A 288358-nucleotide genomic window follows, 5' to 3' on the forward strand; every position below is an offset into this window, starting at 1 on the left:
ATCCACTTTATCTTTTGACATGGGATCGTTTGAATCTGCAAGGTATGCCAAGCAATCATCCAAAGAGTTGGGAAGTTCAGCCGAGTGTGACTTATTTTTCACATTGTAGTTTGCGATGATCTGCCTAAGGAAACCATCATCCTTGAAAGTAGCCAGATGTACGCTTTCTTTCTCCAGTCCTACACAGACAGATTGAAAATCAATAGGGTAAGCATCGATGTGATCACTTTGTTTATTGAGACTACTCAATCGAGGCATTGAATTGTTAAATGTGTACAGCTCAGATGATGGCCTCAATCGAGTGGTTTCAAATTCTAGGGTTGTAATGAGCAACTCGTCCTTCTCCTGAATCACATCATCATTCGATTCAGAGGTGTGGTCCAAACATGTTTCACAAGAGTTAGAAAGGTCAGTTGTAAGGAGCTCATCCTCCACCTTTAAATCAGACATGTCAGGTGAGGGGAGTGACTCATTATGACCGACCACTTTGTGTACATCTTGATCATTGACCTGGGCCAAACTTGAGATAGATTCCAGGAGAACTGTGGCTGCACATTCAGGATCGCCGTCCCAATATTCATCATATTCTAGTTCAGTGCAATGCACATTTGGGGTGGGATCGCCTTCCTCACATTCTATTCCTAAATTCGGTTGAGGTTCAAAACTAACCTTTACCTCATCATTGAAATCCTATGTGTCATGTAAGGAAGGTGTGTCATCATCACTATATTTAAAAGACACCCATGTATCTTCACCATTCCTTTGAACAGTCATCGAGATCTTCTTATCAGGAGATTGAACCGCATGCTCATTAATGGAATCCAACTCCTCATTCCAAATTCCAGATTCCTTCAAAAGTGAGTGAGGATCACTTTCCTTGCATTGTTTTTTTGGATTGGGTTGTGGTTGGGATGAGAAAGCTTCCTCTATCTTTTCGAGGCGCGAAGTGAGTGTTTCCATTGCTTTTCTAATTTTCGCAAGACAGGCCATGTTATGTTGAAGTGAATCCTCTTGGGTCGTTTCTGGTTGGATTTCAAAGGTATGGGATCCAAGAGAATGATTATAACATGTTGATGGTTCATTTACCCAATTTTGATGTTCCCACCGGTTATAGTCATACTGATCATAGGTGGGAGAATCTGCTGGTTGGTAATACTTATTATCACTTATGATATAATCACGCATTGTTTTCTTTTTATCAGATGGGTGATAATAATTCTCACAACCATAATTATGATAACCCCAACACTCACGTACTGTTTTGTTAATCCGTAGGGTGTATTTGTTCTCCTGCATATAATCACGTAAGGACTTCTTAGCCGGTGGATCTTTATATTCTGATCGGTCACTGATAGTTTCAGAAAAGTTTTGAGGCATAGGTTGATTTATATCTTCATTATCCCAAAATAGGTTATTCTTCTCAGCATACTGACGTTCCCACTCGTGCATATACATGATGAAACCCTTAATCTGAATTTAATCCTAATAAAAACAGAAGAAAAGATCCTACAGCAATGTTTAAAGTAAGAGGAGGAGAAGAAGGTACCAAATGAGAAGTTCCTATGTTAAGATCCTGTAAAAGAAAACAAAAGAGATTAGTTTCTAAAATAGAAAGTCTAAAGTTAGAAAGTTCCTACAATTGAAATAGAAAGTTAGTTTCTAAAAAGGAAAGTTCCCTAAACCTAAAAGGTAAGTTAGTTTCAAAAAAGAAAACTTAGAATTAAAAAGTTTCTAAAATAGAAAATCTAAACCTAAAAATAAACTAATTCTTAAAAAGGAAAGTTTCTAAAAATAAACTAATTCCTAAAAATAGAAAAATACTAGAAAATAGAAAATTTCTAAAATTAAAAGAAAGCCTAGAATAAGAAAATTTCTAAAATTCAAACAATAATTCTAAAAATAGAAAAAGTAGAGGAATTAGAAAGAGATTACCAATTTAGAAGTTATTTTAGGATCCTACAAAACAGGAAAACAGGTTAGTTTCTAAAAATAAAATAAAAACCTTTAACCTAAAGTTAGTAAAATTATAATCTTAACCTAATTCTAAAACTAATTAATTTCAAAAAAAACGTAACCGTCAATCCCCGGCAACGGCGCCAAAAACTTGTTCACTCCCCAAGTATAGGGTTGTGATGTAGTAATAAACTCGGTAAGACCGAGGTCGAATCCACAGGGACTGAAACTTGTACGTGATCTGAAACCAAATAGAACTAGAACTAAACTAAGATATGATCTAAACCAAATAAAATTTAGGGAATAATTGTGGAATAATTATCTAAAACTTAAGTAATTCAGAGGAAGGAAACTAGGGATTCAGAGGATCCACTTATAGGGGTCAGGGAGATCTTATGCTTGCATCAAGAATTATGGAAATTAAACTGAACTTACTTTGATCTCGTTTTCATGAGATCAGACGGGTGTAAATTAGAGTGGATTCCATCACAAAACCATGCCCATGAGACAAAGCAAACAACAAAATCAAACCAATTCACAACCAATCTGAGTGATGTATGAATGTCAGGAAGAGTACCATCATCCTACCATGCCCAGGAGACGATGGTGAACAACAGGGCTTCCTGACGTCATAACATCAAAAGGGGAAAGAAATACTCAAAGCCATCACAGATCTATTGTAATTCAGTCACAACAAACCATTAAAAACTGAAAGCATTCCATGAAATCAAACTATTATCGAATTCAATTTAATAAAAAAATACCAGCTAAAAGTCCCCCATCACGCTACAAGCTTCACCTCTTAGTCCTAGCTAAGAGGTTTAGCCACACATAAACATGGTGAAGCTATATATAAAAAAATAATAACAAAGCAGCAAAAGAAATATAACAGAAAAAAAAACAGAAAACCTCTTATTTGCTTCACCTTCTCCCTTCCAATCTGAGATCCCCCTTCTCTCTCTCCTTCTTCTCCTTTTATAGAGCAAGGAGGGGTGGTGGAGAATCAGCAGAATCGACCCGCTGGAGTGCGGAATCATTCGCAGCAGATTCCTCGCGGAACGCTGCTCTACGCCAGGAAACACATAACTTGATTGCGTTTGAAATCCGTTTGAGAGGAGTCTTCCCCCCTTTGAGAACTGCCAACGTGGTGAGTGTAAGCACCCATTGTATGATCGAATGGACGGTTTGGATCGATGATCCGTTCACGAACAGTGGCCCGCAACTGCCCGCAACTTCCGATTTTCCCGGACGCGCGTAAGGCTTACGCGGATGCGCTGACGTGTTCGGTGGAACCCGTGGTGATGTTTTTGATGAAATCCACCCCGTCCATCAGATTCCTCTCGATTTTTCGGTCAGAATGGGCTGGTTTTTGTTGAGTTTTGGCGTGGTCCACAGATTATTCTCCCTACCGTCCGTCCTGCGTTTAGACTGTTAAAATCTGATCCATGTTTTTTCAGGAAAAACTCCACCTAGGTGAGGGTCACGCCCTCCCTCTGGACTCAATGGACGGTCCAGATTGATGATTTGGATGAAAACTGGGCCCCACTGCACAGAACCGGTGGACGGCGTGAGTACGCTGTGTCCGTGTTTGAATTGGAGAAGAGGGCGTTGGTCAGCGTGCACTGACCGACTTTGAGGAATTCAGTGCACGGCTGGTGCACTTGTGTACCGTGCACACGTGATGCACATGCGGTCCTATGGAGATGCTCGTGAGAAATTCGCTCCGTCCATCCGTATTGTCAGCTCATTTAACGCGTTGAGACCAATTTTCAAGCACATCTAGATAGCAGGCGGGCCCAAAATCAATGGTTTTATGGGCTGATATGTCCGTTAGGCCACTTCCACAGGGATCAAATAGATGAAATTTGATGTGTACGGTTACTTTATGGTCCTCAGGCCACGTATGAAGTTTCGAACTCATCAGATGGTGGGAACCCTATGATCTTGCATTTTGGATGTCTTTTAGGTCTGTTTAAGATGAGTGGCTGGAATTTCTCTGATCTCTGACGTGTAATCCTCGATCGTGGTCCCATGGGGCCCCGTCCAATGCCTTGATGACGCCTGAGCTTTAAATCCATGCTTTTAGCATCCTTTCCAGTCTGTGCTCGTAAATATACTCTGCATCACAAATACGATTAAATCGGGCCATTAAACAGTACCATGCTTGTAAATCCATGCAATAACTGGGTCTGATATGCAATATTTGACCCACAACATATATATATATATATATATATATATATATATATATATATATATATATATATATATATATATATATAGGGAAATGCTCACCTGTGCACCAGTTCGCACAAAACTGGTGCGAACTTTTTTGAGAACCCATCATACGTGATGTGGATCCAAAATCTGAACCATTCATGTGAAGCAGCACCTCGTGAAACCCTCCGAGTCCAAGTTTTACTTTGATCTAAAACTCTGATGGGCCATGAAAAATGAAAACAGTTTCCTCCCTTGATTTTCATTTCTCTTCGCTATAGCCCACCAGAATTTTAGATCAGGGTGAAAATTTGTCACATGGGGTTTCATGGGATTCCGCATCACATGGACCGTTCAGATTAGACACCCATGGCACGTGTGCAAAGGTGCGCACATGCGTAGGTGCGCAGGTAAGCATGATGCTCACCTCGGTATCAGTTCTCATAAGAATTGGTGAGAACTTTTTGAGAACTCATCTCACGTGATGTGAGCTCAAAATATGAACGGTCCATGTGATTCAGCGCTCCATGAAGCCCCCAAGGCCCAACTTTTACCTGATCCAAAACTTTGGTAGGCCAACGGAAACAGTTTCCTTCCTTGATTTGCTTCACTCTTTATGTCACAGCCCACCAGAGTTTTTGATCAGAGTGAAAGCCAGGCCTTAAAGGTTTAATGGGATGCTATATCACATGGACCATTCAGGTTTTAGGGCGATGAGTTTTCAAAAAGTTTTCACAGGATCTCATGACAACAGGTGTGCTAGTGAGCATTGCTATATATATATATATATATATATATATATAGAGAGAGAGAGAGAGAGAGAGAGAGAGAGAGAGGCGTGTCTGCTCCTGCAGATAGATAAAATAAGATAAAAACATGATAGAGAGAGAGAGGCGTATCTGCTCCTGCAGATAGATAAAATAAGATAAAAACATGATATCTAACATCGACAGTGCATTGATGACAATAGAAATCCATGTCGGTGCATGGTGGGCCAACTTAGTTTCCGAAATGGTTTCATTTCATTCTCTCCATTGGTTGTACATCTCATCTGGACATATAGAGTATTCCTATTTCACCTTACTGAAAAGGACTCGTGCGTGACAAATGAACAGGGAACTACTTTTTCTCTCACAAACGTGCCACATGCTTGGGATTTCCGGTCCATGCGAAAGGTCAGCCCAATGGTGAAGATCATCTAAGATGAAAATAAGACTGATCTATTCATGAATTAAGCCATACCTTTACGTTGGTTCATATCATCGTCGTTCATTGATTCCTTCTGATCATCTGGACCACCTGTTGCTTGGGTTCCCTAATTTGCATGCCATGTTATGTTCATGTAGGGGACAACTTTTTGAACGGTTTAGATTTCCCACAGAACTGATACAATAGCCAGAAACAATTCTTGGTAAGTTTAGGGTAAGCTATGGTTACCTTATAATTTCACATATTTTACACTTACAGGATTTTTGCAAATTCCCGATTCGATAATACAGGATTACCGTATGTACATATAACTATTTTTACTGCAAAATTCCTCAAAATTTTGCAATTTTCCAAGCAATGTCTGGACAGTTGTAAATTCCCGTGAGATACTTTTTTAAGAGAGGAATTACTAAAAGGCTCTCATTTGTTATTTATTTTTATCTTTTTTAGCAGTAAAGTCAAGAATTATAGTGTTTATGTGGTATGTGTATAACATCCAAACCGTCCAACATATGCAACTCATCACAATAATCACAAACACAAAAAATAAAAATTTTAATTTAATTATCACGTCAGCCACACTTGAATTTGGGCGTTTCTGAGTAGTGTAAATGATCTTTTATGGTTTAGCCTTATGATTGAACCTGCAATATTGTTTGCTTCTATGATAATCTTGATGTGGTGCAACTATTGGACAGTTTGGATGTTAAACACATACAACATAGAGCTCATAATTCTCAATTCTCCACCTTCTAAGGGAGAATTAAACAAAGGCATGTATGTAATTTCTCCCCTAAAAAAGCTTTGCTCGGCTCAATTCGGTCAGCGGCTCAGGATAGTTTGAGCCGAATTTGAGCCCGTGACATTTTCTCAAATACATAGTGCTGATGTAGAGCAGGTCGCAGACGCTTTCATATCCAAAATGGATTAGCGAAGGCCCGATCAGAGGCAGAAGTCATCAAGATCGTCAGAAACTTAAAACAGGCATATCTCGCAAACTGGAGTAAGTTATTCAACATACAATATATGATTTTTGGGGTAGGATGAGCTACTTTAGCCAATCAACCCGATTATGCTGGCTTACCCATGCCAAATTTGCAAGATTCCATCAGATCGACGGTTAAATTTCATGTTTATTTCCGTTTTTACTATTTGTAGTAAGTTTTAGTTTAATTATAACTCTTCATCCGTTGAGCTTTAGGAGTGGTGTCCAACATGAAAAGTGTTTAAAATAATTAGGAGAATAACGTGGTTAAGCCACACAGGAAACTTGTTATAAAAAGTTAATTTACTATTTATAGTAAGTTACGAATTTCTAGGAGTTTTAGTTATAGTTTGCTTCTGATTTCTCTCACATTGCTTAGTATCCTTATTTAAAGGATTACTCGTTTATTTCATCAATCAATCAAATTTTGAATTTATTAGAATTTATTTCTATTTTCTTGCTTTCTTTTCTCGCGGATTCAAGAAGTTTCTGTGAGGAGTCTAGAGAAGCTCCGTGGAATCGGAGTAGTTATCCTTGAGGAAGATAGTGATCGACCTCATCACATTCATCCCTGCATCAAGTACATCTTCAATTTCTCCCATAAACAGTAGCAATAGTTTATAGGTATTTTATCAAACACTCGGAGGGTAACATCAAAATCAAGATTTGAGGGCAGTTTTATAATGTAAAGTTTTTTGTGGTGATTTGTTTTATTTCCATTCCTTCGTCGCCACCAACTGATCCCGCAGAGAATGTATGCACCTAAAACAACACTTAGTTGAGTCATTTCATCAAACACTTGGCGAGCAACATCAATATCAAAATAACCGAGTCACTAAGCCAATTCGATTGAGTCGATTCAAGTTGAGGTTCGATCTGAGTCGAGTCGAGCTCGAGCTAGCTCAAACTCAGCTCAAAAATTTTTTGAGCTCCAAAAACCAACTCGATTTGGTCCGAAACCAATTTTAAGCCGAGTCAAGCTTTTATGAGTCGAGTCGAGCCATGAAAGCTGACCGAGCTAACTTGACTCATGTACAACTCTATTGAACGCCCACTATTAAAAACTTCCTAGAACCCATTGTAATATTTATGTGCCATCCAACCTATTGATTAGGTCACACAAGCTTAGATGACCCAAGAAGTTCTAATGGTAGAGTATGTGCTTTTTATATATCTTGTTTTTTTGTGGGAAATCTTGATTGTTTTAAACAAAGCCATCTTCCTAATTTATTGGGTTCCAGGCAGTTTGTAGAAGATCCAGTCCATTAGTCTGTTGGGTTTCACCCTAGATCATGCCATGAAAACCTCTTGGCCGGATGCTTCTTAGCTCTTTTAGTAGAATGTGGACCGTTGCATCATTTCTTTCAGTAAGTGACCATTAATGTGAATGAACAGGATGTTTTGATCCCAAAAGTAGCTACTAGTAGAAACTGAAAGCTTGAAATCTTTTTAGAATTAATCTCTATTGTATGTGTCCAAGGAGAAGGCCTTCATGCAACTAGTTAAGGCGAAAATTTACTAACTTAAATACACCACTTTTACCAACGAAACTTTTCGTCGGTAAAAATATTTTTCCCGACGGTTTTGGTTCGTTGGTAAAAGTCAGGGCGAAAATTTTCTAGCTTAAATAGACCACTTTTACTAGTGAAAGTTTTCGTCAGTAAAAATATTATTCTCAATGGTTTTGGTTGGTCGGTAAAAGTCAGGGTGAAAATTATTTAACCTAACTTAACCACTTTAACTGACTAATATTTTCGTTGGTAAAAATATTATTCCCGACGATGTTGGTTCGTCGGTAAAAGTCAGGGTGAAAATTTCGTAACTTGAACACTTTTACCAGTAAAAATATTTTTTCAACGGTTTTGGTTCGTCGATAAAAGTGAGGGCGAAAATTTTCTAACTTAAATATACAATACTTATATCGACGAAAGTTTTCGTTGGTAAAAATATTATTCTCGACGGTTTTGGTTCGTCGCTAAAAGTCGGGGAGAATTTATGCACCACTTGTACCGACGAAAACTTTCGTCAGTAAAAATATTTTTCCCAACGGTTTTGGTTCGTTAGTAAAAGTCAAGGCGAAAATTTTCTAACTTAAATAGACAACACTTTTACTGACAAAAAATTTCATCGGTAAAAGTTGCTCTGCTTAAAACTCTTAGCGGGAAAATTTTTTAAATAGCGGGAAAATTACTTTTACCGACAAAAATTTTCGTCGGTAAAAAAATTATTCCCGACAAAAAAATATTTCGTTGGCAAAAGTGTTATTTTACCGACGAAATTGTTTTCGTCGGTAAAACGTCACTAAAAACGCTATTTGTTGTAGTGGCAACAGATCTTATATGTTCCATCAGCTGAGAAAATAACAAACACACATGAGAGAGGTGCAAAGCATGGTGAGGGATTGGGACCTTGGAAGGCATTATATATATATATATATATATATATATATATATATATATATATATATATATATATAAAGAGAAATGAGTCCCTTCGGCCAATTTTATACATGATTCCAACCGCAGCTATTTGTCCGTTGGAGCTCTCATGAACCATGTGCACCTCTAGATCATAGCTACAACAACCACCATTCATCATGAATAAAATGAAAGAAGATAAATATCAAGTGTACTTATCCCTAACGACGTAGGTGCATAAGACATGAAGGTAGTACCATATCTCTTGCCATTGATGGTGTGCTCTGAAGGAGAGTGCCAGTGGCACTGTTGTAGTACATATTTAATTCCATTGACATAAATTGATCCCGGCCCATTAACCCATTCTAACTGCATCCACCAATAACAAGAATCGAGAATTACAAGAGAAATAACATCTTTTAACGTATCAAAATGTCACGTGTTCCCTATTTAATGAACTTCTAAAAACAAAATTATTCCCTGATATTGAAGATTTTAGAGAACTGTTTTGTTCTTCATGGCAAACAAAGAGTTAATGTTCCATAAGGCATACATAACTCATCCCTGCATGTTCATATGGTCCCATTGAGGCCACACTAATAGATGGTCTAATAATAAGAACTCTCCATTTTGAGGGAGCTAGTGAGATGGGCCAGAATTAGCAAATTGTTGAAATTAAGGATGATTTGTTCATTGTCAAGTATAGTTTTTTTTTTTTTTCAGAAAGCTTGCGGCAAGGACTTCTCATATACCACAAAAAACCAATTACATTCGGGGAACCCCTAGGAATAAAAGACCATTGTCAAGTATAGTTGAACGTCCACATTAAGATCCATAAATCAATAGTTATGATCATTATTTAGTATTAGTATGAGACCGTGGCCTATGGAAATAACACTGACAAGATGGATGGTTGGGACCATCTGACCTTCTTCACACGTCGCGATACAATGTTGGTTAGGGTGACTCCAGGAAAATGTAATGGGAGAACCAAAACAAATATTAGACAGTTATATTCTAATATTACCATTATATATATCATGTCCCCTGTTCTTGAGCGTCGCATTGGATGGCTTGTAATGCCTTCTTAATCTTCCTAAATGGGACACTACTTGCACTCTTTCATGCAATAAATCGATTGGAGACTGCATATATCTCCATTCTTACACATTGCCCACTCCTCATGTATATCTCCCCAATGTTCAGGCCCCTTGCCACTCCCTTTCACATAATCAAACTCCCTCTCATCCTCTGCACCATAAAATGAAAGAAAAAGAAGAAGAAGAAGAAGAAGAAGGTTAAGACCATATATTTGAGAAACATGAAAGAGAGAAACATAAAAATAATAGATTTTATGTTGTTCTGAAAATCCATTACCAACTTCTTGTGATGTTGTTGGGGCTGAATGAAAGATAAGGAAGAAAAGGAAAGCACAAAAGAAGATGATATGGGTGCTTGTGTTCTTCATATTTCTCTATAAAAACTCAGCAAAAATTAAAATAAAAAGAAAGAAAAGAGCAAGTAGGCTTCTTGTTTTCTTTCTATTTCTCTTGTTTGAAAATTTTGGAGGGGAATGATAGCTTATATAGAACCCAGATACTGAAATTTCTCAAGAATATCAAGTCCTATGTGTGAATAAGATGAATGATTAATACAAGTCAACCATGTTTTATATTCAAACGGTCACCCATCAGACAAATGGCTAGGATTCACCTATGAGGTAGGCAAAAATTGTATTCTAGTTGAGATCACCTGCCATTCCTTTATTTTTTTTTGGTGTGGCCCAGTAAATGAATTTTTGGATCCGATTTTCACGTCATTTAATATTCTCATGATGAGGATAGTGTATTCAACTGCTCGGATGTCCCAAAGATAGGACATGATGTTGGCTCGAAGGTCCCGTTACATGCGGCAGCACTGAGGAGATTGGTTTAAGAATGTTTTCAAGAAGCCAGAGAATTTGACTACTGTAGTTGCAACTTTTTATCCATTTTCTTTTCCCAAAAGTCCAGAACTTACCTTCCCAACTTAGACGTTGGACGTACGGGCGAGCATTTGAATACACAAATACCCCTGCCTTGCTTTTAGAAGCGCCAGATTGGTGCTATGTGGGCCCCACCACGAGGTATGTGTTTCATTCATGCCGTCCATCTATTTTTACAGATCATTTTACCATAAAATCCAAAAATGAGGTATAAAAAAATCTCAAATGACCACATTACACGAAACAGTGTTGAATGAGGGTTGACCATTAAAGCATTTTGGGGGCTATAAAAGCTTTGGATCAAGCTGATCTTTGTTTTTTCTCTTCATCTGGGACTGTATGACCTAATGAACAGATTGGATGTCAAATAAACAGTATAGTGGGCCTTAGGAGGATTTTAATGGTAGATATCCAATCACTACTGTTTTCATGTGGTGTGGTCCACCTGAGATTTATATCCCTCTCAATTTTGGGATAAGCCATGACATGATCTGTAAAAATGGATGAACGGAATGGATGAAACACATACATCATGGTGGGGTCCACAGAGTACGGACCACCAGCCACGGAGCTGGTTGCAGGGGGAGTAGCCAATCCGTTTCCGACAAGGATTAGATACGGTTGAGTGGTGAGTCGGCAACTGAAGTGACGTCACCAAGTTCTGTGGGCCTCACTAAGATGTATGTGTTATATCCATACCGTCCATCCATTTTTAGATATCATTTTAGGGTATGAACCAAAGAATGAGGTAAATAAAAATTTGTAGTGGACCCCACCAAAGAAAACAGTGGGGAGAGTGATTCCCACCGTTGAAACTAATCCTAAGGCCCATCATAATATTTATTTGAAATCGAACCTGTTCAAAGTTTTTTTTTTTTTTTTGAAAAAAAAAAATATGAAAGATGCGAAAACATAAATATCAGCTTGATCTAAAGCTTTGTAGCCTTTAGAAGTTTTTAACGGTGAGCGTCACTGTCCCACTGTTTTCTGTGCTGGGTCCACCGAAGATTTGGATTCATCTCATTCTTCAGATATTGCACTAAAATGATCTCGCCAAATGGATGAAAGGTGTGGATACGAAACATACATCATGGTGAGGCCCACGAGTGTCAGCGCTCCGGTCAATCCGCTTCCTAAAGGGAGGCAGGAGTACTTTGGTCCAAATGGTCGTCCGTACGTACGTGAGAAGGTAGGTCTGACTCTTCCGAGAAAGAAACAAGGTAAAAAGTTGAGTCTACAGAGGCTAGTTTCTCTCAAAGCCACCGCATTAAATGCGTAGGAGGTGACGTATGGGACTGGAATCCTCCGCTACACGTGTGAATCACGTAATGCGTAGAACACCCACGTAATGCGTAGAACAGCCATATCTGTGGGGCCTATCATGCTGTAAATGTAAAATCTACTCCGTCTATTACGTTCTATGCTTGATGTTAGCCCAGAGGAAAAAATTCTACATCGAAAATTTAGAGAAGCCTCATCGCATGGAATAATAGGGATTGGATGCTGATCATAGCCTTGTGTGTGGGGCCGGCTAAAAAACAAATCTATGGTTGGCCAATAAGATCTATTAATTTGGATTCTAATTTTTTTTCCATTTCAAATAATGTTTCACACCTGATGGACGGAGTGGATTTAACATATGGAACTTTTTAAGCCCTAGAAAGCTTGAGTGTTTTACGCGCACATGGTGGAGACAATTCCCATGCGGCCGTGCTGACGAAAGCTCGTGGAATTGAACGTTGTCTATAACGGCCGGAGGGGGAGCGGATTGCGTCCCAGAGCGGGCAGGAGCTTTGAGTGGCCAAATTGATGAATGGATATTATCCACACCGTGCATTTTTTTTATTTTTTTTTTAATATCATTTTAGGGTGTATTACAAAATATGAGGCAGATACAATGCTCAATTAGACCCTTGTATATGGCTAATGTTTGGTATTATAACCTAAAATGATATGAAAATAATAGACGGGCGGTGTAGATAAGACACATAAATCACGGTGGCCACTCAAAGCTCCTGCCCGTTCCCAGCTGGAGACGGGTGGGGGTAGGACGCAATCCGCGTCCGTGCCCATTCCAACGAGACCAACTCCAGTTTTGTTCGTTGCATCTAAACATAGGCATCTACGGTTTCTAAATCTAGACCATCCATCTAGTTGGTCCTTGTTCCAAGAACTCAATACCAACGTGCTATGCTCGTTTTCAATTTTCGAATTTTAAACGGACAGGAGCCATTTAGTACCAATGGTTGAGCTATTAAATGCGAAGTAATATAAAGCTGAAGATAAGATTATTTATTTCCTTTACTATGACCATCAACATAAACGTTAACAGGATTGATGGTCTGGATTCTTCTATGATACAACCAACAACACAACTGACCTGCGACAGATAAAAATATGTCCGTCCTTCAATGAACCAGAACTCTCCTCCCTTCGAAGAAACCTGCCAACGTTCACGAAAAATTGGTGTTTGATGTCTTTTAGTTGGTGACACTTGTCACCCTCTGCCTAATGAACTTCAGTCAAGTCCATCTTCCCGCTCTCCTCGCAGTTTCCTGTGATTGACTGTGGCCCACCATCACACAACGTGTCACGATCTGACTGCTCATCCTCGTTCAAAATCTAAAATCAAAATCTAGAATGATCATATTTTTCTGTTGCCTGATCTTGACTGTGGGCCACCTCATGACATCGTAATAACATTAAATTTGCGTGTGGTCAGGGTCTCAGACAGCCAATTCACGTCTGGCAAGGAAGCCGTTGAGATCTGAGTGCTTGAAAAGAAAAACAATCTTGTACATCTCCCTGTACGGTACAGGCCATATATATATTTATAAGACCGTCTGATTCTTGCAACTGCTCTCTGATGAATGGCCTGAAAACTACAATCGAAGTGGATAGTCTGCATAGGAGGGAAATGCTGGGGTGCTCTCACAGCAATATAAGTTATATAATTCTCCTGGTTTCATTAGGACACTGGCAATTCAATTGATTGGTCGAAGACTGTCCACTATGCCCAACACAGATTTCATGGGAGACCATTCACATATTGGATCAATCTACAATCATAGTGATATAGAGCGGGTCGCAGACAATTTCATGGCCAAGATGGATCACAAAAGGCCCGGTCGATGACAGAAGTGATCCGGACCGTCAGACCTTAAATCAAGCGTATCTCGCAATCTGGAATAAGTTACCGGACGTAAAATATATGATTTTGAGGTAGAAAGAGCTACTTTAGCCACCCAACCCTGGTCTGCCAGGTTGCGCAAGCTGGATTTGCAAAATACCGCCAAATCGACGATGTTTTCCCTATTTTAATTCCATTTTTACTATAAATAGTAAGTTTTAGTTTGATTATAATTCTTCATCCGTTAAGCTTTAGGAGTTGCACCCAATGCAAGAATTGCTTAGAATAATTAGGTGAAGCCAAATAGGACACTTTTTATTTTTGGCCAAAAACCTTGCACACTAATAGACATCACAACCATCTATAAATAGTAAGTTTACTATTTATAAAGTTGTGAATTCTAGGAGTTTTAGTTATAGTTTTCTTCTGATTTCTCTCCCATTGCTTAGTATCCCTATTTAAAGGGTTGTGAACTCGTTTATTAATTTCATTGATCAAGCAATTTCGAAGAGAATTTATCTTCTATTTTCTTGTTCCTTTCCTCGTGGATTCGAGGAGTCTCTGTGAGGAGTCCAGAGAAGCTCCGTGGATTCAACTAATTACCAGCCTCTAATATGAATGGTTAAGATCATTTACATAAAAATAGGTCCAATCAACAATTTAATCAATATATTTGTTGCAGATCATCGCAGATTGCTAATGATTCCAAAGAACTACTTTTTTTTTTTAGAGAATCCTAACCATGGAAAATTAAGGATGGATAAGATCATCTGATTAAAGTTGTATAGTATCCCACAAAATGTGTTGTGGACTTAATACACGGTTTAGATCAATCAAGTGGACTGTCCAAGTAATCACATCCAAAGGGGAGCAGTATACCTTATAGTGCTTTGATTGTACTAGTGTTGGATCTAGTGCCTGGAAAACTAATGTATGCTATAGTCAATTAATCGTGCATGTGCATGTGATTAAGGCGATCACAACCATAGATCATGATGAGCAAAGACATCATCAGTAACGAGGGATATTGGGAGAAGAGCCTACAGACATAGTTGTGGATCTCGACGACCGAAGAGATAGAATAGAGGTTGATCCTTCCCTTCGCGGAGGAGGGAAACAAGTGTTCACACCCCAAGTGCAGGGTTGTGATGTAGTAATAAACTCGGTAAGACCGAGGTCGAATCCATAGGGACTGATACCTATACGTTATCTGAAACCAAGTAGAACTAGAAATCGACTAAGATGTGATCTAAACCTAGTAAAATTTAAGAAATAATTGTAGAACAATTATCTAAAACTTTAAGGAATTCAGAGGAAGGAAACTAGGGATTCAGAGGATCCACTTGTAGAGATCAGGGAGAAATTATGCCTGCTTCAAAAATCATGGAAATCAAACTGAACCTACTTGATCTAGTCTTCACAAGATGAAAGGTATATGAATTAGAATGGATTTCATCATGTAACCATGCCCAGAAGACAAAGCAAACAACAGGATTAAACTAATTACCAACCAATCAATAATGTATGAAGATTAGGAAGGGTATCGCCATCCGACCATGCCCATGAGACGATGGTGAACAACAGGGCTTCCTGACGTCATAAACATTAAAAGGGAAAAGAAATATTCAAAGCCATTGCAGACCCGTTGTAATTTCAGTCACAACAGACCATTAAAGACTAAGAAAAATATTCCTTTAATAATCAACTAAAATCAACATCAGTTCAGTCTAAACAAAAGGCACAAGCAAAAAGGTCCCCCATCACGCTGCAAGCTTCACCTCTTAGCCCTAGCTAAGAGGTTCAGCCCAACATGAATGGGCTGGATCCAAAACAAATACAATAGAAAGAAAAGAATGGAAAAAAGAAAAAAAAAAACAAAAATTACTTTCCTAGCTCCCTGTCGAACATCCCACGTTGAAGCCTTCCAAAACGAGCCCTCTCTCTCTATCTAACGTCCCCTATTCAAGCATGACCTCTTCTCTACGTTTGGAACTCTTTTTATAGCTTTTGGAGTGGTAGAAATCGGATTTGGGAAGCTATCGCACGCGCAGCGAAAGCCTTTTCACAGCCAAGTTCGGGGCTTCATAACTCTCGCGTTCCTTACATTATTTCTGTAAAATCAACGTCTCTTGGAAGTGTTTTGGCTGGCCTACACGATGGACGGTTCAGATCTACCATATGATCAAAGATGGTGGGCCACAACTGCCTGGAAAGTCCGATTTCGCGGACGTGCGTAGCCTTTCGCATGTCCGGCGCTGACGTGATGGGTGGGCCCCACAGAGGTATTTTCTGGAAAATCCACCCCGTCCATTGGATTCAGGATGAAATTTCGGTCAAGAATGGGTGGTTTTGAACATCCATTGACGCGCCCGAGAAGAAATCACCCCAAAATCATTTTGAACGTCGCAGAACCGCTTGTTTGTGGCCTTTGTATCGCGCACATGTGCATGCATGGGTGTAAAATCTCAAGCAAAGTTTTGTAGTAGTCGAGGCCTCTACACGATGGACGGTTTGGATTTCCTCATCAGTGCGATTTTGGGGCCCACTAGCGTCCGTAAAAACGGACATCGTCCGTCCGTCTCACCGCGTGAAACGGCAACTGCCGTATTTGGGAAGGAGATGCGGGTCAGCGCTGCTGACCCGCCTTACACGGTACGGTGCGCAGCTGCACGTGTAACCTCATTGTACACGCGCTGTATATACGGGGCCCATTGTGATAGTCTATCAAAATCCAAACCATCCATTTGTTTCCTCATCTTATTTAAACCGCCGAGACCAAAGTTGAGACAGTTCCAGATATCAGGTGGGCCCAGAATCAATGGTTTATGGGCTGATCTGTCAGTTGGGGCACTTCCATAGTGATCTGAGGGCTGAAATTTGATATGTACGGTTAATTTATGGCCCTCAGGCCATGTATAAAGTTTTGAGCCAATCAGATGGCGGGAACTATGTGATCTTGCATTTTTCACTAATTTCGGGCCTCTTTAACGTGGATGGCTTGATTTCCTCGGATCCCTGGTGTGTAATTCCATCGATCTTGGTCCCCTGGAGTCCGTCCCTTGCCTTGGTGCATTCTGAACATTAAATCCGTGCTTTTAGCATCCTTTTTCAGTCCATGCTCGTAAATACACCTTGCATTACAAACACGATTAAACTGGTGCATTAAATAGTATCATGTCCATAAATTCAGGTAATAATTGGGTCTGATATGCAATATTTGACCCTCAACAAGTGCCAAAAAATGTTGAGGTCAAAATCTAGATCACCCTCCACTCAATGCGGCGAACCTTCGACGAATTTTTATAACTCAAGTGATTTATGAAAAAAACAATTCAGATACTAGAATTCTAAGATTCATGAATGCTGGCATTACTTTCTCTTCTAAACTTAAGCACACGGTAACTTCATAATTAAGTTCAAAATATTAGTCCATCAATTAGAACAATTCTAAACATTGAATTCCATGGATGCATAGTCTAATCTCGAATTATCAACATTAAATTTCACTTCTCTATTTAAGGATATCCTTGGTAACCAATAAGAGAATTCACGATAACCAGAACTTGCCTCACACATTATCTTTTTATTCTTTTAATTTTTGACTTTTACATTAGAAGTAACGCCAAGAAGAGGGATCAAATCCTTGCCTATAGGGAGCAAACCTAAAGTAAAGACTGTACACCCAACTCTTTTTCAAATATCATCCATGGGGAATCGAATCCTCACCTATAGGGAGCGAACCTATGGTGAAGACTGTTCGCCCAATCCATTCAATTTTCCAAGTTGGTTCCTTTCATGTTTAGTGATTACCAAGTTAATCTTTCAATATCGAACTGAAACCTTAATATGCATGCGAGATGTGTCCTGCGAATTCATGTCTCAATCAATGTTTACAAATTCTAGTAATGGATTAACAATTCAAACTTAGCTGTGAAATTTAATAGATAACTGAATCCAAGAGTCATAAAGTACCAACATTACGCATCTTGAAATTCTAAGTGCCTTAGATGGCAGTCAAAATCACTTCGAATTCATCAGAAAGCCTGAAATATTAAAAATTTTCACAACTTTTGCTCAAGACCAAAAAACACTGATTAGGAAACCTAATCTCCCACCCCCAACCAAAAATCTACATTGTCCTCAATGTAAAAGAAATAAACATGCAATGCACATGGGACAAAATAAGTAAATGAGAAGTGATGGGAAGATAATACCTGAAAGAATCAAGAGGCTTTCCATAGCTATTTACGTAAAAGGGGGTCAGTACAAGAGAGAAACCAACAAAAGTAAAGACAAAATCCTACCTATACTACTTTCGCAGGTGCTCTCGATTGCATTTAGCATATGCAACAAGCCTTTAAACCCCTAGGTTGCCCCTAGTGGACGAGTTGTAGTCTCGTGAGGGTTTGCAGTAATGTTACCCACAAACATTGAACTAACTAACTAGGAAAATGAAATGGAATGAAAAGTTAGATTGGCTCCCATGAGCACTAAGTTTACTGTCTATCCTAAAACAGCATAATGGAAACTACCCTAGTCCTAAGAAAGCAAGAAAAACTATTGAGTCAAGCTGCAAGGTTCCTCTTTCGGCCAATATCTTGATAAGTTTCTCAGTAAGTTCCTCAACAGGATCATCCAAAAACCCTTTTTGCAATAGGCTTGGACGCCTTGAAGCATGACCTTCCAGAGAAACTTATGTACCTCATAAGAAATTTTCTGTTGAAATGCTTGAGGTATCCATAGCATATACGATTCACCTGTGACAGAAGAAGTTTCATCGTTAGTATCCCATAGTGAATCAGAAACTACAGGTAGATAAAGTTTAGAAAACTTCACAAGAAGTAATGTAGTCTCAACACATTCCGAAGTGTCAGATTTCGGTTCAATTTTCAGCTCCTCCTCCCTTAATGGTAAACATTCAGGATCTGTGGAAGAAGGGGCTTCAAAGTAAGGGTTTTCTCGGTCAGTGATGACTACCGAGATGTTGTCTTGCAAGGCATTCACTATGTCTCTTATCATGGGATCATTTGAATCTGCAAAGTGTGCCTAACAATCATCAAAAGAGTTGGGACATTCAGTTGAGGGTGACTCATTTTTCACATTAAAGCTTGTGATGATCTGCCCAAGGAATCCATTATCTTTAAAGGTAAACGGAGGTGTGCTCTCTCGCTCCAGCCCTACACAGATAGATTGAAAATCAATAGGGGAAGCATCGATGTGATCACTTTGTTCACTGAAACTACTCAATCGAGGTGTTGAATTGTCAAATGTGTACAGCTCAGATGGTGGCCTCAACTTAGTGGTTTCAATTTCCAAGGTTGTAGCGAGCAACTCGTCCTTCTCCCGAATCACATCATCATTTAATTCAGAGGAGTGGTCTAAACATGTTTCACAAGAGTTAGGAGGGTCGATTGTAAGGGGCTCATCCTCTACCTTAAAATCAGACATGTCAGGTGAGGGGAGTGGCTCATTATCACCGACCACTTCATGTACATCTTGATCATTGACCTGGACCAAACTTGAGATTGATTCTAGGGGACTTTGGGCTGTATATTCATGATCATCATCCCAATAAGCATCATCGTCTAATTCCGTGCAGTACACACTTGGGATGGGGTCGCTCTCCTCACATTCTACACCTAAGTTCGGTTGAGGTTTAAAAAAACTAACCTCTACGTCATCATTGAGATCCTGTGTGTCATGTGAGGAAAGTGTGTCATCATCACTGTATTTGAAAGATACCCACGCATCTTGACCATTCCTTTGAACAGTCATCGAGATCAACTCATCGGGAAATTGAACCATATGCTCATTGATAGAATCCAACTCCTCATTTGTAATTCCAGAGTTCTTCCAAAGCGAGTTAGGATCACTTTTCTCACATTGTATTTCTGGAATGAATTGTGGTTGAGATAACCGAGCCTCCTCTACCTTATCAAGGCGCGAATTAAGCGCTTCCAACGATTTTCTCATTTCCGTGAGATAAGTGCAGGGTTGTGATGTAGTAATAAACTCGGTAAGACCGAGGTCGAATCCACAGGGACTGATAACTGTACGTTATCTGAAACTAAGTAGAACTAGAAATCGACTAAGATGTGATCTAAACCTAGTAAAATTTAAGAAATAATTGTAGAACAATTATCTAAAACTTTAAGGAATTCAGATGAAGGAAACTAGGGATTCAGAGGATCCACTTGTAGAGATCAGGGAGAAATTATACCTGCTTCAGAAATCATGGAAATCAAACTGAACCTACTTGATCTAGTCTTCACAAGATGAAAGGTATATGAATTAGAATGGATTCCATCATCTAACCATGCCCAGGAGATAAAGCAAACAACAGGATTAAACTAATTACCAACCAATCAATAATGTATGAAGATTAGGAAGGGTATCACCATCCGACCATGCCCATGAGATGATGGTGAACAACAGGGCTTCCTGACGTCATAAACATTAAAAGGGAAAAGAAATATTCAAAGCCATTGCAGACCCATTGTAATTTCAGTCACAACAGACCATTAAAGACTAAGAAAAATATTCCTTTAATAATCAACTAAAATCAACATCAGTTTAGTCTAAACAAAAGGCACAAGCAAAGGTTCTCCCATAAACTGCAGCTTCACCTCTTAGCCCTAGCTAAGAGGTTCAGCCCAACATGAATGGGCTGGATCCAAAACAAATATAATAAAAAGAAAAGAATGGAAAAAAGAAAAAAAAATAAAAATTACTTTCCTAGCTCCCTGTCGAACACCCCACGTTGAAGCCTTCCAAAACGAGCCCTCTTGTTGCCTCTCTCTCTCTATCTGATGTCCCCTATTCAAGCATGACCTCTTCTCCACGTTTGGAACTCTTTTTATAGCTTTTGGAGTGGTGGAAATCGGATTTGGGAAGCTATCGCACGCGCAGCGAAAGCCTTTTCGCAGCCAAGTTCGGGGCTTCATAACTCTCGCGTTCCTTGTATTATTTCTGTAAAATCAGCATCTCTTGGAAGTGTTTTGGCTGGCCTACACGATGAACGGTTCAGATCTACCATATGATCAAAGATGGTGGGCCACAACTGCCTGGAAAGTCCGATTTCGCGGACGTGCGTAGCCTTTCGCATGTCCGGCGCTGACGTGATCGGTGGGCCCCACAGAGGTATTTTCTGGAAAATCCACCCCATCCATTGGATTCAGGATGAAATTTCGGTCAAGAATGGGTGGTTTTGAACATCCATTGACGCGGCCCAGAGAAGAAATCACCCCAAAAATCATTTTGAACGTCGCAGGACCGCCTGTTTGTGGCCTTTGTATCGTGCACATGTGCATGCATGGGTGTAAAATCTCAGCAAGGTTTTGTAGTAGTCGAGGCCTTCTACACGATGGACGGTTTGGATTTCCTACTGGGACAATGTGTGGGGCCCACTAGCGTCCATAAAAACGGACACCGTCCGTCCGTCTCACCGCTTGAAACGGCAACTGCCGTATTTGGGAAGGAGATGCGGGTCAGCGCTGCTAACCCGCCTTACACGGTACGGTGCGCAGCTGCACGTGTAACCTCATTGTACACGCGCTGTATATACGGGGCCCATTGTGATAGTCTATCAAAATCCAAACCATCCATTTGTTTCTTCATCTTATTTAAACCGCCGAGACCAAAGTTGAGACAGTTCCAGATATCAGGTGGGCCCAGAATCAATGGTTTATGGGCTGATCTGTCAGTTGGGGCACTTTCATAGTGATCTGAGGGCTGAAATTTGATATGTACGGTTAATTTATGGCCCTCAGGCCATGTATAAAGTTTTGAGCCAATCAGATGGCGGGAACTATGTGATCTTGCATTTTTCACCAATTTCGGGCCTCTTTAACGTGGATGGCTTGATTTCCTCGGATCCCTGGTGTATAATTCCATCGATCTTGGTCCCCTGGAGTCCGTCCCTTGCCTTGGTGCATTCTGAACATTAAATCCGTACTTTTAGCATCCTTTTTCAGTCCATGCTCGTAAATACACCTTGCATCACAAACACGATTAAAAATAGGTCGTTAAATAGTATCATGTCTTTTTAATTTATTGACCAAAGAGAATTTATCTTCTATTTTCTTGTTTTTTTCGTATTCAGGATCCAGGGTCCGTGGATTGAGTATTATCCCCGAGGAAACGGCTCGACCCATGTCCTCCCTGCCAAAAGAAACTAATTACCACCTCTAATAGAATGGTTAAATCATTTACAAAAAATACCAAAACATTTAATCAATTTTTTTCAGGCTCGGGCTTGCTTATGATTCCAAAGAACTACTTTTTTTTTTTTGGAATCCTAACCATGGAAAAAATGTGTTATGGACTTAATACACGGTCTAGATCAATCAAGTGGACTGTCCAAGTAATCACATCCAAAGGGGAGCAATATACCTTATAGTGCTTTGATTGTACTAGTGTTGGATCTAGTGCCTGGAAAACTAATGTATGCTATAGTCAATTAATCGTGCATGTGCATGTGATTAAGGCGATCACGGCCGTAGATCATGATGAGCAAAGACATCATTAGTAACGAGGGATATTGGGAGAAGAGCCTACAGACATAGTTGTGGATCTCGGCGACCGAAGAGATAGAATAGAGGTTGATCCTTCCCTTCGCGGAGGAGGGAAACAAGCTCGAAATCACCGCCACGATTTCACAACCAGTCTGTTCGTGGGTAATATCCATTTTCGCTACCTTTTTTTTCAAAAGGAGGGTCATGCCCCTGAATATTTGATAATATGAACAAACGATGTACAAGCTAGACTTTCAAGTGGGCTCCACACAAAACATCGGGCCTCACCTATCATATCGGCTAATTAGAAAAATAGAACATGTGAAGAAAAAAAAAACTCATGCAGTCTAAAATCTGGAAGAACAGAGGAAGCTTAGAGCAAGCCATAGAAAGCAGCAACGTTGGATATGCAAGCTACCCCATAAACGAGTGAATGCAGGGAGATTCTCATGCAGTTAGAAGACTGGAAGACCAAATGGTGCTTGGAGCAAACCAAGGAATGCAGCAACGCTGGATATGTAAGCTGCCCCAGAATCTGACTTATCCAATTCCCCTTTTTGATTTTCTGGATCGACGAAGAGACCCAAATCCTGCACTATCCATGGTCAAGAGGCCCCAATTTTCTCGTGGAAAATCTGAGTTATGTACTGGAATAAATCTTATTGGGGCATCCGTAACTAGCCCTCTTGGCTAAAGCGTTAGCCACTGAGTTACCCTCCCGCAAAGCGTGGGCAAAAGAAAGGCGAAGGAGCTATCGCTTCTCAAGAATAGGACCCACATACTGCCAGATGTTCCAAGGGCAATTATCAGAACCAGAAGACACCACCTCTGCTATGATGCGCGAATCAGTGTCTATTATAATGTTGTATAAACCCATTTCACTACAGATTAAAATACCATCCAACATGGCCCTTACTTCAGCTATAGTGTTGGAGGTTTGCTCGTATATATATGTTGTGAAATGCAAAAATAATGTGGCCTTGGTGGCCCTTACAAAATCCTCCACCACCGCCTAAGCTCGAATTTCCTCTCCAGGAACCATCCACATTTCGCTTCAATTTGCCCAAGGTCAGTCTCAACCATTTGATAATCTTCACAGGTTCCTTTGTTGTAGAGTAGATGCACGATAGGCCTAAGGTCTTTAGCCCTATCAATTCTAGCAACGAGTTTCTATTCAGTATCAGCATACCACTCCCTACTTCCTATAGCCATGAATGAATCTTTGCAGTAACACGAGTTGTGTTGAAGGGCATGCCTTCATATTGAGCTGCATTACAACCCAACCATATCTCCCAAAGAACAAAGATCGGGGCTAAACCCCTAAGATTAAGCCATCTAGAGGCCTGTCTGCCCAGGCTGATCTGCCCGTCAATTGATAGATTAAGCCATTTTCGCTACCTCCAAGACAAGATTTAATTGGGCCAAGTTTGGCCAATTCGTCAAAATAGAAAACATTTACATCCCTACCTTCCCCATCTCAGGGAGACCAAGGGGTTTTGCATTTATCAGATTCTTTTCTGTAAACTGTGCGTGTATGACCATGAATAGGATGAATGACTGCAAGCTGGGAAGCAGGATAATGGCTATGAATGAGGCTCACGAGAGAGTGATGGCCAAAAATTTAGATGTCAATGCCATGAAAGCTAATTGACAACTTCCGACTTTCAAAAAGATGGATAAACCATCTTCAGGTCTTGATGTGTGTTTTCATGATGTCTCCAGCCTTCACCCCACTCCGACGATTCTAAAGCAAGACTTGAGACTAGGGTTTAAGATTATGTAGTTGTAGTGTGTTTTGGTCGGGTTGTAGCTCCAACCATGCCACAATAGCATTCTCTTTAGGTGCCTAAATGATTACTGATATGAGGAGGAAAGACCAGCATACGCCTTGATAGGGGAGATGACGGATCTAGAACTCGATGCATCTCATCTTCTTGAGGCTATTTGATCGTCCCCTTTCAATGCCTCAAAGGTAGACATTGTTAGGGTTTCAGATAAGGCTTTCATGCTCTCATTGCACTCTCAGAAGGAGGTCGTAGCCTTTCAAAGGGATATATTCTCTTGCATATCCAGGTTAGTTGGCTAAAGTAGCTCGTCCTAACCTAAAATCATATATGGTACGTCGAGTAACTCATTCTGGTTTGCGAGATATGCCTGTTTTAAGGTTCTGACGGTCTCGATGACTTCCGCCTCCGATCGAACCTTCTTTGGTCCACCTTGGACATGAAAGTGTCTGTGACCCGCTCTACATCAGTCCCCTTCACTTCAAAAGAACTCATCATCGAGTTCTCGTGCTGATACTCGGTCAGGTGCGCCGTAAGGATACCCGGATCAAAAGTTCTGATTAATTTACGGTCCACCTTCTTTTAATCCAACCATGCTAGGAATGTATCTATGCCACGTCCTACATTAACCATCGACATAAACACTAACAAGATTGATGGTCTATATTCTTCTATGATACAACCAACAATACAACAGACCTGTGACAGATCATAAATTGTCAGTCTTTCAATGAACTAGAACTCTCCTCCGTTGGAAGAAACCTGCCCATGTTCACGAAAAATTAGTGCTTGATATTTGAGTGGGTGGCATTTGTCACCATCTGCTCAATGAACTACATTAAAGTCAATCTTCTGGCTCTCCTTGCAGTTTCCTATGTTGACATTGGCACATCTTCCCGCTCTCCTTGTAGTTTTCTATGATTGACACTTTCATGTGGATGGACCAGAGAAGGCTTGATCGGAGGCAGAAGTGATTTGGACTGTGATCAGAACATTAAAATGGGTGTATCTCGCAAACCGTAATGAGTTATTCGACGTACCATATATGATTTTGGATAGGAGAAACTATTTTAGCCACCCAACCCTGCTATGCCAGGTTGCCCACGCCAAATTTGCAAGATTCCATCAGATCAACGGTCAAAAATCTAATTTATTTCCATTTTTACTATTTATAATAAGTTTTAGTTCGATCATAACTTTTGATTCATTGAGCTTTAGGAGTTGTGTCCAACATGAAAAGTGCTTAGAAAATTTAAGAGAATAACATGGTTAAGTCAAATAGGATGCCTACTATTTTTGGCCGAAAACCAAGAGGTCTAGTGGAAATTATGATTGTCTATAAATAGTAAGTTTACTATTTATAATAAGTCATGATTTTAGAGAATTTAGTTGTAGTTTGATTTCAAAACTTCTTCCTAGTGTTCATATCACTATTTAAGGGATTGTAAACTCATTTTTTTTTTTATTATTAATAAGTTTATTTTGAATTTTATTAGAATTTATTTCTATTTTCTATCTCTCCCCATGAATTTGAAGGATCTCTCTAAGTGGTATAAATAAGCTTCATGTATTCAGAGTAACTATCCCTTGAGGAAGACAGTGCTCGACCTCATCATGTCTATCCTTGAGTCAAATCCGCTTGAGCAGCAGCACATCCTTGGTATGAACCCTTCCACAAACCCAATAGTAGGTGTCCCTATCCCAATTAACTATGTTGGTGTCACCTAGTTGAATTTCGGATTGGCTCTTCTTTTTTTTTTTAGTCAATGGTTGGACAAAAGGGATATTTAGTTTAAAAAAAACTTTTGCACTTGATAATTTCCCAAGACACATGGTAAATTTTCCTTTCCTTTTCTTACACAATAAAATCCAGCCTGGCACATGGTTGTGAAAGAAAAGACAATTATTAGAAAACAATAACCAATGGGCTGGCCTCAGTTTTAGACCAGGAGAAATTCAACAAAGGGCCCACCAAAGGACACCCAAGATCTCACACACATGTGGAGTGCATGTCCATACAAATGGCCTTCCTTGGAAGTGTAGCATACCACGAGGATGCTAGTATTTTTTCCAAGAGTAATTAGATTTCTTAAGCAAAGAAAATATATTTTTTTTAAATCTCAATTATTTTAAGAGATTGTTTAAATCATAAAAGTCAAATTTTTTATTTTTATTACTTGATCAAAACGAAGATTTTATATATATATAAAATATTTAATAATAATTATATTATATTTAATAAATATATTTGATTTTAAATTTGTATACACATTTACATGCACTTGAACAAGTGTGCACTATTTTCTTGCAATGCTTTAATAAATTTTGCCAACTTTCAAAAGGGAAAAAAAAATCAAACCAAATATGGAAAATGTTTGCAACCAAAATTGGGGCCCAAAAAAAAAAACACTTTCCCAAAATTTCCCATTGCTTAATTTTGGCCAACCCCATAATGGGCAAAAAAGGGGTATTTGAAACCAACCCGGTGGGCCCAAATTTTAATTTTATGGTGACCCCTCCCTTTTTATTTTTTTAAAAAAAGTAAAAATTTTGAAAAGAATTTTAACCTGGAGATGGAATCTCCAAAGGGGGGAACCCAAATATTTTGGGGCCCAAAACCTTCCAAGGGAAAATGATGAATTGTTCCTTTACATCACAATTAGTTTTAGTTTATATAAATTTAACTTTTTGAAACAAGAATTTTAAAAATAAAAATAAAAAGTACAGTTAAACCTACTCAAACTCACAAAAGATAACTAAAATGAATGTTAATATAAGAATTAGGGTTGTCAACAGGCTAAGTTACCGACTTCTGTGATTCCTTCTATTGAACCGAATCCATATTTTCCCATGATATGTCATGTGCCCTTGCCTGCTACTTTGGTACTTACGTTTCACGCGCATCCACCTCATAACTATGTGCATCGGACCTTGTATTGCCCAAAATCCAAAATAACGTGAACGCACCTAACTTCCAAAGCCCCAAAAAGGGAAAAGAATTTGAAAAAACCTTACAAAGAAATAAAAAGGGGAAAATTAAAAAATTTTAACCCCTCCAAACCATGGGGAATCCCTCAAAAGGGGTTTCAACCCAACAAATTTAGCCCAAAGATTTTTTCCGAGGGGTTTCGGAAAATAATACCGATTGGCCCCCGGAGAAAAAACCCCTGGAAGCCACCCCATATTTTCCCAAAAAGGGAAAAAAAACTTTTCCCGAAAACCAAAAAATCACGGAACCCCACTCCCTTCCCCAATTGGGCCCCCTTTCCCACCCCAAAGGGGGTGCCGGGGGGAATTTTAAAGCCCCCAAAGCAACCTTTTTTGGGCTCCTAGACGAGCCGGGGAATGGCTTTCCCTTCCCAAAAGGGGGAAAACCCTTTTAACCCCCCTTTAAAATCCAAAAAAGAAACCCATTTAAAGGGTTTCCCTTAAAGATTCCCAAACCCCGAAAATTTAACCGATAATTTGATGGAAGCCCCCAAACAAGAGCCCAACTCAACCCAGCTCCCAAAGGGTTGGATTTACCCCTGGCAAGGGGGCCTGAGGACCTTTCTGAAAGCCGCACCAACAGCACCAGGAGTGATCCTCTGTTGTAAAGAGACACCTACAGGACTCGCACGCAGCTGAGGCCGGCTGGCAGAGGGGCCGCAGATGGTCGTCATCCACTAGTGGACTCCTGCCAATAGGGACGCGATGGAGGTGGATTTCCCTTTGAATCGTGCTGCATTTATGGATTTCGAGATCTCCAACAGAAGAAATTTCGAGACCAGATTGCGAGCCAAGGAGGGCTTGCTGTCGGCATAATGCGCACCCCACCACTGCAAAATCCTGGCATCCACCGATGTAGCTGGCAGCACACTAATCCCAAACATGACGCCCAACCGATTCCAAGCCTAGCCCGCTAGCTCGCTGTCCAGCAGCAAGTGATTGATGGATTCCACCAACGTTCTTCCCGCTAAGCTGCTACTACAACAAATGCACTTTGACGTGAGCTAGATCCCACGAACCTGAACCGTGTCGTCAACCGGAATGGCCCTATGTAGCACCTTCCAGAGGAACAACGATATCCGTGGGGGCATTTTCGCATGCCACACCCATTTTGCCCAGCCTTTCCACGTGCGAGGTTCTTTGCTAACCGACCAGGCTGAGCTGACTGAGAAGCATCCCGATGGAGTAAGCAGCCAAAAGGGAACATTTGGGCCATCTAATAAACAAAAGCCCTGCCGAAAAATGTAGTCAATTACATCTTGGGGAAGGAAAATGAACATCGCAGATGGGGGAAGAGGGCCATTTATGCCCAGGAATTGATTCACCTGCTAGGACCGAAATGAGGGAGGAATTTGAACCGTCACTAGACTTTAGAGGGGGCCCAGGCCTGTCCAGTTGGTGTTCCAGAGGTTGCAGCTGCCAGACCCAAGCTTCCACTAAACCGTGGCCTCTAGAAGGGGAAACAAAGCGCAAACTTTCTTCCATAATGGGGAAGGGGCAGGGGAGAAATTGCTGGCATATTTGGAGCTCATGAAAGAGCCCCACAGACTCGCTCCTACTCTGAATTGAAAGGCCCACGCCATCTTGATGCGGAAGGCTTTCATTGCCTCTGCAAGCTTACGAATACCTAGGCCACCTTCATGCTTAGAGAGGGCCACTGACTTCCAGCTTCTCCAATGCAACTTCTTCTTACCATCAGCCCAACCCCAGAAGAAATCTACAAAACATTTTTCCAACGATGCCAGAACTTGGGCCAGGAGGTGAGTGACAGCTAAAGTGTGGACCGGGATACTACCAAGAACGTGTCTAACCAACACCGCCTTATCTACTACAATAGGCATCTCGCTTGCCACCTACAAATGCGCCCCCTAATCTTATCTATCAGGGGTTGAAAACTACTCGCTTTCACTCTGCCTGCCACCTTAAGGTGTAACATCTCGAAAAAATTCGTACAAGGACCCAAGTACCACCTCAGGCAGAAATCACATAGGACCAAAACTCTTAGAAATTAAGTTAATATTAGTAAGTACTAAACTAGAGTACTTGTGAAATTAGCACTAATCACTTTAAATATGATCTGCAAGACCCAAATCGTGTAGTATCATTGACGCTACATTACCCTGAAATCTAGAATTCATCCCTAAACCCGGTTGCTCTTGGGAGCACACTGAAACTCCGTATCGGACCTAGACTACACGTTGAAAATTTGATGACCGCAAAACTATACAGTTATGACCGCATTACTGGACTTGACAACTCCCTCAGAAATCAAGTCTTAATTGTGTCTAGAAATGCACAACTTGAGCTTGGAGCAAAGTGTGTGAGAAACGTGAATATCTTTAGAAATGAAATCTGAATTTAAGTAATCTAAGTCGTGGCACTTGCGGGGCCAAATATAAGGATTCAGACCGTCAGAATTTGACCCAAATACACCCTCAGATCAGGAAAAATATCCCATACATGGCCATGTGCTTGTGGCCCTGATCGAGTGACCGTGACCGTTGAACTGAAACTGGTCCGCCACGGTCGATCTGCAAACCCGATCGGAGCGAAAACTCAGCCTGACCTAGATCCAATTTCAGGGAGCTTAAGTCCGACCGCACGTAGAAAAGAGGCCACCAGAAGTGCTCCGATGGGCTGAAACAGACGCCCTTTGGATATAACCTAAGTATATCTTGGCCCTGGAGCCATCCCATCACTTCTGGGCCTATATAAGGGCCTTAAACTCTCTCTCATATTTCATACGAATTCTAAAACCCTAAGAAAGAGAGTAGAGGAAAAGGAAAGGAAAGAGAGAGAAAGTGAGAGAGTGAGTTAGAGATTCCTCCTGGGATTTAATCTCATTACTCATCGGGCTTAACTACCGCTTCTACATCGTTATTCTGGTAATTCTGACTCCGTACTTAGATAAGAAAACCTAACCCTAACCTGTTATAGGGTTTCAAACATTGTAAGTAATGGAATAGCTAACATATTTCATGCTGTAGGTTACCAATCCGCTGTTGACAAAGGCTAAGTATCTAAAACGAATCCGTTACGCGTTTATCGGCGTAAGGTGCGGACTATAAATGTTTAGGTTATGGTTTTCAAGGCTTTCAATGTCAGTTAATGATTTATGACTGACTTGAATTGCTATCACATACTTAGATACGATGTTTCCCGCACTTTACATATATATATATATATATATATATATATGACCTATGTTGAATATAGTGTATTCCTTGTATTTGTTGATATGACTAAATGAATATGAAATTATGACTAGTACTTATTATGATGGATGTTTGGTAATACATGATCGTTGTATGTGTTGCAACTCCTATGTGAAAGGATTTGCTATAATATACGTTTTAAGTAAATTAATCTATGTATGTGATATGTAGTGTAAGTGTTTGATAAAATGCCTGTATGAGGAAATACTTGTTTAAATGTTTGAAATGAGAGTGTTGAGTTAGGATTATCAATCCCCTTCTCTATAACAATAGTTTCCTTTATGTAACCTATCTACCTACTATGTGATTTATGGAAGTAATGTCTAGGTAAGATAACATGTGTAATATGTGTTTCATGAAATGCTTAAGTGCTTGAAATAGTTGAACCGCAGTGTAATGCTGCTATGCATATCATATGTGATATATAAATTACAACTGAGTATGATTGGGACTATGACTTAGTTTAGGCAATCGGTATCAGATCTCGATTAGGTGGCTGAGGTTGTTTTCACCACACAAGACGCGTTCGATAAATCCGAGTCGTACTTTAGTTGTCGGCAGTGGTTAGGCCACATGGAGTGCTTACGCACTTCATGTCGATCAGCTTGAGGTGCGCTCATACTAGTCGAGCTCGTCAAGTAACCCGGTTGACCCGATGTGTGTTCACCATGTATGGATGTTATTGTTTCAATCTAAGGTACCAAACTCACCAATGAAAACCCCTTTAACCTTGGTACCTCGATCCGCTAAGACTCATGAGCCAGGCATGATGGTATGGGATACCGTGGTCGAGCTGTCAGCCTATGCTGGGGTGACGAGCCTTCCCGTAGTGTCCAATGAGCAACACAGCCTCGTGAGCCGAATACGGTTGTATGGGACACTATATTCGAGCTGTCAGCCTACACTGATAAGGTGACGAGCCCTTTATAGTGACCTCGAGCATACACTAAGACTGCGTAGAGGAGACGAGCCCTTACGTAGCCATAAGACTACATATTAGGCCTGCACTGATAAGGTGACGAGCCCTTTGCAGTGACCTAAAAATGCAACATCATATGAGAATTGCTAGGACTGACGACCCTAGAATGGATCATTGTATGGGAATTGATATAAGGGAGGTATCTTAGCTTCTCAATCCTGCTGTATGAAAAGGACTAATAAGAACTTGGTAATCACGCTCATGCACCGCATTACGTGTGCGTTTGGCATAGCAGGTCAAGCACTGAGGAAGTGTTTCATGCGCGATCGTGAGATGAAGTCACTGAGGGAGCGCAGGCGAGGGCATGCATCATTATTTCATATCATTCTTGCATTAATCAGAGTATTTAGGGATGTTTGATTGTATTGCTTTATCATTACTGCTTGACTGAATTGATAACATGTTAACCTTTGCTTTAGAGTTTCACTGAGTTGATCACTTACTCCCACGGTACGGGACGATGTTTTAAACACCAACCAGACTCTGTCTTAGTTGCAGATGGAGACCCGACTGATGAGGCAGAGGCGGACTTCGCAGATGATGAGGATCCTTTCTCATATATGCAGTATTTAGACGGGTTTACATAGACCGTTCTGATCGACGGGGCTTCAGGGTTATACTTGTAGTGAAATATTACATTTTTGACATTTTGTATTTTGAAACAATGCATGTAATTATTGACCTGGCAATGCATACATACTTTGGGGACCTATACTGATTAATAAAGTTATACATATTTGAGTCAGTCTTCCGCTTGCGTATTACAACTGTCCCTGGATTATGTTTTGCTGATTTGGCTTAATCTTATTCATGTTTTATGCACTAATACAGACAACATTTAATCATCATTAAATATTTTGCATAAGTGATGCATTGGAACTTGGGAGTTGGACTTCTACTCGACTCTCGATTTTCAGGGCGTTACATAAGGACGCCCAAATACACAGGAGAGGTCGACGACTTGGGAATGCCCAGGAAGCTCTCAATAGACTAAGCTCTGGACATAGGAAGCTTGTTAGAAGTGAAAAAAGAGCTTTTACGGAGGTTGATAGATTGGCCCGAGGCCGTTCGATAATCATTTAGAAAAGCTTTCAACACCCAAAGGGACGCCTTGCCTCCATTTGAAAAAAGCAGAGTATCGTCCGCATATAAGAGGTGAGAAACATGCTAACACCCGTGGGCCAGCTTGAAGGGCTAGCAGCGGCCCTGCTTCAACAAACTCTTGAGCCCCCTACTCAGGACTTTCGTAGTAATTATGAACATGCTTGGTATGTCGAATAACTTATTCCGGTTTGCGAGATATGCTTGTTTTAGGATTCTGACGGCCCTGAACACTTCCACCTTCGATCGGACCTTCTCATGTCCAAGATGGACATGAAAGCATCCGCGACCCGTTCTACATCCAATTCAATGCTTTTTTCATTGTTTCACCTACTTTTATGATGGTTCACGCTACTTTAAAAATGATATGACACTTTAATTAACCGTACAAACAATATACATGTGGAATAATCCAGACTGGTGATGTCACTGATGGAATCAGCATTGACACCTGGTTAAATCATCAATGGAGGATAGAAGTAACAAAAGGGGTGTACACCAAGTCGAATCGAGTTGAGCTGGCCTCAGCTCGACTTGGTTCGGCCACTAGCTAACCCCAGCTCGAACTCGGCCTGGCTCGGTCCTCGAGCCTGACTAGCCAGCTCGACTCGATTTGGCCAGTAGCTCGAGCCAGTTCAAGCCAAAATCGAGCCTCTGCGGCATTTTCACAAACACATGCAGTACACTTTCAATTTTTCACTGTATGTAAAACATCAGCGGCTATTTACAAGTATTTCATCAAACACCTTATAGGAAACATCAAAATCAAGGGAAAATGGTATTTGTTTCATATACATACCTTCCTTGCTATTAGTTGATGCTTCATTCAGACATTTCATCAAACACTTGGTGAGCAACATCAATATCAAAACCGAGTCACTGAACTAGTTCAATCCGAATTCGATTCGAGTTGGCGTTCGATCTAATTCAAGTTGAGCTTGGGCAAGCTCGAACTCAATTCGAAATTTTTTTGAGCTCAAAAAATCAACTTGACTCTACTCGAACTCAACTTCGAACCGAGTCGAATCAAGCTTTTTCAAGCCAAGTCGAGAGAGCTAACCGAACTAACTCAATTTGTGTACACCCCTAAGTAACAAATCCCGTTAAAAGATTATATCAACCAACTCATTTTGGTCATAACCTTACATTTTTTATCAATTAATTATTCAGTGGTTAGGAAATGATTAATAAACACTCCACAGAATTTAAAAAGAAAAAAAAATGAAGAAGAAAAAAGTCATGTTACCAGTAAAAATTTCAATGAATGTAATAAATGTTTGTATGTGTATCTAGAAGTCAACATCGATGGATACATAATAGCTCAAATTCAAAATTATGTTTGTCCAGGTCATGAACGAAGGTCATCAGGCCTCGGTCGGTAAAGGTGTATCGCACGTTTGTTGATTGCTTGTGTGGGTCTTGCATTCCTCTCAAAATCCTGACAAAAAACAAGTGAAATCAGACAATTCATGCATGCAATGGGGACATTCAGGGCATTGTGCTACATGCAACATGGGGTATCTAACATTATCAGTAGTAGTAACTCACATCATTAACAGCCTTCCTTAGTAATCTCACTTGTTCTCTAGAAACAGTCCTAATCTGTGGTCATGAGCATGAATGAAATTAAAAACATGTCAAAAGCAGAAAAGGAAAAATAAAAAATAAAAATACTGACTGATATGGGTTTTGACAGACTGTGGGGGCTGCCTCACAGGTCTCATTAACACCATGACAAAATAGGTGTCATCAATCTGGGCCATTCATTAGGTAGTACTTGCTGTGGCAATGCCACGTATTAAAAAATTGAGGGAAGTACATTCAGCAATGAGTCACACATGCACATTGAATTTGGACTATTGGACATGTTTCTAGCCACCTTTTTTTTTTTTTTTCATTTTCTTTGTCAGGGCATATGTTCACAATGTTCGTTACCTGATGAATGGCCTGGATCTCTCATAAGCGTGTCATGGTAGCCATGATGTGGGCTCCTTTTCTATCCTACTTCTAAAAAACCTGGCACAGGGTCTAAAGAGCAGACCTTCTTGATAATGGTCCAGAGGACTCCTTGAGTGCAGGGTGGAACGGTGAGAGAGCCAATGTATCTGTGATACATTCTACTTCCTATCTTCAGATGCCTCGGGTCAATCACACCCACTTGTCTCTCTCCTTCATGGGCATCAGCAATTGCTTCTATATGTTTCGTCAGCTGAAATAATAACTCAAAAAGCATGAGAGAGAGGCTTTTATAAACCTTTGGAGATCATATATATTTCAAACTTTCAAAAAAAGGGAACTCAATTCTTTGGTCAGCCGGAATAGTTGACTTAGAGACTCAAGGGCACCTATGTTTCCACATCATTTACATAGGTATTTGTACTTATTTGGACACGTAAACGTTTTCACACCGATCCATTCACATATGTAATCACTTTACAAAATTTTTGAGCTGTACCCAATAAAAAGGCAAGGATCTGCCTAATCATATGAGCTCAAAATAAGCACCATACACCAACAATAAGGGGAAAAAAAAAAAAAACCAAGCGACCCTAAGAAGGCCATATATCAATTCTTCAACCTCAATACAATACTCATTGTCGATTATATATTTTACCAAACTACTAATAATATGATTACGATCATATGATCAAAGTGATTTGAAAGGGAAGGGCAATCAAAGGTGGTCCCACATAATGGACAATTCATATCAGTACTCATCCAGTCTAGGACATCCATTTCCCAAAAATCTAATTTCACAGGTAGAATCATCTGACCAATGTGATTTGAGGGATGGGCAATCAAATATGAGCCTATATGATAAACCATCCGTATCAATGCTTAGACCTCTCTAAAATCAATATAAACTATCCATTACTTGAACAACTAGCCGAATAGGTTTTTAATTTTTTATTTTTGTTATCCAGTGGTTAGGATCAGTTGATCAAAGTGATTTTAAAAGGATGGGCAATCAAAAGTGAACCCTACATGATTGATGTTCCATATCAGTACTGTTTGTTGGGCTGAACAGAAGAAAGGACTATTTGCATGCATCCTTTATAGTCATATACCTCTGAGAGAAAGGTGTCCGGCCGACCAATTTTATACATAATTCCAATGACAGCGATCTTTCCATCGGAGCTCCCGTGAACCATGTGCATCTCTAAGTCATACCTGTTATCATCACACGAAACCCTTTAGTTGTCTTTGCTTGCACAGTAAGTTTGACTGACAGAGACACAATAAAAAGGCTACATTCTTTCATTAAAGAGCTTTTCTGCTGTGCATCAATATACTATTGTCAGGACATGGAGGGCCTAGCTAGGTCTGCTAGATCTGGGTCATGTAGCTACCATCGAAACCATTAATATGATGGGCTTTATTGCAGATGCCGGACCAAAAAAATATTAAAAGTATTTCAACCTTTTGATTATTTTTAACTGATCATATGAATCTTTCTCTGGCTGTTTTCTTACGAGCCATTCATTGAAAGCTTAGGCTAAGAATTTTGAGACAGCTGCCATCAGCTGTGCATCCATCATCAGCGTCTTAAGGCAAACATCTTTATTGAAAGGGACTACACTAGGGTGACAGCTCAGTGCCACCAATGTCTATTAGATATGTTGTGACTCTTTTTTTTTTTTGTTATTATTATTATTATTATTATGTTGTGACATATCATCCACAGTAAATATGCCATACATGAAGGGAAATCTGAACCATTCTAACTGTGGGTCACTTTCCTGATGGCCGATAATACAGTAATTCCATTCATGCATTTAGAACACTGATTATCTTACTTTAACCATCCATTTGATAGGTAATTAATGGATAGATGTGATGGTCCAACCATTTTTATTTGGAGGCTATGCTCCTCTTCATTAACATGTCTAACTGCCATTTGTACTGGAGATGGAGAGCCCGGATCCACGACAAAGATTTATAGGTTGATCTTGACCTACAATTTGATGTGGGGTTCCCATCATGATTTTTTCAAGACATCCAATCCATTCATCAGGTTTGTGTCATCATTTTCTGAACAGCAACCAAAAATAGGCCGTTCCAAAACTCTGTTGAGCACAGCATGTAGAATTATGCCCAAAACTAAAGCTACATCTACAATTCATAAGCCCACATGAGACCCAAATGTGTCGTGAGTCCCGAGCGAGCCAAATGGACTTCTTGATCGGGATGAATTTCTTAAGAACTACTGGTGAGAGAGAGAGAGAGAGAGAGAGAGAGAGAGAGAGAGTCTCACCTCCTACCCTGGATTGTATGCTCAGAAGGTGAGTGCCAGTGAAATTGATGGAGCCAATATTGAGTTCCATTGATGTGAATGGATCCTGCACTGTCCACCCACTTCAACTGCATTCATAAATCACATACATTAGGAATTGTGGTATCCCAAATGGCATATTCCTCTCATGTTTTTGTTAAGATACGAGATATTAACATACAATCGCATTCACTATCTTTAGCTAATCTCATGAAAAGGATTCTTATTTATTTGTGTTTTGAGTAAAAGTCCTCTCACATTTCGCAAATGGGTTTCATCATAAATCTCCTCTAAATGATTTATATAACCCACCTTTCAAAAAATAAAAGAAAAAACACCTAAAAAAATAATTTAACACCAGCCATCTTTATCGAACTACATGTGAGCCCACCTAATGGGTGAATCAGGGCTGATTTTATCCTTAGGGGATCCTAATGGTGGGACCAACCATTTAAATGGGTTGGATGTCGTGCAAACATGATAGGATGAAAAATGTTTGTTGGGTGAATGGTAAATTAGAAATCCAACCAAAAGGATATGAAAAAGGAAAAAAAGAAGAAGAAGAAGAAGAAGAAGAAAAAGAACATTTTCTCTTACCATTATATCATGGCCCCTATTCTTTAGAATTGCATTTGTGGGTTTATAACTCCTTTTCAATTTTCCTAAATCAGGCACCACTTGCACCCTTTCATCCAACAAATCTATGGGAGATTGCATATCGCCATTCTTACACAATTCCCACTCTGTATTTAACTCTCCCCAATGTTCAGGTCCATGTCCACTCCCTTCAAGGTAATTAAACTCCCTCTCATCCTCTGTGACATATCTCAAAAGGATTAGAACTCAAACAAACACATAGAACAATAAGAAAATTCGAAGAAAAATAAGAAGAACAGGTATAAGAAGAAGAATCCTAGCTAGAGAAATTTTTTGGTTTAGTGTATGTTTGGTTGCACCCAATATCATGATTTTTTCACCAAATTAGACTGATTGATCATAAAATATCATGATGTGTGGTGCAACCAAACACACTCTTAGACTATCACTTACCAACTTCTTGTGATGTTGCTGTGCGTGAATGAAAGAGAAGCATGGAAAGGAAAGCGGACAACAAGATGGAATTCCTTGGACCATTCATTGTTTTTTCCCTTCCAATGACCTGAAAAAAAATGGAAGAGAAGGCAGTTTGGAATTCCTAGTAAATGATAGGAAACCTTCATTGCTTTATATATTGTAAAAATCATTTGAAACGATAAGTGATGAGTGAGAGAGATTGGGGCGGTGAATTTCAGGACACGTGTGAAATCTCAGCCATGTATCAAGTGAGGTGGCTAATGTGAACATGTCCATGCAAAAAGGGTGGGTTGTTAATTCATGAGGTGGGCCACATGTCTACATTGAATAAAGGCCGTGTGATTTCATCACACATGTGTTGTTGTCTGGCAGGGTGTTTTTATGGCTAACCTAACTCAATGAATGGCTAGGATCTTGCACGGTGTCCCATGTTGGCACAGGTGCCGCAATTCTCTTCTTAAATCCATTATGGTGCGTTTCTCCTTAGTTTTTATTGATAATTGATCGTCAACGTGATTTCAAGTTGGAAAATTTTCGAAGGGAGTTTGGTGGGACGCGGATTGGTTAGTACCCGCGCTCGGTACACGCATGGCTCTCAAGGGCCCACTATTATATATGGGTTTTATCTACACCGTCCATCCATTTTTCCAAATTATTTTAGGATATAAGAACAAAAAATAAGACAATTCAAGTTCAAGTGGACCACACTACATGAAGCAGCGGTGGTAATGAAATCCACCGTTGAAACCTTCCAAGAGCCTACTTGATGTTTATTTGCTATCCAACCTATTCATGAGGTCACGTAGAACTGGATGATGGGAAAAACAAACACTCTTTGAAATGATAACTTCTTGGCCCCAATGAAGTTTTCAACCGTAGGAATTCAATCCAATTCTGTCGGCCACTTAGGCCTCGGATCTATCTCAGCTTTTTGGGATTATATCTTAAAATGATATGAAAAAATGGATGGACAGTGTGGATAAAGCCTATACATTACGCTACCCTCTCAGAGCCCCTGCCTCTGTGCGAAGCTGGCGACAGCCGGGAAGTAACCCATCCGGGTCCATTTTCGCGGTAGATCCATTTACGACGGACAAAGGAAGTAGACATTTTCAACGGGAAGCGGATTGGCTGCTGTACCACACGCCACCGACCTGCGTGGTGTGTTGACGTCATCAATTTCTATGGGTCCCATTATGAGATATGTACTGTATCCAAACCGTCAATCTATTTGGTGACCTTTTCGTAAGGCTATAGCCCAAAAAAGAAGACATATCTAAAGATCAAGTGGACCATAGTGTAAAAAGCAGTGTGAGATTGAACATGTACCATTGAAACCTTTTTAAGGTCACGGAAGTTTTGGATCAATATTCATCCAGGTCTTTGTGACCTTGTGAACAGATTGTATGGAAAATAAACGTTATTTTGGACCCTACGAATGTTTTAACGGTGAGAATCAGTATCCTACTGCTTTTCATGGTGTGGTGCACTTGATCTTTCAATACGACTCGTTCTTTTTCTCATTAGTTAAAATAATATTTCCAAATAGATGAACGGTGTGGATATAATAAATACATCATCGTGGGGCCCATGTAACTTTGATCTCATTTGAACCGTTCGTATAAAGACTTCAAGGCCGTCTTCGCACGACACGTATTTACATCAGCCAGGTCGGTGGTGTGTGGTACACCAGCCAATCCGCTTCCTTTTCAACGGACCGTGTTGTTAGATCTAAGAAAAATGTAAAATGTGGCACACGTCACGTGCTACGTCATTCGTTTCATGTGTACACGCTTTTGTAAAAGCAGGCGACAGGGTTCGTATTGACCGTTGATCCATTGGAACCATTATAATATCTCAATTGGAAGGGTGTCATCAAGGCCAGCCCCACCCAAAGACTTTTGTGTTGAACGGATGAATGGTAGGTGACTTGGTTGAAAAACCATTATTTTTTAAGAAATGCGTGGGACTCTTTGTATAATGATATGTCGTGGCGAAGCTTACAAAGGAAATAGAATATTTCTACTAGGTCACCCTTCGTGTCACGGAGATGAGAGGCTATCTCGTCGCCTTCTTGAAGGCTCTAGAGGACGCTTTAAAAAAATAATAATAATAAATAAAATTATTTATTTACTTAGTCTGCTCTGGTAACACAACACCTTTCTTTTTTTTCTTTTTTTTTTTTTGGGTTACTGTCATTACACACTCAGCTGATAAGAACCCCCGCGATAACACAACACTTGAAACTTGGGAGGAATAACCGGTGCACTGAGGTCATCTATCAAGTGGGACCATAGTGGGGTGTAGGGAAAGGAAAAGATAATTTTCTTCTTATAAATAACTATTGAATTTATAAGAAGTGTAGAAATCATTTTAAAAATTTAAAAAAAAAAAAACAAACAAACAAAAGTAAGTGTTGTACCCTAATTTTTATATCATTGAAAAATTCAATTAAAAAAGACATATAGAATAATAAGGAAAAGATATAACATACTAAATATCCTTAATAATGCTTAGAGAGCTTTTTACGAAATTAGAGTTAATAGAATGATAAGACAATAAGTAGGTAAAATGAATTCAAATGCAAACCAAGTGACGGAGAGCCATCTAAGAGGTCAACTGAGAGCGCAACTAATACAAAACCTTGGATGATAAAGTGAAGTAAGAGGTCGATAGCTGTAAAGAAGCAAAAAGAGCAGTTGGTTGGCATCTAGAAGTAGACCGAGTGGCTAAGAGGTATCCAAAAGTAAATTGAGCGACCAAGGGAAGCCAGGAAATGGAATACGGTTGAAAAACTTGGTCGAGTGGTCAAAACGAAAAGATGTGGATAGCGGTTGAGTGGAGCACAAACAAGCGACTGAGAAAAGAGATACGGCTGATATTGTGTGGTCAATGACCGATTAGCAACCAAAAGCAAAGCTTGGTCGGGAGAAGAGGAACGATTGGAAAAAGGAAACGTAACAGAGGGGAGGAACAGTAAAGAATTCAAAAAACATAATAAAAAAGAAGGATCCAGAGAGAGGCTTTTCAACTGATGTAATCGTTGCAATAATGGAAGAAAGATCCAGAAGAATAAGCTATAATAGAACTCTATAAATAACAAAGGAATTTAACAAAACAAGCATCTCAAATCTCAAAACAAAAATCAACAATCAAATTTATCTTATCAATTTCCTTTATCTCAGCTTATCCTAAGGGTAGCGATAATCCAATAAAAGTAATTCTTACCTATAATCTTTGTTGTAATCTAGGTCTAGGCTCATATTTTAAATTTGTTCTTTATCTAATATCAAGCAAATTCTTTCAAGAGACGCATTCTTGCGGTCGCTTCAAGTGACCGATTGTAAGTTTTTCTTTTTGTTTGATTTGCTGGTATTCTTAAAGTCTTTTTTTTTTTTTTTTTTTTTTTTGTGGAAGGCATAAAATAACTCATCTTCAGAAGAAGAACTACACCCTTCAATTATTGTCTGATAGTTATCAAATTTTGTAAGTGGAGGAGCAAGCGACCGATCTTTTCAGAACCTGGTTATATATGTTTATATTGGACGTATTTGCTTATTTTAGCACTTGGGGTCAAAGTTGATCAGTTTGGATCGAGTTGCTATATTGATTCTAGCATTCCCACAATTTATAAACAAACCGAGCGACCAACAGATAGTATTGACTATAATGAATCTAATAACCTTATATTAAAAGAGGCTCTGGATTCCTAATTTAATTCGTAAGAGAATTTTTTTTCTAAAATAGTAAAAATTACTAATAATTAAAATATACTTAAGCCTAATCAAACTCATAAAAATCTCTTAGATGATCAAAACAAGGAAACTGGATAATAACTGAATTCGTAAAACCTTAATAAAATTAAATAATAAATTTTAACATAAAATCCTAATTTGATTCGAAAACGATTGAATTTTAAAAAGTTGTTTGGACATTAGTGAATCTTGGGTGATTGGTCAGGACGTAAAGCTCGTTCATAACTTTCCGATGATATACTATATGTATGCAGATAATCAGTTGCAAAGTAATGACCATCGAAAGCTACAACGCGTGTTCTATCCATTTGCCCGATCAAAACCCCTCTACCTAAAGTTGTGCAATCTTAACCCTTCATGTGCTCAATCACGCATTAAACCAACCATCCAATCAAGAATAGTCTACTGAAATTGAATTTTGATGATCCAAATCACTTGTTGAGTGGGTTGTTAAACTTTGTGACCTGTGATTAAGTTTCAAATAGCTAGCATGAGAGCATACGAAACGATGCCAGAGATGTTATACAACGTGCATTTGAATCTTTTCATTTCTTTCATTCCAGATCATGGTCGTTGATCTTCCGCGCATACCAAGGAACCTACCTTAAGAATTCAATGTGAAAAATGTGAGATCACAACCGAGAAAACAGTCTCACTACATCGAGTTTTCTCTCCAAAAGTCTCGAAAAACTCTGGATCTTCAAGCAGCCTAGAGGGTTAATTATGGGGCCCTACTATCACACTCTCTATATATTGAAGATTGACCAGAAGAATTAGGTTCAAGGCATTCCTCTTTCTCACCATGTGAGACGAACGTAAGCAAAGTTCATTATTTAGTTAGGGTCTACTTTGGAATCTCCAACTCTTGCAATATGAATATTTTCTTACTCCAATCTATAAACCATTACTACCTAGGCTTCCTTCTCCAACCTACGACCATTGTTGTCTCACCCGTCACCGGTTCGCTGAATGGTCATTTCAAGAATGCTTATCCTAGTTCTCTTCATCTTGATTGTTTGAATGACGATTTCTTTCCTTTATGGGCCATGTCTTTTGGTCTGTCCTATTTTACGAGTGAAGGATTTAACCCTTCTAAATCCAAAAAAAAAGTGAGAGGTTGAGACCATATATGTGTCAGTTATCTAGTGGATTAAGATATCCCATATAGTGGTTCCTTTGATGCTATAGAAAATTAACTCTCTCTTCCTGCCCTTCCTTCATGGCCATCAGCCACTCTAGAATTTTGCTCCTAATGGGCTGCCTATTACTTGGGTTGTTAGTATTTCAATCACATTGCTAAGCTTCACCAACTTCTACCTCTAACAGCTCCTCAACCTTTAATTCTTAAGTCTTCACAAGTCCCTCACTTTCGGTGGCTCTTATGGTGTAGTTCGACCGACCCTTAACAACCAATGTCGTTACACCATGTTAGGAAATCGCGGAAGCACACAGAGTTGAATCAAGAAAAGTAGACAATAGCACAACCAAGTCTAAATACAAACAATCCAAATTTTACATGAAAAAATCATTTCAGGAAAAAATCATTGCACAAAGCGACGAGTATGCACTATGAAAGAAGAAATTACAAGAAATAAAGAGTTACCGATTCGAACAGGCCTTAAATCTACCTCATAAGCCCAAGTTATGCCCTTGAAACCCTTAGGAAAGAATTAGAAAGCCGTAAAACTCCATAATATCTCACAAATCCCAATTACACTATATATATATATATATATATATATATATATATATATATATATATATATATATATATATTATCACAACCGGAATAGAAAACAAATCCTGCACTCACGCAACTCTATGTGCGTGCTCGATGAGACTTCGATGGCATAGACAAACCCATCGAAGACCTCGATGGCATCGAACTTACTTCGATAGCATCAAGTAGCAACATCAAAACATTCTAGCAATCAATATGGATTTTTCAAATTTTTTCAATGGCATTGACATCTGCCCGATGGAGTTGAGTGGTCTGTCAATGGCATCAACAGACCCTGTTTCTTACAAATTTATAACATTAACAACACACCAACCGTACATATTCTAGTGTACAGAACTAACAATGCACACTAAATGCTTTTAGTCATAAAGCTTTAGGAAATGCTTAATAAATACTCCCAAAAGAAAAAATTAAGGCAATTTACCCGTAAGAATTTATGTGAATGTAATGAATGTTTGTATGTGTATATATATCTAAATATCAACATCAATGGGTACATAATAGCTCAAATCCAAAACTATGCTTGTCCAAGCCATGAATGAAGGTCATTTGGTCCAAGCCTTGGTCGGTAAAGGTGTATCCCACGTTTGTTGATTGCTTGTGTGCATCTCGCATTCCTCTCACAATCCTCTAAACTGTAATGACCTGAAAATTTTCGTGCAAAGACCCGAGTACTACCTCAAATTCCTTAGAAGTAATTGAAACTTGGGAGTTGAGTTATGCTCGACCCCCGAATTGCAGGGCGTTACATAAACACACACACACACACGCACACGCACACACACACACACAGAGAGATAATAATCAGACCAAGTCATGCAAGGGGTATCTAACATCATCAGTAGTAGTAAGTCAAAACAGTCCTAATCTGCAGTCATGAGCATGGATGAAATTAAAAACATGTCAAATGCAGAAAAGGAAAAAAAAATACCAACTGATAAGGGTTTTGACAGACTGTGGGGGGCTACCTCACATGTCTCGTTAACACCATCAAATGAGATAGGTGTAATTAATATGTGCCATTCAATAGGTACTATTTGCTATGACAATGCCACATATAAGAAAAATAAGGGAAATACATTCAACAAATGAGTCACACATGCACATTAAACTTGAACTATTGGGCATGTTTCTAGCAACTTTTTTTTTTCAGGGCATATGTTCACAATATTTGCTACCTAATGAATAGCATGTATCTCTCATAAGCGTGTCATGGTAGCTACGATGTGGGCTCCCATTCTATCCTACTTCTAAAGAACCTAACACAGTCTAAAGACACAGACCTTCCTGACAATGGTCCAGACGACTCCTTGAGTGCAGGGTGGAACGGTGAGAGAGCCAATGTATCTGTGATACATTCTACTTCCTATATTCAGATGCCTCGGGTCGATCACACTATATGTTTCCTTCATGGGTATCACCAATTCCTTCTATATGTTTCATTAGCTGAAATAATAACTCAAAAAGCATATAAGAGCGGGAGAGAGTCACTTTCCTAAACCTTTGGGGATCATATTTCAAATTTTTAGAAAACGGAACTTGAATCTCTAGCCAATTGCATTTGTTTTTTTTTTTTTTTTTAAAGAAATATTTTATTAATAAAAGATATGGACAAACAATATAATTTCAGGTCGGTGCCATAAAAAAAGAATAGCACAACACCTATCATATGCCCAAAACCCTCTACAAGACGAAAAGGCATCTAAAGAAATGATTAGCCCAATCTGATCGCTCACACTCCCACATTATCAAGAGTGATGAGGTGTTAGAAAAGTAAGTGTTTCTTGTACACAACAGAGGATAGAAGAAAACGATAACGAAACGATCAGATCTATCGGGTTCAAGGCTTGACTTAAATAGTCAACTTCTCAAGACAAATTTGCTGCCCTTTTTCTAAAAATTTTAGCAAGTGCAAACTAAGGAAATCTGCAAATTGTCTTCAGGATACAATGAACTCTCAATCTGATTTTTAACATGAAAATTTGCACATTTAAATGTTGAACAGATCTTTAGTTTTGACACCGATATGCCTTAAGATGTTCAGAAAAAATTCAGCAAAAGATCAGATCGAGAGTAATTGCACAGAAGATGATATAATCTTAAGGATAAGAGTATTTCCGTCTAGATTATAGTATCTAGGATTTATATCAATTGAAAAGTTATATTTTTCTTCCTGAAGAGGTGCTAAAGAGCCTCTTCAAGAAATTCATACCCATTCACAGCAAATAATTTTCTTTCCATGAAAGGACATGACTCTTTGTCCTATGGCAATTATTTCTATACCCATTCAGACAAGAGTAGTTATCCAACAGGAAAAAATTGTATCCACATAAGCGACACGTAGCATAGGTGCCACATAGACGATCATGTCATAATTACTCTTAATCATAAAAAAGATAATAAAATATCAGGGTAGACCTAGGTTCAATACCAGTTGAACCATGGCCCAAAAAAGTTTGAACTGTGTGCCAAAAAGACTAAGGCTCTTATTGCTCCTTGTGATGATGCACACATGCGAAGTGCTAAGTGCGCCTAATAAAGTGTCAAAAAGCGCCCAAGCAGCCTTACAGCCCACGCCACGCGCGCGCGTGCGCAGACGATGAGATTTGAACCCTGGTTATATAAGCAAAAATCCTTTCTCTTACCGAGTAGCTATACACATTATTTATGGAAAGTTTAAATAATTAATATATTTATTTACTTTCTAAAAATAATTTTTATTTTTGAAATTTATTTTTATTCTAAAAACACAACAATCCCCAACAATTTCAAAAATAAAATCAGATTCTGGAACGAATGGCATATCAGTATAAATAGGTGCATAAGTAAAGGTATCTTTTGGATTTGAACCTTTACTTTAGTGTATACGTATCAAAGTTATACCAGGTACTTAGTGACCCATTAGTCTTGAACTAAGGACCTTATATGACTCATCAGACACATAACACACATTTATTCATATATAACTGGAAATCTAAAAGTTCGCACATTTCTAGCCTTATGCATATCCTTATTTTATGAGTATTCTAGAGACGGTCACAATCTCTTTAAAAGCAGCCTCACTTCTCTACTCATATAGGTAGATCTATCAAAGATGATTCTGCTTCATCTCAGCAAGTTTGCTTATAGATCTATTAAGAGTTAGTAATCAGCCTCTTATGAAATGCAGAAACCAAACACTAGACTTTTAGGAATGAGACTCAAATTTTCTTTTTCTAGTGTATGTTTCAGTCACATACTTGACTTGTTTGTCCCTTTGAACTTATCCTATATTTCAAAACATAGGTAGGGTTGCCATCAAGAGTGAAAGTTACATCTTTATAAATCTTAGTCTCATTCCTTTAGTGGTTCTTCTTATCTGATCTCTTAATAAACCTTTTGTCAAGGGATCCGCTAAGTTTAAGATGGATTTAACATATTCCACTGTGATTACTCCATCTTTGACCAATCCTTTAACAAAGTTATACCTTAGACCTACATTTCTAGACTTACCATTATAAGTCTTACTCATAGCACAACAAAGAGTAGCCTGACTATCACAAAAGATAGATATGGCAAGAGTAGGTTTTGGCCAATACAGGATTTCCAACAGTAGGTATCTTAGCCATTCACCTTCTTTACAAGTAGCACCTATGAGACTCGTATCCTAGCCCGTACCGTTCCATAGGCTCCCACGGTCCTCCCGATCGAATTACGGCAACCTGCGACGCGTAGATAGCATTTGCGCGCAACCTTGAGTGTTATCCTGTAATTCTGAGTTGGCTTGATGTAAGACCTATGTCATTACGACCGTATCGTTGTTGTAGTTCCAACGCCGCATCTCGTATGACAATCCAAGGTGTACATCAAAAGATGTAGGCCGTGCTTTAGTTGGACCTTGATCGCATTTATGGGACCCACCTATGGCATGGCACGCCACCCTATGCGTGCATGACATCATCATCTTCATAATTCTCTATCCACCTATGGCTAGTCTAGACCCCTAGCCACCTATAGCTAGTTTAGACCCCTAGCCCCTCCCTTACATTCATTATGACATGCATTTATTACATCTTTTTCTCTCTTTTATTTCTCTCCCTCCCTCTTTCTTTCTTATTTTCCTAGCAAGAGAGAGCTCCAATGTCCATTATAGCTCTCCATTTTCAACCCATTTGCAAGCTCTCCACCCCTAAATTCAACCCTCCAAAATCAATCTCAACCAGTGAATCTTGTTCCCTTGGAGCTCTAAATCACATTGGTGGAAGAAGAAGTCCAATATCTAAGGTGGGTGCTTCTCTCCCTCTCTTTTTCATTTTTGTATGATGTGTGGCCCACTTGGATGGACCCCACCTTAATATATGTCTTATCCAAACCATCCAAGTCATGTGAACCCTACCTTATGGATGATGAGAAAACACTAGCAGACCCATTAGGTGGGCCATGTTCATGTGAGACCCACCTTGATAAAGCGTGGGCCACATACATGTGGGACCCACCATGATATTGTGTTTATCCATGTAGTCCAGCATCCCTGGACACTGGATGTGAAGCTGGCTAATATGGAGTTCATGTACTGACATGGGTGTGTACTTCTAAGCTATCAAAAATAAATAAAAAAATAATATTTAAATAAAACGTGAGTTGGTTTTCTTGATTTTTGGGTGGGCTGCTCATACAGGCCCCACCTTGATGTATGGATTTAATCCACACCATCCACCCTTTTTCCCACCTCACTTTAGCCGTTGAGCCGAAATGTGAAGCCGATCTAAACCTCTGGCGGGCCATAATGCAGCAAACAGTGATTTTAGGTGATTTAAACGGTTAAGGCCCGCTGTGATGTTTCCATACGCCAAAAATATTGCATATTGGACTCGTTAGTTCTATTACGAGCCGAGGAGACCAGTGGTCGGTGTGGATTTGTCTAATGCAGGCCCCACATATAAGAATCCGTAGATTAATAAAAAAATTAAAAAAAAAAAAAACAGCAAACACATACTCATGGACGTCCTGCTTCTGTCAGCATCCTCTAGACGCTACAGTAAGCAGCGTCCTCAATGCTGGTTTCAAGGTGGAACGGTGGGCCCCACCACGAAGTATGTCGCACATCAACACTGTGCGTTTGTTGGTCCCTTAGGGCAGGGGGACCCACACCAAAAATCAGCCTCATCTGCATCTTAGGTGGCCCACATCACAGGGAATAGTGTGGATGAACGTCTGCCATTGAAACCCTTTTGGGTTGTAACAGAAGCCTTGGATTGATATGAAATTTATTTTTCCTCTGCATCTGGATCCGTGTGGCCCTACCAACCGATTGGACAGTAAATAAACGTTATGGTGGGCCCCATGTGGGACTGCACCTTGATGTTTATGGCTAACCCTCACCGTCCAGATAGCTGGATGATGGGCTCAACCATGAGGTATCTGTTTCATCCACGCCTACCCCCTGTACATGAGCTGCGTCCGTGTAGCGTGGGACCCACTTGATATATTTGTTTTATCTACACCATCCACACTACTGGACGGTAGGACCCACCATGATGCATGTGTTGCATCCAAACCATCCAACCATTTTGAAAGCTTATTTTAGGCTTGAGACTAAAAATGAGACAGATCTAGATTTAGGATTAGGTGGACCACACTATAGAAATCAGTAGATTTGACCATCCACCATAAAATCCCTTGCAGGTCATTGTGACCTTATGATCAGATTGGATGGGAAATAAATCTTATCGTGGGCCTTGGGAAATTTAATGGTAGAAATCATTGTCACCACTTATAATTTGGGTGTGGCCCATTTGTTATACCTAAGGCCCATTTGTGTGGCCGTTTGTTGAGGCCCACCTTGATATTTATAAGGCCCATTTGAGGAGGCCCACCTTGATACTTATAGGGGCTCATTTGATAAGACCGATTTAATGTATTTGGGGCCACTTGATAAGACCGGATATGATGTATTTTGAGCCCACGTAATATATATATTTTGTATCCAGGCCGCCCGTCTAGGGCTGGGCGCTGGTCAGATATAATGATAGTATTATATTATTATTATTATATATGTATTATGATACATATATACATGTTTATGTTATGGGACCTACATGGGGACCACAGTGTGTATTTGTTTCATCCACACCATCCAGATGATCTGGATGGTGCTGGACATGCTTGGACAATGCCGAATAGTGTTCGGCCGGTGCTGTGGACCCCCACCTCGATGTATGTTTCGTATCCACACCGTCTAGAGTGTTTGGATGGTGCTGGGCAGTGTTTGGAAAGTGTTGATTCACATGGGCAAAATTTGGACAATGGAGATTACCATTAGTGAGCCATGTACCCCCATAGAGTGATTGTGTACAATGATACACATGTTGCACCTGCAACTATTGAAATGATTTTAGATGTAATCCTAGCTCTCATCGTGATTTACAAAGCCTCCACCTTCCTGGGAGACCCATATCATAGTGGGACCCACTGTGATATATGTTGTATATTCACACCGTCCATCCATGTGGCCCCCACGTGATGTACGTATTTAAGGCCCAGATGACAAGGTCCATTACGATGTATATATGGCCCATGTTCGAGGCCCGATATGATATATACCCAGTCCAGGTGTTGGGGCCCATTAGGATGTATCTGAGGCTCGTGTATTGCGGCTCACATGATATATGTGAGGCCCATGGGTTGCGGGCCATTACGATGTATATTAAGGCCTATGGTTATGGCCATTATGATATGTTTGAGGCCCATTAGGATGTGTTTATGGCCCATTTGGTAAGGCCCACAGAGATATATTTTCGGCCCATGGGTCAAGACCCATTGTGACGTATTTTCAGCCCGTATGTCGTGTCCCATTATAACATGTTTCCAGCCCAATTATCGAGGCCCGACTTGATGTGTATAAGGCCCATTAATGTGGCTCATTGATGCGGCCCACTTGTTGGATTGACGCCCATTGATGCGGCCCAATGATGTGACCCACCGTGATGTGCATATTAGGTTAATGGTGTGGCCCAATGTATCGACCCACCGTGATGTGTAGGCCCACGTGTTGCATGCGTAAGGCCCACCTGTGATGACTATTTAAGGCTACTTGTGGATATTTGGGCCCACCTTATGTTTGACTCTATATGGACCACTACTTGGGAGCAGTGTTGGTTAAATGTCCACATTGATGGGCAATGATGGTTGAATGTCCACCTTGTGACGTTTCCTTGGGCCTTATTAGGCCCATTCATACCATTCTCTATATATATTAACCCAAATAAGTGGGCCCCATTCTCCATAGACGGATGGCCCCATGCCATCAGATTTGATATAACCACTGCTGTGGGCCGATCTTGATATTATGGTGGATCAGCCGTCCATCCATAGATCCCACCTTGTTTATAAGCCGATTGTTATGGCCGATTGCCGATTAGCGATCGTGGCCGATTACCATGACCGATTATCAATTCCGATTGTCCCAGCCGATTGCTGATTCCGATCATGGAGGTCGATTATTGATTGATTCCGATTATCAAGGCCGATTACGTTTGCCGAGGCCGATGGTCGACAGCCATATGATGTATATGCGGCCTATGTTTGAGGCCCATTATAATGTATATGGAACCTGTGTTGGAGGCCCAATATGATATACATGCGACCTGTGTTTGAGGCTCAATATGAGGTATATCCAGCCTGTATTTAAAGCCCAATGTGATGTATATTGAGGCTTAGGTGATGAGGCCCATTGTGATGCATTTGGGGGCCAGGCGAAGGAGCCCATTATGATGTATGTTAAGCCCATGTGAAAGGCCCATCGTGGTATGTATTACGCTATAAAGTGGGACCCATGGTGTTGTATATTTGGCCCTTGTGTGAGGCCATGGGTCCACCAATCCTTGGGGGACAATGTTGGTTAAATGTCCACATTGTTGTGATTGATTGTCGATGCCGGATATTGATGTTGATTATGAGTATGTGACTGTATAGCATCATGATTATGCACATATGCATCATTTGCATGTTTGTTATGAGATGTGGTTGACCATTGCATATACCATTGGGCAGGTTGTTATGAGACTCCCTGATAGGCGGAGGTTATCTCACATGAGCGCATGATATGCGAAGGATTTATGCATGACTGTATTGTATGACTCGTGCATCTTGCATTGTTTGCCCTACCGACATCAGGGCCGTAGCCTCTACAAGCATATCGTGGATGGCCAAATGGGACACCGAAAATGTTAGTTCTAGCATACGGGCACCATAAATGTCCCTGGGTAAAAATTTCTAAATCTTTTTGGTACCAGAGGACGCCCCAACGTCGAGACCGAGTGGATACATGAGCGCCCGAGTGCCGAATACCGGTAGGCCGCGTCTCCCACTGTGTCGTGATCGGTTGGGAGGGGGTGTGGCCTTACCCGCCCGAGAGTAGGGGGCAATATTAGGCTGAGTTTGACCAGCTCATGAATGAGTCTACTATCGACGTGCCGGATAGATATTGGCAAACTATTGGCCAGGTGGATAGTGAGGTTTCTTACGCTCACTTAGACTGTGCGGCTGGGAGAGCGGCAGTGCCATTTGGAGTGTACTAAACCCCGGTAATGATCCTAGAGATGAACTGTACTGATATGTGGATTTGGTGAGTAGGAATTGTATACTCATTCATGCATTCATTCATTCACTATCCACTAAGGTTGGTGGTGCATAACTATTTGTTACGTGTGCCTTCGCAATAGCCAAGATTTCGGTTGGAGCGCGTGACTAACCTGAGATCAGGAGTTTACCACATTGAGTCTGACTATCTAAATTTAGGTATAGGACTGGTTTGGATAGAAGTCTCTTGTGATGGACCCCATAGCCTGTGATACTATGTACTATCATCCCGACTTCACACTCCAGTATGGTTATTCATTCGCACTGCATATTGCATGACATTCGCGGCATACGATATTTTAGGTTACTGCGTTTCTGCATTTATATGATCTAGATATGGCTGACGTTATTCGTGAACTCATCAGGAATTGTATATTGCATCGCATCCTCGGCATCTGATATTTAACTTTTTATGACTCCTTATTTACATAGCTATTCTATATTGCTTACTCTGATATCTTATGATTTATGATCTTATCAGTATTTCTACTTACTCTGATAATTCATGATCTTGTCAGTCTTTCTGCTTATTCTGATAATGTATGATTTATAAATTACCAGTACTTCCGGTATTGTATGATGACGGCATTGTATTGAATACTTGACACTTACCTTGTGCACACACCTACACCACCCTCTAAGCTTTCTATACGCTTATGCACGATAGATGCTTGCAGATGATGATAGGTTGTAGCAGTGTTGAGCTTGGAGCGTACAACGGTCTTCTGGAGCATGACTTTCGATTTATGTATTTCCCTTTCAATATTGTATTCAAATATTTATATTAATGGATATGTGATGATGATGTTGTCTCTGTAATTTGGGTATACTTGTGATTATACTTATTACGAGTTAAATGTACGTTGACAAAAAAAAATCCTCCTTGTAGGATCCCAGGATCGGAATCTGGCGTATGAACGTTAGGAGCCGAGAATGGAGTACTACGAAGGCTTTTGGCACCAGATTTGGTGATCGGAATTCCTGTGAATCCAATTTTTGAGTTTGGGGCATGATAGCTGAAAAGGCCAAGCTATATGTCCTAGAGGGGGGGGGGTGAATAGGACAATGCCAAATAAAACTTATAACAGCGAAAATAAAAAGAAAATGATAGCCAAAGTAAATCACAAAGCAGTAAATTAAAATAACCTCAAAATTCAGATCTTGAGAGGTTGATACAAACGTTGTTCTAAGGACAACCTTACACCAAAAACCAGAGTTTATGGTAGGACAACCTTATTTCTAGAAAGGTCTTTGTATCAAATCTCAAATCGAAGAGGAATACAGAATTAAATACAAACTGAATTGAAATAACTTGTAATCAAAAATGTATTGTTCTAGGGACAGCCATACACCATAAAAATGGCAGGGCAACCTTGCTGGAACAACTTTCAAATGAAATTGAAAATCAAGCTGATAAAGGAATAGCAGAAAATAAATTCTAAACTATTACAACATTCTCACAATGCTTGAATTAAATGATTACAACATTCATTATCATACATACATCCCACAAAAATTAATTAAAAGAATAAATGAATAAATCAATCAACCACTACTTAAGGGATTATAGTGGTTCGCCTGTGTGTTCACCAACTGTTAAACAACAGCCACACAAAATGCTACTCCACTCCTAATATCCTCACACAGGGGATATTAGCGTTCACTAAAAATAGGTTTTTCCAGGTTCACCCAAAACCTTTATAATTGTGTCTTTGTATGCGGGCTTACACAATTAAAAAACCCCACTTCTGAGTTTTCCTGACTCTCCTCAGAAAACCAATACAACAAGATTTTTCTGGCAAATCTTGAAAGAAACCAAAACAAAAAGGAATTTACAATAAAATGTAAAATACCTGATTATCTCCTTCGTTGTAGCAGCCCGATAGAACCAAATCAGAGTAGATGATTGAATGTGCAAGTTCAATGTCTAGTACTCAATTACAATAGTTCTAATTCTAATAGATTTTAAATTAAACCTAATAGGGCTTGCCTTAATTGATTTTGATTCCAAAGAAAGGGAATAATAATTCCTCTTATCAAATCAGATTGGAATAGCAGAAACAAAATCAATTAAAATAAAGCTAAGGAAAGAGAATATTAAATAAGCACACTTAGCTTAGATGGAGCACAGAATTATCTCTCAGAAGTTCGACGAAGATTGGCTTGAATAGATTAATTAATTCGATAATTTCTTCTGAGATTCGTGCACTATTTATAGGTGAGCAGATCGTGTCTTCGACTAGTCTAGAGTGCTCTTCGACTAGTCGAAGCAACAACAGATATTTGAAAAATCCGGCGGGATATGCTCTGACCGTTCTACGACTGGTCAAAGGTCTCCTACGACTGGTCGTAGGTCACCTACGACTGGTCATAGGTCTCCTTCAACTGGTCGTAGGTCCTGCAAAAGTTCGCTGGAATTCGAGTCGAAGATTTTCGACTGGTCGTAGATGCAGTCGACACTGTTCCTACGACTAGTCGAACAGACTCCTGGACTAGTCGAAGCTTAACAGATTTTATCCGGAATTTGTAACAAACTCACGACTGATCGAGGAATTTCTTAGACTGGTCGAAGCAAGTCTAGGACTAGTCGAAGAAGGCCTAGGACTAGTCGAAGAACAAACAAAACTCATGTAAAATAAACATTCGGTTTATGTATCCAAAATGACCTACTTCTAAGGTCAACCTATGGTCAGTCAAACCTCAACTATGAAGTAAAGGACATTGAAATATTAGGAACAAGTGAGCCTTGAGGTCTTGATGTAGATGAACTCTTGATGAAGCTCAACCTTGAAAGAGTCTTGAGTTCAGCTTGAGTCTTGCCTTATACTTTCTTTTCAGCTTGAGTCTTGAGTTCAGCTTGAGTCTTGTCTTGTGAGCAGTTCTTGCATTCAAGATTGATCTTTGTACTTGTGAGCTTTGCTTGTTATTGAATGTTGATCCTTGAGAGAGCTTCACTTATGCAAGTTATATATAACATAACAGTGATTTTGGCACCACAAATTTGACAACAAACAGGGATAGAAACTATAGCACTTACAATAGCACCAAGTACAATAAACTCACTTTCTATTGTAGAGTGAGATATGCACGTTTGTTTCTTAGATGCCCATGATATTGCTCCTCCTCTAAGAGTTAATATCCAGCCACTTGTAAATTTAGATTCTATGTTATCTGCATTCTAGCTTGCATTGTTGTACCTTTCAAGTATATCAGGATATGATTTATAATATAGTTCATAGTCTATGGTTCCTCTTAGATACTTTAAAACTCTCGAAATTGCATTCCAGTGTACTTGTCCTAGATTACTGGTATACCTGCTTAACATTCCTACTGTGAATGCTATATCGGGTCTATTGTAATTCATTACATACATTAAACTCCCAATAGCACTCGCATATTCTTGTTGTGCTTTACATCTACCAGTATTTTTAACCAATTTAATACTTGGATCAAATGGGGTTGAAACCGGTTTACTATCATAATATTTAAACTTTTTTAACACTTTCTCTAGGTAAGGAGATTGTGTTAAGGCTATTCCATTATTAAGATTATAAATCTTAATACCTAATATTACATCAGCTTTGCCCATATCCTTCATGTCGAAGTTGGTACTTAGAAACTTTTTAGTTTCTTTCACACAGTCCTCATTTGGTTCAAATATTAGCATATCATGTACGTATAGATATATAATGATTTGACCTTTAATATATATGCACTTATCTACTAGTTTATACTAAAACCATTACATTGTACTACTTGATCAAACTTCTCATGTCATTGTTTAGGAGCTTGCTTTAGCCTATAGAGAGATTTGACGAGTTTACACACTTTTTTCTCTTGCCCGGGTTGAATAAACTCTTCAAGTTGTTCGATATAAACTTCCTCATCTAGATCACCATTTAAGAATGTTGTTTTGACATCCATTTGATAGATGACTAGGTGGTGAATTGTTGAAAGAGCAATTAAAGTCTTAATAGTAGATATTCGAGCAACAGGAGCATATGTATCAAAAAAATCGATACATTCCTTTTGTCTAAATCCATTAGCTACCAATCGAGCTTTAAACTTATTTATGGTTCCATAAGGATTGAACTTTCTTTTAAAAATTCACTTACATCCTTTAGGCTTTAAACCTGGTGGAAGATCGAACAAACACCATGTGTTGTTGGAGACTATGGAATTCATTTCATCGTCGATGGCTTCCCTCCAAAACTGTACATCAGGAGATGAGAGAGCTTCACTAAGTGTTAATGGATCACTTTCAATACTTAGTGGTAGAGTAATCCTCTTTCTTATTTCATTTTTATCCCCTTCTATAAGAAACATATAGAAATTTGGGCCAAAAGATATTTCTTTTCTTACCCTTTTCGATCTCCTTGGTTCATTTCCTTCTGGATGAGTGTTAGATTTATCATAAAAGTTGTTATTGTTAAGCTCTTCGTTCATTGGTTTTATTATATTTTGATCAACATGCCTTTTTATATGATTATTCATATAGTCTTTGTATACTGTATTTTCAAAAAATATAGCATCCCCAGACTCTATAATCATGTTTTTGTCAGCAAAAGAAGTTTGTTCTAGAACCAAGAATCTATATACAGGACTATGAATCCCATAACCCATAAAAGCACACCTGATTCCTCTAGAACTTAACTTTACTCTCTTAGAATCAATAATCCTGACTTCTGCTATACTTCCCCATACTTTGAAGTAATGAAAATATGGTTTCTTCTTTTTCCATAATTCATATGGGGAGATATCCAATTTTTTGTGTGGGATAGCATTTAGAATACGGTTTGCTTTTAACAATGCTTCCCCCCACAAATTCAGTGGTAATCCAGAATTTAATATCATACAGTTGATCATCTTAACTAATGTCTTATTTTTACGTTCTGCTAGGCCATTTTGCCGAGGTGTGTAAAGTGCTGTAAATTCATGGATTATAACATTTGATTCACAGAAGTCGTTGAATTCATTAGAAGAGTACTCACCCCCTTTATCACTTCTGAGGGCTTTAATTTTTACATTCAACTGATTTTCCACTTCGGCCTTATAAAGCTTAAACTTTTCAAAGGCTTCATCTTTAGATTTTATCAAGTATACATACGAAAATCTAGTGAAGTCATTGACAAATGTGATAAAATATATTTTTCCTCCATGAGTTAAAGTATTATTTAAATCACAGATATCGGAATGAATTAACTCCAAGGGTTGTGATTTTCTCATGTCAATCTCAAATGGTTTTCTGATTATTTTAGAATAGGCACATACATCACATTTCACTTCTTGTTGAATTTCATGACTTCGTATAAGGCCTAGGATTATCATTTTTTTATTAAATGATAATTAACATTTTTTTAATTAAAAGGTGGACTCTTGCCACTCATATATCCATTGATACCAAATAAAGGATGATGTACATAAAAGTATTTCGAGAGGGGCCCCACTAAACCTTGGCCCTCTCCTATCATGACTCCCTCCATACGAGATAGGACAGAAGGGAGGAAAACCCACATGGGCTTCTAAATCAAAAAGAACCACTAGCTAACTATCCACAAGAAAAAAACACTTCCTCCCTCTGTACTTCTGGGTAGCCCAACCAGAGCCCTAACTAACAGGTTAATCTGATCTAATATTAGCCAAGCCGATTTTGTCCAGAAATATCCTACCTCTCACTTCCCTTGGCAGATCTTTCGCCTGGGAAATGAGGGAGAAGGACTGATGAAGACTACCTTGGCAGGCCATACCGTCGGCTGGGCCGTTTCCTTCACAAGGGATGAGATTGAAGGAAACAGAGGCCATGTGAGTCATTTTCCAGATCCTCAAAACTCACGGTTTCCAGCGCCACAGGATCTCCGACTTTCTCTGAAGAAGATTGATGATGATTTGGGAATCCGATTCCACTTCAATGCTTAGAATCCCCTTCTCCTGACACAGAGTCAGACCATCGTGAATTGCCCGGAGTTCTGCAGCATTATTTGAACCCACCCCATACCCCGTCAAAAAGGCAAAAATAAGATTTCCACTGTCATTTCTACAAACCCCCCCTCTACCCGACAATCCTCGGTTCCCTCTCGCAGAACCATCGACGTTCAGCTTGACGCAGCCCAAGGCCGGCTTCTTCCAGACAATGATTTGATACTGGGGGGAGTCGCGCTTGGTGGGGCCCTAGCCGATCCTGGACTGAAGGCAAGGAGGGACTCTGGACGGCTAGTTCGGGAAGTGACTGTTGATGCGAGCCATGATTTTGTCTGTTTGCATGGGGATGCCATCAAACCTTGCAGCGTTTCTGGCTTTCCATACCTCCCACACAATCAGCATAGGGAGGATGGGGCGCAAAAGAGGGGAGTCTGTACCAGGGGCTACTGCATTCTTCCATTGGAATAATCTCTATTCAAAAGCTGGTGACGGATGCAGGGAATGTTGAACATTGCACTGTAGTGCTACCATATTACGGAGGCCTGCTTCCCCTCGAGAAAGAGATGAGGGATGGATTCGCAGTTGGGATTGAGCAGGGGACCATCCTCATAGCAATTGCATTTGGACACCAACATAATACCCCTGTTTTGCACTTTGACATCCACTGGGACAGCGTTTTGAATCAATTTCCACGCAAAAATGGATATTCTAGGCTGCAACTCTGTCTTCCAAATACATTCGGACCACCTCTTTAATGGCATTCTATGACGGCTGAAATTCCATGCTGAGCTAAAAGAGAATTTACCTAACGGTTCCAGAGGCCAGAAACAAATGGGATTTTCTTCTAATGTAGCAAAACCTCTTGTAAAGATAACCTCCGAGACAGCTGCAGGGAGCATATTCAGCACTTCCGAGGGGGTGTAAGGTCCCACAGGGCCAAGGAAGTCATTAACCTTCAAGGATCTCAAGTTTTCTAGGATAAAGCAAACAACATGCTGGTGCAAGGGGCCCATTCCAATCCAGTTGCTATCCCATAAATTGATATCTCCATCCCCCACCTCCTATTAGGTAGCTTCAGACAACCTAGGTAGAAGCAGCCTGATTTTTTTCCACAACGGCGAAGCGTTTGCAAAGGGGGTGAGGCCATCTTCTCCAGCAAGAACCACCTAATGTTTAGCTCTCATGAGCGACACCCAAGGGCCATTTGATTCTCCAAATTTCACCGCCCAGGCCAACTTCATATGCAAGGCAACTTTCACTTCTTTCAGGCTACGAATACCCAGCCCCCCTTCCATGATTGGGGTTGTGATCCTGCTCCAAGAGATCCAATGAAGTCTGGCCTTTTCTGCAGACATACCCTAGAAGAATCGCGTAAACATCTGATCCAATTTTGAAATGATGAGGCCAGGGACATGCACCGCAGCCAAAATGTGGATGGGCATGCTTCTAAGAACGTGTCTGATGAGAGTCATCCTACCCGCTTGAGAAATAAATCTGGCATTCCACCCACTGATTCGGCGTTCAACTCTTTCAATAATGGATTGGAAATCGGACTTCTTCACTCTCCCTCTGATAAGGGGCACCCCGAGATACTGAATGGGTGGGCGCGCCTTTGGGAAGCCTAAGAGATGCTCAGCAGCTATGATTCGCCCAACAGCCATATTTTTTCCACATAAGAAACAACTCTTCTGCAAATTGATCTTTTGGCCTAACACTCGTTGGAATTCTGAAAGGAACTTCTTGATTGAGAGGAGGGATTTTTGGCTGTCGTTCACAAATAATAACGTGTCATCAGCGAAAAGAAGGTGAGAGATCATAGGGGATCCCCAACTGAGTTTGTAGGGTTGACAAGCCCCACTAGAAACAAGGTATTTGAAATTTCTGGAGAAAGCTTCAGCCGCCAAAATAAATAAAGCTGGAGATATTGGGTCTCCTTGGCGGATCCCACGTGAAGATCTAAAGAAACCTATCGCTTCTCTCTTTATGAGGACTGAGGACCAAGTGTTGCCCCAACAGGTCTCCATGATCTTAATCCGTTTGGGGTTAAAGCCAAATTTTCTCAAAACTTATTTTAGGAAGTCCCAGCTGACTCGATCATACACTTTTTCAAGATCTAGTTTTAGGATTATGTTCTATAAGGCCCGTGTCTTAGACCGTATCATTCCGTAAGCTTCCGCGGTCCTCCCGGTCGAATTCCGGCGACCCGCGATTTATTACTAGCATTTGCAAGCGATCCTGAGTCGTGTCCCGTATATCAGAATCGGCGCGACCCGAGACTTGTACCAGTGCGACCGCGCCGTCGCTGCGGTTCTGATGTCGCGTCTTATACGCCGATGCAGTACCCTGGCCAGGAGATGTGGGCCCGCATTCAGTTCGAAAAAACGCCGCTCGTTGCAAATCCCAAGAGAACCCATCCCATCAATCCCTCAATCAAAGTACACATCACACTCCATCACTCACCTATCCCCAAGTACAACCACCCTCCCTTAAAGTCAACTTTCTCTTACACAAGTACACATCACTTACCTTTTCACCCATCACACCCATCCCTCTCTCTCTCATCTCTCTCTCTCTCTCATTTTTTTCCTCCCAAGCAACCCACGTCCATGGATCTCCATGAGAGGAGCTTTGTGTGGCCCACTTCTATCTCCCATCTCCACCATCCAAGTTTGATCCCAACCGTTGAAATTGTTCACTTGGAGATCTAGCATGCATTGGCGGAAGAAGGAAGGAGAGATCTAAGGTGGGTGATTTCATTATTTAATTTATGATTTGAGGGTCCATATATGTGGGACCCATCTTGATGTGCGCATTATTCAAAGAGGGACCCATAATGGCGGGGCCCCCTCTTCATCTAATCTCTCTCTCTCTTTCTTTCTTTATAATAATGATGTGGGGCCCACCTGATGTGTACAGGACATCCAGACCACCACGTGGACCCCACTATGATGAATGCATTTTATTCATGCCGTACACATGCATAAACCCCACCTATCCAAGCTGGCTGATTCCCAGACTGGTCTGGACAAGGGAGAAAACAAATATCAGATTGATCCAACATGTGTGGGCCACCCACGTGGGACCACTGTGGTACACGTGATTTATCCATGACCCACCTTAATGTATGTGCTCTACATCCTAGCCGTCCATCTGCATCAGTGCAGGCCATGGGATTTGTGGACTGCACTAGTAACAGTAGCACCATCTAGACTGCTGACCGTCTGGATGGCAGAACAACACAGATATCAGCTTGATTCTATCGTTGGTGGGCCACATTGACGTAGACCCCACCTCAGTACATGTATGTATTATCCACACCGTCCAGTGGTCTGGACGGTGGGGACCACTTATGATGTATGGGTTTTATCTACACCGTCCACTATCTGGACCCACCTCAACACACGCGTAGTCCAGCAGCTGGAAGCTGCTGTTGTAAGTGACGTCAGCAAGTTTGGTGGGGCCCTGATCTATGTATTCTAACCACGCCGTCCGTCCTGGGGCATGGGACCCACCCCCTGCACGTGTGGAATCTCCACGTCCAGCTAGCACGTGAGACCCCCTGATGTATTTGTCCTATCCACCACCGTCCATTGCATGGACGTGGACCCCACCTGAAGTATGGGTTTTATTCATGCCGTTCATCTCTGAACGTGGGTCCACCTGATGCATGTGTTTATCACCACCGTCCATTTGGACGTGCGTGGACCCACCCATGTTGTACATAGTCTGGGTGGTCAGACGGTCCAGAGCGTGGGACCCACAAGGGGTATGTGTTTTATACATACCATCCAACGTCCAGGTCTGGACGCTGGACTTCTTTCCAAAAAAAAAAAGGTAAATATAATATTATATTAGATGTGTGTGTGTATATATATATATATATATGTATGTATGTGTGTGGTGGGCCCCCTGTGGGACCCACCTGCTGGATGGATTGGCCGACGTCCGCACACTAGCTATATGGCTTTGTACCGACGTCAGCAGTTCTGTGGTCCTGTATGATCTCAGCCGTTCCTCTGTTTGGACAGCGGTGAATGAAGTCACCATGATTTATGTATTTTATTCCAGCCACCAATTCATTTGGCTTTGTGTGGGGCTACCCCACACGTGCTGCACGTGTGGGATGGGACCCACCTTACTGTACCTATTCTATATGCACACCGTCCGTCTGTTTGGAGACGTAGACCCGACCTTAATGTGTGTGTTTTATATCCGCACCGTCCAACTGGATTGGCACGGTGGGATGCCTGCCATGATGTATGTATTTCTTATATACTGTCCATCCATTTTTAATGGCGTGGGGCCCACCCCACACGTGCTGTACGTGTGGGATCGGACCCACCTTGATATATGTATTATGTATCCCTGCTGTCCGTCCAGGACAGGTGGGACCCACCTCAATGCATATATGTGTGGGCCGATCATGATGTATGTGTTTTATACACATCGTCCATCCATTTGTGCGGTCGCAGTGATGCATGTATTGTATATCTATGCCGTCCCATTGATGCGGCCCAGGTGATGCATTTGAGGCCCATATGCAGGGCCCAGCTGTTGCGTATTTGAAGCCCGAGGGTCGTGGCCCATTGTGATGTATTTTCGGCCCAGATGGTATGGCCCGGCGTGATGCATGAGAGGCCCATGGTCGTGACCCAGTGTGATATATTCGAGGCCCATGTCCTACGACCTATTGAGATGTATTTTCGGCCCATTTGACATATTGGGGCCCATTTGGTGCGGCCCATCCATAAGGCCCATCATGATGTATTTGCGGCCCATGTGTGGGGTCCACCTGTTTATATTGTCGGGCCCAAACACATGGCCCATTTGATGCATACGAGGCCCAAGCAGTGCGGCCCACTTATTGTATACGAGGTCCACGTATGAGGCCCATGGTGATGCATCTACGACCCATTTAATGAGGCCCATTGCGATAGGTTGGAGGCCCATTGTGATATATCCGAGGCCCATGGGCGTGGACCATCGTGATGTATTCAACGATAATGGGCGTGACCCATTGTGTTATACTTGAGGTCCTTGTATGAAGCCCAATGTGATGCATGTGTGGCCACTACGTTGTGTATGAATTTCTTCTATGGGCCACTCCTTGGGAGCAATATTAGTTAAATGGCCACGTTGTTGGGCAATGATGGTTTAATGTCCACATTGTGACCTTCCCTTAGGCCGATTCCGGTTCCGATTAGTGATCGAGGCCGATTCTCGTGACCGATTTGCCGATTCTGATTATCGATCGATCTGATTGACGTGACCGATTTGCCGACTCTGATTATCGATCGATTCTGATTGACGTGACCGATTTGCCGACTCTGATTATCGATCGATCCACCGATTTGCCGACTCTGATTATCGATCAATCCGATTCTTATGACCGATTTGCCGACTCTGATTATCGATCAATCCGATTCTTAAGACCGATTTGCCGACTCTGATTATCGATCGATCCGATTTGCCAACTCTGATTATCGATCGATCCGATTCTTATGACCTATTTGCCGACTCTGATTATTGATCGATCCGATTCTCGTGACCGATTTGTCGATTCTGATTATCGATCGATCCAATTGTCATGACCGATTTGCAGATTCTGATTATCGATCGATCCCGATTGTCGTGGCCGATTACCGATTCTGATTAACGTGACCGATTTGCCGACTTTGATTATCGATCAATCCAGATTGTCGTGGCCGATTGCCAATTCTGATTAACGTGACCAATTTGCCGATTCTGATTATCGATCGATCCGATTCTCGTGACCGATTTGTCGATTCTGATTATCGATCAATTCCGATTGTTATGGCCGATTGCCGATTCCGATCTTCGAGGCCGATTATTGATCAATTTCAATTATTATGGTCGATTATCGAGGTCAATCATCGAGGCTGATTCTGATCGCCGATTCCTACTATTGAGGCTCATTCTGATGAGCATTCGGCCTCGGCCTGATGCATTTGAGGCCTATGTAATGTATGTGAGGCCCATGTGAAAGGCCCATTATGATGTATTAAGCTTTTGAGTGAGGCCTATGATGTTGTATACTAGGCCCTTGTGTGAGGCCATGGGTCTACTATATGGTAGGCTCTAAGCAGGCCATTCCTTGGGGGCAACGTTGGTTAAATGTCCACATTGTCAAGGTCGATTGTTGATACCGATTATGAGTATGTGACAGCATAGCATCACGATACATGCCCATACGCATCATCTGCATGTTTGTTATGAGATGTGGTTGACCATTGTATATGTCATTGGGCATGTTGTTATGCCACTCCATGATAGGCGAAAATTGTCTCACATGAGTACACGGTATGCGTAAGATTGATGCATGACTGGATTGTATGACTCATGCATCTTGCATTGTGTGTTGTGATTACTGTATGCCCTAGCGACATCAGGGTCGTAGCCTTCACAGGTACTTCGTGGATGGCCAGATGGGACACCGGAAATCTGTTCTACATGGGGTGATATAGATATCCTTGGGTGAAAGTCCCTAAACCCTCTTAGTTCCAGAGGTTGCTCCAACGTCTAGACCGAGTGGATGCATGAGCGCATGAGGGCCGCATACCGTTAGGCCGCGTCTCCCACTGTGTCGTGGTCGGTTGGAAGGGGGTACGGCCTTACCTGCCCGAGAGGAGGGGGCAATGCTAGGCTGAGTCTGACCATCTCGAGGAATGGGTCCGCTATCGACGAGCTGGGCTCGATATTGGCAGGCGGATAGTGAGGTCTCTTCCACTCACCTTGTTGCGCGCGATGGGGCGGCAATCGGGTTTGGAGTGTAATAGACCCCAGTGATTTCTCAGAGAGGAACCATACTGATATGTGGACTTATTGAGTAGGAGTTGCATACTCATACATTCATTTCATTCACTATCCACTCGGGCTAGTGGTGCGCAACTAATTGGTGTGTTCCTTCGCATGGCCAGGATTTCGGTTGGGCGCGCGACTAACCTAAGATCAGGAGTCTACTACATTGAGTCTGGCTATCCAAATTTAGGTATGGGACTGGTTTGGATAGAAGTCTCTTGTGATGGACCCCGTAGCCTGCGATACTACGTACTATCATCCTAACTTCACACTCCAACTTGGTCATTTTATTCGTATCGCATTGCATCTTTAACACATAGCAGTTGGTTTACTGCGCTTCTATATTGCATATCATAATTAAGGTTAACGATATTCGTGGACTTGGTATCTGATATTTGGCTTACTATGTCTCCTCATTGCATAGGTGATTTACATTACTTCCTCAATATATGATATTGGTTTATTATATTCTTGCATTGCATAGCTTGGATAAGGCTGATGGTATTTATGGGCCTATCAGTATGTTTTCGCATTACTCTGATAACGTATGATTTATGATCTTGCCAGTATTTATGATGTTGTATGATTATGGGCTTCTTAGTATTTCTGCTTACTCTGATTACTCTGATATTTCTTACTTGACACTTACCTTATACACACACTTACACCACCCACTAAGCTTTTTATAAGCTTATGCACGATAGATGCATGCAGGTGACGTTAGGTTGCAGTAGCAGCATTGAGCTTAGAGCGTGCAGCGGTCTTCTGGAGCTTTGATTTATTTTATACGTATTTCCTTTTCAGTATTGTACTCAAACGATTATATTAGTGGATATGTGATGATGATATTGCCTTGGTGATTTGGGTAATCTTGTGGTTATGCTCATTACGAGATAAATGTACATAAAAAAAATCCTCCTTGTAGGATCCCAGGATCGGAATCTGACGTATATACGCTGGGAGCCGAGAATGGGGTACTACGGAGGCTGTCAGCACCGGATTTGGTGATCAGGAATTTTGTGAGCTCAGTCTCCAAGTTTGGGGCGTGACATGTTCCCTCCTCGAACCTTTCTGTTGAGATCCCTCATCGCCTCATGAGCCAACGCGATATTTTCTGAGATCGACCTGCCTTTCACAAAAGCACCTTGTTCAAAAGAGACTAACTTTGGAAGTAAAGAGCTTAGCCTGTTTGCGAGAATCTTGGAGAAGATCTTGTAGATTACATTGCATAGGCTGATCAGATGGAAGTCTTTGAAAGACACGGCTGACTGGGACTTTAGAATCAAACAAATGAGGGAAGAAGAGAAAACCCTCGGGAGGGCGCCCCCTTTAAAAAAACTGATGGCAGCAACATGAACCTCTCTCCCCACTATCTGCCAGCATTCTGTAAAGAAACCAGCTGAGAAACCATCTAGCCCCGGTGCACCTTCTTTGGGAATGGCCCAAGCTGCGGCCCGCACCTCATCCAGAGTTGGGATGGAGGTAAGGGCGTTGTTATCGTCCCGGGACAACAAGTTGGGAATGCCCAGGAGTAGCTCATCAGTGGGACTACAAGGTTCAGCCCGAAACAATCCCTCGAAGTACCCAACCGCTGCTCTTTTAATGTCTTCCTCGTTTGAGAGTACATTTCCTTCTTCATCTTTAATCTGCGAGATGTAGGCGTGCCGAGTTTTCTCAGTGGCTGAGTTGTGGAAAAATTTTGTGTTTCGGTCACGTGCTTCAAGCCAGGATATTCTGGCTTTCTGTTTCCAGAAAGACTCTTCCATAAGCTCTAGATTGGCTAGACGTTTCCTAACTGATGCGCTTTCCTGCAACCAGTTTCCTTCCGGCTTTTCCTGGATCTTCTGTTCTATCTCCGCCAGATCAGATTCAACCTTCCAAAGGTTCTGAAAGACATTACTGAAGACTTCCCTGTTCCACAGCTTCAGCAATTGCTTCATTTTTTTCAGCTTGAGAAAGACGTTTTGCATAGGGAGATCAGAACATTTTCCATCCATGCCTTGGTGATGGTTATTTGGAAGGAGTCATGAAGAGCCCACATATTGAGAAAACGAAATGGCTTTAGTTTTGAGGAAGGCGGATTTGGGCAGGACAACAGAAGTGGCGCATGGTCCGAGTTGACTCTTAGCAGGTTTTCCACCTTAAATGTCTGAAAATTAGCCGCCCATACAGGATTGATGAGAACTCTGTCCAATCTAGCCCAGACCCTAGCTTGACCTTGCCTATTGTTGCTCCAAGTGAATTGGTTTTCCACGAAACTCGCATCCAAGAGGCACGAGTTTTGCACTGCATCTGAAAATCCCCCCCTGCTGGAAAGATCATGGTCTCTACCACCTCTTCTTTCATCTACCAATAAGATGGCGTTGAAGTCCCTGCACTACCAAAAAATCGAGCAAAGGCTACGGATTATGGGAGGCTTTAGCTACGGATATAAACCGTAGCTATATTACTACAGATTTAATCCGTAGTTAAATAACCGTACCACCAGGACAAAGGCACATCCGTTAAAAGTTCTATGGGGCCCACCAAAATTTTTGTATTTAATCTAAGCCGTCCATCTATTTTGACATTCATTTTAATGCATTAGTCCCAAAAAGTAGATAAATTGAAAGCTCAAGTGGACCACACCATGGGAAACAATGGAGATTAGGTGCCTTTCGTTGATTTCTGGTGTGGTACATGTGAGCCTTCTATTTGCCAAATTTTTGGGATAAAGCCCTAAAAAATTATTTTAATTTAATGAATGGCATAGATAAATGACATATATTATGGTGGGCCACACGTAGCCCTAACACATCACTGTCCGTCTCAAGTGGGCGTCCGCGCGCATAAAAAGAAACCTAATTTCATTCTTGCGCCCACCTTTCATTCCAACGCCCACAATCATAGCCCTCTCGCTCCTTTCTCTCCATCTTCTCCCCACTTCTCTCTCTCTCTCTCTCTCTCTCTCTCATTCTCTCTCCATCTCGACTCCCCATCTCTCTCCATCTCAACTCCCCATCTCTCTCAATCTCTCATGTAAAATGGACCTCCACAGTTTAAATGAATATTTTTCTGGTGTTGTTGGATGCATGTTATGGACACATGGCCACAAGTTTTTTAGTAACAAGTCCTTGGTCTATTTTTTTCGTTGTTACTATTATTCATATACTATTTCTAGCCTTGTGGATCTAATGTATGGACCTGTCAGTTGATCGAGTTCTAAGTCTGACAGATTAATTCTGCATTTGGCATTGAGACACAAGTTCTGAGCCTAAGTTACATATCATTATGGTTTGTTTTAGCATCAAACAGTGTGAGAACCCTAATTTTTCTTGTAGGCTGATTCTTTGAAAAAGGAAGAGGTTCAATTTCTTCGTGTGGCGAAGGGGCATGAGGATGAATCTCTTGACGAATTTATTAAAGCACGCGATGCATGCCAAGAAGATCTGATGTACTTCCCGGCTCGTAATGCTTATGGTCTTGCCAACATTGCCAACAATAGTGACAAACTTGTAGCCTTGAATTTGAGAATGTGAAGAAGAGAATGGATGATGAGGCCAAGAAGGCCCTGTGGCTTGAGCAGAAGATAAAAGTTCTTACTCAAGGATATCAGGTATAGTGAGAAGTGCTTGTCAAATGTCATGGTATGAAATCCAGGTTGCTGGTGACTTCACATCATCATTGTATAAAACATATTTGTACAATACTATTTTGCAGCTGGCATCACACTAGTCCTATGCACTTTCCTCATGGTAAATGAGGAAAGCATTGTAATGATTGTGGCTGTTGATCTGGAGAGGAGAGCAACAAACAGCTGCATTCCCCTGGCGATACTCAAACTGGATGGTCAGAATTTTCTAACATGATCTTGACCTTTAGCTTGACTCCACCATATCAACAGTTCCTATTACCGATTGGCCGCTTGTACCATGAAAGGTCACTAAATCACTGGTTAGCTACAAGGCACATGCAAAGGTTACTCTCGAAATTTGATTTTTGCAGTGTGATTACAGTTTGTGATGCATGCCTCTTTAGGATTTGTTGACCCACTTGGCCAATTGGGGATTCCATTATAGCTTTGTGAAGCTTTTATTTTTTGCTGAATGCAGCATTCTAGATTTGCGAGTTAGATTGCACGAGGATTTGCAGGTGAGAATCATGAACATGGGCTATAGATAGCCCTTTCATGTGGCTATTCTTAAGAATGATCTGGCTGGGGGAAAACCATGAAAACATTTAGCGTGCAAGTCTGTAGCCCCATCTGATTACAAAATAAATAACAACAGGATATGGGGCCATGAAAGAAACTAGAACGCCAACTGCAAAATAGTATGGCCAAGAGTCCCAGCGTCACATACAATCTAGGTTGCTGGCATATAGCTCAAAGAGGACTGCTTAAAGTCTAACTTCGTAAACAAAACATGCAAATTATAACCTGTGATTTTAGCATTGCAGGTTACTGGTAATGAGAATGGCATCACTGCATTTCAGATGGACATAAAGGTCAAGACAAATCAAATTAACAAAACTCAGTTTCTTGAGGAGATACTCTGTTTCTTGTGCATTGGAAAGACAGGTTTTTGAATGTTAAGTTTTTTGTCATCATGTTGATTCAAGTTTTTATTTTTATTTTTATTTTTATTTTGTTGTTGAAGCATGTATGTTAGTCCAAGATCAGGAAGGAGTACGTAGATTCCATGATCTTGCATAGCTCCTGTAAGATGTATTGACATCAGTCTTGTGAATTATTGTATTGGATTTGCAGACAAGTGGTTTCTTTGTGTACTCGGCTGGTGGTTGAGACACTAGAAATGTGTTCAATAGGTGTAAATTTGTGTTTGGAAATAGATACATAGGACCCACCCAAGCTGTAACTCTGACTTGCTTATAACCATTTTTCACCTTGGGAATTGAAATAGTACAATTTTCTAACTTTGCAGTTCCACCAAATGATGCTTGATCTGACTAGGGTCTATTTGGTTGACTTTTTATAAGTGAAGCTGATAGATGACATTCTTATTGAACAATGGTCTGATACACTATTGAATACATGTTTAAAAAAAAATAAAAATACTTGCTGTTAGTTGCTTGCTGAGCTGCATTTGTTACACAAATATACTTGCAAAGATGGTTCTTAATTCTGGACCTATTAGCTTTGTGTGGAACTAAGATATGTATCCCTGCACCTGTGACACATTGGCAGGAAAGATGGGGCTGAATGGTAAGTATGTGTATAAATAGAGATTACTTTGCTGGTGGCAGAACAGGATATTCATGTTGCCAACCCCGATTAAGTGGGATAAGGCATAGATGATGATAACCATGATGAGAGATTTTGCTGGGCAGCTTGATTTCACAATTAACCCTTTTGTTATCAGTGTCTTCATGCAACTCCATCCACTATACCACTCCCAAGGTGAACTTCCAAGTTACCCAGCTTTTCCTTTACCATTCTCCAGCTTATTTATGGCTCATGTTGCTGGAAACAGATTCACATCCATATTCATACCTTAGTTAAAGGGCATGATGGAGCAAAATTCTAGCAGGTTCGCTTGTAGGATTGTCCATTAATTTTAGCTTTAGATGATTTGAGCTGGAGGCACACTCTTGCTTTTTTATCTCTTAGCTAGGCTTGCACAGGTACATGGAAAGTTATGAGATTGTGTTGACTGTGTTATTCCGTCTTTAGATACATAATGATATATGTTTAACTCTTTTTTCTTCTTCTTCTTGGGCTTCTGTTCTAACGCTTGATGCAATGTGCTTATAATTCTGCAAAGTCAAAGAATAAGTTTCACCTTTGGGGAAGCCATTGGAGACATGGAGATTCTTTACTATTTGCTCTAGTTGGAATTGGTCAGGTCAAGTATAGTTACCTCATTTGGCAATTCTGCTTCTATCATTGTGCTTCTTTGTTGGAATGTAACTCTTTAGAGATGGTAAGCTTGTTTTTCTCTTTCTCATTTTTTTTTCTATTTTTTCTTTCTATAACTTTTTGGTCCATGCAAACTTCATTTTTTGGTGATCTTGTATGGTCTAGTTTGACCAAACCAATGAACTTGTTGATCCATTGATTGGTGCTACTTGAGGAGAGTGACGTCCACCGTTGAAGCCTTCCTAAGGTCTACTGTGATTTTTATTTGAGATCCAACCTATTCATAAGTTAACACGGATATTAAAGAAGGGAAAACAAAAATATCGGCTTGATCGAAAACTTTTGTGGCCCATAGAAGTTTTTAATGGTGGAGTGACTTGCTCCTCTGTATTCTGTGGTGGGGTCCACTCGAGTTTTGGATCATACCGCGATAAATAGTGGGGATAATGATCTCCACTGTTGAAACCTTGCTAGGCCCCACAGTGGTTTAAGTTCGGCTTGAAATAATCTGAATTGCTATTTGGGGTTGGATCTTCATTGTGGATGGAAAGGGGTTATTCCAATGATGGTCATTTCAATTTCATTGAATTGAATGATTTCAATTCAATTGAGCATCCAAATGCAGCCTGGTGTGTGCGATTTATGTTATTTCAGTCTTTCTTAAACATGGTCTTTCCATACTCAACTGGCTTACCAATCTTGGAAAAAAAAAAAAAAAAACTCAACTAGCTTACCCCATTTGCAACAATCGAGCAAACTGAGCAAACTGGAATGAATTCCACGCTCTTGTATTTGTCAGAATTTGCTTGTTGGTTTGGAGATGTTAAGTCCTAACTAATAAGAAATTATGACTGTTTCCAATTCATGCACATAAGCACATTTGGTGGGATGTTGTTAGGCTTGGAAGATTCAAACAAGAAACATGTAACTGTGGACTAGATGAGTTGGATTCATGAATTGAACAAATTGAAGTTGCAAAAAAAATAAATAAAAATAAAAAAAATAAAAATAAAAAGAAGTAATAATGCCCTGAATTGAATGGACTTATTTTGCAAAGTGATATCAGCAAATTTAATTCTATAGGCATCCCATGAATAATTGCTGACTAATCCCATTTCAAATCAATCATGAAACTGAAAACTATTAGCAATATTTCTATCAATCTGATGTGTACGTGCTTTTGTTATTTGTGTTGTTAGAAATTTTGATTGTTAAGTTTTGAGCAGTGGAGTGTGTTTCAATCTAAATAGAACTGATAACCAACAAATGGTCCTAGCGAATCTAAATAGAACTGATCACCAGCGAGTCATAGTGGACCATGGACATTATAAAGGTGTTAGATTCGCATCAGTCGAGATCTATTTGGCCCATCAGCTAATTGCAGATCCGTCTTTTCAAGTGAGATGAACGAGTTTCAAAACAAAACAGTCTGCGGTTTTGAGAAGCGATTCCCAAGATGTATGTGTGTGTCAGGGGTCATCTGCACCTTGGAAGCATACAATGGAAGGTAAGGAAAACTCTCGAGTTCCCTTCTTTGAATCATAAAAAGGTATTTGTGCTGAATCCCATGCATTGGCAATATTAGGCATGCTCATGAGCAAGACATGCATAATTCCATAAAAATTGATGGAGCAGACCTGGATGTACGTCGGAGATATTCCGATGTTGAGGGGGGGGGTCCTTGGAAGGTAGGAACCGCTGTTATGACCATGATGAAGCTGTCTATTTCCTATGGACAGCATTGGAGTGGCCTGGCCATTTGGACAGGCCGTGTTTATATCTGTATTTGCTCGAAATTGATGGAGTAGACCCAGATGTGCGTCGGAGCTATCTGGATGAGCGGGGGTCCCTGGAAGGTGGGAACCGCTATTATGACCATGATGAAGCTATGCATTTTCTATGGACAGCATTGGAGGGGCCTGGCCAATTGGAGCAGGCCGTGTTTATATTTGTATTTGCAAGGACCACACCCTTAACCTAAACCATACCCTAAACCTATTTTCAATTCCCTAAAGCTATAACCTATAACCTATAACTTATAACCTAAACCTAAACCTAACCTAAACCTATAACCTAAACTTAAACCTAAACCTAAACCTAACCTAAACCTATAACCTTAACCTAAACCACACCCTAAACCTAATCTAAACCTATAACCTTAACCTAAAACCTGAACTTAAACCTAAAACCTAAATGTATTCTCAAATCCTTAAACCTAAACCACAACCTAATCCTAATCTCAACTCCTTAACCTCAACCTAAACCTAAACTTGAAAACCCAATCTCGAACCCGAACACAATTTCCTAAACCTAAACCTTAACCTATTCTAAATTCCCTAAAGCTATAACCTATAACCTATAACCTATAACCTAAACTTAAACCTATAACCTAAACCTATAACCTTAACCTAAACCTAAAACCTAAATCTCAATGTATTCTCAAATCCCTAAACCTAAACATACACCTAATCCTAATCTCAACTCCCTAACCTAAACCTAAAACTAAACTTGAAAACCCAAACCTAAACCCGATCCCGAACCCGATTTCCTAAACCTAAACCTTAACCAATTCTCAATTCCCAAAAACTATAACCTATAACATATAACTTATAACCTAAACCTCAACCTTAACCTAAACCTAAACCTGAACCTTAACCTAAACCTATAACCTTAACCTAAAACCTAAAACCTAAACCTAAACCTAAAACCTAAATGTATTCTCAAATCCCTAAACCTAAACCTACACATAATCCTAATCTCAACTCTCTAACCTAAACCTAAACCTAAACTTAAAAACCTAAACATAAACCCAAACCCGAACTCAATTTCCTAAACCTAAACCTTAACCTATTCTCAATTCCCTAAACCTATAGCTTATAACCTAAACCAAAACCTTAACCTAAACCTAAACCTAAACCTAAACCTATACCTATAACCTTAACCTAAACCAAAACCTATGACCTAAAACCTTAACCTATAACCTAAACCTTAACCTAAACCTCTAACCTTAACCTAAAACCTAAAACCTAAACCTAAACCTAAAACCTAAATGTATTCTCAAATCCCTAAACCTAAACCTACACCTAATCCTAATCTCAACTCCCTAACCTAAACCTAAACCTAAACTTGAAAACCCAAACATAAACCCGATCCCGAACCCAAACCCGATTTCCTAAACCTAAACCTTAACCTATTCTCAATTCCCTAAACCTAAACCTTAACCTAAACCTTAACCTATACCTATAACCTTAACCTAAACCAAAACCTATGACCTAAAACCTTAACCTATAACCTAAACCTAAACCTTAACTTAAACCTATAACCTAAAACCTAAACCTAAACCTAAAACCTAAATGTATTCTCAAATTCTTAAATCTAAACCTACACCTAATCCTAATCTTAACTCTCTAACCTAAACCTATACCTAAACTTAAAAACCCAAACATAAACCCGATCCCAAACTCGAACCCGAACCCGATTTCCTAAACCTAAACCTTAACCTATTCTCAATTCCCTAAACCTATATCTTAGAACCTAAACCTAAACCTAAACCTTAACATAAACCTAAATCTAAACCTATAACCTTAACCTAAACCAAAACCTATGACCTAAAACCTTAACCTATAACTTAAACCTAAACCTATAACCTTGAAATATAACCTAAAACCTAAACCTAAACCTAACACCTAAATGTATTCTCAGATCCCTAAACCTAAACCTACACCTAATCCTAATCTCAACTCCCTAACCTAAACCCATACCTAAACTTGAAAACCCAAACATAAACCCGATCCCGAACCTGAACCCGATTTCCTAAACCTAAACCTTAACCTATTCTCAATTCCCTAAACCTATATCTTATAACCTAAACCTAAACCTAAACCTAAACCTAAACCTTAACCTAAACCTAAACCTAAACCTATAACCTTAACCTAAACCAAAACCTATGACCTAAAACCTTAAGCATGAACCTAAACCTCAACCTTAACCTAAACCTAAACCTAAACCTTAACCTAAACCTATAACCTTAACCTATAACCTAAAACCTTAACCTAAACCTAAAACCTAAATGTATTCTTAAATCCCTAAACCTAAACTTACATCTAATCGTAATCTCAACTCTCTAACCTAAACTTGAAAACCCAAACATAAACCTGATCCCGAACCTGAACCCGATTTCATAAACCTAAACCTTAACCTATTCTCAATTCCCTAAACTTATAGCTTATAACCTAAACCTAAACCTAAACCTAAACCTTAACCTAAACCAAAACCTATGACATAAAACCTTAACCTATAACCTAAACCTAAACCTAAACCTAAACCTTAACCTAAACCTAAAACCTAAACCTAAACCTAAAACTTAAATGTATTCTCAAATTCCTAAACTTAAACCTACACCTAATCCTAATCTCAACTCCCTAACCTAAACCTAAACCTAAACTTAAAAATACAAACATAAACCCGATCCCGAACCCAATTTCCTAAACCTAAACCTTAACCTATTCTCAATTCCCTAAAAATATAGCTTATAACCTAAACCTAAACCTTAACCTAAACCTAAACCTAAACCTTAACCTAAACCTATAACCTTAACCTAAACCAAAACCTATGACCTAAAACCTTAACCTATAACATAAACCTCAACCTTAACCTAAACCTCGACCTTAACCTTAACTTAAACCTATAACCTTAACCTATAACCTAAAACCTAAACCTAAACCTAAAACCTAAATGTATTCTCAAATCCCTAAACCTAAACTTACACCTAATCCTAATCTCAACTCCCTAACCTAAACCTATACCTAAACTTGAAAACCCAAACATAAACCCGATCCCAAACCCTTACCCGATTTTCTAAACCTAAATCTTAACCTATTCTCAATTTCCTAAACCTATATCTTATAACCTAAACCTAAACCTAAACCTTAACCTAAACCTAAACCTAAACCTATAACCTTAACCTAAACCTATAACCTTAACTTAAACCAAAAGCTATAACCTATAACCTAAACCTAAACCTAAACCTAAACCTTAACCTAAAACTTAAAACCTAAACCTAAACCTAAAACCTAAATGTATTCTCAAATCCCTAAACCTAAACCTACACCTAATCCTAATCTCAACTCTCTAACCTAAACCCAAACCTAAACTTGAAAACCCAAACCTAAACCCGATCCCGAACCCGAACCCGATTTCCTAAACCTAAACCTTAACCTATTCTCAATTCCCTAAACCTATAGCTTATAATCTAAACTTAAACCTTAACCTAAACCTAAACCTTAACTTATACCTATAACCTTAACCTAAACCAAAACCTATGACCTAAAACCTTAACCTATAACCTAAACCTAAACCTAAACCTATAACCTTAACCTAAAACCTAAAACCTAAACCTAAACCTAAAACCTAAATGTATTCTCAAATCCCTAAACCTAAACCTACACCTAATCCTAATCTCAACTCCCTAACCTAAACCTATACCTAAACTTGAAAACCCAAACATAAACCCGATCCCGAACCCAAACCCGATTTCCTAAACCTAATCCTTAACCTATAGCCTAAACCTTAACCTATAACCTATAACCTAAACTCAATTCCCTAAACCTAAACCTATGACCTAAACCTAAACATAAAACTTAAACCTAAACCTAAAACATAAAACCTAAACCTAAACCTAAACCTAAAACGTAAATGTATTCTCAAATCCTTAAACCTACAACTAGAGTCGCAAACGCCAATAGGAAGAATCTTTCGGCGATTTCACAACCCACCTGGTGAGTACCCAAGTTTGTATTTGGGTCATGTTATTTACAACATCTGAATTTCTTCTAGCCATACTTGCAACTTGAATTATTTCATGGGTTTTGGGATCTGAAATTTAGCAAATGTCTAACCATTTTTAAAAGAACACTACCACAAAAAATTTCTATATCAGCAGTGTCTTAATGCATGGTTTTGCCCCATTTTCATCTACATATCATTCATAGGGCAACTAATAGAAAATTCGAACGATTCTATACTGGCAAAGTAAGCATACATTAAGTTTCTTCCTGTCCTATGTAGGGCTTTGACAAACTGAAAGAGACAGTTGAGAAGTGGGAGGACATAACAAAGGCACCGGCACGATTTAATCTAAAGCTTTTTGCTGACAAAGACACGTATGAAGCTATGGATGAACTTGCAAAGTTGCAGAACAAGACTGCTTACCAGCTGGCCATGAAAGTCATCCATAACTGAAATGAAAGTGTTTCTCTTGCCTTGCTTCAATCTGAGGTAGTTCATATGAGGCCAGAGTTCACCATTGCTGAATGGTTCTTGGTTCACCATTGCTGAATGATCTTATAACTGTTCACCATTAGTAATTGCTTCAATATGAGGTAGCTCATATGTGATTGTAATTGAATGAATGAATGATTATGTAGGTGATAATTGAATGAATGAATGATTGTAATTGAATGAATGAATGATTATGCAGGTGGTAATTGAATGAATGAATGATTATGATGGTGATAATTAAATGAATGAATGATTATGAAGGTGGTAATTGAATGAATGATTATAAAAAAAAAAAATTAATGTAGGCTATAGCTACGGATATTAACCGTAGCTGATATAAACTTCGGGATATTGTTACAGATCCAACACTACTTTTAGCTACCAATAATATCCGTAGCTGTAGTTTTTTTGGCTACAGAAAAATTTGCTACGGATTAAATCCGTAGCCATAGGTTTTAGACTTATTGTTTCGGGACTTACGACGACGGTCGTGTCACAGACGTGTTACGAATTTAATCCGTAGCTATAGGTCTATGGCTACGGATTTAATCCGTAGCCTTTGCCCATTTTTCTGGTAGTGCCGCCAACAGCCCAAGGGCCCTGAATGTTGCTGCCAAGGGCTTCAATGTCTCTCCAGAGAGTACATCTGAGAATCTTATTGCATCACGCGTATACAATAGAGAGAACAATCGGAACATTAGGATGCTATAAACACAAACTGAAGGATACCATCTGGTTAGAGGAATGCAACAAGGAAACATTAAGGAAATGACGATAGAATACCCAGATTTTCCCTTCAGATTCCGCATTTGAAAGGGACGTATGAAAACCCAACTTGAGCCCTACAGCAACTCTCCTATCTTCACTTAACATGGGCTCAAGAATCGCCACTATGCTAAGATTATAATGGATGATTATAATATGGGCTCAAGAGTCGCCACTATGCCAGGATTATAATGGATAATTATAACATCAGCTCAAGAATCGCCACTATGTAATGGATAATTAACATGATCTAGTCTAGCATGTCATAAATATACAAAATTCACTATATAAACGGAAACATCATTATTATTATTAATATTCAGTTTAATCATACCATTACATGAATATACTTTGCCTGCAAACATACCATTCTTGGTGATAACCAACTTATCAGAGTCAATCACTATTTTGAATCCTCTCTTATTAAGAAGATCGCCTGATACTAGATTTTTAGATATGTTAGGTACATGCAATATATTTGTTAGTGTCAGTCTTTTGCCTGATGCAAACTGAAGCTCTACCGTTCCTTTTCCAACAACGTTCGCACGAATATTATTACCCATCTTCACTTCTTGTCCAGTTGTTATACCTTCATATGTCTTGAAGATGTTTCGGTCCTTCGATATATGAATGGTTGCACCAGTATCTAGCCACCATCCACCATTGGATATTACTGTGTTAGCTTCAGTAACCATTGCTACAAGTTGGTCTTCTACCATGTTAGCCTGAGCTTTCAGTTGTTTCTTCCTATGTCGACATTCTTTTATGTAGTGTTCAGGCTTATTGCAGAAGTGACACTTGCCTTTTTTCTTTCCCTTTTTCTTAAACTTTGTATCTTTCTTTGGGGGAATAGATTTGGAGTTTTAAGATTTTGGTTTGTCATCTTCTACTATATTTGCTTTGGAATGATTTTCTGAAGCACTTTCTTTCTTATCTCGGTTTCTGGACTCTTCTTCTATACGAAGATGTCGTTGAACCCTTCAAAAGTGTACTTCCTTTCATCATGTTTTAGTTCCTTTTTATAATCAAACCATGATGAGGGTAATTTTCTAATTACTACACTGACCAAGAATTCTTCAGGAAGATCTATCCCACCAATCTTCAATTCATCAACCAAGTTTTGTAGTTCGGTTACTTGGGAGAGAATTGGCTAATCATTTTTAAACTTGAAGTGGACACAATTGTCGATCAGAAATTTCTAAGTACTGATCTCTTCAGTTTTATATTTTTAATCCAATTTTGTCCATAGAGCTTTAACAGAGGATATTTTACGGTACGAATTATAGATATAATTAGAGAGGGCGTTTAGGATATGACTTTTGCATAGAAAATCATCCTCCTTCTTTTTCTTCCGTTCTTCCTTCACTTGATTTAAGTCGTCTTCTTTTGGCTCGGGTAGAGAAGACAGATCATCATCTAGAATGTAGGATAACTTGAGAATAGTGAGAAAGAAAAACATCTTCTGCAGCCATCTTGAGAAGAATTGACAGTCGAAACGATCCAGTCGTATAAAGTCTTGGTTCATAATTTGAATGGAATGAATTGCCTCCATTGTGAAAAGATATCAACTATCTGTCTTGAATGTTAGAAAAGTAAGTGTTTCTTGTACACAACGGAGGATAGAAGAAAACGATAACGAAACAATCAGATCTATCAGGTTCAAGGCTTGACTTAAATAGTTAATTTCTCAAGACAAATTTGCTGCCATTTTTCTGAAATTTTCAGCAAGTGCAAACTAAGGAAATCTGCAAATTATCTTCAGGATACAATGAACTCTCAATCCGATTTTTAACACGAAAATTTGCACATTTAAGTGTTGAACAAATCTCTAGTTTTGACACTGATATGCCTTAAAACGTTCAGAAAAAATTCAGTAAGAGATCAGATCGAGAGTAATTGCACAGAAGATGATATAATCTTAAGGATAAGAGTATTTTCGTCTGGATTATAGTATATAGGATTTATATCAATTGAAAGGTTATGGATTTCTTCCTGAAGAGGTACTAAAGAGCCTCTTCAAGAAATCCATACCCATTCACAGTAAATAATTGCCTTTCCATGAAAGGACATGACTCTTTGTCCTATGGCAGTTATTTCTGTACCCATTCAGACAGGAGCAGTTATCCAACAGAAAAAAATTGTATCCGCATAAGCGACACGTGGCATAGGTGCCACATGTACAATCACGTCATAATTACTCTCAATTATAAAAAAGGTAATAAAACATCAGGTTAGACCCCGGTTCAATACCAGTTGAACCATGGCCCAAAAAAGTTTGAACCGTATGCCAAAAAGACTAAGGCTCTTATTGCTCCTTGCGACGATACACACGTGCTAAGTGCTAAGTGCACCTAATAAAGTGCCAAGAAGCGCCCAAGCAGCCCTACAGCCCACGCCGCGCTCGCAGACGGTGTAAAGATATTTAAACCCTGGTTGCATAAGCAAAAACTTCTTCTCTTACTGACTGGCTATACACACTATTTATGAAAATTTTAAATAATTAATATATTTATTTACTTTCTAAAAATAACTTTTATTTTTGAAATTTATTTTTATTCTAAAAACATAACATAAGGCATATAATATGAAAGGGTAAATCCACTTTAGATCGGTAATTCACATTTGGCCATTCAGTGCTTCCTAACTTCCCTAGAGCATCTGCAACCGTGTTGACCTAACGCAGAACATGTAAAATCGCAAAGGGGCGGGAGAACTAAATGATAGCTAAATGATACCATAAGTTCCAAGAGAATTATGACGAGGGATTTTCTATAGCTTCCACTAGAGACTCATGGGCACATGTGTTTCCACATGTGCACCTATGTACCCATGTAAATGATGTGGAAACACATGTGCACCCATTTACGCAACAAAAAGGCAAGGCCCCACCTATCATCCGAGCTCAAAAGAAGGACCGTACACCAAAAACAAGAAAACCAAACAAAACCTGAATGACCTTATGGATTACCTGTTTTACCAAACCAAACCAAACAAGAGGCCATACATCAATGCTTAGAACTCAATACTACACTCATTATGGATTACCTGTTTTACCAAACTTCTAACAGGTTATCCTATCAAAGTGATTTGAAAGGGATGCGCAATCAAAGTTGGGCCTGGTTGATAAACAATTCATATCAACACTTATTCAATATGAACCATCAATTTTCCAAACATCTAATTTGACGGTTAGAATTATCTTTCCAAAGTGATTTGAGAGTATGGGCAATCAAAGATGGGACCCACATGATAAACCATCTACACTAATGCTTAGACCTCTGTAAACTCAACATGAACCGTCTATTTTCTAAACCACTAGCCCATCAATTTTATTTTATTTTATTATTAAAAAAAAAAAAATTGTTGGGTTATCTAGTAGTTAGGAACATCACCACCTATATGTGTGTATATACATATAGGTATATATATACATGCAGAGAGAGAGACCTCACCTCCTACCATGGATTGTGTGCTCCGAAGGTGAGTGCCAGTGCAACTGTGTACATTAAATAAAGGCCATGTGTTTTCATCACATGTGTTGATGCATGCCTATATTGGCGGATTAGTTTAATTAAAGTGCGAGGGTGTCTTTATGGCCAGCCTCACATAATGAGTGGCTAGGATCTTGCACGGTCTCCCATGTTCGCACAAATGCCGCTATTCTCCTCTTAAATCCATTGTGAGGCGTTTCTCCTTAGTGTTTTCTTTTTTCAATTTATCGTGCAGCATGATTTCGAGTTGGAAATTTTTCCCAGGGAAACTGGGGGGACGCGGATTGGCTAGTAGCCCCACTCTCAGTACACGCTAGGCTATGAAGGGCCCATCAGGATGCATGAGTTTTTATTCCCAACATCTATATATTTTGCCAAATCATTTTAGAATATAAAACAAAAAATAAATAAATAAGAAGACAGATTCAAGACCCAAGTGGACCACGTCACAGGATGCAACAGTGGTTATAACTCCTGTAGGCCGACTGTGATGTACCTGTTTGTCCGTATCATTCATTCCTTTTCTCTTATCATTTCAAATTATGCGTAAAAAATGAAACAGTTCTAAACACTCAAGTACATCACATGACTCTTACATTTAATGTTTTTATTTGGTGCACGTACCTTCCAATGATAGTAAGGAATGGATGAATGATGTGAATAAACAAATACACCATGGTATACCCACCCAGAGAAATACCGTGAGAGAGCGGCGGTATGACACGGCACATCCCGTTCATAAGGTTGCAAGATCACCTAGCATTGGATGAAGGAAATACAAATGGTACCATTTGATTCAAAACTTTGTGATTTGTGAAGTTTTCGACGTGGCTACTTGGGCCTTGGACGTGTCACATGATCTGGGCTTACATCTTGAAATGATATGAAAAAGATAGATAAAAGGTGTGGATAAAACCTATACATCGTACTACCCTCTCAGAGCCGCTGCAGTCCGTGCCGTGGACAGCCAAGGTGGTACCCGATCCGTATCTATTTTGGCAGTAGATGTATTTATGATCGTCTTAGACATTTTCAACATACCGTCGCATCACATCTAAGAAAAATGTAAAATGCGGTGCATGCTATTTCGAGGTTGTTAAGGAAACGGATTGGCTACTCCCCTGACACCAGCCCGGTGGCTGATGGTCGGTGCTACATGGGGCCTGCCATCATGTATGTGTTTCATACATTTTGTTTATCCATTTTTTAAAATCATTTTATAGCTTCTTACTAAAAATGAGAGGAATATAAATGCCAGGTGGACTACACCACAGTAAAACAATAGTGATTGGATATTCATCATTAAAATCCTCTTCAGACCCACTGTATTGTTTATTTGATATCCAATTTGTTAATTAGGTCATACAGCCCCAAATAAAAGAAAATAAACAAAGATCAGCTTGATTCAAAACTTTTATGGTCTTCGAAAAGTTTTTAATGATATTCATTCAACACTGTTTCATATGATATGGTCCACTTGAGATTGGGATATACCTTTTTTTTTTTTTACCATATTATAAAATGATATGTGAAAATAAACCTACATCATGGATGAAACACATAAACCATGGTGAGGCCACAGAGCACCGTCCACCAGCCATTGGCCGGTGGAAGGGAGTAGCCGATCCGTTCCCCTGTGGACAGCCAGGGTAATACCCGATCCGTGTCTATTTTGGCCGTAAATGCATTTATGGCCGTCAACCCATCACATCTAAGAAAAATGTAAAATGTGGCACACGTCACGTGCTACTTCGGAGTTGTTAAACGGTCAGAAAAACATGGAACCTCCATTTACTGAGACTGATCGTTCGCTTCATGTGTACACGCTTTTATAAAAGTGGATGACCCTGCCGTATTCACTGTAACCTACCTAGGTGGCCTTAGACATTATAATTTCCCAATTGGAAGGGTGTTGTTGGGGTCAGCCTCACTCAGAGACTTTTGTGTTGAAAAAATATTATTTTTTAAAAATTGTGGCAGTACCCTTTGAATAATGATACAGGGTGACGAAGCTTACTAAGGAAAGAGTACATTTTCTCCTGGGTCACCGCTCGTATCTCGTCATTTTCTTGAAGGTTCTAGAGGACTCTGTTTTTTTTCTCTTTTTTTTTTTCGGGTTTGTCCTGCAACACAACCGCTTGAAACTTGGAAGGAACAACTGGTGGATTGAGGTCGTCTATCAAGTGCGACCATTTTTAACGAAGTGGGGCAGAGTGAAAGACAAGAAATCATTTTGTTCTAAAAAATAATCATTGAATTTATAAAAAGAATAAAATTTTTTAAATAATAAACAAAAGTGAATATATATATATATATATATATATATATATATATATATATATATATATTATATGTGTGTGTGTGTGTGTGTGTGTGTTGACCATTCTTAATCTAATTTATAATAGGTAAATTTTTCTATAGTAAAAATTGCTTAAATAGTAAAAATATACTTAAACCTAATCAAACTCGTAAGAAAAGGGACTCCAGATCATAATTGGATTCTTAAAACTTTGAAATTAAAAAATTAATAATAAATTTTAATATAAAATTCTAATTTGATTTGATTTCTAAAATGATTGAATTTTAAAAAGTTGTGCGGACGTTAGCAAAATTAAACCTTAGGCAATTGGTCCAGACACGGAGCTTCTTGATTACTTTTCAATTTTATCCATTTACCCAATAGAGCTCCACCTTAAAGTTGCAATCTTATCCCTCTATTAATGAATCATCATGCATTTACCCCTCCTACATCAGTACATATCCTCTAGTTAAAGATAACTAATCTTCAAAATAATCATTGGTTGCATATGATCCATCAGCAAATGACACTTAATAATGAGAAAGATACTACCATGCTTTTAGAAAAATTAATAACATAAGCATGATTATTGATTTTCACGAATATCTGTCGGTGGGATCAAGAACATAGTTGGACCAATCTCACAGCTGGAATCATCAACTACCCAGCTTGGATTCATGCTGGAAAACATGTTATTTTAGGAATGTATTTATAATATTTTGAATGACTTAACCTTCCACAAATATTTTATTATATCGTTGCACAGGTGTTGAACGCTCGTACCAATTCCTTGTCGGCAGGAAAAGAAATTAACCTTTTCACAGTTGCTTCAAATGACCACTCTCCCGCGATTTTTAGCAAACCTTGTCCTCAACTTGCACTTTCACACGCATTTGATGTACGGATTCTCATTATTTAGACATCCATCATTGTTTGTTAGTCCAAAGCCATTCTTAAGAGCTTAGGTGCAGAATCACATTACTTGAGGATCATGGATGCAGATTGGCTGGTGACCCTTACACCTAATAGCTGGTGGAAAAGCCCTGTGGGGCCCACCATAATGCATGTGCTTTATCTGCAATGTCCATCCACTCCGCTAGCCCATTTTAGGTATGAATCTGAAAACAAGGCAGATTCAAAGCTTAGGTGGACCACATCACAGAAACAGTGGATATTGAAGGCTTACCATTGAAAACTTCCTGGGTCCAATCACAATGTTTGTTTATCATCTAACCTGTTCATAAAGTCACATGAATGATGGGAAAACATGAATATCATATTGATCCAAAACTTTTTGTAGCCTTCAAGAGGTTTCAAATATGAGGCATACAATCATTGTTTCTAATGATGTGGTCGGAAACGGATTGGATACCCCTTACACTAGCCAATAGGTGGTGATTGGTGCTCCGTGGGCCCCATCATGATGTATGTGTTTCATCTATCTTGTCCATCTATTTTTACATATCATTTTACAGTATGAAACCAAAATGAGATATATCTCAATCTTAAGTGGACCACATTACAGGAAATAGTGTTGAATGAGCGTCGACCATTAAAAAATATTTTGGGGCCATAAAATTTTGGATCAACCTGATTTTTGTTTTTTTCCTTCATCTGGGTTGTATAACCTAATCAACATAGTGGATGTTAAATAAACAGTACAGTGGGCCTTAGGAGGATTTTAATGATGGATATCCAACCATTATTTTTTTCATGTGGTGTGGTCCACTTGAGATTTATATACCTCTCATTTTTAGGATCAAGCCATAAAATGATCGGTAAAAATGGATGAACGGAATGGATGAAACATATACATCATGGTGGGGCCCAAAGTGAATTGACCACGGCAACGCGGCTCATGTTAGGGGGAGTAGCCAATCCGTTTGCATGGATAAAACGGAAGCGGATTGCCTGGTGTACCTCACACCAGCTATATATATGTTGTATTGATGTCAGTAAGTTCTATGGATCTGATCATGAGATATGTGTTATATCCAAACTGTTCATCCATTTGACGAGCTCGTCTTAAGGCTTGAGAAGAAAAATAAGACAGATCTAACAATCAAGTGGATCACAATGCAAAAAGTAGTGGGGGATTGAACGTCTACCATTAAAACCTTTTTTAGGGTCATGGAAGTTTTGGATCAATATGAAATTTGCTTTTCCTCTTAGTTTAGGTCTTTGTGAACTTATGAACAGATGGGATGGAAAATAAACATTATGGTGAGCCCTACAAATTTTGTAAAGGTGAAAATCATTATCTCTGCTGTTATTTGTGGTGTGGTCCAGATAATCTCTAGATATGATTCATTTTTTTATAATACTCTAAAATGATCTCTAAAAATCGATAAACGGTGTAGATATAATAAATACATCACTGCAGCTATTTAGCTGGTGTGAGGTACACTAGCCAATCGGGCTTCCAGATAAAACATATGCATCGTGGTGGGTCCCACAGAGCTTTTCCACCAACTACCCAACTGGTGCAGGGGTCACTAGCCAATCCAAGTCCAAGGATCATACGATGCTGCAGATGTACAAGGCCGTTCTTGTTTTCACGTCGTCATAGAAATGAATATTTAATGTTATTATTATGTTATTAGGTGGTCCACAATCAAAATTAGAAAAACATAAAAATAAAATAATTCCAGACTTTGAACAGAAATGACTGACCATCACACGTTCTATAGTGCTGGCCACAGTCAATCACAGGAAAGTGTAATGAAGGCAGGAAGATTTGAATGCAGTTCATTATGGTGACCGTTGTCATGGGACCCTATTTGGTCTGTTGCCAGTTCATTTTGTTCCTGGTTGTATGATTGAAGAATCAAGGCCATCAATTTTGTTGGCCTTTAAGTGGATTGTAGCGCTATCCATCTGATATGTACTTCTTTCACATATAGGGCATGTTTGGATAGGAAGTTTTAAGAGTACAAAGTGTAGATTAAAAGTATAGTCATTATAATTTTTCAATATTTGTTTTAACTCATAATTTAACAAATACTTTAATAGTCAAATACAAATGTAATAAAAGAAAGACTAATTATTACAAGCTTATAATACATAGCGTAGAAATCTCATTTCCATTAGTGGAAAGTTATAGCATATTTTTTTGTTGATTAGACATCACAGTGATATAAGAGCCTATTTGTTTTAGAGCTTACATCACAATAATGTACTATAATATTATATAAATGGATGATGATTACCACTGCGACAATAGTAATTAAAAAAAAAGGGTATGCTATACTACTCTCATAGCTTTAATTTTTGAATATGCATGTAAAGTATACACCATGAATAGATACATTTGGATAATTTACATAATATGTGTTGTATCCACACTACCTACCCATTTTGCAATATCTTTTTAGAGCATGACTCCAAAAATAAGAAAGACGTGGACCACACCAAAGACACCAGTGGACAATGACACCCACCATTGAAACCTTCTTATAGCCTACTAAGATGTTTATTTTCCATCCAACTGGTTAATGAGGTCATATAGACTTAGATGAAGGGAAAACACAAATATCAGCTTCATCCCATGCTTCCGTCGACTGCAGGAAGTTTCAATAAAAGGCATTCAATTCCCACTGCTTTCTATGGTGTGATCAATTTCTGATTTGGATGTGCCTCACTTTTTGACTCTTTTCATAAACTGATCTCACAAGATGGATGGACAGTGCGGATATAACACATATGATGGTGGGCCCACAAAACTAAGCAATGTCAACGTACGTCCACCCATTTAAGTAATGGGTAATTCCAGCGGATTATTATGATTTGCTAGCTTGTTTGTCCAATCAATGATAAGAACCAACAATGTGAGTTTTACACCACGGTTGTTTTTTAAGGAGCCAAACAAGTAATAAAAGTATTATAACTGTACTTTTATCACGTGTGTATTCAGCCACAAGAAATCTCGGCTAAATTACCGTTTAAGTAAGTGATAAATATTGTAATTTATAATTATTGCACTTCTATAATTCATCACCATGCAATACAGCCATCCAAACACCCATATCCATAGCTCAAGTGGTAGACTGACTAAAAGATACCTCGTTTCAACACTATGGTCTTGGTATCAATTCCCTAGTGGGGGTGGCTAACACTGAAGTGTGAACTGACAGTGGGTGTACAAGCTAACCAAAAAATAAATAAAAATACAGCCATCCAAACATGCCATCTCAACCACTGGAAATATGTTGCGGCTGTCCTTCTGGAATTGAAGATATGAAAGATGAGGATACCATGTTGGAAGGGAGTTTCTTCACCATCTACAGTAGGTCCACTTGATTGATGGTCCAGATGCACAAACCCAGGCAACGACTGAACTAAGATGGAGACTGTTATTCTAGACCGTATTTAGATTTTCCAATTCAATTCAACGACGTATTAAATACTGTTCAACGTATTAAATACTGTTGTTTTCAAAATATTCGTCAACAAACGTTCGTCACCACTCAGGACAGGTTATTCGAGTCTCCATAAACGATTAGATACTTCGGCAAGTACCGTGAGATGGCCATACTGCACCTTCTGTCCAGCCATAATGTCACGTATTTTAGAGATCCTAGCCGTTGATTACGTAGTTCTCATTGCCAAAATCAAATGGCTTGAAAATCAGTCTGACACGAGAATTGGGTGGGCCACACCAAAGAAATCAATGGATGGCCTGTGATCTTAACCAGTATACAGGTCTGGCCCACCTAACGAGTGTATCCTCCTGATATTTATGATGTCCAATATTTTCCTAGCTCTGATGCCCTACACGTGGGAAATTGTGGTGTATATTTTAAGGCAAGAGTTGATAATTCCTCCCCAAACTTATTTACAATGATGACAATTATAGTGGAGCCTACTTAATCGCTCAAATTAAATAATCCAATGGTCATATCTAAACCAATGATCAAGTGTGGCCCACCTTATAAGAGTCTTATACATACTACCATCAAAACAATCGCACGTGGCATCGTTCATCAAAGCCCTTTAATAGATGGGCCCTACTAATTTGTAGATGACCTCTACCGTGAGTCAAGCCAGTGCTAATCCAGCCGTTGGATGGGCAACACTGTATGAAAATAATCGATGGATGAAAAGAAAATGGGCAGATGGTTGGGTCATATCTGGGTGGTGGGCCAGACCATTTGGAATGATAGGCCTCACCATTTTCCTAGTTAGAGACATTTGTCTAAACCATTTGTCTTATTCATACGAATGACTTGAAAACCAGCAACCATAACTAATATTTTGGAGAAATTGCAACATCTGTTCTCTATATAAGCTATCATTGCTCTCCAACATTTCCGGCCAACAAATAGAAATAGAGAAAGAAGGAAAGAAGAAGAAGCCAACTTGATCTTTCCTTTTTTTATTTTGCCTTTCACTGATTCTTGAAAGAAAAACATGGAAAACCCAAGCACACATTTCATCATATTTTGTGTTTTTCTTTTTCTACTTATCTTTCATTTAGCCCAACAACATCACAAGAAGTTGGTAATGGATTTTTAGAACAGCATAAAATTTATTGCCTTTCTGCTTCGCTCTCTAATGTTTTACTAATCTATGGTTTTAATTATTTTTTTATTTTATGGTGCAGAGGATGAGAGGGAGTTTGATTATGTGAAAGGGAGTGGTAAGGGGCCTGAAAATTGGGGAGATATACATGAGGAATGGGCAATGTGTAAGAATGGAGATATGCAGTCTCCAATCGATTTGTTGCATGAAAGAGTGCAGGTAGTGTCCCATTTAAGGAGATTAAAAAGGCATTACAAGTCATCCAATGCGACCCTCAAGAATAGAGGACATGATATAATGGTAATATTAGAATACAATCCTCTAGCATTTGTTTTTAAAGTTCCTATTGCGTTTGTTCACAATCAATCACAATGGCATGTACCGCTACATGGGAGGTAGATGGTCGCAACCATCCATCTTGTCAGTGTTATTTGCATTAATGGTCAGTCTCATAATCACACTAGATTATGATCCTACCTATTGATTTATGGAATTAATGTCGAAGTGTGGTCCGTCAACTATACTTACCAATGAACAAATCATCCTTTCAACATTTTGTTGATTGTGGCCCATCTTACTAGCACCCACGACATGGACAGTTCTGATCATCAGACCATTTCTACTTGTGGCCTCGATGGGACTATATATTTTGCCGGGATTGAGTCATGCAATATGCAACACCAACTCTTTGTTCTTGAAGTAAGACTAAACTAGTTCTCTAAAATTTCCAATATCGGGGAATAATTTTTTTTCTTAAAAGTTCATTAAGTAGGGAATTTATGACATTTTGTCGGTTAAAAGACGTTATTGTTATGTAATTTTCAAAATTCTTGTTATTGATGGATGCAGTTGAGATGGATTAATGGGGCAGGATCAATTCATGTTAATGGAACTGAATATGTACTACGACAGTGCCACTGGCACTCTCCTTCAGAGCACACCATAAATGGCAAGAGGTATGGTGCTACCTGTCCTGTGCATTTTTACCATCATTCAAGAAAAGTACACTTGGTATTTCTCTTCTTTCATTTTGTTCATGATATAGTGGTTGTTGTAGCTATGATCTAGAGGTGCACATGGTTCATGAGAGCTCCAATGGACAAGTAGCCGTGGTTGGAATCATGTACAAAATTGGACGACCGGACTCATTTCTCTTAGAGGTATCTTATATGTATATCTGCCTCTTCCAAGGTCCTCATTCCTCGCCATGCTTTGGACTTCTCTCAGTAATGTGAGATTTGTTATTTTCTCAGCTGATGGAACATATCAGATCTATTGCTGACATTCATGAAATGGAGAGAGATGTGGGAGTGGTTAACCCAAGGCATTTAAAGATGGGAAGTAGGAAATATTATAGATACCTGGGATCTCTCACTACCCCTCCTTGCAAACAAGATGTAATCTGGACAATGGTTAAAAAGGTATGTTCTTTAGACCATTCATGCGTTGTTGAGTGGACGTTTATAAAGTGCCAAAATAGCATGTGTATGAAAATTAGGATACTCTAAATACACCGACACCAAACAATAAACTTCGAAAAACTGGCCAAGGGTTAAATTCAATCAACGCATTATGATATGGACCACAACAAATGATTAAACTACAATTTTAGTGAAAAACATTTTCACTTGATAATTTCCCTAGACACACATGGGAATCTTTCCTTTTCTTACAATGCTTTTACCTAAATATCATGATTTTCAGGTGAGGACTGTTTCAAGAGAGCAAGTGAAATTACTAAGGATGGCTGTTAACGATGTGAGTTTCTACCATTATTACTACCATACTTGTTAACGTGCATTGGCAAATGCATACAAGAAGTCTTACATGGACAGTGGATGTATGGCTTATGCAAATGACTAGTGTGTTTTTGCTGCAGTAGGCAGATATATATATATATATATATATATATATATATATATATATATATATATATTATATGTAACTGTCCAAATAAATTCCCTCCATGCTTAAACTCTTGATTGTAGGATCAACATATTAATTATCATAATTTAAACAAATAAATGAAGGGGTGAAATTGTTTCTCGTCATTGAAGTCATGATTTGAAATTTTGTTCTTATTTATACAAACATTGACTTGGAAATTCAAGTCATGTTCCTATTTTTCTGGATCTTTTGCTTGCTACAAACAAAAAATTTCTATTTGTTACAATCTGATTAGGCCACATCATCACACACTGCATTTAACGCAGCATAGCTGACAACATCAGTGATGACATGGACCAATCAAGATGCTGGAAAAAAGGAATTTCTTATTCGTGACAAACAGTGGATCTGGATTCTTTTTTGTGAAGAACTAGTAACAACAGACTATGGTTGGGTTTAGCAAAATTTCCTTGCGAAGTTTGAGCCAACCTTAGAATATGCCTTCTTAAGATGTTAATGGACAAGCTTGGGTCTTAAATAAAAAGCTCAATTACTACAGTTGGTATTGGAGCTTAACTTATAAGCCGGTTAATATTCCATTGAGCCAAGGGCTCACACTGACATGGCCTTGATCCAAAAATAACATACCCTAGCAAGGTTATCTAGCCAGTTGGATCAATATCTGTTGATTATGATACATGGCTTATGTGGATGACTTCTAATTCCTTGTTGCAGAATGCAGAGATGAATGCAAGACCATCACAACCAATTAACGAACGGGAAATTCACTTCTACACTCCAAGGCTTAGCGATGTGGATGGCGTGCGACCATGACTTCAATGGGGAAATTTTATGATTCCAAATATAGTTTACAGTTTACAATCATAGGTTTAAACATGATATGTTTCTTATTTTTGTTTTTTTTGTTTTGTTTTTTTTTTCCTACCACTAGGAATTTAGTTCATATGTAAAGATCAAATTAGTGTATGATACCCTTACTTGATATGACTACATGATGGATGGAGCATATGTCTAGATGGTAGTTAATTGATGATTATATTCATCATGGTCGTAGCAAGAAGTTTGGATTGCTAGATTATTCAATATGGGCTACCCATTTCATGACCAATTGTTAGATATCTGGACCATCATATCATCTTTAGAGGGATTAACAATCCATAATGTCCATCCCAACTTTAATTTTTTCATCTCTAAAAATTACTTTTGATTGGATGATCCAAACCACCCAAAGGATAATAGAGATTGTTTAATCAATGATTTGATGATCATGGACATCCAATCAACGGTAGGGAATATATGGTCAATATTTACTATGGCAAGGTCCAAACATTGATTTGGATTGTCTATCATGAGGGAATTATCTTTGTTTACACTTTCTTCTTAATAATCACTCTAATTTTGAAGATCCTACCATCAAATCTTTCTTCTTCTTCTTCTGAGGTGGGAGCACACCACCTGCAATTTTATTAATGACAACAAAAATTACCTACAACAGGGGAGGGGAATATGTCTAACGACTAGCAAAACACCATACAAGATAGAAGCCTCTGCCAAAAATAGCAAGGCTCCACATATCTATGCATTAAAACTAAAGCTATGTTTAGCCAAAGGTAAGCTTGAAAATCGGTGATCATGAAACATACTCCTAAAAGGACAGCAGCCTGTCATAGTACTTACTGCTGCTGAGAACTGAGATCAAAGCTGTATTATTAACATAGAGCAAAAGGAAGACACTGCTGCAGAAAGGGCTACTCTGGGTGAAAATTCTGTAGGACAACTACCAACTCAAGAACTCTACCATCCTATCACCAAATAAGAAATAGATGGTCCATATTTATTATAATAGAAAAGGCCTGATCTTTGATCTGGATCATCTATGATGATGGGCTCACGTTCGATTGCCCATCCCTCTTAGTTGCTCTAATTTGATGATCCTAATCATCCAATCAATGTATAAGAAATGAAAGATTCATATTTATTAATCAAGATATAGTCTAACCATTCATCTGGACCATCCATCCTACATAGTGCACTTTTTATATTTTATCCCTGCCAAACAGTTACTTTGATTGGATCATCTCAACCACTTAATCAATGGCCAGAAAAATGGACAACAAACTACAATAATTCATCAGGAGCTTCCATCATGTGGGGCTGCATCTGATCACCTATTCTTCTAAACTTTCATATGAGGATCCTAACCATCCAATTAATGGTAAGTGATAGATTGTCTATAATAATTATGTTAAAAAGGTCTAACCATCTCTTTCCTCTCTTCACATGTGTGCCATACCTACTAGTGAAATAAGAACTGCAAATCTTAAGTTGTTTTCATATGGGACCTGATTCCAGAAGAAGTGTATGCTCGCAAATTGAGACTAAAGAACATTCCTTTCATATTGATCTTGTTCGATGTACCTCACTTACACGTGCACACTTACTATATAGTATATAGTATATTTCAATGTACTTATAACAGAAAAGGTCTGATCTTTGGTCTGGATCATCTATCATGTGGGGCTCACGTTTGATCGCCCATCCCTCTTAGTTGCTCTAGGATCTTAATCATCAATGTATAAGAAATGAAAGAATCATCTTTATTAGACAAGATATAGTCTAACCATTTATCCGGACCATCCATCCTACATAGTGCACTTTTCATTTTTTATCCTTGTCAAGCAGTTACTTTGATTGGATCATCTCAACCACTTTATCAATGGCTAGAAAAATGGACCAACAAACTACAAAATTCATCAAAGCTTCCATCATGTGGGGCCCGCATCTGATTACCTATTCTTCTAAACTATAATAAGAATATCCTAACCATCCAGTTAATGGTGAGTGATGGACTGTCCATATTAATTATGTTAAAAAGGTCTAACCATCTCTCTCCTCTCTTCACATGTGCGCCATACCTACCAGTAAAATAAAAACTTCAAAATTTAAGTTGTTTTCATATGAGACCTGATTCTAGAAGAAGTGTATGCTCGCAAATTGAGACTAAAGAGCATTCCTTTCATATTGATCTTTTTCAATGTACCACACTTACACATGTGCTTACTATATAGTATATAGTAACTGAGTTCCTCTCCCAAATAACTCTAACTAAACATTCATTTGATGATATTAAACAGGATAAAAGCAAAATTATATTGACTTTTTAAGTCCAAAAAAGCCAAGGCCCATTTGAGGAACTTTAAATGTGAAAGAAAAGACACTTATTAGAAAAACAATAATCAAATGGAGCATGTTAACGAATTTTTCCACACTGGCCCAAGTTTTCAGACCAGGACAACTTCAACAAAAGGCCCGCCAGAGGGACACCCAAGATCTCATACACATGTCCCATGTCAGCACATGTGGAGTACATGTATTTAGTCCATATCCATACAAATGGCCTTCCTCATAAGTATAACATGCCACTAAGATGCCAGTATTATTTTTATCAGGTAGTCATTAGATTTCTCAAGCAAAGAAAAAATTAGAAAAATGTCTAGTATTTCAAAAGATTTTTCAAATCTTAAAAATCAAAAAAATTGAATTGACTTCTTGAAAAATAAGATGCATGGGTTTTCACTAATCTTCCTTAGCATTATTTTGTGTGCGTTTTTCATCGTTTCACCTACTCTTATGATGGTTCACAGCTACTTTTAAAATGATATTGACACTCGTACAAACATTATACATTTGGGATAATTCAGACTGTTGATGTCGTGGATGAAATCAGCAATGATGCACTGATTAGATCATCAAAGGAGCATAAGTAGGGGTGTACATTGAGTCGAACCGAGTCAAGCTTGCCTCAGCTCGACTCGGCTCGGCCACTAGCTGACCCCAGCTCGAACTCGGCTCGGTTCGGTCAACAGCTCGGGCCAGTTCGAGCCGAGTTCACCTGTGCCGCATTTTCACAAACACAATGACTGCACCTTCAAAATCTCCTTGTTGAAAAAAAAAAATGGTATTTGTTTCATATACATACCTTCCTTGCCACCAGCCACACTTTTTCTTTTCTTTTTTTGCTTTTTCTGACCGCTGTGCAGGCCATCGGATTCGGTATATTTCCTTATAGCTTTCATACAACTTCTATCAAATTACTTACCAGTTTTTCATTCCATTTTTGCCATGAAAGTAAGCGGCGTTCTGTTCACTTCTGTCTATAAGTACCTTCGTGCATGCCTGAGATGCCTCTAGAGCTTTTGCATACAGCTGTAAGAAAATTTCATCACAGACGTCCAGCTCGAGAGACTTCCTTGCCTGCACATTCTAATCTACCACCAGTTTTGAAATCTCAGAATTCCTAAGCAATCTGAATCCAGAAATAACTTTCTGCATTTGCTGCTCTTGCTTCCCGCTGCTTCTGATAACTAGGCAACAAAACTGTTAGACTCCTCGTAGAAGAGGAATACACTTCTTATGGAAAGACTGGATTGATAGTGAGACCAAACACCCCAACCAGCCACACTTTGTTGAGTCATTTCATCAAACACTTGGTGAGCGACATCAATATCAAAGTAACCTGTGTCACCAAACTGGTTCGATTCGAGTCGGGTCGAGCGAGCTAACCGAGCTACATCGGTTCGTGTACACCTGCAAGCATAAGTAACAAATTCCATTAAAAGATTATATATCAACCAACTCATTTTGCTCGTAACCATACTTAATGGAATTTCAACACCAAGAAGTTTTGCTCATAACCATACATTTTCAACGCACGCACTAGTCATCTTTGACATGGACGCGGATTGCGTCCTACCCCTGCCCGTCTCCAGCTGGGAAGCAGTAGCAGCTTGGAGTGGTCATCGTGATGTATTGGTCTTATCCACACCGTTCATCCATTTTTTCGTATCATTTTAGATTATAAAACAAAAAATGAGGCATATCAAAAGTCAAAGTGAACTACACAATGGGGATTAAACTCTTACCGTTGAAAACTTCTTAGGGCCACAGAAGTTTTGGATGGAGTTGATGTTTCTTTTTTATTTTCATCCAGGTCTATGTAACTTTATGAATAGGTTGGATGGAAAATATACATCACCGTGGGCCATAGAAAAGTATCAACGATTAGAATCATTATCACCGCTGCTTCCCGTGGTGTGGTCCACTTGAGGCTTGGATATGCCTAATTTTTAGTATTCTATTATAAAATGATATGAAACAATGGATGAACGGTGTGGATAAGATCCACACATCACGGTGGCCACTCAAAGCTTCTACCAGTTCCCAGCTAGAGCCGGTGGGGGTAGGACGCAATCTGCGTCCCTTTGACACATGACATTAGGAACAACGCCCCACATTAGGGTATGCCAATGACTAACTGGAATGTAACACGTGTTGTGTGACAAGTGCCCCAGTCATAAGGACATGGAAAAATGAGGGCAGATCACAGGAACATTCATATGAGATATGGTGGCTTGGGATTCTGAATTTATATGGCCCATTAAATTATGACACGTAGCGTCTGGCACCAACCATCAACTAGAAAAATGAGAAAATGAAGCAAAGAAGATTTGAATTCTGACTCTTGACCAGTTTGCTTGATGTTACTGTAATTGCCCACTTTAATCCCTGATGTATGTGTTTTGAATTCATTTTGTCCATCCATTTTTGTCATGTGCTTAAAATTGAAGTGGATATAAATCTCAGGTGGACCCACCATAAAAAACATTGGTGATTGAATACTCACTATTAAGAACCTCCCAGGGCTAATTGTAATTTTTATTTACTATCCAACTTGTTGATAAGATCGGACAAACCTACATGAAGGAAAAACACAAATATCTGCTTAATTCAAAACTTTTGTGGGCCACATTAAGTTTTTAATGAAGGGTGTTCAATCACCACTATTTTCTATGGTGTGGTCCACCTGATATTTTGATCTGCTTCATTTTTTGAACTTATGCCCTAAGATAATATGGCAAAATGGATGGACGGAGTGGATATAGAACACATACATTATGGTGGACCCCACTGGCATGGATCTGCTAACCTTGGTGGCTCCAAGAATCCATTGAATCCATGTCCCCATCCATTAGGTCAATTCTCTCCTATTTACCATCAGGAAACTCAAAAAGTAGGACCATCTAGAACTTTAGGTAGGTCACAATGGGAAAACAGTTAGTGTGAGGATACACACCATTATGGCTTGTTTGGCGCATGGACTCTGAGTGATTTGTGAGGATTTAGTGTTTTGGGCCATTTGGTAGCTAGGATTTGAGGTAATTTAGACTTGAGAGTAATCCAATTCATCCTCCTAGAGAGTTCGTTTTGATCTCCCACTTCAAAGCTCTGATTTCAAATCTGCCACTAGATTTTATACAGACTAAACTCTCCCCCAATTAATGAAATTTCAAAAATCCATGCTGCCAAACAGGCCATTAATTATGTTTACGGTTATCAGTCTTGTTTTTATGACATCCAATCCATTTATCTGATACCCTAAAAAATGGAGAAACACACCAAAATTCACTCTAGTTCAAAACTTAAATAATTGATAACACATGAACTTTGAGTTTAAGGCATGATTTTACATTATTCTCTATGCTGAAGCCCACCTGAGTTTTGAATCTTTCAGATTTTTGGTAACAGCACCCCAAAAAACAAAAGAAAAAAAAAAAAAAAGAGTTGAATGACCATAAAATGAACGGATTTCATTTACATAAAGTCATCCCCTAAGCTGTAACTTAGCCTGTAAAATGCTGGCCTCATCACAAATTTCAATAGGTTTTCAAAAATGCCAATAGAGTTCGGTTGGCTTTAATTAATGGCTGATGATCTGACCATAATACAGGTTTTCACCATCTGATGATTCTTTGGGCCCCACATTGACCTTAGGTGATCTGAAGCCGACCTTTTCCACATGTGACACTTTATATTAAAAATGTATATACTTTTCAATGGCAACACCTGACCGTTTCTTGTTCCTGTCTTTTAAAGAACTTTAGAAAACATAAGAAACAGGTATGAATACATCACTATCCAAATATGCCCAGCTGGCATGTGTGGGGTTTGTGCAGGGTGCAGATTGGGTACTAACCCATTAGTCCTGTCAAGGGATCTGTGGGCCCACCTTGATGTGTATGTTTTATCCACACCATCCATCCATTTTGACAGATCATTTTGGGGCATGAGCCCAAAGGGGAGGTAGATTGAAGGCTCAAGTGGACTACACCATAGGAAGCAGCGGGGATTGAATTCCTACAGTTAAAAACTTCCTAGGGCCTACTGTGATGCTTAGCTATCATCCAACCTGTTTAAAAGGTCATATAAACCTGCATGAATAGCATATATATATATATATATCACTTTGATCCAAAACTTCCGTGAGCCTGGAGTTTTCAACCGTAAGCTTGTAATCCCCACTACTTCATGTGGCGTGGTCTGCTTGAGCCTTCAATCTACCTCCTTTTTTAGCTCTATATATATATATGATGGTGGGCCCCACAGAGCCCCTAACAGGACCGTTCATCTCTAACTAGGTCCTAATCGGGTTGAGTTATTCTGTACAACGATGAGAAGAATTGAGAAGCAGGTGAGATGATAGTCCTGGTTCCATATGCACGTGGCTAACCTAAATGGTTGGACCATATGATTTGATGGCCAGGTCATCTGTAAGGTGATGCACTCTAATGAAAGTTATAGGCTGTGGACATCTCAAAAGAAAATGATCTGACGGTCGATGAGAATTCTACATAGGTCTGTTAATGGGCCGGGCTGACCTGTCGGGCTTTTGGAATATGAGCCTTTTTAAGGCTAAACTTGGGCTGGCATATGATGCTCAAGGGCATGGGCTGTGCATAAAGCCCATCAACCTGTCCAATTTATAGTTTCCAAGAGTATATTTAGAAGTCTTTTCATATATATTTTTTTTATATTCAATGACTAATTTAGATTAGATGACTTATAAATAGCAATTAATATATGAGCTTGGACTAAGGTCGGGGTCGGGCCTTTCCATTCGGCCTCTGACAAGTTCAGGCCGGACTTGGGATTAATTCCTACCATGCATGCTGGGCTTGGACTGACTTTGTCTTGGTTCAAACCCGATCCATTCAAAACCCTAATTTTACAGATTTGGCCACCAAGCGGGTGGAATAGCCTTATCTGATAGCATGGAAATAGATGTGATGGGCTGGAGCATTGGTAAGATACATTCTTTTTACTTCTGTTAAGTCTTAAAAGGGAAACATGAAGAGAGGAACGTTAAAGGTGCAAATACATCCAAATGCAGGCTACATGGATAGAGATACTGAGAGGGAGTGTGTGTGTGTGTCTGCACATATACTCGAAAGGACTCAGTCGAGCTTTAGATCTTCATGATTTTTGGACTGCCAGCCCAACATAAGATTACAACGAAACTATAATGTGGTATGTTAAAAGTCACGGTGGCCCACCATGCCTTTATAGATTGGTTTCCCTAACAGTGTGGTTACATGCGGCTACATGTAAAGAGGAATAGAAGTGGGAGTACGGGTGCAACTCAGGCAGGTTAGGTAAGGCTGAGGCTCAACCCAAGCCCAACTTTGCCTCAAGATGACCCAACCTACAACCAAATTAATTTAGAGCAGGTCGAATACCTACTCTTGGCACAGCTGGACTGAAAGAAGCATGAACAGATAGCAAACGTAGTTTGTAAGATTCAAGCTCAGTCGTACATAGGAAATGACATAATTGGGCTTGCGGCGCATCCAGTTCAAAGAAAATCATTCTGGGTGGAGAGATATTGTCATTTAAAGTGTGAACTATAAATTAACCATAACTTTAGATTTGAGTACCATTATGGGACGCACGACCTATCAATCTTTACTATAATGAGTCATCTGAGGTCAACTGACCTATATTGGGTCGCGTTAGTCTAATTTGCAAGAAAATGCTTCCTTCCTATTCAAAATCGTAATTAAAAAATAAAATAAATAAATAAAACCTTACTATTTTTAGTAATTTTTTATTTTGTCTTATCTCCTTCATTTTAGAGTTTTGTTGAATATAGTCTTCTTAGGAAAATAATGATAGGAATCATCTGACGGGATTAATTTAGGACTTTTTTTGTTTTTAAAAACTTGCTATTTCAGGAAAGTTCTATTCTCGTTTAATTAGGACTTCTTTTGGGATTAGAATTTTTTATTTTTAGTAATTACGAATCATGTTGTTGTTGTTTCTTTACAAGTGATGTAATTGGGAAGCCTAAAACATTATTAAATAATAAATTTTTAAAATTTTCCCTTTTACTCTTGTGGATTCAAGAATAACTTCATGGATTCAAGATTTTAGTCATTTGAGGAAGACTTTAATCTTCTTCTTCATGACCTTTTCACGCTACGTCACAAACCTGACCTAATTTCCAAACCCAACTTGATTTCCAACCTGAGAATATTAACCTAAACCAACTCAACCCAAAGACATATGGATATTCCCTACCTAACCCTAATTTGCCCAACCCATACCTAACCCAATTCAAATTGGGGTGGAGTTTTCCAACCTAAACCCAAATTGAGAACCTTGACAACCCAGCCCAAACTCAGATTGGGTCAACCTGGTTGGGATTGACCCAAACCCAAGGTGCACCCTACGTGAAAACAAGCCACTCAAGTGTGTGTGTGTGTGTGTGTGTGTGTGTGTGTGTAGGGAAATGCTCACCTGCACACCAGTTCACACGGAACTAGTGCGAACTTTTTTGAGAACTCATCATACATGATGTGGATCCAAAATCTGAATCGTTCATGTGAAGCAGCACCTCGTGAAACCCTCCAGGTCCAAGTTTTACTTTGATCTAAAGCTTTGATGGGCCATGAAAAATGAAAATAGTTTCCTCCCTTGATTTTCATTTCTCTTTGTTATGGCCCACCAGAATTTTAGATCAGGGTGAAAAATTTGTCACATGGGGTTTCATGGGATTCCGCATCACATGGACCGTTCAAATTAGACACCTATGACACATGTGCAAAGGTGCGCACGTGCGTAGGTGAGCATGACTCTTATATATATATATATATATATATATGCTCACCTTGGAATCATTTCTCGTAAGAATTGGTGAGAACTTTTTGAGAACTCATCTCACGTGATGTGAGCTCAAAATATGAACGATCCATGTGATCCAGCGCCCCATGAAAACCCCAAGGCCCAACTTTTACCTGATCCAAAACTTTGGTAGGCCAACGGAAACAGTTTGCCTCCTCGATTTGCTTCACTCTTTATGTCACAGCCCACCAGAGTTTTTGATCAGAGTGAAAGGCCTTAAAGGTTTAATGAAATGCTATATCACATGGATCATTCAGGCTTTAGGGTGATGAGTTTTCAAAAAGTTTTCACAAGATCTCATGAGAACAGGTGCGCTGGTGAGCATCGATATATATATATAGGGAGAGAGAGAGAGAGAGAGAGAGACAGGTAGCTGCGGATAGAAAAAATAAGATAAAAACATGATATCTAACATCGACAGTGCATTGATGACAATAGAAATCCATGTCAGTGCACGGTGGGCCAACTTAGTTTCCGAAATGGTTTCATTTCATTCTCTCCATTGGTTGTACATCTCATCTGGACATATAGAGTATTCCTAATTTCACCGTACTGAAAAGGACTCGTGCGTGACAAATGAACAGGGAACTACTTTTTCTCTCACAAACATGTCACACGCTTGGGATTTCCGGTCCATGCGAAAGGTCAGCCCAATGGTGAAGATCATCTAAGATGAAAGTAAGACTGATCTATTCATGAATTAAGCCATACCTTTACGTTGGTTCAGATCATCGTCGTTCATTTATTCCTTCTGAACATCCGGACCACCTGTTGCTTGGGTTCCCTTATTTGCATGCATGTTATGTTCATGTAGGGGCCAACTTTTTGAACGGTTTAGATTTCCCACAGAACTGATACAATAGCCAGAAACAATTCTTGGAAAGTTTAGGGTAAGCTATGGTTACCTTATCATTTCACATATTTTACACTTACAGGATTTTTGCAAATTCCCGATTCGATAATACAGTATTACCGTATGTCCGTATAACTATTTTCACTGCAAAATTCCTCAAAATTTTGCAATTTTCCAAGCAATGTCTGCACAGTTGTAAATTCCCGTGAGATACTTTTTCAAGAGAGGAATTACTAAAAGGCTCTCATTTATAATTTATTTTTCTCCTTTTTAGCAGTAAAGTCAAGAATCATAGTGTTTATGTGGTATGTGTATAACATCCAAACTGTCCAACATATGCAACTCATCATAATAATCACAAAAATAAATAATAAAAAAAATCCAATTTAATTATCACATCAGCCACTCTTGAATTTGGGCGTTTCTGAGTAGTGTAAATGATCTTTTATGGTTTAGCTTTATGATTGAACCTGCAATATTGTTTATTTCTATGATAATCTTGATGTGGTGCAACTATTGGACGGTTTGGATGTTTAGCACATACAACACAGAGCTCACAATTCTCAATTCTCCACCTTCTAAGGAAGAATTAAACAAAGGCATGTATGTAATTTCTCCCCTTAAAAAGCTTTGCTCAGCTCAATTTGATCAGCATCTCAGGATAGTTCGAGCCGAATTTGAGCCCATGACATTTTCTCAAATATATAAAGTGCTGATATAACTCAAATATATAAAGTGCTGATGTAAAGCAGGTCACAGACACTTTCATATCCAAAATGGATTAGAGAAGGCCCGATCAGAGGCAGAAGTCATTAAGATCGTCAGAAACTTAAAACAGGCATATGTCGCAAACTGGAGTGAGCTATTCAGTGTACAATATATGATTTTGGGGTAGGATGAGCTACTTTAGCCAACCAACCCGATTATGCTGGGTTACCCATGCCAAATTTGCGAGATTCCATCAGATGGACAGTCAAATTTCATGTTTATTTCCATTTTTATTATTTGTAGTAAGTTTTAGTTTAATTAGGACTCTTCATCCGTTGAGCTTTAGGAGTTGTGTCCAACATGAAAAGTGTTTAAAATAATTAGGAGAATAACGTGGTTAAGCCACATAGGAAACTTATTATAAAAAGTTAATTTACTATTTATAGTAAGTTACGAATTTCTAGGAGTTTTAGTTGTAGTTTGCTTCTGATTTCTCTCACATTGCTTAGTATCTCTATTTAAAGGATTGTGAACTCATTTATTTCATCGATCAATCAAATTTCAAATTTATTAGAATTTATTTATATTTTCTTGGTTTCTTTTCTTGTGGATTTAAGAAGTTTCTGGGAGGAGTCTAGAGAAGCTCCGTGGATTCGGAGTTGTTATCCTTGAGGAAGACGGTGATCGACCTCATCACATTCATCCCTGCATCAAGTACATCTTCAATTTCTCACATAAATAGTAGCAATAGTTTATAGGTATTTTATCAAACACTCGGAGGGAACATCAAAATCAAGATTTGAGGGCAGTTTTATAATGTAAAGTTTTTCGTGATGATTTGTTTCATTTCCATTCCTTTGCTGCCACCAGCCGATCCCGTGGAGAATGTATGCACCTAAAACAACACTTAGTTGAGTCATTTCATCAAACACTTGGCGAGCAACATCAATATCAAAATAACTGAGTCACCAAGCCAATTTGATCCATGTCAATTCAGTTGAGGTTCGATCTGAGTCGAGTCGAGCTCGAGCTAGCTCGAACTCAGCTCAAAAATTTTTTGAGCTCCAAAAACCTACTTGATTCGGTCCGAATCCAATTTCAAGCCGAGTCAAGCTTTATTGAGTCGAGTCGAGCCATGCAAGCTGACCGAGCTAACTCGACTCGTGTACAACTCTATTGAACGCCCACTATTAAAAACTTCCTAGAACCCATTGTAATATTTATGTGCCATCCAACCTATTGATTAGGTCACACAAACTTAGATGACCCAAGAAGTTCTAATGGTAGAGTATGTGCTTTTTATATATCTTGTTTTTTCGTGGGAAATCCTAATTGTTTTAGACAAAGCCATCTTCCTAACTTATTGGGTTCCAGGCAGTTTGTAGAAGATCAAGTCCATTAGTCTATTGGGTTTCACCCTAGATCATGCCATGAAAACCTCTTGGCCGGATGCTTCTTAGCTCTTTTAGTAGAATGTGGACCGTTGCATCATTTCTTGTTTCAGTAAGTGACCATTAATGTGAATGAACAGGATGTTTTGATCCCAAAAGTAGCTACTAGTAGAAACTGAAAGCTTGAATTCTTTTTAGAATTAATCTCTATTGTATGTGTCTAAGGAAAAGGCCTTCATGCAACTAGTTTTTCAAATTGCTAAAGCTAGGAGATAAGAAAGGTTTTAAACTAAAAGAGAGGGCACTAAAGCACTTCCAAGTAACTTCTCATCTTTACTACTGCTTATACCCTCACCTCTCTCTCTCAAATCTTTCAAGCCACTCTCGCATTGCGCCTGCCACCAGCAACATTCCAAATATGAACCATAATAATATGTAGATATTGGCCAGTCTCAAATTTTGTCCAATGTAATATCAAAACCTGAATATTATGGTACTTAGGCTGTTAATAGGTAAGGTTGAGGTTCAAGTGTATCCGTACCCAGGAAAATCAGGGCCTGGATGTAGAGCGGGTTGTAGACACTTTCATGGCAAAGCTGGACTAGAGAAGGCCCGATCGGAGGTAGAAACGATCTGGACCATCGGAACCTTAAATCAGTTGTATCTTACAAATTGGGATGAATTTTTTGACATATTATATATGATTTTGGGGTATGATGGCATACTTAAGCCAACCAAACCCTCTACACTAGGTTGCCCATGCCAAATTTGCGAGATTCCATCAGATCGATGGTCAAAAGTCCCATTTAGTTTTATTTTTATTATAAATAATAAGTTTTAGTTCAACTATAGCTTTTGATCCTCGGAGTTGTAAAAGTCGTGCCCAACATGAAAAGGGCTAAGAAAAGTTAGGAAAATAATGCGATTGTGCCAAATTGGAAACTTACTATTTTTGGCCAAAAATCACAATGTTTAGTAGGAATAGAGGTAATCTATAAATAGTAAGCTTATTATTTATAGTAAGTCGTGTTTTTAGAATGTTTGAGTTGGAGTCTAAGTCTAAAACTCCATCCTATTGGGTTCCCTGTTTAAATAGTTGTAATTTTATTTTATTATTATCAATCAAGTTATTTTGAATTTACTAGGAATTATTCTTGTTTTTATCACTCATGAATTTGAGAATGTTCTATGAGGAGTCCAAAGAGCTCCGTGAATTCGGAGTAGTTATCCCTTAAGGAAGACAGTGATCAACCTCATCACGTCCCTCCCTGTGCTAGTCCCACAAGGTCTGGGTACCATATATTTGAGGTCCCAAGCTTGGATCATGGCCTGTTTGGGAGCGTGGATTTGGAACCCCCTGGATTTGAAATCCTCCTATTGTGTTTGGCACCCTGGATTTAGAATCAACTTTAATCCAAAAGTAGCTATGTATGGTATATTTACATAGGTTTGAATTTAATTACTAAATCAACTTTAAATATCTCTGATTAGTGAATATATGTAATGTTTGACACAATGGTTGTAATTAATAAGTCTACCGAAATATATACTTTGCCCCAAAATGATGAAATTCCAAGTCTTAGATGGGCCACAAGCACAAGATTATGTCCGAGTGACTAACCAACGATCTTTAACCGTTGATTTACATAGACAATGTTTGGACGGTGTTGATCATCGTATTAAAGTAATTATAGTGATGTAATTGTTAATCTAATAGTTTTGGGATATCACTAGTGGGCCATGTGTCCAATAGATTAAAAGTCTAGTGACACACATGTTACACATGCAACTCTTGGAAAGATTTTAGATGTAATCCAAATTTTTACTGTAGATTTCAAACCTCCTCTTTGAGGGGATTTGATATCCCCTCAAATCCATGGTTCCAAAAGACCCCTTACGACTCAGGTACCCATGAGATCCGACAACCATTCTTTGGTATATGTGATTTTTTAAACATATGCCACTTATTATTTATTGGAACGTCACAATTCAGAGGCGGTGGGCTAAGCAAAATCCTTTTGCTAATCCACATGATTTTGACATTTATTATATATAAAAAATGGGCTTACTAAAATCTCGAGGTACATTTCGCTGGGACCCACTTTAATATATTTGTGGCATCCACTCCATTCATTAGCTGTGACAGTTCATGTTAGGACGTCTGTGGAAAAATCAGGGAGATCCAAAAAAATGAAGTGGGCCACACCACATGAAAGAGGGTGGGCAAGCCCACCATAGAAACTTTCAGGAAGATGAGGTCGACCTCATGTGAGCTTCCCATGAGGTCCAGATCTATGGGCTCCACCATGATGTGTGATGCACATCCATCCCATCAATTAGATGCGCCCTTTTTTTTTTCTTTTTTTTCTTTTTTTCTTTTCTTTTTTTTTTTCTTTAAAAAAAAGAAAAAAAAAAAATCTGTGATGGTATTTCATTGATGAAGGAGAATAGTTATCTTTGGGCATCCCAGGAGAGAGAAACAAGGGGACGCCTATGACTTAGGCTCCACCATGATGTGTGATGCACATCCATCCCATCAATTAGATGCACCCTTCCATGTGAGCCATGGACTTAAAAATCAGGCCAATCCATGACTTAGGTGGGCCACACCTTAGACAATAGTTGAGAGTGGATGCCTCCCAATTGAAACCTTCTTGATTGTATATAGGGCCATTGTGTGTGTCCCACTACGGTCAAGGTTCTGAGTATCCATATAGGTGGTGAAATCCCACTACGGCGTGAGTGTGTTTTAAAAAAAAAGTGAGCCCCACCAAGTGCTTATAAATGTTTTAAACATAACTTTCATGGTTTCAATGTCGTGGCACACTTGAGTTACTAATACGGCTGATTTCTTGCACATCCATTTTTTTACACACCCACACACTCCCACCACACATTAGAATTTCACCACAATGGGTGCTCGAAACCCTTGACCTGGTGTTGAAACTCTTGTGAGTCTACTACTGGGCCCCACCATGATCTATGTCAAACATCCGCACCAAGCATTTGGTGGGTCCCCTCTAGATTATAGGATATACTAAAAACCAATTGTATATGGACCTCAAATGAATTGCATCATCTAAAAATGTGTGAAATCACGCCTAAAACATCTGAAAGTACTTGGTGGGGCTCACCTGAGTTTTGGATACAGCCAAAACTTGATCTGACCACTCCTCCAAGTGGGACACATATAATAGATGGGCTGGATTCTGAACCATGTTTCAGTGGGCCCTATAAACAATCATGAAGGTTTCAATGATGGGTATTCACTCTCAACTATTATCCGTGGTGTGCCCCACCTAAGTTATGGATTGGCCTGATTTTTAGGCACATGGCCCCTATGGAAATGTGCATTTGATTGATTGGTTGCCTCATGGGAAAGCTTTCCAGGAAGGTTTGAACGGTGGGCATCACTATTCTTACTATTTCTTGTGGTGTGGCCAACTTAAGTTTTGGATCTCCCGGTTATTTCGACTCATGTCCTAAAATGATTCAATGCAATTGATGGATATGAGTGAATGTAAAACATACATCATACGGGCCCATTTCTTAATCTCACCTAACAGAAATTTCTTATACACAAAATCGTAATCTAATCTAATAGGAAAATGGAATTCTCCCAATGGGCTGTTTGAGACAAGGGATTTAGCGGCAAGGATTTTTGAATTACATGGATTCAAATCTCACATACTTTTTTTATAGGATTTATTAAATTCATGAATTTCCCGCATCCGCTCTGAAAAAAATCATTATTAGGGACAAATCCAAATCCAAAAATAAACAAAGAAATAAAAATTTCACAAATTCAAAAAATGAGAAACTTAAAAGTAATAAAAATTATTCCATTGCAATAAATGCCATATCATTGTCAAAATGCTACCAAATCCAAGGATTTGAAGCTCCATTGCCAATTAATAAACTTCGGAATTTACTAAATCCAATCCTAATATGTATCTAAAAATTTGACAAGTTCATGAATTTATCACATCCAATCTCATTTCCCTGATCCCAAACATGGCCTAACAATTCCAGATATGTCTCCTGAAAATTCTACACCTGTTGTAATTATTTAAAGATTAGCACCTATTAATTATATATTACATATATCATTGATTTGGTATCTGTCAGGTTCTGATACTCCATCGAACCAGATTTCTAAATGCATGCATGACTGGTTTTTTTAAAACAGGTCCACAAATCATACCCATACCCGTTATAAACCGAATACCCCCAGGTCCTGACATCCCTAATCATAGATACATCGTTTGGACACCTGCATTTTAATTATTCATTTAACAAATAAAAGAAATGGCACCCAAAGACAAGCAAGAAAGGAAATATCTTGTGACTATGCCCAACAACGCAATTCACGTTTGGCCCTTTCATAATGGGTACAGAAAATTTCCTCAATCCATCATTTTATGACATTAAAAAACGAGTAATGGAATATAATGTGTTTTCCACTCGATATTGGCATGTTTGGGTGGACGACCCAAAATCTATTTTTTTATAAAGAAGCATAGAATGTCTATTCTTTTGCTTTTGCATGTATGGTCCGTAGTTCATGATCTACATCGTTGATAACGTGTTCCACACTTTGGATGTTCCTACACCAAAAATCCGTAGATTAGGAAATCCTAACCATTAGATTATATGCTAGAAAACAGACAGCTAAGAAAGAAAATGCAAAGAAATACAAATTCAACCAAAAGGAAGCCCAGCAGTTCAATTGCTTGGATGTTCTAGTTGGCGTTTACTCGAATACATCCTATGTATTTCAATGCGATGCATTGGGAATTTAGCTTTTCAACATGGATTATCTTTCAATGATCTAAATTGTTTATTTGAAGGCTCTCAACTTGTGATGTAGATACACAATAAATAAAATCTCTTAAATTGGATTGCTTCAACCATTTAAAATCTGACTGTTTCTTTGAAAATAGACTATTGTATCAGATAGATCTTTTGGGCATCTTCCATCAAAGGAGAGCCCTATCACACAAACGGTTTGGGTCATTGAAAATGTCCCAATTCTAATTTGTATAGTCCCAACGTATCATATTGCAATACGTCGGGATGCATTCGAGCAAACCTCATTCCAGTCCAGTAGACTTTTGGTTCATGGTCAATCCACAATGGGGTTCCTTTAACATTTGGACATGGCACCCCATTCATATAATTAAAGGAGAGTTACATGATACTCAGGCAACATAACACACTTGATACACAGGTACTAATCAGAACTTGTACACATGAAGAACATTAACCTGAATTAAACTGACTAAATTATGGAACCCACTGTTGCTGGGTCACAGACCTAAGATAAGATTGTTTTAACAATCCTAACCTCTGATTCATGGACATTCCATTGGATATTTTTTCATTTTTAACCATTCAAAAAATATTCACCAATCTGATAGTCAGTTAATTAAATAAGTGCAATTTTTGGTTCATGAGAATCTACACTGGAAACCATAATTTGGACAGCTTAAAATGTAACAACCCTAAATTTTGGTACATTATTAAAAAATTAAATTAAATATTTAAAGATTTTATTTTTAAATAAAAAATAAAAACAAGTCAATAGTTGAGTTGGTAGTAATATTCTTAGTTGAGAGAGAGGTTTAGGGATCCATTCTTGAAATGGTAATAATAAATTTTTTATTAAATATCAAAAAAAAATTCAAATTCAAGATAAGGGAGAATGTGCTCATCCTATCTTATGAGAATTTTCTTTAAAAAGGGATACGGAAGGTTTCTGCATTAAAAAAAAAGGAGATAGGAAGCCCTAAAGTAAAAGGAAGAGAAAATTCTAAGAAGGCTCGATCAGGTACGTTTTAATCGTTAGATCTTTTTAACTTTTTATTATGTTGTTAATTTCTTCTTGATCTATACAATGGATGGCGTGGATCATCCACACCATCATTGTATAGGTGTGTAGAGTCAATTTTAATAAAGTGATGTTTTTATGATTTTGGTCTAATTAGTAATATTTTAGGAATAAATTAAATGGATGGAATCTGATTGTGTTAAGATAGATCTGTACGGATCATATGATCCTTAAGGCCAAAATATACAAGAGCCATAATTTTTAGATCAATCTAACGATCAGATAGGCCACATTAGTCAGATCTAAAAGTGTTTAATAAATGAATCTTAGATTTTTTGCACAAGTGTTGGTATCACTTGGCGTAGAAGGTCGAGATGGGCCATCGGTGTATGTGTGGTTAGATCCACACCATCCATCTAATGTGTAGAGACAAAACATGATAATACCTCAAGAATCTGAATGATCTGACCATCCGATGGACCACTCCGATCAAGTAATTATCATTCAATTTTATAATCTTAAAAAGGAGAAAAAAATAGAATAGAAATTTTAATTATTTGATTATTTTGGATCTGGCCACCTAGGATGTTAATCAGAGGTGGGCCCCACCATGTAATAAAAACATATGAATAATAATGTTGTTGATATAACTGATAGGATTTCTGAATTCAAACCAACATAATTACCCTATGGATTCTACACTATCAGACTCAGGTGAGTAACCCAACTTGTCTCATAATTCATTAAAATTAAAATAAATCATTGTGATTGTTTGATTGATTTACTAGTTTGAATATTTTGATATGATAATTGTACGATAAATTTATATGTGAATATTTTAATCAAGATAACTATGTCAAATATGAAAAATATGCATTTACATATCATCCTTCATTCATTACATTGCATAATGCATGGTCGATCCTAGGAGCCCTCCCTGGAAGAAATGTCGATCCTGGTAGAGCGTTACCAGATGCGGGCTATGCCCAAGCCTACCGAAAGGTGGAAGCCTACCCAACGGGTGGATGTGGGTTGACGACCTCCAACCCAAGCAGATGGACGATCATCCCATCTGATGCATTCATATATCATTTTACATTCATATCATTGTACATGTATTTATGTACTATTTTAATTGCTATGATTATGAACCATGCTGGGTTATATCACTAAGCCTGGCCAGCTTACATTTTTATTGATGGAAAAACCGTACAGAGGAGCCATTAGCAGATGATGTGACGCAAGAACCGGAAGGATCTACTATACCTGAACACGACCTGCCTGAAACATGGTCATACCTATCCAAGGATGAAGTGGCGGCATTAGAAAATTTTTAATTATATGTTTTATTTGTTAGCATAGTTTAATTAACGAATAATGCATACTGACATTTATTTTGAGACTTTAAGCAATTATTTAGATTTATTTCTTTGTAATAATGTTAGCATAGAATAAATATCATTATATTATAATGGTATAATAAATGAATGATTTTAAGGTTTATTTTATTTTAAGAGTTGTCAAGATTTATATATGTTTAGTTGATTGGTGCTAAGTATTATGCATGTGTGATTGAGATTATGATGGACCTTATATTGAATATAATTATCATCTCTGATTAAACTGATTAATGAATCAAATTAGTACACTTTGTGTACGAGTTACGAACTGAAACTCGGGTCTGAGGGTGCACACTCTGTACCCGGATTTCGGGATGTGACATAAAATGACTCGTGTGCCACAAGCAATTTCAAAGTAATTTCTAAGTGCCTGTGGATCGTCCATCATACTGCTGAGTATCAAAGTTTTTCCTCTCTCTCTCTCTCTCTGTATAAATACTCATAAAATTCATCCTTTAATTGTGTTATCAGTTATTCGGTGCAACTTCAACAAGAAACGAGAATGAAGTTGATGGCTATTGTTCTAGTTTGGCCACACATAGAAAGGCTCTGATGAATGAAGTACATGGACAAAAGAAGCAGCAATCATTGAAAGAAGGGGCTAATGGAGAAGGAAAAGACGAGGAGATCAGCAAACTTGGGTACAGTGCGACCAATGTCAATAACCACCATAATATTCCAAGGCAACAGTTTAGCAATTGGAATAGCAGCCCCAACCAGAAGCCTGGAGATGGATCTGGTAGTGATGATAATGATGGCAACAATGGTGGAACCACTAATTAGATGTGCTTTCTACTACTAAATACTTTGTAATTAGTTGTGTGAAGTTGCTGTATATTATGTTTATAGTTATCTTTCTTGCTACCATTGCTACTCTCTCTCTCTCTCTCTCTCTCTCTCTCTCTCTCTCTCTCTCTCTCATCAAGAACTAAATACCAATAATGGATGGCAATTTTTCACTGTGATGTAAAGATCATAAGATGGAGGATTAGCATTGATATCAAGGTATTCAAAATCAGTTACGTAAAGGTAACGGTCATAACCATCAGGCGTTATGGGGTTGAAACGGCCGTAACAGCCATTATAGAAAAATAGGACATAATGATCCGTAACGGCCCATAACAGTCCTATAATGGTCCTATAACGGTTTTTTTAAAAAAATAAAAATAAAAAAGAACCGTAACAACTGATACAGGGGTTATAATGGTCGTTACAGCCTATATCATAACGGTAATGGTGGTGGCCGTTACGGCCACCATTACCGTTTTGGAATACCTTGATTGATATACATGTCTTGTTGTGTGTGTTGGAATGTATGGCTATTGATGGCCTCTACCGATAATGGCTCCCCTCTTCTCTTGTCGAAAACCTCACCCAAGCATGTTAACTACGGAGTTGATCCAATGAGATCGGGTGCATAAGTGCTGATATGATCCCACCCATAGACCTTGGTTTTCTAAATAAATTTTTTTCGTGTTCCACAAATATCTTTCCTAGTCTAAAATGGACTTTATATTATAAGTGATAAACAATGAAGGTAATGATCATTTCTTCACACTTACTTTTTCTAGCCAGAGCATATATCCTGGCATTGGAAACTACAAATGTGGCTCCTTGTTTCTCATTTGAGAAATCAAAACCTTTTATTAGGATATTTTCTCTCGGATAAGAGATGGTTCTTCATGTGGATTGGAAGTTACACTCCTCAATCAGAGGGTGGTATCCTTTGGAATGGAAGGTTGTCATTCTTGATTTAAGGATATAATCCTTTGGCATGATTTTGGCCCACCCATAATGGACCATGTGATCCCTAGGGATTATTGAGGAAATACTTTGGCATTTAACATGAAAGTGTTTAGCATTCATCTTAGATCAGTTAATATGGGAACTAACGAATCGGATCTAGTTTGAAATCATCGTCACTATTCCTTAGCTTACGCGGACCGCGGACCGGGGCTCCACATGTTTAACCTTTCATATTTATTATGAAAATGCATAATTTCTATAGACATTGGATTTATTGATCCTTGGGCAAAGTAGGAAGATTGGTTGAATGACTAGTGAATTTCTATAGCAGACATTGAAATCAATGGTAAAACACTCACTATCGGAAAAATGGATAAGGCTACGGATTTTATCCGTAGCTAATCCGTAGCTACAGACATATGGCTATGGTTTTAGTCCATATCACGACTGTCGTCGTAGGTCCTCAACCAATAGGTCGAAAATCTATGGCTACGGATTTTATTTGTAGCCATAGCTTAAGATATCTACGGATATAATCCGTAGCAAATATTTCTGTAGCCTACAGCTACGGATATTATTGGTAGCCAAAAGTAGTGTTTGATCCGTAGCAATATGCCGAATTTTATAATAGCTACGATTGTCAGATTACCAGCTACGGTTAATATCCGTAGCTATTTCCTACATTAAAAATATATATAATCATTTATTCATTCAATTACCACCTGCATAATCATTCATTCATTCAATTACAATCATTCATTCAATAATGAATTAATTACAATTCTTCATTCAATCAAAAGAAAGTGAGCATAGAGAGTGTCTTGGTAACTATGAAATCCACACTGATAGTAGACTGAGAGGTCAGAGTTTGATCGGAAGGTGACTGCTTGTGACATTTTGGAGTCTGCTGTGTTCTTGAAGGTCATGTCTCAGATAATAATGCCTCAGCCAATGACTCCTACACCAGGAAATGACATTGATTAAATGGTTAGGATATGAAATGATATTGATTAAATGGTTAGGATTAACTGATGACTAATGATATACTTGTTGGTTTTGTTGTCTGCATGGTTAACTTTTCAAATTAATCAAGCTTTGAGACATTTGAAAGGTACTGGAGGCTTCCGTACTTATCTCTAATAAACATGCACACCATTACTTTGGAGACAACTTTCAGATAGTATTAATCTCTTGATAAGCAATTGCATAAGTGAAATTAAAAATAAAATTTTGTAAGGTAAAAAAAAAAAAAAAAAATCAGAAATTTATAATGGTGGACATAGATATCAGCTTAATCAAAACTTCCGCCGGTTCCAAAAAGTTTTTAATGGTGGACGTTGAATCCCCACTGTGTGGTCCACTTGAACCTTGGATCTACCTCAGTTTTGGGCTCATGCCCTAAAACGAGAGCCCCACACAGCCCCTAGCTTCACGGATGGTTGGGTAAGTTAGGTAAAATGTCTAAAAATGCACACCATTGTAGCCTTCTTGGGTTAAAGAAGTTTTGTGCCATGTCATATTTATATTTTTCTTTCATCCTAATGGGAATCATTTTTATCAATGAGTTTGAATGGCATATGAACATCATTTTAACTCCCAGGAAGAATTTCAATGTTGGATGTTTTTTTTCCATTGTTTTCTGTGGCGTGGGCCACTTTGGGTGTTTAATTAAGCTAGTTCACTTTTGAGTTAATCTCATCTAGCATGAGTTGATGAAACCGATCATATCACAATAATAAACGAAAGGGAGTACAAAAACAGTAGACTGCACCACCGAGGGAGCTACACAGACTACTAAGAGCGTAAAAACAGCAAATTACAGTCCTTTAAATTTACTACATTAACTGCCCATTTAGCAACTAGAAATCTAGCTTTGGAAGCAACAAAATCTACTGATTTGGAAATCTCGCTAAAAGACCTGCCATTTCTTTCTTCTCAAATAGCCCATCACCATATTCTTTGTAAGAAGAATTGTGATCCATACAAAAAGCTAATGTTAGCACCCATCTCAGCAATGCATCAACATGTGCTTCTTCAACCACCATGAGGCCAACCTTTTCCGCAATGCTTGAAGAACCCAACCAGATCTCCTTCCAGTCATGCTGATGGCCTTCCAAATCCAAAGACCCCATTGGACCTGTATTACAACTAGGGAACAAGTTGCCAACCGCGGTCTTGGTATCAATCCCCAGTGGGGGTGGCTAACAGTGAAGTGTCAACTGACAGTGGGGTGTACTAACAAGCTAACCCAAAAAAAAAAAAAGAAAAAAAAAAAAGAAACCATTAATTAGAATAGATAAGGACTCCATATTAATGCATTCCTTTATCCAAGACCCCCACCTATTGCCAAACCTAGTCTGGTGTAAAAATAGAATAGAAGTCCCCATCAACATGGTCATATGCCTTCTCCACATCCACCTTGCATGAAATCTCTTTCTCGCCATACCCCACTTATTGGAAGTTAGTTAACAATTATTGTAGGAGATCTATAAATACTTCCAACAAACATTGTAGCGCAATTCTTTTGAAATTCAGAAATGAAAATGGATTTCTTGTCTTCTAAGTCGAGAGAAAAGGACGAAGGAGATTCCTCTTACTATTATTGAATGAATGAATGAATGAATGGTTAGTTGAATGAATGAATGAATGAATGAATTACTTCGAATTGCATCGACACTTTGCATATTTGCACACGTTTAATTAAAACAGAGCCATTCACTACATGTATGGCTATGTGATCGGCATTTCACATATTCGCACACATTTAATTGAAATGGGGCCATTCTTTACACATGTGGCCATGTGCTCAGTTTGAATTACACTATCCACCTACCTGCAAGCATACATGCCAACAAGTTATCTCCACAGACCTTTAGCATGATTGCTGCTATTTCTTTGATGCAACAATCCATGTTTCTGGTGCTACAATGGAGTAAGAAATCTCCATACAAGTTATAAACTTTCAAAGCAAATCAGGTTTTAGAATGTCTTGTACTAAATCTTTTCATTCGAGGAAATATATGATATTCATGGTTTTCTTGTCCTTGCAGTGAATGGGAAATACCATTCATTTGTCAATGTTTTTCATCCGGAAAGACGGATACCATCTTTATTTCATTTCCATCCCAACCCAATTGAAAAATCATCAAAAGATGAAAACCCAAATTCTGATAGAGCAATCCTATTGATAGGTTAATTAGATGCCACACAAATGGTGGGGTGGGCCTCATGCCACATAGATGTTACACAAATGTTTTAGGAATGCTCATTTTATCTATGAATGCTTAGTTTTTGAATCTTCCTTGAAAATGGTAAAACTTACGAGCATGGAGGACAAACTGCTACATTGCTGTCTAACTGAAGAGCTCGGACTGAGGTTGATTACTCAGTGTGCAAAGCTGCAGGAAGAAAATTTTCCAGCCAAAAATTCATATGCATGTTAGATAATCACTGGTGATTAGATACATGTTACCAAAAGAAAATGTATTGGTAAAAGAAGCAAAAAATCCAAGTGGCATGGACTGTAGCTGTATGTTTAGTACAAATAGACTAGTAGAGGCAGGAGCAGAACTTACATCTAGGAGGAAAAACCATTGTCATGCTAGAAAAATCTTGTTGTATGGAAGTGCATGCTACACATACTCCCCTAGTGACTTTGCTTATCCAAAACCATATCGAACATATAAGCAATTTCTTCAAAGAAAAACATTGCAATTCATATAAGAAGGGGTGTGTTTGGATGCACTAACAGACTCAATCACAATTGTTAGTCTGTGGAAATAACCATGTTGTTGTTTCATTCTTTACAATTCATACAGTGCATCAAGGCTTCAAATTGCAGTCACATTACTTCCAAGTTCCAAGTTGGACCTGTGAAGAACATAATTGCAATTTGAAGGCTACTTCGTCATTACAAAAATTTGGAAACATCATTAATTTCTTTCATTTCCTCCCAATTGAACTTAGTGTTGTTCGATATACATTTCATTTATCAATCCTCAACACAGCCTAAGGTTCAGAACATATTTCAAACAACAGAACCACCACAAAATACCCTCATATTGTGTAATCAACCAGGCCTAAACCTGCTTCAATTTTCCTGTGGTCTCTATCATGCAGCCCTGTAGCTCTAGAAATGCCTGCATTTTTAGACAAAAGCTGTAAGCAGCAGGAAACTCTAAAAAGGCCAATTTGATAAAGAAAATAGAGTGCAACAATCATATTAAGCAATTGGAAAGGTTCTTCATCGGAATTGACAGTTGTCAGTTCCATTAAGCATTACGGGTGCCATCAAAAACTCGAACCCTGTTATGTGGAATATGGTTTTCATCACAAAATCAATATCGATTGTACAAAGTCCTACCTGATATGAAATGGTTATTTATTCCATAGAAGAGGATCCACCTGCACTGCTTATCTGGATGACATCCAAACATACCCTTGACGATATCCTTTCATAATTGTATAAGCTCATAATAGCTTCCTCATGGAATCATTTGTCAGATGAGATACACATACACATATAGTACCAAAGCTCCAAACCAACAAGCAAATTCTGATGAATACAAGAGCGTGGAATTCACTTTCAGTTTGCTCGTTTATTGCAAATGGGGTAAGCTAGTTGAGTTTTATTTTTAAAGATTGGTACGCCCGTTGAGTATGGAAAGACCATGTTTAAGAAAGACTGAAATAACATAAATCGCACACACCAGGCTGCATTTGGATGCTCAATTGAATTGAAATCATTCAATTCAATGAAATTGAAATGACCGTCATGGGAATAACAGTCATCACAATGTATTGAATTTGATGGCCAGCCCCAAATAGCAATTCAGATTATTTCAAGCCGAACTTAAACCACATAGAATTGCATTTGATGGAAATTCGAGATCTTTGAGTAGGATGCAAAAAGGTTCACTTACCTTGAAGCATTTAAACCACCAAGTGAGACTCTAAAAGTGCCTTCCACAGCAAAACACACAACAGTTATCTCGTTGGGTAGCACGCATGGCCCATTGTTATTATTACATCTGTTTTACAAGTTCAAACATCTATTAGTAAGAAATTAAATAAATAAACAATTAAAAAAGATCTTACCGAAAGCCATGAAATAAATGAATGAAAATCTCAAATTTTCAGATCCAATCGCCATGCACCCAAACATAAAAGAATTGATCTGCATGTATGACAACAACATATGCTTGAATCTGAAATATGCAGCTCCAATCCTCCCACATGAAACATCCACCTGAAAGAATGCGCATAACCGTCATGCATGAGCAATCAATACAGGAATGTACAAGTAAAACTATAAAACTAGAGATACTCACTGCACTTTCAAGATCTCCTCCATAATTAACAATCTCATTCTAAAGCCCTTCTCCCTCCTCCTTTATCTAGGCTTGGGACTGGCAATGCAAGGAGTTGCATTGGCGGTTGCATTGCCGGAGTTAAAAAAGGGCTTAGGCTCCATTTGGTTTGAAACAAAAATGTATTCATAAATACTAATGTGATGACCAAATGGAGCCTAAGACTATAAATAAGCTCATATATAGAGTACAAAATTCATTCAATATATATATATATATATATATATATATATATATATATATATATATATATAAACCAAATCAAATCAAATAACATCTAGTGTAACTAGAAAGAACATGTAGACTATAACTATGTTGAACTATAGAGTGCCAAATTAGTTCAAAATTAAGAAACAAACAAGCTAAACATCATATAAAGTAACTTAAAAAAAACATGCACACTACACATGTTCAATTATAGAGTACCAAATTTGTTTAAATTATTGAATTCTCAAAGCCTCTTTCCCTCATTGCACAAATGATCCGAGACCGGCCTCTCCAAGTGTAAATGCAAACCCATCTTCTTTCCACAAAAGAGTGTCAGGTTGTATAACCTCAGTTAGGATAACAACAAAAGTTCCATCCTCCAACAGTTCGCAATGGACAGTTGCAATTGGATTAACTTCGTATACTTGACCACGAGCAACTACACTACATTTTCCAAAGCCAAGCAAGTTGCATTTCTTACCGATATATATAATATCTGGCTACATTTACACATAAAATGGCATTGGTATTGTTAGCGTTTATAATATAATTGTAAGCTTAATACAGTAAAAAATTTATACTTGCATGTTGAGGGTCGAATATTGCATATCAGACCCCGATTACTGACCTGATTTTACGTACACGATAATGCCTAATATTATAATTTAATCGTGTTTTTGTTGCAGGATGTAATAAGGAGCTTTGATTGAAAAAGAGTATTAAAAGTATGGATTTAATGCTCCGAAGTCACCAGAGCAAGGAATGAACTCCAGGGGACCGAGATCGATGGATATACACGCCAGAGATCCGAGAAAATTGAGAAACTGAAGCTCAAGTGACCTGAAAGTTAGTCAAAATGCAAGATCACAGGGTTTCCACCATCCACTCAGATCGAAACTTCATACATGGCCTGAGGACCATAAATTAACCGTACACGTCAAATTTCAGTCATTAGATCCTTGTGGAAGTAGCCCAACAGAGAGATCAGAGGACAATAACCATTAAGAAAGCATCTTGGACATCCTTGGGAGATCTGGACCCAAAGTGAACTGATGGAAAGAGCACGAAAAACGATGGATATTTGCCAAATTTTACTTCTTTTGGATGGTGCAATCAGGAGATACTGACGGCAGAAGATATAACAAAAGAGAATGGCAAATCTGTAAATAAATGTACCATGCATGGCTTACGTGAAGGCAATTATATTTTTAACGGTGAATGTTGTCCATGTATCGGTTAAACGTGTGGCCCACCCTGAAGTCAGATCTACTTTAAACTGGAAGCCATGGGCCAACACTATGTACAGGAGCCGATGGAGGGAGTGGATTTCTAGGACAGGCATCACAGTGGACCCCACCTACTTTTTGCGCAAAATATCCAAATTGAGAAGTTTCGCACGTCCAGTGACGAGGCGTGTTCCATTGGGTTTTGATAGTGGGCCCCACCCATCATTCCATTAGATAATCTGACCCGTCCATTTGCTCTGGAGGATGGCCAAGACCCTGGATATGATTCCTTTCTAGTCCCATACAAGTGATCGTGTGAATTTCTTATCCAAACAGAAGACGGACGGTGCAATGAAACGTTCCGTGGGCCACACCGAATCTAACCCAAAACCAGTCAATTCTACATAGTTTTTCGAGCAGAATCTAATGGACGACGTGGATCTTTCACCTGACACCAAGAAGTGGGGCCCACCAACGTCCAAAGTAAGCTCTGTTACGCACGCCGTCTTCTGCTGTGCGTAAAGGCTACGCATACAAGATCTATAAGAAGAAAGAGAGAGAGGAAGCTTGGGGGAAAAGAAAAGCTTGGCGTGGGCAGCCGTGGAGGCAGGGAACGTGAGCAAAAAGAGGAGGCTTTGGGCTGGACGTTGAGCACAGTTTGGAGCTGGACGTGGAGCAGGGAAAGAGATGGAAAGGAAAAGGTTTTTTTTCTTTATTTTTGTTTAAAGGTAGCCACATCATGACGGGCTAATCCTCTTAGCTAGGGCTAAGAGGTGAAGCTTGTATTGAGATGGGAGACTCGATTTGTTGATTTAATTATTTAATTGTGAATTAAACTTAATTATGGTTTAATTATTAAGGGATGTTTGTAGTTTTTAATGGTCTATTGTGACTGAAATTACAATGGGTCTGAGATAACTTTGAGCATGTTCCTTTCTTTTTATGTTTATGACGTCAGGAAGCCCTGTTGTTCACCATCGTCTCATGGGCATGGTCGGATGACGGTACCCTTCCTAACTTTCATGCACTCTTGATTGGTTGGTAATTAGTTTAATCCTGTTGTTTGCTTTGTCTCCTGGGCATGGTTAGATGATGGAATCCATTCTAATTCATATACCTTCATCTCTTGAAAACCAGATCACGTAAGTTCAGTTTAAATTCAATAATTCTTGATGCAGGCATAAGATCTCCCTGATCTCTACAAGTGGATCCTCTGAATCCCTAGTTTCTTCTTCTGAATTCCTTAAAGTTTTAGATAATTATTCCACAATTATTCCTTAAACTCTATTTCGTTTACATCACGTCTTAGTCTAGTTCTAGTTCTACTTAGTTTCAGATAACGTACAGGTATCGGTCCCTGTGGATTCGACCTCGGTCTTACCGAGTTTATTACTACATCACAACCCTTGGGGAGTGAACAAGTTTTTAGCGCCGTTGTCGGGGACTGACGGTTACGTTTTTCTAAAATTAATTAGTTTTAGAATTAGGTTAGGATTAGGATTTTACTAACTTTAGGTTAAAGGTTTTTATTTTATTTTATTTTATTTTTAGAAGCTAACCTGTTTTCCTGTTTTGTAGGATCCTGAAATAACTTCTAAACTGGTAATCCCTTTCTAATTCCTCTACTTTTTCTATTTTTAGAATTAGGGTTTGAGTTTTGGAAATTTTCTATTTTCTAGTATTTTTCTATTTTTAGGAACTAGTTTATTTTTAGAAACTTTCATTTCTTGTTTTTAGAAACTAAGTTAGTTATTTTCTTTTTTAGAAATTCTTTCTAATTTTAGAAACTAACTCAGCTTTCATTTATTTTATATTTAGGCTTAGATTTTCTATTTTAGAAACTTTCTAATTCTAGGTCTTCTTTTTAGAAACTAACTTAGCTTCTAGGTTTAGGGAACTTTCCTTTTTAGAAACTAACTTTCTATTGTTTTCTTTTACAGGATCTTAACAGAGGAACTTCTCATTTGGTACCTTCTTTCTAACTTCTCCTCCTCTTACTTTCCATACTTCTGTAGGATCTTTTCTTCTATTTTCTTAGAATTAGACTCAGAGTTAGGGTTCTACCATGGAAGCGTGGGTACGTGCATATGCCGAGATGGATAAGAGATATTGGGGAATGCCTGAGGGTTGTGGAATTCAACGTATACCTCAAGATTTTTCTCCATCGAGAACAGACATTGAGAACCGACTAGAACATTATGTTCCATCGGTTAATAGGTCTGTATACGATCACAATTATGGGAATGAGGATTATTATCAACCATCATGTTCTCCCATGTATGATCAGTATGACTATAACCAGTGGAACCATCAAAACTGGGAAGATGAACCAACAACATATTGTAATGATTATTCTCTTGGATACCCTACCTTTGAGAACCAACCAGAAACGATCCAAGAGGATTCATAACATGGAGTGTCTTGCTGAAATTAGAAAAGCAATGGAAGCACTCAATTCGCGCCTCGATAGGATAGAGGAAGCTCGCTCATCCCAACTACAATCCAATCCAGAAATACAATGCGAGGAAAATGATCCTCACTCGCTTTTGAAGAAATCTGAAATTTGGAATGAGGAGTTGGATTCCATTAATGAGCATATGGTTCAATTCCCCAATGAGTCGATCTCAATGACTGTTCAAAGGAATGGTGAAGATACATGGGTGTCTTTTAAATATAGTGATGATGACACACCTTCCTTACATGACACACAGGATTTCAATGATGAGGTAAAGGTTAGTTTATTTGAACCTCAACCGAATTTAGGAATAGAATGTGAGGAAGGCGATCCCATCCCAAATGTGCATTGCACTGAACTAGAATATGATGAATATTGGGACGGGGATCCTGAATGTGTAGCCATAGTTCCCCTAGAATCTATCTCAAGTTTGGTCTAGGTCAATGATCAAGATGTCCACAAAGTGGTCGGTCATAATGAGTCACTCCCCTTACCTGACATGTCTGATTTAAAGGTGGAGGATGAGCTCTTTACAACCGACCCTTCTAACTCTTGTGAAACATGTTTGGACCATGCCTCTGAATCGAATGATGATGTGATTCAGGAGAAGGACAAGTTGCTCGCTACGACCCTGAAATTTGAAACCACTCAATTGAGGCCACCATCTGAGCTGTACACGTTTAACAATTCAACGCCTCGATTGAGTAGTCTCAATGAACAAAGTGATCACATTAATGCTTACCCTATTGATTTTCAATCTGTCTGTGCAGGACTGGAAGAAGAAAACGTACATCTGGCTACTTTCAAGGATGATGGTTTCCTTAGGCAGATCATCGCGAGCTACAATGGGAAAAATAAGTCAAACTCAGCTGAACTTTCCAACTCTTTGGATGATTGCTTGGCATACTTTGCAGATTCAAACGATCCCATGTCAAAGGATAAAGTGGATGCCTTACAAGACGACATCTCGGTAGTCATCATTGACCGAGAGAACCCTTATTCTGAAGCCCCTTCTTCCCTTGATCTTAAACGTCTACCATTAAAGGAGGAAGAACCGACAATGGAACCGAAGTCTGATACTTCGGAATGTATTGAGATTACATCACTTCTTAAAAAGTTTTCTAAACTTTATTTACGTGTAGTCTCTGATTCACCATGGAGTACTAACATTGAAACTTCTTCTGTCACAGGTGAATCGTATATACGTTGGATACCTCAAGCTATTCAATGGAAAATTTCTTATGAGGTACATAAGTCTCTTTGGAAAGTCATGCTCCAGGGCGCCCAAGCCTATTGCAAAAAGGGCTTTTGGATGATCTTGCTGAGGAACTTACTGAGAAACTTATCACGATATTGGCTGGAAGAGGACCCTTGCAGCATGATCGAGTAGTTTTTTCCTGCTTTCATAGGACTAGGGTAGTTTATTTTATGCTGTTTTAGGATAGATGGTAAACTTAGCGCTCCTGGCAGGCAACGTAGCTTTTCATTGCATTTTATTTTCTTAGTTCAATGTTTGTGGGTAACATTGCTGCAAACCCTCACGAGACTACAACTCGTCCACTAGGGGCAACCTAGGGGTTTAAAGGCTTGTTGCATATGCTAAATGCAATCGAGAGCACCTGCGAAAATGGTATAGGTAGGATTTTATTTTTATTTTTGTTGGTTCTCTCTCTTGTGCTGACCCGCTCTTACGTAGATATCTATGGAAAGCCTCTTGATTCTTTTGTCCAAGTACTATCTTTCCATCACTCCTCTTATATTTTCATTGTCCCATGTGCATTACATGCTTATTTCTTTTACATTGAGGACAATGTAGATTTTACGTTGGGGGTGGGAGATTAGGTTTTCTAATCAGTGTTTTCTTGGTTTTGAACAAAAATTGTGAAATTTTTCAAAAATTTTTCTGACATTTTTGTGAATCCGAAGTGATTTTGACAACCATCTTGGATTTAGAATTACAAGATGAGTGATGTTGGTAATTTATGACTCTTAAATTCAGTTATCTATTATATTAGATTTCACAGTTAAGTTTGAAGTGTTAATCTCTGATTAGAAGTTTTAAACATTGATTGAGTTATGATTTCACATGTCACATCTCGCTTTCACATTAAGATTTCAGTTTGATATTGAAGGGTTAACTTGGTAATCACTAAGCATGTAAGGAACCAGCTTGGAAAATTTGTCCATCATGATCAATTGGAAAAAAAAAAAAAAAAAAAAGAAAAAAAAACAGATACCTTTGGAAAAGGTTGGGCGAATAATCTTCACCATAGGTTTGCTCCCTATAGGTGTAGATTTAATTCCCCATGGATGATATGTGAAAAAAGTTGGGTGTACAGTCTTCATCATAGGTTTGCTCCCTGTAGGTGAGAATTTGATTTCCCTTCTTGACGTTACTTTTACTAGAAAAATCAAAAGCAAAAAAAAAATAAAAATAAAAATAAAAATAAAAATAAAAATGATGAAAAGGTGATTTGTGAGGCAAGTTTTGGTAATTCTCGTGTTGGTTACCAATGATATCCTGAGATAGAGAAGTGAATTTTAATGATGATAAGCCGAGATTAGACTATACACTCATGGAACTTAATGTTTAGAATTGTTCTGATTAATGGATTAATACTTTGAACTCGACTATGAAGTTATCGTGCGCTCGAGTCCAGGAGATAGTAATGCCCAACATTCATGAATCATAGAATTCTAAGATTTGGATTGTTTTTCAAAAAAATCATTCGATTTTATAGAAATTGTCCTGTAATTTTCAACTTATTTTTCGCATAATTTGCTCGGGACTAGCAAAATGCTGGTTGGGGGTTGTGTTGAGGGTCGAATATTGCATATCAGACCCCGATTACTGCCTGATTTTACGTACACGATAATGCCTAATATTATAATTTAATCGTGTTTTTGTTGCAGGATGTAATAAGGAGCTTTGATTGAAAAAGAGTATTAAAAGTATGGATTTAACGCTCCGAAGTCACCAGAGCAAGGAATGAACTCCAGGGGACCGAGATCGATGGATATACACGCCAGAGATCCGAGAAAATTGAGAAACTGAAGCTCAAGTGGCCTGAAAGTTAGTCAAAATGCAAGATCACAGGGTTTCCACCATCCACTCGGATCGAAACTTCATACATGGCCTGAGGACCATAAATTAACCGTACACGTCAAATTTCAGCCATTAGATCCTTGTGGAAGTAGCCCAACAGAGAGATCAGAGGACAATAACCATTAAGAAAGCATCTTGGACATCCTTGGGAGATCTGGACCCAAAGTGAACTGATGGAAAGAGCACGAAAAACGGTGGATATTTGCCAAATTTCACTTCTTTTGGATGGTGCAATCAGGAGATACTGACGGCAGAAGATATAACAAAAGAGAATGGCAAATCTGTAAATAAATGTGTCATGCATGGCTTACATGAAGGCAATTATATTTTTAACGGTGAATGTTGTCCATACATCGGTTAAACGTGTGGCCCACCCTGAAGTCAGATCTACTTTAAACTGGAAGCCATGGGCCAACACTATGTACAAGAGCCGATGGAGGGAGTGAATTTCTAGGACAGGCATCACAGTGGACCCCACCTACTTTTTGCGCAAAATATCCAAATTGAGAAGTTTCGCACGTCCAGTGACGAGAGTTGTTCCATTGGGTTTTGACAGTGGGCCCCACCCATCATTCCATTAGATGATCTGACCCGTCCATTTGCTCTGGAGGATGGCCAAGACCCTGGATATGATTCCTTTCTGGTCCCATACAAGTGATCGTGTGAATTTCTTATCCAAACAGAAGACGGACGGTGCAATGAAACGTTCCGTGGGCCACACCGAATCTAACCCAAAACCAGTCAATTCTACATAGTTTTTCGAGCAGAATCTAATGGACGACGTGGATCTTTCACCTGACACCAAGAAGTGGGGCCCACCAACGTCCAAAGTAAGCTCGGTTACGCACGCCGTCTTCTGCTGTGCGTAAAGGCTACGCATACAAGATCTATAAGAAGAAAGAGAGAGAGGAAGCTTGAGGGAAAAGAAAAGCTTGGCGTGGGCAGCCGTGGAGGCAGGGAACGTGAGCAAAAAGAGGAGGCTTTGGGCTGAAGAGGACGTTTTGGGGTTGGATGTGGAGCAGGAAAGAGATAGAAAGGGAAGTTTTTTTCTTTATTTTTGTTTAAAGGTAGCCACATCATGACGGGCTAATCCTCTTAGCTAGGGCTAAGAGGTGAAGCTTGTATTGAGATGGGAGACTCGATTTGTTGATTTAATTATTTAATTGTGAATTAAACTTGATTATGGTTTAATTATTAAGGGATGTTTGTAGTTTTTAATGGTCTATTGTGACTGAAATTACAATGGGTCTGAGATAGCTTTGAGCATGTTCCTTTCTTTTTATGTTTATGACGTCAGGAAGCCCTGTTGTTCACCATCGTCTCATGGGCATGGTCGGATGACGGTACGCTTCCTAACTTTCATGCACTCTTGATTGGTTGGTAATTAGTTTAATCCTGTTGTTTGCTTTGTCTCCTGGGCATGGTTAGATGATGGAATCCATTCTAATTCATATACTTTCATCTCTTGAAAACCAGATCAAGTAAGTTCAGTTTAAATTCAATAATTCTTGATGCAGGCATAAGATCTCCCTGATCTCTACAAGTGGATCCTCTGAATCCCTAGTTTCTTCTTCTAAATTCCTTAAAGTTTTAGATAATTATTCCACAATTATTCCTTAAACTCTATTTCGTTTACATCACGTCTTAGTCTAGTTCTAGTTCTACTTAGTTTCAGATAACGTACAGGTATCGGTCCCTGTGGATTCGACCTCGGTCTTACCGAGTTTATTACTACATCACAACCCTATACTTGGGGAGTGAACATTGCATACCGATGATACCTGAGTAGATTTAGCAAGTACTGGTGATGAGACATTTTGAGTATACTATCCCTCTTTTTGTATATCCACCCACATTTTCATCTCAAAAAACTCTTGAGTTAGACCAACCAATGATTTCTTCATCTCAAATATCTCTTGAATTAGGCCCTCTTTTTCTTTTGTCACATGCTCTACCTTTGAATGAGCAGGGGCTAACTTCTTCAGTACTGTCTTGCTTATCGAGTAACTTAGACCCCGCATTCGGCCTCTACTGTCAGAACCAACCAACTGTAAGACATTGTAAATCAAGTTATTAGGATATTCATAATTACCATAAGACTTAAGTAATTTTAAATTTTATTAGTACCTCTGTGTTGAGGGTCAAATATTGCATATCAGACCCCAGTTATCACCTGGGTTTACGAACATGATACTGATTAATGGGTTATTTTAATCGTGTTTATGATGCAAGATGAATTTACAAGCGTGGACTGAAAAGGATGCTAAAAGTATGGATTTAACACTCAAGAATCCACCAAGGTAAGGGACGGACTCCAGGGGACCGAGATCGATGAATTTACATGCCAAAAATCGAGAAAGTCAAGCCATTCACGTGAAAGAGACCTAAGAGTCGTCCAAAATGCAAGATCACAAGGTTTCCACCATCCATTCGGCTTGAAACATTATATTTAGTCTGAGGACCATAAATTAACCATACACGTCTTATTTTAGCCATTAGATCCCTATGTAAGTGGCCCAACGGACAGATCAGCCCATAAACCATTGATTTTGGGCCCACTTGATCTATGGATATGCTTCAAACTTGGGCTCGACCCCTTAAATTAGTTGAAAGAACGGATGAATGGCTTGGATTTCTCAGAACCATCACAGCGGACCCTCCTTTGCATGGTGTGTGCACGTGCACAAGTGCACCAGCCGTGCACTACACTTCCACCATGGTCAAACCAACTTTGACCCGTGGAAAAGGCAATTGCCGTTTTCCTTCAGCACGTAACCGACGGACTGCCGAATTTTGCGGAAGCTGGTGGGCCACCATCATGGTCCATGGGGACAATTCGACCCATCCATCTTGTAGAGGAGATCGTAACTTTCAAACCCATGATGATCTAGGACATCCCTGCCCGCGCACGTGCCATTCACAGCAAGCACAAAAGGACCGTCTGCTACCGTTGCAGCAGGATTACTTCCCTAGGCCGCATCAACGGACAACCAAAACCATCCATATCCGGTCTAAATTTTGAGGTGAAGACAATGGACAGAGTGGATTTCCTGGATAGTTCCGTTCATGGGCCCCACTGACGCCGAAGGGATCCGTTTTCGGATTCCTTACGTGTTACGCATGTCCGGACGATCCGGGCTATTATAGGATCTTGGCAGGGAGCGTTCCGTCCATCTGGACCTTTCAAAGCCTTCCCAAGGTGGGACCTACCAGAGCCAAGGATCCTGAATGGCTTGGATCTTTCATGAGAAACAACCGTGGGCTGATAAATGTGAGAAAAACGCAAGTCGGCTGCATCTTTTTGCTCCGCAAATCCCTGTTGCTGCGTGACTTCTTGCGGAAGTTCTCCACCGACTCCACCAGACATCAGAACGACCCTCTTCCAGCCTCCCATCCACCGTCTTGCATAGCTATAAAGAGAGAGGAGAGAAGGAATCAGGGGGGGAGGAGATCTAGGTTGGACGTGAAGCACAGAACGAGGGAGAGAGAGTAGAGTTGTTCTTTCTTTTTCTTTTTATTTTTCTTTTGTTTATTTTATTTTTGTCTAAGGGATTTAGCTTAATCATGTTGTTAGGCTAAACTTCTTAGCTAGGGCTAAGAGGTGAAGCTTGTAGCGTGATTGGGGTGTTAGTTTTGCTTTGATTCATGGTTATTGAACTCTTATGGATTCTAGTTTGATTATTAAGGAATACTTCAAGTTTTTAATGGTTTATTGTGACTCAAATTACAGCAGATCTGTAATAGCTTTGAGTATGTTCTTTTCATTATGAGATTGTGAACTCAGGAGGCCCTGTTGTTCGCCATCGTCTCATGGGCATGGTTGGGTGATGGAACCCTTCCTAACTTTCACAATTCTCTCATGATTAGCTGTGAGATTGGTAAATTGTTGTTGTTTACCATAGTCTCCTGGGCATGGTTAGGTGACGGAATCACTTCCAAATCTTCACCAATCTTATCTGTTAATGATTAGATTCATGAGAAGTTCGGAGATCTGACAAATCTCTTCCTTCCAACTAGATAAGATAGGACTCTAATTCCAGTTGTGTCCCTGAATCAGTGCAAGGTAACTCCCCAATTGCTACAAGTGGATCCTTGGCACCCTAGTTTCCTACCTCTGAATTCTTTAAGTTTTAGATTAATATTTCACCATTATTCCTTAAATTCCATTCGATTTAGATTTCATCTTATTCTAGTTCTATTTAGTTTCAGATTACATACAGGTTTCAGTCCCTTGGGATTCGACCTCGGTCTCACCGAGTTTATTACTACATACATCACAACCCTATACTTGGGGAGTGAATACTCTACTCTGTAAGGGCATCATCCACGCCGATCATCCTAGAAGCAAGATTACTACTATAGAGCTCATCTAGTTTTTCCTATGAAAAAATACAAATGAATGTAAAATAATTCAAAGTTATACATAAGCTTTTCATAAGGCTACTACTTAGTGGTACGAGGGATGCACTTACAGCAAGGTTAGGATACTGGACAACTTTGTCCTTTCTTGTATGAGCTTTTAAGTAGACTTCACATCTACCTATCTCAGCATTAGAGGTAAGATTCCTCTCTATTACCTTTGGCACATTACATATCATTCAAATACACATCATTAATAGAGTTAGATGAATGATAATTCAAATTTAAATTCAATTTTAAACTATAATATCTATTTTTAAATACATACCATCTTATGGTGAGTAACAGCCATACTACGCCTCCCAAGACACGCAGGTCCTTTTAGCTTGGCCCGATTGACTTTATTCCTTGCGCTTGCCCTCTAGAATTCCTCGGTGGTATGTTAATCCACAAATACCCTTCAATCCTCCATAAGGATACCTGGGGGCGCAGGACCATCTCTCACAGCAATAGGATCCTTGTTTTTAATATATTTTGCAGTCAATATTTTCTTATATCTCCTCCACACTTCATTGATGCGTTGTGTAACGTAATTAAGACTTTTTAAAAAAAAACAAAAAGAAAAACTTCATTGACAAGTAGGGGCATACAAATTTTTAGGCGAAGCCCAACAAAAAGGGTGGGCCACACCTATCATATGAAAGCCACAAACTAACAGCAGACTCCTACAGACCAAGGCGCCAGGGCGAGCTACGTAAAACTTCTTTTCCTGACCAACCCCAGCCCCACTCTATCTAGGAATAGGAGGCCCCTAACCTCCTGGGGAAGGTCAGGGAGGTTGGAAATCAGCGAGGTACTCTGATTGGTACTTCCCAACTTCACCATACCGTCCGCCGGCCCATTACCTTCTCTATAGACATGAGTGAACGAAACCTAGCACTGCCTAGCAAGATTCTAAATTCTTTCGATCTAATACCTCCACTTCCACCCAGCTTGTGAGGATCCCGAAAGAAACTGCACGACCAGACGGGAGTCAGATTCAACCGTAATATTCTGCAGCCCCTGTTGCAAGCAGAGGATCAAACCATCATAGACGGCACGAAGCTCAGCCCGAGTGTTAGAAGCAATTCCATACCCAGCGTAAAACGCAAAGAGGAATTCACCATTGGCTCCTCTACAAACTCCACCTCCACCGGCCACCCCCAGGTTACCTCTAGATGAACCATCAACGTTTAGCTTCACCGTTCTAGGAGGCGGCTTTCTCCAATACACCACCTGGGTAGAATCATAAAAAAGGGGTTGGGTATGAATCCCCATAGAGAGCAGAGCCCTGTTACTTCTTCCTACGCCAGAGGGGACATCCCAGTTATTGATCATCCAGTGCACCCAATCAGCAATGCGATGTATAATGCTTCCTGTGCTTAAGATGGAGTTCTCAAACCTGGAAGCGTTCCTCGCCTTCCAGAGCTCCCAAATGATAAAAACAAGGGATCAGTGAGTGGAAGGGTCCAGGAGTTCCATGAGAGGGGCGAGAATCCCACCAACTAGACAGCCATTCCATCACGGAGGCATTGTTGAACAGCTTGAAACCATAAATGCTAGCAAAATGGTTCCAGACTTCAGACGCCCGGATACTCTGAAGGAAGACGTGCTTACTCATCTCCATGGAGGGCGAACAATTTAGCTCCTCGCAGTAGCAGTTGCAACGGGACGCCATGTGGACCCCGCAGGACATGATGGCCTCATCTGTCGGCACTACTCTCTTGAGAACATGCCACACCGGCATGGAGATCTTCAGGAGAACTTTTTTGTTCCAAATCTTCTTACCCCAGCTGGGGCGAGAACCGCGCACACGATTGAGCTCCCAGGCTGACGAGATAGAGAATAGACCAGACAGCGTAAAGGGCCAAAACAACGTATCTTGGCCCCCAGTGAGGCAAAAACCCCCATGAAAACTCGAATTAATGTCATCCTGGGAGAGGAGAGAGAAAACCACTGAGGGGGCCAGCGGCCCCATGCTCCCCAGAAAGTCCTGGACCCTGAGAGTAGTAATAAAAGAAGGAACCCCAGACGTCACCCTGTCCAACAATGGGCCGAGCCCACTCCAGTTGTGTATCCACAGATTTAAGCTACCCTGCCCAATGTGCCACTGGGTAGAAGCCACAATGGTGGGAAGAAAGGCTCTAATCCGATTCCACAGCGGAGACACTGAAGAGGAGAGGGCTAGTTGAATGTGATTCCTGATGTCGTTGTTGTATCTGGCCTGCACAAATGTTCCCTAAAGACTCTTATCTGCTCGATGCATGATGGTCCAGGCCATCTTGAGGCGTAGGGCGGCTATGACATCCTTAAACCTTCTGATCCCCAGCCCGCCTTCAGCCTTTGGCAAGCAAACCTGACGCCAGCTACGCTAATGAAGTTTTTTCCTGCCATCTGCCCAACCCTAGATGAAATCAACAAAAAGTTTTTCCAACGACTGTAAGACAGTCAGAGGGACATGCGTAGCTGCCATTGTGTGGACTGGAACGCTAGCTAGAACATGGTTTACAAGAGTTACCCGGCCCGGCATGGAAAGAAATCTAGCCTTCCATCCGCAAATGCGCCATTCCACCCTGTTAACCAGCCACTGGAAAGCATCCCTCTTCCTCCTGCCCACTGAGATTGGGACCCCCAGGTAGGTGATACCCTCCACCGAACCCTCCACCCCCAGCTCCCTATGAATGGGCGCTCTCCTAGGGATCACCATATTTTCTGAGCATAGAAAAACACTTTTCTAAAAATTTACCTTTTGGCCTGAGACCTGTTGATAGCGGTCCAGAAAATTCTTGACCACCCTGATGGAGCGAATGCCACCATTCATGAAGAGTAATGTGTCGTCTACAAAAAGGAGGTGCGTCACCAAGACATCGCCATGGCGCCCTTTGAACGGCAAACAGGGACCCTCCACCACCATCTTCTTAAAACCTTGACTTATCACCTCATAAGCTAAAATGAAGAGGCTAGGAGATAGCAGGTCCCCCTAGCAGAGCCCATGGGTAGATTTAAAATATCCTCCAACCTTGCCATTCACAAGCATCGAGCACCAAGAATTGCTCCAGCAGTGCTCCACCAAATTTATCCAGGGGGTCGAGAAGCCAAACCGCTTCAAAACTCTTTTGAGAAAGAGCCAATCCACTCTGTCATACACCTTCTCCATGTCAAGCTTAACAACAATATTCCTGCCCCTAACTTTTCTTTTCATCTCGCAAAGGAGCTCTTGTGAAACCGCAATGTTTTCAACTATAGAACGCCCTTGGATGAAGGCTCCCTGCTCCGGCGATATCAACGAAGGAAGAAGCGAGCTCAACTGGTCCGCCACTAACTTTGCAAAAATTTTGTAAATCACATTGCAGAGACTAATGGGCCTAAAATCAGAGAAGGATAAGGGTGCTTCCTTCTTGGGGATGAGAGCAATGAGAGACGACGTGAAGGCCCTGGGAAGAGAGACCCCCTGAATGAAGGCAGTGGCCGCTCTAAAAAGGTCCTGGCAAACTATCTCCCAGCACTTAGCAAAGAAGGCACCAATAAAACCGTCTGGCCTGCAGCGCTGTCCCTAGAAATCGCCTTAATAGCCCGGTGAAGTTCTTAGATCGTCGGCGGGCTCATTAGCCAAGCATTTTCCTCTTCAGAGACAATAGATGGAATGACGCCCAGAAGGTCATCACCTTGATCGACCGCCCCTGCTGAGAAGAGAGAGTGGAAAAATCTGACCGCATTGCTCTTGATCTCCTCCTAGGAATTAAGACTTGCATTCCAACATTGACCCTCAAACTCATAAAACTGTGACAATCTTTCTATGACCATATGAATGTGTTCAGAAGGCACCTGGCAAAAGTCCAGGTATATGATCAGGATATGAGAACGGGTGAAGACACCGACATGCAATGCAAAGTCTCTGTGATCGGAACAGTCCTCATTCAGTTGCCCAAATTCATTCGTCTTTACGACTTTTTTCCTTTCAGGTTACACTAGTAAAGAGACCCCCCTAGTAATGCCTCTCTTTCTAGACGAAGCAAAAGCTGACACAATTACATTAAAAAAATAACAGTTATATATACACATCATTGATTAGTGCCAAAATATAAGGAAAATAAAATTTACATATCTAATTAAGGAGAAGTATGTTATTACCTTCGGTGTTGCTTGCATCTGTACTCCCAAGCAACTGTGCACCCAATACCTCTGGTTGTGAATCCATGTGCCTATTTCTTCGCTAAAATGAAAAAAAAAAACACTAATGGTTAAGAAATAATTTAGATCATAGAAAAGTACAAATAATTCACTATATTATCAAACCTTGATTAGATTACCTCCAATAAATATCATTTTGTTACATGCTTAGAAAATACAAACAATTCAATAGATTCTCCTTGATCGTTTTCTTTTCTTTGTTTTCTCGACTAAAACACTGACGTCTTCAGGTTAATTGAATATCAACTCATCAACAATTGCTAATGAGGTAAGATTAAATCCTGTATTGACATTACTTACAGCCTTTAATCGTTCCGATAGAACGCACGTCTCTTCTTCGATAAAAATCTTTTTTGGAACCTCGAAGACCACATGCCAATCAGAATTTTTTGGATCTCTGGAATAGAAAACTTGTATAGCATGCTCTGCAAGAATGAAGGGCTCATCACCGACTTTGTCTAAACTGTAAAGACTGGATAAATGTCACTACAAGAAATTTCACTTTTACCTACGAAATATTTCGTAGGTAAATGATATTATTTCGTAGGCAAAGAATTTTACCTACGAAATATTTCGTCGATAAATTCGTTGGTAAAAAGCCGTGGCTAAAGACTTTTACCGACGAAAAAATGTCATCATCGGCAATGGTAAGACTTTTACCAACGAAATTAAAAACTTTGTTAAGACTTTTACCTACGAAGTGTTAAGACTTTTACCTACGAACGTTTTCGTAGGTAAAAACTTTGTTAAAACTTTTACCTACAAACACTTTCGTAGCTAAAAACTTTGCTAAAACTTTTCCCTTCAAACATTTTCGTAGCTAAAAACTTTGTTAAAGCTTTCACCTACGAATTTTTTCATAGGTACAAACGGTGTTAGGACTTTTACCTATGAGCATTTTCGTAGCTACAAACTTTATTAAAACTTTTACCTACGACATGTTTCGTAGGTACAAACTGTATTAAGACCTTTACCTATGAATGTTTTTCGTCGCTAAAAGCCTTTTTATCGTAGGCAAAAATGTTTACCGACGAAAAGTTTCGTCGGTAATTTCGTTACTAAAAGACCGAGGGGAAACACTTTTACCAATGAAAAAACATTTGTTGGCAAAGATAAGACTTTTGCCGACGAATGTCTTCGTCGGTAAAACCTTTTACCAACGACTTCTTTCGTAGGAAGAAATTATTACAACAATTTTACCTACGAATCTTTTCATTGGTAAAAAGTATTATAAAACTTTTTCCTACAAATATTTTCGTAGCTAAAAATATATATAGAAGATCATGAGACTTCTACCTACGAAAAGTTTCGTGGGTAAAAATGCATTCTTTTACCTACGAAAATTCTTCTTCTGTTTTCTTTTCCAATGTTCCAATAAAAAATTCCTGAGATACACCTGTTACAATATATTTCATCATATTCTTCCTGATATACACCTATTATGTAATATATTTTATCATATTCACATTCATTCATGCTAATGGGCTCAACTTGTAGGAACTGAGATATTACATAACATCCTCGAGTGGCAGATCATACAATTCATTTGTTCCCGACACTGGCTAACAAGTAATGAGACTTCACGAGCTACCTGTACCAGCTGAGCCCATGCTTACTTTATTTCTACGTCCCCTACCACCGCCAAAACCACTACCACCTCGGCCGCCTCCAAATCGGCCACCACTATCTCTGCGATCTCTACCACCGCCGCTCCTGCCACCACCTTCACGGTTGTCACTTCTTGGCTCAAGGCGTAGTCCCCAAGTTCTGAACCGTTAGGTTCCAAGGCCATGGAGAAACTATCACCATCTGTTAAATCTAGGTAAGCTGACCTGCAAACAAAGGTGAGGCAAAAGTTACCTAACAAGCAACAACCAAACAGATATGGAAAATCCCCAAATTATTTGCTCAAAAAAAAAGATAAAAAGAATATGAGTAGGTATGTCAGAAGTGGCAATATTGAAAGAAATGGCATCTTCCCATTCAACACGGCAGTAGTATACATGGGGCCAATCAGCACATTTCTTGGGTTGACTTCCACAGAGCACACAACTACACTTAGCATACATCTATACACATTGGCAAAACAAACTGCAAGAGCCTTTATTTTGAAAGGTGTAATAAAATACAATAGCTTTTCTCAAAAGATGTCAGAACAAAATCGCGAGCATACCTACGCACATTTGACATTTAGCAAAACAATTAGCTTTTTCACAAGCCCTCTTGTCACAAATAGCTTGGTCTAATTAAAATACCATCATCCTGAATAGCCTGGTCTAATTAAAATACCATCATCCTGAATAGCTTGGTCTAATTAGAATATGATGCAACATGTATGTATCTCGGAGCTGAGCAAGCTACAAACATAGACTGTTGAATAGTTTGAAAAAGAAAAGAAAAGATATGAAAACCATCATCCTAAATAAAACCATAGTGAAGGTAAAGGACATTCCGTTAGCAATATAAAGATGGAAATGGGCATGGAGCTTCAAAACATTCTGTTGATTCTCCCTTGCTAATGGAAAATTAGTAACCTGCATTGCCAGAAAAACATGAAAGAACACCACCAAGAAATCCCTTTTAGAAAGAAGAAGAAAACACACGCACGCATGCAACTAGCTCAGGCAAGTAGTTAGTATATGACAGACCATTCCTTCCATCTACAACATAAGTTGGCCGCCCCATTGTTGCTTCAGCTTAGTTAAAAGGCTTTGTTCATGGTCAACATTCATGCTCCTGTCAAACAACAAAAGATAATCCAGAAACCTTCCTTGACCAAGGAAATCATTTACTATAATCTAAATCATTGAAAAGTCTTTCAGGAGGGACAACCTTTTGCATTTTGACAGTTAAAAAGTTCAAACATTCAGATTTCACAATTCTCCGCTTATTCTTTAGTAATTCATATGCCTGAAACAGATTTAGCAAACCATATTATCTTTGATTTTTTACCTTCATTACAGTTTCTTCCTTCCACAAATCAAATCCCTTGAAGAAAGACCTTGAAGAAGTACCTAATACATACATTAAAAAAAAAAAAAAATTTAAAAAATCAATGTACAAATAAGCCCAATTCAAATTAATGAAAGCCAAAATAAAAATAAAAAGTCAACGAACTGTCAACCTGAAACATATTCAAACAGCCTTGGGTCAGCTTTGATGGGAATAAGGCCCAACCTATTGGCTAGGACTTCATCTTGGACCACGATGTGTTGTCTAAACCAACCATTCAATGCAACAAAAAACAACTGAGCCAACCATCTCAAAAGATGGTTATAAACAAAAAGGAAAAGTCATGTGCTATACAACTGCTTTTCTCTGTAAACATCAGCAGGTTCGTTCCCAAGTACGTGCTATACAACTGCTTTTCTCTGCACATATTGAATACAATTAGTAAGATTTACACTTTAGAAAAGGACAATGAGAACCTAATTACCCTATCATTCAACTCGACTTGGCAAGATTTTGAGCTGCGTCTCTTCAAAACTCGTTGGAGATTAACTCTTTAAAAAAACTTGCTGGAGATCCTGTCTTGATCCGGACTCAACAAGACTAGAAACATGAAAAGAGTTCTCGCAGGAATCCAGTTCTAAGTTAAATCTTCAATTACACTACATCAATTAAGTTTACTAACAAGTAAACAGGCACTTCACCTTTACTATGTGTGCTTTCCAACAAAGCAAAATGGGACGAGATGTCAATTGACCTTTCAACCAATCATGAAAAACAATTTCCCTGGATCCTTTCACAACCACACCTTGTCTTGGCAAAAACTTGAATCATGGATGAAAGGTTCACATTCTTATATCAATGACATGGATAATTTATATAAACCAAGATCACTGAAATATAAATACTCTTAACTAAAATGAGATGAACTAATTTTAATTTACATTGCAGGTGGATTGTTAATGACAACAATGATGGATATGCATGGCAACATCACATTTGCTGATTGAAATGGAACAATTCAGTCAAACCCATTTCTTAAAAATGTTTCTCTTAGCATTAGGAAGAAAGGGGATCCGTAAAACCAGATCAGGCCGGTTGGTAGTAAGATAGAAAAGCTCGATCACATTTGCTGATCTCACTTAGCACCTAAGGTTGGGAACTGACCTGGATCTTCAATGGAAGAAAACTAATTCTTCTGTCTCAGAAATTGCACAGAACTGTATAATCATGAAGAACATAAAAACATCCTATACTCTAGGATGCACAGATGGACTTTGTCAACATGTACCATGAGGACCCCTTAAGAAACTGCCACCGCTAATTATGCACAAACCACAATGAGGCTATGTTTTGATGTACTCCAAATCACTGGTTATTCATATATTTTGGCAACAAGAACAGCCATCAACTCGCCAAGCATTTCAGATGGAGTAAGAAACCAGAATCACATTATATGGGATATGGTGTCTCTACCTTCTCTGCACAAAATAATATCCAAAGTGTTTCATCCTACCCAAAACAGAAAGGTATTAATATTGCAGAAAAGCATCCCATCCCACCTTTCTAAGAATATCCAAAATCCAAGTACGGTTATACCCAATTGCGAAGTTCAGGAACAACCAAAAATGTTGGCTTCTCATTCTTATATCACTATTCTTTCCAAAAAATTGTATAAAGCTGTAACAAACACCCCAAGTACGTAATGTGCTTATTATAACATACACCCCAAGCACCCATTTCCCAATAACTGGCATTGATACCGCAGAAGCTACAATCATACCCACATTCAGATTTATTTATTTTTTTTCCTTTTTCTTTTTTGCCTTTAATACCCTCTAGGCAGTTTAATTTTAGGCAGATGTGCCATTTCTGAGTGCCAGTGTAGCATCCATCACACCCTGCCAAAGTATCAAATCATATACAGTAGCATGGGGCCCACATAAACTTGCCCCTAATTTTATTTGTCCTGAAAGTTGCGGTTGCTGATTTACTTTCTAAATCTGTTTTCAAGAATCCACCACTTGTGCAATTATTCATAGTAAAGTAATTCATCAACAAAATAGAAATACATAAATGCAAAAACTGTGATGATGCACTCATTCCATCCAAATGGAGCAAGTGATAATCCACACTATAAATCCAATGAATCTCAGTGTGGATGGAAGATGCCCTCTGATAGAGAGGTTCCTGATCTTTCGATCAATGTCCCTGGAGTAAACGGTTAAGGAAAAAAAATACAGCAATAATCTGTAAAAATGCCAAAGAGTGGATGGTTAGGAACTTCCACTTGGTTCAGGTTCCAATAAAATGAGAACTTGTGAGATTGTTGACAAATTACAAATGCAAATCAGATTTTATCCTAGATATGAAATCACCATTTTCTGTTCCCCTTTTATTCTTCCAGGTGTGGGGATTGATTGGAGATCGACTGAAGCACCTAGAGAGATGGGGAATTGACCATCAAATATGGTACTTCTTGCTTCTAATTTTATTTCAACCCTTGGGCTACTTTAGTACACAAGCTGCATCCATGATATACCAGTGCCTTATCCATGCCATATCTAGTGAAAATAGAACCTGAATTTCAAAATCCACTCAGGCACTTGTATTAAGCTTTTACAATACAAGCAATGAGAATATTAGGAAGCTAATAAGCATGTAAGTAATGAGTGTACATAGAATGGAAAACTAAACCAACGGCTACACTATGTTCACAAAACACTAGCTTTAAAAAAATCTCCACTTTAACATAGAGAGTTCTATTAAAACATGAAAATGACAGCTTTAAAAGAAGACTCCGAAAGAGTACCTGAATGACAGCAACACCACCAGAGAGTTTTGCTATTCTTTCGTTAAGCTTCTCTTTCATAATCCTGTTCAGCATCCTGCAAAAACCCAAAATATATATGCCACTAAGGATGCCATTTGAGGTAGTATTCATCTTGCATTATTACCAGCTACTCCATTGCCTACATATTTGATAATACCCTGTGTGTATCTCCATCGCACTCCTAAAGCACAATAATCCAAATGATTCAAGTCTACAAAGAGTAGATTATGCATTTTTACAGAAACAAAGAAGTAATTGAGCATGAACCTGTATAATGTCAGCTGGAACATAAGTTTCTGTCCGTATAATCACAAGACAGTTTAATAGGCCAACATGTATGCCATCATAGTACTAAGTGAATACTAATTTCACTTAAGACATAGGTTTCCCACACCGTTCCCAAATCCATATCGAAACATGTCAAATGCAATTCTTCTCATGCATAGAAGAATAAATGTAACATGTTTATTAATGGATCAAAAATGTGGAAGGCAAGGAGATAAAAGCAATGGAAGGGTCAAAGGGAAGAAAAATATAAGACAATCATCCATCCTCCCAACTTGCAGAAGTTCAAAGTAAAATATGCAGAATAAGAAGGTTAGGTAAATGCAATTCTCCTCAAAACACAATTTATTGGTCATGCAAACTTTCTTAGGGAAAACAAAAACATGATTCACAAAGATAACCCAATCAAAGATAATGCTTAGAAAACATCATGTAACACCAAAAATATTAATGCCATGTAAATTTGTAAATTTAAACTATAAGAAACATTCCTTAAAGTGAAGCAGGCAGAGATGTATACTTATAAAAAGTTTCCATCCAAAAGGCATTTCCTGTTAGAAGACAACCCAGAAAGAGAAAAAAACAATGTCAAAATTTCCACATGATGGAAGCAATCAGTAAGATGTTCCTCCAACTCAGCTCCCTCCAATTCCTCGAGCTCTGCCTCCAGTTCATTCTAACATGGTGAAAAGATTATATTCAGAATCTCCAGCTAGAAAAAGTAAATGGACAAATGAAGATTTATGTGAGGATGAACGTACTTCATCAAAATCAGCTGCTGTGCCAATAGGAGTAGACAGTGCTTCCTGAATCTGTTTCATGTTCTCAGTCTACTCGTTGATCTCATCCATTGTCTTGTCCACATCATCAATGTTTCTGTAAAATAAAACACCATTATGGAATTATTGAAACCAGTTTTGCAATAAACGAGTAGAGTGAAAATTTTCATTTAAAACTAAGAATGGGAATTCACATGTGTGCAAAGTGCTGTCATCTCAAAACACCATCAGGCCATAAGAAAGTGATTTCAAATGCAATGGGGAAATGGTTGAAGAATCCTAGACTGGATGTTCGTGTATAACGATTTTGCATTGGAAGAGGAGAAATTTTTCACTAGAACTAGGTATCATTGTGGTATTTCCTGTGCAGTTTTTGTAAAATATGGTATTAAGATCCAAGCTAATACAAAGCTCACATCCTCCACAAGTGTTCCATTGTGGCAAAACCATTGCCCAATCCATATGATTTTGTCCATGAACAATACGGTTGTATCATCCACGTCACCGGATAAGGGTGATATGGCCCATTTCTATTGGTGACATAAACGGCCCACCAAAACCAATTTTCAATCGTCCACATTTTGATATAAAGACTTGATAAAATTATAATCATTGTTCTCTTTGTTTAGTAAAAGAATATAACTAACATGATTATTATTTTTTTTTCAGGTATGGACATTGGATTTTTCAAATATCAATGCCAAGCATTCAAACTTCAAAATGGCCGTTTGAATAAAATCAGTCTGAAAAAATGAGTGACTAGGATATTACATGGATGAGAAATTTGTACACAAGTGTGGGGTGTGCTGCTGGTGCTGCTACAAGGTTACACACATGTCAAAACACATGTTTTTTTAGATGTTTATATGTAATTCCAACCTAGAAAAAGACATGAGCTCCATGCATGGTTTTTTTTTATTTTTTCAAATTGAATAGATTTTTGGGGTCCTGTTATCATGGTGAGGCGATGTGGATTGGCAGGTTAGATGCCATACAAACAGGAGGGTGGGCCCAACAGAAAGCTAGTTGCAGGATATTCTCATCCACAACAGCTGTAAAGGAAGTGGCCACGAAGAAGAAAAGGGAGGTGGAATTTGATTAGACTAGTGAGTTATAGTAAGAAACAGAGTCACCATCAAGAGAAACACTGACAAGAAGAAAATTGAATGGAGAGGTGCAGCAAATCAGACAGGTGCATCAAAGATGATAAGGGTTTTCAAAAGTTGTTATTGAAGACTGTTGTATTCTTCAAGTTTGTTGCAACAACTTTATCATATACACATCCACTTGTTTATACAAATAAAGCAATATTTTCTTCTACAACTCTAATTCATAACTCAAATGCCCATAGTCAAAATATCCATCTGCCAACATCATCTGCCTGAACTGAGAGAACTGGATTTCATAAAAAACTGCCAGATGATGTGGATAGAGCATGATATTTTAGATCGCATATATCTAATGCTTCATGAATTCATATTATGAAACTAAAGTCTATAGGATTTTTTGTCGTTATTCATATTATGAAATATATTTTCAATTTCATTATATATCATTGTAGGTGTGCCAGCATATCAGGTTTTCCAAGGTTCCAATGTCCAGCACCTGGTGTCTGTATCCAACACGGACACACATGTCCATGTCCAAGTTACATACAAATTTTCACGAATGCAATATAAGGCTTGAAAGAAAGCATTCACCCAAAAATTCATTCTGGATATCGACGGACAGTTGGAACAGAAAGCATTCTGTTAATGTAGAGGCCACTGCTTAAGGTTAATGTCTTTTAACCAAAAGAAGGAAAATGTACTACATCAATAGCATCAATCTCTATCTAGAAAGGAAGGAGAAAATGAATCTGGGTGTGCTAAAAAATATTTGAAAATTAAAAAGGAGAGATGTTTCGAGGAAAGTAGCTGGAAAACTCTAAATGCTATCAGTGCCGTTTGTCAAGCAACTTACGAACAATTCAACAACAAACTAATTTAGGAATAATGAGCAAGAGAAAAGTAATTACCAAGAAGAGAAATTATATGACTCATACAAACTAGTGGAAGCAAAGTAATCATCAAAAAGATACATGCACATAGCTGGATCTAATAGTCTGGCACCCGTAAAAATCATATACCCATGATTCAAGTAATCATAATCACTACAATTGCGGTGAAAGCTATGACATGTTTAAGATAAAATACAATAACAACTACAATAGCATTAAATGAATCGATAAAAAATAGCTGAATCAAATGGTAGTAGTAAATGTTAGAACGAAGCATATATCTTTTTTTTCTGAAAGTGCTTGCAATGGCGCCTCTCAATCTAGCAACAAAGAGGGAAACCAGTAGTCCCAGATGCACCGAGACAAGTCAATGATGGAACTCCAATCGAGATGATGAAGGGTCCTCTGAGGTTTTCTGAGGTGATGAATCTGATAGAGGGAGAGGGAGCACGACACAGGGAGAGGGAGATGGAGCAAGAAACGGCGAGAGATGGAGCACGAGATTGGGGAACAGAGATTGAGAGAGAGAGAGAGAGAGAGAGATTGGGGAACGAATAGAGAGAGGGAGGAAGATGAGAGAGCTGGAGCAAGATCGGGAGAGAGATAGGGTTAGGGAACGGAGCGCGCGCGCGCGCGAGAGAGAGAGAGAGAGATTCAGATATTTGGGGTTCTTTTGGGCGGGCCTCTTTTTGAGAGCGCGCCCAAAGTTTGGGGTTTTTTTTGGTAGGACTCTGTGGGCCCCACCATGATGCGTGTCAAACATCTAACCCATCAGTCAGATGCATCATCACATGATGGGCCCAGGGATTAAAAATCAAACCAATCTATGACTTTTGTGGGCCACACCACATACAAAAGTTGAGAGGGGTTACTCTCCATTAAAACATTCATAATTATTTTCTGGGCCCACAGAGATGTGGTCCACAAATCCAGCCCATCCATTATGTGTATGCCACTTGGATGAGGGGTCATACCAAGTTTCAAATGCATCCAAATTTCAATTGGGCCCCACTAAGTGCTTTTATATGTTTTAGGCATGTCTTCACATGATTTTAGATGGTATGGCCCACCGGAGTTCCGTATATGGCTGATTTTTGGGATATCCCATAATTTAAAGGGAACCAATCAAATGCATGGTGTTGATGTTTGACACACGTCATGGCGGGGCCCACATAACTTGACCTCATGGGGACGGCATGGATTAAACACATACATCATGGTGTGGTCCACCTGAGATTTATATCCCGAAAAATGGATGAACAATGTGAATTGATCCCAAATTTTCAGTAAATCCAAAACTCAAGTGAACCATGCCACACGAAACAGTGTGGAATAATGATTTCCATAGTTGATACCTTCCTTAGGCCCATAGTAATGTTTATTTGACATCCAACAGGTTCATAATATCACGAAGATATGAATGAAGAGAAAACACAAAAATATATGAATTATTATAGGCCAACTATGATGAAAGTGTAAAATCCACTCTGTTTATCATTTTCTCTAAATCATGATAGAATGAGATCTAAAAAATCAGATAGATCCATTGTTAAAGAAATGGAGAGCAGATACCATCATTTGTACCAAAGTAGCCCATGGGTGCAAGATCTAAGTCGTACATCAGGTGAGTCCCACCGTGTACGTCTCTGATTCCAGCTTACTACTCAAGTGGATCACATATTTATCTTCCCCGACCTTCAAACAGCCGCCCCAAACATATTAGCTATAGAACCATGCATCACCCATATGCCCCTAGTTTCTTGAATTGCAGTTTTTTTTTTTCTTTTCTGTTGGAAGATATAATCTCAACAAATGATTCAAGAAGACTTCAACGACCTTGAAGTAGAGACTAGAAAGTCAGATCTTTTGGATCCTCAATGATCTTCACTAGAGTTTGCAAGAATGAAGCCAAATCAACACCATATATAACACGATGATCTGCAATAACATTCACCTGCAAGCATTCACAGTTTTGCCCAGGTGAGTTTGTGGAAGGCTCAAGACCGGAGGTTCCAAGCTTCCAAATAACTCACCAGGCCGAATGTTTCTCACTTGCACATCTGACTTTTCACACCAATCTGGCCATCCTTGGTAGCAACTACAGTTGGTTGGGATGCTCCAATGGCCATGATTGCACCCTGCAAAATAGTCCATTACAAATTTGGCAGTCAGACTCTCATTTGTGTATTTGAGAGTCCCCTTGTTTTTTCTTTTCTTTTCTTTTCTCAAAGTGGGATTGTATATTTGATTTACGTGGTGCAGCATCCAGGGAACTTCCTGAAGACACAAGAGTCAGGAAATTCAATTTTCATAATGGCATAGAATCACAAGCGTTCCCTGCACTTGTTAAAATTAAATGACACTAGCAGTGCCACCGGTCCTTGGGCCAAGACATGACCCTGACTACTTATTGAGTGGACTGCTACTGAATTAGTTTAGTGGGTGTTTATACAAAACTATGCTGACTAACGAAGAAATTTCATGATGCAACCAAATGCACCATTACCCAAAAACAAACACCAATTGGATTATCCTAAATATCCATATTATGGGCTGAAAATGGATATTTAAAAACAAAAATCACCACCACATATAACAAATAAGAAGAAAATCAACTCTGATATGGTCAGGATTGTTTGATTAGGGTAACTTATGTAGCTATTCCACAATGAGACCCACCAAAATAAAAGGTTGAAATTACAGGGGAAAATCATTTCCCATACACAATATAAGGATAAAAGAAAACATGAACTCTGTTGTAAGTGATTAACTAGTGCGTATACCAAGTCATACTCATCCAAGTGACTAACTAGTGCATTTGTGATCACCCTTTGTGAAAAACTACAATCATGCGGATTTTCTGTACTCTGAAAAACTACAATCATGTGGATTTTCTATATTTGTTAAGAGGAGTTTCTTCAAGGCATATACCAAGTACTCAAGGTATCGGTCGGCCTAGTTTCTCATCTCTGTTATGCTCTCTCTGTGAGGTTTTCTTGCGTTATTTTCAACTGTTCGGAGCCCGTGCCAACCAAAATCATAATGCTAAACAAACCCGGCCCTAGTGTGGGGCCCACCTTGAAGATGTGTTCTATATCTACATCGTCCATTCATTTTACCAGTCCATTCTAGGACGTGGTTCCAAAAATTGAACAGATCTAAATATCAGGTGGGGCTCCTAGACTTGGTAACTGGTGTTGAACATCTACCCCATCAGTCAGATGTACCATTCCATGATAGGCCTAAGGCTTAAAAATCAAGACAATCCGTGACTTTTTTGGGCCACACCACATACAAAAGTTGAGAGGGGTTACCTACCATTAAAATATTCATAATCATTTGTTGGGCCCACCGAGATGTGGTTCAAAAATCCAGACCATCCATTATGTGTGTCCCACTTGGATGAGGAGTCAGACCAAGTTTCATATGCATCAAAATTTCAGGTGGGCCCCACCAAGTGCTTTTATATGTTTGAGCCATTTCTTTACATGATTTTAGATGGTATGGCCCACTTAAGTTCTATATATGGCTGATTTTTGGCATATCCCATAATTTAAAGAGGTCCCATCAAATGCACGGTGTTGATGGTTGAGATGCCATTAAAAAAAAAAGACTTTTACCTACGAAATATTTCGTAGGTAAAGGTTTACTTTATGTTTTTAGAAAAGTTTTTACCTACGACAATTTTCGTAGGAAAAAGTCGATTAATGTTTTTTACCTACGAAAAATTTCGTAGGTAAAGGTCGAATTTTAAGTTAGAGATTAGATTTTTACCTACGAACCATTGTGTAGGTAAAAGTCTCATACACGTTTTTGAGCTACGAAATATTTCGTAGGTAAAAGCCTCATCTAGAACTCTCTCATAAAAGTTTTTACCTACGAAAATAGTTGTAGGTAAAAGTCTCATAGACGTTTTTTTACCTACGAAACCGTTGGTAGGTAAAAGTAAACTTTTCAATTTTTGATTTTTTCAAAAATTTAAAACACCTTTACCTACGACAACTTTTATAGGTAAAGATGGGTTTTACCTACCAGATTCCATTTCGTAGGTAAAAGTAATCTTTCGTTCGTTTGTATTTTGAAAGGTCGAAAGAAATGGAAAACACTTTTTACCTACGAAAATATTCGTAGGTAAAGATGACCTTTACTACGTTGTTAATTTGAAAACACCCTTTACCTACGAAAAGTGGCGTAGGAAAAGATGACTTTTACCTGCGTTAGTTAAATTCGTCGGTAAAAGTAAACTTAAGTATACTTGTTGCAGGTGAAAGATTCAAGACACCTTTTAGCTACGAATCTATTCGTAGGTAAAGATAGCGTTTACCTACAAAATTACAATTTGCAGGTAAAAATATTTTTTTGTACTAAAAAAAATTGAAAACACCCTTTACCTACGACAATTTTCGTAGGTAAATATGACATTTACCTACGAAATTCCCTTTCGTTGAGAAAAGCGGTAAAAATATTTTTTTGTATTAAAAAAAATTGAAAACACCCTTTACTTACGACAATTTTCATAGGTAAATATGACATTTACCTACGAAATTACCTTTCGTTGGTAAAAGTCAGGTAAAAATATTTTTTTGTACTAAAAAAAATTGAAAACACCCTTTACCTACGACAATTTTCGTAGGTAAATATGACATTTACCTACGAAATTCCCTTTCGTTGAGAAAAGCGGTAAAAATATTTTTTTGTATTAAAAAAAATTGAAAACACCCTTTACTTACGACAATTTTCATAGGTAAATATGACATTTACCTACGAAATTACCTTTCGTTGGTAAAAGTAAAATATTTGTAAGGAAAAATTGAAAACACCCTTTACCTACGAAAATATTCGTAGGTAAAGATAAATTTTACCTACGTAATTTAATTTCATTGGTAAAAGTTTACTTTTACCTACGAAAATAAATTTCGTAGGTAAAAGTCATATTTACCTACGAAAATTAATTTCGTCGGTAAAAGTTTCGTCGGTAAAAACCATATTTCTTGTAGTGTGTACTAATCTCAGATTCGCTTCAACATTAAAAGAAACACCATGATGTGTCACCTTCACCCAATCATACTTAAATAGGACGGGCTTGTACCCTGTTCAGTACTCCAATTGGATAAATCTATGAAAGACTCCGTAGTAAGGTTGATTTTCATCCACTGTATTCATATCCTTAGCACTCGATCAGAAAGTTGTCATACCCCCTGTCATAACTCCACTATTTTGGTTCGTTTTACTCCTCATAGTCCTTAGTAACAAAGAGGAAACCATTAATACAATACTTATTATATTGCATAAAAAAAGCTAGAGGTCCTCTCACTGTCTTTAAATTCTTTATCATCAGATTCAATGAACTCTGGTTGCCTCTTCAACCAAGATATGAATTCATCCTCGCTAGGCACCCTGTTGGTCCTCTTGTAGCATCGCTGCAAGAAATCTTTGTGCTTCCTGATATTCGATAACATTGTTATATTGAAATCGCATAAAGTAAGAAAATATATATATATATGAGCTTATTGTACATACCCTTCCCACTCATCATAGCTGGGATGACTCTTCAATACCCATAGACAAGTTTGTTAGTATTCGATACCCACTATGATAACACTTTGACCCGAACCTACTAGACCAACATCGTCATCAATATGGTCACCATTAACGATATCTTGCAACTTACGTAGTCCTAGAATGACTTCGTTAAACCGTTTTTCCAGCTTTTCTAATAGGCTTGTTTTCTGTTTTCCTTTATATTAGTTGCAGAATATAATTGTCTCCTCTTGAATGTACTTCTCTGCAATACAACCCTTAGGTCGTGTCTTGTTACGAACATAAGCCTTAAATATCTTCATGAACCTAACAAAGTTAATGATACATTATATATACATACAAATATAGATGTTAAGCTTATTTATTCTTATTAAGCTCATAGTGTACCTTTCTAATGAATACATCCATCGATAGTATACAGGACCACATATGCTAGCCTCGTAAGCCAAATGGATCGACAAATGCATCACAATGACAAATATCGATGGTGGACATATAGTCTCAAGATGATATAACGTCCTAGCAATGCCCCTCTGAAGAGTAAGGCGCGTTTGAAGGTCTACGGTTGTCGAGTACAAGGCATAAAGAATATGCAAAAGCTTGTAATTATAGGATGAATGACCTTCCTATCCTTGAATGCATGCTAGATGAGAACTAGGAGCAGATGTTGCACCAACACATGGTAAGAATGAGACTTCATTCCCTTTAAATCCACCCAATCTTCCTTTACGATGGTCTTCCAATTCGCACTAAAACCGATCGGAACACGCAGCTCATGCAAAGTCTGGATGAAAAGCTTTTTCTCTTCTTTTCTTAGACAGAAAGGACCTTATTTCTGAATTATCTTACCATTATTCTTTTTCAGCCATAGACGCTTCTTAATTCCCAATTGTTTCAGGTCCCTGCGTGCATTAACATCATCCTTGGTTTTGTCAAGCGTGTTCAACATCAAGGCAACAAGGATTTCATATATATTTTTCTCAATATGCATAACATCAAGATTGTGACACACAGCAATATCTTTCTAATACTCCAGATCAAATAATACAGACTGTTTAAAGAACCACGGTGATTCAACATCATCCGCTAGCTCTTGTCGGCCTCCATCAGTACCCCTTATATTACTCTTCCTAGTCTTCCCCCACTATATATTCAAGTTTGCGATTTGTCTTTTGACCTCAATCCCATCTAGACAGATCGATTGACGTCATATCTCCACCTTCTTAGTGAACGTGCCAGCACTTGTGTTCTTCCTACCTTGTTCTGACATTGGCAACCACCATCTATGGCCTATATAAACATGTTTCTTTCCATATTAGAGTCATAAAGAATCTGTGTCAGGACCACATACAGGACAACCATACTTACCTTTGGTCGTACAACCAGAAACGTTACCATATGCTGGAAAGTCATGGATTGTCCAGAGCAAAACGGCACGCACGTTGAATTTATTTTCATGGTATACGTCGAACATCGTGACCCCTTTTTGCCATAACTCTTGCAGTTCATCATTCAGTGGCTATAAATAAACGTCAATATCCTTTCCCGGTTGTCGCAGTCCCTCAATGAGCAAAGTCAACATAATAAACTGAAGGTTCATGCAAAGCTTTGGTAGAAGGTTGTACTTCACACACATAATGGGCCATGAACTATACAACATACTGAAAGCACCGAATGGGTTAAACCCATCTGTAGCCAAACTCAATTGAACATTACGAGGTTCAGCTGAAAAATCTGTATACTTGTCATCAAGATTCTTCCATGCAATAGAATCAGCCGGATGCTCCATCTTTTCATGTTGAAATTTTCTAGTTGAGTGCCAAGACATTTCTTTCACCAACCATAGCATGCTGAACATTCTTTGTAGCCTTGGTGTTAATGAAAAATACCTTAACACCTTTGCAGGTATTGTAGATTATTTTCTCATAGAATCCATTTCAGTCTTGAACCTAGGACTTTTACAATTTAGACAAATGGTTTTCATCTCGTTCTTTCTCTAGTATAAGATGCAATCATTTGGACAAGCATGGATTTTCACATAATCTAGACCCAACTTTGTAATGATCTTCTTCGCTTGGTAGGTATTAGTTGGGGCCTTGTTAGCAGAAGGTAACACCTTCTTTAGTAGTTGAAGGAGCTCTATAAAGCTATTTTCACTCCATCCATGATTCACCTTTAATTTGAAAAGTTGTACAATGAAAGTTAGTAAGGTAAAATCTTAAGCTCCAGGGTATGGCTCAGTCATTGCGTCTCGTAAATTTGCTTCAAACTCATTAGTTTCATTTCTCCAAAGACGCCTTCGACTACAAGGGTCACATTCGGCTAACACTATACAACTTCATCTTATAAGTTATTACCACCAAGTTTTTGAAGGATCGCATTGTGCAACTCATTTAAGTTCGGGACACTATGGTATTATTGGGAACTTGATTCACATACAGAATACTTTGGTGATACATGCTCCCATACATGTTCCAAACCCTATAGCTTGGGTTGAATCCATTTTTCATCAGATGTATTTCCATATCATCATAAGAAACTAAAAAATGTGCACATCTACAAGTGGTGCATGGACAAGGAACGGATTCTCTACCAAGAAGGTTTTCTTGTGCAAACTTTAAAAAACTTCTGATTCCAGAAAGAAAACGTGGGTCTGGGAAACTTAGTGTCATCAACTCCTTATTCATTACAGCTGGATCTCGATTAACCAAGGGGTCTATTTTCAACCTGCACCTTACCAAAAAATAAAGTTGGAAATTAGCCTCACGCACCATCCTCCTCAAAAGTTAGAAATGAAGGAAGTGCTATCAGATGATTGAACCCATACAGATATTATCTACCAAATACAATATATTAAGGAGTTTGTAATCATTTATTTTTACAACAAATTAATAATAGTGCTAACATTTTGCTCTACCCAATGTGGTTTCTATGAAACCACTACAATGAGATATTTCATAAAAAGTCTCAGAAGAAAGGTACTTTCAGTTTTAACATGTTTTTGTAAACATGGTATAAATGGCTCTTAATAGAGAAAATATATATTGCAAGATGGGTCAATGTACTAACTTTATTATCATTTTTCATTTTTATGTTGCAAAGGTAGTTATATACATGGGTACAACTAGATGCACTCAACACTAAAAAAGTTGCGCTTCACATCCTCACCATTAAAAGATAGAGGAGGGAATCCTTTGAGCATTCACTAGCAGTACATCAGTGGGAGTCAAGCCCAAGTCGCCCCACTAGCAGGGAGATTCACTAGCAGCTCAACTAACATGCATACATTGGCTGTGTCGACAATGGAAAACTAGTTTTCAAATCATGTTAACACAAATCAACAATGACGGATGGTAAAATGAAACATTCCAAACCTCAATTTGTTAGTGTTACAATGTAAAACTTAGTTATAGAATACAACAAGCTTTGGAGTTCTCCCTATGTTTCCCCAATTTTTCTACTTCTATATTTGTAAGCACATTATAAATTTTCACAACAACTCTGACCCGCTGGGAAAAGGCTATGATTATGATGAAGACAATACTGATGCTGATTGGGAAAAGGCTATGATTATGATGAAGATAGTACTAATGGTGATTATTTCCAAAGAATCAATGAATAATACCCAATTGTAGGTTAGGGATGCATTAGTCCAATTCTAGTTTCATCGTCTTTCTAAAATTCTAAATAATGCACAGAGATGGACACGCAAAGTCCATGTGCTTCCCTATAGAATGGATTGTTCTCTTTACACAACAAACCATTTAGCATTCCTGTTAGAGAGAGAGAGAGAGCACCGTATTCTATTTTCCATTAGAGAGCAAATGTTTAATCAAATAATGTAAGTATTCATGTTAGATTTTGATTTCCACCTAATGGATCGGACGGTAATTTGCAAATCAACGACTTCATCTGCTTATCAGACAGGGCTTATAGCAGAGAACAGATATTGGTGATGGGGAAAAAAATGTTGAACAAGCTCAAATGGAGCATAACGGTCCCCACACCGTATGTATTCCTTGTAAGGTTTTTGAAGGCTGCTCTATCTGATAAAGAGGTAGATATATAAGTTTACTAAATTTCTTTTGTTTCTGTTTCTAAATTGATCTCTATTTTCAATGGTTGGGATCTCACGAACTTTTTCTTTCTCCTCTCTTCCCTCTAAATTGCAGATGGAACATATGGTTTTCTTTTTCGCTGAGTTAGCTCTTACACAGTATTGCATGATAAAGCGTTGCTCGTCGATGATTGTGGCTCTGTGGTGTATGCGGCCCAATGCACCTTACAGAAGAGTCCCCTCTGGAACGAGACGCTCAAGCGATACACTGGGTTTGCCGAGACAGAGCTCTCTGCTTGCCCTTTTTCCTTGTGTAGAGAGTTTTGTTAATTGAGCTACATGAGCCAATGTGGGGTGTGTTTGTGAGTGAGAGATCAGGCCAATGTGGTGCGAGATCAGTTCATAAGTTGGGCTCCACCCCTATGGCTGAAAAATATCCAGTCATCTGGGTGGGCTAATTTGAATGTGGAATGGAATCGTCCATGTCCATTCTTGTTTTAAGCAAATGGTGAGGTTGAACTGATGATCAGACCTAACCAGTGGGGCCCACAAGGGGTAAAAAAATCAATGGTAGGATCCAGTCATCTGAATACAAAATGTGGTCATACACAAATGGGTGAGGTCCAGTCATCTGAATAGTATGCCCCACAAAGGCTAAAAATCAAGGGTAAGATCCAGTCATATGAATGCAGAGCTTCTACCATGCTAGCAATAAAGAAAAGCAACTAAGAAAGATTAAACACCCAATAGCATTATAGAAAAGGAAGTTTCAGGATATTTTGCGAAAGCCAAGAAATCCAGATGAAGTTTCCAGCTTCCCAGCATTGCAGAACCGAAATCATAGAAGTAAAACAACCACAACACTATACAACAGAAGATTATTTCTGGTTCCGAAATCAATAGCCTCTCTTCCACAGCTTGGAGATGGGTTCTAGTGTTCTATTGCTGGTGGCTCAGCTTCACCATTACCAGCATTAGAACATTCTTATCTCGCCTTGGAAGACTATCTCTAATTGATGAACATGCACAGAGATTTCTCGTGCAAGATATATATGTTGGGCAAGTGATATTACAAGATATAGAAACAAAGATTTCAATGGCACATCCGACCGCAACTGATTTCGGAAATAGAGAGAGAGAGAGAGAGAGAGAGAGAGAGAGAGACACTAACCGTTCTTCTCCTTGCGGCGAAAGCGGGTTTTGAAAATGCTAGCGAGAGAGAGAGAGAGAGAGAGAGAGAGAGGTTGGGAAATAGAGAGAGGGGAATGCGGCCGAGAGACAGGGAGAGGGTGAGGGAGAGCGGGAGATCGAGAGATGGCAAGGGAGAGGCTGAGTGCGAGAGAGAGAGAGAGAGAGAGAGAGAGAGAGAGAGAGAGGGTGAGGGAGCCTGGGAGATGGAGAGAGGGAGAAATGGGCGGACGCAAAAACCCTCATTTTGGGAGGTATGCGGGCAGGAGAAAATGGCGGAATGAAATTTGGGGAGGGGCGCGTGACAAATGGCTCATTAGGACCGTCAGTTTTAGGACCGTGGGGCCCACCATGATGTATGTTATTTATCCACTCTGTCCATTAAATTTAAGATATTAGTTTAAGGGTTGATGCAAACAATGAGTTACATCGAAGCTGTAAGAAGACCACACAACATATTAACAATAGATATTTAATTTTTATGATTTCTTATTGTGTGGTCCACTTAGACCCTTAATCTACATAAATTTTGGCCCAATCCACTGAAATTATATATCAGAATTTATGGATGGCTTAGATCAAACACATATATTTCAATGGGCCCCATGGAGCCCCTTAAGCACCATCAATATCTAATACGGCTATGATGAGGGGTAGGCTTTAGGTACGGACCAATTAGGTTTTAGGCACGGATTAAGTCCGTAGCAAAATTGCTACGGATTTAATCCGTAGCTAAAAACTTTCAAAGTCTGTGCCCTTTGCTCGATTTTTTGGTAATGACTATTTAGAGCATAATCTTCGCAATGGTGTAATCACTATATTGCAGAATAAAAGGATTATCTATGCATCAATAATAGAGATTCCATACTCGAATCTCAAAAGCGTATTTGATAGGAAAGACATTCCTAATGCCACGATTTGCTGAGAAGGGATGTTAGTATTCTGCACCTTGTACCCTCAGGAGAACCTTCAATGAAACTTAGGGTTTTCTCTCTCATGTGTAATTGAGGGGACCATTGAAACAAATTGAAATTATGCTTTTAGAACCAACCAAAACATGTAGTGATGGTGGAGAATTTTGAATAACACAAGGGGTAAGGTCCTCTTGAGTTCTAACTCAGGCCTTGAATATATGCCTTGATGAGTGTGTATCAATAACAATCGATCATCTTCCATTTTTTATGCTTTATAATAGGTAGTTTAATGTATGATATGTTGTGTATGATCTTAAATTATATAATTGGTCTTGTAAGCAAATGATGTAGAGCGGGTCGTGGACAATTTCATGACCAAGATAGATCAGAAAAGGCCCGGTCGACGACAGAAGTGATTCGGACTGTCGGACCTTAAATTGGGCGTATCTTACAATTCAGAATGAGTTATCGGGCATAAAATATATGATTTTAGGGTAGAATAACTAACCCCTCTATGCCAAGTTACGCAAGCCGGATTTGCAAAATGCCCCTGGATCAACAGTCGTTTCCCTATTTTAATTCCATTTTTACTATAATTAGTAAGTTTTAATTTGATTATAACTCTTCATCCGTTGGGCTTTAAGAGTTACGCCCAACGCGAAAAGAGCTCAGAAAAATTAAGAGAACAACTTGGTGAAGCCAAATAGGACACTTACTATTTTTGGCTAAAAACCTTGTGCACTAATACACATCACGACTATCTCTAAATAGTAAGTTTACTATTTATAGTAAGTTGTGAATTCTAGGAGTTTTAGTTGTAGTTTGCTTCTAATTTCTCTCCCATTGCTTGGTATCCCTATTTAAAGGGTTGTGAACTCGTTTATTTCATTCATTAATCAATTTCGAATTTTATAGAATTTATTTTTTATTTTGCTTCCTTTTTTCTCGTGGATTCGAGAAGCCTCTGTGAGGAGTTCAGAGAAGTTTCGTGGATTCGGAATAGTTATCCTCTTAAGGGAGACAGTGCTCGACCTCATCACGTTCATCGCTACATGAATTGGTATCAAAGCAAGGATTCCCCTCGGGCCGATGGCAAACGTTGAAGGTATGAGCCAAAATCCTGTGAACGGTGATCTAGGGATTCTTGATCTTGCGGAAAGAATGGAAGCTTTCCACCGAGAGAGTCAGTTAACCATATAAGGGCTGCAGGCAACCCTCGACCATCTTGCGGATGCACTACTTCCGTACCGAGCCCTAGGCGGTGCTCCGCCACCTATGGTTACTCCACCACCCGTGGTTGCTGTACAGCACAACCCCAATTTCTGTAGAGCACTACCAATGGCAAACAGTAGGGGTACACCAGATGCTTCAAGTTCTAACAACGATGACCTTAATAAAGGTTTTGCCCAATAACCAATTTATAGAAGTGATCATCTATATCGTGCTGAAAGAGACTATTGAGGTAAGGCTGAACTTCGTAGTTTTAATGGTTTATTATGCATAAACGATTTGATTGGCTAGCCGAAGTAAAGAGATATTTTGATTATATGGACGTGCCAAATCATAAAAATGTAAAATTTGTAGCGTTTAAATTAAAATATGGTGCTTCTGTATGGTGAGAGCAATTACAACTCTCACGACCCCGTCAGAATAAGGCGCCCATCTCATCATGGCCATGGATGAGACGTCATCTTCGATCACAATTTCTCTTCAATGATTATGAGCAAATATTATTCCAGCAATACCAGAATTTTTAATAAAAAAAATCAAACCATCACAGATTACGCTAAAGAATTTCAACGGTTGGTAACACGAAACGATCTATTAAAATCTGAGTCACAGAAGGTGGTACGATTTATAGGTGGGTTGCGACTGATAATTCAAGACCGAGTTCAAATGTACCCAGTAAGGACCGTGGATGAAGTAGTTCAATTGGTGGGTAGGGCAGAAATGCAAATTGCAAGAGTTCCTCATGGTGGGTCCCACGCAGGATCTAGTGTTGTCACGAGAAAAAGAACCAGTAGGAGAACGTCCTCAACTTCCTGTAACCGCAAGCCAGGAGCGGCTCATCTAGACCTCAACATGCGACACCCATAACAGCAGGCCTGAGTAGGATTATAAATCTTTATGCTTGGTCAAGGTCAAACAATTGTTATCGATGTGGCCAACTAGGCCACTTATCAAACACCTGTCCTTAACATCCCGTAGCACACTTGACATAAACAAAGGGGCACTGACTACGTAGAAGAAGACCCTGGCTTTGATGAACATGAACAAGCCACTAAAGAAATAGCAGATGACAATGAATTGACGGGCAAGGATCGTGGCGAATCTCTAGTTGTGAGTCGATTACTGTATATCCCACAGAAGGAATTACATTCACAGCAACACAATATATTCCATACGCAGTGCACTGTCAACAGAAAGGTCTGTGATGTAATTATAGACAGTGGTAGTAGCGAGAACATCGTCTTAAAGTTGATGGTGGACAAGTTGTATATACCAACGACAAAAAATTCTTCTCCGTACTCAATTGGCTAGATAAAAAAGGTGAACGATACCAAGGTAACTAAACAATACACTATCTCATTTTCAATTGGCAAAAATTATAAGGATCAAATATTTTGCGACGTGGTTGACATGGAAGCATGCTTATATTACTCGGTCCATTCACTCTATTATACTGATCATTACCCTCAATTTGACTAGTTACTCGCCCCGATCATGCTACATATGAAAAAGATATTAGGCAAACAAGATTGATCAACAATTTGAGTGAATTTTGATTTAAACATCTGAAGTTATTTACTCTTCAATCTGGATTGATCAAATTGTCCAAAAACGGTTAAAGGTTGTTCATAATATCAAATATATATGAATGAATAAAAAACACAAACATCAGTTTGATCCAAAATTTGTATGGGCTCCAAGAAATTTTAAATGGTAGAGGTTTAATCACGCTATTTCCTGTGGTGTGGTTCATTTGAGCTTTGGATGTGCTTCCTTTTTGTTCTTTAGACCTCAAATTATCTATTAACATGGATGAATGGAGTGGATAAAATAAATAAATAATAGTGGACCCCACAGAGGTTACTCTGGTAAGGGTAACAACTCACCTAAATGTAGTGGAGAAGGGTTTCCTTAAACATTCATAATCATATATTGGGCCTACCTAAATGTGATTCACATATCCAACCCACTCATTATGTGTGTCCCACTTGGATGAGGGGTCAGACCAAGTTTCAACCGCATCCAAAACTCATGTGGGCCCCACCAAGTGCTTTTATATTTTTTAGGATGTCTTCACATAGTTTTAGATGGTATGGCCCACTTGAGTTTTGTATACAGATGATTTTTGAGATATCTCATAACCTAAAGGGGACACATCAAATCCATAGTATTGATGTTCGACACACATCATGATGGGGCCCACAAAACTTACTAACATCAATTCTTAGGTTCTCACAAGGTTAGTAAGTTGGGTCACAATTTTGACCAGAATATTTGGCCCATTTTACATGTCTGGTCCATTCACTCTATTTTACTGATCAATACTCTCAATTTGACTAGTTACTCGCCTTAATCAGGCTACATATGAGAAAGATATTGGGCATACAAGATTGATCAACAATTTCAGTGAAATTTGATTTAAACATCTGAAGTTATTTACTCTTAAATCTGAACTGATTAGATTGTCCAAAATCGATTAAAGGTTTAATTAGTGGATGTGCCTAATAATTTAGTAATTTTATTTTTCATAGATAAATTTCAATTTCCATTTAAAAATAACATTTTTTTTCAAAATGTATATTTTTTTTACTATTTTAACAAAATATCATTTTTATTATAAAATATTTCAAAAAAATTAAAAAACAAATTCTGAATTTTTATTTTCAAATTCTCAAAAAATTTCTCATATTTTAATCTTTTTCTCAAAAATTTCAAATTGCCGATTTTTTCTTCAAAAGCATCATTTTGTTCTCAAAATTTTTCTCAAACATTGTTAAAATTTCAAAACTTCTCAATATTCTTTTTCATGTGATATTACAAATCATTTAAATATTACCTTTTAATTATACACACACACACACACACATATATATATATAATTTCCACTCATATGATATAAAAACTAAATATATAAATTTATATATATATATATATATATATACACATTTTTACTGACAATAATTTTTAAAAATTAAAACATTTTTACATTATTACCGACGGTTTCCAACCGCCAGAAAAAAGATATAGGAAAAAGACATTTACCGACGAATATTTTCGTCGGTAAAAGTCTTACCGTGAACAGTTCAAAATTAACATTTTTACCGACGAACCATTTCGTTGGTAAAAACATTTTTACCGACGGTTTCTAGCCGTCGGGAAAAAGATCATTAAAAAAGACTTATCGACAAAAATTTTCGTCGATAACAGTCTTACTGCCAAATTTTCCAACACAGCGCAAATTTTTCTATATTAAAAATTAAAACTTTTTTACCAATGAAAATTTTTGTCAGTAAAAGAAAACTTTCAATTTTTTTCAATGATTCAAAACACCCTTTACCGACGAAATTAATTTCGTCGGTAAAAGTAAAATTTTCGATTTTTTTGTTTTTTCAAAAATTTAAAACACCCTTTAACGACAAACATTTTTGTCAGTGAAGGTGGCTTTTAGCTACGAAATTAATTTCATCGGTAAAAGGAAACTTCTCAATTTTTTTGTTTTTCAAAAATTCAAAACACCTTCTACCAACGATAATTTTCGTCGGTAAAAATATTATTCCCGACGGTTTTGGTTCGTCGGTAAAAGTCAGGGCAAAAATTTACTTCAATATACAACACTTTAATCGACGAAACTTTTCGTCGGTAAAAATATTTTTCCCGATGGTTTTGGTTCGTTGGTAAAAGTCGGCGAAAATTTTCTAATTTAAATAGACCACTTTTATTAGCGAAAGTTTTCATCGGTAAAAATATTATTCCCCACGGTTTTGGTTCGTCGATAAAATTCAGGGCAAAAATTATTTAACTTAACTAGATAACACTTTTACCGACAAATATTTTCGTTGGTACAAATATTATTCCCGACGGTTTTGGTTCATCGGTAAAAGTCGGGGCAAAAATTACCCAACTTAAAACACTTTTACCGGTAAAAATATTTTTTCCAGCGATTTTGGTTCGTCGGTAAAAGTTAGGGCAAAAATTTTCTAACTTAAAAATACAACACTTTTACCGACAAAAATTTTCAGTGGTAAAAATATTATTCCTGACGGTTTTGGTTCGTCACTAAAAGTCGGGGCGAAAATTTATACAACACTTACTGACGAAAAAATATTTTTCCCAACGGTTTTGGTTCGTCGGTAAAAGTTAAGGCGAAAATTTTCTAACTTAAATAAACAACACTTTACCGACGAAAATATTCGTCGGTAAAAGTTGTTCTCTACTTTTTACCGAAGAAAATATTCGTCGGTAAAACTCTTAGCGGGAAAATTACTTTTACCGATGAAAATTTTCGTTGGTAAAAAAATTATTCCCGACGAAAAAAAATTTAGTTGGTAAAAGTGTTGTTTTACCGACGAAATTGTTTTCGTCGGTAAAAATTTCGTCACTAAAAACACTATTTGTTGTAGTGGCAATAGATCTTATATGTTCCATCAGCTGAGAAAATAACAAACACACATGAGAGAGGTGCAAAGCATGGTGAGGGATTGGGACCTTGGAAGGCATATATATATATATATATGAGAAATGAATCCCTTCGGCCAATTTTATACATGATTCCAACCACAGCTATTTGTCCGTTGGAGCTCTCATGAACCATGTGCACCTCTGGATCATAGCTACAACAACCACTATTCATCATGAATAAAATGAAAGAAGATAAATATCAAGTGTACTTAACCCTAACGATGTAGGTGCATAAGACATGAAGGTAGTACCATACCTCTTACCATTGATGGTGTGCTCTGAAAGAGAGTGCCAGTGGCACTGTTGTAGTACATATTTAATTCCATTGACATAAATTGATCCCGGCCCATTAACCCATTCTAACTGCATCCACCAATAACAAGAATCGAGAATTACAAGAGAAATAACATCTTTTAACGTATCAAAATGTCACGTGTTCCCTATTTAATGAACTTCTAAAAACAAAATTATTCCCTGATATTGAAGATTTTAGAGAACTGTTTTGTTCTTCATGGCAAACAAAGAGTTAATGTTACGTAAGGCATGCATAACTCATTCCTGCATAATCATAGGGTCCCATTGAGGCCACACTAATAGATGGTCTAATAATCAGAACTCTCCATTTTGACGGAGCTAGTGAGATGGGCCACAATTAGCAAATTGTTGAAATTAAGGATGATTTGTTCATTGTCAAGTATAGTTTTTTTTTTTTTTGGAAAGCTTGCGGCAAGGGCTTCTTATATACCACAGAAAACCAGTTACATTCAGGGAACCCCTAGGAATAAAAGACCATTGTTAAGTATAGTTGAACGTCCACATTAAGATCCATAAATCAAAAGTTATGATCATTATTTAGTATTAGTACGAGACCGTGGCCTATGGAAATAACACTGACAAGATGGATGGTTGGGACCATCTGACCTTCTTCACACGTCGCGATACATGTTGGTTAGGGTGACTCCAGGAAAATGTAATGGGAGAACCAAAACAAATATTAGACAGTTATATTCTAATATTACCATTATATCATGTCCCCTATTCTTGAGGGTCGCATTGGATGGCTTGTAATGCCTTCTTAATCTTCCTAAATGGGACACTACTTGCACTCTTTCATGCAATAAATCGATTGGAGACTGCATATATCTCCATTCTTACACATTGCCCACTCCTCATGTATATCTCCCTAATGTTCAGGCCCCTTGCCACTCCCTTTCACATAATCAAACTCCCTCTCATCCTCTGCACCATAAAATGAAAGAAAAAGAAGAAGAAAAAGAAGAAGGCTAAGACCATATATTTGAGAAACATGAAAGAGAGAAACATAAAAATAATAGATTTTATGTTGTTCTGAAAATCCATTACCAACTTCTTGTGATGTTGTTGGGGATGAATGAAAGATAAGTAAGAAAAGGAAAGCACAAAAGAAGATGAAATGGGTGATTGTTCTTCATATTTCTCTATAAAAACTCAGCAAAAATCAAAATAAAAAGAAAGAAAAGAGCAAGTAGGCTTCTTGTTTTCTTTTTCTATTTCTCTTGTTTGAAAATTTTGGAGGGGAATGATAGCTTATATAGAACCCAGATACTGAAATTTCTCAAGAATATCAAGTCCTATGTGTGAATAAGATGAATGATTAATGCAAGTCAACCATGTTAATTTTATATTCAAACGGTCACCCATCAGACAAATGGCTAGGATTCACCTATGAGGTGGGCAAAAATTGTATTCTAGTTGAGATCACCTGCCATTCCTTTATTTTTTCTGGTGTGGCCCAGGAAATGAATTTTTGGATCTGATGTTCACGTCATTTAATATTCTCATGATGAGGATAGTGTATTCAACTGCTCGGATGTCCTAAAGATACAACATGATGTTGGCTCGAAGGTCCCGTTACATGCGTCAGCACCTGATAACCACTACTGAGGAGATTGGTTGAAGAATGTTTTCAAAAAGCCAGAGAAATTGACCACTGTAGTTGCAACTTTTTACCCAGTTTCTTTTCCGAAGAGTCCAGAACTTACCTTCCCAACTTACACGTTGGACGTACGGACGAGCATTTGAGTGCCAAAATACCCATGCCTTGCTTTTAGAAACGGATTGGCAGGTGGTCGGTGCTATGTGGGCCCCACCACGAGGTATGTTTTTCATCCATGCCGTCCATCTATTTTTACAGATCATTTCACTAACTGAATTCAAAAATGAGGTATAAAAAAACTCTCAAATGACCACATTACAGGAAACAGTGTTGAATGAGGGTTGACCATTAAAACATTTTGGGGGCTAGAAAAGCTCTGGATCAAGCTGATCTTTGTTTTTTCTCTTCATCTGGGACTGTATGACCTAATGAACAGATTGAATGTCAAATAAACATTCTAGTGGGCCTTAGGAGGATTTTAATGGTAGATATCCAATCACTACTGTTTTCATGTGATGTGGTCCACCTGAGATTTATATCCCTCTCAATTTTGGGATAAGCCATGAAATGATCTGTAAAAATAGATGAACGTAATGGATGAAACACATACATCATGGTGGGGTCCACGGATCACGGACCACCAACCACGGAGCTGGTTGTAGGGGGAGTAGCCGATCCGTTTCCGACAAGGATTAGATACGGTGAGTGGTGAGTCGGCAATTGAAGTGACGTCACCAAGTTTGTGGGCCTTACTATGATGTATGTGTTATATCCCTACCGTCCATCCATTTTTAGATATCATTTTAGAGTATGAACCAAAGAATGAGGTAAATAAAAATCTGTAATAGACCCCACCAAAGAAAATAGTGGGGAGAGTGATTCCCTACGTTGAAACTAATCCTAAGGCCCGTCATATTATTTATTTGAAATCGAATCTGTTCAAAAGTATATAAAAAAATAATTTAAAAAAAACAAAAAAAAGATATGAAAGATGCGAAAACATAAATATTAGCTTGATCTAAAGCTTTGTAATCTTAGAATTTTTTAAAGGTGGGCATCATTGCCCCACTGTTTTCTGTGCTGGGTCTACCGGATATTTGAATTCATCTCATTCTTCAGGTATTGCTCTAAAATGATCTCTCCAAATGGCGAAAGGTGTGGATACAAAACATACATCATGGTGAGGCCCACGAGCGTCAGCGCTCGTCTTCGCGCGCCAGTCAATCCGCTTCCTAAAGAAAGGCAGGAGTATTTTTGGTCGTCGGTACGTCCAACGTGAGAAGGTAGGTCTGACTCTCGAAGAAAAGAAACAGGGTAAAAAGTTGAGTCTACAGTGGTTAATTGCACTCAAAGCCACCGCATTAAATGCGTAGAGGTGACGTATGGGACTGGAATCCTCCGCTACACGTGTGAATTCCCGTAATGCGTAGAACACCCATATCTGTGGGGCCTATTATGCTGTAAATGAAAAATCTACTCTGTCTATTACGTTCTATGCTTGATGTTAGTCCAGAGGAAAAAATTCTACATCAAAAATTTAGAGAAGCCTCATCACATGGAATAATAGGGATTGGATGCCGACCATAGCCTTGTGTGTGGGCCGGCTAAAAAAAATCTATGGTGTGGCCAATAAGATAGATTAATTTGGATTCCAATTTTTCTTCGCATTTCAAATAATTTTTCATACCTAATGGACGGAGTGGATTTAACATATGGAACTTTTTAAACCCTAAAAAGCTTGGGTGTTCTAAGTGCACATGGTGGAGACAACTCCCATGCGGCTGTGCTGACGAAAGCTCGTGGAATTGAATGCTGTCTATAACGGCCGGAGCGGGAGCGGATTGCGTCCTAGAACGAGCAGGAGCTTTTAGTGCCAAATTGATGTATGGATATTATCTATACCGTACATTCTTTTTTTTTTTTTTTTTTAAATAAATATCGTTTTAGGGTGTATTACAAAATATGAGGCAGATACAATGCTCAATTGCACCACACCACAGCAAGCAGCGGTGATGATCATTATCACCGTTTGAAGCTTTTCTAGGGCCCACCACTATGTTTATTTGCCATCCAACCTATTCGTAAAGTTACATAGACCTGGATGAAGATAAAACACACATATCTCCATTCAAAACTACCGTAGCCCCATCAGTTTTTAATGGTAAGAGTTTAATCTCCATTGTGTAGTCCACTTGACCCTTGTATATGGCTAATGTTTGGTATTTTAACCTAAAATGATATGAAAATAATGGATGGACGGTGTAGATAGGACACATAAATCACGTTGGCCACTCAAAGCTCCTGCCCGTTCCCAGCTGGAGACGAGTGGGGGTAGGACGCAATCCGCGTCCGTGCCCATTCCATCGAGACCAACTCCAGTTTTGTGCGTTGCATCTAAACATAGGCATCTACGGTTTCTAAATCTAGACCATCCATCTAGGTGGTCCTTGTTCGAAGAACTCAATACCAACGTGCTATGCTCGTTTTCAATTTTCGAATTTTAAACAGACAGGAGCCATTTAGTTCCAATGGTTGAGCTTTTAAATGTGAAGTAACTATAAAGCTGAAGATAAGATTATTTATTTCCTTTATTGTGACCATCAACATAAACGTTAACAGGATTGATGGTCTGGATTCTTCTATGATACAACCAACAACACAACTGGCCTGCGACAGATGAAAATATGTCCGTCCTTCAATGAACCAGAACTCTCCTCCCTTCGAAGAAACCTGCCAACGTTCACGAAAAATTGGTGTTTGATGTCTTTTAGTGGGTGACACTTGTCACCATCTGCCTAATGAACTTCAGTCAAGTCCTCTTCCTGCTCTCCTCGCAGTTTCCTGTGATTGACGAAAAATTGGTGTTTGATGTCTTTTAGTAGGTGACACTTGTCACCATCTGCCCAATGAACTTCAGTCGAGTCAATCTTCCCGCTCGCCTAGCAGTTTCCTGTGATTAACTGTGGCCCACCATCACACAACGTGTCACGATCTGACTGTTCATCCTCGTTGAAAATCTAAAATCAAAATCTAGAATGATCGTATTTTTCTGTTGCCTGATCTTGACTGTGGGCCACCTGATGACATCGTAATAACATTAAATTTGTCGTGTGGTCAGGGTCTCAGACAGCCAATTCACGTCTGGCAAGGAAGCTGTTGGGATCTGAGTGCTTGAAAAGAAAAACAAACTTGTACATCTCCCTATACGGTACAGGCCATATGTATATTTCTAAGACCGTCTGATTCTTGCAACTGCTCGCCTGAAAACTACAATCGAAGTGGATAGTCTGCATAGGAGGCAAATGCTGGGGTGCGCTCACAGCAATATAAGTTATATAGTTCTCCTGGTTTCATTAGGACAGCGGCGATTCAATCGATTGATCGAAGAGTGTCCACTATGCCCAACACAGATTTCATGGGAGACCATGCACATATGGGATCAATCTACAATCATAGTGATATAGAGCGGGTTGTGGACAGTTTCATGGCCAAGATGGATCACAAAAGGCCTGGTCGATGACAGAAGTGATCCGGACTGTCAGACCTTAAATCGAGTGTATCTCGCAATCTGGGATAAGTTATCGAGCGTAAAATATATGATTTTGAGGTAGAATGATCTACTTTAGTCACTCAACCCTAGTCTGCCAGGTTGCGCAAGCCGGATTTGCAAAATACCGCCAAATCGAATGTGTTTTCCCTATTTTAATTCCATTTTTACTATAAATAGTAAGTTTTAGTTTGATTATAATTCTTCATCCGTTGAGCTTTAGGAGTTGCGCCCAATGCAAGAAGTGCTTAGAATAATTAGGAGAACAGCTTGGTGAAGCCAAATAGGACACTTTTTATTTTTGGCCAAAAACCTTGCACACTAGTAGACATCACGACCATCTATAAATAGTAAGTTGACTACTTATAAAGTTGTGAATTCTAGGAGTTTTAGTTATAGCTTTCTTCTGATTTCTCTCCCATTGCTTGGTATCCCTATTTAAAGGGTTGTGAACTCGTTTATTTCATTGATCAATCAATTCCAAAGAGAATTTATCTTCTATTTTCTTGTTCATTTCCTCGTGGATTCGAGGAGTCTCTGTGAGGAGTCCAGAGAAGCTCCGTGGATTCGGAGTAGTTATCCCCCTGAGGAAGACAGTGCTCGACCTCATGTCCTCCCCTGTGTCACATAGCAAACTAATTACCAGCCTCTAATATGAATGGTTAAGATCATTTACATAAAAATAGGTCCAATCAACAATTTGATCAATATATTTGCTACAGATCATCGCAGATTGCTTATGATTCCAAAGAACTACTTTTTTTTTTTTTTTAGGGAATCCTAACCATGGAAAATCAAGGATGGATAAGATCATCTGATTAAAGTTGTATAGTATCCCACAAAATGTGTTGTGGACTTAATACACAGTCTAGACCAATCAAGTGGACTGTCCAAGTAGTCAGATCCAAAGGGGAGCAATATACCTTATAGTGCTTTGATTGTACTCGTATTGGATCTAGTGCCTGGAAAACTAATGTATGCTATAATCAATTAATCATACATGTGCATGTGATTAAGTCGATCTCAGCCGTAGATCATGATGAGCAAAGACATTATCAGTAACGAGGGATATTGGGAGAAGAGCCTACAGACATAGTTGTGGATCTCGACGACCGAAGAGATAGAATAGAGGTTGATCCTTCCCTTCGCGGAGGATGGAAACAAGCTCGAAATCACCACCACGATTTCACAACCAGTCTGTTCGTGGGTAATATCCATTTTCGCTACCTTTTTTTTTCAAACGGAGGGTCATGCCCCTGAATATTTGATAATATGAACAAACAATGTACAAGCTAGACTTTCAGGTGGGCTCCACACAAAACATCGGACCTCACCTATCATATCAGCTAATCAGAAAAACAGAACATGTGAACAAAAAAAAAACTCATGCAATCTGAAATCTAGAAGAATAGAGGAAGCTTGGAGCAAGCCACAGAAAGCAGCAACGTTGGATATGCAAGCTGCCCCATAAATGATTGAATGCAGGGAGATTCTCATGCAGTTAGAAGACTAAAAGACCAAATGGTGCTTGGAGCAAGCCAAGGAATGCAGCAATGCTGGATATGTAAGCTGCCCCAGAATCTGACTTATCCAATTCCCCTTTTTGATTTTATGGATCGACGAAGAGACCCAAATCCTGCTCTATCCATGGTCAAGAGGCCCCGAATTTTCGGTGGAAAATTTGAGTTATGTACTGGAATAAATCTTATTGGGGCATCCGTAACTAGCCCTCTTGGCTAAAGCGTTAGCCACTGAGTTACCCTCCTGCAAAGCGTGGGCAAAAGAAAGGTGAAGGAGCTATCGCTTCTCAAGAATAGGACCCACATACTGCCAGATGTTCCAAGGGCAATTATCAGAACCAGAAGAGACCACCTCTGCTATGATGCGCGAATCAGTTTCTATTATAATGTTGTATAAACCCATTTCACTATAGATTAAAATACCATCCAACATGGCCCTTACTTCAGCTATAGTGTTGGAGGTTTGCCCGTATATATATGTTGTGAAATGCAAAAATAATGTGGCCTTGGTGGCCCTTACAAACTCCTCCACCACCGCCTAAGCTCGAATTTCCTCTCGAGGAACCATCCACATTTAGCTTCAATTTGCCCAAGGTCGGTCTCAGCCATTTGATAATCTTCACAGGTTCCTTTGTTGTAGAGCAGATGCACGATAGGCCTAAGGTCTTTAGCCCTATCAATTCTAGCAACGACTTTCTATTCAATATCAACATAGCACTCCCCACTTCTTATAGCCATGAATGAATCTTTGCAGTAACACGAGTTGTGCTGAAGGGCATGCCTTCATATCAAGCTGCATTACAACCCAACCATATCTCCCAAAGAACAACGATCGGGGCTAAACCCCTAAGATTAAGCCATCTGGAGGCCTGTCTGCCCAGGCTAATCCGCCCGTCAATTGATAGATTAAGCCATTTTCGCTACCTCCAAGACAAGATTTAATTGGGCCAAGTGTGTTTTCCTGATGTCTCCAGCCTTCACCCCACTCCGACAATTCTAAAGCGAGACTTGAGACTAGGGTTTACGATTATGTAGTTGTAGTGTGTTTTGGTCGGGTTGTAGCTCCAACCATGCCACGACAGCATTCTCTTTAGGCGCCTAAATGATTACTGATATGAGGAGGAAAGACCAGCATACGCCTTGATAGGGGAGATGACGGATCTGGAACTCAATGCATCTCATCTTCTTGAGGCTATTTGATCGTTCCCTTGCAACGCCTCAAAGGTAGACATTGTTAGGGTTTCAGATAAGGCTTTCATGCTCTCATTGCACTCTCGGAAGGAGGTCGTAGCCTTTCAGAGGGATATATTCTCTTGCATATCCAGGTTGGTTGGCTAAAGTAGCTCGTCCTAACCCAAAATCATATATGGTACATGGAGTAACTCATTCCGGTTTGTGAGATATGTCTGTTTTAAGGTTCTAATGGTCTTGATGACTTCCACCTCCGATCGGACCTTCTTTAGTCCACCTTGGACATGAAAGTGTCTGTGACCCGCTCTACATCAGTCCCCTTCACTTCAAAAGAACTCATCATTGAGTTCTCGTGCTGCTTCAGTTCTTGATACTCGGTCAGGTGCGCCGTAACAATACTCAGATCAAAAGTTCTGATTAATTTACGGTCCACCTTCTTTTGGTCCAACCATGCTAGGAATGTATCTATGCCATGTCCTACATTAACCATCGACATAAACGCTAACAAGATTGATGGTCTGTATTCTTCTATAATGATACAACCAACAATACAACAGACCTGTGATAGATCATAAAATGTCAGTCTTTCAATGAACTAGAACTCTCCTTCGTTGGAAGAAACTTGCCCATGTTCACGAAAAATTGGTGCTTGATATTTGAGTGGGTGGCATTTGTCACCATCTGCTCAATGAACTGCATTAAAGTCAATCTTCTGGCTCTCCTTGCAGTTTCCCATGTTGACATTGGCACATCTTCCCGCTCTCCTTGTAGTTTTCTATGATTGACACTTTCATGTGGATGGACCAAAGAAGGCTCGATCGGAGGCAGAAGTGATTTGGACTGCGATCAGAACATTAAAACAGGTGTATCTCGCAAACCGTAATGAGTTATTCGACATACCATATATGTTTTTGGATAGGAGAAACTATTTTAGCCAACCAACCCTGCTATGTCAGGTTGCCCACGCCAAATTTGTAAGATTCCATCAGATCAACGGTCAAAAATCTAATTTGTTTCCATTTTTACTATTCATAATAAGTTTTAGTTCGATGATAACTTTTGATTCATTGAGCTTTAGGAGTTGTGTCCAACATGAAAAGTGCTTAGAAAATTTAAGAGAATAACATGGTTAAGCCAAATAGGATGCTTACTATTTTTTGCCGAAAACCAAGAGGTCTAGTGGAAATTATGACTGTCTATAAATAGTAAGTTTACTATTTATAGTAAGTCATGATTTTAGAGAATTTAGTTGTAGTTTGATTTCAAAACTTCTTCCTAGTGTTCATATCACTATTTAAGGGATTGTAAACTCATTTTTTTTATTAATAAGTTTATTTTGAATTTTATTAGAATTTATTTCTATTTTCTATCTCTCCCCGTGAATTTGAGGAATCTCTCTGAGGGGTATAAATAAGCTTCATGTATTCAGAGTAACTATCCCTTGAGGAATATGGTGCTCGACCTCATCATGTCTATCCTTGAGTCAAATCCGCTTGAGCAGCAGCACATCCTTGGTATGAACCCTTCCACGTACCCAATGGTAGGTGTCCCTATCCCAATTATCTATGTTGGTGTCACCTAGTTGAATTTCGGATTGGCTCTTTTTTTTTTTAGTCCATGGTTGGACAAAAGGGATATTTAGGATAAAAAAAACTTTTGCACTTGATAATTTCCCAAGACACATGGTAAATTTTCCTTTCCTTTTCTTACACGATAAAATCCAGCCTGGCACATGGTTGTGAAAGAAAAGACAATTATTAGAAAACAAAAACCAATGGGTTGGCCTCAGTTTTAGACCAGGAGAAATTCGACAAAGGGCCCAACAAAGGACACCCAAGATCTCACACACATGCCCCACGCACATGTGGAGTGCATGTCCATACAAATGGCCTTCATGGGAAGTGTAGCATACCACAAGGATGCTAGTATTTTTTCCTAGAGTAATTAGATTTCTTAAGCAAAGAAAATATTTTTTTTTTAAATCTCAATTATTTTAAGAGATTGTTTAAATCATAAAAGTCAAACTTTTTATTTTTATTACTTGATCAAAACGAAGATTTTATATATATATATATATATATATATATATATATATATATATATATATATATATATATATATATATATATATATATATATATATATATATATATATATATATATATATATAGGTTTTCACTAATCTTCCTTAGCAGTGTAATTTGTGCGTACCAACGCAAGATGCACACGAATTTTAACGTAGAGATGGATGTGATGAGGTCGATCACCATCTTCCTCGAGGGGATAACTGCTCTAAATTCACGAAGCTTCTCTGGACTCCTCATAGAAATTCCTCAAATCCACGAGAAAAGAAAATAAAAATAAATTCTAAGAAATTCAAATTTTGATTGATAGATGATAAAAATGAGTTTGCAATCCTTTAAATAGTGATACCAAAATTAGGAAGAAGTTTCAGAATCAAACTCCAACTCAAACTCCCTAAAATTCACGACTTACTATAAATAGTAAACATACTATTTATAGATGGTCATGATTCCTACTAGACTTCATACTTTTGGTCAAAAACAGTAAGTGTCCTATTTGGCCTAACCACGTTGTTCTCCTAAATTTCTAAGCCCTTTTCATGTTGGCACAAATCCTAAAGCTAAAAGGATAAAGAGTTATATTCGAATTAAAACTTATTATAAGTAATAAAAATGAAATTAAAAAGAATTTTCGACCATCGATCTGATGGAATCTCACAAAGTTGGCGTTGGCAACCCGGCGTAATGGGGTTGGGTGGCTAAAGTATCTTTTTTTTTCCAAGAAAAGGAGCTTCATTGATATAAGAAAATAATTACAATCTTTGATTTCGGGGATCCCTAGGAGAAAAAGGACCTGGGGAAGCCTATCATATCGCTAGATAGAAAAACGCCAGGAGAACAAAAAAACTCTGCACCAAAACCACAAGAAGTTGCGCAACCCCACTAAAACTCTCTGATTGCCCTCAGGCCCACCTTATCCAGGAACAGGAGGCCTCTAATCCGGGGAGGAGATCAGTAAAATGCTCGAGGAAGACAGAACCTTGATTCTCGCTGCCCAGACGAGGCAAGGCGTCAACTGGGTCGTTTCCTTCCCTAAAGATGTGGAAAAATACTATTTAACCCCTGCTCTTCAACCTATTGATCCTGCATAACCAGTAGCTCCATTTCCAACCCGGGCGGGATAGCCCATTCAGCACATTCACTACCTGTATTGAGTTTGACCCGATAATGACTCGATTGAAGCCCCTAGAGAGGCAGAGAAGCAGCCCATCGTGCAGCGCCCAGAGCTCCGCATAGGAGTTGGATCCTACCCCATAACCCATAGAGAATGCAAAATAGAACTGCCCCTTATCTCCCCTGCAAACTCCACCGCCACCCGTTGAACTAGGGTTCATTCTAGATGACACATCCACGTTCACCTTCACCCAATGGCTGGCTGGCTTAGTCCACTTCACCACCACCGAGCGTTGTCTTGGGCTGGCCCTAGCAAGGGGGCCCGAGGACCTTGCTGAAAGCCGCACCAACAGCACCAAGAGCGATCCTTTGCTGTAGAGAGACACCTACAGGACTCGCACGCAGCTGAGGCCCGCTGGCAGAGGGGCCGCAGATGGCCATCATCCACCAGTGGACTCCCGTCAATAGGGACGCGATGGAGGTGGATTTCCCTTCAAATCATGCTGCATTTCTGGATTTCCAGATCTCCAACAGAAGAAATTTCGAGACCAGATTATGAGCCAAAGAGGGCTTGCTGTCGGCATAATGCGCACCCCACCACTGCAAAATCCTGGCTTCCACCGATGTAGCTAGCAGCACACTAATCCCAAACATGACGCCCAACCGATTCCAAGCCTGGCCCACTAGCTCATTGTCCAGCAGCAAGTGATTGATGGATTCCACCGACGTTCTTCCCGCTAGGCTGCTACTACAACAAACTCACTTTGACGCGAGCTGGATCCCACGAACTTGGACCGTGTCGTCAACCGGAATGGCCCTATGTAGCACCTTCCAAAGGAACAGCAATATCCATGGGGGCATTTTCGCATGCCACACCCATTTTGCCCAACCTTTCCACATGCAAGGCTCTCTACTAACCGACCAGGCTGAGCTGACTAAGAAGCATCCCGATGGGGTAAGCGGCCAAAAGGGAACATTTGGGCCATCTAATAAACAAAAGCCCTGCCGGAAAATGTAGTCAATTACATCCTGGGGAAGGAAATTAAACATCGCAGATGGGGGAAGAGGGCCATTTATGCCCAAGAATTGATTCACCTGTTAGGACCGAAATGAGGGAGGAATTTGAACCGTCACTAACTTTGGAGGTGGCCCAAGCCCGTCCAGTTGGTGTTCAAGAGGTTGCAGCTGCCAGACCCAAGCTTCCACTAAACCGTGGCCTCTAGAAGGGGAAACAAAGCGCAAACTTTCTTCCATAATGGGGAAGGGGCAGGGGTATTTGGAGCTCATGAAAGAGCCCCACAGACTCGCTCCTACTTTGAATCGAAAGGCCCACGCCATCTTGATGCGGAAGGCTTTCATTGCCTCCACAAGCTTACGAATACCTAGGCCACCTTCATGCTTAGAGAGGGCCACTAACTTCTAGCTTCTCCAATGCAACTTCTTCTTACCATCAGCCCAACCCCAGAAGAAATCTGCAAAACATTTTTCCAACGATGCCAGAACTTGGGCTAGGAGGTGATTGTCAGCTAGAGTGCGGACCGGGATACTACCAAGAACGTGTCTAACCAACACTGCTCTACCCGCTTGCGAGAGGCATCTCGCTTGCCACCCGCAAATGCGGCCCCTAATCTTATCTATCAGGGGCTGAAAACTACTCGCTTTCACTCTGCCTACCGCCATAAGGACGCCCAGATACACAAGAGAGGCCAACAACTTGGGAATGCCCAGGAAGTTGTCAATAGACCGAGCTCTGGACACAGGAAGCTTGCTAAAAGCAAAGAAAGAGCTTTTACGGAGGTTGATAGATTGGCCTGAGGCCGTTCAATAATCATTTAGAAAAGCTTTCAACACCTGAAGGGACGCCTTGCCACCGTTTGAGAAAAGCAAAGTGTCGTCCACATATAGGAGGTGAGAGACACGCTAACACCCGTGGACCAGCTTGAAGGGCTAGCAGCGGCCCTGCTTAATTCATCAAACTCTTGAGCCTCCTACTCAGGACTTTCGCAGTAATTATGAACATGCTTGGTATGTTGAATAACTTATTCCGGTTTGTGAGATATGCTTGTTTTACGGTTCTGACGGCCTAAACACTTCCACCTCCGATTGGACCTTCTCATGTCCAAGATGGACATAAAAGCGTCCACGACCCATTCTACATCCAATTCAATGCTTTTTTCATTGTTTCACCTACTTTTATGATGGTTCACGCTACTTTAAAAATGATATACACTTTAATTAACCGTACAAACGATATACATGTGGAATAATCCAGACTGGTGATGTCACTGATGGAATCAGCATTGACACCTAGTTAAATCATCAATGGAGGATATAAGTAACAATAGGGGTGTACACCAAGTCGAATCGAGTTGAGCTGGCCTCAGCTCGACTTGGTTCGGCCACTAGTTGACCTCGGCTCGAACTCAGCCCGGCTCAGTCCTCGAGCCTGACTAGCCAGCTCGACTCGATTTGGCCAGCAGCTCGAGCCAGTTCAAGCCAAAATCGAGCCTCTGCGGCATTTTCACAAACACATGCAGTGCACTTTCAATTTTTCACTGTATGTAAAATATCAGCGGCTGTTTACAAGTATTTCATCAAACACCTTATACGAAACATCAAAATCAAGGGAAAATGGTATTTGTTTCATATACATACCTTCCTTGCTACTAGTTGATGCTTCATTCAAGATTTCATCAAACACTTGGTGAGCAACATCAATATCAAAGTAACCGAGTCACTAAACTAGTTCGATCCGAATTCGATTCGAGTTGGGGTTCGATCCGATTCAAGTCGAGCTCGGGCAAGCTCGAACTCAGTTCGAAATTTTTTTGAGCTCAAAAAATCAACTTGACTCTACTCGAACTCAACTTCGAACCGAGTCGAATCGAGCTTTTTCAAGCCAAGTCGAGAGAGCTAACCGAGCTAACTCAATTCGTGTACACCCCTAAGTAACAAATCCCATTAAAAGATTATATCAACCAACTCATTTTGGTCATAACCTTACATTTTTTATCAATTAATTATTCAGTGGTTAGGAAATGATTAATAAACACTCCACAGAATTTAAAAAGAAAAAAAAATTTTAAGAAAAAAAAAAGTCATGTTATCAGTAAAAATTTCAATGAATGTAATAAATGTTTTGCATGTGTATCTAGACGTCAACATCGATGGATACATAATAGCTCAAATTCAAAATTATGTTTGTCCAGGTCATGAACGAAGGTCATCAGGCCTCGGTCGGTAAAGGTGTATCGCACGTTTGTTGATTGCTTGTGTGGGTCTCGCATTCCTCTCAAAATCCTGACAAAAACAAGTGAAATCAGACCAAGTCATGCATGCAATGGGGACATTCAGGGCATTGTGCTACATGCAACATGGGGTATCTAACATTACCAGTACTAGTAACTCACATCATTAACAGCCTTCCTTAGTAATCTCACTTGTTCTCTAGAAACAGTCCTAATCTGCAGTCACGTGCATGAATGAAATTAAAAACATGTCAAAAGCAGAAAAGGAAAATTAAAAAAAAAAAATACTGACTGATATGGGTTTGACAGACTGTGGGGGCTGCCTCACAGGTCTCATTAACTCCACCACGAAATAGGTGTCATCAATCTGGGCCATTCATTAGGTAGTACTTGCTGTGGCAATGCCACATATTAAAAAATTGAGGGAAGTAGATTCAGCAAATGAGTCACACATGCACATTGAATTTGGACTATTGGACATGTTTCTAGCCACCTCTTTTTTTTCATTTTCTTTGTCAGGGCATATGTTCACAATGTTTGCTACCTGATGAATGGCCTGGATCTCTCATAAGCGTGTCATGGTAGCCATGATGTGGGTTCCTTTTCTATCCTACTTCTAAAAAACCTGGCACAGGGTCTAAAGAGCAGACCTTCTTGATAATGGTCCAGAGGACTCCTTGAGTGCAGGGTGGAACGGTGAGAGAGCCAATGTATCTGTGATACATTCTACTTCCTATCTTCAGATGCCTCGGGTCAATCACACCCACTTGTCTCTCTCCTTCATGGGTATCAGCAATTGCTTCTATATGTTTCGTCAGCTGAAATAATAACTCAAAAAGCATGAGAGAGAGGCTTTTATAAACCTTTGGAGATCATATATATTTCAAATTTTCAAAAAGGGAACTCAATTCTCTGGTCAGCCGGATTAGTTGACTTAGAGACTCAAGGGAACCTATGTTTCCACATCATTTACATAGGTATTTGTACTTATTTGGACATGTAAACGTTTTCACACCGATCCATTCACATATGTAACCACTTTACAAAATTTTTGAGCGGTACCCAATAAAAAGGCAAGGATCTGCCTAATCATATGAGCTCAAAATAAGCACCATACACCAACAATAAGGAAAAAAACAAACAAAAAAAAAAAAAAAAAAACCCAAGCGACCCTAAGAAGGCCATATATCAATTCTTCAACCTTAATACTATACTCATTGTCGATTATCTATTTTACCAAACTACTAATAAGATGATTACGATCATATGATCAAAGTGATTTGAAAGGGGAGGGCAATCAAAGGTGGTCCCACATGATGGACAATTCATATCAGTACTTATCCAATCTAGAACATCCATTTCCCAAAAATCTAATTTCACAGGTAGAATCATCTGACCAATGTGATTTGAGGGATGGGCAATCAAATATGAGCCCATATGATAAACCATCCATATCAATGCTTAGACCTCTCTAAAATCAATGTACACTATCCATTACTTGAACAACTAGCCGAAGAGGTTTTTTATTTTTTTATTTTTGTTATCCAGTGGTTAGGAGCATTTGATCATCAAAGTGATTTTAAAAGGATGGGTAATCAAAAGTGAACCCTACATGATTGATGTTCCATATCAGTACTTTTTGTTGGGCTGAACAGAAGAAAAGAGTATTTGCATGCGTCCTTTATGGTCATATACCTCTGAGAGAAAGGTGTCTGGCCGACCAATTTTATACATAATTCCAATGACAGCTGTCTTTCCATCGGAGCTCTCGTGAACCATGTGCATCTCTAAGTCATACCTGTTATCATCACACGAGACCCTTTAGTTGTCTTTGCTTGCACAGTAAGTTTGACTGACAGAGACACAATAAAAAGGCTACATTCTTTCATTAAAGAGGTTTTCTGCTGTGCATCAATATACTATTGTCAGGACATGGAGGGCCTAGCTAGGTCTGCTAGATCTGGGTCATGTATCTACCATCGAAACCATTAATATGATGGGCTTTATTGCAGATGCCAGACCAAAAAAATATTAAAAGTATTTCAACCTTTTAATTATTTTTAACTAATCATATGAATCTTTCTCTGGCTGTTTTCTTACGAGTCATTCATTGAAAGTTTAGGCTACGAATTTTGAGACAGCTGCCATCAGCTGTGCATCCATCAGCGTCTTAAGGCAAACATCTTTATTGAAAGGGACTACACTAGGGTAACAGCTCAGTACCTCCAATGTCTATTAGCTATGTTGTGACTCTTTTTTATTATTATTATTATTATTATTATGTTGTGACATATCATCCACTGTAAATATGCCATACATGAAGGGAAATCTGAACCATTCTAACTGTGGGTCACTTTCCTGATGGCCGATAATACAGTAATTCCATATTCATGCATTTAGAACACTGATTATCTTACTTTAACCATCCATTTGATAGGTAATTAATGGATAGATGTGATGGTCCAACCATTTTTATGTGGAGACTATGCTCCTCTTCATTGACATGTCTAACTGCCATTTGTACTGTGGACGGAGAGACTGGATCCACGACAAAGATTTATAGGTTGATCTTGACCTACAATTTGATGTGGGGTTCCCACCATGATTTTTTCAAGACATCCAATCCATTCATCAGGTTTGTGTCATCATTTTCTGAACAGCAACCAAAAATAGGCCGTTCCAAAACTCTGTTGAGCACACAGCATGTAAAATTATGCCCAAAACTAAGGCAGCATCTACAATTCATAAGCCCACATGAGACTCATATGTGTCCTGAGTCCCGAGCGAGCCAAATGGACTTCTTGATCGGGATGAATTTCTTAAGAACTACTGGTGAGAGAGAGAGAGAGAGAGAGAGAGAGAGAGAGAGAGAGTCTCACCTCCTACCCTGGATTGTATGCTCAGAAGGTGAGTGCCAGTGAAATTGATGGAGCCAATATTGAGTTCCATTGATGTGAATGGATCCTGCACTGTCCACCCACTTCAACTGCATTCATAAATCACATACATTAGGAATTGTGGTATCCCAAATGGCATATTCCTCTCATGTTTTTGTTAAGATACGAGATATTAACATACAATCACATTCACTATCTTTAGCTAATCTCATGAAAAGGATTCTTATTTATTTGTGTTTTGAGTAAAAGTCCTCTCACATTTTGCAAATGGGTTTCATCATAAATCTCCTCTAAATGATTTATATAACCCACCTTTCAAAAAATAAAAGAAAAAACACCTAAAAAAATAATTTAACACCAGCCATCTTTATCAAACTACATGTGAGCCCACCTAATGGGTGAATCAGGGCTGATTTTATCCTTAGGGGATCCTAATGGTGGGACCAACCATTTAAATGGGTTGGATGTCGTGCAAACATGATAGGATAAAAAATGTTTGTTGGGTGAATAGTAAATTAGAAATCCAACCAAAAGGACATGAAAAAGGTATTAAAAAAAAAAAAAAAAAAAAAAAGAAGAAGAAGAAGAAGAAAAAGAAGAAAAATAACATTTTCTCTTACCATTATATCATGGCCCCTATTCTTTAGAATTGCATTTGTGGGTTTATAACTCCTTTTCAATTTTCCTAAATCAGGCACCACTTGCACCCTTTCATCCAACAAATCTATGGGAGATTGCATATCGCCATTCTTACACAATTCCCACGTTGTATTTAACTCTCCCCAATGTTCAGGTCCATGTCCACTCCCTTCAAGGTAATTAAACTCCCTCTCATCCTCTGTGACATATCTCAAAAGGATGAGAACTCAAACAAACACATAGAACGATAAGAAAATTAGAAGAAAAATTAGAAGAACAGGTATAAGAAGAAGAATCCTAGCTAGAGAAATTTTTTGGGTTAGTGTATGTTTGGTTGCACCCAATATCATGATTTTTTCACCAAATTAGACTGATTGATCATAAAATATCATGATGTGTGGTGCAACCAAACACACTCTTAGACTATCACGTACCAACTTCTTGTGATGTTGTTGTGCGTGAATGAAAGAGAAGGATGGAAAGGAAAGCAGACAACAAGATGGAAATCCTTGGACTATTCATCTTTTTTCCCTTCCAATGACCTGAAAAAAGAGGAAGAGAAGGCGGTTTGGAAATCCTCGTAAATGATAGGAAACCTTCATTGCTTTATATATTGTAAAAATCATTTGAAATGATAAGTGATGAGTGAGAGAGATTGAGGCGGTGAATTTCAGGTCACACGCTAATGTGAACATGTCCATTCCAAAAGGGTGGGTGGTTAATTCATGATGTGGGCCACATGTCTACATTGAATAAAGGCCGTGTGATTTCATCACACATGTGTTGTTGTCCATCTTAGTGGATTAGCTTTATTAAAGTGCCAGGGTGTTTTTATGGCTAACCTAACTTAATGAATGGCTAGGATCTTGCACGGTGTCCCATGTTGGCACAGGTGCCGCAATTCTCTTCTTAAATCCATTATGGTGCGTTTCTCCTTAGTTTTTATTCATAATTGATCGTGCAACGTGATTTCAAGTTGGAAAATTTTCCAAGGGAGTTTGGTGGGACGCGGATTGGTTAGTACCCGCGCTCGGTACACGCTGGGCTCTCAAGGGCCCACTATTATGTATGGGTTTTATCTACACCGTCCATCCATTTTTCCAAATCATTTTCGTATATAAGAACAAAAAATAAGACAATTCAAGTTCAAGTGGACCACACTACAGGAAGCAGCGGTGGTAATGAAATCCACCGTTAAAACCTTCCAAGGGCCTACTTGATGTTTATTTGCTATCCAACCTGTTCATGAGGTCACGTAGGACTGGATGATGGGAAAAACAAACACTCTTTGAAATGAGAACTTCTTGGCCCCAATGAAGTTTTCAACCGTAGGAATTCAATCCAACTCTGTCAGCCACTTAGGCCTCGGATCTATCTCAGTTTTTTGGGATTATATCTTAAAATGATATGAAAAAACGGATGGGCGGTGTGGATAAAGCTTATACATTAGGGTACCCTCTCAGAGGCCCTGCCTGTGTGCGAAGCTGGCGACAGCCGGGAAGTAACCCATCCGGGTCCACTTTGGCGGTAGATCCGATTACGACGGGCAAAGGAAGTAGAAATTTTCAACGGGAAGCGGATTGGCTGCTGTACCACACGCCACCGACCTGCCTGATGTGTTGACGTCATCAATTTCTATGGGTCCCAGTATGAGATATGTACTGTATCCAAACCGTCAATCTATTTGGTGACCTTTTCGTAAGGCTATAGCCCAAAAAAGAAGATATATCTAAAGATCAAGTGGACCATAGTGTAAAAAGCAGTGTGAGATTGATCATCTACCATTGAAACCTTTTTTAGGTCACGGACGTTTTGGATCAATATTCATCCAGGTCTTTGTGACCTTGTGAACAGATTGTCTGGAAAATAAACGTTATTTGGACCCTATGAATGTTTTACCGGTGACAATCAATATCCTACTACTTTTCATGGTGTGGTCCACTTGATCCTTCAATATAACTCGTTCTTCTTTCCATTAGTTAAAATAATCTTTCCAAATAAATGAACGGTGTGGATATAATAAATACATCATTGTGGGGCCATGTAACTTTGATTTCATTTGAAGTGTTCAAGGTCGTCTCCGCATGACACGTATCCAGGTCGGTGGTGTGTGGTACACCCGCCAATCCGCTTCCTTTTCAACGGACCGTGTTGTCAGATCTAAGAAAAATGTAAAATGTCGCACACGTCACGTGCTACGTCGTTTCATGCGTCCGCGCTTTTGTAAAAGTAGGCGACATGGTTCGTATATGGAGATGATTCTGACCGTTGATCCATTAGAACCATTATAATTTCACAATTGGAAGGGTGTCATCAAGGCCAGCCCCACCCAAAGACTTTTGTGTTGAGCAGGTGAATGGTAGGTGACTTGGTTCAAAAACCATTATTTTTTAAGAAATGCGTGGGACTCTTTTGAATATATAATGATATGCCGTCCAAGCTTATAAAGGAAATAGAATATTTCTACTAAGTCGCCCTTCGTATCACGGAAATGAGAGGCTATCTCGTCGCGTTCCTGAAGGCTCTAGAGGACACTTTTTATATTTTGTTTACTTAGTCTACTCCGATAACACCACTTTTTTTTTTTTTGGTATGAGGTTACTTGATGGGGATTTTCTCCTCATTGCTGAGTTCGATGAAATCAAACTAGCTTCGATATCATCGATAATTGTCAGGATTTCTCACCCGCTGGACAGTTTTAATCCGTTTTCGATATCATCGAAGGACCTTAGATGATATTGAAAACTGTCATCGAAGGACCTTCGATATCATTGAAGAGTTACGCAGATGTGATTGTGGAAATGCAGATTCTGCGTAGTTTGTTTCTTATTTTAATTTTACCTCTTTCTATTCTTATATAAAAGGATGTATGCGAGATTGGGGTGTATTCTAGGGTATTCTAAGGTTTCCTAAAGATTTTTTAAGAGAGCTTAGGGCTATCAAAGGTGTGAGAGAGAGAGAGAAGAAGCTTGTGGAAGGGAGATTCTGCTCGTAGAGGTGATCTACTTCGCAGTCCACGTATCAGCGCTTTTACATCCTCATGATCGGTGAGATCTCTCTGTTTTTCTTTTGTTTTCCTATTGTTTATCCACTCTTGCGTGAGTGAAGAAGGTTTGATCTAAGCGGTGTATGGTTGTAATCGGTTGTAACGTTCTGCTTTATAGTGGATTGTTGATCTGGACGAGGTCCCGTGGTTTTTACCTCTTTGAGGGTTTTCTACGTAAAATTCCCTAGTATCATTTGGTTTATGCTTTGATTTATTTAATTGCTTTGTTATCCCATAATTCTGGTGTTTTCGGGAGGCTAAATCCTAAGGTTTTGTGCAAAGGTCCCCACCAAATTGGTATCAAAGCTAAGTTCATTGAACGGAGTGGGATCGGTTCTAAATTATGAAAAGTGGCTCATCAAGAATGATCAGCCTCAGTGGTTCTAACTGGACCATATGGAAGGCTAAGATGGAGGACTTGCTTTATTGCGAGGACATGTATTCTCCAATTCAAGGCATATAAGCAAAATCTAAGGATATGTCTGATGATGATTAGAAGAAATTAGACCGGAAGGCGGTGGGGTTTATTAGATAATGACTGGATGATTCTATGTTCCACCATGTATCTACGAAAACCTCAGCAGCTAGCCTATGGCTAAAATTAGAAGGGCTATATGAGAGGAAGACAGCCGGCAATAAGATTTTCTTGATATGACGACTTGTGAATCTCAAGTTCAAAGATGGTGGTTCTGTGGCCGAGCACATGAATGAGGTCAGACATGATGACTAAGGCTTTACTCAAGGGTAAGTTTGAGGTTTGTAGAAACTAGGCTGGTTTGAAGAAGGTGAATTCTTCCTGAGTCAAAAAGGAAGAGATTTGATGGGGATTTTCTCGTCATTTCTGGGTTCGATGAAATCGAACTAACTTCGATATCATTGATAATTATTAGGATTTTTCACCCCTGGTCACTGGACAGTTTTGGTCCGTTTTCGATATCATCAAAGGACCTTAGATGATATCGAAGGTCATCATCGAAGGACCTTCGATATCATTGAAGAGTTATGCAGATGCGATTGTGGAAACGCAAATTCTGCGTATTTTGTTTCGTATTTTAATTCTACCTCTTTCTATTCTTATATAAAGGGGTGTATGCGGGATTGGGGTATATTCCAGGGTATCTAAGGTTTCCTAAAGGTTTTCTAGGAGGGCTTAGGGTTATCAAAGGTGAGAGAGAGAGAGAAAAAAAAAGTGAGAGAGGAAGCTTGTGGAAGGGAGATTCTGCTCATAGAGGTGATCTACTTCGCAGTCTACGTCTCAGCACTTCTACGTCCTCGTGATCGGTGAGATCTCTCTGTTTTTCTTTTGTTCTCTTATTGTTTATCCTCTCATGCGTGAGTGAAGAAGGTTTGATCCAAGCAGTGTGTTCTTATGATCGGTTGTAATGTTCTGCTTTATAGTGGATTGTTGATCTGGACGAGGTCCCGTGGTTTTTACCTCTTTGAGGGTTTTCCACATAAAATTTCCTAGTGTCGTGTGGTTTATGCCTTGATTTATTTCATTGCTTTGTTATCCCATAATTCTGGTATTTTTGAGAGGCTAGATCTTAAGGTTTTGTGCAAAGGCCCCCAACATTACTGTCATTACACACTCCACCATTAGCCACCCTCACTATAACACAACACTTGAAACTTGCGAGGAATAAACGGTGCACTGAGGTCGTCTATCAAGTGGGACCATTCTTAACGTAGTGGGGTGTGGGGAAAGGAAAAGATAATTTTCTTCTTATAAATAACTATTGAATTTATAAGAAGTGTAGAAATCATTTTAAAAAAAAATAAACAAACAAGCAAAAGTGAGTGTTATACCCTAATTTTTATATTATTGAAAAATTTGATTGAAAATGATACGTGGAATAATAAGGGAAAGATATAATATGCTAAATATCTTTAATGATGCTTGGAGAGCTTTTTACGAAATTAGAGTTGATAGAATGATAAGACAAAAAGTAGATGAAATGAATTCAAATGCAAACCAAGTGATTGAGAGGCATCTAAGAGGTCGACCGTGTAATGACCCAAAAAATTTCGTGCCAAGACCCGAGTACTACCTCATATTTTTCCTTAGAAATTATGTGTGGGTTAATTAGCGTTAAACTCGATTGCTTGTGAAACTTGCACCAATCACTTTAAATTTGATCTGCAGGACTCAAAACCTGTAGAATCGTTAACGCTATGTTACCCTAAAATCTAGGATTCAACGCTATAGCCAGTTGCTTTCGGAGGTACTGGGAAACTTTGTATCAGACCTGGACCGCGCGTCGAAAGTCCGATAGCGTCGATCTTAGACAATTTTGGTCATCTTGTTGGGCTTGACCATCATCTCAAAAATCAAGTCCAGATGATGTTCTGGGTCAATTTTCTTGAGTTCGGAGTAAAGAGTGTGAGAAAGCAGAGAAATTAAATGTAATTTATGAAATCTGAGTCATGTCGCTTGCGTGACGATTTTAAGCACTCTGACCGTTGGATTTTGACCCAATTTCATCCTCAGATCAGGAAAGATGGCCCTGACATGTCCAAGTGCCGGTGGACCTGATCAAGATTTAGTGACCGTTGAATTGAGAGTGGTCCGCCACGGCTGATTTGTAAATCCGATCGGTACGAAAACTCAGCCTGACCTAGATCCATGGTCAGTAAGCTTAAGTCCGACCGCACGTGGAGAAAGGACCACTAGAAGTATTCTGTTGGATCGGAATAGGCTTGATTTGGTTATAATCTAAGTATACCTTGGCCCTGGGGCTGTTTTCATCTATTCTAGGCCTATATAAAGACCTTAAATCCCTCACTCTCTTTTCCATACGAATTTCCTAACCCTAGCTAAGAAAGAGAGAGGAAAAGAGAGAGAAAGTGAGAGAGAAGCTGGTGAATCATCTTGAGATTCTTTCCTGCTATTCTGCATACCTAAACCATCACTTTTGAATCGTTATTCCGGCGATTCTAAATTCCTTCTTAGGTAAGTTAATCAAACCTTAGCCTGTGTTAGAGCTTAGACTTGTCTACGTGTTGATGTAGCTCATTTCTATTCTTGCCTTAGGTTTTTTAGTCGCCGTTGACGAAGACTTATCGTCTAAATCAGATCTGTACGCATTTTCTGGTTGTAGGTGCGGACTATATTCGTATAGGTTATGGTTTTCAAGGCTTTCAATGTTGGGTAATGGTTTATTATTGTTGTGGATGCAATTTCACATGCCAACTGTGATGTTTATTTTACGTTCCTGATATCTATAAGTTATATTGAGATTTGTGTATTCTATGTATATGTAAAAAGTATCGTATACGTATAAAATATGAACATGTGTTTGCCATGATTAATTGTCGTACACTTGTACTAGTTGTATGTGTGTCAACTCGGTGAAAGAAATTGTCTAAATGTGTGTTATCACCAACATACATCATATATGTTGGACTATGTAGTCTAAGTGTTTGTAGAAATGTCTGAATGATCTAGTGAGTAATATATTATCCTATTTATGGGTGTTGAGAAGAGATTCTCAACTACTCTATGGAGGTGTATGATTTCCTACATGCCATATACATTCTTTGTTATTTAACTTTAAGCACTACTTATGTGTAATTCATGTTAAGTTGATATTCTTCAAATGCTCACATACTGTATGATTAGCATGGTTGTTCCATCATTGTTTTAAATTGTTATTATGAATATCTGTTATAATTGAATATGTTTGGGACTATAAAATAGTCCAGGAAATCGGTAACAAACCTGGAGTTCGTGGCCGAGGTTGTTTTCACCACGTAAGACGTGTTTGACGAAACAGAGTCGTATTAGGGTTGTCGGCAGTGGTTTGGCCACACGGAGTGTTTGCGCACTCTATGTTGTTCAACTCAACATGCGCTCGTGCTAGTCGAGTTCGTCAAGTAACCCGATTGTCCGCTGTATGTTCACCATGTATGGACGCTATTGTTTGAATCTAGGGTACCAAACTCACCGATGTAATTTCGTTAACCGTTGTACCTTAATCCATTAAGACTCATGAGCCAGGCATGGTGGTATGGGACACCGTGGTCGAGCTGTCGGCCTACGCTGGGGTGACGAGCCTCCCCGTAGTGACCAGTGAGCTGGTATGGGACACTATATTCGTGCTATCGGCCTACATTGATTGGTGACGAGCCCTTTGTAGTGACCTTGAGCATACATTACTACTGCATTAAGGCGACGAGCCTTAGGGTAGTAACTAAGGTATGATATGCATGCATTGATTGGTGACGAGCCCTTTGCAGTGACCTAAAACCATATGATTGTATGAGATTGTCTAAGACTGACGACCCTAGAATGGATCACTGTTTGGAAATTGATATGAGGAAGGTACCTTAGCTTCCCAATCCTGCTGTATGAAAAGGACTAATAACAACTTGGTAATCATGTTCATGTACCGCATTGCATGTGCGTAGGAGTTGTTGGTACTGCGTGAGTTTGTCATGCGTACCGTAAGATGAAGACGCTGAGGGAGTGCAGGCGAGGGCATGCATCATTCCTACATACATCCTTGCATTAACAAGAGTAGTTAGGATGTGTTTGATTGTATTACCTTATCATTACTACTTGATTGATTTGATAACATGTTAACTTTTGCTATATAGTTCCACTGAGTTGATCACTCACTCCCACATTCTGGGGCGGTGTTTCAACACCAACCAGACCCTGTCTTAGATGCAGATGTTGACGCGATCCCTGAGGCAGAGCAGGATTACGAGGATGATGAGGACGCATTTTCTTATATGCAGTTCTCAGGCGAGTTCATATGAGTCATGTCCTAATGTACGGGGATTCTGGGTTTTCTTTTGTAATAATGTCATTTTGATACTTATATTTTGAAAGCAACACTTGTAATTATGACCTGGCAGAGTATACGTATTTCAGAAATTTGCACATGTACACATGTTTCTTTAAGTCTTCCGCTTGCGTCTTTCACTTATCCCTGGATTATGTTTGCAGTTTGGCTTAATCTATTCCATGTTTTATGCACTCATACAGACAACATATATCCATCACTAAATATGTTGCATAAGTGATGTTTTGAAACTCGGGAGCTAAGTTATGCTCGACCCCCGATTTTCAGGGCGTTACAGACCGAGAGCGCAACCAATGCAAAACCTTGGTTGATAAAGTGAAGTAAGAGGCCAACAGCCGTAAAGAAGCAAAAAAGAGTAGTTGGTTGGCATCTAGAAGTAGACCGAGTGGCTAAGAGGTATCCAAAAGTAAATCGAGCGGCCAAGGGAAGTCAGGAAATGGAATACGGTTGAAAAACTTGTTCGAGTGGTCAAAATGAAAATATGTGGATAGCGGTTGAGTGGAGCACAAACAAGCGACTGAGAAAAGAGATGTGGCCGATGTGTGGTTGATGATCGATTAGCAACCAAAAGCAAAGCTTGGTTGAGAGAAAGGAATGGTTGGAAAGAAGAAACGTAACAAGGTGGAGGAACAGTCAAGAATTAAAAAAAAACATAATTAGAAAGAAGGATCCGGAGAGAGGCTTTTCGACTGATGTAACCGTTGCAATAATGGAAGAAAGATCCAGAAGAACAAGCTATAACAGAACTCTATAAATAGCAGAGGAATTCAACAAAACAAGCATCTCAAATCTCAAAACCAACAAATCAAGAATCAAATTTATCTTATCAATTTCCTTTATCTCAACTTATCCTAAGAGTAGCGATAATCCAATAGAAGTAATTCTTAGCTATAATCTTAGTTGTAATCTAAGTCTATGCTCATATTTTGAATTTGTTCTTTATCTGATATCAAGAAAATTCTTTCAAGAGACACATTCTTGCAGTCACTTTGAGTGACCAATTATGAGTTTTTCCTTTTGTTTGATTTGCATTGGTATTCTTAAAGTCTTTTTTTTGTGTGGAAGGCATAAAGCAACCCATCTTCAGAAGAAGAACTCCACCCTTCAATTATCGTCTGATAGTTATCAAATTTTGTAAGTGGATGAGCAAGCGACCGATCTTTTCAGAACCTGGTTATATACGTTTATATTGGACATATCTGCTTATTTTAGCACTTGAGGTCAAAGTTAATCAGTTTGAATCGAGTTGTTAAATTGATTCTGGCATTCCCGCAAATTATAAACAAACCAAGCGACCAACAGATAGTATTGACTATAATGAATCTGATGACCTTATATTAAAAGAGGCTCTGGATTCCTAATTTAATTCATAATAGAAATTTTTCTAAAATAGTAAAAATTACTAATAATAAAAATATACTTAAGCCTAATCAAACTCATAAAAATCTCTTAGATCATCAAAACAAGGAAACTGGATAATAACCGGATTCGTAAAACCTTAATAAAATTAAATAATAAATTTTAACATAAAATCCTAATTTGATCTGAAAACGATTAAATTTTAAAAAGTTGTATGGACACTAGTGAATCTTGGGTGATTGGTCAGGACGTAAAGCTCGTTGATAACTTTCCGATGATATACTATATGTATGCAGATAATCGATAGCAAAGTTATGACCATCGAAAGCTATAATGCGTGTTTTATCCATTTTCCCAATCAAAACTCCTCTACCTAAAGTTGTGCAATCTTAACCTTTCATATGCTCGATCACGCATTAAACCAACCATCCGATCAAGAATAATCTAATGAAATTGAATTTTGATGATCCAAACCACTCGTTGAGTGGGTTGCTAAACTTTGTGACCTGTGATTGAGTTTCACATAGCTAGCATGAGAGCATACGAAATGATACTAGAGATGTTATACAATGTGCATTTAAATCTTTTCATTTCTTTCATTCTAGATCATGGCCGTTGATCTTCCACGCATACCAAAGGAACCTACCTTAAGAATTCAATATGAAAAATGTGAGATCACAACCAAGAAAACAATCTCACTACATCGAGTTTTCTCTCAAAAAGTCTCAAAAAACTCTGGATCTTCAAGCAGCCGAAAGGGTTGATTATGGGGCCTTACTATCAAACTCTCTATATATTGAAGATTGACCAGAAGAATTGGGTTCAAGGTGTTCCTCTTTCTCACCGTGTGTGACGAACGTAAGCAAAGTTCATCATTTAGTTAGGGTCTACTTTGGAATCTCCAACTCTTGCAATATGAATATTTTCTTACTCCATTCTATAAACCATTACTACCTAGGCTTCCTTCTCCAACCTACGACCATTGCTGTCTACCTCGTCACCGGTTCGCTGAATAGTCATTTCAAGAATGCTTATCCTTCTTTAGTTCTCTTCATCTTGATTATTTGAATGACGATTTCTTTCCTTTATGGGCCATGTCTTTTGGTCTATCCTATTTTACGGGTGAAAGATTTAACCCTTCTGAATCAGAAAAAGTGACAGGTTGAGATCGTATATGTGTCAATTATCTAGTGGATTAAGATATCCCATATAATGGTTCCTTTGAAGCTATAGAAAATTAACTCTCTCTTCATGCCCTTCCTTCAGGGCCATCAGCCACTCTAGGATTTTGCTCCTAATGGGCTGCCTATTACTTGGGTTGTTAGTATTTCAATCACATTGCTAAGCTTCACCAACTTCTATCTCCAACAGCCCCTCAACCTTTAATTCTTAAGTCTTCGCAAGTCCCTCACTTTTGGTGGCTCTTTTGGTGTAGTTCAACCGACCCTTGACAACCAATGTCGTTACACCATGTTAGGGAATCGCGGAAGCACGCAGAGTTGAATCAAGAAAAGTAGACAATCGCACAACCAAGTCCAAATACAAACAATCCAAATTTTACATGAAAAAATCATTTCAAGAAAAAACCATTGCATAAAGCGACGAGTATGCACTATGAAAGCAGAAATTACAAGATATAAAGAGTTACCGATTCGAACAAGCCTTGAATCTACCTTATAAGCCCAAGCTATGCCCTTGAAACCGTTAGGAACGAATTAGAAAGCCCTAAAACTCCACAATATCTCACAAATCCCGATTACACTATATATATAGTATCACAACCGAAATAGAAAACAAATCCTGCACTTACGCAACTCTGTGCGCGCGCTCGATGAGACTTCGATAGCATAGACAAACCCATCAAAGACCTTGATGGCATCGAACTTACTTCGATAGCATCAAGTAGCAACATCAAAACGTTCCAGTGATCAATATGGATTTTTCAAATTTTTTTGATGGCATTGACATCTGCTCGATGGAGTCGAGTGGTATGTCGATGGCATCAATAGACCTTGTTTCTTGCAGATTTATAATATCAACAACATACCAACCGTACATATTCTAGTGTACAGAACTAACAATGCATACTAAATACTTTTAATCATAGAGCTCTAGGAAATGCTTAATAAATACTCCTAAAAGAAAAAATTAAGGCAACTTACTGGTGAGAATTTATGTGAATGTAATGAATGTTTGTATGTGTATATATATCCAAATATCAACACCGATGGGTACATAATAGCTCAAATCCAAAACTATGCTTGTCCAAGTCATGAATGAAGGTCATTTGGTCCAAACCTTGGTCGGTAAAGATGTATCCCACGTTTGTTGATTGCTTGTGTGTGTCTCGCATTCCTCTCACAATCCTCTAAACAGAGAGAGAGAGAGAGAGAGAGAGAGAATAATCAGACCAAGTCATGCAAGGGTTATCTAACATCATCAGTAGTTGTAACTCAAAACAGTCCTAAACTGCAAACATGAGCATGAATGAAATTAAAAACATGTCAAATGAAGAAAAGAAAAAAATAAAAATAAAAATACCGACTGATAAGGGTTTTGACAGACTATGGGGGGTTGCCTCACATGTCTCGTTAACACCATTAGATGAGATAGGTGTTATTAATCTAGGCCATTCATTAGGTACTGTTTACTATGACAATGCCACATATAAGAAAAATAAGGGAAATACATGTTAAGATGTGGAGCCACATCTGGACAGGGCCGCTCGACCAATTGAGTGCCCTGCTCGACCGGTCGAGTGGCCCACTCGACCAGTCGAGGACTGGCTCGACTTAAAATCCAGCGAGCATCAGTTTTTTAGTTCCGAGGTGCTCGACCGGTCGAGGGCCATGCTCGACCAGCCGAACAGCCTGCTCGACCAGTCGAGGTTACACAGATTCGTTTCCTAATTTTGCACGGATTGTGAATTTTTGAATCAGTTTTCGTAAGGGTACGAAAGGGAAGTTGCCTAAAATATAAATAGGGGTCCCTAGGGCTTTTCTAGGGTTATGAGAGTTATTCTAAAGTGTGGGCAAAGGATTTTCTCTATACATTCAAGGGAAAAGGCTAATATATTGCTTGTAATCTCATTTTCTTCATAGTGGAAGTTTGCATCCATAGTTTTTACCCCTTGTTTGGGATTTTTCCATGTATATCTTCTCTTGTAGTTTGTTTGGTATACTTTGATTCTACTTCTAGATTATATTTCTTTTTATTTATCATTTGTGGGTGAGACCAGAGATTGGATCTCGGTTTACTGCGTTGTTGGCATACTACGTAATAATTGGTATCAAAGCTATTGGTTTAATTCTATTGGGAGCGATGACGGAAGAATGGAAGACTAGAATTGAGAAGTTTGATGGTTCAAACTTTGCCTTCTGAAAGATGCAGATGGAGGATTATCTGTATCAGAAGGACCTCCATATTCCTCTAGGAGGAAAAGAGAATAAACTAGAAAAAATGACAGATGATGAATGGTTTTTATTAGATCGGAAGGCTTTAGGAACGATCCGACTCTCTTTGTCTAAGAGCGTCGCTTTCAATACATCCAAGGTGAAAACCACAAAAGAATTAATGGAAGTCTTAGTTACGATGTATGAAAAATTCTCAGCGTCCAAAAAGGTTCATCTTATGAAACAGCTATTCAACATAAAGATGTCAGATGGTGGGAGCATAGCTAAACATTTAAACAAGTTCAATAAAGTCACAAGCCATTTGGAATCCATTGTCATTATTTTTTAGGACGAGGTCAGGGCGTTATTGATCTTATTCAGTTTGCCAGACAATTGGGATGATTTGGTGATTGCTGTGAGCAATTCTTCAGGGTCAACAAAGCTGAAATTTGATGATGTGGCTGGTCTAATTCTCAGCGAAGAATCTAGAAGAAAGGCATCAGGGGTTTTAGGAGATTCAGGGAATGCTCTAAATGTTAAAGTAAGAGGAAGATCGCTGAACAAAGGAGGCAATAAACACGGACGTTTTAAGTCGAGGAAAAAGTCCAAGGGACAGAAAGATAAAAATGAGTGTTGGCATTGTGACAAGAATGGGCACATGAAACGTAATTGCAAGGCACTTAAGAAACAAGAAGGAAGCTATTAAGGCGGAAATGATTCAGTGAATCTATCTGAGGAGAGTGACACAGAGGCGTTGATTTTTTCTCTTGATGCGAGGAATGAGTCTTGGGTCATAGACTCGGGTACTTCGTTTCATGCCACTTCATGTAAGGAAGTTCTACATGATTATGTATCAAGTGACTTTGGGAGAGTCTACCTGGGTGATGATGAGCCTTACAGTATTATTGAAAAGGAGACGTTCATATAAATCAGAAAGATGGAACAACTTTGAAATTGAAGGATGTCAGATATGTACCGAGTTTGAAACGGAATTTGATCTCAGTTGGGCAGTTGGCCGATACCGAATATGTGACGACATTCACTAGTGATTCCTAGAAGATCACAAAAGGTGCTTTGGTGATATCTCGAGACAAGAAGGAAGGTACTTTGTACGTGACTTTAAGATCGTATAGTTCACTCGCAGTCGCATCAACTGGAGTGAATGGGCAATTATGGCATTAGAGGTTGGGACATATAAGTGAGAAAGGGATAAAAGTGTTATTGTCAAAAGGGAAGCTACCATGACTGAAGTCTATTAACTTGAAATTCTGCAATGACTGCATGTATGGCAAGCAGAAGAGGGTAAGTTTCAAGAAAACAGGACGCGCTCTAAAGATACATCTATTGGAGCTTATATACACTGATGTGTGGGGACTGGCACAAGTATCATCTCTTGGTAACTCACATTATTTTGTTTCTTTTATTCATGATGCTAGTAGAAAACTGTGAGTTTATTTTTTAAAAACAAATTTGATGTATATGATGTATTTAAGAAGTGAAAAGTAATGGTAGAAAATGAGACAGGTAAAACAGTAAAATGTCTTAGATCTGATAATGAGGGAGAGTATTGTGATAAGAAATTTGAGGAGTATTGTGCAGCAAATGGAATCAAACATCAAAAAATGATTCTAGGGACACCGCAGAACGGTGTGGCTGAGCACATTAATAGGACCATCCTTGAGCACACCAGGAGTATGAGGTTACATGGAGGGTTGCCCAAGATGTTTTGGGCAGATGCTGTGAATACTACCACATATCTCATCAATAGAAGTCCCTCAGCACCATTAGATGGTAGGCTACCAGAAGAAACATGGACTGGGAAAGAAGTGAACCTTGCACATCTCAGAGTGTTTAGTTACACTTCATATGTTCACATTGATGCAGAGTACAAAAACAAGCTAGATGCGAAGTCTAAAAGGTGCACGTTTATAGGCTATGGGCAGCATGATTTTCACTATAGATTTTAAAATGCGGAAAACAGAAAAATCATCAAAAGTAAAGATGTAGTCTTCAATGAAAAAGTGATGCATAAGGATAGTATTTAGAAAAATAAGTCCGAGGAGAAAGAATTCGTACAGTTGGAAGAGTTATCAGACACAGGTGTTACAGTGTCATAGAATGATCATGCACAGGATCATTATAAGGCAGATCCACAAACACCGGTTGTGAGGAGGTCTACTCGAGAGAGGACACCCACGGTCCGATACTCACCCTCCTTACATTATCTACTACTGACAGATAATGGTGAACCAGAATGTTTTAAAGAGACATTACAATCAGATACACGGGTTAAGTGGGAGCAAGTCATGGATGATGAGATGGACTCTCTTGAGTCTAATCGTACATAGGAGCTAGTCACTCTACCTTAGGGTAAGAAAGCTCTTCATAACAAGTGGGTTTGCAGACTAAAGGAGGAGCATAATGGTTCGAAACGGTACAAGGCTAGATTGGTTGTGAAAGGGTTCTAACAAAATGCATGTATCAACTTCACCGAAATATTTTTACTAGTGGTGAAAATGTCTACGATTCGTTTGGTCTTGAGTATAATGGCTACAGAGGACTTACATTTAAAGCAGCTAGATGTTAAGATAGCCTTTCTTCATGGGGACCTTGAAGAAGAGATATATATGCATCAGCCGACATGATACATGGCATCAGGAAAGGAGAACAAGGTGTGTAGACTGAAGAAGAGTCTATATGGCCTGAAGCAGGCCCCGAGGCAATGGTATAAGAAGTTCGACAGTTTTACGTCGGGAAATGGTTACAGGAGATGTCATACAGACCACTGTTACTATTTGAAGAAGTTTGATACGCCATACATCATCTTTCTTCTGTATATTGATGATATGCTTGTGGTCGGATCAAGTGTGAAGGACATATCAGATTTCAAAAGACAACTGTCTAGAGAATTTACTATGAAGGATTTAGGAGCTGTAAAACAAATCCTAGGCATAAGGATAAAGTATGATAGGGAAAACAAGAAACTGGTTTTGTCACAGGCAGAGAGTACATAGCCAAGGTACTTGATCGATTCAATATGGGAGGTGCTAAACTGGTTAGTACTCCATTAGCCAACCACTTCAAGCTTTCTAAGGAGCAATGTGCAAAGACACAGGAGGAACGGGAGTACATGGCTAAAGTTCCATACGCATCAGCTATTGGGAGTCTCATGTATGCTATAGTGAGCACGAGGCCAAACATTGCTCAAGTAGTGGGAGTTGTTAGCAGGTTTATGAATAACCCCATGAAAGAACATTGGGAAGCTGTGAAGTGGATCTTCAGATACCTCGTAGGTACTGTGGATATAGGGTTGTGCTATGGTGGATCGAAAATCAAGCTACAAGGCTACGTAGATTCATATTTGGCAGGAAATATCGACAACAGAAGAAGCACTACAGGTTATGTCTTTACTATGGGTAGTGCTGCAGTCAGTTGGGTCTCTCAGTTACAGAAGATAGTATCTATCAGTACGATGGAAGTAGAATATATTACAGTTACAGAAGCGTGCAAAGAGATGGTGTGGATGCAAGGTTTCATGGAAGAGTTGGGTAAGAAGCAAGCAGATTGCAAACTGTACAGTGACAGTTAGAGTGCAATACGCTTGGCTAAGAACTCAGCCTTTCATTCAAGGACTAAGCATATTGACATCAGACATCACTTCATACGTTCGTTACTGGAAGATGGATCGATTGCTCTAGAGAAGATTCATATAAGTGAGAATCGTGCGGATATACTGACCAAGGCAGTCACATGGGAGAAGCTGAAGCTCTGTTCAGCTTTGATTGGTCTTAAGGCTTGAAGACGGGGAGGTGGTGCACTTCGGATATAGAAGATGAAAGTTTATGGTGATGTGTCTTCAAGTGGGAGATTGTTGAGATGTGGAGCCACATCTGAACAGGGCCGCTCGACCCGTCAAGTGCCATGCTCGACCGGTCGAGTGGCCCACTCGACCAGTCGGGGACTGGCTCGACTTAAAGTCCAACAAGCATCAGTTTTTTAGTTCCGAGGTACTCGATCGGTTGAGGCCCCATGCTCGACTAGTTAAGGATTCGCTCGACCAATCGAGCAGCCTGCTCGACCAGTCGAGGTTATGCAGATTCGTTTCCGGATTTTGCACGGACCGCAAATTTTTGAGTCGGTTTTCACAAGGGTGCGAAAGGAAAGTTTCCTAAACTATAAATAGAGGTACCTAGGGCTTTTCTAGGGTTATGAGAATTATTCTAAAGTGTGGGCAAAGAATTTTCTCTATACATTCAAGGGAAAAAGTTAGTATATTGCTTGTAATCTCATTTTCTTCATAGTGGAAGTTTGCACACGTGGTTTTTTACCCTTGTTTGGAATTTTTCCACATATACCTTATCTTATGGTTTGTTTGGTATGCTTTGATTTTACTTCTAGATTATATTTCTTTCTGTTTATCGTTTGTAAGTGAGACTAGAGATTGGATCTCGATTCACTGCATTGTTGGCGTGCTGCGCAATAATACATTCAACAAATGAGTCACACATGCACATTGAACTTGGACTATTAATTGGGCATGCTTCTAGCCACTTTTTTTTTTTTGCCAGGGCATATGTTCACAATATTTGCTACCGGATGAGTAGCATGTATCTCTCATAAGCGTGTCATGGTAGCTATGATGTGGGCTCCCATTCTATCCTACTTCTAAAAAACCTGACACAGTCTAAAGACACAGACCTTCCTGACAATGGTCCAGACGACTCCTTGAGTGCTGGGTGGAACTGTGAGAGAGCCAATGTATCTGTGATACATTCTACTTCCTATATTCAGATGCCTCGGGTCGATCACACCCACTTCTCTCTCCTTCATGGGTATCACCAATTCCTTCTATATGTTTCATTAGCTGAAATAATAACTCAAAAAGCATAAGAGCGGGAGAGAGTCACTTTTCTAAGCCTTTGAAGATCATATTTCAAATTATCAGAAAACGGAACTCGAATCTCTAGCCAGTTGCATTTGTTTTTTTTTTTTTAGAAATATTTTATTAATAAAAGATATGGACAACCAATACAATTTCAGGCCGGTGCCATAAAAAAAGAACAGCACACCACCTATCATATGCCCAAAACCCTCTACAAGAAGAAAAGGCTTCTGGAGAAATGATTAGCCCAATCTGATCGCTCACACTCCCACATTATCAAGAGTGATGAGGCATATGATATGAAAGGGTAAATCCACTTTAGATCGGTAATTCACATTTGGCCATTCAGTGCTTCCTAACCTCACTAGAGCATCTGCAACCGTGTTGACCTGACGCAGTACATGTAAACTCGCAAAGTGGCGGGAGAACTAAATGATACCTAAACGATACCATAAGTTCCAAGAGAATTATGACAGGGGATTCTCTATAGCTTCCACTAGAGGCTCATGGGCACATGTGTTTCCACATGTACACCTATGTACCCATGTAAATGATGTGGAAACACATTTGCACCTATGTACCCAACAAAAACGCAAGGCCCCACCTATCATCTGAGCTCAAAAGAAGGACCGTACACCAAAAACAAGAAAACCAAACAACCTGAATGACCTTAAAAGAGGCCATACATCAATGCTTAGAACTCAATACAACACTCATTATGGATTACCTGTTTTACCAAACTACTAATAGGTTATCCTATCAAAGTGATTTAAAAGCGATGCGCAATCCAAGGTGGGCCTGGCTGATAAACAATTCATATCAATACTTATTCAATATGAGCCATCCATTTTCCAAACATCTAATTTGACCGTTAGAATTATCTTTCCAAAGCGATTTGAGAGTATGGGCAATCAGAGATGGGATCCACATGATAAACCATCTACACTAATGCTTAGACCTCTGTAAACTCAACATGAACCGTCCATTTTCTAAACCACTAGCCCATCAATTTTATTTTATTTAATTTTGTTTTTTTTGTTTTTTTAAATTTTTTTAATTTTTTTAATTTTTTTTTTTTTGTTGGGTTATCTAGTAGTCAGGACCATCACCACCTAGATGTGTGTATATACATATAGGTATATATATACATGCAGAGAGAGACCTCACCTGTGCTCCGAAGGTGAGTGCCAGTGCAACTGTGTACATTAAATAAAGGCCATGTGTTTTCATCACGTGTTGTTGCATGCCTATATTGGCGGATTAGAGTGCGAGGGTGTCTTTATGGCCAGCCTCACATAATGAGTGGCTAGGATCTTGCACAGTCTCGCATGTTCACACAAATGCCGCGATTCTCCTCTTAAATCCATTGTGAGGCGTTTCTCCTTAGTGTATTTTTCTTTTTTTTTTCTTTTTTTCAATTGATCGTGCAGCATGATTTCGAGTTGGAAAATTTTCCAAGGGAGTCTGGTGGGACGCGGATTGGTTACTAGCCCCACTCTCAGTACACGCTAGGCTATAAAGGGCCATCAGGATGTATGAGTTTTTATTCACACCATCTATCTATTTTGCCAAATCATTTTAGAATATAAAACAAAATATAAATAAAAAAAAAAAACAGATTCAAGACCCAAGTGGACCACGTCACAGGATGCAACAGTGGTAATAACTCCTACAGGCCGACTGTGATGTACTGTTTGTCCGTACCATTCATTCCTTTTCTTTTATCATTTCAAGTTACGTGTAACAAATGAAACAGATCCAGCACTCAAGTATATCACATGACTCTTACATTTAATGTTTTATTTTTGTGCACATACCTTCCAATGATAGTAAAGAATGGATGAATGATGTGAATAAATAAATACACGGTAGTGCACCCACCTAGAGATATTCCCTGAGACAGCGGCGGTATGACAGGGCACATCCCATTCATAAGGTTGTAAGGTCCCCTAGCACTGGATGAAGGGAAAATACAAATGGTACCATTTGATTCAAAACTTTGTGATTTGTGAAGTTTTCAATGTGGCTACTTGGGCCTTGGACATATCACATCGTACTGCCCTCTCAGAGCCGCTGCCTAAGTCCGAGCTGTGGACAGCCAAAGGGGTACCGGATCCGTGTCTATTTTAGCGGTTGATGCATTTATGATCCTTATAGACATTTTCAACAGACCGTCCCATCACATCTAAGAAAAATGTAAAATGCGGCACACGTCGCATGTTATTTCTGAGGTTGTTAAGGAAACGGATTGGCTACTCCCCTGCCACCAGCCCGGTGGCTGATCGGTGCTACGTGGGGCCTGCCATGATGTATGTGCATGTTTCATACATTCCGTTCATTCATTTTTAAAGATCATTTTATAGTTTCATCCCAAAAATGAGAGGGATATAAATGTCAGGTGGACCACACCACAGTAGATGCTATTTCTGGGGTTGTTAAGGAAACGGATTGGCTACTCCCCTGCCACCAGCCCAGTGGCTGATGGTCAGTGCTACGTGTGACCTGCCATGATGTATGTGTTTCACACATTTTGTTCATTTATTTTTAAAGATCATTTTATAGTTTCATCCCAAAAATGAGAGGGATATAAATGTTAGGTGGACCACACCACAGTAAAACATTAGTGATTCGATATTCATCATTAAAATCGTCTTAAGATTCACTGTATTGTTTATTTGACATCCAATTTGTTGATTAGGTCGTAAAGACTCAGATAAAAAGGAAAAAAACAAAGATCAACTTGATCCAAAACTTTTATGGACCTCAAAAAGTTTTTAATGATGTTCATTCAACACTATTTCATATGATGTGGTCCACTTGAGATTGGGATATACCTTTTTTTTTTTACCATATTATAAAATGATCTGTGAAAATAAATAGACAGCATGGATGAAACACATACACCATGGTAGGGCCATGGAGCACCGACCACCAGCCATTTGCCGGTGGAGCGGAGTAGCCAATCCGTTCCCCTGTGGACGGCCAGGGTAATAATACCCGATCCCTGTCTATTTTGGTAGTAGATGCATTTATGACTTTCAAAGGAAATAGATGTTTTCAACGGACCGACCCATCACATCTAAGAATATTGTAAAATGTGGCACACGTCACATGCTACTTCTGGAGTTGTTAAACGGTCAGAAAAACATGGAGCCTCCATTTACTGAGACTGATCGTTCGCTTCATGTGTACACGCTAGTGGATGATCCTGCCGTATTCATTGGAACCTACCAAGGTGGCCTTAGACATTATAATTTCCCAATTGGAAGGGTGTTATTAAGGCCAGCCTCACCCAGAGACTTTTGTGTTGAAAAAATATTATGTTTTAAGAATTGTGGCAGTACCCTTTGAATAATGATACAGGGCGACGAAGCTAAGGAAAGAGTACATTTTCTCCTGGGTCACCGCTCGTATCTCGTCACTTTCTTGAAGGTTCTAGAGGACTCTTTTATTTTTTATTTTTTATTTTTTCAGGTTTGTCTAGTAACACAACCGCTTGAAACTTGGAAGGAACAATCGGTGGATTGAGGTCGTCTATCAAGTGTGACCATTTTTAACGTAGTGGGGCAGAGTGAAAGACAAGAAACCATTTTCTTCTTAAAAATAATCATTGAATTTATAAAGAGAATAAAATCTTTTAAATAATAAACAAAAGTGATTTTATATATATATATATATATATATATATATATATGTATATATATATATATATATATATATATATATATATATATATATGTATATGTTGACCATTCTTAATCTAATTTATAATAGGTAAATTTTTCTAAAGTAGTAAAAATTGCTTAAATAGTAAAAATATACTTAAACCTAATCAAACTCATAAGAAAAGGGACTCCAGATCATAATTGGATTCTTAAAACTTTGAAATTAAAAAATCGATAATAAATTTTAATATAAAATTTTAATTTGATTTGATTTCTAAAATGATTGAATTTTAAAGAGTTGTGTAGATGCTAGTAAATTAAACCTTAGGTAATTGGTCAAGACACAGAGCTTCTTGATAACTTTTCAATTTTATCCATTTACCCAATTAGACTAGCTCCACCTTAAAGTTGCAATCTTATTCCTCTATTAATGAATCATCATGCCTTTACCCCTCCTACATCAGTATCCTCCAGTTAAAGATAACTAATCTTCAAAATAATCAGTGGTTGCATATGATCCATCAGCAAATGACACTTAGTAATGAGAAAGATACTACCATGCTTTTAGAAAAATTAATAATATAAGCATGATTATTGATTTTCATGAATATCTGTCGTTGGGATCAATAACATAGTTGGACCAGTCTCACAGCTGGAATCATCAACTACCCAGCTTGGATTCATGTTGGAAAACGTGTTAGTCATTTTAGGAATGTATTTATAATATTTTGAATGACTTAACCTTCCACAAATATTTTATCATATCGTTGCACAGGTGTTGAACGCTCGTACCAACTCCTTGTCGGCAGGAAAAGAAATTAACATTTTTACAGCGGCTTCAAATGACCACTCTCCCACGATTTTTAGCAAACCTTGTCTTCAACTCGCACTTTCACACGCATTTGATGTGCGGATTCTCATTATTTAGACATCCATCATTGTTTGTTAGTCCAAAGCCATTCTTAAGAGCTTAGGTACAGAATCACATTACTGAAGGGTCACGGATGCAGATTGGCTGGTGACCATTACACCTAATAGCTAGTGGAAAAGCCCTGTGGGGCCCACCATAATGCATGTGTTTTATCTGCATTGTCCATCCATTCTGCTAGCTCATTTTAGGTATGAATCTGAAAACAAGGCAGATTCAAAGCTTAGGTGGACCACATCATAGAAACAGTGGATATTGAAGGCTTACATTGAAAACTTCCTGGGTCCAATCACAGTGTTGGTTTATCATCTAGCCTGTTCATAAAGTCACATGGATGATGGGAAAACACGAATATCATATTGATCCAAAGCTTTCCATAGCCTTCAAGAGGTTTCAAATACTAGGCATTCAATCATTGTTTCCTATGATGTGGTCGGAAACGGATTGGATACACCCCTTACACCAGCCAATGGCTGGTGGTTGGTGCTCCGTGGGCACCACCATGATGTATGTGTTTCATCTATGTTGTCCATCTATTTTTACAAATCATTTTACAATATGAAACCAAAAATGAGATATGACCTAATCTTAAGTGGACCACATTATAGGAAACAATGTTGAATGAGCGTTGACCATTAAAAAATATTTTGGGGCCATAAAATTTTGGATCAACCTGATTTTTGTTTTTTCCCTTCATCTGGGCTGTAAGACCTAATGAACATATTGGATATCAAATAAACAGTACAGTGGGCCTTAGCAGGATTTTAATGATGGATATCCAACCACTATTGTTTTCATGTGGTGTGGTCCAACTGAAATTTATATACCTCTCATTTTTAGGATCAAGCCATAAAATGATCGGTAAAAATGGATGAACGGAATGGATGAAACACATACATCATGGTGGGGCCCATAGTGCATCGACCACCAGCAACGCGGCTCATGTTAGGGGGAGTAGCCAATCTGTTTGCATGGATAAAAGGGAAGCGGATTGCCTGGTGTACCTCACACCAGCTATATAGTTGTTCCTATTGACGTCAGTACGTTTTATGGATCTTATCATGAGATATGTGTTATATCCAAACCGTTCATCCATTTGATGAGCTCGTCTTAAGGCTTGAGAAGAAAAATAAGACAGATCTAGCAATCAAGTGGACCACAATGCAAAAAGTAGTGGGGGATTGAACGTCTACCATTGAAACCTTTTTTGGGGTCACGGAAGTTTTGGATCAATATGAAATTTGTTTTTTCTCTTAATTTAGGTCTTTGTGAACTTATGAATAGGTGGGATGGAAAATAAGCATTATGGTGGGCCCTATGAATTTTTTAAAGGTGAAAATCATTATCTCCGCCGCTATTTGTGGTGTGGTCCAGATAATCTTTGGATATGATTCATTTTTTGATAATACTCTAAAATTATCTCTAAAAATAGATGAACGGTGTAGATATAATAAATACATCGCTGTGGGGCCTATGTAACTTTGATCTCCTTTGAACCGTTGCATACAACTTGGAGCTCGAGGAGCGTCAGTGCTCGTCTTCGCACGACAATAGCAGCTATATAGCTGGTGTGATATACACTAGCCAATTGGGCTTCCGGATAAAACACATGCATCACGGTGGGTCCCACAGAGCTTTTCCACCAACTACGTGACTGGTGTAGGGGTCATTAGCCAATCCACGTCCAAGGACCATACGATGCTGCAGACGTACAAGGCCGTTCTTGTTATCACGTCTTCATAGAAATGAATATTTAATGTTTTTATTATGTCATTGGGTGGTCCACAATCAAAATTAGAAAAACATAAAAATAAAATAATTCCAGACTTTGAACGGAAATGACTGACCATCACACGTTTTACAGTGCTGGCCACAGTCAATCACAGGAAAGTGTAATATCGAAGGCAGGAAGATTTGAATGCAGTTCATTTGGCAGATGAATCAGTTGTTATGGACTAGAACATTTCGGACTTCTTCCAAGATTGGAAAGTTCTGGGACCCTATTTGGTCTGTTACCAGTTCATTTTGTTCTTGGTTGTATGATTGAAGAATCAAGACCATCAATTTTGTTGGCCTTTAAGTGGATTGTAGCGTTATCCATCTGATATGTACTTCTTTCACATATAGGGCCTGTTTGGATAGCAGATTTAAGAGTAGTGTAGAATAAAAGCATCATCATTATAAATTTTCAATATCTGTTTTAACTCATAATTTAACAAATACTTTAATAGTGAAACACAGATGTAATAAAAGGAAGACTAATTATTACAAGTGTTGATGAAAATATCCGGTTCGTCCTCTTAGACCTTCGTATACCTGCACAGAGAGAGGACAAAGGAGACCCTGGCTTAAGCAGGGGACCCTCCGATGCCAAAGTCAGGCCTAGATTCTGGGTCTAAGTGTATTGAGGAGTTTTTAGAGAGAATTCTTTTTGTTACCTCTCAAGGTGACAGGGGTCCCTCTTTTATAGCTGCTGGGGCATTTAATCGCACGAGGATTCTCTTCCTGATATTGTGCGCGGGATCTTCTCCTGGTATCACGGAGATAGGATCGTGCCCATCTCGAGCCTTCATCCGATCCCGTAAGCTTCGGGGTCGGAGATCTTATCCCAAGATATCCGAGATGGGGCTTGATCTTGCGATGGTCGATCTGGTAAGGTGGTCCGCCCGACGCATGCCCGGAATGCTGATGAGTCGTCCGAACCGACTCAACCTTTGTCTCGGTTTAGCGAATCATGCCTCGGATTTGACACATCCTTTGGTGACCCGAGGCATTAAGTCCGAGTCTGCGGACTTGTATTTTTTGTCCCCAACAGTAAGCCCCCCTACTCCGTGTGTTTCATATGACACTTAGGAGTAGCGAGTTTTGAGTCGGTTCACAACCCAGTCCGAGACAGTAGGTAGTCATTCAATGCGTTCCGTGTCGCCTTTGATGGGAGGCAGTTCGGTTCCTGACATCGCATGCGCCGTCAGCCGTCAAATCGCTCATCCCGCCAATGAGGGTTGGACACGTAGCAAGGGCATTATTGTCGTCAGTCGACGAGCGCCACGTGTCGAGTGGGGGAATCTATGCAGGCGTCGAATCATTTCCCCATTAATTACTTCCGCCGTATGGCAATCTTATAAATTGGTGGGGGTCCCGCATTTTGAACTTCTATTGTCATTCCTACTTTTCATTCCCTTTGGAGCCTTCTCAGTCTTTCATCTTCTTCCTTTCCTCTCTCTTAACCGTCAGCGCTTCCTTCCGCCATTTCCGTTTTCCTTTCTCCCTCTGGTGAGTTTCTCCTTCCTCTTTATTAGGTAATAATGGCGGATAGGGGTTCTCGAAGTCCCCAGGGGGGAGCTTCCGGAGACGAAGGCGAAGCGCAACGTTTTTGGAATGTTGCGGAATCGCCTTCCTTACTGATGGAGATAGCAGTGGATGCCAACGCTGCTTTTCTATCTGAGAGAGTCACTGGAGCTCCGGCGAAGCGCCCTGCTTCCGTTGTTCCTTCTCGTGGTGGGTCGTCTTTATTAACCCGCCCGGGAAGGCCTAACTTTCCAAGGGGCATGGAGGAAGATGAGGAGGAAGAAGATGAAATGTTGATTGCCGAGGGAACCTCTGATCCAGTTCCTGTCAATGAATCGGCGCACGCAGAGTCTGAAGGAGAAGGATCGGGGGAAGATTTAAGCGGTCCGGTTCCCTCAGTTTTAACTGAGGCGGACTTAGACAGAATCTGAATCGGGTATCACATCCCCGAGTCGGTCATCACCTATCTCCCCCGTCCGAATGACTTGCCGGATCACCCTCCTGCTGGGGCGGTCGCGATTTACCAAGTGTCAATGCAATGCGGCTTGCGTCTGCCCCTTCAGGCCATCGTCCGGGGAGTTTTGTCTCGCATTCAGATTGCCCCGGGGCAGATAGTCCCGAATGGGTGGAGGAACTTATTCGGGTGTGCGGTGTTGTGGGCCGAGATGGAACAGCCACCGCTTACAGTCGACGAATTTCTCCACCTGTACCAAGTGCGAATGAATCCGAACTACCCTGGCTTCTACGTCTTCGCTGCTTGGCGAGGCGGAGGCGGTTCCCTGATAACTGACCCTCCCACTTCCAACAAACATTGGAGAGAGCGTTGGTTTTGGGCATGTGGTCGCTGGGAGACGGATGAGTCCGGGTCTTGCGAGGCTCGTGTTCCTCGGACATTCCAGAGAGCAGGTGACTTAGGTCTTCTCTCTCTCGCCCTTTTTCATTTTTTGTAATATTCTGAGTCTGAAGGGCTTGTGTCTGGCAGATATTCCGAAGAAGCGGCCGAAGCTCGGCTCTAGTGCCTCGGCTCGGATCAAAGAGTTGAGGACGTTGGATCCGGCAGATAGGTCTTGGAAGGTGCTTTTACAGCCGGAACGCCTTCATCTTGCAGGTCTAGACTCGGAAGTCACAGGTAATTGAAAATGTATCTTCCTGCTTCTGAATTTTCCCCGACTTACTTCGTTTTTTATTATTCCTGAAGCCCGTCCCAATCTCAGGGATTGTTCACGAACCGGCTCCCTCAGAAAGACTGGAGCTCGTCCTCCCCTTAGTGCATTCACGAAGTTGAAGGCTCCTCCGCGGTCGGTTCTTCGCCGGAGCCTCGGCCGCCGAAGAGGCAAAGGGTGGTGCGGAAGGAGAAAGAGCCGGCGAGTTCTTCTGCCCCTTCCGTCGTCGTAATTCCCGACCCGAAGAAAGGGCGGAAGAGACGGCGGTCAGCCTCGGAACCTCAGGCGGCACCCGACTCGGTACACGTTGAGACGGATGTTCCGAGACAGGAGGAAGAGACCAGGGCCGCGTCTTCCAGAGGGGAAGGTGAGACGAGGACCGCATCCTCCAGAGGGGAGGAGACGAACCAGGAAGGGCCGTCTGTCCTGCAGCAGGTGGTATCGGGGATGGTTCCCTGGGCCTTAGCCCACGGGGGCGAAAGAGAGTTCGTGAGGCTCTACAACGCTCCGTCATCGCAAACCGTCAGCCATGCAGCAAGGGTGCTTTTTGAACTCGCTCCCTGCTTGATTAAGGCCAGCAAGGAGCTATCCTCGACTCATCGGCTGCAGACTCTTCTGTCGGAAGCCGAAGGGCGACGCGAGGAGGCCGAAATCCGGGTCGGCGTCCTGACAGGCGAGGCGGCCCTTGCCCGGAAGGCTGCCGAAGATGCGGGAGCAGAGGCGGCTTCCTCCAGAAGAGCCTTGGATGAAGCGAAAGCAGAGGTTGCTCGGGTACTGGCTCTTCTCTCCGAAGCTGAAGAAGAGAACCGGCGAGTTCTCGCAGTTCATGCTTCGTGCGCAGATGACTTAGCTCGGGCTAAGCTTGAGGCGGCGGAGCATATTCAGCAGGCCGACGAGAAGATTCGGGAGGCTGAGAAGGCTAGGGACCAAGCCGTCCAAGCTTTCCTTGAGTCGGCGGAGTTCGAGGACGAGAGGGACCGCTTGTTCCAAAGCGGATATCTGGAATGCGTCAAGGATATAAAGAAATCTTTTCCTGACCTTGACCTTTCAGAAATCGAGGGTGGAGCAGCCTCGGAATCCGAGAACCCGGACGCCGCTGCTGAAGACACTGCTGCTGGGGACGAGGCCGGTGCATGAGGACAGTTACCAGGGCCCTTCGATTTTTTCTTTCTATTTGCTTTGATGTATTCACACGTTGTATTTGCATGTGTTTTGATGAATGAAAGAAAAATGCTTAGCTTTATTCATTTGACTTGGCTTTAATCTTTCTTAGTTCAGAGTCTTTAAACATTGAGTACCGAGCTAAGGATAGTAGACCTTGAGGTGTTCAGTGTTCCAAGGGTGAGGCAATGGTTGTCCGTTTAGGTCTTCTAGCCAATACATTCTTGGTCGGATGGTGCCCGAGACGATATAGGCTCCTTTTACAGCTATCATGTAACATCGCCTCGCATCTTGCTGGTCTCCTTTGACAATTCTGACTCCCGACTCGGTCGGGAATTTCATTGAAAGATGGTATGTGGATACCACGGCCTGGAGGAGACTCAATGAAGGTCGGCCGAGTATTGCGTTGTATACTGAGGGTTGATCGACGACCAGGAAGTCAACCATCATCGTCGTCTGATGTGGGGCACTACCAGCAGTGAGTGGTAATGAGACAGTCCCTTCGGGCAGTACTTGTCCTCCGGAAAAATCAATCAACGGGGTCCGAACTGGGCGTAACGTGGATCGTTCGATCCCCATTTTGTCGAACGCCCGAGTAAACAACACATCTGCAGATGATCCCGTATCGACGAGTATTCGGAACACTTTTCGGTTAGCGATCGCCAGGGTGACGATCAACGCATCATCGTGGGGGTGATGGATACCTCGGGCGTCTTCCTCAATGAACGATATGCAATATCTTTCCCTTTTTTTCTCCTTTGGTGGCCGATCTATAATCATGAGCTCGGACTGAGGCTGACTAAGTTTTCTTGCATGATTCCTTCGTGCATTGTTTGAGTCGCCCCCACCTTGTGGACCGCCGATAATCGTCCGGATTTCTTCCATAGGCTGACTCTCGGTCGGGCGTGCCTCAGCTGCCCCAGCTTTAACCATATGTTCTCTGAGTCGGCCGTCTTTTATGAGTCGTTCGATCTCTTCTTTTAGGTGACGGCAATCACTTGTGTTATGCCCGTGATCACGGTGATAATGGCAGTATTTATCCTTGTCCCGCCGATTAGGATTACTCCTGAGCTTACTGGGCCAGTTAACAAAGCCTTCATTTTTTATTTCCATCAATACCTCTTCCCGAGTCTTGTTCAGGGGAGTATATGTGGAAAATCTTCGATCCGGCCGTTTGCCTGACCTTCGCTCATCACGCGCTTGATCATCCTTGCGTTTCCTTCCTCCGGCCGAGTCGGCTTCCTTTTGGTCGACTCTTTGGCCAAAGTTTTAGTTTCACGCAGGATTCGCGCTTCCTCGGCATTCGCATACTTATCCGACCGTGCCATAAATTCTGCCAGAGTATCGGGCGGAGTTTTGTCTAGAGATGCCAGGAATGGCTTATCTCTAACTCCTTGCATGAGCGCATTGAGAGCCGTTTCTTCTGAATATTTTCGAACCTGAAGGGATTCGAAATTAAAACGCTTGATATAATCTTTCAGTAGCTCTCCCTGCTTTTGAACTACGTTGTTCAGATGTGCAGGGAGCTTCAATTTCTTCTTTCCGCCGATGAAGTTGGTGAGGAAGGCGTCGCTCAGCTCAGCGAATGAACTGATGGACTTTGGTTTCAACTGTTTGAACCACAGTCGAGCTACATCGGTCAATGTAAGAGAAAAGGCCCGACACATTACTGCATCCGAGGCATCGTGGAGCTCCATATAGGTTCTGAAGCATTCAATATGCTCGGTCGGGTCGGTCTTGCCGATGAAAGGAGTGATTTGAGGTAATCGAAACCTCTCGGGCAACCGGACCTTCAGTACCGAGTCCACAAAGGAGGACGCTTTCGCTTCGGACCCGGTTGAATATACATTCCGGCCGTGCTTCATGTCCGTCATCTCTTTCGCCATCTCTTCCCGCACTTCTCTTTTAAAATTTTGAATATCGGCTTTCCAAGGTTCACTGCTCTCTGCCGTGCCTTCCATGGATGGGCGATTGCGCCTTCTTCGCTCTATCTCGTGCCGAAGATCAGTCGGGGGTAGGGAAGCGTTGGCCGCGCTGGAGATGGTTCCGATCCGCCTTGGGGTTGGCTCGGCCGGAAGGACCGGCGGCGCGGAAGGTTGAGGATCAACCGCCGTAGTTGGTACGTGCGCTGTCTCCCCTTGAGGATGCGGGAGCGGCTGCATTTGTTGCTGATACATTCGTTCCAGCATCTGCTTCATCATATTCATATCAGACCGGATTTCTTGAACCTCCTTATCCAACCGTCCATCGTCGCGACCCCGCTGATTGTTGCTTGTCCTGGTCGCTCCTCGTTGGCGGTTATTAGGTGGGTTCTGGGCTGCGGGGACCGCGACTGGACCCACCGGCCCTTCAATCTCATTCAAATCTTCCTCTGGGACCGTCCTTCTAGTCATTACCATTGAAATCAATATAGAGATATGAGATGGCTTTTTTGTACGGTTCCCACAGACGGCGCCAAGCTGTTGATGAAAATATCCGGTTCGTCCTCTTAGACCTTCGTATACCTGCACAGAGAGAGGACAAAGGAGACCCTGGCTTGAGCAGGGGACCCTCCGATGCCAAAGTCAGGCCTGGATTCTGGGTCTAAGTGTATTGAGGAGTTTTTAGAGAGAATTCTTTTTGTTACCTCTCAAGGTGACAGGGGTCCCTCTTTTATAGCTGCTGGGGCATTTAATCGCACGAGGATTCTCTTCCTGATATTGTGCGCGGGATCTTCTCCTGGTATCACGGAGATAGGATCGTGCCCATCTCGAGCCTTCATCCGATCCCGTGAGCTTCGGGGTCGGAGATCTTATCCCAAGATATCCGGGATGAGGCTTGATCTTGCGATGGTCGATCTGGTAAGGTGGTCCGCCCGACGCATGCCCGGAATGCTGATGAGTCATCCGAACCGACTCAACTTTTGTCTCGGTTTAGCGAATCATGCCTCGGATTTGACACATCCTTTAGTGACCCGAGGCATTAAGTCCGAGTCTGCGGACTTGTATTTTTTGTCCCCAACAACAAGCTTATAATACATAGCGTAGAAATCTCGTTTCCATTAGCGGAAAGTAGCATATTTTTTTGTTGATTAGACATCACAATAATATAAGAGCCTATTTGTTTTAGTGCTTACATCACAATAATGTACTATAATACTATATAAATGGATGATGATTACCACTACATAATAATAGTCCAAAAAAAAAAAAAAAAAAGTATGTTATACTGCTCTCATAGCTTTAATTTTTGAATATACATGTAAAGTATTCACATGAATAGATACATTTGGATAATTTACATAATATGTGTTGTATCCACACCATCCACCCATTTTGCAAAATCGATTTAGAGCAAGACTCCAAAAATAAGAAAGACGTGGACCACACCAAAGAAACCAATGGACAATGACACCCACCATTGAAACCTTCTTATAGCCTACTAAGATGTTTATTTTCCATCCAACTGGTTAATGAGGTCACATAGACTTAGATGAAGGGAAAACACAAATATCAGCTTCATCCGATGCTTCTGTGGACTGCCTGCCGGAAGTTTCAATAAAAGGCATTCAATTCCCACTGTTTTCTATGGTGTGATCAATTTCTGATTTGGATGTGCCTCACTTTTTGTCCCTTTTGATAAAATGATCTCACAAGATGGATGGATGGTGCGGATATAACACATACATAATGGTGGGCCCACGAAACTAAGTAATGTCAACACACGTCCACCCATTTAAGCAATGGGTAATTCCAGCGGATTATTATGATTTGCTAGCTTGTTTGTCCGATCAATGATAAGAACCAACAATGTGAGTTTTACACCACGTACGGTTGATTTTTAAGGAGCCAAACAAGTCATAAAAGTATTATAACTGTACTTTTATCACATGTGTATTCAGCCACAAGAATTCTCGACTAAATTACCGTTTACGCAAGAGACATATATTGTCAAAAATAAAAAATAAAATTAAAATTAAAATTAATAAATAAAAAATAAAAATAAAAAGAGAGAGAGAGAGACATATATTGTAATTTATAATTATTGCACTTCTATATTTCATTACCGTGCAATACAGCCATCCAAACACGCCATCTCAACCACTGGAAATAGGTTGCGGCTGTCCTTCTGGAATTGAAGATATGAAAGATGAGGATACCATTTTGGAAGGGAGTTTCTTCACCATCTACAGTAGGTCCACTTGATCGATGGTCCAGATGCACAAACCCAGGCAACAACTGTACTAAGATGGAGACTGTTATTCTAGACCGTATTTAGATTTTCCAATTCAATTCAACAACGTATTAAATACTGTTCAACGTATTAAATACTGTTGTTTTCAAAATATTCGTCAACTAACGTTCGTCACCACTCAGGACAGGTTATTCGAGTCTCCATAAACGATCAGATACTTCGGCATGTACCGTGAGCTGGCCATACTGCACCTTCTGTCCAGCCATACTGTCACGTATTTTAGAGATCCTAGCAGTTGATTACTTAGTTCTCATTGCCAAAATCAAATGGCTTGAAAATTAGTCTGAAACGAGAATTGGGTGGGACACACCAAAGAAATCAATGGATGGCCTATGATCTAAACCAGTATACAGTTCAGGCCCACCTAACGAGTGTATCCTCCTGAAATTTATGATGTCAAATATTTTCCTAGCTCTGATGCCCTACACGTGGGAAATTGTGGTGTATATTTCAAGGCAAGAGTTGATAATTCCTCCCCAGATCTTATTTACAATTATCACAATTATCAAGTGTGGCCCACCTTATAAGAGTCTTATACATACTACCATCAAAACAATCGCACGTGGCAAGCATCGCTCATCAAAGCCCTTTAATAGATGGGCCCTACTAATTTGTAGATGACCTCTACCGTGAGTCAAGCCAGTGCTAATCCAGCCGTTGGATGGGCAACACTGTATGAAAATAATCGATGGATGAAAAGAAAATGGGCAGACGGTTGGGTCATATCTGGGTGGTGGGCCAGACCATTTGGAATGATAGGCCTCACCATTTTGCTAGTTAGAGACATTTGTCTAAACCATTCGTCTTATTCAGACGAATGACTTGAAAACCAGCAACCATAACTAATATTTTGGAGAAATTGCAACTTCTGTTCTCTATATAAGCTTATCATTGCTCACCAACATTTCCGGCCAACAAATAGAAATAGAGAAAGAAGGAAAGAAGAAGAAGCCAACTTGATCTTTCTTTTTTTATTTTGGCTTTCACTGATTCTTGAAAGAAAAACATGGAAAACCCAAGCACACATATCATCATATTTTGTGTTTTCCTTTTTCTACTTATCTTTCATTCAGCCCCAACAACATCACAAGAAGTTGGTAATGGATTTTTAGAACAGCATAAAATTTATTGTCTTTCTGCTTCGCTCTTTAATGTTTTACTAATCTATAGTTTTAATTATTCTTTATTTTACGGTGCAGAGGATGAGAGGGAGTTTGATTATGTGAAAGGGAGTGGTAAGGGGCCTGAAAATTGGGGAGATATACATGAGGAATGGGCAATGTGTAAGAATGGAGATATGCAGTCTCCAATCGATTTGTTGCATGAAAGAGTGCAAGTAGTGTCCCATTTAAGGAGATTAAAAAGGCATTACAAGCCATCCAATGCGACACTCAAGAATAGAGGACATGATATAATGGTAATATTAGAATACAATCCTCTAGCATTTGTTTTTAAAGTTCCTATTGCGTTTGTCCACAATCAATCTCAATGGCATGCACCGCTACATGGGAGGTAGATGGTCGCAACCATCCATCTTGTCAGTGTTATTTGCATTAATGGTCAGTCTCATAATCACACTAGATTATGATCCTACCTATTGATTTATGGAATTAATGTCGAAGTGTCGTCCGTCGACTATACTTACCAATGAACAAATCATCCTTTCAACATTTTGTTGATTGTGGCCCATCTTACTAGCACCCACGACATGGACAGTTATGATCATCAGACCATTTCTACTTGTGGCCTCAATGGGACTATATATATTTGCCGGGATTGAGTCATGCAATATGCATCACCAACTCTTTGTTCTCGAAGTAAGACTAAACTAGTTCTCTAAAATTTCCAATATTGGCGAATAATTTTTTTTCTTAAAAGTTCATTAAATAGGGAATTTATGACATTTTGATAGGTTAAAAGATGTTATTGTTATGTAATTTTCAAAATTCTTGTTATTGGTGGATGCAGTTGAAATGGGTTAATGGGGCAGGATCAATTCATGTTAATGGAACTGAATATGTACTACGACAGTGCCACTGGCACTCTCCTTCAGAGCACACCATAAATGGCAAGAGGTATGGTGCTACCTGTCCTGTGCATTTTTACCATCATTCAAGAAAAGTACACTTGGTATTTCTCTTCTTTCATTTTGTTCATGATATAGTGGTTGTTGTAGCTATGATCTAGAGGTGCACATGGTTCATGAGAGCTCCAACGGACAAGTAGCCGTGGTTGGAATCATGTACAAAATTGGACGACCGGACTCATTTCTCTTAGAGGTATCTTATATGTATATCCGCCTCTTCCAAGGTCCTCATTCCTCGCCATGCTTTGGACTTCTCTCACTAATGTGAGATTTGTTATTTTCTCAGCTGATGGAACATATAAGATCTATTGCTGATATTCATGAAATGGAGAGAGATGTAGGAGTGGTTAACCCAAGGCATTTAAAGATGGGAAGTAGGAAATATTATAGGTACCTGGGATCTCTCACTACCCCTCCTTGCAAACAAGATGTAATCTGGACAATGGTTAAAAAGGTATGTTCTTTAGACCATTCATGCGTTGTTGAGTGGACGTTTATAAAGTGCCAAAATAGCATGTGTATGAAAATTAGGATACTCTAAATACACCTACACCAAACAATAAACTTCGAAAAACCGGCCAAGGGTCAAATTCAATCAACACATTATGATATGGACCACAACAAATGATTAAACTACAATTTTAGTGAAAAACATTTTCACTTGATAATTTCCCTAGACACACATGGGAATTTTTCCTTTTCTTACAATGTTTTTACCCAAATATCATGATTTTCAGGTGAGGACTGTTTCAAGAGAGCAAGTGAAATTACTAAGGATGGCTGTTAACGATGTGAGTTTCTACCATTATTACTACCATACTTGTTAACGTGCATTGGCAAATGCATACAAGAAGTCTTACATGGACAGTGGATGTATGGCTTATGCAAATGACTAGTGTGTTTTTGCTGCAGTAGGCAGAAATATATATATATATATATATATATATATATATATATATATATATATATATATATATCTTATCTGTTCAAATAAATTCCCTCCATGCTTAAACTCTTGATTGTAGGATCAACATATTAATTATCATAATTTAAACAAATAAATGAAGGGGTGAAATTGTTTCTCGTCATTGAAGTCCTGATTCGAAATTTTGTTCTCATTTATACAAACATTGACTTGGAAATTCAAGTCATGTTCCTATTTTTCTGGATCATTTACATGCCACAAACAAAAAATTTCTATTTGTTGCAATCTTATTAGGCCACATCATCACACTGCATTTACCGCAGCATAGCTGACAACATCAGTGATGACATGGACCAATCAAGATGCAGGAAAAAAGGAATTTCTTATTTGTGACAAACAGTGGATCGGGATTCTTTTCTGTGAAGAACTAGCAACAACAGACTATGGTTGAGTTTAGCAAAATTTCCTTAAGAAGTTTGAGCCAACCTTAGAATATGCCTTCTTAAGATGTTAATGGACAAGCTTAGGTCTTAAATAAAAAGCTCAATTACTACAGTTGGTATTGGAGCTTAACTTATAAGCCGGTTAATATTCCATTGAGCCAAGGGCTCACACTGACATGGCCTTGATCCAGAAATAACATACCCGAGCAAGGTTATCTAGCCAGTTGGATCAATATCTGTTGATTATGATACATGGCTTATGTGGATGACTTCTAATTCCGTGTTGCAGAATGCAGAGACGAATGCAAGACCATCACAACCAATTAATGAACGGGAAATTCACTTCTACACTCCAAGGCTTAGCGATGTGGATGGCGCACGACCTTGACTTCAATGGGGAAATTTTATGATTCCAAATATAGTTTACAATCATAGGTTTAAACATGATATGTTTCTTATTTTTGTTTTTTTTTTTTTTTTTCCTACCACTAGGAATTTAGTTCATATGTAAAGATCAAATTAGTGTATGATACCCTTACCTGATATGACTACATGATGGATGGAGCATATGTCTAGATGGTAGTTAATTGATGATTATATTCATCATGGTCGTAGCAAGAAGTTTGGATTGCTAGATTATTCAATATGGGCTACCCATTTCATGACCAATTGTTGGATATCTGGACCATCATATCATCTTTAGAGGGATTAACAATCCATAATGTCCATCCCAACTTTAATTTTTTCATCTCTAAACATTACTTTTGATTGGATGATCCAAACCACCCAAAGGATAATAGAGATTGTTTAATCGATGATTTGATGATCATGGACATCCAATCAATGGTAGGGAATATATGGTCAATATTTACTATGGCAAGGTCCAAACATTGATTTGGATTGTCCATCATGAGGGAATTATCTTTGTTTACACTTTCTTCTTAATAATCACTCTAATTTTGAAGATCCTACCATCAAATCTTTCTTCTTCTTCTTCTGAGGTGGGAGCACACCACCTGCAATTTTATTAATGACAACAAAAATTACATACAACAGGGGAGGGGAATATGTCTAACGACAAGCAAAACACCATACAAGATAGAAGCCTCTGCCAAAAATAGCAAGGCTCCACATATCTATGCATTAAAACTAAAGCTATGTTCAGCCAAAGGTAAGCTTGAAAATTGGTGATCATGAAACATACTCCTAACAGGACAGCAGCCTGTCATAGTACTTACTGCTGCTGAGAAGTGAAATCAAAGCTGTATTGTTAATATAGAGCAAAAGGAAGACACTGCTGTAGAAAGGGCTACTCTGGGTGAAAATTCTGTAGGACAACTACCAACTCAAGAACTCTACCATCCAATCACCAAATAAGAAATAGATGGTCCATATTTATTATAATAGAAAAGGTCTGATCTTTGATCTGGATCATCTATCATGATGGGCTCACGTTCGATTGTCCATCCCTCTTAGTTGCTCTAATTTGATGATCCTAATCATCCAATCAATGTATAAGAAATGAAAGATTCATATTTATTAATCAAGATATAGTCTAACCATTCATCTGGACCATCCATCCTACATAGTGCACTTTTTATATTTTATCCCTGCCAAACAGTTACTTTGATTGGATCATCTCAACCACTTAATCAATGGCCAGAAAAATGGACAACAAACTACAATAATTCATCAGAAGCTTCCATCATGTGGGGCTGCATCTGATCACCTATTCTTCTAAACTTTGATATGAGGATCCTAACCATCCAATTAATGGTAAGTGATAGATTGTCTATAATAATTATGTTAAAAAGGTCTAACCATCTCTTTCCTCTCATCACATGTGTGCCATACCTACTAGTGAAATAAGAACCACAAATCTTAAGTTGTTTTCATATGGGACCTGATTCCAGAAGAAGTGTATGCTCACAAATTGAGACTAAAGAACATTCCTTTCATATTGATCTTGTTCGATGTACCTCACTTACACATGTGCACACTTACTATATAGTATATAGTATATTTCAATGTACTTATAACAGAAAAGGTCTGATCTTTGGTCTGGATCATCTATCATGTGGGGCTCACGTTTGATTGCCCATCCCTCTTAGTTGCTCTAGGATCTTAATCATCAATGTATAAGAAATGAAAGAATCATCTTTATTAGACAAGATATAGTCTAACCATTTATCTGGACCATCCATCCTACATAGTGCACTTTTTATTTTTTATCCTTGTCAAGCAGTTACTTTGATTGGATCATCTCAACCACTTTATCAATGGCTAGAAAAATGGACCAACAAACTACAAAATTCATCAAAGCTTCCATCATGTGGGGCCCCACATCTGATTACCTATTCTTCTAAACTTTAATAAGAATATCCTAACCATCCAGTTAATGGTGAGTGATGGACTGTCCATATTAATTATGTTAAAAAGGTCTAACCATCTCTCTCCTCTCTTCACATGTGCGCCATACCTACTAGTAAAATAAGAACTTCAAAATTTAAGTTGTTTTCATATGAGACCAGATTCTAGAAGAAGTGTATGCTCGCAAATTGAGACTAAAGAGCATTCCTTTCATATTGATCTTTTTCAATGTACCACACTTACACATGTGCTTACCATATAGTATATAGTAACTGAGTTCCTCTCCCAAATAACTCTAACTAAACATTCATTTGATGATATTAAACAGGATAAAAGCAAAATTATATTGACTTTTTAAGTCCAAAAAAGCCAAGGCCCATTTGAGGAACTTTAAATGTGAAAGAAAAGACACTTATTAGAAAAACAATAATCAAATGGAGCATGTTAACGAATTTTTCCACACTGGCCTAAGTTTTCAGACCAGGACAACTTCAACAAAAGGCCCGCCAGAGGGACACCAAAGATCTCATACACGTCCCATGTCAGCACATGTGGAGTACATGTATTTAGTCCATATCCATACAAATGGCCTTCCTCATAAGTATTACATGCCACTAAGATGCCAGTATTATTTTTATCAGGTAGTCATTAGATTTCTCAAGCAAAGAAAAAATTAGAAAAATGTCTAGTATTTCAAGAGATTTTTCAAATCTTAAAAATCAAAAAATTGAATTGATTTCTTGAAAAATAAGATGTATGGGTTTTCACTAATCTTCCTTAGCATTATTTTGTGTGCGTTTTTCATTGTTTCACCTACTCTTATGATGGTTCACAACTTTAAAAATGATAGTGACACTTTAACTGTACAAACATTATACATGTGGAATAGTCCAGACTGTTGATGTCGTGGATGAAATCAGCAATGATGCACTGATTAGATCATCAAAGGAGCATGAGTAGGGGTGTACATCGAGTTGAACCGAGTCAAGCTGGCCTCAGCCCGACTCGGCTCGGCCACTAGCTGACCCCAGCTCGAGCTCGGCTCGGTCTTCGAGCCTGACTGGCCAGCTCAGCTCGGTTCGGTCAGCAGCTCTGGCCAGTTTGAGCCAAGATCGAGCCGAGTTCGCCTGTGCAGCATTTTCACAAACACATGGACTGCACCTTCAAAATCGCATTGTTTTACATACAGCGGCAGTTGTTTTACAGGTATTTTATCAAACACCTTCTAAGCAACATAAAAATCAAGAAAAAAGGTAGTATTCGTTTCATATACATACCTTCCTTGCCACCAGCCACACTTTTTCTTTTCTTTTTTTTTGCTTTTTCTGACTGCTGTGCAGGCCATCGGATTCGATATCTTTCCTTATAGCTTTCATACAACTACTAACAAATTACCAGTTTTCCATTCCATTTTTGCCATTAAAGTAAGCGGCGTTCTGTTCACTTCTGTCTATAAGTACGAACTTCTGTCTATAAGTACCTTCGTGCATGCCTGAGATGCCTCTAGAGCTTTTGCATACAACTATAAGAAAATTTCATCACAGACGTCAGGCTCGAGAGACTTCCTTGCCTGCACATTCCAATCTACCACCAGTTTTGAAATCTCAGAATTCCTAAGCAATCTGAATCCAGAAATAACTTTCTGCATTTGGTGCTCTTGCTTCCCGCTGCTTCTGATAACTAGGCAACAGAACTGTTGGACTCCTCGTAGAAGAGGAATACACTTCTTATGGAAAGACTGGATTGATAGTGAGACCAAACACCCAAAACCGAGACCGAACACCCCACCCGCCACACTTCGTTGAGTCATTTCATCAAACACTTGGTGAGCGACGTCAATATCAAGGTAACCGAGTTACCAGAGTCGGGTTCAGCTCGAACTCATTTTTCGAGTTCATAAAATTAGCACGACTCGGCTCGAACTCGTCTTCTAACCAAGTCGAATCGAGCTTTTTCTCAAGTCGCTAGCTCGGTTCGTGTACACCTGCAAGCATAAGTAACAAATTCCAATAAAAGATTATGAATCAACCAACTCATTTTGCTTATAACCATACATTTTTTTATCAAATAATTCAATGGTTAGGATTTCTTGGTCAGCATAATTTTAGAGAGATTATTCTCTTCTACAATTAGCTACAAAATGGATGGTCCCGATGGCCGCATTGAATATGGTACACTAATGGCCTGTTTGATTTTCCAAATGCAGGGTAAATACCATGTAAATACAAATACCCCGCTATTACAATTTCACCTGTATGAAAAAGCCACTTTATTCCTGCTTTGAAAAACGATCTAAAGCGACTGCATAAATTTGTGGGCCCCACCATCATGTATATGACATATCTGTATCGTCCATCCATTTTACCATAACATTTTAAGGCATAAGCTTAAAATTGAGAAAAATTCAACATTCAAGTGTCCCACACCAAAGTAAACAGTGGCCCCAAGCAGTATTTAAAAGTAAGTGTTCAATTACATTTTTACTGTGGTGTGGTCCACTTGAACTTTGAATCTGCTTTATTTTTTAGCTTCTGTCCTAAATTCAATTAGCATCATGGATGGATGGTTTGGATAATCCACATACATCATACCCCCATAATATTTGGTAGCCTCTTCTACTTAAATCAACTTAGGTAACAATGAAAGGTAATTACCAAAGAAAATTAATGCCTATTTCTATTGCATTTATATTGACCCGAGAAAATCAAACATGCCCTAAGATAATGAGTCATCATTATTTTCTATAATGTGGCCAACGATACAGAAATCGAATTGTGTACTGAGTAAACTCAATTGGGCCCACTGTGAATTTATGTGGTTTATCCACGCGGTCCGTCCATTTTTTCAACTCATTTAAGGGGTTAAGCCCAAAACTTAAGTATATCCAAAGCTCAAGTGTATCATACCACATAAACAATGGGAATAATGATTTCCACCGTTGAAACCTGGCTAGGAGGCCCCACAGTAATTTTTATTTGTCATCTAACCTGTTCATAAGATCATAAAGACATGGATGAAGGTCAAACACAAAAATAAGCTTGATCCAAAACTTCTGTGGCCCCTAAGATTTTTTCAACGGTAGAAGTTCAATTCACACTATTTCTTCTGGTGTGGTCCAATTGATCTTTAGATATGGTTCACTTTGTGTTCAAGCACTAAAATTATCAGGTAAAATGGATGGACGGAGTGGATAAAATACATAAATCATGGTAAACCTTAACCAGTGTTTTTTTTTTTTTTTCCCTGAAGGGGTGGTGAGAGTCAAGAGTCTTCGGTCAGGGCACGCACTAGTCATCTTTGACGTGGACGCGGATTGCGTCCTACCCCTGCCCGTCTACAACTGGGAAGGAGTAGCAGCTTTGAGTGGCCATCCTGATGCATTGGTCTTATCCACGCCGTCCACCCATTTTTTCGTACCATTTTAGACTATAAAACCAAAAATGAGGCATATCCAAGGCTCAAGTGGACTGCACAATGGGAATTAAACTCTTACCGTTGAAAACTTCTTGGGGCCACAAAAGTTTTGGATGGAGCTGATGTTTGTTTTGCCTCTTCATCCAGGTCCATGTAACTTTATGAATATGTTGGATGGAAAATATACATCACCGTGGGCCATAGAAAAGTTTCAACGATTGAAATCATTATCACCGCTGCTTCCTATGGTGTGGTCCACTTAAGCTTGGATATGCCTATTTTTTTGACATATATAATAAAATGATATGAAAAAATGAATGGACGGTATGGATAAGATCCACACATCACGATGGCCACTCAAAGCTTCTGCCAGTTCCCAGCTGGAGACGGCGGGGGTAGGACGCAATCCGCGTCCCTTTAACACATGACACTAGGAACAACCGCCCACCTTATAGGAATTAGAGAAGAGCTTCTATGCCAATGACTAACGGGAATGTAACACTTGTTGTGTGACTGGTGCTACCAATTATAAGGCCATGGAAAAATGGGGGCGGATCACATGAACATTTATATGCGATATAATGGTTCGGGATTTTGAATTTATATGGCCTATTAAATTATGACACGTAGCGTCTGGCACCAACCATCAACTAGAAAAGTGGGAAAATGAAGCAAAGAAGATTTGAATTCTGACTCTTGACCAGTTTGTTTGATGTTACTGTAATTGCCCACTTTAATCCTTGATGTATGTGTTTACAAATCTCAGGTGGACCGCGCCATAAAAAACAATGGTGATTGAATACTCACTATTAAAAACCTCCCAGGGCTCATTGTAATTTTTATTTACCATCCAACTTGTTGATAAGAACGGACAAACCTACATAAAGGAAAAACACAAATATCTGCTTAATTCAAAACTTTTGTGGACCACATTAAGTTTTTAATGAAGGGTGTTCAATCATCACTATTTCCTATGGTGTGGTCCACCTGATATTTTGATCTGCTTCATTTTTCAACTTATGCTCTAAGATAATATGGCAAAATGGATGGATGGAGTGGATATAGAACACATACATTATGGTGGACCCCACAGGCATGGATCCGCTAACCTTGGTGGTTCCAAGAATCCATTGAATCCATGTCCCCATCCATCAGGTCAATTCTCTCCTATTTACCATCAGGAAACTCAAAAAGTAGGACCATCTAGAACTTTAGGTAGGTCACAATGGGGGAACAGTTAGTGTGAGGATACACACCATTATGGCTTGTTTGGCGCATGGAATCAGAGTGATTTGTGAGGATTTAGTGTTTTGGGCCATTTGGTAGCTAGGATTTGAGGTAATTTAGACTTGAGAGTAATCCAATTAATCCTCTTAGAGAGTTCTTTTTTATCTACCACTTCCAAGCTCTGATTTCAAATCTGCCACTAGATTTTTATACAGACCAAATGCTCCTCAATTCATGAAATTTCAAAAATCCAAGATGCCAAACGGGCCATTAATTATGTTTACGGTTATCAGTCTTGTTTTTATGACATCCAATCCATTTATCTGATACCCTAAAAAATGGAGAAACACACCAAAATTCACTCTAGTTCAAAACTTAAATAATTGAAAACACGTGAACTTAGAACTTAATGCATGATTTTACATTATTCTCTATGTTGAAGCCCACCTGAGTTTTGAATCTTTCAGATTTTTGGTATCAGCACCCAAAAAAAAAAGGAGTTGAATGACCATAAAATGAACGGATTTCATTTACACAAAGTCATCCCCTAATATGTAACTTAGCCTGTAAAATGCTGGCCTCATCACAAATTTCAATAGGTTTGAAAAAATGCCAATAGAGTTCGGTTGGCTTTAATAAATGGCTGATGATCTGACCATAATACAGGTTTTCACCATCTGATGATTCTTTGGGCCCCACATTAACCTTAGGTGAACTGAAGCCGACCTTTTTTCCACATGTGACACTTTATATTAAAAATGTATATACTTTTCAATGGCAACACCCGACCGTTTCTTGCTCCTGTCTTTTAAAGAACTTTAGAAAACATAAGAAACAGGTATGAATACAACACTATCCAAATATGCCCAGCTGGCATTTGTGGGGATTGTGCAGGGTGCAGATTGGGTACTAACCCATTAGTCCTCTCAAGGGATCTGTGGGCCCGCCTTGATGTATATGTTTTATCCACACCATCCATCAATTTTGACAGATCATTTTGAGGCATGAGCCCAAAGAGGAGGTAGATTGAAGGCTCAAGTGGACTACACCATAGGAAGCAGTGGGGATTGAATTCCTACAGTTAAAAACTTCCTAGGGCCTACTGTGATGCTTAGTTATCATCCAACCTGTTTAAAAGGTTATATAAACCTGCATGAATAGTGTATATATAAAAAAAAATAGCACCTTGATCCAAAACTTCCGTGGGCCCTTGGAGTTTTCAATCGTAAGCTTTTAATCCCCACTACTTCATGTGGTGTGGTCTGCTTGAGCCTTCAATCTACCTCCTTTTCTAGCTATATATATATATATGTGTGTGTGTGTGTGTGTGTGTGTTTTGATGGTGGGCCCCACAGAGCCCCTAACAGGACCATTCATCTCTAACTAGATCCTGATTGGGTTGAGTTATTCTGCACAACGATAAGAACAATTGAGAAGCAGATGAGATGATCGTCCTGGTTCCATATACACATGTGACTAACCTAAATGGTTGGACCATATGATTTGATGGCCAGGTCATCTGTAAGGTGAGGCACTCTAATGAAAGTTATAGGCTGTGGACATCTCAAAAGAGAATGATCTGATGGTCGATGAGAATTCTACATAGGTCTGTTAATGGGTCGGGCTGACCCGTCGGGCTTTTGGAATATGAGCCATTTTAAGGCTAAACTTGGGCTGGCATATGATGCTCAAGGGCGTGGGCTGTGCGTAAGGCCCATCAACCTGTTCAATTTGTAGTTTCCAAGAGTATATTTAGAAGTCTTTTCATTTGTTTTTTTATCTAATTTAGATTAGATGACTTATAAATAGCATTTAGTATATGAGCTTGGACTAAGGTCTAGGTCGGGCCTTTCCATTTGGCCTCTGACAAGTTCGGGCCGGACTTGGGCTTAATTCCTACTATGCATGCTAGGCTTGGACTGATTTTGTCTTGGTTCGAACCCGATCCATTCAAAACCCTAATTTTACAGTTTTGGCCACCAAGCGGGTGGAATAGCCTTATCTGATAGCATGGAAATAGATGTGATAGGCTGGGGCATTGGCAAGACACATTCTTTTTTGCTTCTGTTAAGTCTTAAAAGGGAAACATGAAGAAAGGAAGGTAAGGGTGCAAATACATCCAAATGCAGGGTACATAGATAGAGATACTGAGAGGAAGTGTGTGTGTCTGCGCATATACTCCAGAGGACTCAGTCGAGCTTTAGATCTTCATCATTTTTGGACTGCCAGCCCAACATAAGATTACAACGAAACTATAATGTGGTATGTTAAAAGTCACGGTGACCCACCATGCCTTTATAGAATGGTTTCCCTAACTGTGTGGTTACATGCGGCTACATGTAAAGAGGAATAGAAGTGGGAGTAGGGGTGCAACTCAGGCAGGTTAGGTAAGGCTGAGGCTCAACCCAAGCCCAACTTCACCTCAACTTGACCCAACCTACAACCAAATTAACGTAGAGCAGGTCGAATACCTATTCTTGGCACAGCTGGACTGAAAGAAGCATGAACAGATAGCAAACATAGTTTGTAAGATTCAGGCTCAATCCTACATAGGAAATCACATAATTGGCCCTGCGGCGCATCCAGTTGGAAGAAAATCATTCCGGGTGGAGAGATATTGTCATTTAAAGTGTGAACGGTAAATTAACCATAACTTTATATTTAAGTATCGTTATGGGACGCACGACCTATCAATCTTTACTATAATGAGTGATGTAGAGCGGGTCGCAAACAGTTTCATGGCCAAGATGGATCAAAAAAGACCCAATCGACGACAGAAGTGATCTGGGCCGTCGGACCTTAAATCGGGAGTATCTCGCAATCCGAAAAGAGTTATCTGACGTAAAATATATGATTTTGGGGTAAAATGAGCTACTTTAGCCAACCAACCCGGCTATGCCGGGTTGCGCAGCCCGGAATTGCGAAAAACCTCTGGATCGACGGTCGTTTCCCTGTTTTAATTTTGTTTTTACTATAAATAGTAAGTTTTAGTTTGATTATAACTCTTCATCCGTCGGACTTTAGGAGTTGCGCCCAACGTGAAAAGAGCTTAGAATAATTAGGAGAACGGTTTGGTGAAGCCAAATAGGACACTATTTTTGGCCGAAAACCTTGCACACTAGTAGACATCACGACCGTCTATAAATAGTAAGTTTACTATTTATAGTAAGTCACGGATTCTAGGAGTTTGAGTTGTAGTTTGATTCTGATTTCTTTCTCATTGCTTGGTACCCCTATTTAAAGGGTTGTGAACTCATTTTTATTGATCAATTAATCAATTTCGAATTTATTAGAATTTATTTCTATTTTCTGCTTTCTTTCCTCGTGGATTCAAGAAGTCTCTCTGAGGAGTCCAGAGAAGCTCCGTGAATTCGGAGTAGTTATCCTCATCACGTTCATCCTTGCGTCAATTGGTATCAAAGCGAGGATTTCCCTCAAGCCAATGGCAAACAATGAAGGTATGAATCAAAATTCTGTGGACGGTGATACAGGGATTCGTTATCTTTCGGAAAGAATGGAAGCTTTCTACCAGGAGAGTCAGTTGACCATGCAAGGGCTGTAGGCAACTCTCGACTATCTTGCAGATGCTCTACTTACGCTCCGAGCCCTAGGCGGTACTCCACCACCTTTGGTTGCTCCCCCACTCATGGTAACTCCACCACCCATGGTTGTTGTACGACGCAACCCTGATTTTCGTAGAGCACTACCAATGGCAAACCGTAGGGCTGCACCAGATGATTCAAGTTCTAGCGACGAGGACCTTAATGAGGGTTTTGCCTGACGACCAATCCATGGAGGTGATCATCTAAATCTGCTGAAAGAGACTATCAAGGTAAGGCTGAGCTTCCTAGTCTTAACGGTTTATTACATATAAAAGATTTTCTCGATTGGCTAGTCGAAGTAGAGAGATATTTTGATTACATGGACGTGCCAGATCATAAAAGGGTAAAATTGGTAGCGTTTAAATTAAAATCTGGTGCTTCTGCATGGTGGGAACAATTACAACTCTCACGAGTCCGCCAGAACAAGGCGCCTATCTCATCATGGCCACGGATGAGACGTCTTCTTCGATCACGATTTCTCCCCAGTGATTATGAGCAGATATTATTCCAGCAATATCAAAATTGCAGACAAGAAAATCGAACCGTCACAGATTACACTGAAGAATTTCAACGGTTGACTACACGAAACGATCTGTCAGAATCTGAGTCACAAAAGGTGGCACGATTTATAGGTGGGTTGCGACCGACAATTCAGGACCGAGTTCAGATGTATACAGTTGGGACCGTGGATGGAACAGTTCAATTGACGGGTAGGGTAGAAACACAACTTGCAAGAGCTCCTGCTCGTCTATATCCTTCAACTCGACCCCCCATGACGGGTCCCACGTAGGATCCAGTGCTACCACAAGGAAAAGACCCAGTACCTCAACTTCCTACAACCGCAAACCGTGATACGGGGAGCGGCTCATCCAGACCTCAACGTGCAGCACCCACAACAGCAGGTCTGAGTAAGATTCCAAATCCTTATGCTCGGCCATGGTCGAATAATTGTTACGCTGTGGCCAACCAGGCCACTTATCAAATACTTGTCCTCAACGTCCTGCAGCACACTTAACTATAAACGAACGGGGCACTGAAGATGAGGTCGTAAAAGAAAATCATCGCTTTGATGAACATGAACAAACCATTAAAGAAATAGCAGGTGGCGATAAAGTGACGGGCGATGATCGTGGCGAATTTCTAGTTGTGAGGCGATTACTGCATGCCCCACGAAAGGAATTACATCCACAGCGACACAATATATTTCGTACTCGGTACACCGTCAACGGAAAGGTCTGTTATGTGATCATAGACAGTGGTAGTAGCGAGAACATCGTCTCGAGAGTGATGGTGGACAAGTTGCGGCTACCAACGATAAAACATCCTTCCCCATACTCAATTGGCTGGATAAAAAAGGTGAATGAGACCAATGTAACTAAACAATGCACTATCTCGTTTTCAATTGACAAAAATTATAAGGATTAAATACTTTGTGACGTGGTCGATATGGAAGCTTGTCATATGTTACTCGGTTGACCCTGGCAGTCGGACCGTGATGCGACCAATGGGGGACGAAATAATGTCTACGTATTCGTCAAGGATAGTCAAAAAATAATCCTTGCCCCTATAGCACCAGAGAACCACCCTGAAGCTTCTAAAGTGAAGGGGAGTTCCCTCTTGACCATTCGGGATTTCATGGAGGAATCTAAGGAAACCGGCGAGGTATACGCCGTAATGGTGAAGGGCGAGGAAGAGGAACCCTCAAACATCTCTCCAAGTTTAAGACTGTTACTAAACGAATTCAAAGAAGTCTGGCCTGAGGATTTACCTGATAGATTGCCCCTCATGAGGGACATCCAACATCACATAGACCTCGTCCCTGGGGCTAGCCTGCCCAACCGCCCTTATTATCGAATGAGTCCAAAGGAGTGTGAGATACTTCAGGGGCAAGTGGAGGAATTGATCCGTAAGGGTTTCTTGAGAGAGAGCATGAGCCCATGTGTCGTACTAGCATTATTAACGCTAAAAAAAGATAGAAGCTGGCGCATGTGTGTCGACAGCCGGGCAATCAACAAATTACCATCAAATATCGGTTCCCAATACCACGGTTGGACGATATGCTCGATATGTTAGAAGGGGTCAAGGTGTTCTCTAAACTAGATCTAAGGAGCGGGTACCATCAGATTCGTATTCGACCCGGTGATGAGTGGAAAATGGCATTCAAGACTAAGGAAGAGTTGTATGAGTAGCTGGTCATGCCCTTCGGCCTATCGAACGCACCAAGTACTTTTATGCGTTTGATGAATCAAGTTTTAAAATCGTTCACTGGCCGATTTGTGGTAATATATTTTGATGACATATTAATATATAGCCAGGAAAAGCCGGAGCACAGGAAACATCTTGGGCAGGTGCTGTAGGTCCTACAAATTAACAAGTTGTACCTTAACTTAAAGAAGTATAGTTTTTTAACTGACAGCTTGTTGTTTTTAGGATTTGTTGTAACGTCCACAGGCATTCGTGTGGACGATGAAAAGGTGCGAGCTATTAGAGAATGGTTGATCCCGACAAACATTCATGAGGTGGGGAGTTTTCACAGGTTGGTGATTTTCTATCATCGATTTGTGTGAGATTTTAGCACCATATTCGCACCTATAACAGATTGCATGAAAAAATGACCGTTCCAATGGACCGATAAAGCTGACAAGAGCTTTCATGAGATCAAGCATTGTTTGTCTACAACACCGGTCTTGGTGCTTCCTAATTTCGACAAATTGTTTGAGGTTGAGTGTGACGCTTCATACGTTGGAATTGGAGGAGTATTATCACAGGAAGGCAGGCCGGTAGCCTTCTATGGCGAGAAGCTCAGCGAAGCCCGAAAGAAGTGATCAACTTATGAGCTTGAGTTGTACGCAGTTGTTCAGGCGCTACGATATTGGAGGCATTATCTAATTCAAAGAAAGTTTGTTTTGTTCACTAACCATCAAGCATTAAAGTTTATTAATAGTCAGACTAACGTGAATCGTGTGCATGCTAGATGGGTTGCATTTTTATAAGAATTCACGTTCGTTCTGAAGCACAAGTCAGGGCATCTGAACAAGGTGGCTGATGCACTTAGCCGTCGTGCATCACTACTTGTTACGATGAGCAACGAGGTGATCGGCTTCGACTGTCTCAAGGAGCTGTATGTCAAGGATGAGGACTTCAAAGATTTTTAAATGAAGTGCCAAGAAGGTCACCCTAGTGACCTTCATATATAGGACGATTTTCTCTTCAAAGGGAATCGATTGTGCATCCCCCAAAGTTCTCTGAGGGAACAGATTATTCAGGAGCTACATGGAGGTGGCTTCGGTGGACACCTGGGGCGAGACAAGACGCGAGCTCTTGTGGAAGAGCGGTATTACTGGCCGCAATTAGTACGCGATGTGGGAAAAGTCGTACAATGTTGTCATGTTTGTCAGACCTCCAAGGGGCAATCTCAGAATATGGGCCTCTACACCCCGTTACCTGTGCCTGACGGTCCTTGGGAGGATTTATCAATGGACTTCGTGCTTGGTCTCCCACGAACACAACGCGGCATGGATTCGGTGTTCGTGGTGGTAGATCGTTTCTCCAAGATGGCGCACTTTATCCTATGCAAGAAGACCCTCGATGCAACACACGTGGCGAATCTATTTTTCAGGGAGGTCGTACGGCTACACGGGGTCCCCAAGACCATTACTTTCGATCATGACACGAAGTTCATTAGCCACTTTTTGTGGACTTTATGGAATCGATTTGATACACGACTTCAATTCAGCAGTGCTTACCACCCACAGACTGATGGGAAGATCGAAGTTGTGAATTGCACGTTAGGAAACCTCCTTCGCTGTATTTCAAGAAAAAAACTGAAGCAGTGGGATTTGGCCTTGTCTCAAGCAGAGTTTGCATTCAACAACGTGGTGAACCGCTCGACAGGGAGATCACTATTCCAGATTATCTACGAACGAGTGTCTCGCCACACACTTGACTTGGTCCCTCTACCCAAGCACCCAGGCACGAGCATTGCAGCAGAACATATGGTAGACAAGATCATGGGCATCCATGCAGAAGTACAGACCAAGCTACATGCCTCGAACGAGAAGTACAAGGAACAAGCGGACAAGCATCGGCGACAAAAAGTGTTCGAGGTGAGCGACCGCGTTATGGTCCATCTGCGCAAAGAGAGATTTCCGACCGAGACGTACAACAAGTTGAAAAATAAGAAGATTGGACCCATCCCAATCATTCGAAAGATCAATGACAACGCTTATGTTTTTGATCTTCCAGGTGACATGGCGATCTCACGGACTTTCAACGTCGCGGACCTGACTGAGTATCATGAACCAGCGCAGGATGAGAACTAGAGGACGAGTTCTTTTGAAGTGGAGGGGACTGATGTAGAGCGGGTCGCAGACAGTTTCATGGCCAAGATGGATCAGAAAAGACCCAGTCGACAACAGAAGTGATCCGGGCCGTCGGACCTTAGATCGGGCGTATCTCGCAATCCGAAACGAGTTATCTGACGTAAAATATATGATTTTAGGGTAAAACAAGCTACTTTAGCCAACCAACCCGGCTATGTCGGGTTACGCAGCTCGGAATTGTGAAAAACCCCTAGATCGATGGTCGTTTCCCTGTTTTAATTTCGTTTTTACTACAAATAGTAAGTTTTAGTTTGATTATAACTCTTCATCCGTCGGGCTTTAGGAGTTGCGCCCAACGTAAAAAGAGCGTAGAATAATTAGGAGAACGGTTTGGTGAAGCCAAATAGGACACTTACTATTTTTGGCCGAAAACCTTGCGCACTAGTAGACATCACGACCGTCTATAAATAGTAAGTTTACTATTTATAGTAAGTCGCAGATTCTAGGAGTTTGAGTTCTAGTTTGATTCTAATTTCTTTCTCATTGCTTGGTACCCCTATTTAAAGGGTTGTGAACTCATTTTTATTGATCAATTAATCAATTTTGAATTTATTAGAATTTATGTATATTTTCTGCTTTCTTTCCTCGTGGATTCGAGAAGTCTCTGTGAGGAGTCCAGAGAAGCTCCGTGGATTCGGAGTAGTTATCCTCATCACGTTCATCCCTGCGTCGAGGTCAACTGACTTATATTGGGTCGCGTCAGTCTAATTCGCAAGAAAATGCTTCCTTCCTATTCAAAATCATAATTAAAAAATAAAAATAAATAAATAAATAAAACCTTACTATTTTAGTAATTTTTTATTTTGTCTTATCTCCTTCATTTTAGAGTTTTGTTGAATATAGTCTTCTTAGGAAAATAATGATAGGAATCATTTAACAGGATTAATTTAGGACTTTTTTTTGTTTTAAAAAACTTGTTATTTCAGGAAAGTTCTATTCTCGTTGAATTAGGACTTCTTTTAGGATTAGAAATTTTTAATTTTAGTAATTACGAATTATGTTGTTGTTGTTTCTTTATAAGCGATGTAATTGGGAAGCCTGAAACATTATTAAATAATAAATTTTCAAAATTTTCCCTTTTACTCTCGTGGATTCAAGAATAACTTCATGGATTCAAGGATTTAGTCATTTGAGGAAGACGTTAATCTTCCTCTTCATGACCTTTTCACGTTACGTCACAAACCCGACCTAATTTCCAAACCCAACTTAATTTCTAACCAGAGAATATTAACCTAAACCAACTCAACCCAAATACATGTGAATATTGTTATATTTTGTTTTAAAATAATATTAAAATTTGAATTTTCAAATTTTTGGTGATTTTCCTCCATTTTTTAAAAGTTGTGGTACTTTTGAGTTGTGGGTTTTGTCCCACATCGGATTTGACAAAGTAAACTATGTTGTATATAAGATACTTTTTTTTCCTAGGGCTTGAGCCCCTTTCAGGAGACATGTGAATTTGGTCCTGTGGGGGGGCTATACCAATAGCTCTAATCTATGCCATTGACTACACACACGCGCACGCGTGCCGAGCCGATCCGAGCCGAGTCCGTGTGCGCGATAGGACGGGACGGGACGGGCTGGACTGGGCTGGGGGTGGGCGCGGGTGCAGGTGCGGTGTGAGTGTACTCGCGTGGGTGTGCGTATGGGTACTCGCAGGACTGTATGTGCGAGAGTGTACTCGCACTTGCGCTTTTTTGTTTTAAACCAGAGAGATGCATCCCTTCCGGTTGGTTGCCCCTGTTGGGTTTAAACCCAACGGACCTAACCTTTTGTAAAGGGTGTTTATGCACCACTTCAGAGTCTATATAAAGACTACCGATTTCAGTTTCAAAAATACGAAAAATTATTCTCTTATAAAATGCTCTCTGATATTCGGTTTTAAGCATTTTTCTACTGAGTCCATCGCTGAGTCAACTCAGCACTTTCGGATTAAACTGCAAGTGGTTCGAGCCCGTGTACAGTGAGTGCACCGCTGGGACCGGGTCATAGTCGTTGTATCCTGGAGGTCGATTGCTCTGGAAACCTGTTGCATTTGGGACGCTATCCAAGGGGAGCAAATTCGATTTCAAGTCGAGTGACTCAGTCACGCCTTGACTCAATTCAATAAGTTCTTCTTTCTCAAAATTTTATTTTTCTTTTTTGGTTCTCGATTTTAATAGTCTATTTAATTCAACCAAATATTCCAACAATCTTGAAATCGAATTGTTGAATTACATAGACTATGGCTACAGTAACGGTAAATGCTTCTGCTGAGTTAGCCAAAATCGAACCGTTCGCTGGACAATGCTTTAAACGATGGATACAGAAACTGATGTTCGCACTGACCACCCTTAAAGTTTCATACATTTTATCTGAATCATTTACTATAGATCCAGCAAATCAAACTGAAGTAATAGATGAAAATAATTGTAAAAATTATATTCTAAACTCTTTATCCAACGAACTATATGACGTATATGCTTCTTACGTGTCTGCTAAAGACATATGAACTACTTTAGAAAAAAATACATATTAGAAGATGCAGGCACTAAGAAACATGCAATTGCTAATTTTCTTCATTATGAAATGACGGACGATATACCTATCACAAATCAGATTCACGATTTTCAAAGTCTAGTTCACGAACTATTGACAGAATGAATTAAGTTGAATGAAGTGTTTCTGTCAAGAGCGCTAATAGAAAAGTTACCACCCTCCTGGAAAGAATATAAGAATATAATGAAACATAAAAAAAGAATGGTGTTTCTTTGGAAACCACTATCATACACATACGAATAAAGGAGGCCAATAGAATCAGGGACCAAAAAGAAAATAAAAATGAGATAGATACAAAGGCGAATCTTGTGGAATCAAATCGGGCAAATAATAAGAAAAATGGCAACTGTCATAACTGTGGCAAACCTAGACATTATGCAAATGAATGTAGGCTTAAAAAGAAGAATGCAAACAATCAATTCAAGAAAAAAGAAAACTGCTACCATTGTTGAAAGCCTAGACATCATGTTAAAACCTGTAGGCTTAAGAAAAACAAGGATAAACCGCAGGCTAATCTTACAGAAACAGGCAATGAGTCTGACATGATAGTAGCTGTGGTGTCAGAAGTCTTCCTTATAAACAACTTGGAGTGGGTACTAGACACTAGTGCAACTAGGCACGTGTGCAAGGATCGTAGCATGTTTACCTCCTACCAAGTATCAGGAGATGATGAACAGGTGTTCATGGGTAATACTAGAACGTCTCCAGTTGTAGGGAAAGGAAAAGTACTTCTGAAACTCACTTTTGGAAAGACTCTAATGTTGAATGATGTCTTACATGTGCCTGATATTAGAAGAAACTTAGTCTCTGGTTCACCCCTCAATAAGGCTGGTGTTAAGTTAGTATTTGATTCAGATAAGCTTATAATGACTAAGAATGGAACCTTTGTTGGTAAGGGATACTGTAGCGATGATTTATTCATTATAAATGTATCCAATGATAATAATAAGAAGACATTCAGTTCTGTTTATATCGTTGAATTTTTTTATCTATGGCATAGTAGATTGGGTCATGTGAATATAGTATCTTTAAAGAAAATGAAAATATTAGGTTTATTACTTAATATATCTAATGAAGGATTCGATAAATGTGAAACATGTGTCGAATCAAAATTTATTAGAAAACCCTTTAAACAAATAGAAAGATCATCTGTTCTATTAGAGTTAATACACAGTGACTTAGGTGATTTTAGAAATCACATTTCTAGAGGTGGAAAAAGATATTATATAACTTTTGTAAATGACTACTCTAAGTTCACTAGAGTATATTTGTTAAGAAACAAAGATAAAGCTTTAGATGTTTTTTCTAAATACAAACTTAAAGTTGAAAATCAGTTCAATATAAAAATTAAAAGACTTGGAACAGATAGAGGAGGTGAATATGAATCTTCTCAATTTAGAGAATTATGTGAAAAGAATGGAATAGTTCACGAAACTACAGCTCCTCATACACCAAAACAGAATGGAATAGCAGAACGTAAGAATCGAACTCTAAAAGAGATGATAAATGCCATGTTAAACAGTTCAGGCTTACCCTCAAATATGTGGGGAGAAGCAATTTTATCTGCTTGTTATATCCTAAATATGATTCCTTCTAAATTTTCTAAACTAAGACCATATGAGCTTTGGAAGAATCATGTTCCTAGTTATAAATATATTAAAGTGTGGGAGTGCCTTCCTAAAGTAGGATTGCCTGAAACTAAGAAAAAAAAGTTAGGTCCTAAAACGACTGACTGTGTATTTATAGGGTACGCACAAAACAGTGCGGCCTATAGGTTTCTAGTTTTAAAAACTAAGGATAATATTCTAGATTCTAATACAATTATAGAAGCTAGGGATGCAAAGTTCTTTGAGAACGTATTCCCTATGAAATCTAAATCTATAGAAATAAAGGAAGTCAATGAATCAGATATTGCATCTACTAGTATAAATGCTTACGATAAAGTAGTAGAAGAGATACAACCAAGAAAAAGTACTAGGGTTAGAAGAGAAACAAACCTAGGAGATGGTTTTTTCACCTTTTTAGTAGAAGATGATCCTACAACTTATATAAAAGCAATTAACTCTCTAGATGCAACCTTTTGGAAGGAAGCAATAAATGATGAGTTAGAATCTATTATATCTAATAACACTTGGAAACTTGTAAACCTACCGCCTAGAAACAAACCAATAGGCTGTAAATGGGTGTTCAGAAAGAAACTAAAACCAGATGGAACTATTGATAAGTTTAAGGCTAGGTTGGTAACGAAAGGCTTTAAACAAAAGGAAGGAATAGATTACTTTGATACATATTCCCCTATAACTAGGATTACAACTATTAGAGTCTTAATAGCGATAGCCTCCATATATAAACTAGTGGTACACCAGATGGACGTTAAGACGGTTTTCCTAAATGGAGACTTAGAAGAAAAAATATATATGGAACAACCTGAGGTTATAAGATATCATGTAAAGAAAATAAAGTATGTAAACTAATTAAATCATTATATGGTTTAAAACAGACTCGTAAACAATGGCATGAAAAATTTGATGGTGTTTTAAAATCAAATGGTTATCATATAAATGATGTAGATAGATGTGTATATAGTAAAATTTCTGAAAATGATTATGTTATTATATACCTTTATGTTGATGACATGCTTATTTTTGGAAATAATATTAAATTAGTTAATGCAACTAAGAAATTCTTGTCATCTAAGTTTGACATGAAAGACTTAGGAGAGGCTAGGGTAATCTTGGGTATTGAAGTAACCAGGAAAAATTGTGTTATTATATTATCACAATTTTATTACATTGAGAAGATATTGAGAAAGTTTAACCATTTTGACTGTTTACCTGTCAGTACTCCTTATGATTATAGTGTGACTCTTATGAAGAATACAAAAAATAGTGTGTCTCAATTAGGATATTCCATAATAATTGGTAGCCTTATGTATCTAACAAACTGCACTAAACCAGACATATTTTTTACAGTAGGAAGGCTAAGTAGATATAGTAGATATACACATAACCCTAAAAAAGAGCATTGGAATGCCTTGTTTAGGATTTTGAGATACCTAAAAGGCAGTATGACCTATGGTTTACATTATACCGGTTATCCTGTTGTATTAGAAGGATATACTGATGCTAACTGAATCAGTGATTCAGATAAAACAAAATCTACAAGTGGATATGTCTTCACTTTGGGTGGAGGAGCAGTCTCTTGGAAGTCTACCAAGCAAACATGTATCGCTCGATCGACTATGGAATCCGAGTTTATTTCCTTAGAAAAGGCTGGAACAGAAGCCGAGTGGCTTAGAAATCTCTTAGCTGATATATCATTGTAGCCAAAGCCTATATCGACGATGTCTATTCATTGTGACTGTCAAGCAGCTATAGCAAAAGTAAAGAGTAAAGTATATAATGGAAAAAGCAGGCATATTAGACTCAGACACAACATAGTGAAACACATGTTGCGTGATGGAGTCATATCCATTGACTTTGTGAGGTCAGAAAAGAATCTAGCAGATCTTCTGACCAAAGGACTATCTAAAAAGTTAGTCAATGATACATCGAAAGGAATGGGGCTAAGCCTAATATATGAGCTGCCAGTATCGGCAACCCAACCTATACAAGTGGAGATCCCATGAGATAAGTTCAATGGGCAAACAACAAGACACGAGGTAGACGATTGCACTGAGTTATATGAGCCCCTTCTATGGTGTACAGTGCGAGCAGCAACGCAGAATGATGAGTTTTTAGAACTCTTAATAGATCCATAATCATATATTTGGTGGTGTATACAGTTGCTGTATACACTTGATGAAATTCACCTATATGGGTGTGGAGGTGGAGGCCGCTTCCTATGAGAATCTAGGCGAATTCTCTAGAGCACTCATGAAACCATGTAATGGTATATGGCCGAAACGCACCGAACCGCAGAATCACTTGTAGAGGAAGAGTTGTGTAAGTGGCATGTACTTGCGATCTACATTAAAAGGATTCAGGTTCAAGACTATGGTGTCACCTGATTCATGTAGACCTGTTTTGCTTACTCTAATGTCGGTTCAAGTCTATAGTGACACCGATACCATTGCACAACTATTACGCTTTAATCCGAAAGAGTTTTATTTTAAAATATGTGGAGGATTGATATATTTTGTTTTAAAATAATAATAAAATTTGAATTTTCAAATTTTCAGTGATTTTCCTCCATTTTTTAAAAGTTGTGGTACTTTTGAGTTGTGGGTTTTGTCCTACATCGAATTTGACAAAGTAAACTATCTTATATATAAGATAGTCTTTTTGCCTAGGGCTTGAGCCCCTTTCAAGGGCATGTGAATTTGGTCCTGTGGGGGGGGCTATGCCAATAGCTCTAATCTATGTCATTGACCACACACACATGCATGTGCCGAGCCAAGCCGTGCCATGCCGAGCCGAGCCGAGTCCGAGTCCGTGTGCGCGTGCGCGACACGACGGGACGGGCTGGGCTGAGCTGGGAGTGGGCGTGGACACGGGTGCGGGTGCAGTGTGAGTATACTCGCGTGGGTGTATGTATGGGTACTCGCAGGACTATATGTGCGAGAGTGTACTCGCACTTGCGCTTTTTCATTTTAAAACAGAGAGATGTATCCCTTCCGGTTGGTCACCCCTGTTGGGTTTAAACCCAACGGACCTAACCTTTTGTAAAGGGTGTTTATGCACCACTTCGGAGTTTATATAAAGACTACCGATTCCAGTTTCAAAAATACGAAAAATTCTTCTCTCATAAAACGCTCTCTGATATTCGGTTTTAAGCATTTTTCTACTGAGTTCATCACTGAGTCAACTCAGCACTTTCGGATTAAACTGCAAGTGGTTCGAGCCCGTGTACAATGAGTGCACCGCTGGGACTGGGTCATAGTCGTTGTATCCTGGAGGTCGATTGCTCTGGAAACCTGTTGGACTTGGGACGCTGTCCAAGGGGAGCAAATTCGATTTCAAGTCGAGTGACTCAGTCACGCCTCGACTCAATTCAATAAGTTCTTCTTTCTCAAAATTTTATTTTCCTTTTTTGGTTCTCGATTTTAATAATCTATTTAATTCAACCAAATATTCCAACAAATATTCCCTACCTAGCCCTAATTTGCCCAATCCATACCTAACCCAATTCAAATTGGGTTGAGTTTTCCAACCTAAACCCAACTTGAGAACCTTGACAACCCAGCCCAAACTCACATTGGGTCAACGTGGTTGGGATTGACCCAAACGCAAGGTGCACCCTAAGTGAAAACAAGCCACTCAAGCTATATATATATATATATATATATATATATATATATATATATATATATATATATATATATAAGGAGGAAAAAAAAAAAGAGGATTTTGCTGATTTTCTCTTTTCAGAGAGAGAGAGAGAGAGAGAGAGAGAGAGGTGCAGAGATGCAATCAGTGGTAGATCCATGTTATTGCAGGGTCCACCAACCCCCAGAAGCCTCCTGTTCAGGCGGCTCCCGTCTTCCCTCTTTCAAGAATTCGAGTATACATGGCCGCCAGATTACGTTTGCCCCGATCGGTTTTCAGATACGAAGGAGTTGTTTCCGCACTCGTACCTTTACCAAAACACATGGGCGCATCAAAGCCATTCCTACTCCAAATTCAGTGGTGGAATTGCCACTGACTGCAGAAAATGTTGAGAGTGTATTGGATGAAGTGCGGCCATATATATCTCATGGCAGATGGAGGTAATGTGGCATTACATGAGATTGATGGCAATGTTGTGAGATTGAAGCTGGAAGGAGCATGTGGCTCATGCCCAAGTTCTGTAATGACGATGAAGATGGGCATCGAGCGTTGTTTGATGGAAAAGATTCCAGAAATAGTCGCAATCGAACCAATTGCAGATGAGGAGACAGGTCTTGAGCTAAATGAAGAAAACACAGACAAGGTACTTGAAGAAATAAGGCCGTACCTGGTGGGAACTGGGGGTGGTGAGCTTGAACTTGTTAACATCGAGGAACCTATCGTGAGGGTCCGAATCACTGGTCCAGCAGCAAGGGTCATGACTGTTCGGGTGGCATTAACACAGAAGCTGCGAGAGAAGATCCCGGCAATTGCAGCCGTCCAGCTGTTATGATTTCTAGGCAAATCAGACCTTGGAACTTAATTGCTGCATGAGTATTGATACATTCCAACCAGGCCGTAGTAATAATAACACTTGAGATGTACCCAACTCTTGTATAGCTGAAATTATTTGTTGGAAAGTATATTTGTATTTGTCTTGTTTTAATCTTCAGCGAGAGTGCCATTCATTACCTTAATATATATATATAGAGTCATGCTCCCCTACGCACCTATGCACGTGCGCACCTTTACACATGTGCCATGGGTGTCTAATCTGAACGGTCCATGTGATGCGGAATCCCATAAAACCCCATATGACAAATTTTCACTACGATCTAATATTCTAGTTGGCCATAACAAAGAGAAATGCAAATCAAGAGACGAAACGGTTTTCATTTTTCATGGCCCATCAAAGTTTTAGATCAAAGTAAAACTTGGGCCTGAAGGGTTTCAGGAGGTTTTGCTCCACATGAACGGTTCAGATTTTAGATCCACGTCACATATGATGGGTTCTCAAAAAAGTTTGTACGTAGTATGTACGAACTGGTTCTTAGGTGAGCGTTTCCGTGTGTGTGTGTGTGTGTGTGTGTGTAGATATATATATATATATATATATATATGCTCACCTCCATATCAGTTCTCATAAGAATTTGTGAAAACTTTTTGAGAACTCATCTCACATGATGTGAGCTCAAAATCTGAACGGTCCATGTGATTCAGTGCCCCATGAAACCCTTAAGGCCCAACTTTTACCTGATCCAAAACTTTGGTATGCCAATGGAAACAGTTTCCTTCCATGATTTGCTTCCCTCTTTGTGTCACAGCCCACCAGACTTTTTTATCAGAGTGAAAGCCAGGCCTTAAAGGTTTAATGGGATGCTATATCACGGGGACCATTCAGATTTTAGGGTGATGAGTTTTCAAAAAGTTTTCACAAGATCTCATAAGAACAGGTGTGCTAGTGAGCATCGCTATATATATATATATATATATATATATATATATATATAGGGGGGGGGGGGGATAGATAAAATAAGATAAAAACATGATATCTAACATCGAGCATTGATGACAATAGAAATCCATGTCAGTGCATGGTGGGCCAACTTAGTTTCCGAAATGGTAGACAAGCAAGAACCTAGTGGTTTCATTTCATTCTCTCCATTGGTTGTACATCTCATGTGGACATATAGAGTATTCCTATTTCACCGTACTGAAAACGACTCGTGCGTGACAAATGAACTACTTTTTCTCTCACAAACGTGTCACACGCTTGGGTTTTCCGGTCCATGCGAAAGGTCAGCCCAATGGTGAAGATCATCTAAGATGAAAGTAAGACTGATCTATTCATGAATTAAGCCATACCTTTACGTTGGTTCAGATAATCGTCGTTCATTTATTCCTTCTGATCATCTGGACCACCTGTTGCTTGGGTTCCCTTATTTGCATGCCATGTTATGTTCATGTAGGGGCCAACTTTTTGAACGGTTTAGATTTCCCACAGAACTGATACAATAGCCAGAAACAATTCTTGGTAAGTTTAGGGTAAGCTATGGTTACCTTATCATTTCACATATTTTACACTTTCAGGATTTTTGCAAATTCCCGATTTAATAATACAGGATTTCCGTATGTCCATATAACTATTTTTACTGCAAAATTCCTCATAATTTTGCAATTTTCCAAACAATGTCTGGACAGTTGTAAATTCCCGTGAGATACTTTTTTAAGAGAGGAATTACTAAAAGGCTCTCATTTATTATTTATTTTTATCTTTTTTAGCAGTAAAGTCAAGAATCATAGTGTTTATGTGGTATGTGTATAACATCCAAACCGTCCAACATATGCAACTCATCACGATAATCACAAAAAAATTTTAAAAAAATTCCAATTTAATTATCACATCAGCCACACTTGAATTTGGGCGTTTCTGAGTAGTGTAAATGATCTTTTATGGTTTAGCCTTAGGATTGAACCTGCAATATTTTTTGCTTCTATGATAATCTTGATGTGGTGCATCTATTGGACGGTTTGGATGTTAAACATATACAACACAGAGCTCACAATGTTCAATTCTCCACCTTCTAAGGGAGAATTAAACAAAGGCATGTATGTAATTTCTCCCCTTAAAAAGCTTCATCACGGAAAATCTGAACTGCTGAGAAATTTTGCAGTAGAAATCTCTTAAATATCACCTTTATATATAACCACAATGTTAATTTATAGTTATGCAAATAGCCATTTTCTAATAGTTTTTTACAATTTTCATTACCGGTACGTAGTAAGATAATGATAAAAATGCTTATATTTATAAAAATAAAAATACCTGGTATGATCAATTACAATGAGGCCCACCTGATGGAAAGCTTAAATGTTGGACAGGTATGCACAATACATCTGATTGTCGTACTGTATGCTGCTGGAAAAGCTCTATATGCCCCACCATGATAATCAAGCTTGGCACAACTTGGCTCAGCTTGGCCAATAGCTAACTCCAACTTGAACTCAGCCCAGCTTAGCTCAATCCTTGAGCCTGACTGGCCAGCTTTGCTCGGCTCAATTTGGTCAACAGCTCAGGAGAGTTCGAGCCAAATTTGAGCCCGTGACATTTTCTCAAATACATAGAGTGCTGATGTAGAGCGGGTCACAGACACTTTCATCCAAGATGGATTAGAGAAGGCCCGATCAGAGGCAGAAGTCATCAAGATCATCAATTGGTGGTCCCCCCCGAACGCGTCCCTCATCTCCAGGGTCTTGCCCCCTGCCTCATCTTATGGGAATTATAGAGGGCCAGGAACGGGGCCAGATTCGACGGCATTCAGACCGGGCCTTCTGCAGTAGTCGCCAAGGTTAAGTAGAGTTTATGGTCGTTGGTGTCTTCCAAGGGAGAGTCGCTTCACTTTTCCCATTCTTCCCTTCTTAGCCTCGGGTTCTACTTGCCTTCTATTGCCAGTCGCTCCCCTTCGGTCGTGAAATGGGCTAGGCCTAGTAGTGGTTTTGTCAAGCTTAATGTGGACGGCTCATCTTTGAGTAACACCAGAAAGTTGGGTGGGGGAGGCATTTGCAGGCGCGACAATGGGGAGTTCATATTCGCCTTCGTCGTAGGCTACGGCATCGGGTCAAACACTAGAGCTAAACTAAGGGCAGTGTATAACAGCCTTCGGATGTGTTTTGAGCTCGGTCACAACCGAATTGAGGTCGAATCGGATTGTAGGATTGTGGTGGGTCTTCTCCATGGTTCCACAGACTTCAGCTGGCGTTGGGAAAATTGGTTTCTGCGGATTGGCAAGTTGAGGGCGTCAGGGTCTTGCTCTTTCCATCATGTTCTCAGAGAAGGGAATGCCTCGGCCGACGGGATGGCTCGTTTGGGTTCTGACAACCAACTCTCCTTCTCGACTCGTCACCTTGCTGACCTTCCTTCCAAAATTAAAGGCCTCATCTTCTTGGACAAGGTGGGTCTCGGGGCCATCCGCTCAGCCCCTCTCTAAGGGTCAGGCCCCGGTAGATAGTTGGAGTTTGTTCTTTTCTTTTACGATAGGACGCGAGCTGAGACCCCTTTTTGTCAGCTCCGCTCCTGGCCCGAATGAGTTGTATAGCTTTTCTCTTGGAATATAATCACTCTTTCCTTTTATATATATATATATATATATATATATATATATATATATATATATATATATATATATATATATATATATATATAAGTCATCAAGATTGTCAGAAACTTAAAATAGGCATATCTCACAAACTGGAGTAAGTTATTCAACGTACAATATATGATTTTGAGGTAGGATGAGCTACTTTAGCCAACCAACCCGACTATACTAGGTTACCCATGCCAAATTTGCAAGATTCCATCAGATCGACAGTCAAATTTCATGTTTATTTCCGTTTTTACTATTTATAATAAGTTTTAGTTTAATTATAACTCTTCATCTGTTGGGCTTTAGGAGTTGTGTCCAACATGAAAAGTGTTTAAAATAATTAAGAGAATAACGTGGTTAAGCCACATAGGAAACTTACTATAAAAAGTAAATTTACTATTTATAGTAAGTTACGAATTTCTAAGAGTTTTAGTTATAGTTTGCTTCTGATTTGCTTAGTATCCCTATTTAAAGGATTGTGTACTCATTTATTTCATCAATCAATCAAATTTCGAATTTATTAGAATTTATTTCTATTTTCTTGCTTTCTTTTCTCGCGAATTCAAGAAGTTTCTGTGATGAGTCTAGAGAAGCTCCGTGGATTCGGAGTAGTTATCCTTGAGGAAGATGGTGATCGACCTCATCACATTCATCCATGCATCAAGTACATCTTCAATTTCTCACATAAACAGTAGCAATAGTTTACAGGTATTTCATCAAACACTTGGAGGGCAACATCAAAATCAAGATTTGAGGGCAGTTTTATAATATAAAGTTTTTTGTGGTGATTTGTTTCATTTCCATTCCTTCGTCGCCACCAGCCGATCCTGCGGAGAATGTATGCACCTGAAACAACACTTAGTAGAGTCATTTCATCAAACACTTGGCGAGCAACATCAATATCAAAATAACCGAGTCACCAAGCCAATTCAATCCGAGTCGAGTCGAGCTCGAACTAAGCTCTCTCTTTTTTTTTTGAGCTCCAAAAACCAACTTGATTTGGTCCGAATCCAATTTCAAGCCGAGTCAAGCTTTTATGAGTCGAGTCGAGTCGAGCCAAGCAAGCTGACCGAGCTAACTCGGCTCGTGTACAACTCTATTGAACGCCCGCTCTTAAAAACTTCCTAGAGCCCATTGTAATATTTATATGCCATCCAACCTATTGATTAGGTCACACAAACTTAGATGACCTAAGAAGTTCTAATGGTAGAGTATGTGCTTTTTATATATATTGGTTTTTTTGTGTGGAAATCCTGATTGTGAGACAAAGCCATCTTCCTAACTTATTGGGTTTCAGGCAGTTTGTAGAAGATCCAGTCCATTAGTCTGTCGGGTCTCACCCTGGATCATACCATGAAAACCTCTTGGCCGGATGCTTCTTAGCTCTTTTAGTAGAATGTGGACCGTTGCATCATTTCTTGTTTCAGTAAGTGACCATTAATGTGAATGAACAGGATGTTTTGATCCCAAAAGTAGCTACTAGTAGAAACTGAAAGCTTGAATTCTTTTTAGAAGTAATCTCTATTGTATACAGCGAAAGTGTCTAAGGAAAAGGCCTTCATGCACTAGTTTTTCAAATTGCTAAATCTAGTTGGAGATAAGAAAGGTTTTTAACTAAGAAAGGGCACTAAAGCACTTCCAAATAACTTCTCATCTTTAGTACTGCTTATACCCTCACCTCTCTCTCCCAAATCTTTCAAGCCACTCTCGCATTGCGCCTGCCACCAGCAACAGTCCAAATCTGAACCATAATATATAATATGTAGATATTGTCCAGTATCAAATTTTGTCCAATGTAATATCATAACATTCTTGACTTGAAGGATTTTATTATATAGCTACAATCTTCCATCCTTGGGGGTATTTTGTGGATTAGTTATTTTGGCGGGGCCCACTATATTAACTGTCTGGATCATTGCACAAACTCAAAACCTGAATATTATGGTACTTAGGCTGTTAATAGGTAAGGTTGAGGTTCAAGTGTATCCGTACCCAGGAAAATCAGGGCCTGGATGTAGAGCTGGTTGTAGACACTTTCATGGCAAAGATGGACTAGAGAAGGCCCGATCAGAGGAGGAAACGATCTGGACCGTTGGAACCTTCAATCAGTCGTATCTCACAAATTGGGATGAATTTTTCAACATATTATATATGATTTTGGGGTATGATGGCATACTTAAGCCAACCAACCCTTCTACACTAGGTTGCCCATGCCAGATTTGCAAGATTCCATCAGATCGATGGTCAAAAGTCCCATTTAGTTTTATTTTTATTATAAATAGTAAGCTTTAGTTCAACTATAGCTTTTGATCCTCGAGTTGTAAAAGTCGTGCCCAACATGAAAAGGGCTAAGAAAAGTTAGGAAAAATAATGCGGTTGTGCCAAATTGGACACTTACTATTTTTGGCCAAAAATCACAACGTTTAGTAGGAATAGAGGTAGTCTATAAATAGTAAGCTTATTATTTATAGTAAGTCATGTTTTTTTAGGATGTTTCAGTTAGAGTCCAAGTCTAAAACTCCATCCTATTGGGTTCCCTATTTAAATAGTTGTAATTTTATTTTATCATTATCAATCAAGTTATTTTGAATTTATTAGGAAATATTCTTGCTTTTATCGCTCATGAATTTGAGTCCAGAGAGCTCTGTGAATTCGGAGTAGTTATCCCTTGAGGAAGACGGTGATCGACCTCATCACGTCCCTCCCTGTGCTAGTCCCACTAGGTCTGGGTACCATATATTTGAGGTCCCAAGCTTGGATCATGGCCTGTTTGGGAGCATGGATTTGGAACCCCCTGGATTTGAAATCCTCCTATTGTGTTTGGCACCCTGGATTCAGAATCAACTTTAATCCAAAAGTAATTATGTATGGTATATATACAAAGGTTTGAATTTAATTAGTAAATCAACTTTAAATATCTCTGATTAGTGAACATATGTAATGTTTGCCACAATGGTTGTAATTAATAAGTCTACCGAAATATATACTTTGCCTCAAAATGATGAAATTCCAAGTCTCAGATGGGCCACAAGCACAAGATTATGTTCGAGTGACTAACCAATGATTTTTAACTGTTGATTTACATGGACAATGTTTGGACGGTGTTGATCATCATATTAAAGTAATTATAGTGATGTAATTGATAATCTAATTATTTTGGGATATCCTTAGGGGGCCACGTGTCCAATAGATTAAAAGTCTAGTGACACACATGTTACACATGCAACTCTTGGAAAGATTTTAGATGTAATCCAAGTTTCTACGGTGAATTTCAAACCCCCTCTTTGAAGGGATTTGATATCCCCTCAAATCCATGGTTCCAAAAGACCCCTTAGGACTCAGGTACCCATGAGATCCGACAACCATTCCTTGGTATATGTGATTTTTTAAACATATGCCACTCATTATTTATTGCAACGTCACAATTCACAGGCGGTGGGCTAAGCAAAATCCGCTCGCTAATCCACATGATTTTGACATTTATTATATATAAAAAATGGGCTTAGTAAAATCTCGAGGTACGACATTTCGATGGGACCCACTTTAATATATTTGTGGCATCCACTCCATTCCTTAGCTGTGACAGTTCATGTTAGGACATGTGTGGAAAAATCAGGGAGATCCAAAAAATGAAGTGGGCCACACCACATGAAAGAGGGTGGGCAAGCCCACCATAGAAACTTTCAGGCAGATGAGGTCGAGATCTGTGGGCTCTACCATGATGTGTGATGCACATATATCCATCCCATCAACTAGATGCACCCTTCCATATGAGCCATGGACTTAAAAATCAGGCCAATCCATGACTTAGGTGGGCCACACCATAGACAATAGTTGAGAGTGGATGCCCACGGCCTTCTTGATTATATATAGGGCCATTGTGTGTGTCCCACTACGGTCAAGGTTCTGAGTATCCATATAGGTGGTGAAACCCCTCTACGGCGTGAGTGTGTGGGGTTGTGTGTGCGTGTGTTTAAAAAAAAAAAAAAGTAAGCCCCATCAAGTGCTTATAAATGTTTTAAACATAACTTGGTTTCAATGTTGTGGCGCACTTGAGTTACTAATGCGGCTGATTTCTTGCACATCCATTTTTTTACACACCCACGCACTCACACCACACAGTAGAATTTCACCACAATGGATGCTCGAACCCTTGACCTAGTGTTGAAACTCTTGTGAGTCTACTACTAGGCCCCACCATGATCTATGTCAAACATCCACACCATGCATTTGGTGGGTCCCCTCTAGATTATAGGATATACTAAAAACCAATTATATACAGACCTCAAGTGAGTTGCATCATCTAAAAATGTGTGAAATCACGCCTACAACATCTGAAAGTACTTGGTGGGGCTCACCTGAGTTTTGGATACAGCCGAAACTTGATTTGACCACTCCTCCAAGTGGGACACATATAATAGATGGGCGGGATTCTGAACTATGTCTCAGTGGGTCCTATAAACAATCATGAAAGTTTCAATGATGGGTATTCACTCTCAACTATTATCCGTGGTGTGCCCCACCTAAGTTATGGATTGGCCTGATTTTTAGGCACATGGCCCCCACGGAAATGTGCATTTGATTGATGGGGTGCCTCATGGGAAAGCTTTCCAGGAAGGTTTGAATGGTGGGCATCACTATTCTTACTATTTCTTGTGGTGTGGCCAACTTAAGTTTTGGATCTCCCTGTTATTTCGACTCATGTCCTAAAATGATTCAATGCAATTGATGGATATGAGTGAATGTAAAACATACATCATACTTGCCCATTTCTTCATCTCACCTAACAGAAATGCAAAATCCTAATCTAATCGAATAGGAAAATGGAATTCTCCCAATGGGCTGTTTGAGACAAGGGATTTAGTGGCAAGGATTTTTGAATTACATGGATTCAAATCTCACATACTTTTTTATAGGATTTATTAAATTCATGAATTTCCCGCATCCGCTCTGAAAAAAATCATTATTAGGGACAAATCCAAATCCAAAAATAAACAAAGAAACAAAAATTTCGCAAATTCAAAAAATGAAAAACTTAAAAAGTAATAAAAATTATTCCATTGCAATAAATGCCTTATCATTGTCAAAATGCTACCAAATCCAAAGATTTGAAGCTTCATTATCAATTAATAAACTTTGGAATTTACTAAATCCAATCCTAATATATATCTAAAAATTTGACAAGTTCGTGAATTTATCACATCCAATCTCATTTCCCTGATCCCAAACATGGCCTAACAATTCCAGATATGTCTCCTGAAAATTCTACACCTGTTGTAATTATTTAAAGATTAGCACCTATTAATTATATATTACATAAATCATTGATTTGGTATCTGTCAGGTTCTGATACTCCATCGAACCAGATTTCTAAATGCAAGCATGACTGGTTTTTTAAAACAGGTCCACAAATCATACCCATACCCGTTATAAACCGAATACCCCCAGGTCCTGACATCCCTAATCATAGATACATCGTTTGGACACCTGCATTTTAATTATTCATTTAAAAAATAAAAGAAAAGGCACCCAAACACAAGCAAGAAAGGAAATATCTTGTGACTATGCCCAACAACGCAATTCACGTTTGGCCCTTTCATAATGGGTACAGAAAATTTCCTCAATCCATCATTTTATGATATTAAAAAACGAGTAATGGAATATAATGTGTTTTCCACTCGATATTGGCATGTTTGGGTGGACGACCCACAATCTATTTTTTTATAAAGAAGCATAGAATGTCTATTCTTTTGTTTTTGCATGTATGGTCCGTAGTTCATGATCTACATCGTTGATAACGTGTTCCACACTTTGGATGTTCCTGCACCAAAAATCCTTAGATTGGGAAATCCTAACCATTAGATTATATGCTAGAAAACAGACAGCTAAGAAAGAAAATGCAAAGAAATACAAATTCAACCGAAGCCCAGCAGTTCAATTGCTTGGATGTTCTAGTTGGGGTTTACTCGAATACATCCTGATGTATTTCAATGCGATGCATTGGGAATTTAGCTTTTCAACATGGATTATCTTTCAATGATCTAAGTTGTTTATTTGAAGGCTCTCAACTTGTGATGTAGATACACAATAAATAAAATCTCTTAAATTGGATTGCTTCAACCATTTAAAATCTGACTGTTTCTTTGAAAATAGACTATTGTATCAGATAGATCTTTGGGCATCTTCCATCAAAGGAGAGCCCTATCAAACAAACGGTTTGGGTCATTGAAAATGTCCCAATTCTAATTTGTATAGTCCCAACGTATCATACTGCAATACGTCGGGATGCATTCGAGCAAACCTCATTCCAGTCCAGTAGACTTTTGGTTCATGGTCAATCCACAATGGGGTTCCTTTAACATTTGGACATGGCACCCCATTCATATAATTAAAGGAGAGTTACATGATACTCAGGCAACATAACACACTTGATACACAGGTACTAATCAGAAATTGTACACATGAAGAACATTAACCTGAATTAAACTGACTAAATTATGGAACCCACTGTTGCTGGGTCACAGACCTAAGATAAGATTGTTTTAACTATCCTAACCTCTGATTCATGGACATTCCATTGGATATTTTTTCATTTTTAACCATTCAAAAAATATTCACCAATCTGATAGTCAGTTAATTAAATAAGTGCAATTTTTGGCTCATGAGAATCTACACTGGAAACCATACTTTGGACAGCTTAACATGACTCGCGTGCCACAAGCAATTTCAAAGTAATTTCTAAGTGCCTGTGTATCGTCCATCACACTGCTGAGTATCAAAGTTTTCCTCTCTCTCTCTCTCTCTCTCTCTCTCTCTCTCTCTCTCTCTCTCTCTCTCTCTCTCTCTCTCTCTCTCTCTCTCTCTCTATAAATACTCACAAAATTCATCCTTTGTGTTATCAGTCATTCGGTGCAACTTCAACAAGAAACGAGAATGAAGTTGATGGCTATTGTTCTAGTCCTGATGATGGTGAGTTCTTGTTGGGCCACACATAGAAAGGCTCTGATGAATGAAGTACATGGACAAAAGAAGCAGCAACCATTGAAAGAGGGGGCTAATGGAGAAGGAAAAGACAAGGAGATCAGCAAACTTGGGTACAGTGGGACCAATGTCAATAACCACCATAATATTCCAAGGCAACAGTTTAGCAATTGGAATAGCAGCCCCAACCAGAAGCCTGGAGATGAATCTGGTAGTGATGATAATGATGGCAACAATGGTGGAACCACTAATTAGATGTGCTTTCTACTACTAAATACTTTGTAATTAGATGTGTGAAGTTGCTGTTTATTATGTTTATAGTTCTCTTTCTTCCTACCATTGCTACTCTCTCTCTCTCTCTCTCTCTCTCTCTCTCTCTCTCTCTCTCTCTCTCATGGATGGCAATTTTTCACTGTGGTGTAAAGATCATAACGCAGAGGATTAGCATTGATATCAAGGTATTCAAAATCAGTTACGTAACGGCCATTATGTAACGGTAACGGTCATAACCATCATGCGTTATGGGGTTGAAACGGCTGTAACAGCCGTTATAGAAAAATAGGACATAACGGTCCGTAACGGCCAGTAACAGTCCTATAATGGTCCTATAACAGTTTTTTAAAAAAAAAAATAAAAAAGAACCGTAACGACTGATGCAGGGGTTATAATGGCCGTTATAGCCTATATCATAACGGTAATGGTGGTGGCCGTTACGGCCACCATTACCGTTTTGGAATACCTTGATTGATATACACGTCTTGTTGTGTGTGTTGGAATGTATGGCTATTGATGGCACGGCCACCATTACCGTTTTGGAATACCTTGATTGATATACATGTCTTGTTGTGTGTGTTGGAATGTATGGCTATTTGATGGCCTCTACCGATAATGGCTCCCCTCTTCTCTTGTCGAAAACCTCACCCAAGCATGTTAACTACGGAATTGATCTGATGAGATCGGGTGCATAAGTGCCGATATGATCCCACCCATAGACCTCGGTTTTCTAAATAAATTTTTTTCGTGTTTTTCCACAAATATCTTTCCTGGTCTAAAATGGACTTTATAGTATAGGTGATAAACAATGAAGGTAATGATCATTTCTTCACACTTGACTTATGTTTTCTAGCTAGAGCATATATCCTGGCGTTGGAAACTACAAATTTGGCTCCTTGTTTCTCATTTGAGAAATCGAAACCTTTTATTAGGATATTTTCTCTTGGATAAGAGATGGTTCTTCATGGATTGGAAGTTACACTCCTCAATTAGAGGGTGGTGTCCTTTGGAATGGAAGGTTGTCATTCTTGATTTAAGGATATAATCCTTTGGCATGATTTTGGCCCACCCATAATGGACCATGTGATCCCTAGGGGTTATTGAGGAAATACTTTGGCATTTAACATGAAAGTGTTTAGCATTCATCTAAGATCAGTTAATATTGGGAACTAACGAATCGGATCTAGTTTGAGTTCATCGTTACTATTCCTAATTAGCTTGCGCGGACTGGGGCTCCACATGTTTAACCTTTCATATTTATTATGAAAATGCATAATTTCTAAAGACCTTGGATTTATTGATCCTTGGGCAAAGTAGGAAGCTATAGCAGAGATTGAAATCAATGGTAAAACACCATTTAGAGCATGATCTTCGCAATGGTGTAATTATATTGCAGAATAAAAGGACTGTCTATGTATGAATAATAGAGATTCCATACTCAAATCTGGAAAGCGTGTTTGATTGGAAAGACATTTCTAATGCCACGATTTGCTGAGAAGGGATCTTGGTATTCAATAGGAGAACCTTCAATGAAACTTAGGATTTTCACTCTCATGTGTAATTGAGGGGACTATTGAAACAAATTGAAATTTTGCTTTTAGAACAAACCAAAACATGTAGTGATGGTGGAGAATTTTCAATAACACAAGGGGTAAGGTCCTCTTGAGTTCTAACTCAGGCCATGAATATATACCTTGGCGAGCGTGTATCAATAACAAATCGATCATCATCAATTTTTTATGCTTTATAGTAGGTAGTTTAATGTATGATCTGTTGTGTATGATCTTAAATTATATAGTTGGTCTTGTAAGTAAATGATGTAGAGCAGGTAGCGGATAGTTTCATGGCCAAGATAGATCAAAAAAGGCCCGATTGACGACAAAAGTGATCAGAACTGTTGGACCTCAGATCGGGCGTATCTCACAATCTGGAATGAGTTATCGGGCGAAAAATATATGATTTTGGGATAGAACGAGCTACTTTAGCCCACCAACCCCGTTTTGCCAGGTTACGCAAGCCGGATTTGCAAAATACCCCTGGATCGACGGTCGTTTCCCTATTTTAATTCCATTTTTACTATAAATAGTAAGTTTTAGTTTGATTATAACTCTTCATCCGTTGGGCTTTAGGAGTTGTGCCCAATGCAAAAAAGAGCTTAGAAAAATTAGGAGAACAGCTTGGTGAAGCCAAATAAGATACTTACTATTTTTGGCCAAAAACCTTGCGCATAGTAGACATCATGACTGTCTATAAATAGTAAGTTTACTACTTATAATAAGTTGCGAATTCTAAGAGTTTTAGCTGTAGTTTGCTTCTGATTTCTCTCTTTTTGCTTGGTATCCTTATTTAAAGGTTTGTGAACTCGTTTATTTCATTCATTAATTAATTTCAAATTTTATAGAATTTATTTTCTATTTTTCTTGCTTTCTTTCTCGTGGATTCAAGAAGCCTCTGTGAGGAGTCCAAAGAAGTTTCGTGGATTTGGAACAGTTATCCTCTTGAGGGAGACGATGCTCAACCTCATCATGTTCATCCATGCATCAATTGGTATCAAAGTAAGGATTCCCCTTGAGCCGATGGCAAACAACAAAGGTACAAGCCAAAATCTTGTGAACGGTGATCCAATGATTCGTGATCTTGCGGAAAGAATGGAAGCTTTCCACCGGGAGAGTCAGTTAACCATGCAAAAGCTACAGGCAACCCTTGACCATCTTACGGATGCGCTACTTTCGCCCCGAGCCCTAGGCAGTGCTCCACCACTTATGGTTGCTCCACCACCCGTGGTTATTGTACGACACAACCAAGATTTTTGTAGAGCATTACCGGTGGCAAACCGTAGGGCTACACCAGATGATTCAAATTCTAGTGACGAGGACCTTAATACAGGTTTTGTCCAACGACCAATCCATGGATGTGATCATCTAGATCGTGCTAAAAGAGACTATTGAAATAAGGTTGAACTTCCTGGTTTTAATGGTTTATTATGCATAAAACATTTCATTGATTGGCTAGCTGAAGTAGAGAGATATTTTAATTATATGGACGTGACAAATCATAAAAAGGTAAAACTAGTAACGTTTAAATTAAAATCTGGTTTTCTGCATGATGGGAGCAATTACAACTCTCATGAGCCCGCCAGAACAAGACGCCCATCTCATCATGGGCACAGATGAGACGTCTTCTTTGATCACGATTTCTCCCAAGTGATTATGAGCATATATTATTCCAGCAATACTAGAATTTTCAATAAGGAAATCGAACCGTCACAGATTGCACTAAAGAATTCCAGCGGTTAGCAACACGAAACGATCTAGCAGAATCTGAGTCACAGAAGGTGGCATGATTTATACATGGGTTGCGACCGACAATTCAGGACCGAGTTCAGATGTACCCAGTCGGGACCAACAGGTAGGGCAGAAACGCAACTTGCAAAAGTTTCTGCTCGGCCCTATCCTTCAACTCGACCCCATATAACGGGCCCCACATAGGATCCAGTGCTGGCACGAGGAAAAGAACTAGTAGGAAAACGTCATCAACCTCCTGCAACCGCAAGCTGTGATATGAGGAGCGGTTCATCCAGACCTCAACGTGCAGCACCCACAACAGCAGGCCCGAGTAGGATTCCAAATCCTCATGTTTGGCCAAGGTCGAACAATTGTTAGCACTGTAACTAACCAAACTACTTATCAAACACCTGTCCTCAACATCTTACAGCACACTTGACCATAAACGAAGGGGGCACTAAATATAATGCCACAAAAGAAGACCCTGGCTTTAATGAATATGAATAAGTTATTGAAGAAATAGCAGATGACGATGAATTGACGGGCAAGGATCGTGGCGAATCTATAGTTGTGAGACGATTACTATATACCCCATAGAAGGAATTACATCTACAGTGACATAATATATTCCGTACGCGGTACACTGTCACAAAAAAGCTTGTGAGGTGATAATAAATAGTGGTAGTAGCGAGAACATCGTCTCAAGGGTGATGATGGACAAGTTGCAGCTACCAACGATAAAACATCATTCCTCGTACTTAATTGGCTAGATAAAAAAGGTGAATGAGACTAATGTAACTGAACAATGCACAATCTCGTTTGAAATTTGGCAAAAATTATAAGGATCAAATACTTTGCGATGTGGTCGACGTGGAAGCATACCATATGTTAATCGATCAACCCTAGCAGTCGGACCGTGATATGACCCATCGAGGACGAGACAATGTCTACATATTCGTTAAGGATAGTCGAAAAATAATCATTGCTCATATGGCACCAGAGAACCACCCTGAAGCCTCTAAAGTGGAGGGGAGTTCCCTCTTGACCATTCAGAATTTCATGAATGAATTCAAGGAAACCGGCAAGGTATACTCCGTAGTGGTGAAGGGCGATGAATCGAAACCCTCAAACATTCCTCCTACTTTAAGACTATTGCTAAACGAATTCAAAGAAGTCTGGCCTGAAAATTTACATGATGGATTGCCCCCCATGAGGGACATTTAACATCACATAAACCTCGTCCTTAGGGCTACCCTGCCCAACCGTCTTCATTATCAGATGAGTCTGAAGTAGTGTGAGATACTTCAGGGGCAAGTGGAGGAATTGATCCATAAGGGTCTCTTGAGAGAGAGCATGAGCCCATGTGTCGTACCAGCATTATTAACGCCAAAAAAAGATGGAAGTTGGCGCATGTGTATCAACAGCCGGGCAATCAACAAAATTATATCAAATATCGATTCTCAATACCACGATTGGATGACATGCTCGATATGCTAGAAGGGGCCAATGTGTTCTCTAAACTAGACCTAAGGAGTGGGCACCATTAGATTCGTATTCGACCCGGTGATGAGTGGAAAACAGCATTCAAGACCAAGGAAGGGTTGTATGAGTAGATGGTCATGCCTTTCGTCCTATCGAACACACCAAGTACTTTTATGCGTTTGATGAATCAAGTTCTAAAATCATTCATTGGCCGATTTGTGGTAGTATATTTTGATGACATACTGATATATAGTTAGGATGAGACAGAGGATAGGAGACATCTCAGGCAGGTGCTGCAGATCCTATAAATTAACAAATTGTACCTCAATTTGAAAAAGTATAGTTTTTTAATGGACATCTTGTTGTTTCTAAGATTTGTTGTAACGTCCACGGGCATCCGCGTGGACGATGAAAAGGTGCAAACCATTAGGGAATGGCTGATCCCAACAAACATTCATAAGGTGAGGAGTTTTCAAGGGTTGGCGACCTTCTATCGCTGATTCGTGCGAAATTTTAGCACAATAGTCGCGTCTATTACAGATTGCATGAAAAAAATGACCGTTTTAGTGAACCGATGAAGCTGACAAGAGCTTTCATGAAATCAAGCATCATTTGTCCACAACACCAGTCTTGGTGCTTCCTAATTTTGACAAGTTATTTGAGGTTGAGTATGACGCTTCATACGTCGGAATTGGAAGAGTTTTGTCATAGGAAGGCAGGACGGTAGCCTTCTACAGCAAGAAGCTCAGTGAAGCTCGAAAGAAGTGGTCGACATATGAGCTTAAGTTGTACACAGTTGTTAAAGCACTGCGACATTAGCGGCATTATCTAATTCAATTAGAGTTTGTTATATACATTGACCATCAAGCATTAAAGTTTATTAATAATCAGACTAACATAGATCGTGTGCATGCTAGATGGGTTACGTTTTTACAGAAATTCACGTTTATTCTGAAGCACAAGTCAAGGCAGCAGAACAAGGTGGCTAATGCACTTAGGCGTCGCGCATAACTACTTGTTACGATGAGCAACGAGGTGGTCGGTTTCAACTGTCTCAAGGAATTGTATACCGAGGACAATGACTTCAAAGATTCTTGGATGAAGTGTCAACAAGGTCACCCTAGTGACCTTCATATACAGGACAGTTTCCTCTTCAAGGGGAATCGATTGTGCATGTCACACCCCAAACTCAGAAACTAGACTCATAAAATTTTCGATCGCCGAATCCGGCATGGACAGCATCTGTAGTACCCCATTCTCAGCCCCCGGCGTACATACGCTAGGTTTCGATCCTGGGATCGTACAAGGAGGATTTTTCAACATACATTTGTCTCATAAGTAGCATAACCACACGTATACCCAAATCATAAAGGCAACATCATCATCACATATCCACTAATATAATCATTTGAGTACAATGCTGAAAAGAAAATACATCAATCGAAAATCATGCTCCAGAAGACCGCTGTACGCTCCAAGCTCAACACTGCTACAACCTAACATCACCTGCACGCATCTATCGTGCATAAGCTTATAGAAAGCTTAGAGGGTGGTGTAAGTGTATGCATAAGGTAAGTGTCAAGTATTCAATACAATGCCATCATCATACAATACTGAAAATACTGGTAATCCATAAATCGTACATTATCGGAATAAGCAGAAAGGCTGACAAGATCATGAATTATCAGAGTAAGCAGAAATACTGACAAGATCATAAATCATAAGATAACAGAGTAAGCAATATAGAACAGCTATACAAATAAGGAGTCATAAAAAGCCAAATATCAGATGCTGAGAATGCGATGCAATATACAATTCCTGATGAGTTCACGAATAGTGTCAACTGTATCCAGACCATATAAATACAGAAACGTAGTAACCTAATATGCCGTATGCTGCGAATGTCATGCAATATGCGGTGCAAATTGAATGACCATACTGGAGTGTGAAGTCGAGATGATAGTACGTAATATCGCAAGCTATAGGGTCCATCACAAGGGACTTCTATCCAAACCAGTCCCATGCCTAAATTTGGATAGTCAGACTCAATATGGTAAACTCCTGATCTCAGGTTAGTCGCGTGCCTAACCGAAATCCTGGTCATGCGAAGATACATGTAACCAACAGTTGCGCACCACCAGCCCGAGTGGATAGTGAATGAATGAATGAATGGGTATGCAATTCTTGCTCACTAAATCTACATGTCAGTACAGTTCATCACTGGGATCATCACCGGGGTTTAGTACACTCCAAATGGCACTGCCGCTCTCCTAGCCGCACAGTCTAAGTGAGCGTAAGAAACCTCACTATCCGCCTAGCCAATAGTCTGTCAATACCTATCCAGCACGTCGATAGCGGACTCATTTACGAGCTGGTCAAACTTAGCCTAGTATTACCCCCTACTCTCGGGCGGGTAAGGCCGCACCCCCTCCTAACCGACCACGATACAGTGGGAGACGCGACCTCCTGGTATTCGGCACTCGGGCGCTCATGTATCCACTCGGTCTCGACGTTGGGGCGTCTCCTGGCCTGAAGGTTTAGGAATTTTCACCCAGGGACATCTATGGCGCTCGTATGCTAGAACCAAACATTTTCGGTGTCCTATCTAGCCATCCACGACATGCTTGTGGAGGCTACGAACCTGATGTCGCTAGGGCGTACAGTAATCACAACACACAATGCAAGATGCATGAGTCATACAATCCAGTCATGCATCAATCTCATAACCTCTGCCTATCAGGGAGTCTCATAACAACATACCTAATGGCATATGTAATGGTCAACCACATCTCATAACAAACATGCAGATGATGCGTAAAGGCATGTATCATGATGCTATGCTGTCACATACTCATAATCGGTATCAATAATCGACATCAACAATCGGCCTCGACAATGTGGACATTTAACCAACATTGCCCCAAGGAATGGCCCACATAGAGCCTAACATATAGTGGACTCATGGCTTCGCACAAGGGCCTAATATACAACACCATGGGCCTTACTCAAGAGCTCAATATTCATTACGATGGGCCTCTTACATGAGTCTAAGATATATCACAATGGGCTCCATTGTCTGGCCCTCAAATGCACCACAATGGGCCTCATCACATAGGCCTAATATACATCACATTGGACCTTAAGCACATGCCGAATGTACATCACAATGGGCCTTAAATATGGGCCGTATATACATCACATTGGGCCTCGACAATCAGCCTCGACAATCGGAATCGTCAATCGGCCACAACAATCGGAATCGGCAATCGGCCACAACAATCGGAATCGATCAATAATCGGCCTCAATGATCGAAATCGATAATCGGCTACAACAATTCGGATCGATCGATAATCATCTTCGATAATCGAAATCAGCAATCGGCCACGAAAATCGGGATCGATCGATAATCAGAGTCGGCAAATCAGTCACGATAATCGGATCGATCGATAATCAGAGTCGGCAAATTGGTCACGACAGTCGGATCGATCGATAATCAGAGTCAGCAAATCAGTCACGACAATCGGATCAATCGATATCAGAATTGACAAATCGGTCACGACAATCGAGATAGATCGATAATTAGAGTCGGCAAATCGGTCACGACAATTGGGATCGATCGATAATCAGAATTAGCAAATCGGTCACGACAATCGGATCAATCGATAATCAGAATTGACAAATCGGTCATGACAATCGAGATAGATCGATAATCAGAGTTGGCAAATCGGTCACGACAATCGGGATCGATCGATAATCAGAGTCGGCAAATCAGTCACGACAATCGGATCGATCGATAATTAGAGTCGGCAAATCGGTTACGACAATCGAATCGATCGATAATCAGAATCGGCAAATCTGTCACGACAATCGGATCAATCGATAATCAGAATCGGCAAATCGGTCACGACAATCGGATCGATCGATAATCAGAGTCGGCAAATCGGTCACGTTAATCGGAATCGACAATCGGCCACGACAATCGAGATCGATCGATAATCAGAGTCGGCAAATTAATCACGACAATCGGATCGATCGATAATCAGAGTCGGCAAATCGGTCAGGACAATCGGATCGATCGATAATCAGAATCGACAAATCGGTCACAACAATCGGGATCAATCGATAATCAGAGTCGGCAAATTAATCATGACAATCGGGATCGATAGATAATCAGAATCGACAAATCGGTCACGACAATCGAATCGATCGATAATCAGAATCGGCAAATCGATCATGACAATCGGGATCGATCGATAATTAAAGTCGGCAAATCGGTCACGACAATCGGATCGGCCTATACAATCGACCTCGATACTCGGCCTCGACAATCTGAATCGGCCTATCAAATGACCTACGGGAAGGTCACAATGTGGACAACCAACCATCATTGCCCATCAATGTGGACATTCAACCAACATTGCTCCCAAGGAGTGGCCCACACAGGGTTAAACATATAGTGGACCCATGGCCTCGAATACATCACATTGGGACTCACTCATGGCCTCGAATACATCACAATGGGCCACAGCCCATGGGCTTCATGAATGGGCGGCACCAATGGGCCTCAAGTGGGCTTGGACCACACCAAAAACCATTTCAATGGTGGTAGGTGTAACATGTGCATCACTGTACACTATCGTTCCTTGGGGCACCTGACCCACTAATGATGATCAGCACTATCCAACCTTTGTCCAGGTGAATCAGCACCATCCAAACATTGTCCAACACTGTCCAAACATTATCAGCACTGTCCAGACATTGTCCAGCACAGATGGATGGAGTGAATAGAATACATGCATCAAGGTGGCCTACGTGCTGGACAGCACCTACATCATAGTGGTCCACATGTCCATCAAAATGGACAGACGGTGTGAATACAACACATGCATCATGGAAGGCCATATACATCAAGGCCGGCTCCAATCAGCACTATCCCTGGACGGTGCAGACACTAGATACATACAGCAAGGTGGTCCCACCCCACACGTGTGACACGTGTGGGTAGATCCCAGTGTGGCCACCATAACATACGGATGTGTATATATATTATATTATTTAAATATCTCATAAATCCAGCGTCCATGAGTGTTGGACGGCTGGGATGTACAATACATCCAGGTGGACGGTGTTGATAAAAGACTCCACTCACGGTGGCCCATGGTCCATGGTCCAGATGATGGACGGTGTGGATGGACTCCACGGATGGATGAAACGCATACAGTAAACGTAGAAGTGGGTCCCACGTCAGTTGGATGAACAGTGTGGAACTAAAACACATATATCATGGTATGGCACACACATCACATATACATAATATATACATCAAGGTGGGTCCCAGCCCACACGTGTGGGTGGGTCCCACACCTGGACAGATGGATGGCATAAAGTGAGATAAAAAAATAATAATAATATCATGGTGGGCTGCAACTACCACCGTCTGAACTGCCACCGTCCAAATACGGACGGTATGAATACAACATATAGACTGGTGGGTCCCACCGTCCAGCTGGACGGTGAGGATGCCACACGTACATCATGTAGGGGCCCCACACAGATGAACGGTGTAGATCTAATACATACACCACACGTGTGGGCTCCAAAATGATCTGAAATTTAAATGGACGGAGTGGATACTGCACAGTGCAGCGAGTGGGGGTCCACGTCCATGTACTGACAGCATGGATGAGGCACTACATTAGGTGGGTCCCACGTGGTGGGCCACACGTGCTATCAAGGTGGAGTTTCCACCGTCCAGCAACACATGCGTCAAGGTACGCCTCACGTCCCAGCGGTGGATGGACGACCTGGTGTATAACGCATCATCAAGGTGGGCCCCACCCCCACATGTGCCACACGTGAGAGGTGGCCCACGTCAAAAAAATAAATAAATAAATAAAAATAACAATAAATAAATAACTAGGAGGACGGTTGAGATATAACATATATCTCATGATGAGATTCACGGAACCTGCCTAGCGTGATGCAGCGGAAGCTGCCTAGACCCACCGTCCCTTGGATGGTCTGGATACAACACCACATCATGGTGGGCCCCACCTACTGTCAGGTGTTTGAATATAGCGTATACCTCACGGTCAGCCACAGAACTCGCTGCCGTTAATGCAACAGCAGCTGCATGCTGTGTGGGACCCACCGTCCTTGCTTGGACGGTGTGGATCCAGCACATCATCAAGGTGGGTTCACATGACTTGTACAGCGTGGATCAAGTGGGCCACACCCATCACAAGAGAGAGAGACGGTAAGATAGAAGGACCCCGCCACTATGGGCCCCTCTTTACTTACAACACATACATGAAAATGGGTCCCATCACAAGTGGGACTTATATTAAAAATCAAGATCTTACGCTATGATCACCCACCATTCGATCTTTTGATCCGATGGAATCCTTAGCTTCTCGGCTTCGACTTTGACGGAGGATGATGAAGTTTAGAGGGCTAGGATGAAAGATGTGGGGGTAGGAAGATGGGCCACACCAAGCTTTTCTCATGGAGAACTTAGACGGTTGGGTTGCTCTTGGAAGGAAAATGAGAAATGAGAGAGGAGTGATGTAGGGATATGACATGAGAATGTATGGGTTACCTTGACTTTTTGGTAAGAATGAGATGGGATAGGTATGGATGTTGTTGACTTGTGGGTGAGAAAGGGATGAGTATGATGGGATATGTACTTGACTTGTACATTGATCGATTGATGTGACGGGTCGTAGAGATTCTCTCGGAGTTCGCAACACGTGGTGTTTCTTCGGAATGAACGCGGGCTCACATCTCCTGGCTTCGGTATCGCCTCGATGAGTGAGACTCGGCGTTGGAATCGCGGCGATGGCGCGGTCGCACTGGTACAAGTCTCGTGTCAAGCTGACTCTAGAATGCAGGATACAACTCAGAATTGTGCGCAACTGCTGTATACGCGTGTTGAGGGTCAAATATTGCATATCGGACCCAGTTGTTGCCTAGATTTATGAACATGGTACCATTTAATATCTCATTTTAATCATGTTTCTGTTGCAAGGTGGAATCAGGAGCATGAACTGAAAAATAGTATCAAAAGCATGAATTTGACACTCCGAAGTCATCAGAGCAAGGGACAGACTCCAGGGGACCAGGATCAACGGAATTACACTCCTGGGGTCCGCGAAAATTGAGAAACTGAAGCTCAAGCGGCCTGAAAGTCAGCCAAAATGCAAGATCATTGGGTTTCCGCCATCTGCTTGGTTCAAAACTTCATACATGGCCTGAAGACCATAAATTAACCGTACACGTCAAAAATCAGCCATTGGATCTTTGTGCAAATGTCTCAACGGACAGATCAGCCCACAAATTATCAATCTGGGGCCCGCCTGCTATCTCGAAATACTTCAAGTTTGGTGTCAACCGTTTAAATTATGTGACAACCAGGTTGGTCGGAGCTGATCTCTCATATACATCAGCGTGGGACCCACATGTGCATCGCACATGTACAGCATAGGTGCACTAGCCGTGCACGGCAACACGTTTGATCGGGTCTCCCTCTCCAATTCGACTTCTCTCCAGCGGAAGAAAACAGGGATCGCGGTTCGATCAAGTGGGCCGCCATCACGGTTCCAAAGACCAATCTAAACCGTCCATTAGATCATATTGGTCCACATTACCAATGCCTAGGTGGATGAACTTCAAAATACCAGCGACAATGGCATCTTAAACATTCTAACATAGGTCGAACGGTTGTAAGACTGATCAAGTGGGTCGCACCAACGGAAGGCAGAAACCATCCGTTCCCGACCAGAATTTCGGGAGGAAACCGATGGACGGCGTGGATTTCTCCATCGCTGTCAGTATTGAGCCCCACCAAGACACAGCGAAAGCTTTTCGCAGGCCCTGCGTCCGTGAAAACCGGACGCTGTGGGCTGTTCTATGATCAAGGGCACGGTCGGATCCATGATCCGGACCGTCCGCATGCTCGATCAGGTGGTCCTGACCCCCACCAAGAAGTCAGATTCCAAGTTTGGACGATCGGTCGTCCAAATTTTCAATCCAAACGCAAGTGCCTTTTGCGTTTCTGCTGCTGCGCACGCTGCTGCCGCGCCTGGCTGCGTAAAGAGGAGTGTCTTCGCACCCTATTCCGGGTAGGACTCCCAGACGACAGTTCTGTATAAGAGGACGGAAGAAAGGAGGCTGGAGGAGGCTCGGTTTTGACGGAGGTCTCAGTTTGGGGAAGAAAGGAGGACGTGAAGAAGAGAGTGCAGTAGGGGAGCAGCAGTATTTTTGCTGCTGCACGTCAAGGAACGTGGAGTGCACGGCTGGGAGGAGTTTGTTTTTTTGGTTTTGATTTTTGAGGCTGGAAGTACAGGTAGTCTGGCTACTGGGACGTTGGCTGACAGTTTTGGACGTGAGCATGAGGGGCTCAACTTTAAAGGCTTGAATGTGGGGAGATAAATAAGAGGGAGGAAGAAGAAATTCGTGGCAGGGATGTGATTGATGATCGCAAGAGCAAGAGACATCCGGTCTTTGTTTCTTTTTCCTTTTCCTTTTATTTATTTCTTTCCTTGATTTTTTTCCTCTGATTCTAGCATGATCACGCTAGGCTAAACCTCTTAGCTAGGGCTAAGAGGTGAAGCTTGTAAAGTGATGGGAGTCTTTACGTATGCCTTCTTTTGGTTTAAACTGAACTGATGTTGCTTTTAGTTAATTAAAGGAATGTTTCTTGTCTTTAATGGTCTGTTGTGACTGAAATTACAATGGATCTGCAATGGCCTTGAATATCTCTTTTTCCCCTTTTTATATTTATGAAGTCAGGAAGCCCTGTTGTTCATCATTGTCCCATGGGCATGGTAGGACGACAGTACCTTCCCGATCTTCATACATTGTTGATTGGTTGGTAATTAGTTTAATTCTATTGTTTACTTTGTCTCCTGGGCATGGTTTGGTGATGGAATCCATTCTAATTCATATACCTTTCATCTCTTGAAAACCAGATCAAGTAAGTTCAGTTTGAATTCCATAATCCTTGATGCAGGCATAAGATCTCCCTGATCTCTACAAGTGGATCCTCTGAATCCCTAGTTTCCTTCCTCTGAATTACTTAAGTTTTAGATAATTATTCCACAATTTATTCCCTAAATTTTATTTGATTTAGATAGCATCTTAGTCTAGTTCTAGTTCTACTTGGTTTCAGATAACGTACAGGTATCAGTCCCTGTGGATTCGACCTCGGTCTTACCGAGTTTATTACTACATCACAACCCTATACTTGGGGAGTGAACAAGTTTTTGGCGCCGTTGCCGGGGACTGACGGTTACGATTTTCTGAAATTAATTGGTTTTAGGATTAGTTTAAGATTAGGATTTTACTAACCTTAGTTTTTATTTATTTATTTATTTATTTCTATTTGGGTTCAAAACTAACTTGTTTCCTATTTTATAGGATCAGGACATAAGTTTCTAAATTGGTAATTCCTTCCTAATCTCTCTACTTTTTCATATTTTTAGAATTAGGGTTTAAATTTTAGAAATTTTCTAATTCTAGTATCCTTCCTTCTGTAGGAAATAGTTTATTTTTAGAGTTTAGGTTATTTCTTTCACTTCTTAGAAATTAACTTTCTATTTTTGTTTTATTTTAGTAATTTTCTAATTCTAGCACTTTTAGAATCTAATTTATTTTCCTAATTTATTTTTAGAATATTTTTTAGGAACTAACCTTCCTATTTTGTAGGCTTTTAAGATAGAAATTTCTAATTTGGTAAGCTCTTTCCCTACTTCCTATCTTTCAGTTCTCTTTTAATAATCTACTTTCTAGTTTAGATCTTTCTTAATTTATCTTAGAAATCTCCACTTTCTCTTAAGAATTCCTTCTTTTAGAAATTAATTTACTGCTATTTGTCTTTTTAGAATCTAACTTATTTTTGTTTTATTTTGCAGGTTTTTAACTTAGGACTTCAATTTGGTAATTTCTTTCCAACTCTCTCTTTCTTTCTAGATTTTCTTTTCCTTCCTTAGGGTTAAGTTTTTAATTGAGGGCTGCGAGTGTTTTCATGCCCAAGTGGGCCCGTGACGACACTCGACGTCTCTTGACTGAAGGAGGATTGGTTGAGGGGTTGACTATCCATCACAGGACTAGACACCGCTCGAAATCCCCTGAGTTAGCTGAAGTTATGGCTGAAGACCAACCTCCTCTACTTCCACCCAGGGTGGAGGATACCCAGGATGAAAATGAGGTGCAACAGGCACCCCCGCCTCGTACTTTACGGGATTTTCTACAACCGGCGGGAGTGAGTACGCCCTCATGCATGATTTTTCCTGAAAATACAGGACAAATGGACATCAAGCCAGGAGTTATCCAACTCCTTCCCAAATTTCATGGACTTGAATCAGAGAGTCCATATTTACATTTGAAAGAGTTCGATGAGATTATAGCTACATTATGTTTTCCTAATGTATCTGAGGATACAATTAAGCTGAAACTCTTTCCTTTTTCCTTAAAAGAGAAAGCTAAGACGTGGTTACATTCACTGCGTCCTAGATCCATTGGCACATGGAACGACATGCAGAGGGAATTCATAAAAAAATTCTTCCCACATCATAAAACGATTACCCTCAGAAAAGCGATCATGAACTTTGCCCAAAAGGAAGATGAAACATTCTTCCAATGTTGGGAAAGGTTCAAAGATTTGGTCAGTTCATGCCCACAACACGGATTTGAAACGTGGCGCATTACAAATTTTTTCTACGATGGACTGACATCTTCCATGCGCCAAATGGTCGAGACAATGTGTAATGGAGAGTTCATTAATAAAGATATCGACGAGGTATGGGACTACCTCGACAGTTTGGCTGAAAAAACACAATCTTGGGACTATTACCCAAAGTCGAACACCACGTCTAGGCCGACTCAATTAAAAGAGAAAGGTGGATTATATCTCTTGAAAGAAGAGGATGATCTCAAGTGTAAAGTGACTACGCTCATAAGGAAAGTTGAGGCCATGGAAGGAAAGAAGGATAAGGTCAATGAAATTGTTTGCGGCATCTGTGATTGCAACATTCACACAACTGAAAACTGTCCTACAATACCTGCCTTTCGAGGAGTGTTGAATGAACAAGCCAATGCCGTAAATAACTATCAAAGACCTTTTACTGGACCTAACTCCAACACATACAATCCTGGTTGGAAAAATCATCCAAACTTTAGTTGGAGGAATGGACAAACGGCGACTCCTCCAGGTTTCTTCAATCAAAATCCAAATCAAGTGAAACCTCAAGAGGAACCGGTTCAAAATCCCATACAAGAGCTGGCTCAGGCTTTGCGTGGAATTACAGATTTTATGCAAAAGATAGATTCTCGTATGACGGTTATAGAAAAGGGGATGCTTCCCGCACAACCTCTCCCCAATCCTAAACCGCAGTACGAGATAAGTGATCCCAACTCTTCAAATCAAATGGGGCATGCTAAATCCATCACCACTCTTAGGAGTGGGAAGATCATTGATAAAACTCTTCCGGTTAGGCCCGAAAAGCCTCAAGAACCAAGAGGACAACAATGATGGATCCAGTGATGCCCCACAAAAAGTAGAACCGGAACTTCTAGAGAAGCCATTGCTCCATTCCCTCAACGGTTGGTTTCACCAAAACCTCTCTCTAACTCTCGTGATATCCTAGAGGTGTTGAAACAGTGAAAGTCAACATTCCTCTACTTGATGTCGTTAAATAGTAATACCTTCATATGTTAAATTCTGAAAGACTTATGCACGACTAAAAGACGGAAAATTATTCAAAAGAAAATCTTCGATCGAGAAAGTGAGTGCCATCCTCAAGCAAGACGTGCCACAGAAATTAAAGATCTCTGTAGCCCAACCATATCATGTGTAATCGGGAACCATCGAATTGATCACGCACTTCGACTTAGGAGCGAGCGTCAATCGATTCCCTACTCGGTATACAAACAGCTTAGGTTTGGGTGAATTAAAACCCACCCTAACCACACTACAACTTGCTGATCGCTCTGTTCGTGTACCAAGAGGGATAATGAGGATGTGTTAGTCCAGGTCGATAGATTTTACTACCCTGTAGATTTTATCATCCTGGACACCGAACCCATCAATAACATGAGCACTCAGATTCCCGTCATTCTTGGTCGCCCATTCCTTGCCACGTCAAATGCAATTATCAATTGCAGGAATGGTATCATGACTATGTCTTTTGGAAATTTGACATTGGAGTCAAACATTTTCTTCAATAACGGCAGCAACGCAGAGGATGATGACGATTTCCACGACATTAACATGATTGACTCTTTCGTGGAAGATACGACACCTCGGACCTTATCCTCTGACCCTCTGGAGACATGCCCGGCCCACTCCCATGATTTTGATGATGACATGATTAGGGAGACGTGTGCCTTGCTTGATACCGCACCGGTACTTGAAGTTAACCGATGGAAGCCACAATTTGAAGAATTACCACAAACTGATGCAGTGCCTCTACCGTCTAACCTCAAGCCGCCGAAGCTTGACCTAAAACCTTTGCCCTCTAATTTGAAATATGCCTATTTAGGTCAAGATGAGACATACCCGGTGTGATCTCTGCCCACCTGGAGAAAGAACAGGAGAGTATGCTTATATCTACTCTCATTGAGCATAAAAGAGCCCTAGGATGGACGATAGCGGACCTCAAGGGAATCGATCCCTTGATTTGTACTCACCGCATATATCTTGAGGATAATGCAAAAACCGCTCGGCAACCACAACGTAGACTAAATCCAAACATGAAGGAAGTGGTTAAGGCCGAGGTTCTTAAGCTATTAGACGTGGGTATTATATACCCTATATCTGATAGTCAATGGGTGAGTCCAACTCAAGTGGTCCCTAAGAAGTCCGGAATCACCATCGTAGCCAATGCTAATAATGAACTCGTGCCAACTAGAGTCACTACTGGTTGGAGAATGTGCATTGACTACAGGAAGTTGAATACCGTCACGAGGAAAGACCACTTTCCTTTACCATTCATTGATCAGATCCTGGAAAGGTTAGCTGGTCATTCCTATTATAGTTTCCTTGACGGGTATTCGGGCTACAACCAGATAGAGATAGCCCCTGAAGACCAGGAAAAGACTACATTTACATGTCCCTACGGCACCTTTGCCTATCGAAGGATGCCATTCGGACTATGTAATGCCCCTGCCACTTTTCAGCGATGTATGCTTAGTATCTTTTCTGATATGGTAGGGCAATATCTAGAGGTCTTCATGGATGACTTCTCTGTTTATGGTCCATCTTTCAGCAAGTGCTTGGAAAGTCTTAAATGTGTGCTGAAAAGATGTGAAGAAAAGAACCTGGTACTTAATTGGGAGAAGTGTCATTTCATGGTTCAGAAGGAAATTGTCCTTGGACATATCATCTCGTCCAAAGGAATTGTGGTAGATAAGGCAAAAATCGATCTTATCTCTAACCTACCTCCACCCAAGAACATCAGAGACGTGCGATCCTTCTTAGGACACGCAGGATTTTATAGGCGATTCATAAAGGACTTTAGTCTCCTCTCTCGTCCATTATGTAATCTTCTTCAAAAGGATGTTCCGTACGAGTGGACTGAGCAATGCCAGGAAGCTTTCACCAAGCTTAAAGGCACATTAACCACTGCACCTATCATGCAGCCACCCGACTGGAACCTTCCTTTTGAGCTTATGTGCGACGCTTCTGATTATGCTCTTGGGGCGGTCCTAGGCCAGAGAAAAGATAAGAAGCCCTACGTCATTCACTACGCAAGACTCTAAATCCTGCCCAAGTGAACTACTCGACTACGGAAAAGGAACTCTTAGCCGTAGTATTCGCCTTGAACAAATTTAGGTCCTACCTGATCGGATCCAAGATCATTATCTACACAGATCATGCGGCACTTAAGTATCTTCTTTCTAAGAATGATTCTAAGCCTCGCCTGATACGATGGATCCTCCTACTCCAAGAATTCGATTTGGAAATTAAAGATAAAAAGGGAGTAGAGAATGTAGTGGCCGATCACCTTTCTCGCCTTAATACCTCTGAGTCTCTTGAGGCGACCCATATCAATGACATGTTCCCCGATGAACAATTGTTCCCAGTCTCTCATTCACCTTGGTTCGCCGATATTGCTAACTATCTTGCTACAGTGCCATACCGACATAGTTGGACCGCGCAAGATAAGAAGAAATTTTTTACCGAGGTGCGCAACTTTTTCTCGGGATGATCCTTATTTATTTAAATATTGCCCAGACCAAATTCTAAGGAGATGTGTACCAGACGATGAGCATCGGAGCATCTCCTTTTCTCACTCAGAGGCCTGTGGTGGTCACTTTTCTGCTAAAAAGACCACGGCCAAGATTCTGCATGTGGCTTTTATCTTGGCCCACTATGTTTAGGGATACTCATGAGTTTTGCAAAGCTTGTGAGCGTTGTCGAAATTGGGAGCATTGTCCGTCGAAATATGATGCCTTTGAATCCCATTCTTATCATTGAAGCATTTGATTCTTTGGGGCATCGATTTCATGGGACCATTCCCCCAATCGTTTGGAAATCTGTATATTTTGCTCGTCGGTAGATTATGTCACTAAATGGGTCGAAGCGATTCCGTGTCGAAAGAATGACCATCGCACGGTCATTAAATTCCTAAAAGAAAACATCCTTTCTCGATTCTAACGCCTCGAGCCATCATTAGTGATGGGGGCTCACACTTTTGTAATAGACCATTCGAGAGCTTAATGAGGAAATACGGTATCTCTCATAAGGTGAGCACCCCATACCATCCACAGACAAGTGGACAAGCTGAGATTTTCAATAGGGAGATCAAACACATTCTGGAGAAAACGGTTAACCCAGATCGTAAGGATTGGTCAATCCGATTGACCGATGCCTTATGGGCATACCGTATTGCCTTTAAAACTCCTATTGGAATGTCTCCCTTTAGACTTGTCTATGGGAAAGCTTGTCACTTGCCTGTGGGGCTGAAGCGTACTGGGCGATCAAAAATCTTAATTTCAATCTGGACAACGCTGGCTCACTACGCAAACTTCAATTGAATGAACTTGAAGAAATCCGGAATGATGCGTACGATAATTCGAGAATTTACAAGGACAAGATGAAGGCGTTTCATGATCAACATATTCTACGGAAATCATTCACGCCAGGCCAGAAAGTCCTTTTGTATAATTCCCGATTACATCTCTTTCCGGGTAAGCTTCGATCTCGTTGGACCGGCCCTTACATTGTTGTTACTGCTTATCCTCATGGGGCCGTCGAGATAAGAGATCCCGACAATGGCAAGGAGTTTAAAGTAAATGGACATCGTTTAAAGCCATTTGTCGAGAAATTTGATTCAGAGGACATGTCCATGCCTCTGACTGATCCTGTTTACCAGGACTGATCTCCTAGTCTGATGGAGGTATAGGTAGGTTTATCGCTTTCATAGGATTATGATAGTTGCTTTGGTCTGGCTGAAGACGGTAAACTTAGCGCTCCTGGGAGGCAACCCAGCTCTTCATTTCATTTCATTTTTATCATTAGTTAGTTCAATGTTTGTGGGTAACATCACTGCAAACCCTCACGAGACTACAACTCGTCCACTAGGGGTAACCTAGGGGTTTAAAGGCTTGTTGCATATGCTAAATGCAATCGAGAGCACCTACGAAAGTGGTATAGGTAGGATTTTATTTTGTGTTATTTTTGCTGCCTTTTCTCTCGTGCTGACTGACGCCCATGCTGAGATCTCTTGGAAAGTGTCTCTCTATGCATCATCCAGGTACTATCTTCCCATCACTTCTCATTTACTCATTTTGTTCCATGTGCATTGCATGCTTATTTCTTTTACATTGAGGACAATGTAGATTTTTAGGTTGGGGGTGGGAGATTAGGTTTCCTAATCAGTGTTTTCTTGAGCAGAAATTGTGAAAATTTTTAAATTTTTCTAGAATTTTGTATGAATTCGAAGCGATTTTGACGGCCATCTTGGATTTAGAATTACAAGATAAGTGATGTTGGAATTGATGACTCTTGGATTCAACTATTTGTTAGATCTCACAGTTAAGTTAGAACTATTAATCCATTATTAGAAGTTTTAAACATTGAGTGAATCATAATTTTACGTGTCACATCTCGCTTACACGTTAAGGTTTCATTCGACATTGAAGGATTAATTTGGTGATCACTAAGCTTGAAGAAACCAACTTGAATGATATGTGCAAAAGATTGGGCGAATGGTTTTCACCATAGGTTTGCTCCCTATAGGTGAGGATTCGATTCCCCATGAATGATATGTGAAAAAGATGGGTGTACAGTCTTTACTTTAGGTTTGATCCCTATAGGTGAGGATCTGATCCCTCTTCTTGGCGTTACTTCTAATGAAAAAATAAAAATAAAAAATAAAAAAAATAAAAAATAAAAAAATAATGTTTAAGCCAAGTTGAGTTATCGTGAATTTTCTTAATTGTTACCAATGATATCCTTAAATATCAAGGTGAATCTTAGTATTGACAAGTCGAGATTAGACTATACATCCATGGAATTCAATATTTAGAATCGTTCTAATTGATGGATTAATATTTGAGCCTGATTATGAAGTACCGTGAGTTTGATTCTAAGAGAAAGCACTGCCCACATACCTTGCTTAGAACTAGCAAAATGCTGGTTGGGGGTTGTGTTGAGGGTCAAATATTGCATATCAGACCCAATTGTTGCCTAGATTTATGAACATGGTACCATTTAATATCTCATTTTAATCATGTTTCTGTTGCAAGGTGGAATCAGGAGCGTGGACTGAAAAATAGTATCAAATGCATGGATTTGATGCTCCAGAATCACCAAGGCAAGGGACGGACTCTAGGAGACCAAGAGCGACGGAAGTACACTCCTGGGGTCCGCGAAAATTGAGAAACTGAAGCTCAAGCGGCCTGAAAGTCAGCCAAAATGCAAGATCATTGGGTTTCCGCCATCTGCTTGGTTCAAAACTTCATACATGGCCTGAAGACCATAAATTAACCGTACACGTCAAAAATCAGCCATTGGATCTTTGTGCAAATGTCTCAACGGACAGATCAGCCCACAAATTATCAATCTGGGGCCCGCCTGCTATCTCGAAATACTTCAAGTTTGGTGTCAACCGTTTAAATTATGTGACAACCAGGTTGGTCGGAGCTGATCTCTCATATACATCAGCGTGGGACCCACATGTGCATCGCACATGTACAGCATAGGTGCACTAGCCGTGCACGGCAACACGTTTGACCGGGTCTCCCTCTCCAATTCGAATTTTTTTTCTGCAGAAGAAACAGGGAGCGCGGTTCGCTGTAGTGGGCCGCCATCACGGTTCCAAAGACCAATCTAAACCGTCCATTAGATCATATTGGTCCATATTACCAATGCCTAGGTGGATGAACTTCAAAATACCAGCGACAATGGCATCTTAAACATTCTAACATAGGTCGAACGGTTGTAAGACTGATCAAGTGGGTCGCACCAACGGAAGGCAGAAACCATCCGTTCCTGACTAGAATTTCTGGAGGAAACCGATGGACGGCGTGGATTTCTCCATCGCTGTCAGTATTGAGCCCCACCAAGACACAGCGAAAGCTTTTCGCAGGCCCTGCGTCCGTGAAAACCGGACGCTGTGGGCTGTTCTATGATCAAGGGCACGGTCGGATCCATGATCCGGACCGTCCGCATGCTCGATCAGGTGGTCCTGACCCCCACCAAGAAGTCAGATTCCAAGTTTGGACGATCGGTCGTCCAAATTTTCAATCCAAACGCAAGTGCCTTTTGCGTTTCTGCTGCTGCGCACGCTGCTGCCGCGCCTGGCTGCGTAAAGAGGAGTGTCTTCGCACCCTATTCCGGGTAGGACTCCCGGACGACAGTTCTGTATAAGAGGACGGAAGAAAGGAGGCTGGAGGAGGCTCGGTTTTGACGGAGGTCTCGGTTTGGGGAAGAAAGGAGGACGTGAAGAAGAGAGTGCAGTAGGGGAGCAGCAGTATTTTTGCTGCTGCACGTCAAGGAACGTGGAGTGCACGGTTGGGAAGAGTTTGTTTTTTTGGTTTTGGTTTTTGAGGCTGGAAGTACAGGTAGTCTGGCTACTGGGACGTTGGCTGACAGTTTTGGACGTGAGCATGAGGGGCTCAACTTTGAAGGCTTGAATGTGGGGAGATAAATAAGAGGGAGGAAGAAGAAATTCGTGGCAGGGATGTGATTGATGATCGCAAGAGCAAGAGACATCCGGTCTTTGTTTCTTTTTCCTTTTCCTTTTATTTATTTCTTTCCTTGATTTTTTTCCTCTGATTCTAGCATGATCACGCTAGGCTAAACCTCTTAGCTAGGGCTAAGAGGTGAAGCTTGTAAAGTGATGGGAGTCTTTACGTATGCCTTCTTTTGGTTTAAACTGAACTGATGTTGCTTTTAGTTAATTAAAGGAATGTTTCTTGTCTTTAATGGTCTGTTGTGACTGAAATTACAATGGATCTGCAATGGCCTTGAATATCTCTTTTTCCCCTTTTTATATTTATGAAGTCAGGAAGCCCTGTTGTTCATCATTGTCCCATGGGCATGGTAGGATGACAATACCCTTCCTGATCTTCATACATTGTTGATTGGTTGGTAATTAGTTTAATTCTATTGTTTACTTTGTCTCCTGGGCATGGTTTGGTGATGGAATCCATTCTAATTCATATACCTTTCATCTCTTGAAAACCAGATCAAATAGGTTCAGTTTGATTTCCATAAATCTTAATGCAGGCATAAGATCTCCCTAATCTCTACAAGTGGATCCTCTGAATCCCTAGTTTCCTTCCTCTGAATTACTTAAGTTTTAGATAATTATTCCACAATTTATTCCCTAAATTTTATTTGATTTAGATAGCATCTTAGTCTAGTTCTAGTTCTACTTGGTTTCAGATAACGTACAGGTATCAGTCCCTGTGGATTCGACCTCGGTCTTACCGAGTTTATTACTACATCACAACCCTATACTTGGGGAGTGAACAACGCGTCGCGGGTCACCGAAATTCGACCGGGAGGACCGCGGAAGCCTAAGGAACAGTACAGGCTAGGATACGGGTCTTACAGTGCATCCCCCGAAGTTCTATGAGAGAGCGGATTATTCAGGAGCTACATGGAGGTGTCCTCGGTAGACACCTTGGGTAAGACAAGACACGAGCTCTTATGGAAGAGCGGTATTACTGGCCGTAATTGGTACGTGATATTAGAAAAGCTGTACAATGTTGTCATGTTTGTCAGACCTCCAAGGGGCAATCTCAGAATACAGGCCTCTACATTACCTATGCCCGACGATCCTTGGGAGGATTTATCTATGTACTTTGTGCTTGGTCTCCCACGAACACAATGCGGCATGGATTCGGTGTTTATGGTGGTAGATCATTTCTCCAAGATGACGCACTTTATCCCATGCAAGAAGACCTTCGATGTAACACACGTGGTGAATCTATTCTTCAGAGAGGTTGTACGGCTACACGGGGTCCCCAAGACCATTACTTCTGATTGTTACACAAAGTTCATTAGCCACTTTTTGTTGAGGGTCAAATATTGCATATTAGACCCCAATTATTACTTGGATTTATGAACATGATACCATTTAAAGGCCCGCTTTAATCATATTTGTGATGCAGAGTGTATTTACGAGCGTGGACTGAAAAGGGAGCTTAAAGCATGGATTTAATGATCTGATGACACTAAAGGCAAGGGACGGACTCTAGGGGACTAAGATCGACGGAATTACACGCCAGGAATCTGCGAAAATCGAGAAACTGAAGCTCAAGCGGCCTGAATGCCAGCCAGAATGCAAGATCACTAGGTTTCCATCATCTGTTCAGCTCAAAACTTTATACATGGCTCGAGGACCAAAAACTAATCGTACACGTCAAATTTCAGCCATTGGATTCCTCTGGAAGTGGCCCAACGATCAAATCAGCCCATACAACTCTGATTTAGGGCCCACCTGATATCTAGATATGCCTAAATCTTGGGTTCAACTCGTTAAATGAGCTGGCAAAACGGATGGATGGAGCAGATTACTTGAGTACATCATGATGGACCCCATACGTACACTGCATGTATATGGAGTACACATGCATTGGACGTGCACTGGTCCAAGAACCGATCAGCAGCTACGCTGACCCGACCCTTTCTAAAAACCAAAACAGCTCCTGTTTTTCACCAGAGAAACGGACGAGCGTCCACTGAACCACGAAGTGGACCCACACCGTCCATTATATGGACAATCGGGTCCGTCCATTATGCTTGGGAGAAAAAATCGACCGTGCACTAGGTGTTTTCTGGGACCCATGCATGTATATACGCACGGATGCAATTGCAAACGTATAACGGACGGTGGCTTTGCAGAATTCATGGGCCACGTCAACACAGATCCAAAACAAGCCATCTCTGAATAATTTTTTATGCTGATTCTAATGGACGGCGTGGATTTTCAATTAAAATTCAATCACGGGTCCACCGTCCATCACAGCGCGAATGCGCAGGCTCTGTCTCGCAAACAGAGCTTGCGGATGAATCTCGTGGGCCACCTCCGTGCTTCAGCGATCTAATCTGGACCGTCCATCAGAGTCCTACAAGCCCTCTAAACAAGACCTAGGTGGACAAATTCCAAGAAGCAGCGAGCATCTGATTTCCAACCGTCTAAATGCGGGTCGGACGGCGGAGTGAAAAAGCCTATGGACCACACCGAAATCATTCAAGAACCGTCCATTCCTGATGGGTTTTTCAAGTTGAATCCGATGGATGGAGTGGATCTCTCAAACATCAGCTGAAGTGGGCCCCTTCAAGGATCAGCGCAGCCCCTGTTTGCGCAGCCGGACGCTGCCCGGCTTTTGCGGGCCGTTACGTAATCTCAACGGTGATCGGATGGACGATCTGGACCGTCCATCATGTAGATCGTTCAAAACAGGCCCAGGGGACGTTGTCCTTTTGGAAAGAAAGCAAAGAAGAGTTGAGACGCCGCCATCATAACTGCGGGAGGTATCGTTGCAGCAGCTGGTGATTTTTGCCTATTGCTGTGCGTAAAGTCCAACTCCAGCAAGGTCGGCTTTCCAAAACCGCCGTCTGCACTGCCCTAGCACATATAAAACGGAGAGAGAGGAAAAAGAAAGGAGGCTTGGGACGTGAGCTTTGGGGCAGTCGTGAACAAGAAGAGAGAGTATTATTTTAGCTTTTATTGTTTTTTTCTTTATTATTATTGCTATGAGATCTAGTCCAAGCATGTTGGGCTAAACCTCTTAGCTAGGGCTAAGAGGTGAAGCTTGTAGCATGATGGGAGAACTTGATGCATGTTCCTTTTGTTTAGATTGAAGGGATTTTTTTGATTTAATTTTATGGGAATATTCGTAGTTTTTAATGGCCTGTTGTGACTGAAATTACAATGGGTTTGCAATGGCTTTGAGTATTTCTTTCTCCTTTTTATGTTTATGACGTCAGGAAGCCCTGTTGTTCGCCATCGTCTCCTGGGCATGGTTGGATGGCAGTATCCTTCCTAACCTTTATAATCATCTGATTGGTTGGTAATTAGTTTAATTCTGTTGTTGACTTTGTCTCCTGGGCATGGTTTGGTGATGGAATCCATTCTAATTCATATACCTTTCATCGCTTTGAAAATTATATCAGAGGAAGTTCAGTTTAAGATCCATGATTTTTTAAGCAGGCATAAAGATCTCCCTGATCTCTACAAGTGGATCCTCTGAATCCCTAGTTTCTTATTCCCTGAATTGTTTAAGTTTTCGATAATTATTCCACAATTATTTCTTAAATTCTATTTGATTTAGATTACATCTTAGTCCAGTTCTAGTTCTACTTAATTTCAGATAATGTACAGGTATCAGTCCCTTGGGATTCGACCTCGGTCTTACCGAGTTTATTACTACATCACAACCCTATACTTAGGGAGTGAACACTTTTGGTGAACTTTATGACTTGATTCGATACATGACTTCAATTTAGCTGCGCCCACCACCCACAAACTGATGGGCAGACCGAGGTTGTGAATCGCACGTTGGGAAACTTCCTTCACTGTGTTTCGGGAGAAAAATCGAAGTAGTGGGATTTGGTCTTGTCTCAGGCAGAGTTTATATTTAACAACATGGTGAACTACTTGACAGGGAAATCATCGTTCCATATTATCTACAAACGAGTGTCTCGCCACACACTTGACTTGGTCCCTCTGCCCAAGCTCCTAAGCACAAGCATTGCAGTAGAACATATGACAAACAGGATCATGGGCATCCATACGGAAGTGCAGACCAAGTTACATGCCTCGAACGAGAAGTACAAGGAACAAGTAGACAAGTATTGGCAACAAAAAGCATTCGAGGTGAGCGACCGCGTTATCGTCCATCTGCACAAAGAACGATTTCCGACCGAGACGTACAACAAGTTGAAGAATAAGAAAATTGAACTCATCCTAATCATCCGAAAGATCAATGAAAACGCTTATGTTATTGATCTTCTAGATGACATAGCAATCTCACGGACTTTCAACGTCAAGTATCATAAACTAAAACAGACGAGTTCTTTTGAAGTGGAGGGGACTGATGTAGAGTGGGTCGCGGACAGTTTCATAGCCAAGATAGATCAGAAAAGGCTCAGTTAACGACAGAAGTGATCCGAACTGTCAGACCTTAGATCAGGCGTATCTCACAATCCAAAATGAGTTATTGGGCGTAAAATATATGATTTTGGGGTAAAACAAGCTACTTTAGCCAATCAACCCTGCTATGTCGGGTTGCGCAAGCCGGATTTGCGAAATACCCTTGAATCGACGATTGTTTGCCTATTTTAATTCTATTTTTACTATAAATAGTAAGTTTTAGTTTGATTATAACTCTTCATCCATTGGGCTTTAGGAGTTGCGCTCAACGTGAAAAGAGCTTAGAAAAATTAGGAGAACAGCTTGGTGAAGCTAAATAAGACACTTAGTATTTTTTGCTGAAAACCTTGCGCACTAGTAGACACCACGACCGTCTATAAATAGTAAGTTTATTATTTATAGTAAGTTGCGAATTCTAAGAGTTTTTGTTGTAGTTTGCTTCTGATTTATCTCTCATTGCTTGATATCCCTATTTAAAGGGTTGTGAACTCATTTATTTCGTTTATTAATCAATTTCAAATTTTATAGAATTTATTTTATATTTTGCTTGCTTTCTTTCTCGTGGATTCGAGAAGCCTCTGTGAGGAGTTCAGAGAAGTTCCGTGGATTCGGAACAGTTATCCTCTTGAGGAAGACGGTGCTCGACCTCATCACGTTCATCCTTGTGTCAGTAAATATTGAAGTTAGATGATGACTTTGATAAAAATAATGATGATTCTGAATCTACCTCTGGTCATGTTTTCTTCTTTAGAGGAGCTTATATTGCTTGGTTTAGGAATGTGTTACCTGCCCACCTTGGTTGCAGTTAGAGGTGGGCATCGAGTCGAGTCGAACCGGATTAGGTCCAACTCGACTCGATCTGAATTTTCAAGCAATTGATTCGAAATCGATTCAATCCGGGACCAAATCCGGGTCACCTAACTCGATCTGACCCGATACGTCGCTTGCCTGACTCGAACCGAGTCCGACTTGGTCAAGAAAACTGAGTCGGATCAGGTTAGGTATGGTTCGGATTGGGACCTCCTTTGTAGGGAAGGGTGAGATTATCGCACAAATGGGTGGAGATGTAAGTACAAGTCATGGTTGCAAAGTGGATGATGTATTAGCGTCAGCAAGCTCTAGGGGTCAAACTATGGGATCTGTGTTATATCCAAACTGTCCATCCATTTGGAGAGCTCGTATTAAGGCTTGAGCCAAAAACTAAGATAGATATAAAGATCAGTTGGACCACACTACAAAAAATGGCAGGGGATTGAATGTTTACCATTGAATCCATTTTGGAGATTAAAGAAGTTTCAGATCAATATGAAATTTGTTTTTCCTGTTCATCCATGTATTTTTAACCTTATTAACGGTTGAGATGGAAAATAAACGTTATGGTGGGGCCATGTAACTTTGATCTCATTTGAGACATTAGTACAACTCGCAACTCAAGGCGCGTCTGCGCACGACACGTAACTACACCAACTGTATATAGCTGGCGCCTGGCGTGTAGGCTTGTAGCACACGGAATCAGATTGCCTTAATGAGCTTTGTATTGTATGGTCTAACTTTGTTTGGGCCCATCGTGAATGCACGTGGTTCATCCACATCGTCCATTCGTTTTTTCAGATCAATTTAGGGGTTGAACTCAAAATTGATGCATATTCGAAGCTCAAGTGGACCATACCATAAGAAAAGGTATAAGTATTGATTTCCACTGTTGAAAACTTTTTAAGGCCTCAATGATGTTTATTTGTCATCGAACGTGTTCATAAGATCATAAAGACATGAATGAAGGGAAAAAACAAATATCAGCTTGATCAAAAACTTCATTGGCCCCTATAAAAATTCAACGGTTGATGTTCAATTCACACCATTTCGATGGTGCGCTCCACTATAGGATTGGATACACTCTATTTTTGGGATAAAGCACTAAAATTATTTGTTAAAAGACATGGACAGATTTGATCAGATCGGATCCCGAATCGGATCGGTCCGGTTTGGCCACTGATCCGAACTCGATTCGATGTACGGTCGGATCTGAGTGGGCCTGCTCGATCCGACCCGATCCTGGCCTTCGGTTCGGATCGAATCGGGTCGGATCAGGTTGGATAGGGTCGGATCTGTCGGATCGGTTAGATTATGCCCAGCTCTAATTGCAGTCCACCCTACACATCACTCTTAAAATAAATTACTTCATTAATGACATAAAGCTGATATAATCGACACGCTAATTCACATTCTTTATGAGCTGATCCCATCCATGACCTAGTGTCCACAATAGTCCACCCTTAATGTCAATTGTCCATCTTTTGGGGCTAACTTTTGATGTGGAGCATTCATTGTATTGGGCCCACCTTAGCCACACCTTTACGGTGAATTGTACATCACGTGGGGCCAACCTTCAACGTGGGCCATTCACCTTGCAAGGCCTACCTTGGATGTGTGTCATCCATCATATCATACATTGGATGCGTGTCATTCATCATGCATGGCCCACCTTTAATGTGCAACATCCATCATGTGGGGCCTAATTTCAAAGTGGATCATCCATTATGTTGGTCCTGCCTTGGATGGAGACGCTATCGTAGTTAGGGGCCAACCTTCGATGTGACCTATCCTCTACTGGCCCTCCCTTAATACGGATCATCCATCATGTGGGGCCCCCACCTTCAATATACACTACCTAGCACATGAAGAGCAAATCCTTCGATGTGGTCCATACATCATGTGGGGCTCACCTTGGATATGAGCCATTCATTATATGGGGCCCAACCTTTGATGTGGACCATCCATTATATGGGGCCCACTTTGATGTAAGTCATCCATCATGTGGGGCCTGCCTCCAATGTCCACCACCCATAATTTGGAACCCACCTTTCATGTGGACCATCCATCTTGTGGGCCTCACCTTTAGTGTAGGTCATCCATCATACGGGCCCACCTTGGATGTGAGCCATTCATCATTGGGGGCCAACCTTTGATGTAGATGTCATGTGGGTCCATTGTCCATCTGGTAGAGCTCATCTTTGATGTGGACCATCCATCGTGTGGGCCTCACCTTTACTGTGGGTCATCCGTCATGCGGGGCTCGCCTTGGATGTGGGTCATTCATCATCAGGGCCAACCTTTGATGCGGACTGTCGATCGTGTGGGCCCCACTTTGTTAATGGGATCGTCCATCATGTGGGGCCTCCTTTGGATGGACCATCCGTCACAAGAGAGATGACGGGGGCTGAGAGACAAGTAAAAAGGTGAAAAAAAAAAGTGATTTTTTTTTTTAAAAAAAAAGATAAAAAAAAAACACTTAGGGACTAAGTAACTTTCGTTTACATTAGTTTGTTACTTTTACAACGACCTTTGCCAAACTAAAGCTAAAAAAGTTACTTATTAAATAATATCCCAACAGGTTTTTTAATAATTCAGGTCCAAAGCACATTTCATGGGCTAAAAATGCCGATCCAACAAATTTCAACCATTTGATCAAAGGTCCTTAATATTGACATTCAAGATTGTCTACGCAAAAATATCAAATTAATAATTTGATCCCTCTTTTATTTGTTAGTGCCAGTAGTAAATTTGCTATATTTATAAAGAATCACCTCTTAGTACACGAGTTGCCCGTCTGTCTATAGGAATATCCAAAACTTCTGTTGCCCAAAAAAATTTTAACGGTGGGAATTCAATCTCCACTGTTTAATTGGTGTGGTCCGCTTGAGCTTTGGCTATGCTTCATTCCTGGGCTCATGTCCTAAAATGAGCCTTCTAAACAGATAAACTTCATAGATGGAGTGGATGAAACACATACATCAGGATGGCTCCACATTGCTGGGCCACGTTGTGCTGCGAGGATATTACTGTAGACGAGCGCTACAGGCAACCTGCGTCCCACTTTTCCAACCGTAGCTTGGAAAAAGGATGGCTGAGAGAAATGAGGCCAAATCAAGGATTATTGGACCATCCAACTAGAGTGATTTTTGTGTGGTAGCCTATGAAATATAGTCTGAACGTAATGGACAGTTCAGATAGATTGATTGGGCTATCTAAAGGTCCCAATCTAACCAGGAGTACTACAGCTTACAGTTAGAACGAGAACAGCGATATATTTACCATTGCTTCGGTACTAACAAATTTCCATTTACCGCCACTGCGTCGAGAGAAGCGCAAGCGCTAGCTACTCGCAAGAGTAACAAATGGTATTCGCGTCACCTCACACCTCCCAACATATCACATAAGATCGAGATCCGAACCGTTCATCTAGTGAGGCTCACTGCCTTACTAAATATATTGACCATTAATGTCATCATCTGATAACGAATACATGAAATAATGGACAAATCATCTGATCAGTGATCCAAATTCACCTACATGCGTGGCCCACATGATTGTCAAGCCGGTCTGACTTTCACAAAGAATGCCAAGATAGGTGGTCCCTATCGGTGGAAACCACTAGATTTCAACGCATGTGTATGAGAGGAGGATTCGGATTGTTACTCGGGCGAGTAGCTATGGCAATATCAGGCGCGCTGCGTGGGAAAGTTAAATTTCTTTTAACATTTCGCGCCAAAGTTGTAAAACTGAAAACCAGTAAAAACAAAGTAAGAAAAAGAGTGAAAAAACAGATAGAAAAAGATAGAAATGCTCAACTGCACAGAGAACATCATGGGCGCGGATTGGGGTACTACCACCACTAGTACCTGGCTAGATACAGGAGCTCTGTAGGGTTCACCGTCATGTATCTGTTTTATCCTTGCCGTCCATACATTTTGAAAAGTCATTTTAGGCGATGACCCAAAAAATGAGGCGGATTAAATTCTTAAGTGGACCACACCATAGGAAACAGTGGGGATAGAATGCCTACCGCTGAAAGCCTCTTATGGGCCATAGAAGTTTTAAATCAGGTTTATATTCATGTTTCCCTTCATCCATATCTATGTGACCTTATGAACAGGTTGGATGGAAACTAAACATCACGGTGAGCTTAAGAAGGTCTCAACGGTGGGGGTCATTATCACCACTTCTTTCGATGGTGTGGTCCATTATAGCTTTGATCTTCTTTATTTTTCGGCTCATACTCTTAAATGATCTGTAAAAATTAATGGACGGATTAGATATAATGAAAACATCACTATGGCCCCACATTGCCCCTCACAGGACCCGTCCGCCTCAGGCTAGGTCCGGTAGGGGTGGTACCCAATCCATGAGTGAGCACGAGAGGTTATAGTGCTCACAGTTTCATCTCTCACTTAGACAGTCCAATAGATCGATCTGAACTGTCTATTAAGTCTACAACAGATTTTATGACCTACTATTAAAAAAAAAAGACTGATCGCATAATCCAATCTATCCTTGATTCATCCTTTTTCCCTCACCATCCTTTTTTCCAAGCCACGGACGGGATGGTTAGGATTTCCTGAAAAAAATGACTCTTTAGAATCATAACGAATCTATGATGAAATCCAACAAATAGCTTGATCAAATTGTTGATTTTTTACGTATTTTTTATAAGTAATCTGAACCGTCCAAATTAAATCCTATTAATTTATAATTTAAATTATCAGATTAGTATGATATTTTCATAGTAACCCATAAAATCTATGTTGGACAGAATGTACGGTCCAGATAAAGAGATACTTTTCCATATGTCCCACATCAACTAGGAGCACTTATAACTTATACTGCTCGTAGAGCACCGGAGCATTGCTTCTTTTTTTTTTTTAACAAAAAAAAAGAGAAAAATATTTATTTTACCCCCCTCCCTTTTCGCGCCAAAATTAAACATTATTCTTTATAAAATCCACCCTTTTTCTTTTCTTTTCCATCCTCTTTCTCTCCCTCTGTTTCTACAATGGCAGAGACAACAACAGCAGAAGACGCGGAGATGATTGAAAAGGTCCGATTAGTTCTTGGGCCCGACCCCCTCGATTCTGATATTCTCCGAGCGCTTTCGCTTGTCGAAAACAACCCAAATGCCGCCATCAACATCATCCTCGACACACCTGGTTTTCTCAGAGGATCAGTGACTGTGAAGCGGACTTCCGGTGGTTCTGGCGCACGCATCTATACCGAATTAAAGCGAGAGATGCCTGAAGTTCCTGGAGAAATGGAGGAGAAATCTGATTCAAATTTTGAGAGTTTGGCGGTTTCAGATCGATTCCAGCCATTGATCACTAAAAAGGGTCAATCCGACATCTGCAATGTTGATTTGATCGATTTGGAAAATACCCATTTCACTCCATACCTTAATCCTCTCCCGATTTCTTCAAAAAAGCCAAGTATGAATACAGATAGGCGCATTCAAGTGTATTCGGAGTTGAATCAGGTGGAAAATGGGGAATTTTCAGAAGAGCCGGATTGGTTTCTATTGGGAAGGACGAATGTGGTTGGGCTATCGACGTGCCGAGGGAGAAAGCTGGAGTTTTATGAAATTGTTCATTTCTCGTTTCCTTCTGTGGATGTTCGAAGGCAGTATAGCGGACAGTGGGTCAGTGCAAAAGCAGCGGTGGCGAGATCGGAGATTGTTCGGTTCTCGACCAAACGATCAGGAGAGGTGATGAATTTTAATTTCCGAAGTCTGGGTTTTTGTAGTTTTTCTCTTATTGACTAGGACATAAAGAACTGTTGGCCTGGACCAGTGTTTCTATTTATTAGTTTGGTTAAGCATTTTGATTAGGTGGACCTGCCATTCAGTGATCTAGACTGTTCATCTGGCTGGCCACACACATAGATGGAAAATGATAGAGAAAAAAAAATCCCCCACCAGAAAACTGACGCCATCCGATGATGGACCTGCAAATGGATGGTTTGTAAGAAAGAAACGGTGAATGATACTTACGCAATGGGAAAAAGTGCACTTGTTGGGTGGTTGGGATTGTTTGATGGGGGACATGTTTTGTCCATTGCTCCCAGAGCAGGGTGCATCAGATGGCCTGGATCACCAAAAGGTAGGCCCTGCATGTCTGGAGGAGGCTCAGACCAGTTTTGAGATTGCCATCTTGGGTTGAGCATTGTAAATGTACTATCATCTTCTTTCTTGGGTCTTTGTTGAATGCACAAAATTTCTTGCCTTTTGTTGTTGTTGTTGTTGTTGTGGTTGAGGGTCATGGGTGCTTGTTCTGAAACTGATATCGCTAATGGAATTCCTTTAGATTGGGAGGCTACCTTCGGAGTGGACAAGATGCCTAATCCCCCTTGTAAATTCGTCAAAGGTAAAGGTCTGTGGTCGATGCATGTCTTCACCATTAGATCTCTCTTTGATGCAAGAAATCGTGTTATGTATCAGGTAAGCCATGGCATTTTACCATTTGGTATTGTTTTGTCATTTCTCTCTCACCTCCATCTCTTCTTTATGTTGTGAAAGCAGTTTCTATACATTTTAGAGTGTTTTTGTATGCACTATTCAACTGAATTGCAACAAGTAGCTCAATTGGGGTGTGGTTGTATACATGGAATCTGTGGATAATGTAATGATTGCCCAATGATAATTTCCTTAGTCTATAGGAAATATTATTAAAAAAATGGGGCGCTTGTTGGGATAGCCAGTGGAATCCTCAAGTTCATTACACAACTGTTACTTTATTTCTTGTGCTAGAGAATTTTGACCATGGATAAGAGTAATGATTACAGTTGTGAAATCCATGCATCCAAACAGCCCAACTATCTTGTCAGTTGAAAACAATTTCCATTTCTGAATGGATTTCATGTATCCAAACATGCCCTAAGGCTAAGCTACACTACACAGCGAAGATATTTAAAACACTAGCCCAAACAATTGAAAGCCATTGAGTTTTCTTTTCTTTTCCTACAATCCAAGTAGGCCCTTACTTAATATTCAAATTGAAGGAGTAGCCTCTGCATTGCAATCGTGTGACTTATGGACTGCAAGGAATGCAACTGCAATTTGAAGGCTACTTCCTCACAATGTGTTCCAGTAAACCAGTTACAAGTTTCTCAATTCTTTTGTATGGAACTATTGCAATTTGATTCACATGGTGCTTCCAAATGCAGTCCTAATTAACACAATTTTGATGGAAGATGATGAATTCTGTTGGAATTTTTCTTTGCCACAGCCTTTATATCCACAGTTCGGTTTTCACGAAGGGTGACATGTCCTCGTGGAAGTTGGTTGCTCCATCGCATGTGGAATCTACTGTCCATCCACTTCCAACTCTGTTCAAATTGCTTAAGATGAAACCCTTTAAGAAGGTCTGATTTCCTTCTTTGTTTCTCCTTCTCTTTTTTATCAACCTGGTCTTGTTGATGACAATGTAAGACTTCATGTGGACTTTATGGCATTGGGTTTGGATTACAAAACTGATAATTCTGCCTCCATTTTTAAATACACTAGGCTGACTTCACTCCAGAGGAGCTTAATACTCGGAAACGTTCGATAAATCTCAAAGTATGTGAGGCAATTCTCATTTTTTTCCATATAGAATATCTGGGTTTTCTAGAGTTGAAATGATCTGAATGCGAGAATCACTACTTGTTCATTTACGATGTCTTTAAAACCATGATCATATTGCTGAGTGTATCTGAATATGAATGTGGTTTGCTGTGATATCTGACTTTCAGACAGATTGTTGCTACCAATGGCTGCATTAATGTGTTCATGCAGGAAATGGCTAATGATTTTACAAATGTCAACCATAACTTCATCTTGTGTGCTGACATGGCCTATATGTGAGAGATCTTGGCCATCCATAAGGCTGGACCCATGTTGGATGTACCCTAACCCACTACCAGGATGGTCAGAGCATCTTATTGGCTACATTTGTACGTTAAATCTGCCCAGTTGGTTATCCTTTTTCTAACCATCCATTTTCCTGTTCAATGTTTCCACCTTACTAGTGGTCTGGCTGAATTTTGGGGCTAGGGAACTTGTGGGGCCTGCCTGATGAATGACTAGATCTTTTTCGCGTGCCACGTTGGGATGTGTGGTGTGCTTATGTTTGGGGCTATCGAAGGGTGCTTGCAAGCAACATCCCTCATGCACACAAGCTGTATGCATGCATATACGTGCAATATGTGTGCAGTGTATATTTGTGTATATGTATGTATTTGTGTATGTATCTATATATATGAATATAAAGTTTCTTTGTATGTCTTTCTGTTGAAATAAACCAGGATGATTCAGAGGAAAGTTCACCAATGCCATCTCTTGTGAAGCGTAGAAAAGGAAACTATGAACAAGAAAGAGGAGAGCAAATTGTCTCAGAGTCATGTCTGACTAAGCTTGTTGGCGCTGCAGAAGTTTACAATCTGGAGGTGAATTGACAACATGAATGTCTAGTTCGTTGTTATATGAAATGGGCTTTAACAGATCGCTTAAGCTTCTTCTTTTCCTCTATGATAACTTTGAAACATAAATAGCTGTTTGTGTGTTTTCTGTCTTTGGCCTGTAATTTTCACAGGAAATGGATCCTCCTCAAACTCTCATGTGTGATCTGCGGCCATACCAGAAGCAAGCGCTCTACTGGATGTCGGAATTGGAGAAGGGAATTGATGTTGAACAAGCAGCAAAGACTCTTCATCCATGTTGGGAAGGTTACCGTATTAAAGACAAGTATGTTAAGTTCTTTAGTAACTTTCCTTTCTTTTGCATAACAACTATATGATTTTTGACCCTAGAGCCCCAGATGGGATGTGACATGCCTGAAAAAGATGATTGAGGGGACAGACCTAACCCTTTGGTTGGTGGCCTGATGCAGCTGAAGATTGGATGGCAATGATCGTCCAATCTAAGAGGATTTTTTTTTTTTTTTTTCCTTTTGTGTGTGTGCACGTGCGTGCCTGGTCCATACATAGTGGGGCTGTCTGATCGATGGGTATGAATCACTGCCCAATGGCACTACTAGCCAACTGAAGACCCAGTGATGTTATCTTATTCTTAGCTGAGGAGAATACAATTCCTCAAGTTTGCGAGAAAGAACATAATTAATATTTTGATAGAGCTTGCTATTGAGCAGGAGAGCTTCTGCAGTTTATCTGAACGTTTTCTCGGGGGAGACTACTACTCAATTTCCCAGTGCTACTCAGATGGCCAGAGGAGGAGTAAGTTTCATAAGCCCTCTGCAATTTCAGTGTAAATTTATCAGTTGTAATGTTGTATGATCACTTTATGCTTGGGTTTGTAGAAAGTATCAACCTATCTTTGTCTATTACCCAGTTTTACAGCCTATGATTATTGTTGGACTTTTCTCTTTGGAATATACACAAATGAGTGCCAAAATCCATTTTATAAGAACCACACTAGAGTAACTAACACTACATATACCTACTGGGGTTACTTTTGGAAATCGAGAGCCACATAGGTGGAACTTTCATGAGATCCACCTCGACCATCAGGTGTGCTGCCTCGTGTTAACTACTGAACCCAAAAACCATGATCATCCATAACTAAGGTAGGCCTTACCATAGGAAACAGTTGGTATGGAATGCCACCATCAGTTCTGTTTAGAGCCCACCGTTGTGTTATATGCCATCCAATTCATTCATCTTATTTGTCTCATCAGGATGAAAGATTTAACAAAAAAAAAAATACAGAATTCCAAAACTCAGCAGTGCCACACCCCTCAAATTTAGAGGTTGAAGATATGATTTTATAGGGTGGTCCACTTGATGTTGAACCACCTCACATTTGGGAACAAGCCCAAGCAAGGTGTAGTTTACCTGATGGATGGCATGGATTTCATACAAGTTTAAGTCATTTACCCACTTTTGTGAAGGTAACCTCAGTAGTCACCTAGGAGAAGCACCCAAGTGTTTTCCATAGTGTTGCCAAATTGCATATGCTGATCGCATGCAATCAGCATATGTTGTTCTCATATGAGATTGCATAATCGCATATGCCATTGCTTCTTTTTTTAATTGAAAAAATGAAAAAAAAAATCTAAAAAATAAGGGAAGACTTGCCTATGAATGAGTGAATGAGAAATAAAACTATAAAAGAAAAGGGAAGAAATGAAATGATCTTGATTGTTGAATCTTGATCTTCGATGGTTGAACGCTTCAACTTTAAACTTCAAATTTGAAGCTCGATCTTGGATACTCGAATGATGAATCTTCATCTTGGATGGTATTCTTGAATCTTGAATGATCTTGGAAATGTTCAAATTTGTAAATGGGAAATGAAAAGTAATAGGGAGAAACTTGAAATAGTTGTAGAGAGATTAGAGTAAGAGAGAAAGAATGAGAGATTCAGAGCTTTAGAGTCAAGAATAATGAAAATGGAGGGGATATGAGTGCCTATTTATAGGCAAAAGTGTCCCACATTGCAAAAAAAAAAAAAAAAAAAGATTGCTCCCAATGGTCATATTTCTGACTGTTGAGAAATATGTGATTGCATATGCAGTATGCCATCACGTACTCACATATGTGATTGCATATTAGTTGCATATCAAAGTATGCCATGGCGTACTTGCTGAGATTGCATATGCCATGATGGTATTTGAGATCTGATCCATAGTATGCGCATATGTGATCGCATTTGACAACAATGGTTTTCCATTTTATAATGTCTAGAACAATTCCATTATTCTTGTCTTGTCAATCAAGTCCTTGTTAGAATTGGCTAAATTTTAATACAATTTCATTGTTTGTGCCTAAAATGAGTATCTTGTGCTTCTCAGATCACTTAGAAAGAACCAAGTCACTTCAGTGCTTTATCATTACTCGGAAAAAAATGAACAGAACTTATTTGGACAATCCTAGAGAAAATCTGTATTAATGAAATGGATTTAACTATTTCTACATTTTCAGGAAATTACAAGATCAGATTACCAAAATGACCTTTACTTCATAAAATTAAGGTAGATACCATTTAATAGGAGTATTATGCCAGGCTATGGTTAGTGTCAGATAACAACATGAGCATCTGCATCACTGTATGTGAGAAGACCTGCCCAAAGAGAGCATTGGTACAACACTGGTGTGATTATATTGACATGTAAATGGTACATGTTCACTTGTACACAATTTGGGCAAGGGTTTTCTGAAAATACCCCCCAAAAGTGGCACGATTAATATGGTCACATGTGCAGTTTTGATAGCTCTCAAATCTAACAAAGGCCATCAAAGAAGCTTTTCTCTCTATCTTCTTCTTCTTTTAATTGTGGAAAGGTTTCTTTCATCATTTTACGTATAATTCAAAGAGCCTTTAGACAATGTACAATGGTATAGGAAAAAGTAGGTTTTGTTTGGTGATCTTTTGCTGCTGCTGCCATCTGACTGTATGTTTTTCAATGTAGATTTTAGCAGACGCAATGGGTCTTGGAAAGACTGTAATGACTATTGCATTAATACTTGGAAAACCAGTTAGGGAGAGTCTAGATGACCAACAAGTTGAAGAACAAAATCAGGATTGTGACAACAAGAAAGCAAAGAATGGTCAGAAAGATCCTCAAACCAAAAGCCTGCCCACAGTTAAAGGAGGAACTCTTGTTGTCTGTCCAATGGCATTGTTAGGCCAGTGGAAGGTAAGATTTCATTTCATTCCATAAAATGTTTACTTCTAATCCTGTAGTTAAAGTTGGCATTCTTTTAATGATGCACTTGAATGAAAATTTAAAATTTTAAAATCTAACCTCAACTCAGAGTACCAGTTTAATCGACATTGATCCATGATCCAGGCTGTTTGTTGGGTGGTCCTGCAGTGAATTGGCCATTGTAGGAAAACCTTGTTGATTGGAGATGATGTAAAATAATATATGTGATGGTCAGTCAGCATTGAATGGGAAAGGTACACCATCAGACAGGTAGGATCATACAATCCATCCATGGACTGTGGCCAGACTCACCCAATAAACTGTTCAGATCGAGGACTGTCATGCTGTGAGTGCAATTTGAGGCCTCTGCAACTGATAAGGAATTGGTGCGCCATGCTGAGACTAAGTTTTTCCTTTAACTAAATTCTGATTGTCATTATGATCCTTCTAGAAAACCCTTCATGCATGTGTATTCCTGCAAATTTGACAACATCACACCATGAAATATATACATTAGAAATTCATAACGCTTGCTTGAAA

General features: G+C 39.7%; 7 protein-coding genes, 2 long non-coding RNA genes, 1 other non-coding gene and 3 pseudogenes across 14 annotated transcripts in view; 6 read left to right on the top strand and 7 right to left on the bottom strand.

Moving 5' to 3' along the window:
* Positions 1–2928: 2928 nt before the first annotated feature.
* On the bottom strand, positions 2929–27854 carry LOC131225024 (alpha carbonic anhydrase 7-like; annotated as a pseudogene).
* A 5844-nt stretch (positions 27855–33698) lies between these two features.
* On the bottom strand, positions 33699–37934 carry LOC131226237 (alpha carbonic anhydrase 7-like). The gene is made up of 7 exons (XM_058222019.1): positions 37799–37934; positions 37346–37563; positions 36731–36837; positions 35544–35646; positions 34517–34684; positions 34024–34077; positions 33699–33913 (listed from the first exon to the last, which is right to left on the bottom strand). The coding sequence occupies exons 1-7, from the start codon at positions 37884–37886 to the stop codon at positions 33824–33826; spliced, it is 828 nt and encodes a 275-aa protein (XP_058078002.1). The 5' UTR covers positions 37887–37934; the 3' UTR covers positions 33699–33823.
* A 6222-nt stretch (positions 37935–44156) lies between these two features.
* Positions 44157–171735, bottom strand: LOC131225025 (alpha carbonic anhydrase 7-like; annotated as a pseudogene).
* On the top strand, positions 87549–91618 carry LOC131225337 (alpha carbonic anhydrase 7-like). Its single transcript, XM_058220858.1, has 8 exons — positions 87549–87651; positions 88770–88865; positions 88969–89186; positions 89736–89842; positions 89944–90046; positions 90140–90307; positions 90591–90644; positions 91509–91618. Exons 1-8 carry the CDS (start codon positions 87549–87551, stop codon positions 91605–91607), a joined length of 948 nt encoding a protein of 315 aa, XP_058076841.1. The 3' UTR covers positions 91608–91618.
* Positions 135402–139807, bottom strand: LOC131226241 (uncharacterized). 3 transcript variants are annotated; one of them, XR_009161695.1, is made up of 5 exons: positions 139598–139807; positions 136998–137062; positions 136816–136907; positions 136644–136705; positions 135402–135523 (listed from the first exon to the last, which is right to left on the bottom strand). It is a non-coding gene; the product is annotated as an uncharacterized LOC131226241 (long non-coding RNA). The 3 variants fall into 3 exon arrangements; XR_009161696.1 differs by lacking the exon at positions 139598–139807 and adding an exon at positions 137128–137631; XR_009161694.1 differs by lacking the exon at positions 139598–139807 and having other exon boundaries at positions 136998–137628.
* Positions 140077–140637, bottom strand: LOC131226242 (uncharacterized). Its single transcript, XR_009161697.1, has 2 exons — positions 140520–140637; positions 140077–140434 (listed from the first exon to the last, which is right to left on the bottom strand). It is a non-coding gene; the product is annotated as an uncharacterized LOC131226242 (long non-coding RNA).
* LOC131226239 (cyclin-B1-5-like) lies at positions 151982–152542 on the top strand. The gene is made up of 2 exons (XM_058222021.1): positions 151982–152134; positions 152250–152542. Exons 1-2 carry the CDS (start codon positions 152033–152035, stop codon positions 152466–152468), a joined length of 321 nt encoding a protein of 106 aa, XP_058078004.1. The 5' UTR covers positions 151982–152032; the 3' UTR covers positions 152469–152542.
* A 2676-nt stretch (positions 171736–174411) lies between the features above and the next one.
* On the bottom strand, positions 174412–178670 carry LOC131226243 (alpha carbonic anhydrase 7-like). 2 transcript variants are annotated; one of them, XM_058222022.1, is made up of 7 exons: positions 178513–178670; positions 178060–178277; positions 177422–177528; positions 176238–176340; positions 175193–175360; positions 174705–174758; positions 174414–174594 (listed from the first exon to the last, which is right to left on the bottom strand). In XM_058222022.1, exons 1-7 carry the CDS (start codon positions 178598–178600, stop codon positions 174505–174507), a joined length of 828 nt encoding a protein of 275 aa, XP_058078005.1. In that variant the 5' UTR covers positions 178601–178670; the 3' UTR covers positions 174414–174504. The 2 variants fall into 2 exon arrangements, with proteins under 2 accessions (XP_058078007.1, XP_058078005.1); XM_058222024.1 differs by lacking the exon at positions 174705–174758 and having other exon boundaries at positions 174412–174594.
* Positions 178671–210930: 32260 nt separating this feature from the next.
* On the top strand, positions 210931–217323 carry LOC131225026 (alpha carbonic anhydrase 7-like). The gene is made up of 7 exons (XM_058220452.1): positions 210931–211100; positions 211203–211420; positions 211972–212078; positions 212180–212282; positions 212376–212543; positions 212827–212880; positions 217168–217323. The coding sequence occupies exons 1-7, from the start codon at positions 211010–211012 to the stop codon at positions 217321–217323; spliced, it is 897 nt and encodes a 298-aa protein (XP_058076435.1). The 5' UTR covers positions 210931–211009.
* An 18992-nt stretch (positions 217324–236315) lies between these two features.
* On the top strand, positions 236316–237242 carry LOC131226244 (nifU-like protein 2, chloroplastic; annotated as a pseudogene).
* Positions 237243–239447: 2205 nt separating this feature from the next.
* On the top strand, positions 239448–240564 carry LOC131225027 (uncharacterized). Its single transcript, XM_058220453.1, has 2 exons — positions 239448–239458; positions 240030–240564. The coding sequence occupies exons 1-2, from the start codon at positions 239448–239450 to the stop codon at positions 240562–240564; spliced, it is 546 nt and encodes a 181-aa protein (XP_058076436.1).
* A 22759-nt stretch (positions 240565–263323) lies between these two features.
* LOC131226558 (small nucleolar RNA R71) lies at positions 263324–263430 on the bottom strand. The gene has a single exon (XR_009161932.1). It is a non-coding gene; the product is annotated as a small nucleolar RNA R71 (small nucleolar RNA).
* A 17732-nt stretch (positions 263431–281162) lies between these two features.
* Positions 281163–288358, top strand: part of LOC131226245 (DNA repair protein RAD5B) — a 13894-nt gene continuing 6698 nt past the window's right edge. The window contains exons 1-8 of one of the 2 annotated variants that reach the window (XM_058222025.1): positions 281163–281883; positions 282482–282615; positions 283403–283538; positions 283681–283734; positions 284460–284600; positions 284747–284898; positions 285302–285386; positions 287582–287809. In XM_058222025.1, the coding sequence (XP_058078008.1) occupies positions 281182–281883; positions 282482–282615; positions 283403–283538; positions 283681–283734; positions 284460–284600; positions 284747–284898; positions 285302–285386; positions 287582–287809 (1632 nt within the window). In that variant the 5' untranslated portion in view covers positions 281163–281181. Of the gene's footprint in view, positions 281884–281921; positions 282278–282481; positions 282616–283402; positions 283539–283680; positions 283735–284459; positions 284601–284746; positions 284899–285301; positions 285387–287581; positions 287810–288358 lie in introns of those variants that run through there. The other variant, XM_058222026.1, reaches the window with a different exon arrangement.

The sequence above is a fragment of the Magnolia sinica genome, chromosome 14 (genome assembly GCF_029962835.1).
Source record: "Magnolia sinica isolate HGM2019 chromosome 14, MsV1, whole genome shotgun sequence".
Taxonomy (NCBI): domain Eukaryota; kingdom Viridiplantae; phylum Streptophyta; class Magnoliopsida; order Magnoliales; family Magnoliaceae; genus Magnolia; species Magnolia sinica.

Excerpts from the sequence above, each read along its gene's own strand:
- LOC131226237 (XM_058222019.1), bottom strand. The coding sequence starts at position 37,886 with ATGAATGGTCCAAGGAATTCCATCTTGTTGTCCGCTTTCCTTTCCATG. Across the intron at positions 36,838-37,345 it reads ATAGGGGCCATGATATAATG|TTGAAGTGGGTGGACAGTGC; the intron begins GTAAGAGAAAAT and ends TTATGAATGCAG. Across the intron at positions 35,647-36,730 it reads CATACAATCCAGGGTAGGAG|GTATGACTTAGAGATGCACA; the intron begins GTGAGACTCTCT and ends TGATGATAACAG.
- LOC131225337 (XM_058220858.1), top strand. The coding sequence starts at position 87,549 with ATGCCATCTCAACCACTGGAAATATGTTGCGGCTGTCCTTCTGGAATT. Across the intron at positions 89,187-89,735 it reads ATAGAGGACATGATATAATG|TTGAGATGGATTAATGGGGC; the intron begins GTAATATTAGAA and ends TGATGGATGCAG. Across the intron at positions 90,645-91,508 it reads TAAGGATGGCTGTTAACGAT|AATGCAGAGATGAATGCAAG; the intron begins GTGAGTTTCTAC and ends TCCTTGTTGCAG.
- LOC131226239 (XM_058222021.1), top strand. The coding sequence starts at position 152,033 with ATGGGGAAAAAAATGTTGAACAAGCTCAAATGGAGCATAACGGTCCCC. Across the intron at positions 152,135-152,249 it reads CTGCTCTATCTGATAAAGAG|ATGGAACATATGGTTTTCTT; the intron begins GTAGATATATAA and ends TCTAAATTGCAG.
- LOC131226243 (XM_058222022.1), bottom strand. The coding sequence starts at position 178,600 with ATGAATAGTCCAAGGATTTCCATCTTGTTGTCTGCTTTCCTTTCCATC. Across the intron at positions 176,341-177,421 it reads CATACAATCCAGGGTAGGAG|GTATGACTTAGAGATGCACA; the intron begins GTGAGACTCTCT and ends TGATGATAACAG. Across the intron at positions 175,361-176,237 it reads CAGACACCTTTCTCTCAGAG|CTGACGAAACATATAGAAGC; the intron begins GTATATGACCAT and ends TTATTATTTCAG.
- LOC131225026 (XM_058220452.1), top strand. The coding sequence starts at position 211,010 with ATGGAAAACCCAAGCACACATATCATCATATTTTGTGTTTTCCTTTTT. Across the intron at positions 212,079-212,179 it reads CACACCATAAATGGCAAGAG|CTATGATCTAGAGGTGCACA; the intron begins GTATGGTGCTAC and ends TGGTTGTTGTAG. Across the intron at positions 212,881-217,167 it reads TAAGGATGGCTGTTAACGAT|GCCATCGGATTCGATATCTT; the intron begins GTGAGTTTCTAC and ends ACTGCTGTGCAG.